This window comes from Balaenoptera ricei, chromosome 10 (genome assembly GCF_028023285.1).
Source record: "Balaenoptera ricei isolate mBalRic1 chromosome 10, mBalRic1.hap2, whole genome shotgun sequence".
NCBI lineage: Eukaryota > Metazoa > Chordata > Mammalia > Artiodactyla > Balaenopteridae > Balaenoptera > Balaenoptera ricei.
Window position 1 is genome coordinate 10,117,751 of NC_082648.1, and position 262,723 is coordinate 10,380,473.

Genomic DNA, 262,723 nt, shown 5'->3' on the forward strand with positions numbered 1-262,723 from the left:
ATTTGAAAGATCTGCAGAACTCAGTCAACTGTTATTTTTCAAATGACCAATGTATGATATAAAATCACACAAAGGTCAAAGATCCATCCAAAGTGCAAGGTGGACCAATAGATTTTTACATTACAGAGAACAAAAAATTCATTGATAAGGTTTCAGATTCAACACTGCAACTAACCCTTAAGAATCTACCACTTGCTGAGTTTTGATATATCAAAGAATGTTCACAATTATATGAAAAAGACACTAAAATACCCTACCCTTTTGCTACTCTGTATCTGTGTATAGCTGGGGGTTTCTTCATGTACTTCAAACAAAGCAACATGTCACAACAGACAATATAAAAGCAGTTATGAAAATCCAGCTACCGTCTATGTAGCAATGCATTAGAGAGAGTGGCAAAATGTAAAACCATCTCACGTCTCTCACTACATTTTTTGTTTTGGAATACCTTTTTCATTAAAATATGTTATTTATGTTAACCTTTAATGTGTTTGTTACTTTTAAGTGAATAAGTATTTTAAACATTTCTCAGTTTTCATTTCTAATATGCTAAATACTGACAGATATAGTCCACATAAACAAAAGATCTTTGGGGTTCCAGTAATTTTTAAGAATGCAAAAGTGTCCTGACACTAAAATGTAAGAAAACCTCTGGTTTTTAACACCACAAAAAAGAGTGCTTTTAAGTATGTGTACATAAGAGAATGGGCACCTGAGAATGAGTCAGAAGGTCTCGGCTCCAGGTCCGCTGCCACTTCTTACTTGCTTTGGGATTTGGATAAATTAGTCTCTCTAAGGTCTTAGTCTCCTCATCTGTGAAACGGGTAATTCATGTCCTGTTCAGAGAATAAAAGACAAAATACGTGAAAACAACTTATAAATTACAGGTGTATTATTATTATAAGATCTCAGAGTGAAGAGTTTTAATCTTGTGACCATATTTCTACAAAATTATCCCTATTTAAAAATTTTTTTTTACTAAATACAGAACTTACAGAAAATGCACAGGGGAGAGTTTTTTGATTGGTCAATTTGCTCAAACGTCCAACCACATAATTTTACTGTATCAAATTTCATCCTCTACAGTTATGATTGGTAATGTGTGTATTTTAAATAACTATTATGTATATTTCCAAATACACACAAAAGTACAGAAAATAGTAACAAACCCCAATGTACCCTCAACAATTATCAAAAATTTGTCAATATTGTTTCATTTCCCATTTGTGTGTGTTTGTGCCTATCCTGAAGTTTTTAAAAACAAATAATAGGCATCATTTCATTTTGCCTGGAAATACTTCCATATGTATCTTTAACAGATGAGAATTTTTTTAACATAACCACAATACCATTAATATAGATAAAAACTTCATAGTTATAATTCTTAAGTATCATCTAATACACATTCCATGTTCTAATTTCCTGATTGTCTCCAAAAAAAAGAGTCTTTGTTAGTTTTTAGTTGTCTTGCAGCATCAAAATATCATTCTTACCAGTTAATTTACAAGTGAATATAAGATTATCAGCTAAAGCTGAGAAGGAAGAAGAAATAATACCATGCTTTATATACCATGTACAGTTTATAAAACAAAGTCAAGAACTATTTTTCCTGAGAAATGTGCTTCTCCTCCAAGAAAACAACAACAAAAAATAACAAGAGAAACCCACTACAAAATAGGCCAGACTGGGGACACTTGAGTATTCTGAGAAGTGACCAGAAGAGGACATAGCTCAGCTGCTGAGGAAGGGAGGAAATTGTAAGAAACCACCACCTGCCATTTCAGAAAAGATGAGGTCAGGTCAGCCCCAGGGTCTGGCAGGCTGGAGGTGAGGTCAGGGTCCAGGTCCCAGAGTGAGCATAAAGCTTAAACAAGCCGGGTGCCCAAGGCTGGAAGGCAACCCCCTGCAGGCTTCAACTCCACGCTCAAAAATCAGTGCTCTAAGCTAGAGAGAGAATGCAACCACCATCAAAAGTAACTATTTGTGAGAATTCAATTTACTCAGCAAACCTTTGTCAAAAGTGAACTCGACTTGGCACTATCCTAAGATACGAGTTATATTTTTTGGTCATTTATACAGTTAAACAATAAGCAGCATATATGTCTCTACACGTGACTTTCCCTATTAATTTTAAGGGGAAGAATGGAGATATTTAATATTAATTACCTTGCCATATACCATTACAATTTATATTTATATTTTTCTGTAAACTGCAGTTTAGCCCACCCGTCACCCAGACATTAAAACAAATTTGATTTCTACTGTCCTTCCCACATATGTTTGAAGAGTACACGTCACATTAGCTTTGATCACACACATCACAGACCCCCTAGCATTTATCACTACAACTAATTCTTTTCTAAATGGAGTATCTAGTTTAGAAGGAAATCAAGGAAATGCTAAAGAATCTCCCACTTCCTATGAAAATTGTTTTATTTTCCATAGGCTTATTCCAAGCGTGTCAGAATGTATTGTAGATGAAAACTGATTAGGTGCATATAGAAAAATTTTCAAGATGTGGCTCTATAGGCACATACACTTAATATAAATCCTTTTTGAAAATCCTTTACCTCAGTTCCACCTATAATTTTTTTTTCAAGTTTAAAACTACAGAAAGAATGGAGAACGAGAGAACACATTTCTTTAAAAATGCTTGAGAAGTACTTCATAAATGTGTCCAAAAACATGAAAGAGTCACTAACAAATTTTTAGCTGACACTACAAAGGACATCTTGTCAACAACAACAGTAAAACCTGGCAGTCAGACAGCTACAGAGTTCAGACTTCCCCATTTCAGAACTGACACTTTTGTATCAGGTCTACTACTTGTAGAAAAACAGTAAAAATCCTAAGGTTAAGATAATATTTCCGGTGAGACCACTAACTCCCCTATCAATCTGTAAGGAGAATGATTAACCACACGGAGTGCAACACAGCCCAAATTTACCATCAGATTCCTGCACCATGTGGACGAGGCCTGGAGGGGGTGTCACCCTTGACCCCATTTTCTGGTAACTGAGCTGAAGAGCTTACTTGTAGTTTCTGTACATCTTTTGTTTTGTGCGCTCTCATACAAGGTACCATCAAAACAAACTGTCCTTGGAGTTTAGCTTCACTTTATAGCACTATTGTGATTATCGTTCTTAATGGAGACTCTTACCTAAGTATACAGCCCAACACATACAACTCTAAGTAAACTGTGAAGAATGACATCAACCTCACTGTAAAAACATGAGGTTCTTAGCAAATAACAGCAGAAGAATTGCATACAAATTGTTAACAAGGAGTTAAAAACTCAAAGCGTGCATGCTTCAATCTACAAAATATTACGTAGGTTTCTTTTTAAAACTTGGTTAAAGATGAAGTCAATTAATGTGTAGATGTCTATTCAAATTGGTTTGGACTGCAAATAAATAATAAAAAGTTAAATCATTAACATTATTCACCAGGATATCACAGGCAAAATAGGTTATTCACAGAATAAGTGGGGCTATAAAGAGCACTTTATAATTTCCTCTACTCTGTTCATTACTATCTTCACAAGACATCACTCTCTGACATGAGATTTTCCATGTAGTGTTTACTTGTTTACTGCCCTTCTGTCTTCTCCCACTAGAATGTAAATTCCATAAGGGCAGAAACCTTATCTTATTTTCCACTCTATTCCAGGTTTGGAGAACAGTGTCTAGCACACAGCAGAGGTTCCAAACAAATCTGAATGAATCTCCTGAATGAAGGGATGGATGGATGAATGGCCTCTCCCTTTCACCTCCCCTACTTCCTTTCCTCCATACTCATGTTAACCATCCTTTGAGGCCAGGGTCAAACTCTACTATATCCCTGTGAAGATTAGGTCCGCAATCCTCCAGTCTCTTTCTCCTTCATACCATGAATTTGGCACTTCCCAGCTGTCTGATAATTGTTTACCTTTGCGTATGTATATAGCTCCTTTAAAATTCTCATAATCTTCATTCTGGGCAGGGACCCATGCCCCTAACTTTTGGTATCCATCTCAGGATGTGTAAAGAGTACACCACTAATAAATGCTCTGTTTGACTGATTCATATCTGTAGTCAATCCAGAAATCAATTCAGTTAAGAGTTTCAACTTTTTATAACCTAGCCCTCCCTTTCCAATAACTCAATTGAAATTGCAGCGGGTCCCCCTCTATTTTTTAAATTTATCTTTGGCAATTTCAAGCTTTACATTCTCATATACACAACTATAGCTGCTCAAAATGCACTTCATCCATCCCCCTCCCCCAAGATTAATTTTTGTATGTAATAAAAAAATCTTGTGACTTTTTGGTGATACCTACAATGAGGTATCTAACCCCAATCAAGACGGAGGTAAAGTTCCATCACTCTCTTCCTGTTGCTGAGGTATTGGAGGGTATTTTTTCTTTTTATGCCTTTTTCCTTTCATGTCAAGATGTATCCCATTTCCTTCTTCCCTGATCATAGCCCTGGCAAGCTTTTATTATTTCTTTGTACCTGTCCTTGGTAATCTGCCTCAGATCCTCCTTTCTGAGCCACTCCTGTTTCCTTCAGTCATTTATTTGATTACATTTCAAACTTCTCAGTCAGTTTGTGTATGAGACTGGCGTCTTCTTAAAGCCTGAGCCTGCTTCTTTAAATCTGGCCAAACTTTATGAACCCTATATCCCTTCACAAAGCCAACCAACCCTTGGTCAATCTGGGCTAAATGAAATGTACAAAAATATCAGATTATCCACAACACAAGATAATCAGAAAAAATTTGACATCTGGCTTTGGGCCAGATTTACTTTCTTAATTATATTTTTGCTTAAGCCACCGTTAGAAACATTTTCTTTTATGATGGTGGATATGTGTCTTGGTTTTAAATTTTGATACAGTTAATTTTTTTAAAAAAGCCAATCAAACATCAACTGTGGTTTTTCCTATGAAGCCTTTTTAACTAGTTTTTTCAATCTGTTGAAAACTGTCATAAAATCTTGTTTCTGTTTCCCCTGATTTATTTCTTCCCTGTTTTTGGGCTTCTGATCCAAATCAGCTTACCCTATATTAATTTACTTCTTTAATTTAAAGTACCATTTGCTTGAGAATGCAAAGCATTATAAAAACATTACACGTCTAGTAAAATTTTCAGTCCAAATAACACTGGATAGAAAACTCCGTTTTGTTTTTTTTTTTTTGATACTCCAGGAAAAGTTGGGTTTCTAGGATATATTACACTGGTAATGCTAGCAAATTATATTTAGTGGGCTATAACGATTGGCTGAAAAATAGAAAAACATTAATTTTGAACAGCTATATAAGTCAGCTTCATCAATATATAATCCCATAGGCCAAAAACTCTATAGAATTAAATTCCCAATACAGGCATTTATAGAAAAGAGCATCAAAACAAACTCACACATCAACCCTGGCCCTTCTCCTGACCCCAGCCTAAACTGTGCACCAATCTCAGACTTGATCTCAGCCTCACTGCCACAAATGAGTTTCTAATGTTTAAGAAAAAGGAAAAGAACTAGGTTAACAGGATCTTCTCTTTTGCCCCCTTTTCAGTTACTGCCATTAAGCTTTTGGTCAAAGAGATCCTTAATCCTCAATTTTACATGACCGTTTTCACTTTACAGCTATTCAATTATTTTACATTCAAATGCACATTTATAGCGCTTGAACCTATTTTTTTTTCATGTTAGTCACCATATTACCAGCAGAATTAAGAATAAACTCATTTGTACTGTTTCCCCCCATGTAGAACTTTGATAAGTACAAATTATTTAACCTAAAAGCCAACTTTTGGGCTGGTGTCTTTTAGGCGAAGTTTTTACATAAGATGTTAAATGTTAACCGCCCCCCAAAACGTTTTTAACAACAAGCTTTCACACAGTCATCAAACTCAGTTAAATTCCAGAACTTTACTTAAAAAACAAAAACAAAAAACTTTCACAGTGCCTAGTCACATTTTGACTAAAATCCCCATTCAAAGCCCCAAATTTTTAGTTTTTTAATTTACCTTCTCCAGGCTGCTGCCTTCACCAAACACAGAATCCCACAAGTCTCAATTAACTACGGCCTCCCCAGCTGTTTATCCAATACACATGATTCTCAAGGAAAGGTAAATAATTCACAAGTGACTAATTCAATTGGTAAGAATTCTTTTCTTCTTTTAAAAATTTACCTCGACTTCAAAAATCTCTTTTCAGAATAGTATAAATCCTTTGAGGAAACAGTTGTCACCTATGTGCACTCATAAGATGAGTGGCTTAAAAAGGCATTTTTCTGACAGTCTAAGTTCCCCAAATACGAGTCATAAGGTCTTTCATGGATGGTAAATTTCACACACACACACACACACACGCCCCGGAAAGAAAGGAAAGAAACATACCTGGTCATTTTCTAAACAGGTTTGATAGGTTTGGTTCCCTTGTAAGAGCAGAGTATTTACTTACAATCTTTTAAAGCAGAAGTGGCAGCCAGAGCACTGGGTAAATAAAAACTTCAGAGAGGTTTAAAAACCCTGCATCTTAACTCACTTCCCCCTGATTCAAGGGGAAGGCACTGCAAACCCCAGGGCAAATGAGATTATGTAACAGGTTTTTCCTCTCCACTTTATTCATCACAGGCTGGTTGGAGGTGTGCTTTCTCCAAACGATTCGAGGCACCCAGGACTTGATTTAGGATCTCTGCAGCTGACGTTTGATACACTTCCTTAGGATTTTGCAGGATCCATTCATTTTAAGATCTACTTGTATTTTCTCGAGTTAATTACCGGGTTGCTGCTGTTGTCGTTTTAAGGAAATAAACCCAGCAGCACCTGAAAACTTCAGTTTTGCACCAATATCTTCCTCCCCTGTGTTTCATTCCGTGAAGCTACACATGATAACACAGACCTTCGGTCGTCTCCCTGGGCTTTTTCCTTTCTCACGTTTTACGACTGGTGTAAATAAAGAAGTCACTGGCGCACCGGGCCGGGCCCCCAACACCGGGCCTCAGGGGTCCCAGGAGGAAAAGCGAGTTGACTGAAGAAAGCAACCCCGTCACCACCCCGGTGGCCGCGCGGCTTACGCCAAAGGCGAGCTGGAGATAATGGGAACCGTCAGGCCGGGGCCCCACTTGGCAGGCGTGTTGTGTAACAGTCGCGCCTGGAAGTGAGCAGCTTCGCCCGCGAAGGGACCGCGTCGGCGGCGGCTCCTGGCGGCGGGACCCGGCCGCCCGGCCCGAGGCCCCCGCCCCCCGCCCCCCGCGCAGGCCCCCCCGCCGGGCGCCCCCCCCCCCGCCCCCGCTTCCCACGCGCGCGCCGCTCCGGCCCGCGGTCGCCCCCCACCCCGCCCTGGACCCCGGGCCCGGCCGCCGGGAGGGCAGCGCCGGCGGGGCGCGCGGACGAGCGTCCACGCTACCGGCGCGGCGGGAGCCCGGCCCCGCGCCCTCCCACCTCGCCGTCCGCGCGGCCACTTACTTTCGGGGCCGCCGACCTCCCGGCTCCCTCGGGGGGGGGGGGAACGAAAGTCGTCACGGCGTCTCCCCGCGGGGCCCCCTCGCCTCCCGGACCCGCGAGGCGCCGCGACGGAGCCGGGAGGGCGGCTGCGCTCCCGCTCGCGTCCGTCCCGTCGCGCTCTCCTCCTCCTCTTCTTTTCGCTATATTATCTTCTCCTGCTCGGAGGGGCGGGGGGGGCGGGGGGGGGCGGGGGGGCGGGACGCGCGGAGCCGTTTGCAACTTTTCTTCTCTCTTTCTCTCTAACCCCCCACCCCCGATCAGCCTTGAAAAAACACTGTCGAAAGAGGCGAGGAACCTGGGAGGTGGAGGTGGCGGCGGGGACGCGGAGGGGGTTGGGAGAGGTGATGGTGGTCGTTTGAAAACTGCTCAGAGCCCCCCAAACAGGGATACCCAGAAGGAGGGGGAAAGGCGGGGGGTTGGGGGGGGTGGGGGGTTGGGGGGAAAGAGAAAGAGTCGCTGGTCAGGAAACTTCAAGCGCGGATGAGGTCATTGGTTTAAAAATAAAGAGATGGCGTCACTTGAAACCAATCCCAGTGAATGAACTCAGCGGAGCCCCGGGGAAAGGAGGAGACAGGCGAGGGCAGGGCGGTGGGCGCCGGGCGGGGCCGTGCGCCCGCCCGAGCCCGGAGCGTGGCTCGGCGCTTGGTCGCGGCCGCTCGGGGAGGGGTCGGGTCCCGTTCCGTTCCGGGGCCTGGCCGCTCCGGGACAGGTTCCGCGGGCGCCGTTGGGAGGAGCCGGGCGGCCCGGGGAGGCGGCCCCGCGGCCTCCTCCTTCTGCGCCCGCGCGCCCGCCGGCCGCCCCCCGGGCCCCTGATCTCCCCGACCCTCGACCCCCGGGGCCGGGGCTCGGCCGCGCGCCTTCAGCGCTGCGCCCCAACAGGTATTTCAGGGTGTCCCCCCCCCCCCGCCCCTCGCCGCCCCAGCGAGGCGCAGAGCCTTTTCCGCCTCCTCGGGCTGTTTCCAGCTGCCTCCCCAGCGTGAAGAAACGCCAACAATGATTTGAGAGCATTACAACCGCTCTTTAAAAAGTGACGAATCTAAAACGCAGGGCGCTGCCGTCTCTTAGGAAAGAGAAGCTACAGGTACTTTAAGAAAGAAATCACACTCAGGTGGTCAAGCGCTCAGCTCCCTCTGTGTGTTTGTCGTTGAAAGCCCTCACCTGAATGCTCCTAACATTCATTACTTCACTGTGCTTATATTTACTTATTATTTCTATTTACATTTGTAAATGTAACGAGCGCGAGCAGGCTAAAATGCCCTTCACAGGTATGCTCTGTATCGGGCAGCACAGACCAGAGGTTCACCGCCCCTTGCGAAGTGCAAGAGCAAGACCCCGTTGATTTAACTTAACACACTTCGTGCATTTTTTATTTGGATTAATTAAAATAGCTTTGTTTTGAAACTACATTACACACTTTGGGAAACTAGAGACCTGAGGTGGCGACAAACCGGGGCTTGGAATCACTGAACAGGACAATCGGAGCTTTATTCTAGTGTGCTTTGAGCATTTGAGCATGAAGCTGCTTCTAACTGAGAAGTACTCACGTGGATATCACATAACAAAGATGTGATTAATGACGGAAAAGCACACTGCGAGCGGACTGCCCCATGAGCCAGAATTTGTGTGTAGGAATAGTAGCTCCTAAAATATTCCATTTACAATGTACTGGATTTGGGACATTGGTCCCTAAAGGCCAATCTTTGTTGGGGAATGTCCGTTTGGACACTGCCTGGGGCTTTTTGTTGTTGTCCTGTTTTTGTTTTTGATTCGTAAAAGAACTGAGAAGCAGGTTTGGGGTTCATCTAACGAAAGATGAAACATCTCCATACTCCTTTTCTGCCTTTAAATCCTGCAGCTTAAGTGCATTCGTTCTTATAATCATTTAAGGTTAGTATTAGGGTAAGCCTCTAGGAACTTCCGGCCCATCTTTTACAGGAGGAAAAGGAGCCCATCTGGAGAGGGGGAGAGCGCTGAGCACTCGAGGCAGTAAAAGACGCCTGAAGGCCATGGATGCAGAGCCGACTTTCTGCCTCTGCCTTTGACCTCTTTAAGACTTCTGCAGGGGGGAAGCAATCTCTCCCGCGGCGCCCTGCCCTCTGGTGGCCGGGGGATGTTACTGCAGCTCCAATGGGATTACTGCCTATGCTCTTAAAGAAAACCTCTAGAAATCGACTGCCCATATAGACCTGCTGTTTCTAGAACGGTTTCAAAGGGGTAGTTGGAGAGGATCTGCATCTCCAGTCTGACTAGCTGGAGGAGTTGGGATTTGGGGGAAGGAAGGAAAAGAGAGAGAATCCTTGTCCTGGAGGTGGAGAGCCTGGATCTTGAAGACTTCTTCTTTAGATGCTGCAGCTCCAGGCGCCTTATTCTGACACGTCTTGAAACCTCTCTCGACTTTCTTCATTTATACAATTAAATTGGAGCGCCTTCCATGTATGTGGTGCTATGATAGCTATTATGGGAGTCTCCCAGTGCATATCATCTAACTAGGGAACGAGACATGCATGGATTAAAACTAATGAAAAACTAAATTAATGATTGAGTGGCATACGATATTGGTTAAAAGAGTCCAGCAGAGAAAAGGAGCGATGTCAGCTGGGGTTTGATAGTTAAGATCTAGTTTGGGGGAAGAGGGTTCAGCGGAGGGACGATTCTAGAGGGGAAATGGCAGGAGTGAAGACATGGAGATGGAATGCATAAGGGGTATTCAGGTGAGGGATGAGTAGACCCTTCTAACAGTAGTAGAGATTGGGGTGAAGCAATCAAGAATTAGGCTGAATTTGAGATTTAGAGGCACACTGCAGAGGTACATGAATGGTAGGATACATAGCCTGTTAGTAGTCCAGCAAATAAATATTGAACAAGTTTGTGTCACTAAAGAGTACATTCCTCCTTGTTCTACTAAAAGAGCTTCTGTATATGCCAACAACAAACAGGTAAGAACAAATGTAAAACAGTATCATTTATTGATACAGTTGCTCCAAAGAATATGAAATATTTAGGTATAAATCTAACAAATCGTGTACAGGATCTGTATGCTGAAAATTATAGAATGCTGATTAAAAAAAATTAAAGAAGACCTAAATAATGGGCTTGGAAGCCCCAATATAGTAAATACATCAGTTCTTCCCAAATCGATTTATAGATTTAACACAATTCCTATCAGTAATCCCAGCAAGGTTTTTTTGGTAGGCATAGGCCAGCTTAACCTAAAACTGCTTCCAGTATGTTTAAAGGATTGAGTGAGTGCTAGGTTCCCCAAAAGCAGACAAACGGCTCATGTATTTAGGGCGCCAGCAAAGCAGGGGCTCCAAGGTCTTACAATCAGACCATCAGGAAAGAAGCTATTTTTGTTTCAGTACACGCAAGTGTATGGTTTAGTACTGTTTCTGGTTAGAGTTTAATATGAGGGAGGCGCACCAAATTTTTTGGCCAGAATTAAAGATGGAAGAGGAGCACCATCATCTTTAGTGCTGAGACCCCCTTAAGGTTTTTGTTTGTTTGTTTTTTAATGTATTTATTTTTTTTATTTATTTATGGCTGCGTTGGGTCTTTGTTGCTGTGCGCGGGCTTTCTCTAGTTGCGGCGAGCGGGGGCTGCTCTTCGTTGCAGTGCATGGGCTTCTCATTGCAGTGGCTTCTCTTGTTGTGGAGCATGGGTTCTAGGCACAAGGGCTTCAGTAGTTGTGGTTCACGGGCTCAGTAGTTGTGGCTCGCGGCTCTAGAGCGCAGGCTCAGTAGTTGTGGCGTACAGGCTTAGTTCCTCTGCGGCATGTGGGATCTTACCTGACCAGGGCTCGAACCCGTGTCCCCTGCGTTGACAGGCGAATTCCCAACCACTGCGCCACCAGGGAAGCTAAGACCCCCTTAAGGTTTTAATCTGTCCCTGGCTCTGGGACTGCGGTTATAACTGAGAGGCAAGGCCCCTTCCCTCATGGAACTAACATTCTCGTGGGGAGAGAAGACAAAAACAGCCAGGGCTGTAACAAGATCAGTTTTACTGGAGAAAACTGGGTGTTGTGATAGCGCATGGTTGAGGGTGGGGTGAAGGTGGTTGGCGGAGACATTCCTGAGGAGGGGGCGCTTGAACTGAAGCCTGAATGCAAGGCGGGATGCGGTCTGGGCAGGGGCAGCAGGTCACTCCGAGACTGTTCAGCAGAAACAGAGTGACTTGTCGGGAGGGAGTTGGTATGTTCCCAGGGCAAAAGGGAGGCCAGTGGAGCTCAAAAGTATAAAGCGATGGCAAGCAGGAGCCAGACCACACAGGACTTTATAATGCACGGTAAGGCATTTGCATTCTACTCTGCAAGATTTAAGCAGTTTAGCACATGACCTGATTTATGAAGAAGATATTTACAAGTAAGCATAAGAGTTTAGTTTTGAAAAGGGAGTTTTGATAATATTCTGTAAATATTTAATTTAGCAGCTCCCTCTTCCAATGGGAAGTAAGCATTTCTGATAACTTCGTTTTATCTCCAGGGATCCCATTAATGTTCCCAAATCAAATATTCTTAGCCTAGGGTTCATGGCTTCCAGGGAGTACGTGGACGGGCTTCAGACGGTCTAGGAGCCCCCTAAAATTTTGTATGTATATGCTTATGTGTGTTTTCCTGTGAGTGGGTCCCTAGCTTTCAACAGGTTTTCAAAGCATTTTCAATACACACACAAAACGGATAAGACCTGCTTTACCTTTAAGTCTTGGCTGTTTTTTGGATGGTAGTTGCTGCTACTGTCCTAGGGCTCATGGCCCCATACAAACGAATCACAGCTCTGGAAGGAAGCAAGTTCTGCCTCAAAGAGGTGAGACACTATGTTGGAGGAGAGCACTCTTCTGGCAGAGTAGGAGGCAATATTCTAAGAGTTTGCCTCTGAAGGAAGTTCCTGGAAGAAAATCTTACCTCTGTGATGTGAGAACAAGAAGACACCTAAGACATTACCTGATACCATCCCACTCACTTTACATAAAAGGGAGCGCAGGTCCAGAGAGGTTAAGTGGCTTGCCCAAGAATGCACAGCTAGTTAGGGACTCAACTGGGATTAGAAGCAGTTCTCCCATCTTTCAGTACAGTGCTCCGTGCTCCTCACTGGAAGGTTTATGAAGAACCTGGACCAAGTATGGTGCTTAAAAGTCTAAAGGGAATGAAGTGTTCAATTCCATTCAATTAAATTAAACAAATACATGCTCATTTGTAAGGAAATGGAAGGAAGGAGGGAGGTGAAGGTGTTCGAAAACATACAATCCCCTCTCTGAAAGAGATGAAAAGCCTCAACGTCAAATTAAGATGTACAACCAAGAAAGAATAAATGGCAACAACACTGTTATCAGTGTATCTCTGATCTTTGTGTGGCCAATATATAAACAGACACAATAAGTTACAAAAACTAGATGACTTTTCATTTATCAATTAGGCAAAGATTTTTAAAACGGGTATGGGACTTCCCTGGTGGCGCAGTGGTTAAGAATCCTCCTGCTAATGCAGGGGACACGGGTTCGAGCCCTGGCTCAGGAAGATCCCACACGCTGAGGAGCAACTAAGCCCGTGTGCCACACTACTGAGCCTGCGCTCTAGAGCTCGCGAGCCACAACTCCTGAGCCCGTGAGCCACAACTACGGAGCCTGTGCACCTAGAGCCCATGCTCTGCAACAGAAGAAACCACCGCAATGAGAAGCCCACGCACCGCAACGAAGAGTAGCCCCCGCTCGCTGCAACTAGAGAAAGCCCGCGCGAAGCAACGAAGACCCAACGCAGCCGTAAATAAATAAATAAATAATTTACTCTTTAAACAATCAAACAAAAAACCAGGTAATCCCAGGATTGAGTCAGGAGTGTGGAGACACAGGTAAGCAGAAAGAAAGGCAGTGGACATGGCTGTTACAGAATGCGAAGAAAAAAGCGTTTCAAGCAGGGAAAGAGTGTGTTTCCAGTGTACTAATACTCAGAGAAGATAAGGTCTAAAAAGTCTTCCTTGATTTAGCAATTAAGTGACCGTGAAGAGGGTGGTTTCACCAAAGACAGTCTTGCAAGATTGCAGTGAGTTCACCAGGGAATGAGAAACAGTGGACTAGAAACTATTTTTTCAAGGAGATTGCATGTTAAGGGGAGAAAAAAAGATCCTGCCCAGCTTCAGGCAAATGTAGGACATTTCAATCCTACAAAGATCCTAATGACCTGATAACTAGACTATTTGGTTGTCTTATTTTAATCAAACAATTCATAACAAACAGGTATTCGGGAAGCGCCCTGAGAAATGAGAATCTCTCAGTTGCAATCTCAGGAGAGTTGCGGATGGACTTTTGCTATCTACAGCCCAAACTTGATTTTCAATGTTATGTAGAACACACATTTGGGGGTTTTGTCAAGGTTGCTTTGACAAGTCTTTTAATAACTGTGAAATAAAATATTAAGAATAAAAGAATGCTCATTCCTAACATCAGATGTATTTATCTTTCAAAAGGCTGAAAAGTTCTTTTATAAATGATGGTGGTCGTAGGAGGGGAAAGTAAATCAAGGCTAAAAACTATTTGTGAATTTCGCTTCTATTCATCTGACTCTAAAGGAAAATAATTGGCGTGAATGCAGTAATGTCCTTTTTTTCCTCTGATATAAAGAATATGAAAAAGTGGTGTCTGTTTTTGAAGACCAGTGATCTTTAAATGGTTTTCTGAGTAAGTGTAGCTCTCAAAGTGCTCAGTGGTTTTCTGGACTAAAAATGACAATGTTCAATAATAATTCATGTTTATAAATGTAAACATTACCTTTAGGAACAGTCTTAAACTAGTAACAGAACCTCTTATTCAACGTTGGTTAAACAGCAAGATAGTATATTCTGACCAAACAGCAAAATACTATTTTGATTAAAAAGTACTTTTTAAAATTTGTGTAAAGTCAGTGTTTTAATGTATTGAAGAAAAACATCTAGTTCTCTTTAGATCACTGAGTTTTTAGGACTATCTCAAGCCACTACTATATGGGAATCAGCCGCATAGCACAGGGAGATCAGCTCAGTGCTCTGTGACCACCTAGAGGGGTGGGATAGTGAGGGTGGGAAGGAGATGCAAGAGTGAGGAGCTATGGGGATATATGTATATGTATAGCTGATTCACTTTGTTATAAAGCAGAAACTAAGACACCATTGTAAAGCAATTATACTCCAATAAAGATATTTTTAAAAAAAAAACACTACTATAAAGAAACTAGAAATTAAATGGAATTTGAAAATAAACTAATATCATCATGTTAAATCCAACACAGAAACAGCTCTTTTGTACAAGGTATATACTGGGTTTTTAACTCTCAAAACAACCAGAAGAGTTAGGTATTATTATTTTCTTTTCTATTTTACAGTGGAGGAAATTGAGGCTGAGAAAGTTTAAGGAGTTGGCTCAGAGACACAGAACTAGGAAATCGCAAGTTAGAACTCAACCCAAGTTTTCTTACAGGAGGTTTCGTGGAGAAGATCAAGAAAATACAAAATATAAGTATACAAAATATAAGTAGTTCAAAATAGTACTACAAGCAATGCCACTCTCTTAGAATGCACTTTTATGATTATGGGTCAAACTTAGATAAATAATGAAGTTGGAAAAAAGCTACAGAAGTTGGAAAAAATGAGGGCTGTCTGAGCTGGGGCAGAGCAGCCAGCTCCAGATTCCAGCTCTGCCGCATACTGGCTATGTAACTGGTGGGAAACTTAGTTTCCTCATCTTCAATATGAAGGTTGTTAACACCAACCGTCCAGAGCTGTTGTGGGTTTCAAATGACTACCAAGGAAAGCATCAAATAGAATGCATAATTCCACACGGGAAATACTCACTACATACTGATTCCTTCCTTTTTAGGAAGGGCTGAATGTAGAACAGACTCAGATAGTGAACAATAGATTGAATTGGGATATTAAAAAAGAAGGGGAAGCTCATTCCAGGAAGAGAAAACACACAGTTGGAGACACAGCAGGGAAAAGGTGTTTTAAATAGTTTAACTGAAGCAGAACATTTGTATTCAACAGTTTATAATAAGCCTGGAAAGCGTTTTGGGGCCAGATTACACAGGGCCTCAGCCAAAAAAACTAGCTTCTCTGTTATAAGTAGCAGGGAATGATCGATAATTTGGTTCCTTTTTAAAAATTATGCTTTATTGGTCTTATTTTCTATCATAAAGCAATACATGTCCATTGCTAAAAGTCTGTGAATTACAGAAACATGTAAAGTGTGAAGAAGAAAATTCAAATCACCTTATTCAATGGTTACCCTTGGGAGAGAGATAAAAGTTTTTTATTGCTATATCCTTTGATAGTATTTTGACCCAGTTTTTCTTTTACCATGTACATTTTTTGTCTTACCACTAGTAATGAAGTTTATAAATATATGGAAGCACTAAGCAGATTTACATAACCTTTTTTAATGCAAAGATTTGCCTCTAAAAAGTGGAATTGCATATTTGGAACGGTCAGACAACCAATGAGAGCTCCCCAATGCTGGAACAAATGAAGTTTGACCTACAAACTTACAGGGTATAATGTTTGCTTATCTTTATTATGTATCTGGCCCTATAATTTCAACCTATAGTTGTAACAGTTTTTCCTTTTAATTTTAATACAATGAAGTTATTTAATTTTTCAAAAAAATATTGCCACCATCACACTGTCCAAGGATAACCTTTGGGGACATTTGGACGTATCTTCTCTAGTTTAAAGGTTTGAACTCAGAAAAAGATGGGATAAAAGTGGGATTTTAGGTGGCTTAGTCTGACCAAAGCATATTAGAAAGATCTGAGGAAGGGGAATCATAGAACAAGAGAGACCGTATTGGGCTCTCGCGATAACTGAGGCATAAGTCAAAAAGAGCCAAGGTTGATACAGTGGCAACGGACATGGAAACAAGTGCAAGAAATAGTGCAGAGGGAGGACTGAGAGAACTTGGTGATTCATGTGCTCTGGAGGGCGGAGGAGATGAGTAATTAAAGATGATGCTAAAGTGTCACCTTTGGCAACTTACATAAGCTTAAATTTCCTCAGCTATAAAATAGGGTTAATAATCGTACCTTCCTCATAGGGTTGTTGGGAGGATTCAATGGATGACGTCTAAAACACTTAGCACAATAACTGGAATGTATTCCCAGTAAGGGTTCGCTGTTACTGTTCTTATAGCTGCTGAATCTAGATGACAGGGTTAATGATGAAATTCTCAAAAGAAATACGAAAGTCAGGGTGGAGGTCAGATTGAGGTGAGGGAGGTGGGGCTGAGCTATAATTTAGACATGTGAAATTTAGGTTTATGGTGGACAGGGAATTAAAAATATTCAGCAAGTAGCCACCACTGGCCAGTGATGTTCTTGACAACAGGTACATTCTAGGAAGACTCCACATTCGTAAGAAGCAGACATATGGAGAGTGGATACCCACTGCAAAGTATTAGCTGCACCTCTCCCCACAACCTCCACTTATTAGAGAAATTACCTTAACTAATGAGCAACCTCTGTAAGTACTGACTTCCTAGTTGGATGGCTCTCCGGGCAAGACAGATATCAAAGTAGTGAAGTACCTAGAGTTTGGGACCACATCTGTGAATCTCAACTCTACTACTTACTATTATCTGATTTTAGAAAAATTAACTCTAGGGAATTCCCTGGCGGTCCAGGTGTTAGGACTCTGCGCTTTCACTGCTGAGGGCCCGGGTTTGATCCCTGGTCGGGGAACTAAGAGCCCACAAGCCATGCGTCGCGGCCAAGAAAACAAAACAAGAAAGAAAGAAAGAAAAATTAACTCTCTAAGCTTCAGCTTCCTTGTTTACAAAAATGGAATAATAAAAATTTCCACCTCATAGAACCGGTGGGAGGATTAAATGGAAATATTAAAATGAAACTCTTTATAAATTATGTGACATCAATACCAAGTATGGCTCTCGGTCTCCCGCTGTGTCTCAGTCCCTTTGGGAATTTTGTTGCCCGTGATTGTGTGAAACCCCAGAATTCCAGGCAGCACCTTTGGGGCGAGACGGTGTGTCAGCCTTTGTTTGGAGAGACTCTGTTAGTTTTCTATTGCTGCCGTAAACAAATTACCACAAACAGTATCTGAAAACAACACAAATGTATTATCTTATAGTTCCAGAATTCTAAAATGGGGGGGTCACTGGGCTAGAGTCAAGGTGTCAGCCGGGCTGTGTTCTCCTCTGGAGGCTCTAGGGGAAAATGCATTTCCTTGTCCTTTCCAGCTTCTTGAGGTGCCTGCATTCCTTGACGCGTGGTCCCTTCTTCCATCTTCAAAATCAGCAACAGTGGGTTGAGTTCTTCTCACATCATCAACCCGCTCCCTGGTTCTACTCTGCCCAGCCTTCCCCTATTAAGGATCTTTGTGATTACATTGAGCCCACCTGGATAACCCAGAATTCTCCCCTTTTGTTAAATCTGCTAATTTGCAACTGTAATCCTCCCTTGCAGTGTAGCCTAACATTCACAGGTTCTGAGCATTAGGACAAGGACGTTGAAGGACCATTATTCTGCCTACCACACCTTCCACAAAGGAAACTTCAGGGAGGTTTGCCCCTGCTTCGTCCCTCTGCCTTGCAGGACCTAAATGATTCACCAAATAATGAGCTGTCAACCACAATTGGAGGCTGATAAATAGTCACAATTAGGAGGTGTTTCACACTAAGATTTTTCTTCTAGACTAATCCTGGTTCTGCTCCATACTGAAAGATATGTTTGCAGCCAAACACAATGAATATTAGCTAACTAAACATTTTCAAAGAAATAATGATCGCAGTGAATCTTCTCCAGCATGCGAAAGAAAGGTTTATCATTAACCCTTAAATTTTACAAAAGATACAAATGTCCGTTTCATTTCTGAGACTAAGCCACCCCACAAGTCCCCCATGATCATTACCAATACATTTTTTATTTTTTTAAAAGAACTTTAACAGCAGTGTTTTCATTTTAGCTCCAATTGATGATGAATGGATAGCAGAGTATGTCTTAAGAAAGACAGGTGAAAAATATCAGGTTGCAAAGCAAAGCATGTACATATATCAGAGACTGGAATTTTTTGTTTAAAGGGGTAAAAGGCCATCAGTACTATTTTAGGAGTACCAGGAGTTCAAACACTGTAGTTGGAAATGGCCAAAACCTCAACACCTTTGAATTTCACTCTGAAATTCAGTATTCCTGTCTTTTATCTCTGAGGCATATAAATCAGCTCAAAATAAATTGGTCCAAATCACCAGTGAAAGTAATTTTTATTTATTTATTTGTAAATATATGATTTTTTGCCTTAAACTGTCCATTTTTGAAAATTAATTAATTTATTTTTGGCTGTGTCAGGTCTTCGTTGCTGCGCGCAGGTTTTCTCTCGTTGCGGTAACCGGGGGCAGCTCTTCGTTGAGGTGCGTGGCCTTCTCATTGTGGTGGCTTCTCTTGTTGTGGAGCACAGGCTCTAGGTAAGCGAGCTTCAGTAGTTACGGTGCACGGGCTCAGTAGTTACGGTGCACGGGCTCAGTAGTTACGGTGCACCGGCTCAGGAGTTGTGGCTCACGGGCTCTAGAGCGCAGGCTCAGTAGTTGTGGTGCACAGACTTAGTTGCTCCGCGGCATGTGGGATCTTCCCGGACCAGGGCTCGAACCCGTGTTCCCTGCATTGGCAGGCGGATTCTTAACCACTGCACCACTGGGGAAGTCCTCTCCAGTGAAAGTAATTTTAAAAAATTTTAATGGTTGATCTTAATTTTCTAGTAAGAGGCTAGCCTTGGTATGTAACTGAAAGAATATTTAGCTTGACTAACAGGAGAGGCCAGCACTAAAGTGTTTGATGACTTTGGGCAGGACACTCCAGAGAAGGAAAGGCGAGACAGCCCACATGTATTGAGCATCTCTATTGCCAAGCACTGTATTTACACACATTATTTCACTTAATTCTCACACCGACCCCCATAGGTAGGCACTATTATCCCCACTTTAAAGATGAGGAAATTGAGCCTCCAAGACGTGAAGAGACTCTCCCACAATCACACAGCAGAAGAGGGACAGCACTGGGATTCAAGTCCAGTTCTACCCAACTCCAAAGCTTATACATCCTGTCTCCACCACCCTCAACTGCTCTTCTCTGAGCCCCAAGTTTCCTCATCCACAAAATCAAGGAACTGAGTCAGCCAGTCTCTGATGCCCCTCATAGCTCTCACTGTATGGCCTTCATGGTTGGGAGGGGAAAGCGGAATCGGGAAGGGGTCTCAGGCACTGGGTAAAACATCTTTCTCTCCTAGGTGGGAAAGCACGGGAAATGTGTGTCCTGCCTGTACTGTCATGACTCCCTGACCTGAGAAAGGAGGCTGCTGGTACTGACAACGACACCAGCGACGATGGGGCTCCAACACCCACCACTTTAAGAAGAAACAGGCCTTCTAATTCTCCTCTGTGGAGCCACTTTTTATGAGTTTGAATTTCCAAAAACAAATTCATCAACACTTATTGTTGAGAATCTTATTGTGCCCAGCACTGAGTTAAATCGTATTGAGAGGCTCCACACGGGCCGGCAAAGAAGTATCAGAGATAGTCTGTATTCTCAGGGAACTCGCAACTAACACACAAAGCAGTTTCTAGAAGAGAGCATACAACCAGGACTGAACTGTGTAGTCTAGACGGTATGGACTACAGGATCCAGAGGCGGGGAGATCAATGCGGCTGCTGTACTCTGAGAAGGCTTCGTGAGAACTGATGTAAAGACAGTGTTCTTAACCTTGCCTTCTAGACTTGGTCTTTCCTGGCCTTCTCTGTCATTGTGAAATCCTGGTAGGAACCTTTCACATAGTTCAAAGATTCTCAGTTTTGGAGGCCGCAGTGATGTCCTTCATATCACGTCATCTGAATGCCACTTCACCCTTATTGGCACACAGGGGAGGAGTAAAACCCCAATGGTATGCAAACACCGTCATGGATACTTGCTCCAAGCCATGGGAGGTTTCATGCAAAACCGGTTTCTCAATAGGGCAAATGTTGTGCAAAGATGTAAGAGGCTTGAGAAACTGGGTAAAGGCAAAACCTGTCATAGCAAGAACCAGATTCAAATAGGGACACTTTGCTGTCTGTGTCAGCCATGGTCTGCCTCACCTGGGCTTAATCATTTCTCCAAACCTTTGGCCCAGAGGCCATAGGTCCTTGGCCCACCTACTAGGAGACCCTTACCCCCCCCCCCCCATCTCCTCACCCTCACGTGCCACTCTGTTGATAAGAGACTCTAGGTCTGAAAAGCTGTTTCAGAATTCCAGACCCTTCCTCACCCTCAGACACCCTCTGTCCCTTTCTCCAAATTTCACCCTCAATACAATCTGGGAATGCAAACTCTCCCAAGAGATAGTCTGAATTGATAAGGTCATCTAGTAGTTTAAATATCCACTACATTTACTGTGTATTCTGAAACAATGCTAGACTGAGGAATATTTTCCAAACTACTTGAAGACATAAAACAAATACACAGGAGACAGCATCTAAGTGTACCAGATGCTAAATTAAAGGTAACTGGCTCGGAGAAGTGAGAAATCAATACGTACCGAAGTGATGAGGGAAGGTTTCATGAAGGCAGGGTGTAGGACGGACCTTAGAGAGTGGGAAGACTTTAGGGCTTCCCTGGTGGCACAGGTGTTAAGAATCCACCTGCCAATGCAGGGGACACGGGTTTGAGCCCTGGTCCGGGAAGATCCCACATGCCGCGGAGCAGCGAAGCCCGTGAACCACAGGTACTCAACCTGTGTGCTAGAGCCCATGAGCCATAACTACTGAGCCCGCGTGCCACAACTACTGAAGCCCGTGCACCTAGAGCCCGTGCTCCGCAACAAGAGAAGCCACCACAATGAGAAGCCCGCACACCGCAACGAAGAGTAGCCCCCGCTCGCCGCAACTAGAGAATGGCCACACGCAGCAACGAAGACCCAACACAGCCAAAAAGAAAGAAATTAAAAAAAAAAAAAAAAAAGGAGTGGGAATACTTTGGATAGGCAGGGAAAATAAATTATGACAATCTAGAAAAAAGACGTGCCGTAACCAAAGGCAAGAAAAGTGGGAAATATATTCATGAAAAGCCAAGGTAGTCAGCCTGTCTGGAGAAAGAGTGGCACAAGAATGTGCATAGCAAGAATTCGCGGGAAATGAGATCATACGGATAAAATGAATTCATCAACAAACCTAGTAAACATTTATTAAGTGCTGATCAGGTGTCAAGCACTGTGCTAGGTCTCTTGCACATAATAATAGCTTATGCCCAGTAGAGCTTACATTGTGCCAGGCTCTGTGTTAAGCACTTTACATGCATTATCTCATTGAATCGTCACTACAGACCTATGAGGTATGTACTGGTTGTATCTGCATTTTACAGATGCAAGAGATGAGGCCCAGGGAGGTGAAGGAACTTGCTCCAGGTCACACAGCTGCCAGGTGAGAAAGCCTGGATTTGAACCAAGGCAGTCAGCTCAAATGTGGTTTCTGAACACAAAGCTAACCTGCCTCCACACACCTCATTAAATCCTGGCGAAATTCCCTATGACGCTTTGCAAATGGGGATCCAAGGCTCCAAGAGTCAGCTAGTTCCTCCAGGTGGTTCTGCTGAGGCCAGAGCTGGGATTTGAAAGCAGGTCAACTAATCGCAAATCCATTAAACTTTCCATTACAATATAACTGCCTGGCAGAGGAATTGTCTAGACTGGGATCAAATTAGGGGAAATTTAACAGCCGGATATGGGCAAGAAGCCTATAGATAGGGATAGGGAAGAGCTTCAAGTTTCGAACAGGCATGACTTAATGAATGAAGATAGGTCTGGCATCAGCCTGGCACAGGGAATCGAATCAGAAAAGAGTGGACGTGAGCGGTAGATGACATTAGAGGTGGTAATGACCTAGAAATGGGCACAGGCCGGGGGTGGGGGAGCAGGGGAGGAAAGGAAGAATAGAAACGATCAATATTTGGAAGAAAATCTGATTGTTCTTAGGGCTGAGAGCAAAGAAAGGAGATTAGATCAAAGAGGACTTTTCTTCTTGTCTAAATGACTTAGCCTATTGACAAGGGCTGAGAGGTTACAGGAACGGCTGGTTTGTGGCAAAAAAAAAAATGAAGGTTGTTTTGGGACCTGTCACAATCTGCTTGGAAGGACAATGAGCGGCCCATGCCAGAGGAAATGATGAGTAGGCAGCCAGGGACGTGGGACTGGAGCTCAGGTAGAGAGCAGAAGCTGAGCATCACATCTGACACAGAAGCAATGCAGGACCCCTGAAGGGACAGACAAGTCAGATCCCAGGGAGAATAGGTTTTTCATAGCCAGAATAAGCCAGGAGTCTGCAAAGAACAAAAATGCAGCGTAACAAAAGAAAACAGGCCCAAAGGCAAGCCATGGGTCTGGACAAGTTCTTAGGGCCAAGACAGAGATAAATATAAAAGGGACACAGTAGCAAATGAGATCTCACCCATATCGAGGAGAAATGACCACTAGAATAATTTCCCGTCGTGTATGTGGTATTTTGGGGTGTTTTCTTATTGCAGGAGCCAGACCTACCTGAACCGTTAGGACCCTGCAGTCTGACCCCGCCGGCCAACCAAGAACTTTGCTAGCAGAGAGTACACAATCTACCTCAGCACAGGGAGGGAGCTGAAGTCATCAAAATGGGCCTCTCTGCTGAATTATACATTTAAAAGTGGTTACGATGGTAAATGTTAGGTTTCGTATATTGTACCAGAATAAAATAGGAAGGACTCTCTCCTGAAAATATAAATGCCTACAGATCCCACAAAAATATCCAAAAGCCCATCTAATTTAGCATTTCCCAGATTTACCCTTTTTGTCCAAGGTTTTGATTTCCTTGCCCCAGTTAGTAGCTGTGCTGCGTAGGAGAGGAAAGTACCCAAACAGCCAGGGGTGCCCCTGGCTCCCGGGCCCCTTCCCATCGGGGAAGAGAGTGGGCTAGTCAGCTGTGGTCCATTTGTGGGGTTACTCTTCTTCTGGCCTTTCTGCTACCTCTCTCTTTTTCCAGAACATGGTCTAGTGGCCATAGCCCCCCTCTCTGTGGCCTCTTCTGCCCGACAGAATGAAGAAAGTGAGACTTGGACAAACTCAACCACTACCTGGGAGGGACTTACCTGAGGCAGGAACCCGGCAGTCCTAGGATTTCAGTTCTTGCTTATTGCCCTTCAAACACTTCTGTTCTAGGGTCCTTCTAACGGGCTACACGAAGTTCACCTGCAAGCCTATACACAACTCCTTCCCTGCTCAGTATATGACCTGGTCCTCAGTCAGGGGTCCTCCGTGAAACAGGGTCGGCTAAAAGGATTCCTCCACCCTTGAAAGTAGCCAGGTGGGGTTTCTCCTCATTTTACAAGTGAGGAAACAAGGGCCCAGGATTACTGAGTGGCTCGCCCGAAGGCATACACCTGGGTAACTGCAGCATGAGAAGGAGACGCAGGTCTTTTGGTCCACTCTCTAAATCTCTTTTAGCTAGACAAAGAGATCCCAGCTGAAATATTTGGAATTCTATTTTTATTAAAGCTTGGCTTTCCCCCTGATTGTTCTCTTTCGCTGTCCTTGTCTCAAAAGATGTTTAAAATGCTGGAAAATGCCAGATGAGGGGGTCCAGAAGAGAATGGCAGCCACAGTGATGAAGGGGGCAAGCTCACTGGTTGCCCACAAAACCATCACAGGCTGCCCATTACACTGGGATCCATGCCCTCCCTCAGCCCAAAGGCAGGAGAGCCTAGTACAGGGCCTGTGTCCTAGGGCTCTCTAGTCCTTTCCGTCATGGTCCCCTGTTGACCTTGATCTCTGCATCCCAAATCCTTGACTACCAATGTCACTAAACAGCCAGCCAGCTTGGGAGGGGCCCTCCAAGGCTATGGCGAGATAGAAGAATGACAGTACAGCTCACCCAGAAACATATTTATCAGGCAAATTTCAGGAAAAACTGGTTGCTCAAGCTTGCCACCTCAAGAGAAGTAGTTTTGTGCAAAGCCTGACCTGGTGCGAAACAGACACAATTTTGCTCCCATGTCACGTGCGCTTCAGGAGGTCTCCGTGGGGGCACATCAGCACACAAAAAGATTTTCCCGCACTGGAGAGAATTTAGGCTATAGAGTTAAGCAAAGAAATGAATTATCTGCTTTCATCAAGCCTATATATCTTGAACGTGGTCATTTCCTGAAAATGCAGGAATTCAAGTTTAGAACTTTAAAGTCATAGAGTCATAGACTCATAAAATCGTAGAGCTGTATGGGACTCGGAAATCATCTCATCCAGGCCCTAAATGTGCAGATGAGGAAACTGAAGTTTCCCATTACTTGGATATTGTACTTCTACTATGCAGAAAAGGGTCACACCCGTTTCTCTACAAGCCAAAAATTGCACTGTTGACTCCAGGGAGCTGGCAGTTCACCTAAAACCCATGGTATTTTTCATATAAAGCACTGTTCAGCTAGATTTTCCTCATCCCAGGTTTACTGTACAAATTTCCTAAAATTTTGTTCAGGCATTTACATTTTCCCTTTCTATTCCATTTTGCTAGTTTTATACCTCCATATTCCATTCTATGATTTGGATTTTGGTTCTGCCTTAAGCTCTGTAAGTGTGTTTGGGAACGGGGAAGGTCACGCGTTAGGACACACTTTGCAGTGTGCTTGCTAGCTCATATTTAACAGCTAAATTGTTCTAAATAAAACTCTACAAAAAGCATTTAATTTGGAATACCTCCACCCAGTTTTTCAGATCCTCGGGGAAGGTAGATAACTTTTCTCCCTTGTTACAAGAAGGAGCTCTAGCATGGGCCTATCCTCCACAGGGCAGAAGAATATTCTCGGAGCTTGTCTCCTGCTGGAAGCTGGTGAGCCTGAAGTAATGTGGTGAAAGGCCACCCTCTAAACCACAGAGTCGGGGAGTCTTCTTTATGTCCATTTTGATGGATCGTCTTATAGTTTATCCTCCATTAGCCATGAAAGCTAGAGGGGTCAAGAAATGTAGGAGAGGGGAGGAAAGAAAGGAAGCCTTTCCTAATCTCTTTTGTACTCAAAAGGCTATCTGCTGTATGCAAAAGGAGAATTAACTTGAGTGAAATTCTTATGATTACTTTATATATAGTAAATAGAAACCTAAGAATCGCCCCTGATTTCTTTCTCTCCTTCATCTCCCATATCTAATAATAAGAATTGCTAGCATTTATCAGGCACTTTTTATGTGCCACGTACTGTGCTTAGTACTTTATAAGCCTGACTGATTTAATCCTCACAAGTATCATGATTTTACAGATGGGAGGACTGACACTTTCAAGAGATTAAACTACTTGCTTGAACTTACATATCTAGGAATGGTGGGGCCAGATTTGCACAGAGGTTATTGTGAGTCCAGAGCCGCAAAGCTTACTCAGTCCAGGTTCTCTGCGAGAGCCGTCAGACCATGCGGTGGGTCTGACCCTTAGGAATCATGGCAGGGAGGGAGGGAAGGAAGGAAGGAAGGGAGGGAGGGAGGGAGGAAAAAAGGAAGGAAGGAAGGGAGGGAGGAAAAAAAGAAGGAAGGAAGGAAGGGAGGAAAGGAAGGAAGGGAGGGAGGGGGGGGGAAGGGAGGAAAGGAAGGAAGGAAGGAAGGGAGGAAAGGAAGGAAGGGAGGGGGGGAAGAAAGAAGGAAGGAAGGAAGGAAGGAAGGAAGGGGAGAAGGTTGGTGGAGTGGAAGAATCTTAGACTGCAGTGCAGTTCTAAGGAAGTCCAGCAAAGCTGATGGAACATCTTGGAGCTAAAGTTGTCCATCAGAGAAGTGCCACATTTCCCAGGAGTGGGTCTTTCTTAGCAACCAACACCCCCCCACCAACCCTGCCACACACACATTCAGTCATGAAACGGCCTTTGGGAAGCATGACTTCAGTAAGAAGCAGGGATGGATTTCAGAGCAGAGAAGCTGGGGTTATCAGTCAATTGTGACCCATTCTGAGAGGTACCTTTTCATTGCTGCCACATTATACAACCAACTCTTTTAGCAAATCTGCTGATTTTGTCTTCAACAGCTGTCTCTACCTAGAGCCCTAGTTCAAGCCTCTGTCATCGTTCACCTAGACAATTCCAAAAGTACTTTAACTTATTTCTCTTCTTTCAGTCTCAATACCCTTAAAATGATTTCCTGCAACATTAGTGGGATGATCTTTCCAATATGTAAGTCCAGCTATGTCATAATCCAGTATAAGAAGCTAGATGGAGACGACCTTTGTCAAACTTAGAATATAGGTATGATGATCCCATAGCATATAAATAACAAGATTCTCACCAGCTTTCACCAATTAGGGTAAATTCAAAATTGTCTTGTATTCTTTTTGGTAAGGTCATCACTATGATATTTATATATGGGGCTATCCCAGTTACCATATGTCATTCATCTACTTCAAAGCCCTTCAAACACTTATAAGACCCAAGTTTCTCATCATGGGACACCAGGACCCCCAGGACCTGGCTACTCCCTACTTCCCCAACATCACCCCTGCCACCTGTTACATTTAATACTGTGAAAACACTGTACTAAATTATTTGTATCTCTCTCCTGCTATGCTGTATCATCGCATCTCCATGCCTTTGTTTATACTCTTCCCTCTACCTGGAGTGCTGCTTTCTCTTCTCCTCTCCCTTTCGTGTCTCTTTAATCTCATTTTAGATTTGGCTCAGCTGTCACCTCCCTGGGGAGACTTTCCATGACTCATACACAGCCCAACTCAAAGATCATTTAGTCCAATCTCTAGCCCAATGCAGGAAGTCTACCTAAGGCTTCCCGGTAGAAGGTCATCAAAGGAAGAGTCCATGTCTTCACAAGGTAACCACCGGCTCTGAACTTTTCTATGGTCACATAAACCAGTCAAAGCCCCTTATTATTCTGTTTCATGAGGGAGTCTGTCAGCTCCTGTTTCCCCAGGTTTTCTGTGGATGGTGGTTAAAATAATACACCTGCAGCTTCAAGATGGAGAGTTAGAAGTTGGGAGCCTAACTGAGAAATTCTCTTGGCAGGTCCTGTAGAGGTGATGTCTAGCTTTGAACTTTCAGATCTTGTCAGGGAGAGGGGGTGGTAATGAAAATGATGATGGGGAAGGACAGAGCTTACCAACAAGCCAGTGGTCATTTCCTTCTGGATTTAATTTCCGAACTTTCTGACTTTTCATTTTTAAACCCTCTACCTGTGACTCACAGAGGTTTCAAGAGACCTTCAGAATGCCTGTGGACTTCAAGGAGGAGGAGGCACAGATAGAAGAAAGATGTACCCTCTGGTAAACCACATATGGCTTAGAATTCAGCCACCGTGACTACAGTCACTAAGATTCCAAATGTATGCTTAGTGCTTTTGGCAAATCTCTCTTTTTCCAAGACTGAAAAGTTACATCTCTAAATACAAAGATAGGAGATACCTGGTATGGAGAAAAAGACAGTAAAGGCTGATTCTGGGATCCTGCTCCTATTGGGATTGTGGGAGAAGAGGTAGGATGAACATGAACTTTCTTTACCCACACTCTAGCACAGGCCTAGTGTTTTCGGCTTTCAATAAGCATTCCCTGTTTCTGTGCATTTTAAAGGGTTCAGTATAGTGACTGAGAAAACACTGGGAGATTGTCAAATAGTCCTTAGTCAAAAGTTTATTTGGGGGAAGCACAAGAAGGAATTATAATACATATGAACAAATCAGTAAAATAGATATGAATCAATGTTATTCACACTGCAATGTTGGAAATGAAAACAATAAAATTATAGTGGCTACTGAGCCATTAAATCATCTTACCAGCCATTGTCACTGTATGCAAACAGAGCACACAATTACATTTTTATTGGTATTTGAGTATAGATCATCTGGAAATATAAGAATGAGAATAGAGGCAAAACATTCTCTGACATAAATCGTACCATTGTTTTCTTAGGTCAGTCTCCCAAGACAATAGAAATAAAAACAAAAATAAACAAATGGGACCTAATCAAACTTACAAGCATTTGCACAGCAAAAGAAACCATAAACCAAACAAAAAGACAACCTACAGAATGGGAGAAAATATTTGTCAATGATGTGACTGATAAGGGCTTAATTTCCAAAATACACAAACAGCACATACAACTCAACAACAAAAAAACAAACAGCTCAACTGAAAAATGGGCAGAAAACCTAAATAGACATTTCTCCAAAGAAGACAGATGGCCAAAAAGCACATGAAAGGATGCTCGACATTGCTAATTATTAGAGAAATGCAAATCAAAACTACAATGAGGTACCACCTTACACCAGTCAGAATGACCATCATTAAGAAGTCTTCAAACAACAAATGCTGGAGAGGGTGTGGAGAATAAGAAACCCTCTTACACTGTCAGTGGAAATGTCAATGGGTGCAGCAGCTGTGGAAAACAGTATGGAGGTTCCTCAAAAAACTAAAAGTAGAGTTGCCATATGATCCAGCAATCCCACTCCTGGGCATATCCCCAGACAAAACTATAATTCAAAAAGATGCATGCACCTCTGTGTTCATAGCAGCACTATTTACAATAGCCAAGACATGGAAACAAACTAAATGTCCATCAACAGATGAATGGATACAGAAGATGTGGTATATATATATACACAATGGAATATTACTCAGCCATCAAAAAAAGAATGAAATAATGCCATTTGCAGCAACATGGATGGACCTAGAGATTATCATACTAAGCGAAGTAAGTCAGAAAGAGAAAGACAAATACAATATGATATCACTTATATGTGGAATCTAAAATACTATACAGGGGCTTCTCTGGCAGTGCAGTGGTTGGGACTTTGCCTTCCAATGCAGGGGGTGTAGGTTCAATCCCTGGTTGGGGAGATGGGATCCCACATGCCTCATGGCCAAGGAACCAAAAGACATAGAACAGAAGCAATGTTATAACAAGTTCAATAAAGACTTTAAAATGGTCCATATCAAAAAAAAAAAATCTTTAAAAATAAATAAATAAATAAATATGATACAAATCAACATATCTACAAAACAAAAACAGATTCACAGATAATAGAGGACAGACTTGTGTTTGCCAAGGGGGAGGTGGGGAGGGGAGGGAAGGATTGGGAGTTTGGGATTAGCAGAGGCAAACTATTATATATAGGATGGATAAACAACAAGGTCCTACTGTACAGGGAACTATATTCAATGTCCTGTGACAAACCGTAATGGAAAAGAATTTGAAAAAGATTGTATATGCATGTATGTGTATAACTGAGTTCCTTTGCTATACAGAAGAAATTAACACAACATTGTAAATCAACTATACTTCAATAAAATTGTTTAAAAAAGAATGAGAGTAGAGGGATGAAGGGAAATTAGTGCTGTTAGTTTTAAAATTATTTTATTTTATTTTTAAAAAGATTTTGTTTTTCTAGAGCAGCTTTAGGTTTATAACTTGAGAGGGAGGTACAGAGATTTCCTATATATCCCTGCGTCCACCCATGCATAGCCTCCCCCACTATCAACATTGCTCATTGGAACGGTTCTTTTTTTAACCAGGGATGAACCTATATTGACACATCATAATCACTCAACATCCACACTTTACCTTAGGGTTCACCTTTACACAAGTTTGGAAGATGTATAATGACATATATCCATCATTATAATATCACGTAGAGTATTTCCACTGCCTTAAAGCCAACAGATTTTTAAATTTTTTTAAATTTATTTTTTATATGTTTATTTTTGGCTGTGTTGGGTCTTCGTTGCTGCACGTGGGCTTTCTCTAGTTGCGGAGAGCAGGGGCTACTCTTCGTTGCCGTGCGCGGGCTTCTCATTACGGTGGTTTCTCTTGTTGCAGAGCACGGGCTCTAGGTGCACGGGCTTCAGTAGTTGTGGCTCATGGGCTTAGTTGCTCCGCGGCATGTGGGATCTTCCCGGACCAGGGCTCGAACCCATGTCCCCTGCATTGGCGGGCGGATTCTTAACCACTGCACCACCAGGGAAGCCCAAAGCCAATAGATTTTTTAAATGCATTCTAAAGCCACACTAATTAATAGTATAGTGCTGAAATAGGCAGGTCAATGGGGAAAGGTAGACAGTCCAGATATGGACCCAAGTGCAAACAAAGTAAGTTTATGATAAAAAGGAGCATTCCAAATCAGTAGGAAAAATATTCAGTAAACAGTGTTGGGATAAACAGTCTTTTAGACACAGTCTTTTAGAAAAAAAAATAAAAGCAGCGCTCTATTTTTCTCTGCACATCAAAAATAAATCCAAGGTGGACAAAAGACTTAAATACAAAAATGAAATTATAAAAGTACTAGGATAAAACAATGAATCTTTGTATAATCTTGTCATGGAGAAAGCTTTTCCTAAGTATGACATAAAATCCAGAAGTCATAAAGAAAAGATTAATACATATGACTACTGAAAAATGGAATTTTCTGAATTAAAAAATACAATCAACAAAGTCAAAGACAACAATCTGGGCAAAAAATGGTTAACATATATGATAAGAGCATTAATTCCTTTAATATATATGGAGCTTTTAGAAATCTATAAGTAAAAAACCAACCACCTATAAAAGAATGAGCAAAGAATATGAACTGGTAGTTCAGAAAAAAAAAAAAATGAAATCCCCACCACATATGCAAAGAATACCCCATCTCACTGCTAATTCAATAGGTGCAAATTGAAATATCAACCAGATACCATTTTTAACATACCAAGCTTTAAAAGTTTGATAACAAACCATGCTGTCTGGCAACTGGGGAAACATACACTACTGGTGGAAATATATATTTTGTAACTCTTTTGGAGGAAAACTTGGCAATATCTGCCAAAATTCAAGGGCGTATGTACCTCATCCAGAGGTTCTCCTGCTAGGAATCTGTCCTATAGATAAAGTTACACAAGAACCGAAAGATGTATAACCAAAGTTGTGTGAATATTTTTACATTGTTTAGCTAGTCAAAATAAAAAGTAAAACAAATAGTAGATTCTGAAAGAAAGGAAAGAAAAACAACAGTGAAGGAGAGTGTTACATATAAAATGATATGGAATAATATCCAGTACATATTTTTTAATTGAAAAAAATGTACAACAGTGTGTGTAATTTATTTTTTATTATTTTTTTAATAATTAAAAAATTATTTTACTTATTTATTTTTGGCTGTGTTGGGTCTTTGTTGCTGTGAGCAGGCTTTCTCTAGTTGTGGCGAGCGGGGGCTACTCTTTGTTGGCGTGCGCGGGCATCTCATTGCGGTGGCTTCTCTTGTTGCGGAGCACGGGCTCTAGGCGTGCGGGCTTCAGTAGTTGTGGCTTGTGGGCTTCAGTAGTTGTGTCTCGCGGGCTCTAGAGTGCAGGCTCAGTAGTTGTGGCGCATGGGCTCTACAGCGCAGGCTCAGTAGTTGTGGCACAGGGGCTTAGTTGCTCCTCCACGGCATGTGGGATATTCCTGGACCAGGGCTAGAACCCGTGTCCTCTGCATTGGCAGGCGGATTCTTAACCACTGCACCACCAGGGAAGCCCCAGCGTGTGTAATTTAATACCATCTGTGTAAAAATGAGAGGGACATACCCATACTCCTTGTAGTGTGTCCAACATTTCTGGAAGGTTATACAGTGGTTAACTCTGGAGAGTGAGTCCGGAGGTTTTACTTTTTACCTTATAAACCTCTTTGCTGTTGGAATGTTTTACCATGGGCACATGTTACTTCTGAAATAAAAAGTACTGTTTTTGTTGCTGTTGTTGTTACTTTTACAAATCAAAAAGAGAAATTCTATCTGTTTAAGGAAAGTTTCTGTAGACAACATTGAGGGGTTTTTTTTCACCTCTCTTAAATAACATATTTTCAATTTTATTGAATAAATGGAAGATTCTAAATTCAGTCTCTTTGTCTAACATTCACTCCATCTGCCCATCCATCTCTTCTTGGTGATATTTGTTACAGGCATGGCATGGGGAAAATGAAGGGCACTGAGAAATTTTAGTCTGTCACCTTGCAAAAGGGACATAGTTCAAGAAAGTTGAAAATAAAAGCTCACTCCAGAGTGAGTTCCACGTCTCACTAACATTTTGAAACTTAATGTCCTTCCCCAGAGATGTCACAATTGGTTGAATGAAAATTCTGGGTGACGGAGGGATTAAGATAATTTCTGGAATATGTATTGGGCACTGTCATGCAGCGGCAATGCACCCCCATGGAGACATCCCAACCATTCTTCTGTCACTTGTTGCTTGTGGGTGATAGAAAGAGCCTGGAGGGAAAGGGAGCCCAGAGGTGTGGCCGGTACCACCTGCCGGTACCACCGACATCTAAGCAAGGGTCAGAGACTGTCAGAAACTATATCAGTCATCAGGTATTAGTAAGAGCGTACTAGACGCCAGGCCCTTAGACTACAATGGTAAATCCCATACACCACACCATTGTAGAGCATACGTATATCACAAGCATGACATAATATAATAAAACATTACAAAATAAAGGAAAAGTTATTGAGGAGCTGCCAACTGCAGGTGAAAGAGCCAAGTTCCCCCAGATTTAGTTGTCACTCTCCTGCTTAAACTCTCAGTGGCTCCCAAGCAGCTTCAAATTAAGTCCCCGCTTGAATTCAATGCGCTTCACCATCTAGCTCCTGTGTATGTCTTTGGCCTTAGATCGTGACGCTGCTCTTCCCATCTCCTGAGATGCCTGTGTTACACCCAAACCGAATTATTTGCGGTTTCCCATTGTAATTTCACACCAGGCTGCCTTTGAAAATATTTCTTTTCTTGCCTGCTTGAAAAACTTGTACTCATCCTTTGAGACCTGGCACAGAAATCAGCCCTTCAGGAAAGACTTTCCCTAGATCCCCTCTGTATTTTATGTGTAGCTTTATTATCACACTTTACGCACTATCCTGCGCATACTTAGAGAGCTATGCCCGTGAATCCCCCATCAGTGTGTAAGCTCCTTGAGAGCAGAGACCCTGCCTCGTGAATCTTGGTGTGTCTAGCATACAGCACAATGGCTGGGGAGAAGGAGCTGCTCAAGGTGTTTTATGAATGAATGGATGGATCAAAAAATGAATCAGTCATCCTCCAGCCGAAGGATTTCTTTGTAGTACAACATTTCTTAATATTGAGACAAATCTGGTAAAACTTGCATCTCTCTTGGGTTCTATCTCCTCGCTACTTCAGTCCCGGGGCAACAGGCTCTCCCCAAGGCACTCTAGTGAGGTTCCTGTAACAATTACGAGAGAATCAACTGTACTGCCAGCGCAGTTTTGCGTAGGGAAAGATTCACTTCACAGCGCACCAAGTCACCGATTAGGTATCATTTAAATCTTGACCGCGTACTTGTAAGCCTGATGCCTGAGTTCTTCTTCCCTCCCATAGCTAGCCTCTCTCCGAACAAGCTGAGATAACAACCTGCTTTCTTCGGCAAATTGATTAATGGGGACATTACTCAATAGGCCTGGTTGTATGACACGTCCAATAACATTGCCATTTTGTTTATGGGGTTTTGGGTAAAAATACCCAGGAATTTACTACCAGTAGAGTGACCACCTGTTTGCTGGAAACATTAAAGAGGGAAATCTGGGGAGGCAGCCCCCCGAGGGATTCCATCACCAGCCTCCACTCTCACAAGAAACTGCCTCTTCTAAGCTTGGCAATAGCAACTGTGGAAACAAGAGGACAGCAGTGCGGGTACCTTAGCACTTCGCTTGGCTGGAAGGAGGGCAGAGCTGGAGAGGGTGACAAGCGCTGCTTCAGAGGCGACGAGAGAAGCGCATCTTGATTTAGGAGTAGAAACAAGGGAGAAAAGGAGCATGCATGAGAGAAGGGATGGGAAGTGAGGAGGAAACACAACTGTAGGGCAGGAAACCGGGCAAGTGCAGCCAGCACCACTCCCCCCTTACCTCGGGGACCCTGCGGGGGACATGGGAGGCTAGGGGAAGGGGAGGTGTGATCCTGTCTGGAAGCTGTGACGGAGCAGGAAGGGAGCTGGCCTCTGTTTGAGTCTCACCTGCAGCAGCCAGAACAGAGCTGATCAACAGACAGATTCCGTGCTGAGTGGGAAAGGAGGCTATCAAAGCGAAACACAGAAGAAGGCCCGAAGTTTTCTAAGACAAAACAAACTGGAGAAAATCCTCCAGGTTTAGGGAAAGGATAACCGCCTCCCAGGACTCGCTGTCTGAAAACACAAAGCAACAAGAAGAACAGAGCACAAGGCAAGAACCGTGTGAAAAAAGGGAAAGGGTGAGGTGCAGAGGAGAGGGTCAGAGAGTCCACGGTGATGTCGGAGGTGCCAGACACTGCGGCAAAAGAGTGACATTTCTTGCACAACCTCTAATGACGTGCGCATCAGCCAGTGCAAGGCCATCCTGAACTGGCCACGGTACCATGCGAGAGGCTTGTCTGAGGCAGGCAGCGTCACTTAAGACAAAATGACTTTCTTTTCTGGTTTAGAAAAACATCTAGAGACTAGAGCTGAGATGTAAAGTGAATCTGTAAAATTCGAAATGACATGTATGTACTCCTGGTAGGAAGCGGAAGGAAAGGGTTGCTACTCGTGTTTTGAATCTCATAATTCTGAGAGCAGCAGGTGTGTCGGGAGAGGTGCAGCACCAAGCTAGGCTCTTACGTGCCTACACTGCACTCTAAAATGAGCCCTGTAACAAAATTAGCTAGTCGTGTAAACTCTCAGTTCTGATAATACGGTCTATCTTGTTAGGGAGACAAAGTGGCTGTTAAAAGATCTGACTTAAAGGGAAAAAATGAAAGGCACAAAGAGCTTAGTAATTGCACAGAAAGTATGTATATGCTTATACAAAGTTCCTATAGATCGCTGTGGGTAATCCATCCCCTGAAACTTCTAGTAGAAGGCCCCAGAAAATGTTGGGTAGCAAAAAGTCCGGAACAGAAATGAAAAGAGAATAATTCTTCCACTCAGATTAAAACACAGACAAGCAGAACCGTGGCTGCTCCGCACACGCCCACACCCATGCGAGATGGTACCGAGGCAGCTCTGCGACTGTCCCTGGAAAGAGAGGTGATGGTGTCAGAAACCGCTCAGAGAAGTCCACTGCAAACCCTGACAGGCCTCAGGCGTGGGGAAAGACTTTTTAAAACAGTACGTTTCATTTGGATATGTGACAGCTGAGAAATAGCACGGTGTGACTCTCTAGAGACCAGAAACAGTGAGGGCACAATCACCATGGCTTGTTTACAAGGATCAAAGGATGTCCTGGGAAACTTGTTTGAGATACGCTTATAATACATATTTTTAAAGAACTATTTCACATAGCAAGCAGGAAAAAAATCTTTAATGACTTGGACACACTTACGAATGACAGAGACAGAAACGGCTACTCAGCAGAAAGATGCTATCTAACTTTTAAGGGCAACCATGCTGTTCTGCCAAAGGACTGCTGTTGGTGACGAAAATACCCTTAGCACAATCGGTCAGATTCCATGTGGCAATCCTTTAATTCCTATGTGATAAATTTCATGCAAACATTTTTGGAAACTGAGTGGTATTACTACTACTAATATTATATTTTATCTCACAAAATATGAGGTGCTATACCATTCAAGTACCATTGTATTGACCAAAGAAGACTGACATTAACCATCTTCAGGCTTAAATGTTTTTGGAAACAATTCTAATGTATAAGCAAAATGGTTTAAAGATATATCTGGAATGGAAGCCTTCTTATGCAGACAAGGAAGCCTTTAAGGGAATTGAAAATATGCTGCAAAAATTCTTGAATATGTAAACGAGTCAAAAAATAAATGAAGATATGTGATATCAAATAGAAAAATCAGAATATCCATAATATTAAAAGTAATGCCAGAAAGAGTCAAAGGTGTTTACATCTAGCAGTAGATAACACCTAGAGACAGGAAATATTAACACTTAAATTCTCATAAATATTGTTTGGAGCTTTTTGAAAACATCTTGACGGTCGTAAGTCTGATAGAGTCCCAGTAGTAAATTTTAGGTTGCATTTTTTTTCTTAGAAATGGAGAATATTGAAGCAAACTTTGGAGGAGTTAAGGCTATTCATAAAATAAGAAATAGGTCCCCTGCTGCTCTCCTGAAGTCACAGGTACCAAAAGCATGCTTTCTCCTGCATAACCCAGGATTCCAGTCTTCTGTTCCTTAACAATGTAAGATCTGGAAGATGAGCCCTGTCAGATTTCCATTCAGCAAACAACTCTGGGTTTACCAAAACTTACACTGGAAAAAACCTCAAAAGTGAACTTTGATGAACGGAAGCTGGTTTTTGAAAAAAAAATGTCCCTAAGCAAACATGCAGGCTGAGTTTTTTTTACTTCCTCCATCACAAGTGCCATGGTAAGTTTAAGCTTCTTCAGGTCTGAGTCAGTAGAATAAATGTGCCTGTCTTACGCGTGTCTGTTGGGTAAACCCTCAGGAGAATTGTGAGAGACGGTACCTGGTCACTTGTTGGTTCTTCATCTGTCTCCTATCTCCCCTGCCCTAACCTTCATGGGCGTCCACTGTTTACTGGGCTGCGCTTTAAATGCTCAAAGCTCCAGCACAGCAATCAGATCTACACAGATCTCTCCCCTTCTTAGATCACCTGTCCTTCAAACCCATATGTGTATTCCTCTTTTCTCCCAAACCTAAACCTAATCGTCAGGTAGCAAATACAAGGAGAAAGAAAAACAAAAAAGAAGTACATTCATACTAAAGTGTAAATGACTAATAGTGATGCTTAGCAAGCCATCTCTTATAAAGGGTGGTTTAGTTTTAAACAGTTGCTTATTGGCCAAATAATTTCCCATTTTTTTCCTCAAACGAGGGCACACTTCATTCTTTCCTACAGTGTGAGGTACATAAGGCTTAGTATTTTCAGTAGAAATGGTAGTTGGGAGGATACTGAGAAAAGCTGTTGCTGAGTTGGAGGTGACACTTTCAGTACGTTGGTGAAGGGGAAGAGGTAAGGGAAAGTTTGAACGTGGAAGGTTTTGGTTCCTTGAGCTTCATTTTCTCTTCCTTATTTTTATGCTGATCGGATCTTTTTCCTTCCTCGGCAACAGACTGTTTCAGTCCTTTGTGGCATCATTTATTTCTTTTGCTCCTGCTGACAAGCTGGAGGCTGAATTATGTGCTCATTCTGAAATTGTTCCTTTAGGCTCTTGCTTCTGAACTTTCTAGCCAATGCAGAGAGTAAATAGGTACTGTGCTGTATGCAAATGTAGGCATATTTGTCCGTGTAGGCAAAGGGGTGGGGGGAGCATTTTGCAAAATGCCTTTAGAACAGAGCCAAACTTTTGAGACGGAATATTTTATAGCCTCATGACAATAAGCTAAACTTTTCGGAAACAAGGACAGAGGGATACTTATCTATAAAGTACGTTGGAAAAAACACACACACAAAACAAAACAGGACTAATACTTCAACAGTGAGTTCACCTCAAGCATTTCATGAATTTCACATGACCCACCCACTTTTTCTCTGTACCTCTGAAGATTACCATATCAGTGGCAATAATACTCTGTTGTTCTAGTGCCAGATTTACATATCAGTGTAGCCATGGCATTCCTGAATGTAGAATATTGTACTGTTCCCCTTGTTTGTGGTTTCTAAATAAGGTTAATTTTTGTTCCCTTACCCTCCTCTCTTAATCTCATGCCACCCCCTACCTCTCTTCAATCAGTGGTTTGTTTTTTTTCTTTGAATAGTTTTCCTCCTTTTCTTTCCCCGTCTCTGTGTCATAATCGGGACTATCCACAAATTCACTGTACAACCATGCTGCGTTTTAAAAATCTTTATCACTCAGCCACAGATGATCAACTCTTTGAGAAGACAGGCCAGGGACAGAGAAGTAACGACGGGTCACTTCTGAGGTGACTCTGGGATACCTTCTTCCCCAAATGTACGGTGTGTGTTAAGGTGGGTCAGAAGTTACCATGGTCGATTTCACGGCCACCTTTGTTTCTTTCTTGGAAGGTTTTGTTGTTCATTATTGCTATTTCTAGATTGGAGATGAGTCTAGCACAAATTTGCATGGCAGAATTGAATCAACCAATTTTCATTTCCATTGATCGTTTGGAAAGGGCTGGATATATTTTAAATTCTTAGACTCTTATGTGTCAAACTCAATGGAAAGCCAGCTGGAGCCTAACAAGCTATTTTAATGAGCTTCCTTTCTCTCTGATGTTCCCCAGGGGCTAGTGCCAAGCACACCCATGTGGCCCAGGGAGTAACATGATCATCTTGGCTCTGTTTAGACACCTGTGCTCTTTTAGCCAAGCAGTAAGGGGAGCAGGAGAAAGAGAGAGATGAGGGCATGGAAGGCATGCAGATCAAGTAGGAGTGGGTGTGTGCCGTGCTGCTTAGGAATTCAGTACAAGAAACTCCACAGCAACAGCAGAGACTCGACGCATCACAGGCCAACAGTGCCTCTGTGTGGGGTGTCTGAGAGCACATGAAATGTGTTTGTGTGCGCTGGGGAGGGAGGAGAAAATTATATGCATTTTTTAAAGGAACTGAATGCTTCGGAGGTTCCCTTCGAGAAGGCAATATAGGAAGAAAAGATTGAAAACCATGGATACAAAATATGTCCAGGACCCTGAGATTATATTCTTCATCTAAGCTTCCTCCCACTCCTTTAAAAAATAAAAATTGCTGTGTTCACTTTTCCTTTCCCATGAATCAGCCTGATGCTTGGCTCTCCCTACCCACTCTGAACAACTTAGCACATAGATATTAAACTTGGTCTGTATCGTTTAGTGATTGTTCTTAGTCTCCTGTATGTGTGAATTTCTCCTTCCTGGATTATAGGCTCCTTGAGGATTTAAATTTACAGAAGCAAATACTTTTCTTCTGTTCTTCCTCACCCCTTTGTTACCAATCCTGGGTACTTCTCAGCAAATGTTTAACATATGACTATACAATACTTCTTCGTAAAATTTTCTTCCCTTTACCGAGTCTTATTTTATGATGTGATTGTTTGTTTTTATAAATTAAATATTTAGTAAATAATTTAAAATATTTCCACACTTTCTAAAGTGAGCATGTTTATAGTTTCTCAATGTACAGAAATACGAAGAAAACAATACACTGTACTCTCCACCACGAGATTTCACATATTTGCTTCATCCCTTTAAAAGTTAAATCTACAGCTAACCACCCCAAGACCCTCTCCATCCCATTTCTCTCTCTCCCTCCCTAGAGAAAACCACTCTCCTGAAGTTGGTGTACATACTACCTCCCTAGCACGTGTTTAAATTTCCATCACTTGGTTCAAAAGGTCTTAGTCCTCCTTCCTGAGGGCCCGGCGCACTTCTGTCAGCAGGGATGCAGACAGAGTGACAGAGGACTAACCCCGGGGGCAAGGCAGTTCCACCCCGAAGAAGAGGGCTTAGCAGCGGCAAGGGCATAGCTGGGGAGGAGGACTGAGGCCTTACTGGGCGCGGAAAAGGGGTATTAGGTGAGGAAAGAGGAGAAGAACCTGCAAGGAGCACAGGCTTTGCTCCCCTGATCATCAGAGAGGATGCGGCTAGATGTCTCTGAGACTGCCTGGAACGCGGTTTGGAGGTTACAGATGCCCCCCTACCCTGGCTGGGCCAAAAGTTGCAACCCCACATGATGACCTGGTTAGGTGGCATTTACTTCTGAGGGACTGACCTGCTTTAGTTCCTCTGAAGCATTGTACAGATCGGACAGAGACAATTCTGCTTTTCTATTATTACTCTTCCTCAATTTGCAGTTGTCAGATAAAATAGAAGACACATAGTTAAATCTGACTTTCAGATAAGCAATGAATGCTTTTTTTTAGTAAAAGTGTGTCTCAAGTATTGTATGGGACACACTTACACTAAAAAGTTACTTGTTTATCTGAAATTCAAATGTGAGTGTCCTGTATATTTATTGCTAAATCTAGGAACTCTACCTCATTTGAACTTTGGAAGGGTTTAGCAAAGCGCTGTAGGAGTCTGAAAAGGAGTGAGTCAAAGGGCTCTCCAGAATAACATTAATGAAGACAATCTTTGTCAAATTCTCAATGGCCTAACACAGGCCAAAACAAGCAGCTCACTGACTTTACTAAATCAGGAGGATGCCAAGACATTCTTTGTTATTTACTATTGAGATGTAATTCACATACCGTAATAGTCACTCATTTAAAGTACACAATTCAGTGGTTGTTAGTATATTCAGAGTTGTGCAGCCATCCCTAAATCAATTTTAGAACAGCTTCATCACCTCAAAAGAAACCCAGTACCTATTAAAAATCACTCCCCACTCCTGGCCCCCCTCCCTCCCTGCTGCTCCCCAACCCTAGCCCCTGCAGACACTCACCAGCTTTTTGTTTCTTTAAATGTACCTATTCTGGACCTTTCATTATAAATGGAATCCGCGATACGTGGCCTTCTGGGTCTGGCTTCTTTCACTCAGTGTGTTTTCAAGGCTCATCCGCGCGCATCCACATTGCAGCATGTATCAGTACCTCATACCTTTTCATTGAGGAATAATACTCCTTTGAATATAAATACCACAGTTGGCCAGCCATTCATCCACTGTTGAACACTTGGGTTGTTTCCACTTTTTGACTACTAAGAATAACGCTTTTAGGACAGAACTTTACTGCACAAGTTTTCGTGGGGACACACGGTGTCATTTCCGGTGGGATTGCTGGCCATACGGTAACTCTATGTCTAATATCGGGAGGAACTGTCAAATGGTTTCCAGAAGCAGCTGCACCATTGTGCATTCTTAGGTTTTTTGTTTGTTTGTTTTGTTTTGTTTGGGGGGGGTTGAATTTTTAAAATAAACAACCTTCAGGGTTTCCTCGGTGTCTATGAGGAGGGCCTGCTCCCAGGGCCCCTCCTTCAGGTCCGCCTCTGCGGGGCTCCTAGGGTCCCCTCCCCACGCCCAGACCACTGGAACCCAGGGACCAAAACATTGTGGGAAACGTAGTTTCGGCCCCTCCTGCGTAGCGCTCGCCGGCAGGAAAACGGACGCCTTTCTGAGGCTCTGTGGACATTGTAGTTTCCTTTTTGGTTCGCCGCGCAGAGACCGCGGTAACGAAAACTACAATCCCCAGAATGCCGCGGTGCTACGGCAGCCGAAGCAGCCAATCCGCGCGTCGCGCTGCCGCCTACTCTCCGGTCCGGGCCTCTCTCCAGGGCGTCTGTAAACACAGCCGGAGCTTGTCATGGAGGGGGAGGAGGAGGCAGCGGCGGCGAAGGGAGGCGTTCTGCGCCGCCTCCAGGGTCCGCTCTGCCATCCCTGAACTGGTCTCTCGTCCCCATAACTGTGGCATCAGGGAAGCGAACTGTTAGGCGAGAGGAGGAGGCAGTCAGAACCTTATCCCGTTCTTCCCCCGGGGCTGGGGCCGGGCCGGACCAGGCCGGCTGAGCCGGGGGAGGGCCGGGGGAGGGAGCGCCCGGCCGGGCCGGCCTGTCTGCCGAGATGGATGACAGTAAGGTAAGTCCCGGGGTTTGCACGCGCAGCTGCTGCCGCCGCCGCCTGCTTGTCGCTTAGTGCTCGTCCCGCCGCTGAGCCTCAGCCCCGTAACCCACGCAGCACCCAAGAGACACCGGCCTTAGACATCTCTGCGCCTCCAGCTATGACCCCAGCTACCCAGACAGGAATTGAGGGAACAGCGGGCTGCGTTCTTCCAGCAAGGGCCCACTCCTCTGGAAAATCACACCCAGGGCAAGCCTGTTGGTCAGCTTTTCCAGGTAGTGTAAACCCTAGTCCTCCCGAGATAAGTGAAGAAACTACTGTGCCTTTTCTTTTTGCCTTCCTTTGTCCCCACCCAGCCTTCCTCCACGTTGGAGACCTTAACTAGGGCACCCTGAACCGGCCCTGTTCCCCTTGACGGTCCCCCTTTCTTCTCCCAGGCTCCCTTACTCAATGCCCCATTCATATAATCGGTTCACTCCCCCTCTGAGCTGTTCTGCTAAGCTCCTGTTGCTATTCGTCCAGAGTCTGGAATCTAACCTCCTCTAGAAAGCCTTCTCCAAGAAAAGGAATGAATTCCTTCTTGTTAATCTATCTTAATATTCCATCCCCATCCCCCTTTCCCTATCCAGATCACTTATCCCTATGATGATAAGATGACCGACAGTATTCATTATTGGTTAATTCATATAGTTTATGTATAACCTTTGTCTATCCACGTTAGTGTTGTCTAGTTATATGTCATGAAGATAGTGATGGTCAGTTTATTCATCATCAGCTTATCGATGTTTTAGAGTGTTTAGGAAGTTGGACTTTTTTTTTTTTTTAAGGAATCAGACTCTAGAGTTTGCCAGTTTTCAAAATAGACACTCTTCCCTATGCTTTCCAGAGGTCTTACTTTCCACACTCTCTGGCATGCCGCTTGTGATAGCTTTTTCCTTCGTTTGGGTACCCTTTCCCCCTCCACCTAACCAGTAACATTTTGCTGCTATCAAGTTTTTGTTTCACCCATCCTCAGAGAGATTGAAAAAATTTCCATCTTCTCTGTGCTGCTTGTGTTATTCTACCTTATCTCCTCTTCCTGTTCCCGCAGAAGACTGAGAGAAATGAAAACAGGGAAAGCCCAAGGCAGTACTCTGGAATCAGGACTCACCTAGAGGAAGCATATTTGTGAAGTAGCAAACCCCTCCTAATAGGAAGTGGTATTTCCCAGACAGAAAGGAGGAGTTCTGAAAGTTTTCCAGAAAAATCAGAAGATAATTTTCCATAACAACCTTTGCTAGCTTGATCTTTCAGTGTTAATTTTGAAATTAAGTCCAAATACTGTGTCCACTATCTTTCCTAGATATGGCTGGGAAAGGATGCTAAAGCAGCATATTCTTTCATGTCCTCAGTTTGAGACTCTCACAGTATATTCTACATAATTTTCAGTTGTTTCTTTTTTGAACCTTTGAAACATGTAATAACTTTCTCAGAGTCTTTACTAATCTCAAATAAATTCAAGAAAAATACATAGGATTTTGAGTTATCTTATCTACCTATAAAATAACATAGGACTCATTTCTAGAAACAGGCAAGCTCTAGTGGAAGGTATAAAGTGTTATGGTTTTGCCTAAAGAGTGAAGTTAATTTTGGGGGGTAGGCTCTTCATAACTTCTTAGAAGGTTCATAGCTAAGCAAAATGAATTCAGTACTCATTCTTTATTAATTCATTGTATTGTGGCGGTATTTAAAAACCAGCAGTTTCTTCAATCTTTAATGATTACGGAAAAGAAAAACCACTTCAGATGTCTCTGGATGGGTAGTGCCTCTGTGAATACACTACTTTCACTTTGAATACATGTCGTAGCTGTGGTTGAGTAACGTTTAAATGCCACGTACAGCAAGACCGGATTGCTCTTTCAGCAGTCAGGTGGTATGAAACAGTCTTTTAAAAAGGCTCCTAGTCCTGCCTTTGCCTTTGCTCTAGTTGTTACCGTCCTGCAAAATTGTATTCTCCTCCTAGTAGATACATACACACTCACACAGAAAACACACTTCTCCCTCACATTATGTATGGGTGATGGAGTCTCAGGTTCAGTTTTCCCCTGTATAAGGGGAAAGTTGAGGCTTGGACGTATATGGTGGTTGTGCTGGTGAGGGCATAAAAGATGACAAACTGGCTGACAGCAAGGCCAGGGCAACAGGAGGAGGACAGAGTGGGCAGGAGCAGCAGTTACAGAGAGGCAGTATTTGAGTGAGCAGGTCAGGAAGCATGATGATGATGATGTGATGACCTCCCTTTATAAAGATTCTGTATTCTGAGTTGTTTTCATCAGTGGTGGTGAATGAGTTTGCCAAGAGCTTTCCACCTTCTGCCATCTAGTTTCCTGGAGTCAGGGCAGGACAGTTTTGAATGGGAGTGCAGCTTTGCCTTCCAGGTAGGTAGCAATGTGCCTGGTATGTTACATCATAGAGTACTGGTTAATAGTGATTGAATTGAATTGGAACAGAGTGGCATTAAGGAGACTGCCCTAGATGTACCTGGGCTTTATTAATCAGTTTGCTCTATTGAGCCAGCCAGCCTGAGTATACAGACTACAGCTAATGGGAAAAATAAAGCAAGAGACAGACTGGGCATCTAAAAGGGGGGCTTGGGGAAGTGCTAAGTAGCACATCTCAAATTCTGATTGAATAGATTTCTACTTAGGCTAGTTGAGAAGGAAAATATCTTGGCTAAGTTATTTAACCTTTTTGAGCTTCCATTCTATCTGTTAGATGATCAATACCTTCTTCCCAGGCTTTGTTGAGGATTAGAGATAATGCATTTGAAGCATCAAATACAGAGTCTAACACATGATAGGCACTCAGAAAATATTATCCTTATCATATTATCCGTCAGTGACTTCCTCGGTCTTTAACACAGTGCAGTAGGCACCTGAGATGCTCATTTTAGTAATTTTTAAGTGTGCGCTGTTGCATGACATTTGCAGCTGTGTTTCCCCCACGCTACCCTCTGCTCCTAACTATGCCCCCCAGTGGGACAGGGACAACGGGATGGGGCATGAAACGACCTTAAACTGTGCCCTTAACTGTCAGATTGTGTGAGAAAGGTAGTCTCCTGAGCCTACCTGCTTGTCCACCACTAAGAAAAAGCGCTTGTTTTTATGAAAGCCTCTTCTTCCTAACGTGCTGCATTCAGTTACAAAGAAAATTGAAATGTGTTATTTTCAGAGGCTTTGATCATAGTCAGAGGGTTTCCTATTTTCTATTTGACTTTCATGTTTATCGAATGAACGAATGAGTAACTTGAAATATCCTAGACCAGCTGTGTTCCTGCCGCAGACTAAGCTGGTAAAAGACCACCATTCTGTATTGCCCAGCCTGACAGTTTAGGGCACCAAGTTCCAGCTGAGGGACTGGTGAGAGAGCGGGTCAGCCACTGGCCACAGGATGCTGATATGGGCTGCCCTTCTCCTGCATACTTCCCTTCCACCTGTGCTCCACATGATTATCTGAAAATGAGGTTTCTTATACAGTTCTGTAAATCAACTATACTTCAATAAAAAAATAATAATCTGTCCAAAATCATAATAGCTTAAAGTGGTGGAAATTAGATTTGAACTCTGGTTATATGCCAAAATCTATGTTCCTTCCTAATTGGACCATTCCTTACCATTCCTTACCCCTTAGGTCATTTGTTCCATTCAGTTGTTCTGAGTAATGCTGGTTCTCACGAAAATTTTAACCTGGCCAAAAATCTCTTTGACATTCCCAGAGCTGTCCTTTGGCCCCTGAAGTCCCTCCTGTTGGCCCCTTAGCCATCCTTTGCTATAGTTGGAACTACCCTCCTTGGGCAGTGCCACGAAGCCCAGAGACTTTCTGCCTTTTCTGTCCTCCTGCTCTATCCATGCTTTCCATGATACCAAGACAGAAGAGCCAGCTCGTTTACCAAACTAGACAGTAGATATTCATGTTTTAAATGTGCCTTCCTTACCTGCGTAGGCTATGTGTACATTTTAACTAGGGTACCTCTACAGATATCAGTTGAAATCTTAAGGTTAAATAACCTTATTCAGAAGGTTTTCTCTTTAAGGTTTTCCTAAAAGTTTGTTCATTTATTCATTTATCGTCAAACATTTGTTGGACACCTAATATGTATGTAACATGAGGCATTGTGCTAGAGATACAAAGACAAGTAAGAGTTTATAATTATTCTCAGGAGCTTATGTTTCAGTGGGCTAGACAGACATACAGAAAAATAATTACAACGTGGTGAGGTAAGAAATGAGGGCAGTCGTGGCAAAGTGCTTTGGGGGCACTAAGAATGGATGGCTAGCTGGGTATGTCAGACATGGGTTCACACAGTAGGAATGAATCTGTAAGGAAGAATAGGAGCCCCTCAGAAAATGGGAAAGAGGGAATATCCTATACTAAAGCATATTGCACTGGGAAATAAGTATTTTGGTACAAGCTAGAGCAGGAATTGGGGAATTTTCTTTAAAGGGGCAGATAGTAAATATTTGTGGGCCACGTGATCGATCGCTGTTGCAATTAACTCTACCACTGCAGCGTGAAAGCAACTGTAGGCAGAATGTAATGCATGGATGTGGCTGTGTTCTGATAAAACTTTATTTCCCCAAACAGGCAACAGGCTGGCTTTGGCTTGCCAGCTGGGCTAGAGTTTGCTGATCCCTGAGCTAGAGCATAAGGCACAACTAGAGGTGTGGGCAGAGATAAGGATGGAAGGATAATCAGGGGCCAGATCATGATTTGCTTGGCAAGTTAAGCTCAGAAATTTGGGCCAGTATTTTTCAAAGTGTGAAATAAAGAAGACTGAATCAGAATTTTGGGGAACAGGGCGTGGGAATTTGAATTTTGTTTGGAAACCAAGGCACCATAGTTGTTGAGGAGCTATTAAAGGATTTTAAAGCAAAGGTGATAATATCAGATTTGTGTTTTCAAAAAAAATGTTCATGGCTATATGGAGACTGGATTAGGGTAAAGATGTAGGAACTGGAACAAGACTAGAGGCAGATGGTCCAATTAGGAAGGAACATAGATTTTGGCATGTAACCAGAGTTCAAATCTAATTTCCACCACTTTAAGCTATTATGATTTTGGACAGATTATTATTTTTTTATTTAAGTATAGTTGATTTACAGTACTGTATTAGTTTCAGGTGTACAGCAAAGTGATTTAGTTATATATATATATATTTCAGATTATTTTCCATTATAGGTTATTACAAGATATTGAATATGGTTCCCTGTGCTATACAGTAAATCCCTGTTGCTTATCTATTTTGTGTATAGTAGCATGTATCTGATAATCCCATAATCCTAATTTATCCCTACCCCCCTCCCTTTCCCATTTGGTAATCATAAATTTGTTTTCTATGTCTGTGAGTCTGTTTCTGTTTTGTATATAGGTTCATTTGTATTATTTTTTGATTCCACATTAAGTGATATCATATAATATTTGTCTTTGTCTGACTTACTTCACTAAGTATAATATTCTCTAGGTCCATCCGTGTTGCTGCAAATGGCAATATTTCATTCTTTTTTATGGCTGAGTAATATCCCATTGTATGTATGTATATACCGCATCTTCTTAAGCCAGTAGTCTGTTAATGGGCACGTGGGTTGTTTCCATGTCTTGGCTGTGGACTGCCATAGTGCTGCTGTGAACATTGGGGTGCATATATCTTTTTGAATTAGAGTTTTCCTCTTTTCCAGATACATACCCAGGAGGGGGGTTGCCCGATCATATGGTAGTTCTATTTTTGTTCTTTTAAGGAACCTCCATACTGTTCTCCATAGTGGCTGTATCAATTTACATTCCCACCAACAGTGAAGGAGGATTTCCTTTTCTCCACACCCTCTCCAGTATTTATTATTTGTAGACTTTTTGATGATAGCCATTCTGACAGATGTGGGTGATACCTCATTGTGGTTTTGATTTGCATTTCTCTAATAATAAGCGATGTTGAACATCTTTTCATGTGCTTGTTGGCCATCTGTATGTCTTCTTTGGAGAAATGTCTATTTAGGTCTTCTGCCCATTTGTTGATTGGGTTTTTGTTTTTTCGGTATTGTTGAGTTATATGAGCTGTTTAATATTTTGGATATTAACCCCTTGTCATTCGCATTGTTTGCAAATATTTTCTCCCATTCTGTAGGTTGTCTTTTTTGTTGATGGTTTCCTTTGCTGTGCAAAAGCTTTAAAGTTTGATTAGGTGCCATTTGTTTATTTTTGCTTTTATTTCTTTTGCCTTGGGAGACTTACCTAAGAAAATATTGCTATGGTTTATGTCGGCCAATTATTTTAATCTTTTCAGAACTGTATTTCTTTACCTATAAATTGGATGTGTTAATAAAGCCTTATTGAGTTAGTGTGAGAATTAAATGTTATATATGTATTTAAAAAAACGTAGTACATAATGGGTTCAAAATAAATGCTGGTCCTCTGTGACTCCTCACCAGCTTGGTTAGATTGCTCAGAAGAAAGGCCTGAGCTGAAGACCATGCTAGAGACCATTACAATGTAGGCTGTGGTTGATGCAGCATGCATAAAATCCTTGAAGGATAAAGAAGGTGGACAGAAGAGAGAGCTAAAGAGACAGAACCCTGGAAAACTTTAAAATGATCGGAAGAGGCCAAGGAATATGACTCAGCAAAATAAACTGAAAAGGAGAGGTTAGTGATACAGGAGAACCAGAAAAAAAAAGGTTGTTATTCCATCTGAAGTAAGTAGTGAAAAAGTATCCATTGGACTTCAAAAACAGGAGATTGTTTATGAACCTAGCATGAGAAGTTTCAACAGAGTGATGGGGCAGAAGCCAAAATGTAGCGGTTGAGGAAGAGTGGGTGGTAAAGAAGCAAAGACAGTAAAGTATACAGGCCGATATACTGGGTTCATTTCCAGACTACTGCAGTAAAGCAAATATGTAATAAAGCAAGTCACATGAATTTTTTGGTTTCCTAGTACATATAAAAGTTATGTCTACATTATACTGTAGTCGATTAAGTATACAATAGCATTATGTCTAAAAAAAAAAATACATACCCTACTTAAATAATACTTTACTGCAAAAAAATGCTAGCCATCATCTGACAATGCAGGGTTGCCATAACCTTCAGTTTGTAAAAAAATGCAGTAAAGTGAAGCACGATAAAATGAGATATGCCTGTAGGCCACTCTTACTGAGTCAGTTTGTAACAGTTTGGGGCATTGCTAAAATACATGTAGTATTATATTTAGCTTCAAACAGTAATAGGCTGGGGAAGGGGAGGAATAGGGGTTGGGAGAGGAGAGGCAGGAGTTAACAGTCAGAAATGCCTGCTTTATCTTGTTTCTCCTCTGTTAATGAGAAAAACTGGCAGAAGGGTTAGCAGCAGGAAGATGTGATTAGACTTTCTCTCTTTCTGAAGATCTGGTAAATAAGAAAAGAGAAGAGCCTAACCAACAGCTGTGAAGGAAGTTATGGGAGCCTTAACACCAAATGAAAGTATAGCTGCTTGTTTTTTTTCTTTAAAGTGGTAAAGAGCAGTGGCTGGCCGCATTCATATCTGTCTTATTTTTCTTTAATCGATGGCAGATAATGTTTCACTTTATGTTTTCAAAAGAAAAGTGAAACAAGCTTTCCTGCTATTTTCCTTCTTAGCTGGGGCTGATGCTGCCACTTCATGTGAATGCAGTAATTCTCTTAGACTTCACAACTTGAAACTTTTATGAGTCGCCTTAAGAATTAGAGCATTAGGGGACTTCCCTGGTGGCGCAGTGGTTAAGAATCTGCCTGCCAATGCAGGGGACATGGGTTCGAGCCCTGGTCCGGGAAGATCCCACATGCCGCGGAGCAACTAAGCCTGTGCACCACAACTACTGAGCCCACATGCCACAACTGCTGAAGCCCGCGCGCCTAGAGCTCGTGCTCCTGAACAAGAGAAGCCACCGCAATGAGAAGCCCGCGCACCACAACGAAGGGTAGCCCCCGCTCGCCGCGACTAGAGAAAGCCCGTGCGCAGCAATGAAGACCCAACACAGCCATAAATAAGTAAATATATTTTTAAAAAAGAATTAGACCTTTAGGATGTAAATAAGTGCTAAAAGGGTGGTAAAATAATAAGAGTTATTGATTGGTTTTTGAGATTTTATATCCCTTATGAGAGAGGTTTGTTGTTGTTTTTTTTTTTATCAACTTCTATAAGCTGGTGGTAGTGGTGGTCATAGTAATACCAATTTAAATTAAATTGCAAAATATAAATGGCAAAATAGTAAATTAGCTTGCAAAAATATTTTTAAAAATTGCTAATTTTTCTTTGCATTTATTCATCCAATCATCAGTCTTTTAATAAATGCCTGGCTTGCCTGCAGTGCACACATCACTTGGAGGAGATAGAACTTAAATCTGTGAGGCCACTAAAAATAACCAGTATACCATGTACATTCAGCGTGATGGTGACTATATGTTCCAGAAATTCGGAGATGAAAAATAATGTGTGGACCGAAGGTGATTGTCAGCAAGCTTCCCAGAAAGAGGGCCAGGGCTGACCCTAACCAAAGGGAGCATAATGTTTGCAGGTTTGGATCGGGCGGCAGGGGCCGGGTTGTGGAGAGGGAGCGTTTAGAGAACTGGTGAGTATAGGCAGGAATGCAGGGCGTGGGGTGAGCTCCCCAAGGACACAGGCATGACTTGTTGGGAAAAACGAAAGAGAAAATTGGCTCGGTGAGCAGGAGCCTGGATGTAGCGGGCTGAATGGTGGCCTCTAAAAAGATACACCCATGTGCTAATGGAACCTGTAAATATCCCCTTATATGGTAAAAGAGTGAATATTATATGGCCCAAAATGTGATTTAGTTAAGTATTTGAGAGGAGGAATTTATCCTGGGTTCTCTGGGTGAGCCCTAAATCCAATGGCAAGTGTCCTCCTAAGAGTGCGGCAGAGGGGGATTTGACAGACAGACGTGGAGGCAGGGTGACCACAGAGGCAGAGCTTGGATTGACGATGTGGCCACAAAGGAAGGCGTGCTCACAGCTGCCAGCAGCCGGAAGAGGCGAAGGACGGCTTCTCCCCTAGGGCGGCTGGAGGGAGCGCAGCAGCCCTGCCAGCCTTCTGGCCTCCAGAACAGAGAGAGAACACATTTCTGTTGTTTTAAGCCACCGACGTCGTGGTGGTGGTTACAGCAGCTACAGGAAATCAGTATTCTGGATTTGGTGACCTGGTAAGCAGTGCTGAGCCAGAGGCCTGCCCTTGAGCTGGAGCGTGACATGGCCAGAGGGCCGTTAAAGTTTGTTCTTTCTATAATGATCAGGTATCACCTTTTTACAATGAAAAAAAAAATACACTAAAGTTATTTTAATAAGCTGAAAAGAAAGGCTAATTTGGCAGTTCTTTGCAAGATAGATTAACCAGGGAAGTAAGGAGGGATGGGAGGGAGATCCACTGGGAAACCCACGGCAATACTCTGTAAGTAGGGTAGTAATGTAGGTAGTAGGAATAGAGAAGAAGAGCTAAATCAGACATGTTGTAAAGGAGTAAACTGGCATGACTTCAGTGGGTGGCACAGAGAGTCACAATAGCAGAGGGAAATTTCAGAGACGCATAAAGTGAAAAAATTTGTTAGTTAACCTCCTCACCGCTGCCCTCCATCAGGTGACTAATGTCACAGTGAGCTGGATTAAATGAATCCAGTCATTAAATGACTGACTATATAGCATCAATATAGCACTGCATTTAAAGCATCTGTCAGTTTTAGAGCCTTTTCAGGGAGTTATATGTTCAGGTTAATGAGTCCTACCTAGGAATCTAGAAGGGAAATAGTCATGCTTGATGATAGTGAGTCATCTTGTGACAACTGAGCATCTTGGGTCAGTTGCTGTGATGCTAGTCAGGGGACTTGGGCTCTATCCAGATTTTATATCCATGAAATAAAGAGATCACTATGCTTATCTGTGTGTGTGTGTGCATCCCTGTACCAGCAGCACTCCTGTGTGTACTGATATCCTGCCCTTTATAATGGTGTTTATTTCATGTCTGCTGTATTTCAGAAGTCTAATAAATATATTAAAGATAAGGACCCTATCTTCTTACATTAATATTCCTAGAGTTTGACAGTGTTTGGGGCAAAGTGAGTGTTCAATAAATGGTTGTTAAATAAAGAAATTAATTTTCCCCTCTTTACCTGAAAAAGATGAGGGTAAGTGTTTACCTCCCCTGGTGTGAAATAACGTGAGCCTGACATGTGGAGGCCTAGCTCACGGCCCTGCCCACAGTGAGTGCTTGCTCCCTGCACGCCCAGGTTTAGCTCTGAATTTGTTTTTGTTGTTTGTTCCTACAAAGCCGAAGTAAAATGATCCAAGAATCTTTGGAATAAGATTTAATCTGGACACTGGAGTCCTCCTCATTTGAAGAAGCCCCTAAAGAACATGCATCTACAATCACACCTCTTCTTTCCACAGACGTTAAACCCGTTGACTGGGGAGCCTGTGGCATCAGGAACTCCCTCTTGGCTAAATGCAGTAGTTTTATCTTAATTCTCAGCCTTTTAAAACTCATAAATTAGGAGCTTTATGCTTGACCCCTCCCCTGCCTCGTGTTCTTTCTCATGTGCTTGTGTCTCTGTGCCACCTTGATTCTTCCTTTGCTGCTATTCTTTCTGCTCTCTAAGGTTCGTGTCATTTTAAAAAATAGCCCATACCATAAAATTCATCCTTTTCAAGTATATAATTCTGTTATTTTTTAGTGTATTCACACAGTTGTACAATGATCACCACTATCTAATTCCAGAACATTTTCATCACCCCAAAAGAAACCCTTATAAACAAACTATTATACTCATATAATGGAATGTTATTCATATTATTTAGCAATAGAAAGAAACGAGCTATTTAGCTACAAAAAGGTGTGAGGGAACTTAAATGCATATTGCTAAGTGAAAGAAGCCAGTTTGAAAAGGCTACCTACTATATGACTCCAACTATATGACATTCTGGAAAAGGCAAAACTGTAGAGTAATAAAGGTCAGTGGTTGCCAAGGTTTCACGGGAGAGGGAGGGAGGAATAGGTAGAGTGCAGGGGATTCTTAGGGCAGTGAAAATATTCTGTATGATACTCTAATGGCAGATATATGACACGATGCATTTGTCAAAACCCATAGAATTGTACAGCACAAAGAGTGAACCCTTGGGCTTCCCTGGTGGCGCAGTGGTTGGGAGTCTGCCTGCCAGTGTAGGGGACATGGGTTCGAGCCCTGGTCTGGGAGGATCCCACATGCCGCGAAGCAACTAAGCCCGTGTGCCACAACTACTGAGCCTGTGCGTCTGGAGCCTGTTCTCCGCAACGAGAGGCCGCGACACTGAGAGGCCCGCGCACCGCGATGAAGAGTGGCCCCCGCTTGCCGCAACTAGAGAAAGCCCTCGCACAGAAACGAAGACCCAACACAGCCATAATAAATAAATAAATAAATAAAGAGAAAAAGATGGTTCAATTAAAAAAAAAAAAAAAAGAGTGAACCCTTAAGTAAACTATGGACTTTACTTATTAATAATATATCAACATGGGGTTAATCAATTGTAACAAATGTACGACACTAATGCAAGATGTTAATAGGTGAAACTGTGCAGAGAGAGAGGGGATATATGGGAACTCTGTACTTTCTGCTGAATTTTCCTGTGAACTGAAAACAGCTCTAAAAAACAAAGTCTATTAATTAAAAACAAAACAAAAAAACCTTTAGCAGTCACTCCCTATTATCTCCTCCCTCCAGCCTTAAACAACCACTAATCTACTTTCTGTTGCTATAGATTGCCTATTCTAGACATTCCATGTAAATGGAATCATATAGTATGTGGCCTTTTGTATTTGGCTTCTTTCACTTGGCATAATGTTTTCAAGGTTCATCCATGTTGTACCATGTATCAGTACTCCATTCCTTTTTATGGCTGAATAATATTCCATTGTATGGATATACCACATTTTGTTATCCATTCATCAGTTGATAGATATTTGGGTTGTTTCCATTTTGTAGCTGTCATGAACAGTGGTGCTCTGAACATCTGTGTACAAGTTCTTATGTGACATATGTTCTCATTTCTTTTTGGGATACACCTAGAAGTAGAATTGCTGAGTCATATGGTAATTCTGTGTTTAATATTTTGGAGGAACTGCCAAACTGTTTTCCAAACTGGCCACCATTTTACATTCCCAACAGCAATGTATGAGGGTTCCATTTCTCCACATCTATACCAGTTCTTGTTCTTGGCTGTCTTTTTGATTATATAGCCATCCTAGTGGGTTTAAAGTGGTATCTCATGATTCTGATTCACATTTCCCTAATGACTAATGATGTTAAGCATTTTTTCATATGCTTATTGGCCATTTGTATATCTTCTTTGGAGAAATGTCTATTCAGATACTTTGCCCACATTCTAATTGGATTATTTATCTTTTTATTGTTGAGTTGTGAGTGTTCTTTATATATTCTGGATGTAAGTCCCTTATCATACCTATGATTTACAAATATTTTCTCCCATTCAGTGGATTATCTTTTCACCTTGATGGTGTCCTTTGAAGCAGAAAATTTTTAATTTTGTGAAGTCCAATTTAATTTTTCTTTTGTTGCTTGTGAGGTCATACCTAAGAAACCATTGCCTAATCCAAGGTCACAAAGATTTATTTGTGTGTTTTCCTCTAAGAGTTTTATAGTTGTCTCTCTTACATTCAGACCTTTGTTCTGTTTTGAGTTAATCTTTGTGTATGGCATGTTGTAGGAGTGCAACTTAATTCTTCTTTGTAGATACCCAGTTGTTCCAGCACTGTTTATTGAAATGACTATTCTTTCCTCATTTCTCTATTGTTTTGGCACCTTGTTGAAAATCAATTGACCGTAAACATAAAGGTTTATTTCTGGATTCTCAATTCTTTTCCATTGATCTGTATGTCTGTCCTTGTGCCAGTACCACACTATCTTGATTAGTGTAGCTAATAAGTTTTGAAATCAGAAAGTGTGAGTCCTTCATCTTTGTTCTTTTTCAAGATTGCTTTGGCTTTTTTGGGTCCATTGTATTTCCATATGAATTTTAGGATTATCTTGTCAATTTCTGCAAAACGTCAGCTGGAATTTTGATAGGAATTGTGTTGAATCTGTAGCTCAATTTGGGGAATATTGTCATCTTAATATTAAGTCTACCAATCCATTAACATGGAATGTCTTTCTTTTTATTAGGTCGTCTTTAATTTCTTACAGTGATTTTTGTGGCTTTCAGTATATGTCTTGCACTTTTTTTTTTTAATTTTAGGCTGAGTTGGGTCTTAGTTGCGGCACGTGGGATCTTTGTTGCGGCATGCAGTATCTTTCATTGTGGTGCATGGGCTTTTCTCTAGTTGCGGCACGTGGGCTCTCTAGTTGTGGTGTGCAGGCTCCAGAGCGCATGGGCTCTGTAGTTGTGGCGCGCGGGCTTAGTTGCCCTGTAGCATTTGGGATCTTATTTCCCTGACCAGGAATCCAACCCATGTCCACTGCATTGGAAGGCAGGTTCTTAACCACTGGACCACCAGGGAAGTCCCTGCACTTCTTTTATTAAGTTTATTCCTAAGTATTTTATTCTTTTTGATGATATTCTAAATAGAATGTTTTCATAATTTCATTTTCAGCTTGTTCATCGTATATAGAAACACAACTGATTTTTGTATATTGACCACCTTGTGTCTTGCAACTTTGTTCAACTCATTTATGAGCGCTAATAGTTTTTTTGTGGATTCCTTAGGATTTTTTATATATAAGATCATATCATCTTCAAATAGAAATAGTTTTACTTTTTCCTTTGTAATCTGAATGCTTTCTCTTTCTTTTTCTTGCCTAATTGCTGTGGCTAGAACCTCCAGTACAATGTTGAATAGAAGTGACAAGAGATGACAAAAATCCTTGTTTTGTTTCTGATCTTTGAGGGAAAGTATTCAATCTTTCACCTTTAAATGATGTTAGCTGTGGTTTTTTCATAGATGCCCTTTACCAGGTTGAAGAAGTTCCCTTCTATTCCTAGTTTTTTGAGTGTTTTGGGTTTTTTTAAATCATATAAGGGTGTTGGATTTTTTTTTTTTAATTGGCATTGGGTCTTCGTTGCTGCATGCAGGCTTTCTCTAGTTGCGGTGAGTGGGGGCTACTCTTGGTTGTGGTGCGCGGGCTTCTCATTGCGGTGTCTTCTCCTGTTGCAGAGCACAGACTCTAGGCATGCGGGCTTCAGTAGTTGTGGCACACGGGCTTAGTTGCTCCACAGCATGTGGGATCTTCCCGGACCCCAGGACTTGAACCTGTGTCCCCTGCATTGGCAGGCGGATTCTTAACCACTGTGCCACCAGGGAAGCCCCAGGGTGTTGGATTTTGTCAAGTGCTTTTTCTGAGTCTATTGAGATGAACATGTAATTTTTGTCCTTTTTTCTATTGATATGGTGTATTACAGTAATTGATTTTCAGTTGTTAGACCAACCTTTATTCCTGGGATAAATCACATAGTTATGGTAGATAATCCTCTTTATATGCTGTTAGATTTAGTCTGCTAGTATTTTATTGAAGATTTTTCCATCTATATTCGTGAGACATACTGGTCTGTAGTTTTCTTATGATATCTTTGGTTTTGGTATTAGGCTAATACTGGCTCATAGGATGAATTGGGAAATGTTCTTTCCTCTTCCGCTTTTTGGAAGAGCTTTTGAAGAATTAGTGTTAATTCATTAAATGTTTGGTAATTTACCAGTGAAGTCACCTGGACTTGTCTTTATGGGAAATTTTTTGATTACTCTTTCAGTCTCTTTATTTGTCATTGGTCTTTTTAGATTTTCTATTTCTTCTTGAGTCAGTCTTGCTACTTTGTGTCTTTCTAGAAATTTGTCCATTTCATTTGTCCATTTCAACTAGGTTATCTAGTTTTTTGGCAATTTTTCATAATATTCCCATGAAACCCTTTTTACTTTGGTAAAGGCAATAGTGATGTCTTCTCTTTCAGTCTTGAGTTTAGGATTTTGAATGTTTTCTCTTGGTCAGTCTAGCTAATGGTGTGTCAATTTTGTTGGTCTTTTTGAAGAACCAGCTTTTGGTTTTATTGATATTTTTTTCCCTGTTGTTTTTCCATTCTCTGTTTTATTTATCTCTAGTCTGATATTTATTATTTCTTTCCATCTACTTGTTTTAGGTTTAATGTGCTCTTCTTTTTCTAGTTTCTTAGGGTAGAAAGTTAGGTTATTGATTTTAAAATCTTTCTTCATTTAGGTGTTTATGGCTACTTCTGAGCACTGCTTAAGCTGTATCTCATAAAGTTTTGGTATATTGTGTTTTCCTTTTCATTCATCTCAAAGTATTTTTCTTATTTCCCTTGTGATGTCTTCTATGACTCATTGGCTACTTAGGAATGTCTTTTGTGTTTTATCTGTCATATTTATTAAATACTTATTGTGTACTAAGGTAAAATATGACAGAGTCCTTGGTGCTTACTTTCTAAAAATCATGACCTTTAGTTTTAGCTTATCTCAAAGGAGAACGTGTTAAAAACAGATAGTTAACAGAAAAGTAGGACCTTCATTCTTACTTTAACGTTTTTAACATATAATGAAGACAGAATTAGAATTGCAGAGGCCCTGCTGAAATCTAACATCTCTAATATCCTACCTTTGTGAAATAAGTTCCCTGTGCAGGGCAAGACAAAATCAATGGCTGGCAGGTTGCTTTTCTTGGTGGTATGGGTTAGGGAGACAGGCCTTGTGAGTGTTTCCCTTAGGACCTTTTCTCTGCAGCTCACAAATGTGTTTTCGGGAGGAAGAGGAGGTAAAATGGATAGCCGATAAAGAGGTACCTTGTTACAAAAACAGCTATTTAAATTTTCATGTGGCCCTATGTCGGTAGAAATAAAACTACAACAGAAAAAAAGTTAAATTGGGGGATTATTTTCATAGTTTTCTTTTTGGCGTTTGTGTTGGTGTGTAAAAATCAGTACTTTTATTTAGCCACATTAATGTGCTTCCTCACAGAATAAGAGAGAGCAAGGGGACAATGTGGTTAGCACTGAGTTTGTGAAAATTCTAAGAAACATTGGTAAGACTAATTTTTGGCTCAGACATATTTAAGGAATTTGTGGGGTTGATTTCAGTTTTAGTTTCTGGTTCCTCATTTCTTTTCTTTTTTCTTTTTTTTTAAATACAGCATGTATTTCTTTTTTTTTTAATTAATTAATTTATTTTGGCTGTGCTGAGTCTTAGTTGCGGCATGCAGGAGCTTTAGTTGTGGCATGCGAACTCTTAGTTGTGGCATGCATGTGGGATCTAGTCCCCTGACCAGGGATCGAACCTGGGCCCCCTGCATTGGGAGTGTGGAGTCTTAGCCACTGGACCACCAGGGAAGTCCCCTGGTTCCTCATTTCTTATTAACTTCCCTTATCCGTTCCCCAATCTTTATGGCTCATGAAATATGTAAAGTTCAGTTGTTCAGGTAACTAGTATACTAACCTATATTTGTATAATATGCTTTTTTTTTTCTAACAAAGTGCTCTCATACATTATTTTACTTAAGATTTATAATAATCCTGTGATGTGTTTCACTTTCTGGAAAACTGGCACACTAATCAGATTTTAGCTGACACCAAAAGCCAATAATTCAGGCTATTACTGAGGAAAAATTAAGCTAGAGAAGTGGTGGTTATGTGGTCTTAAATATAATTTTACAGATGACATAAAATGCAGGAACCCTGGATTCATTTACTGTGCCTTTCTAATTTAAAAAAAGGAATAAAATAGTTCCAGTTTAAATATTTTGCTACCATGAAAACTAAACAAAGGGTTATACCTTTTGTTTGATTTTTATGACTATGCTAGGTTTGTGTAAAAAATCAGTGAAGTCTGTGCAGTACACTGTGTCCTCTTGCTGGCTTCTCAAAGGCAGCCATTCCTGAATTAATTAAAAACAGCAATATATAAGGTATTGGATTATAGTGAGTGGTATGTGACTGATGACTCATTTTACTACATAAAGAATAGATGTGATTACCTTTTATTTCACTATAGACATGAGTTTAGGCTATAAATATATTGCTTTTTAAAGACTGTATCAATAGCAAATACACTTTGTTTTAATCTAGGGTGATTTCAAAATACTTTATTAAAATTGTGCAGTTGATATAATATAGGCATAATTTAAAATTTAGCCCATAGTAATATTTGGATCAACTAGTTATCCTTCAAGTGCTAATCATATATTTGATTTTGAAAAAACATTACCTGAGGTATATATTATTATATTGGAATCAAAACATGATGATACAGAATAGGAAAGCTTTGAAAGACCAGTTTTTGAAAAGTTAAAACTAATTTGGGAGTAGTACTGAAGCAGCTAGCTTTTAAGATGGTGGCGGAAAGGATTTTCTTCCTGAGACTCAGAGTATTCAGTCTCATTTCAGAGCCCCCCCTATAAAATGCTAGGTGCAGTGATTAGCCATCTTGTTATGACACAGTTTCTGGTAAATGTAGCTGATTAACATTTGAAGTTTGGTTTTCCTGACCTAACCATGATACCAAGTAAAGATCTGATCTTTATAGGGTACTGGGCATTGTTGGTTTATGGTATTAATAGTGATTCCAAACACACAAACAAATTAGAGTTTTTATATCCAAATGGAGATTGATCCTTTTAGTTTTGTTACCTGGTAAGACTTCTACATTTATTCCAATGATTTGCCAGTGTTTGAGTTTTTCATCTTCTCTTTTAGAATTGCCTTTAAAGCCTCAACAATATTCCTTTCAGTATACTAAGGTAGTGACATTTTTATTCTCTGAGGGTAATTTTCAGAAAGACCTAGACATCATTTGGAACCTCGTCAGGTAAACAAAGCGGACCATCAGATTGGGAATTTAAAGAATAACGTATCATTCGAAAGTAATACGGCGAAGTAATATTGCGTTGTGGCTTGTAAGAAACTGGCTCCAAAAGCAGCTTCCAAGAAAGCTTATTCATTGGAATAAATTTACCCTTTTCAAAGTGACTCCTTTAAAGGAAATTCATTTGATGTATAAGTTCCGTTTCATGTATTTTAAAATTCGTCATCTTTATCTCATAGTTACATCTTATATAAGAACTTGGGGAGGTTCCAAAGCTAAACAGTGAAGAAGATTAAATTACTCTGGCAGTCACCAAAAAACTGTGCCTATGCAGGTAAATGAATAACAGGGATATTGAGAAGATGTCTCTGACACCAGTGGGAGCAGGTAGAAATCTCCTGAGACAGTCTAGGGTTATAATTATAGACTTCTAAAGGCAGGAGACAATTATCCTGAAGATTTCAGGGACTTCTGTGTGTTCCTTTGGTCTCAACAAATTTGAAGAGGGAATTGATAGCCAAATTGTTTAGGATTCTTATTTATTTATTTATACACATAATTTTATATACAAATTTTATGTTTTTCTAATTGTAAATATTTAAAAATCATAAAAAAATACAGATGAGAAAAAAGCTCTTGATAATCACACCTATCAGAGAAATCCTCACTGACCTTTTTTTTTTAATAGATCTTTCTTGGAGTATAATTGCTTCCCAACACCTTGTTAGTTTCTGTTGCACAACAAAGCGAATCAGCTGTATGCATACATATGTCCCCATATCCCCTCCCTCTTGCGTCTCCCTCCCACCCTCCCTATCCCACCCCTCTAGGTGGTCACAGAGCATGGAGCTGATCTCCCTGTGCTATGCAGCTGCTTCCCACTAGCCAACTATTTTACATTCGGTAGTGAATATGTCGATGCTGCTCTCACTTCGCCCTCCCACCCCATGTCCTCAAGTCCATTCTCTGTGTCTACCTCTTTATTCCTGCCCTGCCACTAGCTTCATCAGTACCACTCTTTTTTTTTTTTTTTTTTTTTAGATTCCATATATGTGTTAGCGTATGGTATTTGTTTTTCTCTTTCTGACTTACTTCACTCTGTATGACAGACTCTAGGTCCATCCACCTCACTACAAATAACTCAGTTTCATTTCTTTTTCTGGCTGAGTAATATTTCATTGTATATATGTGCCACATCTTCTTTATCCATTCATCTGCTGATGGACATCTAGGTTGGTTCCATGTCTTGGCTATTGTAAATAGTGCTGCAGTGAAACTGTGGTGCATGTCTGTTTTTGAATTATGGTTTTCTCAGAGTATATGCCCAGGGGTGGAATTGCTTGGTCGTATGGTAGTTCTATTTTTAGTTTTTTAAGGAACCTCCATACTGTTCTCCATAGTGGCTGTATCAATTTACATTCCCACCAACAGTATAGGAGGGTTCCTTTTTCACCACACCCTTTCCAGCATTTATCGTTTTTCTAGCTTTTTTGATAATGGCCATTCTGACCGGCGTGAGGTGATACCTCATTGTAGTTTTGATTTGCATTACTCTAATAATTAGTGATGTTGAGCATCTTTTCATGTGCCTCTGTCTTCCTTGGTGAAATGTCTATTTAGATCTTCCTCCATTTTTAACTGGATTGTTTGTTTTTTTGATATTGAGTTCTATGAGCTGTTTGTATATTTTGGAGATTAATCCTTTGTCTGTTGTTTCATTTGCAAATATTTTCTCCCATTCTGAGGGTTGTCTTTCTGTCTTGTTTATGGTTTCCTTTACTGTGCAAAAGCCTTTAATTAAGTCCCATTTGTTTATTTTTGTTTTTATTTCTGTAACTCTAGGAGGTGGGTCAAAAAAGATCTTGCTGTGGTTTATGTCAAAGAGTGTTTTTCCTATGTTTTCCTCTAAAAGTATTATAGTGTCTGGTCTTACATTTAAGTCTTTAATCCATTTGGAGTTTATTTTTGTGTATGGTGTTAGGGAGTGTTCTAATTTCATTCTTTTACACGTAGCTGTCCAGTTTTCCCAGCACCACTTATTGAAGAGGCTGTCTTTTCTCCGTTGTATGTTCTTGACTCCTTTGTTGTAAATTAGGTGCCCATATGTGCGTGGGTTTATCTCTGGGTATTCTAGGTATTATAGCTGTTAGCAGTTGCCTTATGTATTGAGGTGCTCCTATGTTGGGTGCATATATATTTATAATTGTTATATCTTCTTCTTGGATTGATCCCTTGATCATTATGTAGTGTCCTTCCTTGTCTCTTGTAATTGTCTTTATTTTAAAGTCTATTTTATCTGATACGAGTATTGCTATTCCAGCCTTCTTTTGATTTCATTTGCATGGAATATCTTTTTCCAACCATTCACTTTCAGTCTGTATGTGTCCCTAGGTCTGAAGTGAGTCTCTTGTAGACAGCATATATATGGTTCTTGTTTTTGTATCCATTCAGCCAGTCTGTGACTTTTGGTTGGGGCATTTAATCCATTTACATTCAAGGTTATTATTGATATGTATGTTCCTATTACCATTTACTTAATTGTTTTCGGTTTATTTTTGTGGGTCTTTTTCTTCTCTTGTGTTTCCCACTTAGAGAAGTTTCTTTAGCATTTGTTGTAAAGCTGGTTTGGTGGTGCTGAATTCTCTTAGCTTTTGCTTGTCTGAAAAGCTTTTGACTTCTTCATTGAATCTGAATGAGATCCTTGCTGGGTAGAGTAATCTTGGTTGTAGATTTTCCTCTTTCATCACTTTAAGTATATCCTGCCACTCCCTTCTGGCCTGCAGAGTTTCCGCTAAAAAATCAGCTGATAACCTTACGGGGATTCCTTTGTATGTTATTTTTTGTTTTTCCCTTGCTGCTTTTAATATTTTTTCTTTGAATTTAATTTTTGTTAGTTCGATTAATTTGTGTCTTGGTATATTTTTCCTAGGGTTTATCCTGTATGGGACTCTCTGTACTTCCTGGACTTGGGCGACCATTTCCTTTCCTGGTTAGGGAAGTTTTCAACTATAATCTCTTCAAATATTTTCTCAGACCCTTTCTTTTTCTCTTCTTCTTCTGGGACCCCTATAATTTGAACGTTGGTGTGTTTAGTGTTATCCCAGAGGTCTCTGAGATTGTTTTCAATTCTTTTCATTCTTTTTTCTTTATTCTGCTCCTCGGCAGTTATTTCTACCATTTTGTCTTCCAGTTCATTTATTCATTCTTCTGCCTCAGTTATTCTGTTATTGATTCCTTCTAGTGCATTTTTCATTTCAGTTATTGTGTTGTTCATCTGTGTTTGTTCTTTAGTTCTTCTAGATCTTTGTTAAACATTTCTTGTATCTTCTCAATCTGTGCTTCCATTCTATTTCCAAGATTCTGGATCATCTTTACTGTCGTTACTCTGAATTTTTTTTCAGGTAGATTGCCTATTTCCTCTTCATTTATTTGGTCTTGTAGGTTTTTACCTTGCTCCTTCATCTGTGACATATTTTTGTGCCATCTCATTTTTTTTTTTTAATGTGTGGGATTGTGTTCTTGTCTTACTGGTTGTTTGGCCTGAGGCTTCCAACACTGGAGCTTGTAGGCTATTGGGTAGAGCTGGGTCTTGGTGCTGAGATGAGGAACTCTGTGAGACCTCACTCCAATGAGTATTCCCTGGGGTCTGAGGTTCTCTGTTAGTCCAGTGGTTCGGACTCGGAGCTCCCACCGCAGGAGCTTCCCCCCGACTCTGGGCTCACAAATCAAGATCCCGCAAGCCACGTGGGGTGGCAAGAAAAAAAAAAAGGAGAAAAATAATAAAGTAATAAATAAAATTAGACTAAGAAACTAACAGATATGTTAGAAAGAATGTAAAAGTAAAAATATAGATATGTCAGTAACCGGAAGGTATATCAGTACCACAATAGTAAAAGAGAGGAGGAGGGAAAGGGAAAAAAAAGAGGGAGGGGAGGCCTTGGCTGTGGAGGGCGGGGCCTAAACAAGGGCGAGTTTTGGGTGGTGGGCGGGGCTAATGCTCAGGACCCACAGGGCTGGAGAAGGCCCTGGGCGCTGTTGGGGGTGGGGCTTAGGCTCAAGGAACAGAAGGGGCCCAGGCGTGCCCCCCACCTCAGCCTCAGAGGGCAGGGGACCTCACCTGGGAGCCCAGCAGGCTCCCTGGGCCCGAGTGGGCAGGGCGATGGCCCTCCACTCCTCTCCTGCTCTTCTTGGAAGAATCCCTCCCACCTGCCTCTCCTGATCTTCCTGGCCTCAGGGGCGCTGATCCTGTCTGGCCTCCACTTCTCCTACCCCCTCGGTTCCCCTACATCCTACCGGTTCACTTTGGGGTTCCTCCTGTCTCTTTGGGGGTCAGAGTCTTCCCTCACCAGTGGCCGTCAGGCACCCTAGTTGTGGGGAGATACTAACCCCGCATCTTCCCACACTGCCATCTTGACTCCTCCCTGCCACTGACCTTTTACGATCCTTTCTTCTGTGTGTTGTTTTATAAGATTGAGATCATACTGAACTTACAATTTTCAATATTTTTTTTTTTACTTATTACTTAAGTCAATAAAAATTCTATGTGAACAAAATATTTAATGGCAATCTTTTAGTTTTTTATTATCTAGCTACATATGGTTCATAAAGTTTACTGTTAAGCTCTGTAAAGTTTATTATTAAAAAAAGTTTATTACTGAAGAAATAATAAAAACTTATATTATTCCTTCTCTCACATTCATGGTATCAAAAGTATCAGAAAAAGAAATTATGAAGCAAAGAATCATAAGGCGTTTGATGGGATTATGCTTTCTTAGTTCCACAGGCTCCATTTATTTGTTATTTGTAAATGTTTTCCTTGCTAATATGCAGCCGCAGCCACTTTCCTAGACCCAGAACTAGGAAAAAAATTAACTGCTTCTCTCTCTTGCTGAAGGTGGTTGGAGGTAAAGTGAAGAAGCCCGGCAAACGTGGTCGAAAGCCAGCCAAAATTGACTTGAAGGCAAAGCTCGAGAGGAGCCGGCAGAGTGCAAGAGAATGCCGAGCCAGAAAAAAACTGAGATATCAGTATTTGGAAGAGTTGGTATCCAGTCGGGAAAGAGCCATTTGTGCCCTCAGAGAGGAACTGGAAATGGTAAGAAAGTCTGTCAATAAACGTATGAAACAATCAACCTAAGCTATATTTAAACATGAAGATACCAGTTTTTAGCTATCCAGTTGACAAACACGGGAAAGCATATTAATCTGTTAGCCAGCACATAGGCAAATAAGCATTTCCATACATTGCTGGTGGGAGTGGAAAGTGACTGTTCCTTTAAGGGATTGTTTATGACAGAAAAAAAAAATCGAAAATAACCAAAATGTTCAACAGTAGGGGATTGGTTAAATTATACTGCATTCATGTATTGGACTACTTTGCAGCCCATGAAAATCACAGTGCACATGTATATTTACTGATGTAGAAAGACACTTACAAGATATTGCTAAGTGGAAAAAGCAGTATAACAGTATGTAGCAATATGCATAGTGTGATACTATTTGGCCTGGTTTTATTCATTCATTCATTCAGACTTTAGGTAGTAGCTGTAGACATATAAAAGAGAATAGGTAAAAGGGAACAGAAACCCCGTTAGTACTGTGAGCTCAGGGGAGGAGGTGACAGGTTGGAAAAGAGAGAGATAATACTAACATGATCATTACAAAACTGGGACAGGCTACCCCCAGCTTTTTAGAAGGTAAGAAAATTAAGTTGGGTCATGAAGAGAGTCCAAATGTACACTATTCAGTAGACTTTTTTTAATACGTTGAATTTGACTTGTAAATTATTTTTCGCCTTCTGCACTGTAAGCCACTGGAGGACGTAATCTTCGGACTGATTAATCTTTTATCCCCCAAAGTCCACAGTACACACGCTGGTAGAAAGTTAGATGTTTAGTGAATATTTATGAAATAGAGAAAGGAAGTCACAAAATTACTTATTTTAGGAGTAGAAATAATAATGTGACAGTCGGCAAAAAGAGATGAATTCTAATGAGTGGCACTCCATGGGGGGATATTCTTTTAGCCAGAGGGCCCTTTTTAATCTGAGCACTACTCCAGCCCATCACAAGAAGATTCAGCAGTAGTTTTTCACCCTCTTCTGAAGATAGCAGGCCTCATCCATGTCCTGGGTTATAAACAGGAATACAACAGAAGGTGGGATTCCCAGCAGCCAATTTGACCTCTAGTTACGGGAGTTCTTATGTCTAGGATTTCCACCTGTGGTTGCTGAACTCTGACTAGTAAAATTTTATTTAAATATATTTTACGTATTTCAGTACAAGCAGTGGTGCATGGCAATGGACCAAGGGAAAATCCCTTCTGAAATAAAGGCCCTACTCACTGGAGAAGAGCAGAACAAATCTCAGCAGAACTCAAGCAGGCACATGAAAACTGGGAAGACAGATGCTAACAGCAATTCCTGTGAGTACAGTACATGGGAGAGTTTATCTTTAGAAGAGTGACTTAAAGTAGGCTTTCTGTTGACCACTTTCCTTGCTGTGTCTTCAAATAAAATAAAACGTTGATGTCATTTGTAATACACTAATAAGCAAGTGAACTGACGTTTGATTCTAAATATTGAAATGCATTACACATGGGGTCTATAAAGAGCAACTGATAAATTCATGGAAAAATTTTAAAGTAGACTCAGTCAATAAGTGAGAGTGTACTGTTCTAGCTACCTTTTGGCCACACTGCACGGCTTGCGGGATCTTAGTTCCCCGACCAGGGATTGAACCTGCACCCTCGGCAGTGAAAGCGCCAAGTCCTAACCCCCGGACCACCAGGGAATTCCCTAGTTACTGTTAATAATAACAATACCTTTTATTTTGATTTTGATTTACAAAGTACTTTCACTTATGTTTATCGTAATTATTTCCTCCAGTAATTGTGTTAAGTATAATTGTACTTTTTATTTTATAGATGAAGAAATAGCACAGGTGCTGCTTGGTAAGGTGCCCAAGGTCACACAGCTATAATGGTAGAACCTGTCCTCACCTAGTTCAGGCTCTGTCTAGTACAGTAGCCCATCACTTGTAAGGATTTTTTTTTTAATTAAGGAGAAATTCACATAACATAAAATTAATCATTTTAAAGTCACAATTCAGAGGCATTTAGTACATTCACAGTGTTGTACAACTACCACCTCCGTCTGGTTAGAAAACATTTTATCACCCCAAAAGAAAACTCCAAATGCATTAGCAGGTTGCTTGCTATTACCCGCTCCCTCCAGCCCCTGTTAACTATGAATCTGCATTCTGTCTCTATGGATTTACCTCCTCTGGATATTTCATATAAATGGAATCACACAGTGTGTGACTTTTTGTGTCTGGCTTCTTTGACCTAGCATAATGTTTTCAAGGTTCATCCACCTTGTAGCATGTATCAGTACTTCATTCCATTTTATGACTGCATAATATTCCATTGTATATGTATACCACAATTTGTTATCCATTTATCCATTGATGGATATTTGTTTCTACCTTTCGCTGTTGCGAACAGCGCTACTATAAACATGCATGTACAAGTATGTATTTGAGTACCTGTTTTCAGTTGTTTTGGGTATATACCTAGAAGTGGAATTGCTGGGTCATATGGTAATTCTATATTTAACTTTTATTTATTTTTTAAAATATTTATTTATTTTTATTTATTTCGGCTGTGCCGGGTCTTAGTTGCAGCATGCTTACTTCTTAGTTGCATCATGTATGTGGAATCTAGTTCCCCGACCAGGGATCAAACCCAGGCCCCCTGCATTGGGAGCACGGAGTCTTACCCACTCGACCACCAGGGAAGTCCCTATATTTAACTTTTAGAGGAACCACAAATTGTTTTCCACAGTGGCTGAAATATTTTACATTACCACCATAGTATATGAAGTTTCCCATTTCTCTGTGTCTTGCCAACACTTTTTATTTTCCATTTTTGAGAACTGTAGCCTTCCTAGAGAAGTGGCATCTGATTGTGGTTTTGATTTACATTTCCCTAATGACTAATGACACTGAGCAACTTCATGTGCTTGTTGGCCATTTGTATGTCTTCTTTGAAAAAACGTCTCTTTATGTCCCTTGCCCGTGTTTTAATTGAGTTGTCTTTCATTATGTTGTTGAATTGTAAGTGTTCTTTATATATTCTGGATTCTAGACCTTTATCAGGTATATGATTACACATATTTCTCCCATTCTGTAGGTTTTTTCACTTTCTTGATAGTGTCCTTTGGTGTACAAAAGACTTTAATTTTGAGGAAGACCATTTTATCTATTTTTAATTTTGTTGTTCACGCTTTGGGTACCATATCTAACAATCCATTGCCAAATCGAAGGTCATGAAGATTTGCCCTATGTTGTCTCCTAAGAGTTTTATGGTTTTAGGCCTTATATTTAGATCATTGATCTATTGAGTTAATTTTTCTATATGGTGTGAGATAGAAGTCCAGCTTAATTCTTTTGCATGTGAATATACAGTTGTCTCAGCACCATTTGTTGGAAAGACTGTTAAGGTTTTAGAATGAAGATGCCATATGTTGATTTCTTCATCATTGTGATTGCTTTGGGAGCACTTGAAAATAGTTATAAGGAAATGTTACAAACTTTTTATCTTTTAAAAAATTTTTTATAAAACTGAAGGATTGGCTTTTTATAACTTTTATTAGATGAGGTAACATTTGCCTTAATCTAAATTCAATTAATGAAAAAAAGCCAAATCAGTTCAGTTTTCTTTCAGTCTGTATTTGAAAATAGCCTTCCCTTAGATACTAAATGAAAAAAAAAAATGCATGCATTTTAAAACAGATTAACCAAACTTCATTGACTTTAAAAGCATTCTTGAGACTTCCCTGTGCCTGGTGGTGCAGTGGTTAAGAATCCACCTGCCAGTGCAGGGGACACAGGTTCGAGCCCTGGTCTGGGAAGACCCCACATGCCACGGAGCAACTAAGCCCGTGCGCCACAACTACTGAGCCTGTGCCCTAGAGCCCACAAGCCACAACTACTGAGCCCGTGCACCTAGAGCCCATGCTCCGCAACAAGAGAAGCCACTGCGACGAGAAGCGTGCATACCGCAATGAAGAGTAGCCCCTGCTCGCCGCAACTAGAGAAAGTCCGCGCGCAGCGACGAAGACCCAATGCAGCCCAAAATAAATAAATAAATTTGTTTATTTTTTAAAATAAACAAAATAAATAAAAGCATTCTTACATTGGTAACTTTATTTTTCAGGGTGAAGAGCATATAAAATGATGAGTCAGTGATTGAAGCCAATATTCTGATTCTTACGGAGGATGAATAGGCAAGATTGTACTTCTTGGCTCCATTTACTACCTACTGCTCAGTCATCTCTGTAAATTTGCAGTTTCTACCAAAATGTGTGATCATAGATCTCAAAGGATTTTGCTTTAGTTTTCAACACTTGGAAAAGTTACAAACATTCAGACCCGTTCTGGTTGGTATTGCCACCCATGGCATTTAACATGTTGCAATGCTTGAAAGCACAGTAGAGAGACTGAGTGAAGATTATATTTTTTGCACCTCAACTCCACATTGCTTTATTGGTTAATTTATATTCTTTCCATGTAATTCATGTAATTGTATGTGTATGTGTGTTTAGGTGTCACTTCCTTTCATGTTTTTGATTGCCCTACAAAGAGAAACCAAATGGGCTGACTACTGATTATAAGTTCTCAGCCTTTATGGACCTAATCTTATTTCTTTATATTTACTTGAGTAATGTTTATTTTCTGCATGAACCATTTCTCCTGTGAGCCATTCCAGCATAAGCTGTGAATATGTATTAACAAATATATACATTTCTATTTTTATAATCCATAATGATATGCCCGTTTTAAATAATGTACACATTAACAAAATCCATCAAGAAAGCCCTTAAGATAGCCTCTATTTAAAACTTTTGTTGCCATCTTTTCAAACTGTATTTATACAGGTTTGCTAGGGCCTAATCTGTACTTGGAGAATAATTAGTCAAACTTTATTTTTAAATAAGAAGTAACCTGTTAGGCATTTCAGTAGCATATATCGTCTTGACAACCCATACAGTGTGTTTCTATTGTATGTCTATATATGTATATGGGGAGGGCAGGAGTGAATGTTCACACACATTTCGTTGTGTAATCACCTAATTTGGAGAATTTTTCTAAAGAAAATAGGATGAAATTAGCTGCTGAGATGGAGTTTCTGCCTCAAGAGATCTGGAACGAAATGAGGCACACATTGCTGGTGGATCTAATGGCGGTAGCCATAACCAGAACACTTAGTTTCTGATTAGAGTTTCCTTATGAATGTATTCTGAGCCAGAGAGAAACACACTGTGGGTGTGCATCCGGTTCAGCCCTGGCCGTGCCTCCACTCTGGAGTGAAGCACTGAAGCCAGAGTCGCTAGGGGGCCTGGCAGGAGGGGCAGAAGGCAGAGGAGTTCCCTCCAGTTCCCATCACAGCTACCTTTGCTTTCTTCCTGGCTACCAAATGGAGTGATGGTTGAGGAATCACACTCATAATATGATACACTCAGATCTGGGAATCTTTTGATGTCCCCATTGGGACACTTTAACCCTCTCTCTTCTCTTTCCCATCGTTAAATCAGGAGTTGTGTTCTCTGTTGCTGCTAAATTGTAATTGTTCTTTGCTCTAATGAAGCAAACATTTGGCTTCCAAACAATATGTGTTTTGTTACGAAGTAGTTTAAGAGGAGGCATCATAGTCTAGCTTGTCTGTGAGGTGGAGCGTGAGATGGACCACATAGTTTCAGGTGATAAAGTACCTCCCTCCTTCTCTGAGGCCATGCATTTGAATTAAGTGCTTCCCCTTAGCCTGAGTTCCTGAAGATCTCTTGTGCTTAGGTCGCAGACTCAGATCTCTAGTCTAGTACTGTGTGACAACTGATATACCACTAGCCCAGTCTGTTGGGCCTCTCTGTGTTTTGGAGGACTGGGGGTTTAAGAGTATTTAATGTCTTTTTAGGATCACAAATATAGATAGATTAAAGATTGTTAATATTCAGGCCTTCAGAATTTAAGTTTTTTAAATACAGTGTTCAGATTGTAATGGGTATGTTTTTGCCATCTGGTCTACTCAAATGTATATTTTTATTTTGCAAAACAGCCCAAGACTTACTCTACGTTGCTTTGTTCAGTACCTTTTGAATTCCCCAGAAGAGTTGTTTTCAAAACAAACATTCCAAATGAATGTGGCTCTTCAGTGGAATGTCCCCATTGTGCTTGAAGTGTTTCTTCTCTGGTTGTGATTTTAAATTACAGGCTCATTTGAGCTACTCCCCTTCCCTTCAGTATCTTTACAAGAGCAGTGACTTTGTCCTCAGGTAGCCGATGTGTAATTTGGGGTGAAAGTAAATTACAGTTTATTTCAGTTTATTCCTAAACCTATCTATTTGGTATTTTGGAGTAGATCAAACCGAGAGAAAAATTCCTTGGTCTTAAAAAGGAATGTTCTGATTGCTTTGAGTATTGTGCTGGTTGCACGCTTTGGCCACTTGAAGCATGTTAATAAACGTCACTGATTAAAACAGCTGGAGCATTTCTTGCCCCATTCCAGTTAAGGAGCAGCATGCTGAAATCCTAGCATCTCTCACTCACCTATAAGGACAACATACAGGCTGAGAGAGAACAGAAGTGGGTGGAAGAGTCAGTGAGCTCAGTCCCCCTTCATCTGTTCTGCTGTTCTCCTTGCTCTCTGAGTAGACAGAGTAATATTTCCTTTTTCCTTTTCCCAAAGAAAGGAAGGTAAGGGGGAAAATAAATTCATGTATTTAGACCAGTCATATTCTGTTGTTAATTTAGCATAGATCCGTTGTATATTAGAGCAACTGAGTATAATATGGAATAAGTTTGACTAGGTCAAATTTTAGGATATAGCTGAAGTTCTTAAATTTTTTTCTATTTTATCTAAAATCTTTCTAATGTATCTGAATCAGAATGTTTCATGCTGCAGCAAATTCATATCACTGTTTACCAGCTAACTGACAGTATTTATCAGCATCACCATTTAGCATTTTATTTTATCATCATCTTTGAATTGATAGGCTTGATTTGGGTTGTCCCAAAAAGTATAGGTTTAAACTGGACTTAGTTAAAATAAAGGCAAATAAAATTTAAAAACATAAATGCGATGTTTCACAAGAAATCAGTTGCAATATTATCAATTACATTTTTAGTTTTAAAAGAGAGGAAAATTACTACTAAATCACATGTTATTTTGGGGCATTGAAGGAATTTTTCTTTCTCTGAAGAGCATTGTACAATTGTATTTTTATGAAAAATAAAATATCTTCACCGGAGCCATTTCAAATTTGTCTGTTTCACAATACTGAAGTATGTCTGTATAAGCATAGTAAAAAGAGTATGAGATTTAGGCAGAACTGGTCTTGAATCCATTTTTTGCGTCACCTTGAATTATGTACTCTCTCGGCTTATTTCCTCGTCTGTAAAAAAGTGAGAGGATAACTTTCCAGAGTAATTGGTAGGCTAAATAGAGTTACGAGAAACTGCTTCTTAAGTAGTACAGAATTACATTAAATTTTAAATATTCATGTGTACCTGGGTTTGACTATTAAGATTTAAATCACTAACGATAAATATATTTAATGGGCTGGAATCTAAATATGTAGTGTTGCAGGCCTCATGTTTCTGAAGTCTTTTTAGCTATATCATTACGGCTTTCCCTGGAATGGTGTATAGTTGGGGGCTCTTTTTAGCAATAATAGCCTTCTATTAACTAGACTAATTTTAAGAACAGTTAATGTTCCACCTGGCAGTAATCCTATCATCTGTATAAAGCAGATTTTCAGGCTGCTAGGTAACCTGGCTCACTTTTCCCTTATTCCATCCATTTTACTTAATTACACAGTATCATGAATCAAAGCGGGACTGCTGTGTGAGGTTGTGCTGAATGTGCACTGCACAAAGGCACCCAGCTGAGGAGGCCTAGAATCGACCTCACGTTCCTTTCAACAGGCCACGTGAGGAGGAAAGGGTGCCTGCCATTGCTCACCAGGGCACACGTGTGGCGCAAGTCTGCCCGGAGAGGAGCCTTTCTTAATCCCTCTACCTGGAGGGTGCCTTTCATAAAACGTGCAAAACAACAGTGTGCTGCAGCTGGTGTATTGCTGGCCCCAGAGGAAAGCCAATCATGTGCATCTATCCCAACTCCATGCTGAGTGACATCACATTGGTAGCTTTTAATCAGCAGTGATGGGAGTACTGACACCACAGAAATCAGTAAATGCTACAAATCAGGGATTTCCCTCCCCCGCCAGAGAGTTGGTTTCCAGCAGACCACTGTAACGGCCTAGCGTAGGCCAGCATGGCCCTGACCTGAGCAGCGACATTTGAGGCCCCACGTATCTGACTGGAGGACACATGGAGCTGGAAGGACTCTTTGTAAGTCTCTAGGAAGTTTGGAGGTATCCATGTCAAATTGAGATTACTTCACAAGACAGATGGTGGTCGTGACTCAGAAATGGTTATGGGTTGCAGAGAACTACCCAGGTGAACTCTAGAAATGACCAGGAGGCAGATCAGCTGAATTCTTAAAGCAAGCCTTGGGGTCAGAGTGGGTACAACTAACTTACCTATTGCTTTGTGACACAGTGCTCCCAACACTCCTGGGTTGGGGGTTGGGCTGCAGTTGGACAGTCAGCTTTGGCTTACAAGCCATTTTGACTCTGCAGTTAGATAAGTATTTGAGCAGGAAAAATCTCCTGAGATCCCACAGAACCCAATTCAATCCTGCCATGCCTCAGTGCCCCTTTCCTGGGAGGAAAACAGTGCCTGACAAGCATTTTACAGCCCCAAACCTGGTCAAGTCAGCAGGCTAGAAATGACGACTCCTGTGCCTCCACTAGGTAGCCTTGGATAACCCAGAACCAGCAGGCCAAAAGCCCACACTGAGTTCTGGATTTTACCACTTCAGTGGAATGAACACCATGCTTGCCAATACCACAGGAAAAGAAGGTATAGGGTTAATGACAAAAAGTAAATAATAATGCCCCTCAAACCTCAGGCCCTTGAGGAAATGAATTCCAACAACAACCACGTGATCCTGGAAGCAGATGCTACCTCCACTGAACCTTCAGATGAGACCCTGACCCTAACCCTGTGATTGCAGCCTTGTGAATCAGAGGACACAGTTAAGCTGTATCCAGATTCCTGCTCACAGAAGTTATGAGATTAAAAAAAATGTGGGTTATTTTAATCTGTCAAATTTGGGGGTAATATACAATAACAGATAACGAATATAATTGTTCCATTTTTTTCATGTGAAATACAGATTTCATGTTTAACTTATAAAAATAAATTAGTTTAAAATGTCTTCCAGATAATAACAAACAAAAAAATAACCATACTCCTTTTAGTCAGATCCCATATTGACCAAGCAACTTCCAGATTATACTTCCAGATTCCCAATTATTCCAAAATCAGTAAGAATGTGCCCTGAGAAAGTCATCTAAGCATTCTGGTCATTGGAAAGGAATATACCCCCTTGAAAATCAATACACTGGCCTCTGGTTAATATACTTCAGTCTCCTGTGAGGGTAACTAGGGAGCGGAGAGTCAACCTTAGGCTGCGGGGTCAGTTCTGGGACAGGTGGAGCCAGGTTGGGATAATACCACTAAGATCGCTAGCAGTTTCCTGAGGCCAGGTGATGAATGCTGCTCCAGCCCGCGGTGCCTCCAGCTTGCGGGTGATCTTAGCTGCCAAAGGGCAAGGTCTCACTTTCACCTTCCACAAGGTGTGACAGCTCACATAAACCAAAAAACGGAAACAGGTGCTATTGGAGATCTCTACCTAGTCTATGAAATTACGTTGAGTTTTAATATGTGGTCTGTTTTAGTTGAGGGTTTCTTTAAACCACAAAACCGATAAATATAGGCAGAGTTTTTCCCCTTTGTCCTCCGAACAGTATACTCACCTATCTTTTCTTAAAAAAACAAAAAAGCCATAAACCATTTAGCTGGTTTAAATTTTTCTTCAAAATAAACTTAAAAGTTCCTTACAATATTTGTGTTTGTAAGTTTGAGTCTTTGGATTGTCATTGTGTTTCTTTGGCCTTTCACTCCAATTATCAAATAGCTTTAAAAAAAACAAAAAACAAAAAAACTACCTTGACTTCAGTTTCACTTGATTTCACTTAGATTTGTTTCTAGTTACAGTACAATTCACTTATGGTTCAACTGAAAATATATAATGGTTACATGTTTTTAGCTACAGAGTTGCCTACAATTAACTATGGCCAAGAGTGACTTAAGTCCCGTTTCACTGGTTTTTTTTTATATTCGACTAGAATGGTTAAATTTACAGTTGAAACTGATTTCCCTCCATCAGTTCTTTCTATTGTATATGTGGAAATCGCAACATGAGAATGATGGTAAAAGTCTACATTCTCAAGTGTTTTCATATCCTGAATTTAGACCATGCCTTCTTAATAGTTCAAAAATATCCCTTTTGGAGTGAGTGAATAGAAGTAGCTCTGTCACCTACCTCCCATTCAAGTTCCTGCTCCCAGCTGTTCCTTCCACGTTGAGTCTGCAAAATATTAGCAGAACTAAAAAAGAAAGAAAAGAAAAAGGAAAAATGCTAAAGAAGGAAAACAATGCCACAATTTGAGAATGGTTTTAAAAACCTGTTTCTACTAGTTAGCACATAGCAATAGGTGCTGAATAACTTGAAAATGGAAAAATCCATTGGGTTAGCAACAACTAAATTTAAATAACAACAATAGAAAACCTTTTTTGAGGGCTTCCCATGTGTTTGGTAATGCACTGAATGAATGATTTACATGGGTCTGGGCTCATTTTATTACAATCCTATAAGGTGGTATGATAGTCTTACATGTCAGCTACGGTAGAATACCAAGTTATTTAATCAACACTAACGTAGGTGGTGCAGTGAAGGTATTTTGTAGATGTGCTCAACAGCTTCAACCAACTGACTTTAAGTAAAGAAGATTATCCTTGATAATATGGTTATCTAATTGGTTAAAGGCCTTAAGAGCAAAAAAAAAAAATGAGGTTTCCCTAAGAAGAAATTCTGCCTCAAGACTGGAGCATCAAATCCTGCCTGCTGGCCTGCCCTAGATTTCAAACTGAAGACTACAGCAACTACCTGAGTTTCCAGCCTGCCACCCACCCTACAAACTTCAAGCTGACCCCCTTAATCTCAAGAACCAATTTCTTAAAATATTGTCATCTATCCATCTATCTATCTGTCATCTATGTCCTATTGGTTCTGCTCTTCCTGGAGAACCCTAATACAGGTAGGCATGTTATTTTCCCCATTTTAAAAATAGAGAAGCTGAGGTTTGAGAATTTGCTGGTTAAATAGGTGGTAAGCAGAACCTGAGCTTCAACACAGAAGTTGATTCCAGAGCCCTTGAAAACAACCATCATACTTGTTTTTAAGGAAAACTTTGCTGGCTGGAGGTGTCACTGGAGTCTTGTGCCCAATTTTTACTAATTTTTAAAGGGTCATTCAAGTATATATAGTCCATCTACCTGGAGAATCAGATAGCCCAGAATTTTAATGAATCTGGACTGATGAATAGAGTATAAATCCATTCTTCTCAGACACTGTGCTCCCCACCCTCTCCACCATAAAACTCTTCACAACTCTTTTGCTGCCCAGGTTTCCATGCCATGGTCTGTCTAGCACATTCAGGGTCCTACTAGCAGAATACAGTCTCCTAAAACAGAGCACTCTTTGGAAGGTATTGCAGGGAAACAGAATAGAGAGGATTCATTCAGAATTCCCTTATAGTTTTCATTTCCCATATCTAGCTGTTGTGGGCAAACAGCTGAAACTGCTGTATTGACTGTCTGCCACTGAAAACCAGATGATGTTCTCAAGCTTCCAGACCTGCATCATAACCCTGAAACCAGATACACACACCCAGCATTTCTGGGGGTCATTTTCCTGCAGAATTAAAATCACACATTCTTCAAATTATAGGTGAATCCTAATTGTATAACTCAGTTAGGGTTGATGAGAGTTTTTAAAAAGCAATACTTTTAAAGAGGCTTCTTCTAGTAAGTCAGACAGAAAAAGACAAATATCATATGATATCACTTACATGTGGAATCTAAAAAAATGATACAAATGAACTCATTTACAAAACAGAAACAGACTCACAGACATAGAAAACAAATTTATGCTTACCAAAGGGGAAATGTGGGGAGGGATAAATTAGGAGTTTGGGATTAGCAGATGCAAACTACAATATACAAAATAGATAAACAACAAGGTCCTACTGTATAGCACAGGGAACTCTACTCAATATTCTGTAATAACCTATATGGGAAAAGAATCTGAAAAAGAATAGATATTTGTATATGTATAACTGAATCACTCTGCTGTACAGCAGAAACTAATACAACACTGTAAATCAACTATACTCCAATATAAAAAAAAAAACAAAAAACAAAAAACAGAAACAGATTCACAGACATAGAAAACAAACTCATGGTTACCAAAGGGGAAAGGAGGGGGAGGGATAAATTAGGACTTTGGAATTAACAGATACACACTACTATATATAAAATAAATAAACAACAAGGACCTACTGTATAGCACAGGGAAGTATATTCAATATCTTGTAATAACCTATCTGATAATGGAAAAGAATATATACTTTTACCTTCAGGTGTCCAGTTTACACCTGAAACTAACACAACATTATAAATCAACTATACTTCAATTAAAAAATAATAATAAGGAGGCTTCTCCTGAGAAAGAAGACAGAGCTTTTGAACAGAAGTGTTCAGTTGAGCAAACAATTCAGAATGGCCCAGATTGTAGGTAGGGGCTCAAAAAATTAAAGAGGGTCTGAGGGAAATGAGACGGGCCAAAATTAAATTTAACCTAAAATAAATTTAACTGCCTACTTACCAGGAACACAGGAACATTTACTTTTAGGGAAAGTCTAGATTACACTGCTATGGAATCCATAAATTCTCAGAGTCAAATAATAAAAGGAGAAAAGAGAGAGGCCCTGGTAAGTGTGGGTGGCACAACTGCGTGTTTGGTGAGATGACGGGGTTTTTCGAAAATGCTACCATTTGTAAAATGGGTTTAAAATAATATTTTGACTAGTGATTTCATGTCTGTAAAGGGTATTAATTATTTTGGAATTTCCTCCTATGTTTAGATGCTTTGTGTTTTGAACACACTGATTAGTTCATCTGCAGCTGCTGCTCTGGGTGCTCAGCAATTTTCACTGTCTTGTTGCTACGCAACGAGGACTTTCCCCCAAATCGCCAGTGTGCCAGGCCCTGTGAAGAGCTGGTGGGGTCTGCCCACTGGCCACAGTGCCACCAAGCGGTCGTTCTGCAAAACAGTGGCACCAAGCTGGTTTGTTTCCATGGCTGTCTAATCACGGCCCCCTAAGGTCGTCTCTGCTCCAGATGAATTAGCAGGTTCACTAAGCAATGGGGAATTGTTTATTCTTTTCATATTCTTCCCAACACAGTGAGGATTTTTTTCACTCCAGTGAATGCATCATGCCAGCAGCACGGCAAATTTAAAGAATGTTGGACTGGTTGGCAGAAGGCATTTTTGTGTACCCCTACTTTGACCTCTCTTGGACATAATTTGCTCTTCTAAACAGTGAGGGGCTTGGGTTAGGTCTCCCAACGTCCCATTCCTTCTACTCTAAAAGTCTAATTCTTTGCTTCGGTTACGTGTGGTTTTTATAAGGAGCATAACCTTGAAGCTGATCCTGGTCCAGCAGCTCCAGGATCTTGCTTCTGTTGCTTCAAAGCGAGTTTGGCAGGTGGCAGCAAGGCTGGAGGGTGAAGGGAAGCACTGCACCCACCAGGAGAGGCAAGAGTGACAACCTTATCTGGCACATGACTCTGCTCCCCACATGCTGGGTGGAGGTCCCCCTGGATAAAATTGCCCTTGCTGAGAACTCTGGCCCAGGGCATTCATTGGTTCCAGGCACCCTGGGGAAACCTGTGACAGAAGGTCCACAGGGAAGTGTATCTGAGCAGGATGTGCTGATGGCCTTTGACCAGCAGGCTGGTGGGACTAATGATTTCACTGAAGATGAGAAGAAAAGGAGAAATTCGAATTCCACCTCAAAGGAAGTGACCCTGCCCCGTCCTCTGATGGTCTGTGGGCACCTGGAGCCGGGTAGGGGAACTGCTCTCCTCAGAACCCTGCTCCCCGTTAGCTTTCCTGAACTCCTGTTTGGAGGCTACATGAATCCACATTTGTGATGCCCCTCGTCATGTGCCTGGTAAGGAGACTGGAGTCGTTTTCTTATTCCCCTCAACAGCCTGCCTCCCTGTGCTTGGCAGGTAAACGTGAGGTATGGTGAATGTTGTTCCCGTACGGCTGGGGCTTATGCAAATCTTCATCAATCTGTGCGTTACATCCAGTTTCTTCCAAATTCAGGATCAAGTGAGACAACAGGAATCCTAAATATTAAACTAAACTAAAAAAAAAAAAATACAATGAATTATCCACATGCTGAGAAAATGTAGCTGAATTATCATAGGTCATGAGACTTTAGAGCTCTCTCCATTGTGATTTGATTAACACTCTTAATTTGTCATTATTTGGGGGGATTTTTTAAAAAAACTAATCTCGATAACAAGAGTTTGTAAGAGGTTGTCTCACTGAATTTCCACCCACTGGGGTAAACTCACAGAACATTAAAGACAGAATGGAGCTTTGTAATCATCTAGTCTTTTTTGGTTTAAACTGAGACCTAAAATACATATATAAATAAAATTAAAGTAAATTAAATTTTACTTGTTACAATCTAACTTTAAAAAATAAATTAGAAAAAATAAGTACTGCAGGGTCTCTTCTATTTTTTAACAACTCTGAACCACAAAATACAAGGGCCATGTGACATAAACATCTGGCTCATTTTGTCTGGTCAGCCATTGGCTGATAGGATAAGGAAGAATATGTGGAGGAGAAAGAAAAGGAAGAAAATAAAAGACACTGTTTTTATCTTTTGACTTTGATTAAAGAAATCACCTCCACTTAAATGCATCAGCTCTGTAGATGTTTTGTGGATGGAATACTTTATTGTTCTCATTCTTTGCCGCAAATACCAAGCCTCATCTTGTCTTGTTTCCCTGTGTCTGCGAGGTGGGATGTACAGCTTCTTTCCCATTTCAGACGTTTAGCACCACCAGCCCAGGAACCTAGCCACAGCCAAGGAAAAAGTGAGGGCCAGCTCGCTAAATTTCTATACTCTCCTGTTAAGAATGCCACGTTCTCCCAGACCTCAAGATTTCCACGCAGGCAGCAGCCATTAGGCCCCCAGAGGTCTGGATGGGTTTGGCTACTCATGCATTCCCTAGAGAGAAATCTGTCATGTCAAGGAAAGAGCAACAGACTTGCAGTTAGGGGACCTGAAGGTGAAAAACCGCTCGGTCACACTCCGACTTGGGCAAGTCACGTAGAGATGATAATATGAACATCACAGAATACTTGAGAGGATAAAGTGAGATAATACAGGTAAAATCACTGAACGACTGATATTATTATTTGCAATTCTTGTTAACTAGGGTGTGAAAATGCACACCAGTCTTGTCTGTAAACCCGTTATTGTTTGAATAAGTACATCTTTAAAATGTGCTAGTCCTAGATTTGAAATAACGGAGACCTGGCAACCAGAGAAGAAAATCTCGAGTTACCACAGCCAAAGAAGAGTCTGAGCTTGGTGAGGGTACGACGATACATCCTGGAGAGAGAGGAGGGGCAGGAAGTGCTGGCTGGAGAAACGGCCTCATGCCTGAGTGTCCAGGAGAAAGAAGAAAGTGCTCCTTGCCCTTGCTGTCCTAGGGTATAGGGGCAGCGTCGGGCAGCCAAAGGTGTCTGCCTGAACTGCAGAGCGCAGGGAGATCCCATCTGCACTTCTCCCTTTGGCATTTTCTGGGCTTGCCCAGCCAGGGTCCCTGCTCATTTTCTTGAGTTTAACTCAGAAGAGACGTAAACATCCTGGACACAGCCTAGATGGGACACAGATGTGAGGAAAACAGCACGGCCGCTTCAAATGTTTCAAGGCATCATCAGCTGGTTAGGTTAAGGGAGAATGAAAGAGAGAGAGAAAAAGAGACAGAGACCAAAATTAGGCAACTCTATAAGCTTTCTTTCCCTAAGAATCCTGATTATAATTCGATCACAGAAGACTACCCAGCAAGTTCCAGTATATTCCAATATATGGAGTGCTCTCCAGAACAGATCCGGACAGAAGGTAATGTAAAAACATATACAATATTAACACTTTCTAAATGTTGCTTAGTAGAGAAATTCAAGTCTCTGAAATGTGTCACACAGGAGATTTCATTTGGAACAGAAGCCCATAGTTAACAAAATTTCAGTAGGGAGGAGAAAAAGGAAACAATAAAACCAGGTTGAATCATTAATCAAAGACTGTGTATATGGCTTATGCTTTTTGGACCTAATGGTAAATAAAAAGTAGGAAAGCATTCTTTTTTTTAATGCATGTAACTCATATAGTAAAGGGACTGTTGACCATAAGCTCAAGGTGAAAGCTTCCTCGAAAACAAAAAGCAACTAAAATAAAAAACACGAAAACTAAAATCAATAGTGAGTGCATTTTACAAAATCAAACATTTCCCTCAGAAAGTTGATCGAAAAATATATATAAATAGCTTCTGTTTTTACAGTTAAACGTTTTAATCTCTGGTACATAACAGTAATTGAAAGAATTCTGAGAAATCAGACAAAAGTATTGGGCGGATTTGAATTAATGGGCCAAGCAAGCTTTTTTTCCTTGGCTTCCCTGTCAAATGAACCATAGCTTGAGTCTTTGGCTACAGCTTTGGCCGTGGGGAGGATTTCTGAGACGCCAACATAGTTTTTTTTGGCCATCCTTGAACTGGTTGTGATAGTGTAGGCATTGCTTCGGTAACACTTCATCGAGGACATGCAGAAAGTCTCTTTCATTCCTCTCCTAAAATTGGCATTATAAATGGAATACAGAGTAGGTTTAGAGGCTGAGGAACTAAAGGATATCCATGTGATAGCTGTAAAAACAAGGGAACTTTTCTTATAGTCTCGTTCATGGGGGTGCCACAGCTGAGCAACATGAAAGGGCAGCCAGGAGAGCAAAAACAGAAGATTTAAAATGAGGAACATCTTGATAGTTTTCACTTTTGTCCTCGGGACGATGTTCATCGTCCGCCTCACTGTTCGACCATCGGTGCCGATTTTCCAAATGTATTTTATGACCTTCTGGTAAAATAAGATTATGAGGACGGATGGAATCACAAAGCTCACCAAGAAATGGATGACGGTATAGGCAGTTCCTTCCCAAGAGGAGGGGAGGAAATAGTTACAATGACTGTCCCAGTTGGAGCCATAGAAAAAGAACACGGGGGTCACAAAGGCCGCCTCAAAGATCCAGGACGCTGCAATCATCTTCTTGGCTTTTTCTCTGGACACCTTGAAGCTCAGAGGGTAGACGATGGTGTAGAACCGGTCTATGCAGATGGAGAGGAGAACGTAGACCTGGACGCCCGGGGTGAGATACTGAAAGTAGCGCACGGCCTTGCACGTGGCGCTGCCCAGGGCCCACCGGCCGGTGGTGAACTGCAGCAGGACGAAAGGCATGCCGGCCACGCTGATGAGCAGGTCGGCACACGCCAGGGACACCACGAAGTAGTTGGTGGTGGACTGAGTCCTCCTGCTCCGGTGGATGACCAAACACACCAGGGAATTGCCAAAGATAGAAAACAACCACAGGGCCCCAAAGAAAATGCTGGCTGTGGCCACTTCCCCGGGGTTCGGTCTGTCGCGCACGTCTGTTCCGTTGCTCCTCCAGCCGTGCTCCTCGTAGAGCTCCGTCAGGTCTCGGCTCAGCAGAGGGGAGGCCGTTTCTGTGCAGCTGTGGTTTTGGAGGGGCACCAGAAGTGTAGGAACAACCAAAGGCGGCTTGCTGTTATCCATTCTGTGAGCAAAAACCATATTCATTTTTTCCCTCTTAGTTCTGGATAAGAAAAGAAGAATGAGGCCTCCTGTTAAAACGGTGTTACACGGATTGATTCCTAAGACTAACAATCTTATTTGACGCTTAGATCGGTTGTCATCTGTCAATGAGTAGGACTTGTGTGTTGGCAGGAAAACACGACTACTACCCAGAAAAAGCTCTGGCCCCGTTTCTCTTTCATTTTAGGGCGGTTTCAGCTGATCCCAGCTCAGGCTTTCCCTGGCCTCCCCCTCTCCTGACCTTTAGTCAAATGCGGTGGAACTCACAGCAAACCCCACTCCTACGCTGAACCTTGTTCCCTTCATACGCTGGGGATCACGGAGGGTTAGAGAGCTCAAATCTGGCTCATGGTTAGGGCGTTACCCCCAAATGAAGTGCTGCTGGAATCCTGGGAGGTACGTGAGAAGTTCCTGAATGTCGTAACACTAAAGTAACGAGGCTGCAAGGGAGGAAAACGGGCAGATGGAAACACACAGGCGTCAGCTATGGAAAAAGCGAACAGAAATCTGTGAATACAGACTGACTGGCTACTGGGAACGACCTTGTCCTTACTTATTGTAGAATTTCCATTACAAAAGCATTATGGCAGCACATGGAGCAAACATAACACTTTCACATGAGCCAGAAGTAGCTCATTTAATGACACATAAACATAGCCTGTTTTTTTTTCCGAAAGATGATAGGCCACCTATCAGTGACATATTTTGATGCTATTCTGTTGTTAGTGTTTCACAAAACGACCCTGACTGAGGAATATACAAGATGTCCCCTAATGAATGTGTAACCAGGTTACTAGAAACCTTATGGCATTCAGATGATTATAAGCAACCAACTCTAACTTCACCCAGCCTTTATTTTAACTCTTTTTTCCCTACTATTCAGTGAGGGAAAAAAAAAAAGGTATACTTTTTAATAGGGAAAAAGCCTGTATCATTGTGGGCCATTCAATTAAAATTGAGGTGACTGCTTGCAGTCCGATCATTAGGGTTTAATTTGGTCTGAATCTATTAAGCAGAAAGAGAAAGCACAGCGGCTGAATCCATAATAACCACAGCGATTCCACCTGGCCGGTGGCGCAGGGGAGGGCACACCAGCAAAGGCTCAGCAGGGCTTCCGTCCCTCTCCGGGGCTCCTGTCACTACACCTCACAGAGGAACGTTTCTGGGGTTTAGAGGTGAGATGAAAGAACAGTTCTATATGAAAGAACAGTTCTTAATGACCCATTTTTCCTTGAAGGGTTTTCCCAATGACTTGTGGTAGGGAGAGGGTGTTAATAGATACTGTCCTCACCAAGAAACCACATTCAACAAAAGTCTGGGGCTCAGGGCAATGCACTAAAGGCCAGGTCCAGGTTCCCTTCAAGGCTTTTTTTTTGTCCATGAAACAGCCCTACTTAATTTCTCAAAGAGAAATGTAAGGTAATTAGCCATTTTAATAACTAAAAGACCTTTAAGCATGGCTGACTGGTTGATAGTAAACTGTAAGACTAGCTACCATATTTTCCATATAAAAAATTAGGATACACGGTCTGAAGACAGGACGTAAGATCTAAAATTAGCACTGTCCTAGAAAATCTGGAATGCATGACTGTTATCCTTACAAAATTGAAATAATCTTTTCACCTTTATTTGTGTAAAACCTACAAAATTCCACAAAAAAAAACACCCCAAAACCAAAAAAAAAAAAAACCCTACAATTTTTTAAAAAGATTTAAAGTTTAAAAATAAAACAGACGACCTATTTTCCCAGACAGAAAGAGCTGTTCTAAACTCTTGGGGGATGCCTGTGGCCTAAATACAACAGGAGCTGGTAGCACAGGCACTTTCCCATAGCTCCACACACACTTTGAAACCTGTGAACTTCCTTCTGTTTCCTTCTTCCTCTCACAGCAAAACTCTGCCGATGAAACTCAAGATCACCACTACCACCAAAGCGCTGCGAGACCTTCGCCCATCCTCTCCTCCAGCTGCTTTACATCAACTAGTGTGTCCACCAATTTCCCTGACGCCCCGCCCCGGCCCCACACATTCCCGCCTGGAAGCGCAGGACCCCGCTGCTCAGAAATGGGACGAGGGAGCCTGAGAAGTTCTCGAGTCTAGGTCTCCCCTGACTGATGGCACGACTTTTCTGACTGGACCTAAAAGTGCTGCGGCTCTGTTTACTCATTCAATACACCAAGAAACTATGCTAGGTACTAGGAGAACAACGAAAAGTAAGGCTCATAAAAGGGTAAATGTATAAATGAGCTGTCTGCCATAGTATAACTAAATTCTATAATAATTATAATTAGTAGATAAGGAGCTAAGTGACAGAGAAATATAGGGACCCGATTTTTCTTGGGATAGGGGGAAGGAAAGGAAAGGCTTCACAAAGGAGGTGAGGTGTAAGCCGGGGACCTGGAGGATGAAGGTCCCTTCTTCAGGAACACAAGGGGTTTTTTTAAAAAGCCCCAAACATTCCAAGGGAGGGAGAAAGCATGTGGAATGATTTGGGGGTCATCCTTCTAGGGCTGATCTTTTCTGGGCCCTTTTCCCCTTAGAGGTATAGTCTTCTGCAGACCATACCTCCCAGACTATACAGTCTCTAAACGCCCTACAAGCAAACTGACCTACATTTTCCCCATGGTTACAATGAGAGGTTACATTTTCCACATTCATGGGCTGAAATGTGGTCACACAGTGGATAAGAATATACAGAATGGCTGTGGATTCCTTGTTCAGAGAGCATGTTGTTACTCCTTTTCCCAGTTTGTTTTGCTTTAGAGCCACGGTTCTCTAGCTTAGCGACACACTGAACTCTCCCAGGGAGCTTTAAAAAAACATACTGATGCCCGGGTCCTACCCTCAGGGATTCTGATTTAACTGCTCTGGAGTGCAGCCTGGGCATCGGGATGTTTCAGAGTTCCCCAGGTGATCCCAACGTGCAGCCCAGACTAACAATCACTGCTTTAGAATGGCTTCCATGTTTCTGTCTTCTCTCATTAACTATGGGGTCCTGGGAAAAGGGCATTATTCTTTGTCCGTGCTCTACAGCTTCCACTGAAGTTCTTTACGTTAATAATCGCTCGTTGGCTATTTACTGAATTGACTCCATAAGTACAGAGAACTGAAATACAGGCCTCCTACTCTAGGTGGCTCTGCTAGGAGCATTAAATGCAGAGACAGAAAATCACCGTGTGTTCTCAGAGAGCCGAAACGCTGGTGACCACGGAGGCAGGGGAAAACGTGGCTCCAGAGCTGAGCAGGGCAGGTGACACTGAAGTCACCCAGGTCAACTCTCATGTAAGGGACAGTCAAGGTAGTTTAGGTGACCTCAGACAGCCTCCTGCACCCCCTCCCAGAAAACATGGTCTGCCATATTACAACTAAATTCTAGGGTCCCAAAGTAAAAGTTCAGAAAGGTCTCCCCTGCTCCATTAATTTGGAAATAAATACATCTTCAAGGGGGTGTTTCTGAAATACAAGGGCTGCGGAATTCATAATTATGTCTGGGTCATCCATATGCAGTAATTATAGCAGCAACAAGAAAGACTTCTTCACCTCTTTCCTGCTCAACCTGTCTGTTCCCAACCAACTCGGAGACTGCCACATGACACACTCCATTGGGTTGATATTGAGGGCCCCTATTTTAAAATATATCTCTATCTATATATTATCTAAGAGAGGAATTATTCATCTATTGGGCTCTAAGAGATGGGTTTTAATATATAGGTGGGGAAAATGGTGGATGGGTTGACATGGTGTAGAGCTACGGACTGGGGGACCTCTGAAATAATGGGACCCTGGAGAGTCCCATCATTACAGAGGTCTGGGTCTATATATAAGATGATATGTCTATCATTTTATACTGTAATTTTTATTTTGAACGTTGTCTCCCCTGCTGCATTATGAGTTCCTTAAAGACAGTGACTGTGTCCTTATATCCCTGGGGCATACAGATATTAATAAAGGTTTACTGAATACATAAATGGATAGAGGTGTTAAGAAAAATCATCCAATACTTGAAAATAAGGCACAGAGAGCATAGCATAAGTTTTTTTTTTTGGCTGCACCCTGTCCAGGGATCGAACCCAAGCCCCTGCATTGGAAGCGTGGAGTCTTAACCACTGGACCGCCAGGGAGGTCCCCATAGCATAACATTTTAATGTCATGCTACGACATTGTTAAATGGGCTTCCCCAAGGATCATTTAATTCTCTGGAAGAATGTATCTGTGCTTGATTTTGCTATTACTATATGACTAGCACCCAGACATTACACGCTAACATGCAAATTTCTGTCTAGTAGAAAAAATAACCCCAAAGGTTATAGACTTATTGCCCTGTAGGGCAGTAACCAGCTCTGTGCCTCCTAGCAATCTTATGCTCACATTATTTAAGGAAACAAACAACAGCAACGACAAAAAACCCTATAAATATCCATTTATTCAAATGCTCTTGGAAGCAACCTTATTAGCTCATCAGTTCCTTCAGTAATAAGTTAATAAATCTTTGACATGGTGTTCATTCTATATTTGAATGAGAGTCATGATGAATGACAGTCATGATTTTAACTTTTTGAAAATCGTATTTTGATGGATGGCTGAATGTATGAATGATTAGAAACTAATGAGAGGACCACAAAGAGGAATAGAGGGGCACAGATGAGAAACTGTGTTTACTTCACAGTTTGCCAGCGGCTATTCCTGGATAAGCATATCCTTGCTGGTTAGGTTTCTTCTAGACTCAAAAAACCCTAACAACGGATTTCTTTTTCCCTCCTGAAATTATAAAGATCCACAGATGTTCTCATAATATAGGAAGACCATTTTTTTCTGACATTTGTTTAAAAATTTAATGGCAAATTAGAATTTTATAATGTTGAATATTTATATGATTTGGTTGGAAAAAAAAAATGAACGGAAACATTTTCTGTAGAATGGAAAGTATCTGCTGCACCTAAGCAGATACATTGGCTGTTTACTAATGAGCAGTGAGATTAATTACAATGATGACAGTATTTATAACATTACTACTACCAAGAGTTAGTATTTATTTTGTGCTTACTACGTGTCTGGTACTTCATATGCGTAGCCCTTCGAGGTAGGTAACATGATTAGCCCTGTTTTACAATTGAGAAAAACTGAAGTTCTTCCCCAGGGTCATACTGTTGGAAAGCCACAGTGGGCTGGATGTGAATTCAGACAGTCAAACTGGCTGTACATGGACTTCTCAATCAAACATAGGAATATAAAGTTATTCCCCCACAGCCTCTTGCTACCCACAGATACATCTGTTCAATATGCTAGCTGAGAAATATGTGACACAGTGAACATTTGGGGGAAAAAAATCACTCCCACTATATACTGCACAGAGGCTTAGCATCAAAAGTGCAGTAGAAATGTTGGTCTAGAAATACAGCCTTTCTTCAGAATAAAGAATGTGAGAATATTGGAAATTCATTATCGCAGATGATTAACTTGTTGCCTTTTAAATGCAGAATGAGGGGCTTCCCTGGTGGCGCAGTGGTTGAGAATCTGCCTGCCAGTGCAGGGGACACGGGTTCGAGCCCTGGTCTGGGAAGATCCCACATGCAGCGGAGCAACTAGGCCCGTGAGCCACAACTACTGAGCCTGCGCGTCTGGAGCCTGTGCTCCGCAATAAGAGAGGCCGCGATAGTGAGAGGCCCGCGCACCGCGATGAAGAGAGGCCCCCGCTTGCCACAACTAGAGAAAGCCCTCGCACAGAAACGAAGACCCAACACAGCCAAAAATTAATTAATTAATTAAATGTGGAATGAAAGCAGAACTCTAGACTTCAGTTTGATTAAAGGGCAGAAAAAGTTTGATCAATAGTATTTCCCTGAGTAGGAAATTCTCTTTTAAATTTTAATTGTTGTAATTTAGGAAATATAATGCTGGTAGATATTTTCCTTAAATCTTTCACTGTTATGTAGGCTTGATTTACCTATATATGAAATAAGAATGAAACAGAGGTAGACTGGGACTGGCTTGCATGGGGCTCCTCAGAGCCAGCTGTGCACATTCCTTCCCAACTCCAAGTTCAGTGACATCATGTTGGTATCATGAATCAGCCATGGTAGGAATATTCACACCATGAAACGGACAAACATCACAAATAGGTTTTTTCCCTGAAGAGCCAGTTGTTAAACGTTGACCAGCCCACCGCTTCCAGTAGGGCAGAGTTTACAGGGCAACCTATCCCAAAGTCCTGAACTTACACACATCCCTGAATTTACAAATGGCTAAGGAGGTCCCATAGGCTCTTCAGAAGCTTGCTGAGTTCCTATCTTGCTTTCCGGCTCTGAGCTATGGCTCTGGTGTGGACACTGAGCTATGTGCTTTACAGAACCATGTTAAGGCCCAGGTAGCCACCAGCATGACTGTGGTGGGGAACAGGAAAACCAGAGAGACAGAGACACGTTCTCATAATGTGCCACCCAGATGGGGCTGCCAGATAAAACACAGGATGCCCAGTTAAATGTGAATTTCAGATAAATAACACATAATTTTTTAGCATAAGTATGTCCCATGTAATATCCCCTACAATATTTAACTGGCGTCCTGTATTTTTATTAGCTAAATCTGACAAACCTACACACCCAGAACATAATCTTCTGCTGAAAAACATTTATTTTTCATCTCACAATACAGCAATATTGCAAAGTGGTTATGTGTGCAGGCTTTGAAGCAGACAGCTGAAGTATGCGTCCTTCCTCTGTCACTCACTAACTAGTTGTGTGACCCAAAACAAGTTATCTAACCCGCTTGATTCCAGTGTTCTCATCTGTAAACTGGGGACAGTTAGTCCCTATCTCGTTTGATTATGATGAGGATTAAATGAGATAACAGATGCACAGGAGTTAAATGAGTTATTACAAGTCAATCTGTCTGGTATGAGAAAAACACTCAATAAGTGTTATCCTACTGTAGTTCTAAAACACACCTAGCTTGGTGTCTGGCACATAAAGAGTGCTGAAAAAATTAGCACTCTTACTACTGTCAGCCCATAAAAGTCTTCTAAGCCATATGACAAGCAAATTTTAGTAACCACATCACATACTATAGTGATAATACTAACATTAGTCACATAATTTAGCATTGTTAAGGATGAATGGCTTTTGTGAAGGGCCCTGGGTACCTAATCATCATTCACAACATTGTTTTTAAGGGGAAAGTCATTGGGGTCCAAATAAATAAACATAACCTTTCTCCAAGTTGGGGATGATTTTTTAGTGACATGTTAGCCAGATAAAACCTTTTTCTATACCCTAAACCAAAAGATGTAATATAACTGGATTGACTATGTGTTTCTCAAAAGCATATAGAGTCTATTCTGCTTAAATTATTTCCTTTAGATAATTTTGAATAATTGCAAAAGAACCTCATACTTTCAGTGAAAACCAAGTTTCTTCTCCACCATCTGAGACCACTAGCATCACGACTTATAAGCCTGGAATTTTCCCTAATGTCCTTTTCCCTTTCCTCCTGTTATATAAGATATATAAATATTCCTCCGTAATATTTCCAGGTCTATGCCTTTCAATCTGTTTCCCAACTGGGATCAAGCAGTTTCCTGAGATCAGACTTGGCACGTTTTCTTTTTGTTTGAATATTGGTTAAGCTTTCAAGGAGAACATCATTTTTTGAACAGAGAAGGATTTTCAGAACAGCCTCTTCTAACATCACAAAATAACCCATAACGACATTTCTGGGTGAGAAATTCTAGATATCTAGATTTAAGGAACTATTCCTCTTCTATCACCTTTACCTTTCTTTGTTCTTTACATGAATTCTAAAATATTAGAAATAAACAAAGTCAGCATCCTTGGCGTGATTTCCAGAAACCAGGAAGGCTTCTATCACTATCAGAGCATCATTCTTTTAAAGTCAAAGTCCCATTTTAGTATATGTGCTGCCGAAGTGAGCACCAAAGTTCCATTTAAAATGTAACCACTACTTAAAGAGTAAATTTTTTTACATATTATCAGTAGAGCAGTGACCTCTGAGACTCCGTCTATCTCTGAGATCTATGATCTCAGAAAGGAGCCTGAGCTTCACCCCATGTGGAGGTTTATGTTGACCACGAGCTGCAATTCTCCCCAAATTCTCTGCAAACCAAGTTGCAGGAGAAAATGTTAGGTCATACTGGCTCCTCTTTAGGGGAATGTATAAAGGACACTATCCAGTATTTCCCACCCTAACTGCCACTTAGTAGGGTTCTGTGTGGAATGGTTTAATAACACAGAACTTCCCTCCCTACTGTTCTCACAAAGTCAGTGGTCAGATAAAATGGGAAAGAAAAAGAAAAAGAAACACCAAGAAACCTCACCGTAAGAAATGACTAATTTGTTATGATGGTATATGCAAAGTAGTCCTCAATCACACAAAATATCCAAATTTTTATCACTTAGTATGAGCCAGGATTGTGCTAAATGTTGGGGATACAGAAGTTAACTAGACAGACAAGGTCTCTGCTTTTATGGAGCTTTCCTCTAGTGGGAGAAACAGTATTACACAGCTAAATAAGAAAAATTACACAATTAATAAAGAAATGGTTAGTGCTATGGAGAAAAATAAAGCAGAATGGGGAACCAAAATGGATGGGAAATGGAGGGCAGATGGTTGGTTGGTTACCCAATGGCCATTCCCAACTCCTTCCTTGCCTTCCTCTCTCCAGAGGCTGAAAAGGAAAGATAATCACTTCCCACCATTCCTTGCAGCTAGGGGTGGTCACATCAACATCACCTGCTTCTGGCTACTGAGACAAGAGAAGGTCTCCTGGCAGGGTGCTGGAAGGCTCTTGGGAAAATCTTTCTTAATAAAAGGAAAAGTGCGTGTGGGGAGTGTTCTCTCTTATGGACCTGGCTGCCCCTCACCTCCTGCCTTTGTAAACTGTCACGTGATGATGTCAGGGCACTGGGTGGGATGTTATGAGGTCAAGGGAGGTCCTAAGACTCACAAAGATATCATGCAGTGCCTTGACACTGTGGTACTGCTAGGACACCTGCCTCCAGACTACTTGTTAAATAAGTAGTAGGTTCCTTTATGGCTTAAGCCCTTTTTGAGTTTTCAGTTATTTGCCTCTAAATGCATCCTGACAGATACAGGGTCTTATTTCAGATACAGTCACCAGAGAAGGATTCTCTGAAGAAGTGACACTAGAGCTGAAACCCCAATGACAGGAAGCCAGCCATGTGGAAATTAGAATAGCATTCTAGGCAGAAGGAACAATGAGTGCAAAGGTCCTGGGGCAGGAACGAGCTTGTTACGTGGCTGGAGCATATGAATGTGGAAGAAAATGAGATAATCAGAAATGTAGGCAGGGGTCAGATCACATACGGCACTGCAGGGCACCGGCGTTAGTCTTATTGCAGTGAAATCCATTGCAGGTTTTAAGCAACAGAGGGATATGAGCATGACCTGATTTGTGCTTTAAAAATACAACTTTAGTTGCTGTGTAGGTGGCGGAGAGTAGAAGAAGGGAGACCAGCTAAGAGGCTCTTACAGTAACCTAGGTACATGATGATGGTGGCTCGGACCAGGGCAGTAGCAGTGTAGGTGGAAAAAAAGTAGATAGACATTGAAAATATTTAGGAGACGACAGAGCCACCAAGATTTGCTGATGTTAGGGGATGGGGATGACTCCTAGGTTTGAGAGTCTGAGATGGGGCAAGAAAAAGTCTGGGGAGCTGGAAATCAACAATTCTATTTTGGCTGAGTTAAATTCCTATTAGATATCCAAGCAGAGCTACCCAGTTCGCCCCTGAATATATAAGTTTGGAGAAACGTCTCTTCAGATTCTTTGCCCATTTTTATTAATTCATTCATCATTCCATAAACATATTTTAAGATCATACTACGTGCCAGAACGTACTGTGCTAAGAACTGGATATACAATGGCAAACAAAACTGTCCCTACCCTTATGAAGGTCACAGTCTAATTAGTTGTGGAGGAGTGGAGAGAAGAGTAAGAAATAAGCACAAATAAAGACAGTAAGTTGTAATAAGTTCTACAAAAGAGGTGTTATAAGAGAGCTTGGCAGGAGGCCCCTCTCTTGGGCTGGGAGGTTCTGGAAGCCATGGAGGCAGGAGAAGCAGGGACAGAGAACAGGGTCACCTACGGTAGACTCGCCAGGACTCCTGCTGCAGACAGACGGCAGGACAAGGAAATCTGGTCACCAGGCTGCCCCGGATCCCCAGCCTCCTTCCAGATCCTGAACAATGTTTCAGGCTCCTTGAGGCCTGGCCTTAGGACTGCTCTTGTGATAGGCTGTTGTGCTTAAGTTGGCTCGGAATTCTTTGCAGTGAAAAGAACCTATCACATGGGGGTAGGGAAGAGAGAAAGCGAGGTGGGGCCTGGAGGGACAAAGTGCCTCTGGGAAATTCCTTTCACTCTTGTGCCACAGATTGGCTCCCCTATTCTCCCTCCCCACTGCGCACTGTGTGCCCATCAGGTCATTTCAGCTGTGAGCAAAGAACACCTTCTTTCTGCTGAGAGAGGAAGAAAGGGGGGAGGAGAGGAGGTCTGGCTCACTCCCCTGCAGGTCACTGCTGCATGGGGTCAGCGGCTGCCCACCGATAACTGCAGTTGGGAGACCCCACCGCCCAGTACAGAGACAGGATACGCTGCTGAGATACTGATGTGCGTGCGCTGTGCTCCTTGCTAGGACTGTTTTCCTGTCCCCTTCGGAGGATGAACCCAGGCCCAAAGTACTGCCTTGTCTTAGGGGTGAGTTGTCTCACCGGGCCTGAGACAAACCTGTTTCCTTGGCTCTTGTCTTCTGGAAGCTGAGTTCTCTGGGGGGATTTCTGCAGAGGGGAGGAGGGAGAAACAAGGACCTCTGAGCCAGGAATGTGGCTGTGCCCCCCTGGAGCCCTGCAAAGGGGAGTCCTGGACAAGCACAAGGGAGCTTTTGAGGATGATGAAAATGTTCTGAAATTGGATTATGTGATGGTTGTACAACTCTGTAAATGGAACAAAAGTCACTGACTTGTACCCTTAAAGTGAGTGAATTTAATGGTATGTAAATAAAGCAGTTAAAAAGAAAAGGTAGGCCTGGGACCCTTGCCTCACTTTCACGCTGTGCTCCAGGTAAGGGACCGGTGGTGCTGGAGGCGTGTCCAAGGAATAGAGCTCCCCAGCTGGAGAAAAGGCCACTGCTGCAGGGCGGGGGTGGAGGTGTCCCGAAGCAGCAGGTCCATCAGCCTTCAAGGACACACACCAGCTCAGGCCACAATTACATCTCTGCTACAATCAGAGGAGATCCAGGCCTAGAGGGACCGCCCTACACGTTGTGCTGTGTGTAAGAGCCCCAGGGCCTAGAAAGAGGAAGACAGTCCCAGGAGTGTCTGTCACCGACTTCCCATTATCCTGGTAGGATGGAGCCTCGCTATTATTTAAAGGAAATAATGTGTGAAGTAGGCAGAATGGCCCCCCAAAGATGCCCATGCCCCAATCCTGGAACCTGTGAATATGTTACATTACATAGTAAAAGGGACTCGGCATATACAATTAAGGTTATGAAACTTAAAATGGGAAGATGATCCTGGATTATCCAGGGGGACCCAAACTAATGAGCCCTTACAAAGAGAGAACTTTCTCGGCTAGTAGCAGAGAGATGCGGCAGAAGCCAGAGAGAGATTCCAAGCGTGAGAAGGAATCAACATGCTGTTCTGGCTCTGAGATGCCGGGGCCCACATGCAAGAACCAGGGAGAGGCCTCTGGGAGTTACCGGTGGCCCACAACGGAGAGCCATCAAAGAAACGTGACCTTGGTCCTAAAGCACGAGGCACTGGATTCTGCCAGCCACCGAAATGAGCTTGGAAGGGGAATCGTCCCTGGAGCCTCTAAAAAGGAGCATGGTCCTGCCAACACCTTGAAGCCTTGTGAGACTCTAAACAGAGAAACTGGCCAAGCCCACGCAGACTCCTGACCTGCAGAACTGTGATGTAATAAATGGCCGTTATTGTAAGCCACTAAGTTTGTGTTAATTTGTGACAGCAGCAATAGAAACTAATTCAGTGTAGCATCTGTTATATAACTGAGTGTGAAAACTGAAACTCATACCAGCCATTCTATCACTTTCCACTACCCCACCATCATCTAGAATATTAGAAACCCCCAAAAGCTTACTTCACCTTAAATGCTAGACTGGAGACTAAGAAACCTAAGTTGTAATTCTGATTATAAGCACTGAACAGCAAGTCAAGAGGCCCAGGTCTTATTTTTACATCAGTGTAAGGACCTTAAGTAAATTAATCTCCCTGAATCTCTATTTCCATGTCTGCAACATGAATGAGTTGGTCTAGATGATTTCTAGGGTCATTTTTGCTCTATGAATTACAACTGATAGGTAGACATTGTGACGAGCAACACACTTTCATTTAACTTTTAATCCACCACTTTCACCTGGCGGAGAGTGCATCCTGAAAGTGCATTGTGATGGGAGGACACGGAAGCTGTTTAGGGCTGCTGGGGCCCAGTTCTTGAGCCTCTGCTGTCCAAGATTGGTAGTCCTGGGTCTCCAAAGGAGAGATGCATTGTACCAGCCAAGCCCTCCTCACTAATTATCCTGGATGTGCCAATAATCTCTTACTGAAGATTCCTTGCAAGAAGTGGTCTGGTCTAAGAAGACCTGCCACCTGTGTTTGCTTCCCATCCCATGTAACACCAAACTTCTCAGCAGGGAGAAACACTTGCTAGAACCCCTGACTGTCCTCGACCAACTTTCCACACCTCTCCTCCTAGTAAGGGATCTTTCAAATTTTGAAGAAAACAATTTGGCCCCAGAATTTGCAGCTCGCCAAATTCAATTTAATTTATTACAACAAACATTTTTTGAATAGTTGCCGTGTGCTCATTGAGTCCAAGTTTGGGAGGGAAATGTTCAGTTTTATGTCCAATGTCTGATTTCAGTATCAACATCTTTAGTTGTACGACTGAAATAGGAAAGGGGTGGGGGAGGCAAAGACCAGACTCATTACACTCAAAGCAAAGAGCTGTACAGTAGATATGATTTATAGCTATTTGAAAAGAAGGTGAAGGATTCGTTAAGAACCGAGTGTAAGCACCGAACAGGGAGTTACTAAGAACTTCCGTTTTTCAAAAGCATTTACATTCTGTCTCGCATCAAGTTCACATCAACACTCTGGGGAAATTTTGATCTGCACCACTGTCTTCAATCAGGGCTTTCCAAGAAAGCAACCTTCAAGTTCATGGAGCAGAAGTTAGATTTGAATTTGCAGTAACATGTATTTTTCATGGGCAAATTATGCAACTATATATGTGGTCAGATGTGACTGAAAATATGGCTGAACATGTATTTGCATATGTTTCACATGGTTAATATATTTTTTAGTGGCATATATTTTTAGACATTTTGTAAGTTAAAATGCTACTGCTATCACTTCTCAGTGCTTATTTTAATCCTCTCTGCATATCAGCAATGATTGACCAAAATCACCAACACCAGCAATTTTCAACCTCTTCTTCAGAGGCAGATGTGACAAATGTGTCCATACATGTGATACACTCCTACGGACACAACCAGAATTACGTGCAACACCAGGAGCTCAGCCTACAATCTTCAACCTAAGAAGTCATGTTGAAAAGAAAATAATTATGTAGATATCCTTACATTTATTCTAATTAGTTTTTTTAAAAAATGAATCACCGGCAAACTTTGGTATTTTATTAGCTAGAAATTATTTGCAACAGACATTTTTTGTTTGGGACATATTCTGACACTTTGGTTGATAAGCACTGCCCTGCTATACCATAAGTGTACACCTGAAATCTGAATTCTTGAAGGCTAAGGGTGCCTGACACATAGAACCAGGGAAAAGGTAATAAGAGAGAGAAACATGGCTATTCTCCACACTGGGCAACGGTGGGACATGACAAACCTGTTACAAAAGTCTAGCATTTACCTGGAAATAATTAATTTCCTACCTATGCTCTTTAAAGCCACTGACATCCCAGGGAGTTTTCATAGCCTGCCTCCAAATTCAAAGGTGTATAGTCCCTTCTTTAGATGTAGAAGAAAATAACTCTGAACACATTTAAAATGTGAAGAGGCTACGTTATCTCAACCATAATGCATGGTTGACAGCACGGGCTCTTAGACTAGTGGTTCAGAGGTCATTTTGCCTCCCAGGGGACATGTGGCACTATCAGGAGACATTCTTGGTTGTCACAACTCGGGGAGGAAAGTGTTGACGTCTGGTAGGTAGAGGCCAGGGATGCTGCTAAACATTCCACAATGAAGAGGACAGCCTCCCCCCGACCCCCAGCAGAGAATTATCCGACCCAAGAGGCCAATAGTGCTGAGACTGAGAAACCCTGCTCGCAAGCCAACCTGCCTGGGTTTCAAATCACCTGTTAACCTATATAAGTTACTATACATCTATGTGCTTATTGAGTGTCTTTACCAGTAAAATTAGGATAAAAACAGTATCCACCTTCTTGACTTGTTGTGAGAATAAAATAAATGACACAGACAGGAGCTAAGAACAATGTCTGGAAAAAAGCTAGTGTTTAACAAATGTTTACTTTCATTGAAAAAGACTAAGAAAACATTTTAAAATAAGTTGTTTCTAGGTGGCCAGACCATGACTGATTTTTATTTTCATTACACTTTTATATTTCTTTATATTTTCCAAAGTTTCTAGAACTGTATTTGTATTACCCTAATATCCAAAAACATTTGTTTTTTTTGAAGAATGTAGAGGAAAGAACTTTACTTTGTGACACAGTGGAAAGAGCACAGAATCAGAAAGACCTGGATTCAGATCCTGGCTTTATTTGCTGTGTGTGACTTGGGGCAGATTAGTTACTCTGAGCTTCAGTTTCCAGATCAGAAACTGGAGCTAATAATGCATATCAGAGAGTTTCCATCAGGATTAAACATGATAGACATCCAGTGCCTTGGAAATATGCTGAATGACAGGCTCCAAGAGATGAGTGCTTTCAAAGTTTGGCCCAGGAAAAATGACTCTATAAACAGGGAAATACATTCATGATGGTACCTCCCCTCTTGCTTTTTAAAGTGTCCTCTTGGAGAAGCCACCTCCCATCTCAACCCACTGTTTGCCTGGGTTCAGAGGAGAAATTGCATCCACACTTTGGTCCTTCTCTCTATTCTTTCCACCTCCCCACATATACATCCTAGCAAAGGACCCGATAATTCAGCAGGCAGGGCTTACTAGCAGCGGGAAGTTACTAAGAGTGAAAAGCACGACCCAGGCATCACTCTCACATGCCCACTGAGGGACACGTTCATTGTCCTTCTTCTTGTTTCTTCTTTCATCCCTAGCCTCCAAGCTGAAAGCATTCTTGGCAAGGCCTCTCCTCCAGAGGAACGCTCCACTTTCTCTCTATTCTATCTTCTCCTGTTCAGCTGGTAGAGAGGATTGCCCCCTTTCAGCTTTGAGAGGGATGAGTAGGAAGCCCAGAGAGGCTTCCAGATCGAAGCCTCTTGTGTGCACTAGCCTGGCTCATCTGAGAAGGCCGGCGAGCGTGCGGTGGGCAGGCAGCACTGGCCTGGCTGTACTGTGCTTCCAGCAGGGCTGTTCCTTTTCCACCCCTCATTCACTCCAGGTCACACTAAAGACCAGGAGGATGAGTAGACAGGCTCCAAGGACCCAAACCTTAACCACAAACCCCACTCTTAATGCTCCTTAATGACTTAATCAGATGGAAAAAGAATAGAATAGGATGTATTTGTGTATATTATCAGGAGGGGTGACTATTTTAAGCCAGGTTAGCCGCCTGCTAACTTAAATTCAAATCCTAAGCAACCTTTCAAGATGCCCTGAGACAATCTTCCGTACTCAGGTCCTAATTGCCACGGTGTGGAAAAGGCAGTCTGGCTCAACCCACTCTGACTTTGAAGATCCCATGGTTCTCCAGGGAGGAGTCTTGTAGTCCTACCGGGTGGGCTCTTGGTGCCATGTTCTAGGGGCTGGGAGGCACAGCTGATCAGGGCAGGATTGCCTGGGGCAGGCACTGACCTTCTCACGACATTCACTCTCAACCCAAGGTGAACTATTTCAACATGGGGAGATGGTGACAGGCAAAACATCAGAGGAAAATGAGACTATTTGGGGTGCCCCCATCTAGGTGTAAATAAAAATATCAGGAGAACTTCATTCTAAATATAAATAAAATGTCAGGGGGATTGGTAATACCCAGGAAATAATTTATGGATCCTTCTGGAACTCTAGTCTGCGATTGCTCCAGGGTCTGTCTGACTAGCATATGTAAATTTCAGACATAATACTGACTGTTGCCAAGTTCTGTCCTACTACACTTTTACCTCCTCACTATCCTCCCCATAAAAGCATGCAAAACAAAACAGGCATGGGCCCCCAGAATGCTGTCAGTCTTGAGTCTTCCCAGTCTTCATTCACAAGGGTACGCTGAGATGATATCATAAACGGGCTGGGTGCTAAGTGCTAGAAATCCAGAGATGGAAGGAGATGGTCCCTTCTGTCCAGAAGCTGACTTCGGATGACTATAGTAGTGTTAAGTGTACTTGTTCCAGGGAAATGCTGATTTCAGCAGGGATCAAATCTAAGAACTAAAGTTCAATAAAGTTTAAGGTGTCAAGGGGACTCCTTCCTCTCAAAGTATTCTTCAATTGAAACCATGAAGGAAACACTTCATATAGTGAGGAATTTCACAAATTTTGGATTCCTACCCCCTTTTCTTCCTCTTTGTATCTCTGATCTAGTAACTTCTCTAAGTTTTCCCACAGCATATAAGAACGAGAGCAGTCATCTTTTCTTGTCAAGGACCAAAAGGGAAACTACACAGACCAAAAGGAGATAACCCTTATATTTCAGATATTTCCAGAAGTTGAAAAAAATTCCTCTTTTCCCCTTAAAAACCTAAATTAATTTGCAAAAAGAGAGAAATCTATTCCCTATTTTAAAGTATGATAATATTATTTTAAAGCAATAGATCTAGTCAGTTTGATGACATAGTTTGTGTTTATAATTTCAGAAGTTTTTAATCTATTTATTTTATTTTGAAAACCAGGTAAGTACTGTTAATATGCTTAGGCTGGTCTTATTACTAGGTCCTGAGGATGGAAGAATGTTTCTAGGTTTGATTAAAAAAAAAAATGAACCATGATGTAATTTTAGATTTCTTTTTTTCCTTTAGACATCATTTGGTCACCACTGCAATACAGTGTTTTACTAACAGATATCTATACAGCACAAGGGGAAGAGCAGAACAGGTAATTACTTACTGGGTTATTCGGGGGTACAGAATGTGACTACAGGGATAATTCAAGATTACTATAAATTTCACTGGGGGGTCTGTTTTAGCCAGGAAAGCTGATTCAATGTTCTAGTAGCATCAGCTGAACAAAATTTGTAGCCAAATCAACTGTTGACATCATTTGAAATAATAGGAGCAGGGAAGCAGCATAGTTCAGTGGTTAAGATCATGGACTCTAGGGTCAAGTTTCTTGGGTCCAAACCCTGTTTCTCCTATTTGCTAGCTGTGTGACCTTGGGAAAATTCCCTAACTTCTCTGTGCCTTAGTTTCTTCGTCTCCAAAATGTGGGTACTAATAGTAACTCCCCCAGAGGGTTATTATAAGGATTAAATAACTGATTGTGATTAGAATGATGCTTTACACATAACAAGAACTTTACAAGTATTCGTTAAATAAAGACAAAATAAAATGTAAAATTTGCTAGCTCGTCTCTTTGTGCTGGATAGAAATAGTCAAAGATATCAAGATTTGAGTGCATGGCAGATTCTTTTAGCCTGTAACTTTGGAAGATTCCTTTGAGAACTTCCTTGAAGCCTTCTTGGTAGCTATTCTGAAAGATATGGAATTTGGTGACAGTCTACTGTCCCTAAGAGAGCTGGAAACAATCACAAGCACTCCTGGTATCAGGAACATCAGAAGGAAGACGATCACACAGCACAAAGAAACAGCACGCCAGCCCACTCAGGCTCCCTAAGCCACTGCCAAAAACCTCGGGGAACATGGCCACAGAATAAGCAGCTGAAAAAGGATGAAACAGGATTTTATTGCAGTGACAATGACATCTGGCTGGTGTCAGTAATATTATCTTTTTCCCTCTTTCCAGGATTCAATGAAAAAAATCCTTTTCAGCAATGAGTGCTTTGTTTTATTAATTATCACTATATACAATTTCCATCTCGTTTTTCTTCAACAGGCAGTGACTGTGGTGAATTATTCATTTTACAGAACTACCTAGGCATCTTTTCTGGACCTGTGACAAATCTAAAGCCCCTAACCAGCGTCTAAGCCCAGACAAAATCTCCAAATTGTCTGGAAAACAGAAGGTATTATGTCCTCTGAGCCAAATTTCAGCCACGAAACCATGGGATCTCTAGCACGTACCTTCATCCGGACTTTATTTCAGAGACGGTCTCCTTGGGTCTTCTTGGTCAGGAACAACCCTTGCAGAGGAGTTTGGAGAATGCCATAAACCACCAGGGAAGCTTGGGAACACATCCATATCTGTCCTCTGCCTTCCCCTTGGCTCAGAGCCTGCTTCCTGGTAGGAAGACAAGATGACGCTGTGCAGGGTTGAGTGTTAAGCCATCTTCCCGCCCCCAGCCCCGCTCTCTTGGTGCCCCTCCCTTCTCCTTTCCAGGGCTCTGGAATGTGTCACATGGGAAATGGATCATGTGGCTCCAGGGGAGAATGTGGCCGGCTTCTCTCTCCCTTCCCCCACTGTTCCTTTCAGGAGCATAGCAGCAGAAATCTCCGACCTGATTGGCTCGGACCAAAAATCTCCACATGAAAAGGGGAAGATTCAACCATACAAACCTCCAGCCTTCTCCACTTTCTTTTTTTTTATTTTTCATCTGAACATTTTTCCTGGGCATTCAGAATTGCTTGGAAGGGAAGGAAAGAATGCTTTCTCCCCAGGCCGTCTCTTTCTTTCTTATCATCAGTACCCTAACATGGCAAGGTGTTCCCTAACCTCCCTCCGGAGCCCCCTTGGCACATCTGAGACAATCAAGTGTTCAGCACCACGGACAGCATTACACCCCCTTCAGAGCTCCTTAAAGCCATTTGTCTATTTCACTCTCAGGTAAATAAAAATATTTTAAAAATATTTCCCCTGAGGTCTTGTGTCTAAATATACATCAGGCTATATATATGTAAGGCTCCAACCTCCCCTACTATCAACTTACTGTAACCTTATAAACAGAAATATAATTTTTACATATCATTAAACCTAAAAAGACTATCCCATGTCTACCTCCCCGGCCCCATCCCGCCACCCATCCCCACCCTTTAAACATGCTCCATGTTTTGGGGGGGGGAGGGGAAATTCTCATCACACAGTTTACCATATGCCCATATATCTACGCTCACAGGCACAACGACAGATAAACCTAAGACTTCTTGAGTGTGCACGTCCAGATGTCTTTAGCCCCATCCCTAGGCCTCAGGCAGGGCTGAGTTCTCCAACTCAGAGAGGAAGCCCAGTAGGAGCAGTTTTATGCAGGGTCTTTCCTGCTTCACTGACGTCCCGGTTGCCATGGTAACTGTTGAAGGGGATGATTTCGTTCAGAACCAGTCACCATGGGACCCTGCTGACTAAAGAAAGGAAGAGGGAACAGGACTGAATTGCAGAGGAGGACTTTCAATTAGCATTTGCAGAGCCAAATTTACCTAATGGGCCCTTTCTTTACTGAATTGTTGCTGACCCTAAATCTTGAAAGGATTCTAGGAATTAGTATGGACACTGCAATGGTAACTCCCTCCATCCTCCACTGCTTCTTTCCTTAAAAATCTATTTAGGTGCAACTAAATGAAAATGCCAGCTTCACAGAACGACTGTGCAATGCCATCACAGAGCATAGGGAAGAACACAGGAAACGTATTTCTTCTCAGGCTGAGGCTTCTGACTTTTATGAGGCCATTTATCTAAGTCTAACAGTCTTAATTTTAGGGAGATACTTTAGAACCACACCTGAACCAGGAACAATTTGTGAATGCTTTACAATTTTATAGCAGAAAAGATAAATATGGTTTAACGTGCCTTGCTGGATTATTTTGAATAAAAATAAATTTGAATAATAAGGTCAATCCCTTGGATAGCATTTGGACTATCCCAAGTCAGGAACTTAAGCTAGCTATACACTTGTCTCATTAGGCATGCATATAGCTGATTGTTTCTAACTCAGAATCCTAAGCATGGCAATTTTGAATATTTATTTTGAGGGATAGAAATGCTGACTTTCAATGTGCAATAATGCAAACTCTATAAGAAAAGAGGTAGCATACAGGAGCTGGAGTGTAATTTCAGGAAACTGAAGCTCCTTCCTGGTCCAACATCCACAGCTTAAGACATGTTTACATCTTTTATTTTAGGAAAAGAATCAAGTAAATTCTAGTTTCTCTATGTAAGACTCACAGAGAAATTCAACTCTGTTAATTCTAATACTTGCCACTTTCAGAAAATTCATTTATCAGGAAAGCTGGATATGTGTTTGAAGAAATTTTTAGAGAGCCAGCCAGATGGTTACTTAGATATCACCTCTCTTCTTTTAGTGAATAATAACAGCAACAACAACAACAAAACCGGCTAATATTGATCATGCACTAGGTATTTAGTACATGATGTCATTTAATCCTCCTATCAAACCATGAAACAGGTACTATTATTAACATTCCTGTTTTACAGACGAGGAAACTTACAGAAGATAAGTAATGTGCCCCAAACCACACCACTAGTTAGTGTGGGAGCTAGGATAGGGGAGTATTTAATATGACTCCAGAGCAGGCATATTATATGATACGAATTTGTATCATGGATAATGGACTCGATCAAAATAACTTTTCAATTTAATGTGACTGATGTGATTCATTACTATGGGCCTTTGACAGGAGAAATCAAAAAGATTTCTTTAAATCATCTGAGATGCAAAAAAAAAGACCAAATTATTCATTCTTTTTAGGATGATTGCATGTGTACATCACAGCTTAGTGATAAGATAATAAAAACGATTTTATAAGGAATCATAATCTGAAATATTATTAAGGATGGCTACAAAACCTGTTATGTAATATACTAATTCTGTTAAAAATATTAAATTTATAATCACCAAACTTATTCCTGGCCATTTGGAAGAAAATAGACAGCTGTCTTCTATCCAAACCCATAAAAATCCCATAATACTGTGTAGCTAGGGTAATATTTTGAAAATAATTTATGTGATTCTTTTCCCCTCTGCCTGCCTGGGGAATCGATTTGCCTTGGGGATAGGGAGTGTGGCACTGTTCAGAAATTATAAAAGTAATGGAAAGAAGGAAGGAAATAATATTCAGCTTCTGAAATTAAAAACAGGAGTGTACAGCAAGACAATAGGCTTGAAATCCAAGCTACTGTTTTGAAAGCCATTCTCAAAATTCCTTTGTCATCAACCAAATATGGAAGACTTTGCTCAGACTGTTTGGTACCATAGAGTAGGCCTTCACACTGGGGCAGGCAAAAACTTTCCAAGGGGTCCCAGAGCCTGGGGGCAGTTCTATCGGAATTAATTTCTAGATTCTCAACTTCCACAAGCTGACTTTCCTGAGAACTGGTGCAGTCAAGATGTCATGCTGGTTCTTGGTTCCCACCTAGTAGTTTTTCTTCCCTTTTACCATAGATTGGTGAAGCTCTCACCCACCTCTACCTCAAATCCTACAATGGTGAACTGCCTGGATTTTAAAAAGCTCTCCTGGGAAACAAGCAAAGAAACAACTGGAAATATTGAGGATGCTATTGAGATAGTAGTGAACTCAATAATTGAGTTAACGCATCCTTTTAAGAAACAAGAGCTTTCCAATTGCTTTAAACAAAACTGAAAGCAAACCACTATCCAATTGTCCACTGAGAAAATCATTAAAACAGTTCTCTTAAAAGAAAGCTCTTTTTACAAAAGAATGACAGCTAATAAATGCAGAATATAATAGTTAGAACACCATTTTTACAGGCCCCAGTGAAATAACTGATTCAGGCAAGGACCACAGCAGGTATTCAAACTATGAGATGAAAAGTTGTTGGGAACAGGTTGTTTGTACGTTATTTACAAACTGCAAAGGGAAATGTGTACTTTTTCAATGGTGAGACTGGCAGGGGCTCACCATCTTAACCAAGTGACCAAATTTAGCATCACTAACCTAACAGTGGGACAACCTGAAATTAGTGCCTAACATAAAGCAAGGTGACCTACTCAACATTACTAATGAAGTATTCTTTCTAAAAGCATTTAACCTGAATCTAATCAAACCTCTAGACAGAATGCCCAGTTGGGGCGGGGGGTGGGAAAAAGGCAGGGGTTGGAGAAACAGATTAAAGACATCATGAGAAAATAATCGACCAAACTGAGAAAACAGAATATTCTACAAGAGAACTAGTCTGGACTTATCAGAAAGTCAATGTTGTGAAATAAGAAGGGTGAGCTATTATTAAAGAGACTAAAGAAAACCAATTGCAAAGCATGTAATTTGATGAGATGCTGACTGGGGAGGGAGGGAGAGTTGGTATAAAAAACTCTAAAATATTTTGCGGAAATTGGGGAAATTTGTCTTGTGAACTGGATATTAGACGGTGTCATGGAATTATTATTTCTATTAGGTGTGAGAAAGGAATTGTGGGTAATAGGTGGATCTCCTTATTCTTAGGAGATGCTGAAGTATTAAGGATAAAGGGTTGAGACGAATGCAAGTTACCCACAAATGGTTCAACAACAACAAAAAATATGTATGTACATAATCAGCAAGGGAAAGTAAATACGGCAAAACATTAACAACTGACGAATCTGGGTGAAGAGTGTGTGGGTGTTTACTGTACTTACTTTCAAATTTGTTGTCTGAATGAAAATAAAAAAGTAATAAATTCTGCTCTGTGGTGGACAAGGACATGCCACATGGAAAGTAAGAGTCTCTCCCTCTAGGTCTCAGGTTCAGAGAGAAATAGAGGAGAACAAAGCAGCCAGTCACTGGGCCTGACCTCTTTCTAGACCAAAGGCGGATATGAGTGTATTCATTTTCTCTTGTAGCTGTTTCAAATTACCACCAACAGTAGCTTAAAACAACACAAATCTATTATCTTACAGTACTATAGGTCAGAAATCTAACATGGGTCTTACTGGGCTAAGATTATGGTGACAGCAGGGCTGTGTTCTTTTCTGAAGGCTACAGAGGGAGAATCTGTTTCCGTGCCACCCACATTCCTTGGCTCGTAGCTCCCTAACTCCATCTTCAAAACCAACACCCTTGTATCTCTCTAACCATTATTCCACAGTCACATCTCCCTTTGTCTGACCTCAGACTGGAAAGTCATTCGATTGGGCTCACCCAGATAATCCAGGATAATCTCCCCTCTCAAGGCCCTTAACTTAGTCACATCTACAAAGTCCCATTTGCCCTGTGAGGTAACACAGTCACAGGTTCCGGGTGTTCGGGTGAATATCTTCAGGGGTCCTTACTCTGCGTACCACAGTGAGTGACCTCCGTGCTGAGAGGGGCACTCAGGGCAAGAGCTCTCTGCCTTGGCTCCCCTCTGGGGACCACTGCCTAGGCCCCTCCTACCTCATCCTCTGCACTCCGCATGGCCGTTCGGGCCAATGGCAAGTTTCTCACAGCGCACGCAGGCATACAGAGCAGTCAACCATCCCAAGCGTTTCCTGTTCCCTTGAAGCATGGACGCTCAGCTAACAGCCAGGGGGCCTGCCGTGGTCAGGTGAGGGGACTCCACAGCCGGGGCCAAGGGGAAACGGAGTCCCCGAGGGGAGGAGGCCGATTCTCCCCGTGGAGATTTGCCTGAAGCCAAAAATGGGCCATGAACTCACCAGCTGCAGGCTTCAGCATCGCAGGCCAGCAGGTTCCCCAGTGATCAGGCCAGCGAGGGGCATCATGCTGGAGCCCTGCCAGTGCACACTCTAGGCCCAGAATGAAGCCGGGGACACCCCCTCTCAGCAATTCCACAAGGATGTGTATGTCACCCCTCCCCACCCTCCATTCAAACGGACGTTATCTTCAGAGAAGATGACGGGGCCTCCTCGGGAGGCATTATGAAAGAGAAAACGTTTTTACCCAAAGGAGACTTACACTATTTAAAGGAACCACTTAAGAAATGAAATTGAACTAGATTTGAGACTGAACTGGACACTTTGCCGGTTTTTTTTTTTTCCTCTGTAACCTAACAGTTGTGATGGTTTTAAAATAAGTCCACAGATTTTTGATATGCCTCCCTTCAAATGGTGACACCTAATACTACTTCCCTTGAACATGGGCCAGCCTCATAACCTGCTTCCAATGAAGAGAATGTGGCAGAAGTGACTCTCTGTAACGTCTGAGGCGAGATTACTGTAAGGACAGTTTCTGCCTGGCTCTCTCCCTCTTGGATTACTGGATTACTCAGTCACCATGTCGTAAGGACACTAAAGCCGTCTTGTGAAGAGGCCCACGCAGGGAAAACTGAGGGCTTTCACCAACCAGCACCAACCAGCAACAGGGCAGTGAGCCACCTTGGCAACAGATCCTCCAGCCCTAGTCAAGCGACTGCAGTCCAGACAACATCTTGACTTCTACTTTGTGAGGCCCCAGGCCAGAACTGCCCAGCTAAGCTGCTCCCAAATTCCTGACCCACAGAAATTATGAGATAATGTTCATTATTAGGTTCCTAAGTTTGGGGGGATTTTGTTATGCAGTAATAGGTAACTTATACACAGGTGAAAACCCTAGAAAACAATGAAGAGAACTACTTTTTCTTGGCATATTCGAGCTGCAGTGAGTTACGTAAGTGTCCATGCTGCATATGTGTGTTCTTGTTGTGGAAAGCATGTGGTTTTATTAGGCCAAGAACAGGAGGAAGGGGAGAACACAACTAGCCACATTCGAGTGCTGTCTAAGGGGAAAAAAGAAAGCCACTGAGGTGGAGGTGGATTTATTATACAGACTCAGAAGAAGTGCAGGGAACTCAAGAACAGGAAGTGGCAGTTAGACCACAGATGGGACTGAAGGAAGGGACAGAAAGCTGTCAGAGCCAAGAGACACTGACTCCATCTCTTTCTCTCTCAGGCTACGGGACCGATTGTCTCCTATTTTCTCTCTCTTAATTAGCTGCATTCACCTGCTTCTCTTTTGCGATCAGCTGGTTCTGATTACTGGCCCCCAAATGGTGGCCTCGCTCTGAAAGTTACATGACCTTACAAGTTCAATGCTCCTATTTAAATGACCCAGTCCCAATTAAAAATAGAACTACCATATGATCTAGCAATCCAACCTCTGGGTATATACCTAAAGGAAATAAAATCACTGTCTTGAAGAGATATCTGCATTCCCATGTTCATCGAAGCATCATTCACAATAGCCAAGATATGGAAACAATCTAAGTGTCTGTCGACAGATGAATGAATAAAGAAAATGTGATATACAAATACACTTCACATGCACGCACACACATAATGGAGTATTATTCAGCCTTAAAAAAGAAGGAAATCCTGCCATTTGTGACAGGGTGGATGAACCTGGAGGACATTATATTAAGTGAAATAAGCCAGACACAGAGAGACAGATACTGCATGGTCTCACTTATATGTGGAATCTAAAAAAGTTGAATTCACAGTAACAGTGAGTAGAATGGTGGTTACCAGGGCTGGGGGATTGCGGGAAATGGGGAGATACTGGTCAAAGGGTACAAACTTTCAATGATAAGATAAATAAGTTTTGGAGACCTAATATACATACAGCATGGTGACTATAGTTAATAATAGTTGTATACTCAAAATTTACTAAGAGAGATTTCAAGTGTTCTCACCACACATACAAAAATGGTAACTATGTGAGATGGGGTGTTAGCTTGATTGTGGTCATCGTTTCACAATGTATATGTATATCAAAACATCACATACTTTAAATATACACAATTTTTATTTGTCAGTCATATTTCAGTAAAGCTGGGGAGAAAACATATGACGCAGGCTCTCAATGTTCTGATCTAAATTCTTAGGAGGCAGAGTCTGTTTGACTCAGCTTAAGTCGGATACAGAGCGGATCCAACCAGCTGCAGGCACTGGGATGGAGCAGAGTTCCTGTGTTACCCCTCAACACTCTCTAACAAATTTGGCAAATTTTATAAAGGGGAAGGACAAGCAGAGGGAGGAAGTGATTGACAGAGGAAATGACTGGCATCTTAGTGTGTGTGTATGTGTTTTTAAAATTCCATGACCTCTCCACTGGCGAGCCTGCCAACAGGCACAACACCTTTGGCCTCCCTGTCACCTCCGTGTGAATCACCCGCCTGAATACGCATACCCTTCACACCGCCTGAGTTTTCCCACATGGACACCATGCTGTGTCACGCTCCCACAGCTTAGACCTGAGGCAGTTTCCTCTGCCTTGTCCACCTGGGGAACACCTATTCCCATCTCAAACCCTGCTGCCTTTCATCTTCTCTGAGGTTCTAGGTCCCTCTTAGCCCCACCCCCTCCAAAATAAGTTACTCACACCTTCTTTCTTACTATAGTACTTCTTTAATTTTCACACATATTACTTCCTTTATTGCATACATTATATTGCATTGTGTTCATAGATTCCTATAGGGAGCAATGTCATTTAATTCATCTTTAGACCTCTAGGATCTCAAAAACAAAGTAGGTTCTCAACAACAGTGTTCCAGCACATTGAACAAGCATGATTTCAGGGACTAACTTAAAGCAACTTAATTTTTATTTCCCACTGTCCCAGTGAAAACACTCTGTAGGGCCTGGTACTCCCATCCCTGAAGGAAAACCTGAGCCGCCCCATTCCTTTTTATGGTCACTTTTAGGTAAAAAAAAGTTAGTAATTAAAATTTCCAGTCCAGTATCATAGTCGAAATTTGCCCCCTGACTTACAGTTAGGGCTTTCCCCTTCCCGCCAGGTTGCAGCTGCGGTACCCGGGAAAGCTGACGTTCAGGCAAAGAGTGGAGCCACGTCCCTCTCTCCCTGGTTTGTCTGTCTACTGGCACTCCAACAACTCCACTCAAATATCCTCTGCGGAAGCCTTTCCCAGTCTTCCTCGTGACTCCTTTATGCCCCTGATATGGGTGAGAGTTATAGAGCAGTCTAATCAGTTCCCGGCCTCCTACAGTTTGCAGAGTCCTACGGAGCAGTCTAATCAGTTCTCAGCCTCCTACAGTTTGCAGAGTCCTACAAAGCAGTCTGTCTCTGGTATTTCTTGTCACAGGGTCTCAGGAAGCACTCCTGTTCTGACATACTTTTATAACCGTTTAACTAAACTGTCAGCACTTGGGATTTTTCTACTTTGAACTTTCAATATGTCTCCCTCTTCACCCCAAGTCTCCTATCCTTCTACCCCATTCCACTCCTCACTTCTGCATCTACTCACTTCCGTAACCTCTAGTTATTGACCCCTGCAGAGTCTCTGAATCCTGTCTTCTTACCTAGGCAACAATGTTTGGCCATTTCACCAACGCTCTTGCTAGGGATTAAACTAATGTGCTTCTCAAGAAAAGGGACCCAGTGAAAGACAGATTACCCCCTCCCCTTTTGGCAGAAGATACTCCTGGCCATTACTGCTACGTTTGGGTCTTGGCATCAATGACTGAAGTAGTATGGTGGTTTCAACTTCTAAATTACTTATATCTCTAGAAACCAGAGTCGTCCTACAAGAAAGTACCTTGTCTCTTAGAACCTCAAATTCTTGACCCAGACACGCCGTCCCTCCTACTCTAACTGATTCTCTACTCACTGAAAGTCTACAAAACAGACTTGATCCTCGCCTTTCTCATCTGTTAGTACTGACAGGACCACTTGTGTAGTCAGAGCAGTCATATCAACCCTATGAGGCTCTGGGAAGAGGCTTCCTTATCAATGGCCTTTCCACTGCAGAACACCCACGTACATACATGTCAGCGATGACTCGACGTCCCTCCCCAACCAATGGAGCAACTGTAAAAGGTCCCCGCACCCCACTACTGCAGTCCGCCACACTCATGGCCCAAGATCCACAGCGCGGTAAAGCAATAAAGACATCACCATCTGTGTCACCGCTGTTAAATTAGCACCACGCTCTAACCAACTGAGCTAACCAGCCAGAATTGTGTCACCTGTGCTAATCAAAGGCCCAGCTTAGGAGGCGCAAAGTCCTCCATCTCTACAGTAAATCCTGTGTATTCCTGGGGCCTGTATTAATGACCTCATCACTGACCTTTCCCAAATCACGATGCTTACCACCTTATCATAGTGCCCTCTCTCCTGAATAGAGCTCACTATGCCCTACTCATCTGCCCATCTCAAGTTCTAGCCCTCATACCTCTAGAAATTTTTCAAATATATAGCTATCCAGACAAGTGGTCTTAAACCACAGGCCTAACTTCTTTTCTCCTCCTGCTTAAAGCAGTGGTTCTCAACTTTAGCAGCAAAATGAAGAGCTTTAAAAAATACTGATGCCCAGTTTCCACTCCCAGAGATTCTGATTGAATTGGCCTAGGGTGAAGCCTGGGCATTAGGACTTTCTAAAGCTCCCCAGCTGAGTCTACTGTGGAGGCAAGGAGAAGAATCTGTCTTAAGGCTCTCTGAATACGGATGCCTCCATGCTACACAGAACATCCACATTTTGGTGAGGAGATGGCACGCGTAAATGTGGTGTAAGCTCAAGGCAGAAACTCTTATTTGTTGATCATACACTACATATCAAGTCTTACACTAGTAACTCATGCAGTCTTTTCAACTGTACCTCATTTCCTCTTTACAGTCATCCTATGAGGTAGGCACTATTGTCCTTATTTGACATGCAGGGAAACCGCGGCCCAGAGAGGGCACACAGAGTGACTGGTATGCTCAAGGGTCAAACCCTTTCTGTGACACCATCCTGAAGAGGTCACGCCTCTTACAGCTGGATGACCCTGTAACCGAGCGCCGCAGGGCGCAGCCCTTAGCCCTCCGCCGTTGCTGCCCGCCCTCACCCCCGCACCCCGTTACCAGGCAACGGTTACCGGGAGATCCTTAATGCCGGGGGTTGGAGCCTCAGCGAGAGGTCCTGCTCAGCCGTTGGTCGGCACCACAGAGGCCCCATTCAGCCACTGGTCGGCGCTGCCGTGGGCCCCGCCCCCAAGCGAGCAACTGTCAAGGAGCCACCGTTTGAGGGGCGGTTTTGAGCCCCCGGTCGGCGGAGCGGTGGTCGTCCACTTGGAGAGTGAGGTAAGAGGCCGATCCCGGCCTTCTCCCCGGGGCCCTCCAGCTCACCCGGCCTCGCGCTGGCAGGCGAGCTGGGGGGCCCAGGGAACAGGCTGGGGGTGCGCCCTGCAGGGCTCCCGAGCCTCGCCAGGCCCTCCCACGGGCCGGGCCCAGGCCCTGAGGCTGCGGCGACCCTCTCCCCCATCCCCGCCTCTGCGACCGAATGGCAGCGGCAGTCTGCATGGGACACAGTCTGGGGGACCTGGCCCCCACTGTTTGCGCGGCCCGAGGAGCCTGAGGGCCAGCTGGGCCCTGGGCGCCTGGCTCCCTCAGCGATGACAGCTGGGCAGGGTCTGGGGACCTGGCCCGGAGGGAGCCACCGTCTGAGATCTGCCTCTTCAGCCTGGGCACTGGCGGGAGGAGCCAGACTGGGTGCTGCACGGACGCTCCGGGGTTAGGGTGACCGCCCCCCGTCCCCCGCAGGGACCCCCTTCTCTCCGCCGGGCCTGGACCTCGGAGGGCGAAAGTTGTGCCTTGGGACCTTCCCCTTTTCTTGTCAGAACAGAGAGTAACATTTGTTTTGGTGGAGATTTACAGGAACATCGTGACCTGACCATGACCTGACCTCAAGGACAAAGGCTCTGACACCAAAAAGTGTGCACCAACTAACCGCGCCCCTCCCTCCCCTTTCCTATAAAAGGGCTTTGCTGATTGCTTTCAGGGAGTTTGGGGTTTTTTAAGGCGTGAGCCACCCATCTCCTTGCATGGCCCTGCAATAAACCTTTCTGTGTTCCAGACTCCAGCATTTTGGTATTGTGTGGCCTCACTGTGCGTCGGGCACACAGGACTTGCGTTTCGGTAACAATCCCACTCCCCCCAAAAACAGTCTCCAACGCAGAAACCCTAGTCTATTGCACCCATGGATTTTTTTTTTTTTTTTCCTGGAACATTCTCCCATGCACTCCACACATACAGCCCAGTTACTAGGCTATACTTTAGGCTGCCAAAATGAGGTGAAGTGCTCCGGGCAGAACTTCTTGATAGGGGACTACTAGGTCTGGGCCTTTATTAAAGTACTTCCACTCTATTGACCGATACCTGGATCCTTCTCCCTCACTGCTAACTTAAACCCTGCGGCTTTCTATATTGAGTTTTTCTTACAGATGAAGCTATACTGCTTACCTACAAGCCATTCCTTTGCTGGTCTACTAAAACCATGTATTGCACCGTTCCTCTGCCTTGTACTCCAGACAGTACACAGAGAGTCAAAATATACTGGCTAAGCTGCATACGACTGCTGCTACCATCAAGATGGGACTCTCATACCTAGTGACCTGGGAGGCTAGCGGCGACAAGCCGGTACTTTTGTAACGCGCCACTGTCTTGGTAGCTCAGTTCCACCACTCACTCCATGCAATCCACACTGCATTCTGCCTGAGGGATGCTTCGAGGGACCAGGGGACCCACTGGGAGGGGACACTGCGGGTGGTACCTTTCAGACGCTGCAGGGCAAACTCCAGTGCTTGCGCAGGTGTCCCACATACCCTGAGAGAGAAAGAGGTCAGATGGGTCAGTTCTCTCAAGACACTTGCAGAATTCCTGACTCCCGTTACCTTAACTGTTCTTCCTCATCCCAACCTCAGCCCTTGCTCAGGACTCTGGCTTTTAGAATCCTCCTCGTCCCACTCACTTAGGGACTCCCCGATTTCCACCTTACCCACGAGGGACTAAATGTGGAGCATTTCTGCCTTTCTGTTTACAAACACGCACAGGGTCACACTATTTGAAGGAAGACGTGCTCTGCTGCCAAGAGTTCTGTTTTCCTAGTTTCCCCTCTCCACTGTGCTGCACAGCTACTGCCTTCATGCACCGCTTCAATTTTCCCACCTTCTCCCTCCCACTGCACTACCTTATTGACATTCACATCCTCTCTTGGTCTCCAGAAAAAAAATACAAACAAAGAAAAAACAACGTTTTCTTTCTTGGCCCCTCAGATTTATTCCTCTATGTCGCTCCCAGGGTTATCTTTCCAAACACAGAAAGCTCACCACTCTGGTTTAAAGCCTGGACGGCTCTCCCACGCCCACGCCTTTACTACTCGATTCGCTGAAACCTCCTCACAGAGTTCACGGCCGAAACAGAGCAACGGAAAGGAGTGACGACCGTATAAGCATGTGGAGTTGTGACTGCAAAATCTCGAAGAATGTAGTGTTGTGTGCTCGAATCCATCGCGTCCGCGTGAATTATCCTCCGACCTTTCTCGAGGGTCAAATTTGGTTGACTATTACCAGCCAAAACGTTTCTAAATGTTTTCGCGCTAAAAACGATCAGTCAAGCGCATGAGCAAACGCCCGGAGGGTGAGGGGGCCGTCCGCTGTTCGCGCAGGCAGATCTCGCGATGTTTGGGCCAGTCAGGGGAGTAGTAATGTTTTTGGGGTGCTTTGAGGCCTTTTTACGCCCCCCCTCTCCTCCAGCCCCGATGGATTAATGCTGTCGTCAAGTAAAAAAGATCAAGGCTCCGCGGCGAGAACAAACGAGGCTAGAAGTAGGCGACACGCCAGCGGCAGGTCTCCGGGGCCGAGGAAGGGCTTCTCTACGAGGCCCCGAAGGCCGCACAAGTTCTTCAGAAACAAAAGCCAGAAGTATGTAAAAATGGAAAAAAGCCAACCAGTTTATCACCTTAGAATGCGGTGTGGGGATTTTTGTTGTTGTTTTTCCACTTTTCACTGTACGAAAAATCCCATTGGCTGACAGCACACCAAGTTTTCCCCTTCTGCTGCTATTGCGCCTGCGCGGGGCTTTGTTTACTACCTCGGGCGGCCGCTGGGTACCCACTTCAGAGTCCGGAGTCTAAGGTCTTGGTGTGTAGTTTATGATGAAAGTCGCGTTTTCAGCCGGGAACACGGGTGGAAGGTTAATAACAGGACAGGTTAAGTGTAAACCTGAAACCAGTGAAAATACGAGCCGTAATGAAAACCAGTCTTGATCACTCAGAAATCGTTGCCTTTTTAGATCTGTCGTGGAAGAGCTTCATTATCAACGTAATGAAGGTGATAGCACCACTCTGACCATAACTAAGAAGTGGTAAGCACCAACAATACTAAACCCAAAAGCGTAGGTCGTATTTAGGTACCTGTTAAAAATATGGACTCCTGTAGTGGAAAAGATGCAAATAACCCTAACCCTAAGCCCATCTTGCTCTAATTTCGAGCAATACCTGCATCGTTAAGAATGACTATTGAAAAAAAAAAAAAAAAAGACTCTCGAAGCAGAGTCAAAAAGGGAGCCATGCAAATTTTGAAACTAAAAACTGAGATGACTCTAGAAGCAATAGCCAGAAAAAGCACAAACCAACAAGCAAATTTTTTTAAATGGTTTTAAGTTCCCTTCAGAATCAGTTTCAGATGGCTTAGAAGGCTATGATACTTACAAAATGAGAAGATCTGGTGAAACTTTGTGTTATAGATATGACTGGATCCGTTTGAAAACAAAGAAAAAGCAGGCAAGCTGATTTTTTAAAAACTATCTTTATGGAAGAATTTCCAGTGATGCGTTTTAATGTGCTCAAAACAGCCTTAAGTAACTGGTAGATTCAGCTAAACCTGGATGTTTACCTTAGAGTTGGATAATAGCATAGATGTTAACAATTTGGAAATTTTGTTGGACTCTGTTAGGTTTTAAATGATGGATTTGAAGACTTTAATTTGTAATAGAAGAAACTTTCTACAAAAGGAAGGTGAAATTTTTAGGTAGCATGAAATTAAGTAGAGGAAAAGTATGGACATGTGTGCAGATGGGGCCAGATTTTGAAGGCTCTGGACACTTCCAGCATGGTTCACAGAGCCTTCACCTTAAAAAATCAGCCTCTGGCTTTTTCTTATTATGTTCGATATGATAGTAAAATTTAGTAAATGTAGCAATTTGGATACTTACCCTTTAAGGCAACAATTTGTACCAAAGTCACAAGGAACTTTAAAATCCTGCTCCGTTATCTAGAGGTACACTCATTTGGTTGAAGTAAGGTGATAGCCAGTTTTCTAAGCCAGGACTGAATTGACATTTTCTTCCTGAAGGAAAAGAAACGTAGATAAGCTGAATTGATTCTTTGTTCGCCTATTAAGGTGATTAAGACTGACTCATAAACACTACTTACTTTGTCAAGGCAGTCAACAACTGTAAAAGAAACTGAATGCTTTTATTGCACATGATGAGATGGTTCTAATGGAAATAGAGAATGGGAATTGGATGAAGAGTTGATATAGAACTATGAATCCTTTGAGACTACTGGTTCATTTACATGTGATGAAAATGTTAGTGTAAGACTGGTAAGTGGTCAAATAAAACTTCGTCTTTGTTCACTGAAAAAAAAAAATCCTTTGATGAGTAAAAGAAACTCACTACTGAATTGGTTATCCATTCAGTCTGTCATACGACTCAGGAAATAGACTTCCAGAATTTCCACAATCAGTAGCTAAAAAAGTTATCCGTACCATTTCTTTAGCAGCATTCTGAGCGTGCTCTCCTGTAATTACCCTGACATTGTCAAGCAGTGAAAAAACTGCCGCCATTTGTGTCCACATATTTATGTAAACCTGGGTTCTTGAATTATTGTGACCCCAAGATAAGAAATTGCTGATCAGTGAATCTTATATGCATTCCCAATTACCCAAAATTGGTTGAATCAACACAATATAAGCTTAGTTATTAACTGAGTGATAGAACTTTTTTCAAGATAGATAATTTTAAACATTTTTTAAAGTATTAAACATGTTATAGCCAAATTGCAGTGTTTATGCATGAATCCTTAATGATAAACAAGGGACTTCAAGAAAACTGTGCTCCTGCTTCTAGCTCTGCTCTCTTGCAAGTGTTGGGAGTAATTCCAGCACTCTTGTCACACCTGAAGAAAGAATGTTCCAGTCAGATGGAAGGGAATCATTAGCAAGGAGATGGGGGCATATGGGAGAAGATAGGGTGAACTTTGGTTGTGAATATTAAGCAATGCCCATTAAGGACATATCTGCTGAAGCACTCTTCCTGCTGCTAGGGAACTCCTCTCCCGCCTCCCTCCTACCCCCGTCTTTGCCTGGCAGGCTTCTTCATGGCATTTACATCTCTGTAAGGAAAGATGCCTTTCTGTTCTGCCATCTTCAATGTACCAGAGTCTTCTGTCATAGTCACAGAATGGCTGCCACAGCACCAAAAATCATGTTCTCATGTGAAATGTTCAAACAGAAAGGAAGGGATAGAGGGAGAAGAAAAAGAAAAATGCTTTCTCTTTGTGGCCTCCCTTCTTATCAGGGTGAAAAATCTTTCCCATATGATTTAACAGACTTCCCTTCACATTTCATTGCTCAGAACCTTGTCGCATGACTACCTCTAGCTGGGAGGAAGGGTAGGAAAATACGTACAGAAGAAACAAGTATTTTCTTTTAAGTGGTGCACTAAAAATAATAGGACTTATAGAAAATACAAGCTTAGGAGCAGACCACTGAAAGCCTATGCAGTTTTGTTACCCTAGGACCATAAAAGTTACTAGGCTAATAAAAAATACTAAGACAATTAAACTTCCACTGACATTTGTACTCAACATCACAGTTATCTTTTAGAGCTATGCTGTCCAGTATGGTAGCCACTAGCCAAGTGTGGCTCTTGAGAATTTCAGTGTACCAATCCAAATTGAGATGTGATGTAAATGTAAAATACACACCGGATTTCAAAGACTTAGTATGAAAAAATAATGTAAATATCTCATTAATAGTTTTTATATTGATTATATGTTGAAATATTTCACCTGTTTCTTTTTACTTTTTAAAAATATAGCTATTAGAAAGCTTAAAATTGCATGTGTTTCTCGTATTTCTATCAGACGATGCTGCTTTAGAACCTTTAAACCTGGGACATGTGCTTTCTCCTTGGACATATAGGTCCTTGAGGGCATTTGATTCCAATTGAAAGCAGTTTTGTCGAAATTAAAAATCTGATCTATTATCTCGTGCTCTTGGATTGGAAGAATTAATATTGTTAGAATGGCCATACTACCTAAAGCCATCTACAGATTTAATGTGATCCCTATCAAGTTACCCATGACATTTTTCACAGAACTAGAACAAATAATCCTAAAACTTATTTGGAACCATAAAAGATGCAGAATTGCTAAAGCAATCCTGAGGAAAAAGAACAAAGCTTGAGGCATAACCCTCCCAGATTTCAGGCACTACTACAAAGCTACAGTAATCAAAACAGCATAGTATTGGCACAAAAACAGACATACAGATCAATGAAACAGAATACAGAGGCCAGAAATAAACCCACACACCTATGGTCAATTAATCTTTGACAAGGAGGCAAGAATATACAAAGGAGAAAAGGCAGTCTCTTCAGCAAGTGGTGCTGGGAAAGCTGGACAGCCACATGTAAATCAGTGAAGTTAGAACACACCCTCACACCATACACAAAAATAAACTCAAAATGACTTAAAGACTTAAACATAAGATATGATACCATAAAACTCCTAGAAGACAACATAGGCAAAACATTCTCTGACATAAATCATACTAATGTTTTCTTAGGTCAGTCTTCCAAGGCAATAGAAATAAAAGCAAAAATAAACAAATGGAACCTAATCAAACTTACAAGCTTTTGCACAGCAAAGGAAACCATAACAAAATGAAAAGACAACCTATGGACTGGGAGAAAATATTTGCAAATGATGCTACCGACAAGGGCTTAATTTCCAAAATATACAAACAGTTCATACAACTCAATAACAACAAAAAACCAAACAACTCAATCAAGAAATGGGCAGAAGACCTAAATAGACATTTCACCGAAGAAGACATAAAGATGGCCAATAGGCACATGAAAAGATGCTCATCATGGCTAATTATTAGAGAAATGCAAATCAAAACTACAATGAGGGGCTTCCCTGGTGGCGCAGTGGTTGAGAATCTGCCTGCCAATGCAGGGGACACGGGTTCGAGCCCTCGTCCGGGAAGATCCCACATGCCGCGGAGCAACTAGGCCCGTGAGCCACAACTACTGAGCCTGCGCGTCTGGAGCCTGTGCTCCGCAACAAGAGAGGCCGCGATAGTGAGAGGCCCGCGCACCGCGATGAAGAGTGGCCCCCACTTGCCACAACTAGAGAAAGCCCTCGCACAGAAACGAAGACCCAACACAGCCATAAATAAATAAAAAAAAAAAAAAAAAAAAAAAACTACAATGAGGTACCACCTCACAGCGGTCAGAATGGCCATCATTAAGAAGTCTACAAATAACACATGTTGGAGAGGGTGTGGAGAAAAGGGAACTATCTTACACTGTTGCTGGAAATATAAATTGGTGCAGCCACTGTGGAAAACAGTATGGAGGTTCCTTAAAAAACTAAAAATAGAGCTGCTATATGATCCAGCAATCCCACTCCTGGGCATATACCCAGACAAAGCTATAATTCGAAAAGATACATGCACCCCTATGTTCATAGCAGCACTACTCACAATAGCCAAGACATGGAAACAACCTAAATAACCTAAATGTCCATCAACAGATGAATGGATAAAGAAGATGTGGTATGTATGTGTGTGTGTGTGTGTGTGTGTGTGTATATATATATATATATATATATATAAACTATGTATATATTTATATGTATATAAAATGGAATATTACTCAGCCATAAAAAAGAATGAAATAATGACATTTTCAGCAACATGGATGGACCTAGAGATTATCACACTAAGTGAAGTAAATCAGAAAGAGAAAGAGAAGCACCATATGATATCACTTATATGTGGAACCTAAAATATGACAAAAATTAACTTATTTACAAAACAGAAACAGACAGACATAGAAGATAAACTTATGATTACCAAAGGGGAAAGGGGGTGGGGGAGGGATAAAGTAGGAGTTTGGGATTAGCAGATACAAGCTACTGTATATAAAATAGATAAACAAGGTCCTACTGTATAGCACAGGGAACTATATTCAATATCCTGTAATAAACCATAATGGAAAAGAATATGTATATCTATCTACAACTGAATCACTTTGCTGTACACCAGAAACTAACACATCGTTGTAAATCAACTATACTTCAATTTTTAAAAAATTCAACCCCCAACCCCACACACAGGACAAAACAGTTTCACGCCTTCATTCACACTTTGTAGCTTTACCACATAACAATGTCATAAAAATCTTAAAGGTTTTTGAAGCCACAAACAAGGCTCTATTTGTACTAAAGGAAGGCATTCCTGAAGAATTTCCTGCTTTTTTTCTTAAAGTGTTTATATTGCTAAGGTTTTGTATTTAATTGTAAGAAGACTTGCCCCTGATCACTTCAAAATGTAAGTGTGCTGGGAAAAATAATGAATGAACCAATGTGATTTCTGAATTATATTGACATTATTTCCCCTTGTATCAATTGCATGTGAGCTAAAAATGACTATATCTGGCATACAGAGCTCGTATTGTGGGAGATAGGACTGCTGGTAGGCAAAAGGGAGAGAGAATTCCAATCCTATATTTTCAAAGGGGTGGTATACATTTATGAGCTATCTCGGACAGTGTCAGTGAACAATAACAGGGGAATAAGATGATTCTTCTCGTTACCAAGTTTACATTTAGTAAATTTTCCCATTTAATTAATGCAGTTCTCTGCCTCTCCCAACTTAAATCCATCGAATTCTCAAGACCCTTTCAAAAGCAACCTCTGAAGCCTTCCCTGATCTCATCTCTAGAAACTTCATAGCACTTTGCTTGTACCATCTTTTTAAAGCACATATATTTGGCTATGCATTAATGTTATTGTCTCTTTGTTTAACTTTTATATATAGAATAAAGCTCCTGCCATGGAAGATGGTAATTGTATCTTACTTTTCAAATTTTCTCTAGCGATTGGCCTTATGGTTCATACAAATGAGACACACTTAAGTATTTGTCGAATTTAATTGTACTGTATTTATCCTAAAATGACTTATTTAATCTACTATTTAATAGAATATTTCTAAAATTTAAAGTATGAGTTGGTACTTGACTTACATCTCTAGTGCTTAAAAAAACTACAAGAGAACCATCTGCATATTAGAAATCAAACTAAACATATTAGAGTATGTACTGGTGGATTTTTTTAAAATATTTTAAGTGATTAAAACTGAATCCACAGTTAACATAGACCTATGATAAATCTGGATCCACATATTGATGACATGTTTTAAAAGATTGGTTTTTTAGATCTCCCTCCTTCTCCCATTTCTCAGGGCCTTTCCCCTTTCCTCCTCTACTTTAAACTCCCTATGTTTTCTTTATCTGTCTTGATAATCGCTCAAATCAAGAAATCAGTAAGTAATGTCTAACTTTTAAGTCTAAAACGTCATAACCACATTTAAAGTCCTGAGAAGCCAGCAGGAAGCAATGGTCATGATGAATGTGGTAATTATTAACCCTGTCCATCTAGTTACACCATTGTACATCCCAGTCATCAGGGCACTCAAGAATGATGATATGATTCTGTTCTCATCTTTTCACTTGGGTATACAGTATGCTGACACAAATCTCATGTTGACTGATAAACTGGACTTCGCTAGAAGAGCTCTTTTAGAATGACTTACAAGAAAAAAGGGTCTACCATTTATGCCATCAGTATACAGTTTCCCTAAATTTTCTCAATTTGTTTCCATTCTTGTATGATGCCTTTCCCACTGAGGTGGGAACCCCTCAAATACAGAGACCTTGTCTTATTTGTCTCTTGCTTATTTGTCTCTATAACTCCAGCTCCCACCTAATGCCTGACACATAGGTAATCAATAGATACATAATGAGTGAATGAAGTACAGCTTTGATCAAACAATCATATGTTCCATGTGAGCTTCGTTGTGATTAAATGTTGCTTATTTTGGTTATGGAGCGTTATCTATGGGTGGTGGTTGGCTAAGTTCTTTTGGTTGTAAGGAACAGTCTCATTTGTTCCCTTGAATAGTGTGTGAATGTGTGTTCACATGTGTGATGGGAATCTTAGCCATACTGCCAAGTCCTTAGAACATGGAAACCCAAACTATGGGGCCTTGAAAGAGTCACATGTAAACAGGAATTATAAGTTCATTTGGAATGTTGGGAGCGCTAGACATCTTTGCCATAGACGTCCATGGCCTATGAGTCCAGCACATAGTGACTCTATGTCCCTACATGTCTTCTCTCTGCATCAGCCTATGCTCTTTTCACTGTGACCTTCCGGTTTTTACTATACCTCCCAGTTCTAATTCTTGAGTGAGAGTTTAAGATTGGATTAGCTAATAATCATCTTCCTTTTGGGCAGAGGTGTCCATGCCAGGCCCTATCATAAACCACAGTTCTTGGTCAGGAGCCCGTGCCGTGGCCCATGCTAGGGGTGGGGCATTTGCTCTTGGAAGGAGCTGTAGATTTGATGGGTTCCATGACTGCCATATCGAGGACCTAACAGAATTCACTAGGGGATATCTCTTTGAGCTTCACTGCAACTGTGTATATTTGCCAGTAATATCTATTAGGTGCTACCTACTTTGTATTTATTTTGTTTAGAGGATGGAAATTGGCCTCATTGGAGGATACAGAAAAGGTTAAAGACTGTAGATTTATATCTGAAGTCAAAGTGAATATGTCATGAAGGCAGTGGAATGTATCCGTGTGTGTTTGGGGGATGGAGGAGTATCTTTCTGAAGAGCTAAGTTTAGTGGAAAAGGATCAGGCTTAGGTTGTTATCTTTGCACCTAATTGTGTATGACCATAGACAAATCACCTTTTATCTTTATTTCTACTTCCTCACTTGTTAAGGATTGTAACACTTAACCTTGACTGCACAGACAATTATTAAAACACTCTGCTACGGTAAAATACATAAATGTTAAATTCAGATTATTATGTGAATAATGTATGAAAATGATCTGAAAATGTTTAATAGGTAGAGTCTATACAGATTTAGAGTTCAGTTAAATTTGGTGGGGATTAAAACTCTTGTGTATGCATTCAGAAAAGTAGACCATAAGTATGGTTGTGGTTTGGAATATTTGCCGGATTGGGGCCAACAGTTCTGGCCTTGTGCTGCCCTCCTGTGCTGTTTAAACAGCTCAGCAGGTCGATTACATTCCTGCTTCATGAATGCTCCGCGGGGGAATTCTATCTTATTACTTACCCTCTTCTGTCCTCATGTGGCCACAGAGGGCCTAACTATTCTGGATGTTTCTGTTTCTTCGGTAAAAGAAGAGAATGGAAAACTACTCTGAAACATTCTAGGTCAGAAAATCAAATTCCAAGTTAAGGAAAAAGGCAACAAATTTCAAATTGCATTAGACACTTGTTGTATAATTGGTCCACTGATACAGGAAGATCTTAAGCAGATTATTGAGGTTCGGAGAAGAATACCATTATGACAACGTCAGGAAAGGCTTTTTGTCAAGAATAAATCGAAATGCAACTCAATGTCCTTTTATTATGCTAAGAGTTTACAATCAAGCCTTACACTCTTAATTTGGTAAATAGGACAGTCTATTATTGTGGGAAGAGAATTTGCTGTTCTGTGATGATTTTCTATTTCTTAGCTGGGTGAAATACAAGACTCACAAGCAAAGCTCATTCTGTGCTAACTCTCTTAGCATCGTCTCCAAAAGGGATTCCTTTCAAAGAGGTTTAAGGTAATTTGTCAACATGACAATTCTTAGGAAAGTTAAGAAAAGATATTGAAGGAACCATAGAATGTGAAAGCATACAGTGAAACAAGTTAAGGTAGTCAATGGGTGGCACCTTCTTCACATGCTTACTTCCTCATCTGCCAGCGCACAGACCCCACCCCAGGCCTGCTTCCAGACTGGCTCCCTGATATTAGAACCTAGCCACCCTCCGCTTAGACAAGGTGTATGTGTGCACATTTTGTTCTGGGGTTTACAGCATGTATGTACGTGACTTTCCTTTTAGTCCACTCCAGTCAGGCTTTCATATCCTCTACTTGGCCAATACTACTCTTATCAAGATCACCAATGACCTTCATGGCCAAATCCAATGGTCAGTTTTCAGTCCTCATCTTACTTGACTTATCAGCAGCATTTGAACCATCTGATCTCTCTCTCGTCCTTGAAATACTTTCTTTTACTTGGCCTCTGAGTCACCTCTCCTTGGCTCTCCTTCACTCCATCAGTGGCACCTTTATATTCTCCTTTGTCTAGAGCCTTTCCATCTTTTTGATTACTAAAAGTTGTAATGGCCAGGCCTCTTCCCTGTCTAAACTCATTCCCTTTGTGATCTTATCTAGTCCCATGGCTTTAATTTCATCTAAATGGTGAAAATTTACAAATTTGTATCTCCAGCACAAACCTCTCTCCCCTAAGAGAGACTTATATATACAACTGCTCACTCAGCATCTCCACTTGGATGTCCATGGATATCTCAAACTTAACACATTCAAAGCAAAATTTGTTCCTCCCTCAGTCAACCCCATTTCGGTAAATGGCCAAACCTTCTTCAGTTGCTTAGGCGAAAAAGCCTTGGAATCATTACGGACTCCTCTCTCCCATACACACATTCCATTTCCAATCCTTCAGCAAATCCTGTTGGCTGTATCTTTAAAAACACATCTATTAATAACTCTACCCCTTTTTCTACGTACATTGCTACCACCCTGGTCTGAACCAGTATGACCTCTTTTTGGATTACTGCAATGGTCTGCTAAATGGTCTCCCTACTTCTCTCTTGCTTTTTTTGAAGTACTTCCCACTCAGGAAAGTGACCAAAGTTAGCTGATCAAAACTCTCTGCTCAAAGGTGGCTTACCTCATTTGGAATAAAATCAAACGTCTTTATCATGTCTTATATAATATACATGATCCGGACCTCTACTTTCTCTCTGATCTCATCTCCTACCTCCCAGCCCCTACATACTGTGTCTGGCTTACTAGTTCCCTTACTACTCTTTAGCCATCCCAGGCACATTCCTCAGGGCTCTTGGATTTGCTATTTCCTCTGCCTGGAACACAGAAAATGACATAGTCCATGCCCTCATTTCATTCAGGTCTCTATTCAAATGTCCGTCAATCAAAGAGTCCTTCCTTGTTAATACAGCATCTGCCTTCATTACTCTCTGCATCCTCAACTACACTAGTTTTTTTTTTTTTTAGCACCTATAACAACATGACATACTATGCTTATTTATTTGTGTCTTGTCTGCCTTCCACACTTGAGTGTAAACTCCATTCCATAAAGCAGGACTTTGGCTATCTTTTTTTTCTGCTGTGTCCCCAGAGTGTCTGGCATCTGCTAAGAGCTCATTAAAAATTTAGTGAATGAAGGAATGAACAAATATTCATGTGAACAGTTATTCAGAGAGTGGTCAGGAGCAAAAAATGAGCACTTTCCATTTTTTTTTTTAGGTATAAGTTTGCGTAAATTGAAGACTGAGATAATAATTGAGGGAGGTTTTCCCCTTTGTATCTTCTCAATGAATGTAGTCGAAAATGGTGAGTTGGTGGTGAATATGTTTTTTTGTTCCAAATTCCATATTCTACCCACAGAGTTTGTCCACTTACGTTTCAGTCATGGAAATTAAGGTCATGGATCCAGGGTTTGCTATTTATTTCCCATTCTTATGAAACCAGTAATACTGCATTTGCTTACTACATTTTACTTGAAAATGAAGATTTTTCTCTAATTAAAATTGCCTGATGCATTTTTTTCTTTAAAGTCTGACCCCACTAGATCAGTTTCAAACCCTTTCTGAGTCCAGTTTCTTTCGAAGATGCTATTTTTCTTTTTAGGAATTTGAATCTCATTTTCCCCAGAACCTTCTTTTTATGAATAGTGCACTGTAGGTAATTTAAGCCAATGAGCCTCAGTGATGAAATTTACAAACCCACCACGTCATTACATCTTCAAGAGTCATAACAGTGGACTCTGGACTCAGCTTCCGAAGAGCAGGCATACTGGTCCTAGCGCCTTGTCTGCTCTTTTTTGTGGCTTTGGAGCACTCAGCCTTCTCTATCTCAGGACCTCATCTGCAAGAGAGGATAATAGCATTCGTCTGGCAACCCTGGTCTTGTGAGGGTCAAATGTGATGACACCAGAGAAGCTGCTTCCAAGTATGTAAAGCATTGTGTTAATCAGGGATGTCTTGGGTTCTAATAGAAACCAGTAACAAACTAGCTTGGAGCAAAATGAGGGGAATTGTTTTACAAACACAGGCTGTCCCACAGAACTGAAATCCAGGGAGTTGGACCTCCTGAGCGGCAGGATCCAGAAACTGGGGAGTTTGGGGGCGCTAAGTGTTATCTGTCTTTCTAAAACCCATGGTCTCTCCTCTCTGCCCCACTTTGAATGTCCCTTTCTTTCTTCTGACTCTGCAGGCAATCTTAATCTGCATCTCCATCACACATGGGCCAAAGATAGCTTTCTTAAAACTGTTCTTTGAATTCCAAATCTACATTCCCTTATTAATCTCTAATTTACGGTTTACTAATTGAAGTTTCTAAGACCTGGTTTCAAATTTTCAGGAGAGGGAATTTGGTTGGCCAAATTCAGGTCAGATAGATACAGCCTCTCCCCTCCTCTGGTCACCTTCAGAAAGAGAATGGGGGGAGTTCCCCGGTGGCCTAGTGGTTAGGATTCTGGGCCTTCACTGCCGTGGCCCGGGTTCAATCCCTGGTCTGGGAACTGAGATCCTGCAAGCCATGTGGCTTGGCAAAAAAAAAAAAAAAATCTAGAGAATGGGAACAATGGGATATAATCTCTCAGCAGAAGAGCCTAAGGGAGCAGACTTTCTGAGAAGGGAGGGTGGGGCAGTGAAGAAACAATGAGTGTTACACAGCTCAAGTGTGATGAAAAATATTGAGAACACCACACACATCCTTATTCCCACACTTTTGAAAGCTTTAATCTACTCAGGATCTGACCTGGCCATATGATTACGGGCACATTTGTAAATATGGACAGGTCTCAGAGAGCCCGCCCACCATAGCATCCTTTCACATTATGTGTCAGATTCATGTCTCCAATATTGTCTCAGTTGCCCTCTTAAGGAACATAACCTCTTATTCTTTTTTTCCTCAGGGATCCAGTTAATTTCAATGCATATAGTGTCTGCATCAAGTCAAATTCTTAATCTTCCTTATTCCCTATCTCCCAAACTTTTCCCTCTGTAGTAGTGCGGATTGACTATTAAAATGTTATAACAAATGGACCTCCAAAATATCACAGTTCAACAGAATAGAAATTCATTTTTTCTCTTGGGTCAGGTCAGGGACTCAGGTTGATGGTGGCCCTATCATCTTCAACATGTGGCTTCCAAGGTTACAGTAATATTCACCTTACAGCCCATGGGAGGGGGAAGACACCTAGCACCAGGCCACATGCAACTGCAAAGGAGGCTGGGAAATTTAGAGTAGCTGGGCAGCTGTATGCCCAGTTACAATTCCGATACTGAGGAAGGTGAGAATGGAATTTGGTGGACAACTAGCATTCTGTATGACATCATCTCTCTGTGTTACTTCTCTTAATTAATGGCATTATTCTCTCAAATACCCAAGCGTGAGTCCTTAAAGCCATCCTCCATTTCTCCATCTTTCTCCAGCCCCCGTATCTGTTCTGACTACCTAAGCAAGCCCACATTCATTCCTAGTTTTCCATTCCCTCCTCTGCAGTACAGCTTAAGGCCATTGTATCTCTTGCTTGAGCAACTGCAATCAGCCCGCAAAGTCACCTCCCTGTGTCAGCCCCTCCAGGCTCATCACACCCATCCTCTACTCTGCTGTCAGATGCCACTCCCGAACACAAACATCTGATTGTCCAAGATGGCGTGGGCTTCTTAACAGTTGCCTCCGCTTCCCGTCAAGGCTGTGCGCACCACATACAAAGCATCTGCAGCTGTGCCTTCGTAGCTCAGTAGCTCACACAAGACAGCCTCCTATTCTCTGTTCCAAACCCTCTTATTGTGGTCTCGTGGCTCGTGCTCCTACCCTCTTGCCTCACACCCGGACTCAGTCCAACAACCAGCTCCCTTTGGATTAAGACCATAATGGGACAGTCCACCCAGCTTTCGTTTAGCTCTGTCCCTAGACACTGTCTCTCAGGGCCCAGGCTTGCTCTGGGTCAAGAGACAAGTTTGGACAGTGATCACGATATTCTTTTCACCAAACGCTCCGTTGCTTACTGAATAAAACATTTTTTTTTTAGCATGTCATCCATACGCCTGCCACTGTCTGATCCCATTCGCCAATTACCACCCCTGCCAATACATCTTTATAATTTTCTTGACATTTCTCTCATTCTTCAAGACCTGACTCATATCACATCCTTGAAGGCTTCCTCTTTCTCCCTCCTTTGTACTCTATCTTTGGACCACATTCTTCCAGGTTTTGCTTTCTATCTCTGGGGTTTTTGTGCACATGGTGGTCTCCCCATCTAGGAGGTATTCTCCCTAAAGGCAGGGATTGTGACTTCGTCATCCTTAGGCTGCTGAGAAGAGCGCCTAGGGGAATACCTTACACATGGTAAGAGCGCATCATTCCACTGCTTAGAACCTCCTAATGCTTCAGTGGCTTCCCCTATCACTCAGTCATTGATAAAAACCCTCCAGAGGCCTGCATGGTCTTGTATGAGCAGATGTTTCAGCTGCTACTCTCCCCTTGCTCCTCGATGTTCCTTGAACACGTCACACAAGACCACACTTCAGAGCTTTTGTGTTTGCTGTTCCCTTTATCGGGACACTCTCCCCAGATATCCGCATGGCTGCTCTCTCTTGAGTCCTCGGGGCATCTCTCCAAGGCCACTTCCTCAATGAAGCCTTCCCCAACCACTCTAGTCCCACTGGGACCTCACGACACTCTCCCTCCCCTGCTTGTTGTTTCTCCATAATATGTATCACCTCCTTACACAGTGTATATATTTCACTCATGTATTATTGTGTATCATCTGTCTCCTCTCCCCCTACTAGAGTGTAAACTTCATCCTAGTTTAAATCTGTTTGTTTACTTCTGTATCCCCAGGGCCTCGGATATCAAAGGCACTCAACAAATATTTGTTGAAAGAAGGAATAAGCAAATTAATAGAAGATGCTCAATAAATATTTATTAAATTGAATGAAAAGTGTCAGAAACAGAAACAGTGAAATTTCCAAACTCTAAAAATATGTCGGTTTAGAAGAATAGTGAAATTGAGTTAACGTTGCCTCACCGTAAACATCCTGGAGGAAGGATTAAAATTGTGTGCTTGTGGTGGGAGGGGCAACAGAGCAAGGAAACCCGCGCCTTCGCAGAAATTTGGGGCTGCCTGACTTCCCCCCTGCGAGGACCACACCTGGGAGGCGAGCTTCCCCTGCCGCCCCGCCGGGACACTGGGCTACAACACAGGTGTTTTCTTTTAAGTTATTTTGGTCTTCCTCGGTCTCAGCTGGTGAAGGACACGCAATCTTGGGTGGCTTATGGGACACTTCTCAGCTCTAAGGAGGAAACCACCAGGAGTGCAAATGACAGGAAAAACATCACCCAGGACTAGATTTTGGGTCTTGGGCCAGCAGAGCCCTTTTTAGAGCAGTGCCAGTGGAACTTTCTGTCTTCTACCCAGGCTCCGCCTTTACGCTGTTTATTGGAAATTCTTCTCCCCCGCTCAGTCTTTTAAAGCCGCCGCCTACTTTCCGCAGGAGGATGGCGCTCTGAGCTCCCAGTTCCCTCTTCCCCCGGGGACTCCATAGTATTTTTTCACGCTTCGTCGCTACTACAGCAGACGCCTGCCTTCTCATTATTTGCTGTGCAGATCTCCTGTGCCTTGACTGTAAACAAAACACTTTAGATCATAGCAAGGTCGGAGTAAGCACAGCCTTTCTGCTGGCAGCCAGACGTCTTAAGGTGGCGTGACTGTGACTCGTTTACTTTTCAAGATTAACAAAGCGACAAAATGGTGGTCCCACATATTAGTTGAAGAAATATTCAGGGTGTGGAGGGGATAGAAGTATTCATTTTTAACTTTTCTGTAAGATATTAATTCCACGAATAAAATCAAACATCTGTGGCAAGGTGCAATACTCTAGAATATCTCCATTTACATATATATGTGATAGTTGATGTATTTATGCATCTGAATTGACGCTTATATATAATATAGAATTCCGGTGTAGTCTAGCAATTGTGTAAAAATTTCAACAACAATGATCTAATTTCAGGAATAGGGTATAAATTATGGTATTGAGACCTACCCTAATTTTCCTGTCCCTCTCCCCCTCTTCTCCAACTCAGCAAACTAAGTGGGGCATTCAATGTAAAAAAATAAAGAAGATGAGACCTTTTACTTTGATCCCAGGTGAAGTATTTTCTGTCAGTCAGGTAGGAAGTCCCGACCTTGAAACAACTTTTGGGCACTGCCTCCCTCACTGCTCTCTGGGTCTCACCCCGCCCTTTTGGCATCTGCATTTTAGTCAAATTAGTGCCAAGGTCATACCAAAGGCCAGTGACAGCTGTATTAAAATATCAGGGACCACAGGCCGCGTCAAGGAAGCATCTGCAGGCAGCCCAGGTCATGAAAAGGAGCCATTTTGAATCATTTGTAGGAGAGGGACATAGGCGAATCCAGACGAAAACCCAAACCATTTGGGGTTATCAGGAGGGAAAGGAACAGAAAATGAACCAGGAGACCTGCCTCTAGTCTGCTACCAACTGGTTATGTGTCCCTGGACAGGAATCCTCTCGGTCTCTATTTCCTCAGTGGTAAAAAAGAGAGGGTTGAACCACAGGGTTCCCAAGGTCCCCCCCCCCCCCACCAGCTCTTACATTCTGGAGTGTATGAAGCAAGGCAGGCACACAAAGTGGACGAATAATACGTGGTTAAGAAAACAAGTTAAAAGTCAAACTCATTTGTAGCATAGACGCCCAGGAAGACTGTTGTGTACAATTGCCGTTGTGTACTGTTAGAACTGAAGATTAGTTTCCAGTAAAATGTGTAACTTTGACCCAGACCAAGATCATATACGGGGTTTGGGGGGAGGCAGTTAAAGACTCTGAGCTCTGTTTCAGATATGACAGCCCTGTCCATCCTGTTTTAACGTCCATCACCTTGCTCAAGATCATATTGCTTAGGTAAATTTCAAGTTGCAAAGGGGAGCAGAGAAATGCCTAAGTAATCATATCAGACGTGAGAACACGGTGGTGGTGGTTTTATACATCACTTCACAATCCGGACTTTCCGGTTACTTTCACTCTTCGACGACCTGCAGCCCTCTAAAGGCGTCACTTGCATCTGAATGGTATTCTGGGTGGGTTCCGAGAAGTGAGTCTGGTGGGAGAGAAAGGTGGAGGAAGGAAGGAACTGTTGTATTTGGCGGCGGGACTCAGGTTGAGGAAACTGCTACAACCCGGCAAAGAATTGAAAAATACAAAGAGGAGACGAGTTCCCACACGCATCCCGTGTCAGTGGCCTTAACTGTGACTGGGAAGCAAGAACCTGGGCCAGGGGTGTAATCTCGCTTTTTTGAAACTAAATGTGTCTAAGACAGTTACAAAGTTTATTGGGGACTTGAGAGACAAGTCGACTTTTTGATCTGGAAATCCTTTCTTATTTTTACTGAGGGAGAGCTTGGGTTCAGAATACATTAGAAGTGCTGCGTCTATTCCAGGCTACTTTCTAGAAAGACGTTCGCCGTGGCTTCTCCCCTAAGCCCCCTGCCCCCGCTAGAACAGCACAGACTTCTAGGTTAAGGGTGAGCTAACCACTGCTCACTCCCACCTAAGTAAGGCACCAGGCCGAGGGGTTCCCCGCCTCCCCCGCCGTGCGAGCGGCTGGGGCCCCGGGGGAGAGCTCAGCTGGGGGCCGAGCTCCCACCATCCGCCTCCTCCCCCCAGCTGCCCGCCCCCGCCCCCATCCCCCGCTGGGCGAGTGCGGGGAAAACAAGATCGCCAGCGAGGCGCACAACCAGCTGCCGGCAACCTTCGAGCTCCCCAGCTTTCCCGGGCGAGGAGCGGGAGGTCGGGGCTCCGGAGCAGCCGCGCGCCGGCCCGTGCAGCGCCGGGACCAGAACCCGCCGCCCCGCCGGCCCCGCTGCACAGGCCCCTCCCCGGCTCCCCGGCCGTTTGGCGAGCTTGTTTGTCTTATTTTTAATTTCTCCGAGGCCAGCCGGAGCAGGTTTGCTGGCAGCCGTGCGCCTCCAGCAGTCACGCGACCAGCCCATCTCCGGGGCGCGCGCTCGGGAGGCGGGGAGGCCTCGCGGCCGCGCCGGGGCCACCTTAAGGCCGCGCTCGCCAGCCTCGGCGGGGCGGCTCCCGGCGCCGCGACCAATGATCTCCTCCTCTGTTTAAATAGACTTGCGGTGTCAATCATCTTCTTCTTCGTCAGCCTCCCTTCCACCGCCATATTGGGCAACTAAAAAAAGGGGGCTCGTCTTTTCGGGGTGTTTTTCTCCCCCGCCCCTGTCCCCACTCTCTCGCCGCTCCGCGACTCCGACGCCGGCAAGGTTTGGAGATCCGCTCGGTCGGCGGGACCCGCGGGCTCGCAGCTGCCCGGACTCGGACTGGCTCTGCCCCCTCCTCTCTCCGCTGCGCTCTTCTCCCCTCCCCTCCCCGCCTCCCGCTCGCCCGTCCACTTGATCGGCGGGGACTCGGGGCTGCCTGGCCGGGGCTGCCCCTCGCCCCCTCCCCCAGCCCCGCGCGCTCCTGACGCTCGGGCACTTACTCGTCCGTGTTTGTTTCTCTTGGCTCGGAGGGCAGTCGCAGGGCTTATAAGAGGGGCTCGGGCTGGGTCGGGGCGTTTTGTTTTGTTCGTTTTGTTTTGCGAGAGCGCAAGAGAGGCGGTCGCCGAGCCCGGGGAGAAAGATGTCAAACGTGCGAGTGTCTAACGGGAGCCCGAGCCTGGAGCGGATGGACGCCAGACAGGCGGAGTACCCCAAGCCCTCGGCCTGCAGAAACCTCTTCGGCCCGGTCAGTCACGAAGAGTTAACCCGGGACTTGGAGAAGCACTGCAGAGACATGGAAGAGGCCAGCCAGCGCAAGTGGAATTTTGATTTTCAGAATCACAAGCCCCTGGAGGGCAAGTACGAGTGGCAAGAGGTGGAAAAGGGCAACTTGCCCGAGTTCTACTACAGACCCCCGCGGCCACCCAAAGGCGCCTGCAAGGTGCCGGCGCAGGAGGGCCAGGATGTCAGTGGGACCCGCCAGGCGGTGCCTTTAATTGGGTCTCAGGCAAACTCAGAGGACACGCATTTGGTAGACCAGAAGACTGATGCACCGGACAGCCAGACGGGGTTAGCGGAGCAGTGCACTGGGATAAGGAAGCGACCTGCCACAGACGGTAATGACCCTTTCAAATGAGTGAAATGTCTTTCTGTGTGTCTGTGTTGGCGGCACTCCTTTGCCTGCCTGAGGCTCTTTAACCTCAGCTTTGTTTTCAGCGCATTCTGATTTAGCTTTGGGGGAGCGCACTTTCTTAATCTTAGGTTTTAAATGCTATTTATTTAGCTGACTGCTTGTCTGTTTATGACTTTTAAGTCAGAAGCCTGAGACTGTGTTATCTGGTAATTTTTCTAACTGAAAGCATCGCGGCTCCTCCCCGCTCGCCAGCGGTAGGTATGTGACAACGTTGGGATGTTTATCAGCGGCCTCCCTCTTCGCTTTGGAGAGAGAGCTTTGGGGGCGTAGAATATACTTTCTGTTATGTGAAAACAACCTCATTTTGTGCCCATAAAGGCCACTGGGAATGACGGATCCAGGATTGTGGGTGTAGGTGGTGGGTTTTTCGTCCTCTGATTCTTGGGTCCACTTCTGTCAGCCATTGTTTTTTCTAATAAAGATTGTTTGTGTGTGTTCTTTTTAAAATTCCCTCCTGCCCTTAGATTCCTCTCCTCAAAACAAAAGAGCAAACAGAACAGAAGAAAATGTTTCAGACGGTTCCCCGAACGCGGGTTCAGTGGAGCAGACGCCCAAGAAGCCCGGCCTCAGAAGGCGTCAAACGTAAAGTACTCGGTGGGTTGATTACTAGGAGCAAAGAAGTGACACCCGAATTGGGCAGCAGGAACTCGTGGGCTTTCAAGCCCCAAGATAACCCGATCTCAGTGGTGGCTGGCAGATTAGAGCTTGTGGGTGTTTGTTTGGTTTATATTTTGGAGGTCAAAAAAAGTAGGAATGGGGAAGACTGGGAATTAGTGTGGAGGTACTGTAATTCTTCCCAGTTTCTACGTTCTGAGATCATTTTCCTTTGAAGTACCAAATGATTAGAGCAAGTGTCCCAGGCAAGTACTTGTAACCAAGGCCCTGTGGGGAGGAAGGTCAGTTTTCTGAGAGTCCCATCAAAACATGTTGGGAACAATAGGTTCTTTTTCCATCTGAACAAGAGCAGGGGTCTGCCTCCATCCCACTTCATGAGAATTCATCTCCCAGAAGACCAGGTTGACTCAGATTTTGAGCCGTACATGGAAAAATGATTTAATTCAAATAAATGATTTAATTCAAACTTTGAGGGAAAAGTGAGGCACAAATGGGTCATAGCTGGTTGTTCAAATGGTTAGAAACGTGACAAGAGAGGTATGTGACTTCCTTTGGTTTTTATCATTTTCACAAACACTCACTTTCCCTGTCCTCTGATAAGTTTGGGGGGATGGAGAAGGAACGTGTGTATTTAAAAAAACCAAAATGGAAGGCTCAAAAATCCTAAGGTTCCGACGGAATTTCTGATAACACTGAAGTTGCAAAGCAAAAGTTAAAGTAACTGCCAGAGTAAGCAATCCAGGAACACGTCAGCATGTGTATGCCAATCGTGCTATAACAGGGGAATTTGGATATTTGTAGGGGAAATGGATAGTAGATATCAGGGCTGGCAGGGGTAGGTGTACCCCAAACAAGGGAAGTGGAGATTTTTGCCATCTACTAAAATATGATCAACATGAAAAGCTAATTTGAATAATTCAGCCCCCAGCTTTACGTGGATTGGTCTCCATAATGATCAAACTACATATATTAATAGTTTGTAAACTTCTTACAGACAACGACCGTGTCCTCTTTTTTTTTTCCAAAACACCCTCATAGCCTAGCATATAAAGAGATCCTAAGAGATGTTGATGTTAACTTTTAAAATCTTCATCTATAAAAATTTAAAAAAAAAGGGATGAAGGTGGGGTTCAAGTTTGTTGAATTTTTAAATCAGCGTCATATATGGGATTTCATTACATACATATTTTTCAGAGCTTATACAAAACGGCGCTATTGAACCTCTCCATCACAGCTTATATATGAAGTGGGTAAATTGGTTGAAAAAATTTTCTGAAGCAACCTTACCACCTGTAGCTCTTGTTGGTTTGTGACTTGTGGCCTAGCTCATCAGATGAACCACAGCAAATCAGACCTACTGGATTTTGATCTGGCCCCATTCTGACATACAGAGAAGCATTTGTTAGTAAATATTGCCAGTTCACAGAATACAGGAAATAGTAGTAAGGACCTATTCATAAGCATTCGTGTGTATATTCTATATATGACTAAGACTAAAATATTTTGAGAAAAAAAAAAAGTGAATAGAATTTTCTTTGGATAGTCTTCATAAGTGTGATTTCCAATTATTTTTCAAACTTAGAAAATTTTGCTACTCTTAAGTGTTATAGTTTCTGAATTTTCCTGTGTCTGTCCTTTCTCACTATCTTTGACCCCCGATTCTCCAGACCAGGGTTTCTCAACCTCTGTACTGTTGACATTTGGGGCCGAATAATTCTTTGTCGTGGGAGGCGGTCCTGCGCATTGTCGAATGTTTTGGCAGCATCCCTGACCTCTCCCAGCAGATGCCAGTAGCACCCCCTCCCCACCCAGTGTGACAACCAAAAATGTCTCCAAACATTGCCAAATGTCCCCCGGGGGTGGAGGGGGAGGCAGAATTACCCACTGTTGAGAATCACTGCTCTAGACAAAAGTCCACAGCACAGGGGAGAGTAGAAATCCAGTGAAGGAAATGTTGGATGGAGATGACTCTCAGCACCAACTTTTAGTACGTTCTTTCTTTCCCATTGCTCAGATATTTCCCAACAAAGACAGTAACAAAATAATTCCCGTAATATATTGACAATGTTATTCTAGTGCGTTTCTCCTAATTCTTCTTGTTTCTTTTGCAGAATTGAGAGTATGTTTCCTTGTTTATCGGATACATCACTGCTTGATGAAGCAAGGAAGATATAAATTAAAAATTTTGAATACATATCGCTGACTCCACGGAGTGGACATCCCTTATAAGCACTGAACAGCAACAACCCAATAACACTAAAGTTTTAGGCACTCTTAAATCATCTGCCTCTAAAAGCATTGGATGTAGCATTGTGCAATTAGGTTTTTCCTTATTTGCTTCATTGTACTACCTGTGTATATAGTTTTTACCTTTTATGTAGCACATAAACTTTGGGGAAGGGAGGGCCGGGGGGGGGGGCTGAGGAATTGGCTTGGGGGGTGGGGTATGAAGAGCTTGCTTTGATTTAGAGCAAGGAGAAAAATATTTGACTTGCACTAAGAGAAGCAGTTTGGGGGAAGGTTTTGTTTTCTTTAAAGATGTAACGTCCCTTTCAGTGAGAATTGATACTTCATTTAAAAAAATCATCCAAATTTGAACACTGGCTGCAGATAATTGATACTTATTTTTACATGAAGCTTTTTCTCATTTAGGAGCTCTGATGATTCCGTTATGTAGCAGCAAATGGCTTTTTTTTTTTTTTTAAACAAAACTCTACTCAGTGCTCCCCCGCTTCCCCAGTCTCCCTTAAAATTGGAATTTACCAGTTAAAGTATTTAGCTGTTTGGTAATCACTCCAGGTACCTCTGGGCAAAAATCTGGCATGTATGGGGGGAGTTCTGAATGCTCAGAATTGACCATTTAATTTTTATCAGATTTGTTGAGAAAATTTCTTAATTTTCTTTTCACTTCAGGGTGTGTAGACACAGTCAAAATAATTCTAAATCCTTGGATATTTTTAAAGATCTGTAAGTAACTTGACATAAAAAATAATGAAATAATGTTTAATTTACAGCTGCTCATTCTATTTGTTAATTTGCCCAAAGGAAAGTGGTGTTTTTAAAGGAAAGTGCGTATAGAGAAAAGTACCCGTGGATAGGTGAAATGGATACTACATCTTTAAACAGTATTTTTACATTGCCTGTGTATGTATGAAACAAAACCATTTGAAGTGTACCTGTGTACATAACTCTGTAAAGACACTGAAAATTATACTAACTTATTTATGTTAAAAAGAGATTTTTTTTTTTTAATCTAGACAATATACAAGCCAAAGCGGCATGTTTTGTGCATTTGTAAATGCTGTATTGGGTAGACTAGGTTTTCCCCCTTCTTCTTTTAAATAATATGGCTGTGCTTAAAAGGTTGCATACTGAGCCAGGTATAATTTTTTGTAATGTGTGAAAAAGATGCCAATTATTGTTACACATCAAGTAGTCAATAAAGAAAACTTCCATAGCTATTTGTTGACTTGAACTGTATGTAACGTACCTTACTATTAAGCTTGAGGTATTTGACCTAGCTTTGTAGTCATATTTCCACAAATATAATATGAAGTGGCAAACACCTAGATAATTCAGGCCCACCACTCAGATGTTTATGTAGGACCGAATGTAGCAGTCACTCTTTTCCACTTAGTTCTGTATGGGTGGACAAAGCTTTAGAAGTGGAAAGTAGGCAAGCCACATTTTCATATTAATAAGATGGTCAAAGTCTCCCTTAGTTCAAATATTTATGTCTCTAGGATATGAATGTGTCAGAACCAAAAATTGTTACATAAGTGTAGACCGATCACACGTTTGCAGGATTGAAAATGAAACTAACATGGTGACTTCTCTAAATTCTGTATTTACACATGCAGTGTTGTGAGGAATTAGAGCGATTGTTCAGACCATCTAATCTACACCTCTCATCCAAAATATTCAGATATATAGGTCCTTTAGAAATGGGTGTGCATTCCACACTAATTTAGATAGAACAGGTATTCTTCAAATTGAACTGGTCATCACACACGAATTCCTCAATTTCTAAATTTCCTGGTTATAATCTACACAACCTAAAACTGGTTAATCTGAATACCGGATTTGAGGGTTTGAGGATCCCATATCCACAGAGCAAAAATATTTTTTATTTAAATAAGAAAAAAAATTAAACACGACATTTTAAAGTCAGATTTATTAAGATAATCCCTGCAATTTGAAATTCTCATAAAATGTGGCTAAGGTGTAAGAGTGAATTATTTTTTCTAGGAATCTGCAAATGGTTAAATGCAAAAATCTGGATTTGGGTTGAATTGTTTCTCTCAAATACTTGGATTTAATTTATTGCACCCCAAAAGGGGCTCTAAACAAGATAATTTCAGCTTATTTTGACCCGAAATTGCTTATCAAAAAAAAAAAAAAAACAAAACAAACAGGGTTGAGTCTCTTCGACTGCCAGGAAGGGAAAAGTAGGTCCTTTGGTGGCTGGGCCACATCTTCCAAGTTGGTATTATTTTAATTAAAGACTAAAGGTGTTTTTGTGATTCTATTCAAAACACGAAGGCAGGGTGTTTTTCAGGAAGAGACTGAGAAAGCAAGAAAAACAATTCAAAATGGGGAGGAAGGAGTGGAGAGTCAGGAAATAATGAAATAAATTCTCACTGAGCCAAAAAGGATACTTTAAAAAGTGTCTCTAACAGATAGGGGGAAAAGTCCTCTTCTAATTGCTGCTTATAACCCCTGTTTCTTTCCCAAAGAGCCATCTTTAATGTGAATTTTTAGAGATTGCGTTTTAGGAGTGCTGGGCCAGGAAGAAGTGGATGCTCGCCGCGCCAGGCACGTTCACAGGAACGCAGCCCCTAAAGTCACCGTGTCGGTCCTTCACGCGTTCTATGTCAAGTCTCCAAACGTGTCCCCGGGATTCGGAGCGTCCTCTCCCCGACCCCGGACTGCAGGGTCCACCGCGGGCGTCCCTCCGAGGGGATGCGGCCGCCGGCGCCAGCCACCCCCTACCCCGCTACCCCGGCCACTGCGCCGTCGTCTCTCCACCCTGCCCCGCAGCCCCGCGCCGGCCCGCCGCGGTAGTTGCGGGGTCAGGCTGGCTGGAGCCTCGGGACGAAAAGGCTATCAAGTCTCTCTCCTCGTCTGCAGCTGGCGGCTCCCGCACCGCCCGGATCGCTGCGCGCAGTTCCCGCGCCCCGGGCGCCCGCAGGCCATGGAGGGCGGCTGCGCCTCGGCCCCCGCAGCTGGGCTGGGCGGTTTCTCCGAAACTTGCCTCCCTCATCATCTCTCCTCTGGGCTAAGAAAGAAGCGAAAACCCCCATTCCTCTCCACAATCAGACCCTGCACATCAGTACCCCGCCAACTCCAGGGCGCTGGGAAGATATGAGCGGAGGGGAGAACCTTTCCGAATTCGTGGACCCTCCAGGGCAGCAGCCCGCTCCCACCCCCACCCAAGGCTCCAATGATCCGCAGCCCCGCGCATTTCGAAAGGCTTCTCGGCTCGCCGGCGGCCCAGGAGGGCCGCAGCCGCGCGCAGGAGGGGCCGCGCGCCACTGCCGCTCGCGGGGGTCGCTTCCTCCCTTACACCCGCTCTGCCAAGTCCCTCGGTTGCATCCCCGCTGCCCAGTGCGGGGGACCAGGGCAGGGAAGAACTAGGAAACTGTGGGTCCAGGGGCATATAACTGGGGACGGAGGGGACCGTGGAAATCAACAGGAGGGGAGCGGGGCGGGCGGCCTTTCAGGCCACGGTGTGCCCACCGGCCGCGCGCCGGGACCTTTCCGGGCTGCCGAGGAACGCTGCCTTCGCCATTTCATCTTCACCCTCGTTAGCGTAGACACTTGCTCTTCCGAAGCTTTTTTGAATTGAAAGAAAGGTGTTTTGGAAGCTCGTCTAGGATCTGCGATCTGTTTTTCAGAGTACGAATTTTTTTTTTTTTTTTTTTAAGTTTGCCATCTCTTTCACCTGGGCCACACCCTACGTTCGCTCCCCTCCCTCCCGGCCAAAATTAAGGTAAAAATTCTGCGAGCAGAGCTGGGCGGGGGGCTGGGTCAGAGGTTCCACGGTCACGCTAGACCCTCTCCTCCCCCGGGGAGGGGGGGTTGGTGGCACCCCCTGGATCTCGGCTCGCGGGGGGGTAGAGCGGGGTGGGTCAGCGCCAGCCAGACCCCGCAGAACCGAAAGTGTAGCATTTACACGTACACTCAAGTCCCCGTGCGGCCATCCGCGTCCCGGGCCTGTCTCGCGTGGGGACACACACAGAGGAGGCAGGAATCCCCAATTGAAAAATACAAAAAGGAATCGAGGCGTGCTGGGAGCCAAACGTCGACGCGCCTCAAAACGAACGTGAAGAAAAGGCAGGGAGAAGGGCGCGCAGCCGGGACGCGGGGCCGGGGGATTGCATCATTGCAGCTCCCCCTCCAGAAAATGGGCTCCGAACCGCGGCCACCATCATGGCGCTCGGGCCGGGCCGCGCTTCCCGTGCGCCTTCCCCGAGCGCTCTGGCCACGGGCACTGAGCCTCGAGCGAGCGTTCTGCAAACATGTCCCCCTTCTCTCTAGAGCGCCTGTCCCCCACCCCCTCCTTCCTTTTGTGTGCCTGTGGACGTGTGTGTGTGCGTGCGTCCCTGTAAGTGTGTGCGCGGACCAGAGAACTTGAAGATTTTTTTTTTTCCTCTCTTTTTTCCCTCCCGTGCTGGTGGTTGTAAACTTGATTGGCATTGGCTGCACCCACTGACCCCTGCGCCGAGTCCACTGAAGATTTAAGGTGGATCCGAGAAACTGCAGCTTCAGGCGGAGTCTCGAGCTTTAGCTAGTTTTGGAGGAAAAAAAAAAAAAAAACCCCAAACCGTGCGCCCGCCGCGTTTTTACGAATCCCCTGCGGTACCAGCCCCCGCGCCCGCCCCGCCCGTCGCGCGCTGGCTCCGCCCCCCTCCCGCTTCTTCCCCATTGGCCCGCGAGAGCAGTTTGAATTTTTTTTTTTTTTCTTTTGGATGCTTGTTTTCTCGTGAAAAAGACGGTGCCCCAGCTCGTGTGGCGAAATCTACTTCGGCGGCCCGAGGTGCGGTGTTGTAGCTGGTTTTGTGAAGGCAGGAGGGAGGAGGGTGGGCGGGGCTTCCGTTCCCAAATTTTATCCCGAAGAGCGGTAGACAGTGTGCGGGCGTGTGGTGGGGGGGCCTGGGGCCTCGGTGTACAATCTGGAGAAGCTCCGGCGGGGGCAGAGTGTAGGATAAAACGTTACTGGACGTCCAGGGCGCGTCGCTTCACCGGCTGCTGGCCAGAGGTACTAGGAGGCGCTGGCAGGAGCCCTGGCGAGGATGCACCTTTCCCCTGCCTTGGAAAGGTAGAACTGGGCAGGGCGGGAGGGTGAAGGTAGCCCGGAAAAGAACACTGTCTCATTTCCAAGGGAAAAAAGAAACAGAAGAAATACAATTATAGCAAAAATGTATTATTTCAAAGGTCACCCAGTCAGAATCCTTCAAAATCAGGCAGTCAGTATCATTTTTACTGAATTAAAAAAAAAAAAGTTTTCTGTCTCTGATTTCCAGGGTGTTTTTGAGTAAGGAGAATGTTAAAATAAAATCGAGATAGGGATTAAGACTTTGAAAGTGCCTCTGATTTCTGGGTCTGAAATTGATTCTTTTGATACAGTACTTTACCATTTAGGATAATGTTATTTGTAATACAGGTCTAATACAAGTGATATCCTTCCTGAATTTATAACCCAGTTATGTTTCACTTTACTGTGAAAATTTTAAAAGTTTATGATAATTCGAATTATTCTCCAAATCACTGAATCTCCAGATTAGTGAAGTTAGCATATGTACAGTTTTTTTGGGTCCGTTACTCTTGTTGCAGTGTGGCTGACGATTTTAACCAGATGTCCAGACCCAGCCTTCAGTCTAACGGTTCCTATCCTGTCCAACCTACAGTCCATTTTTTAGTACTAAACTCCCCCAATACTTCCTAACCCAACTAACCCCTTAAGGTTAGCCCAGACCAGCCAGACTCCTTAGACCACCATAATCCAACCTGCTTGTGCCCTTAGCAAGGACTTTTGGGAGTTAAGATTGTCCCCCAATGGACTGGCTAGCCTCAGGAAGCAGTGATGTCCTCATTCCTGGAAATGCCAGTCAAGCACTAGTCTGGATGACCCCTTAATAGGGAAATTGTAGAAAAGATTCAAATATCAAGTGAATATTAGGACTAGTGATTTTGAAAGTCTGTTCCAGACCCTTGAGATACTGTATTTCCAAACTTGGAGTTTCTGGATATCTACTAAATCAAGCCATTTGCCTTGCTCATTACCATTTTCTAGAGTTGTGCTATCCAGTATCCAGAAGCCATATGTGGCTATCAAGCACTTGAATGTGACTAGTCCAGATTGAGATGTGCTATGTGTGAAATATACTCAGGGTTTCCAAGAATTAGTATGAAAAAGAGTGTTAAATATCTCATTAATAATTTTTATATTGATTACATGTTGAAATAATCATATTTTTGGTTATTGGGTTAAAAATATTAAATTTAATTTCATCTGTTTCTTTTTAACTTTTTTTTTAGTGTGGTTACTAGGCAATTAAAAAAAAAAACTCAAACATGATTTTATTTTTATTTTATTTTTTTAATTTTTTGGCCCTGCCTTCCGGCATGTGGCATCTTAGTTCCCCAACCAGGGATTGAACCCATGCCCCCTGCAGTGGAAGCTCAGAGTCTTAACCACTGAACCTCCAGGGAAGTCCCTAGACAGTTTTAATTTATAGATGTGCCTCGCATTATATACTTCTATTTGGACGTTGCTGTTCTAGACCAACACCCATGGTAACTCGAAGCCCCATCTTTGAGATTGGTGGCTGAAAATACTGAGGAGTAGCTGATAACTTGTAGCTGCCATCCTAAGTTCTCAAGTTAAATCAAGGCCCAAACTCAGCCTCAGGAACCCTTAAAGAATTCTACCAACACCTAACACCTATGGTTTAATCTGTAACACATAGTACTTGTTTTGGGTCCAGCCCATGGAAATATGGTACAGCTCTGTCTGATTAAATCAGACTTGATCACAGCTTTCCACATTTATGTAGAGAACATGGGAGAACCAATATGTTAGGAATGACTCTGGAAAAAAAATTTAGATCCCAAACAAAGTCTCCATGAGTAACTTTTCACTAGCACTTGTCAGCAGAGAGGAAGGTGGTGGGGAGATGGAGCAGTTTCTCATTCTATGATTGCACCTCTATTAGAAGATTGGAACGAATGAAAAGGTGTGCTATGTTTTTGGATAGGTATATGCAAAATGATAAAGATGGCAATAAATTTATACCTTTTAAATTAAATTTGTACCTTTGCACTAAATTCTAAATCTGATCATCCTATTTTGTTCCATTGTTCAATCAGTTTAAACACTGAGGACCATTTTATTTTAATTACTGTAAGTTTAGAATAGTTATAATTACTCATAGCACTAATCCTCCACACCCCAACCAGTACCTTTACTCTTCTCTTTTTCAGAATTTTCCTGGCTTCTTTGCTTGCCTCTCCTCCCCACCCCCCCAACCCTGATGGATTTAAAATGAATTTTGTCTAGTTGCAAATTCCTGTTGTGTTAAAATAAATAAATAAAGTGGGATCCTTATCTCCCACTTCATACCAGATAAATTCCTCAAGAATTAAAGAGTGAAAAAAAAAAAAAAAAAGGCATAGACATACGAGAAGAGATCTCAGAGAATTTTTAAAGATATAATCTCAGAGTGAGGAAGGTCTTTCTAAGTATGACACAACACATAAAATCCATAATCTGAGTCTCTCCAAAATCATTACCTTATTCTGGTTTTCCCTTCATATTCATAAATTCAATGACATAAAAATATTCTGCATGGAAAACCCACCATAGAAAGTCAAAAGACAGTGACATGGTGGTGAGAGTTGCACCACAATGTGAATGTACTTAATGCCACTGAACTGTACATTTAAAAACGGTTAAAATGGGAAATTTTATGTTATGTTGTAATTAACTATAATAGTAAATAAATAAATATGCAGCTACAGTGGTCCCCCATTACAGTGGATGTCTGAAACCGAGGGTAGTACCGAAACCTATATATACCATGTTTTTTCCTAAACTAAGGAGCAGATAGCATATACAGGATGGATACGCTGGACAAAGGGATGATTTTTGTCCTGGGTGGGGAGGAGCCAGACTATTGAGAGATTGCATCATGCTACTCAGAAGGTCCTGCAATTTAAAACCTATGAATTGTTTATTTCTGGAATTTTCCTTGTAATATATCTGGATTCTGGTTAACCATGGGTAACTGAAACTGAGAAAATCAAAAACTCGGATAAGGAGAAACTACTGTACTGGAAGAATTTTAAAGTTCATCCATGTTCCATCTAAAAGAATCTCACAGGATTCTGGATCCCATCCTTTTTGAGGCTCTGGAATGAGACTGCTTGGGGTCGAGTCCTATTTACCTAACTTACTGCCTGTGAGACCCTTTTGCAAGTTACTTCATCTTTTATAGTTTCTATTTCTTTAGCTATATAATGAGGATGCTTATAGCTCTCTCAGAGGGTTATTAATACTGTTTGGTGGGATAATGTGTGTGCAGTACTTAGCACAGTACCTGGTATATAATAAATAATAACCATTATTTACATAATTAATAGGGAAATCCAGGGGTTTTTTTTGGCCATGCCACGCAGCATGTGGGATCTTAGTTCCCTGACCAAGGATCAACCCTGTGCCCCCTGCAGTGGAAGCTCGGAGTCCTAAGCACTGGCCCTCCAGGGAATTCCCCGAGACATCCAGTTCTTATTTTGGATTCTCAAGTAACCACAACCAGCACTATACTAACCTTGTAAACATATTTTCTCATTTTTAATTACTGCTATTGTTACCCTTAAGAAGAACAAATAATTTTGGAGGGGGGTGGTAATTTAATAAACAGAATGAATATACTGCAAAAACTGGTTGAAATGGTAAGTTTAATGTATATTTTACCACAATTTTTTTTTTAAAGTTTAAAAAATAAGGCATTTGTGGGAGTTCCCTGGTGGTCTGGTGGTTAGAATTCCAGGCTTTCACTGCTGTGGCCTGGGTTCAATCCCTGGTCGAGTAACTGAGATTCCACAAGTCACATGGTGTTGTCAAAAAAAAAAAAAAAAGGCATTTGTTGACTCTAGGGCCATCTCTAATTATCTTAGAAAGGATCTGGTATAGAGTTGTTTGTGTTACTAAATCAATAACACTCACACCCATACACAAAGACAATGGCAAACTGGAAAAAATGTTGGCAACCCATATATCAAAGGGCTAATTTCCCTGATAAATAAAGAGTTTCTACAAATCAATGAGTAAAAGCAAACAAAACAGCAGAAAAGTAAGCAAAGGTTGTGACCACAATTTTCAGAAAAGGAAACACAAAAGGCTCTTAAAATGTGAAAACATGCTCAATTGTAATGTAAGACTATGGGGTAAAAGTTACATACAGAATATATAAGTTTAGGTAGAGTTACAGTTAGCGTCACTCAGATACAAAGTGGGCCATTATCGTTTCTTGATAGTGTAACATTTGCTTCCCTCCCTTCTATCCAAAGCTGAGTGATTTTTTCCAGCTTCAATGATAACCAGAGAAGCAAGGAGTTTGCATATGTGGAAGCCATGACCACCTTTCAAATTCAGTGTGAAATCCCTCTCATCCAAACTGTCTAATTTTTGGCTTATTGGCATCACCTTACTTTGCCCATAGATACCCCCAGAATCAGCCTCCTAAAACAAGTACAACGACCTTTCTCAATACATCTCATCCATTCCTGCTTTTAATGCCTGTATATCGTTGGATAACCTGAGTTTCTACAAAATCATTGCTTTATTCTGGCTTTCCCTTCAAGTTCTCTATTCTTTTAAAAGGCTTCAAGCAGAATTTATTATATGATAAACATGAAATGTCAAATCAGTAGAGAGAGACAATATTATGGAATAATTGGTGTTAGGTTATAGCTTATGTGGGAAAAATGCTAAATCCCTCCTACACACACATATACACACATATTGTATTTTATGTTATGTACTGTGGGTTTAGTCTTTCATTTAGCAGTTCTACAAATTTAGGAAAATAATCACATGTATGACTAAATATATATTTACCAGAATGATCGCTGTTTGTTTAAAAGGAAACAAACAAGTAAATGACCAAACAACCTCCCCTTTGCTATAGGATTACAGGATTGATTATTTGATTGAACCAACTATAGAATATACAAGAATGACACAGATTGCAGCTATTAAAACACCCCAGGTAGCTTTATATGTATGAATAGGAAAAGTCCCTAATACTAAGCCAGGCACAGAACAATATTTATAGTATGATCCCATTTTTGTAAAAAAAAAATTTTAACTCATATATATGCATGGACCTGGCCTGAAAGGTTACCTCTCCAATTTCTGAGAGGGGGAGTATGAAGAGACTTTGACTTTATACATTTCATTATTGGTTGTATTTTTTTTTTTATATTTATTTTTTTTAATTTATTTTATTTTTTTTCTTTAATTTTTGGCTGCATTGGTTCTTAGTTGTGGCACGCGGGCTCTCATTGCGGTGCGTGGGCTTCTCTCTAGTTGCGGTGTGCGGGTTGTTTTTCTCTCTCTAGTTGTGGTGCGTGGGCTCCAGGGCGCATGGGCTCTGTAGTTTGCGGCTTGCGGGCTCTCTCGTTGAGGCATGCGAGCTCAGTAGTTGTGGCGCATGGGCTTAGTTGCCCCGTGGCATGTGGAGTCTCAGTTCCGTGACCAGGGATGGAACCTGCATCCCCTGCATTGGAAGGCAGATTCTTTACCACTGGACCACCAGGGAAGTCCCTGTTGTATTTTTTATAATGGATTTTCACAAGAAAAAAACATAAAGATATTTCAAATTTGAAAAATAATTATCCTGATAACTCTTGAACACAGAATAAGTTTCTCTTTGTGTCTCATACAGTCTCTTTTCAGACATTAGCAAAGAACAAGGCATTTCTAGAATTCATTTCCTCTCCATTTTTCTATTTAGTTTCAGATATCGTTAAATGCATATGTGAGTTCTGAGGAGTGTGTGTGTTTGGGTGTACGGTGTTGCTTCCAGGGCACATGAGAGGTGTAAATATCATCCCCACTGACTCAGGGGTATCTTAACAAACCATGGAAAACTGAGCCTGTTCCATCTTTTTTGCCACATGGGATCCCATTGGTAATATTATCCCGAACCTCACATTCCTTGATCTTTGGCATTTGGCATCAACTCCCTGCCATAGTTTAGTTGCTTAGGACCTAGTGCTGGGGAGATCGTTTTAAATTTCAAGTTAGTAGGCCAGTCTTGAGCTGTCACGCTCCATGGGACTGACCTGGGGCAAAACTTAGAAACCTCACAGTACCCGGAATGGGAGATCACTGCACCCAGTCTTCATTGGACAGATGAGAAAATTCGAATCCATGATTTCCTGTAACGTGGAGAAGTTAAATAAGATGATTTATAGGTTCCTTCTGGCTTACAATTCTGGGATTCCTGTTTCCTAGTCCAGATCACACATTCCATCCCTGTGGATCAGGTTATTTTCCAGGGAAGCTAGATTCCTGATTTTTGGCCACAAACCACATATTCACAGGAGTCGAAGGAAGATGATAGTACAGGAGTATAGGCTGAACCGTTAACATGTATTATCTTACCAGAAAAAGGCATGTGAAGGTATAACTTCGTGGTTGCTCAGCGGTGCCAAACACTGCTTCACCGTTGCCTGAATATCATGGAGCCCCTTCTAAGGGCCAAGCTCTGTGTCTTCAACGTGCCAGACAGGAGCACTGCCCTCATGAAGCCGCAGGCCATTGGAGGAGACGGACAAGGAATCATAGCCATGATTGCTAATGAGTGTTCTGAACGATGAGTGCTGTGAAGGAACCTCGGAGCTTCTGCTTTGTGCTCCAACAGTTTGGGCCCTACACAAAGGTGTCCAGCCGAGGTATCAGGCAGGGGCTGAAGTCCAAATGCCAACCCCAGGCCAGTCTGTGTTCACCAAAAAGAAATAAGCCTCTAAAAATCCATCCCTCTCTGTGGTGCCTTCTGCAGTCCCCCATGTTGTAGTGGCCGCCCTGGAGGATGCCGTAAGAATTTGGGACACAGGCTCTCACCTAGTGGTGGGGACCAGTGGGAAGAAGAGTGATCCAGGCAGAGCCCTGCCCAAGGCCCCAAGTCTGGGAAGGCCTTTGAGGAAGTGAAAGAAGGTGCTTGTGTCTGGGATGCATCAAACGGGGCTAAGCAGGGCTGATCAGGGCTCGGACTGGAGCGGCAAGTCCACACAACGATGGGCTTTTAAAACCACGTTAGGAATGGTGGACTTTACGTCAAGGTGCAATGGGAAACCATTGGATAACTGAAGAGAGTGACTTCAATTAAGCTTAAATTAAACTCTCTCATTTCCTCCTTTTGTCTAATTCTTTTCAAAACCCTTAGTCTCATATTGGGATCGTTCCAATAGGGTGTGGGAAAGAAAGTCCAGGCTCACACCTTTGAGCTGCTGCTCAACATACACAATATAAAAAACATTTTAAAACTCTGGCCTCAGTGAGTGAAGGAGACGTGAGGTCCTTGGACCATCAGAGCAGATGCCAGTCCCAGCTGATTTATTTCAGGTTTTGAAGGAGGAATCAGCCAACTCATTCACTTCTGCTTCTTCTGCTACAGATTCAGCTTGCATTCTCTTCATTGTCACAGTGAGCTGGCTGCTTGTGTCGTTTTACGGACCAGTCCACATTTTGTCCTTTGCTGGTACAGTTGGTGTGAAGCTTCTAAGCTAGTGAACAGCTTAGGGGTGAATATGGAATCATTTTCTTCAAAAAAGCTCAGCATTTTAGTCTTTCATCTTGACTGAGCAACTGGATTCAGTGTTCACGAATACTTTGGCCAAATGATTCATTATTTACATGTTTGGTTTTGGAAAGTGACTTCAAAAGAGGAAAAATAAAAATGGACAACCCACGGGGATTTTTGTTGCTGTTTGGTTTTTTTCAATTGAAGATTAGTAAAACAGAGACCTCTGCTGGCTAAACTGTTACAGTGACCTAACATTGGTCCATGTCCGTTAAGCTTTTACAGGTGGTGTTGGCAAATTGATTGCTCACAGTTTGTTCATTATCTCTGCTATCAACTCAGCTTCTTTTGGAGCTGGTCTAAGTGACCTGTAATTCCCAGCTCCAATCACAGTTGTTTCTGCTTCAGTCTTTGGTGTTAGGCTTTCAAATTTCTCAAAAATAATAGCCCTACTTGTCAGCCGCAGCCAAAACCCAGGCCTGAAATACCTCCTGTATCTTATCTTCTCTGTTTCCTTTCACTCTTCTGCCCTCCAGCTCCCTTCCTCCTCTCTTGCCAGTAAAATAAAATAAAACAAGTCTTCACTCAAAAGAGAGAACTGCTGATGGAAAGTGAGAAGGAGGGAACAAAACCCTTATCTCTAGCATATCCTCACCTGGCTCTGGAGGCCTGGGGCCCAGGGTTGGAGTTATATACCTGAGAAGAGCTGTGAATCCCATTAGCATCTTCTGATGGATTTGCGTGACCGTGGGAATGTGAGATTTGGTGAATGGGAGACCGAGGACACTGCAGAGTTTAGAGGGTGGTTACATGTGAGGAGAAAGGGGAATGTCTTCATGAGACCTTTTGTTTGTCAACAATAAAAACAATGATCTGGGGCTTCCCTGGTGGCGCAGTGGTTAAGAATCCACCTGCCAATGCAGGGAACACGGGTTCGAGCCCTGGTCCGGGAAGATCCCACATGCTGCGGAGCAACTAAGCCCGTGCACCACAAGTGCTGAACCTGTGCTCTAGAGCCCCTGCTCTGCAACAAGAGAAGCCACCGCAGCGAGAAGCCCGCCCGCTCACCGCAACTAGAGAAAAGCCCACGGGCAGCAACGAAGACCTAATGCAGCCAAAAATGAATGAATAAATTTATATTAAAAAAAAGATACTATTAAAAAACAAAAGATCTGTGCCTACTGTGTGCCAGGCCCTGAGCCAAGCCTGTGACGTACCTTAATTGTTTCTTGCTTTTCCTCTCTATAGACAATCTTAAGAACACTTTTCTATGGGAAAAAAAAAATAGTATATGGGAAGAACTTAGAACAAGGCCGGCATAGAAATAATAATTATGTGTGTGTTTGCTATTTTATCATTATATTTTTACTCTGGAATATGCCACCACCCCTGCACACGAGAAGTGGCCTTTCTGTGCTGCTAGAGTAGGTCCTACGCTCACGGCTAGAATAGCGTCTCCTGCCCTCTGGAGCAGAGCAGCAGAGATGCCTCTGGTTTGGCACGTTGCTTCCACACAATGGCCTGCATTTCCTGTCTTCCCACACCTAACCCACTCTTACTCCTTTATTTATTCTCATACATTTTTTTGGCCACGCAGCCTGGCATGCATGCGGGATCTTAGTCCCCCGACCAGGGATCGAACCCGCGCCCCTTGCAGTGCAAGCACCGGAGTCTTAACCACTGGACGGCCAGGGAAGTCCCCTCATTCTCATACTTTCAACAACCTCTTCCGGATTGACTGACGCATGAGGGTCAGTATCAAGTTATTTTATTATCATGTTATATAATAATGTTAATGTATCAAGTGATAATCATTTTAATGCTCATTAACGCTAAGCTCATCTCGCCCAAACCACTCCTCTGAGAAAACTGAGGTCCAGAGAGGTTGTCAGTGGCTCAAGGTGACCCAACCAGTGGGTGGCTGAGGCAGGGCTGGAACCCAGATCTCCCGGATTCGGCCCTCCCTGTATGACACCTGCACTCTCCTTGTTCTGCATTGGGCAAGAGACGCTTTTTACTTGTATCTTCTGCTCCCTTCTCAGGTTGCCTATCATCCCGTTGTCTAAGGCCCTCACTCCTCCCTGCTGCACACAGGGAACCCAGGTCGTCAGCACAGCCACTAGGCAGCTTCTCTGGCCAGCCCGGGACAGCCCTTCCTCCTTCTCCTCAACTTATTTATTCTGTTCGGGCCTTGTCAGGGCACTGACAAATCACTTAACTCACACATTTACCAAAAGATGTTTGTAGGCTTTTATCCGTCTCTGAAATGCCTCCTGATCTTGGCATTTCTATGCTGCTTGAAGTGTTGAGTATTTTTTTTTTTTGTGGATGCTATAAATTTCCATATGTTAGAAGTTGCCTTATACGTATTTGAACTCTCCCTGCTCCCTCAGCATATTTCCTTTTACTGCAAATATAGTCTCTTAACAGAATAAATCTCTATAAATTAGGCGTTTGGGATTAACATACACACGCTACTATATACAAAGATAGGTAAACAACAAGGACCTACTGTTTAGCCGAAGGCACTGTATTCAATACCTTGTGATAACCTATAAGGGAAAAGAATCTGAAAAAGTACATATATATATATCTGAATCATTTTGCTGTACACTTGAAGCTAACACAACATTGTACATTAACTATACTTCAATTAAAAAAATAAAGAAAACAACCCAGAATAAATCCCTAACTCTGGGAATTTCAGGTACCGTGGCAAGCGAATTATAGAGATATTTTAAAGCAGGGTGTCAGTTTAAGAGTCGCAATTTACACCTTATAGTTTCTAATATGATGCCCTGGGTGTACTGTTAAAATCTACTAAAGTTTTGTAAATGATAAATCGCCCTGCTTCAGTACTGCTGCCAAATTAATTCATTTGTGGATCTAGCAGTTATTTAAAGAGGGTTCATGAAGTATGCTGGACTGTGTTAGGCCCTGAAGGCATCTGACACGAAGTTTGACATCTGCCTGTCTGCCTCCTTCTAGCTGCCTAGAAGGTGGATAAGATGGACGCAACTTGAGGAGGCATCCTTTGTTCCTGAGCATAGAAGGTGCATTGTGGAGCAGAAAGATACAGGAGCTCTAGGTGATGCCGTACCAGCTCTGCATTGCTTATCTCCAGGATTCCTTTAAAAGAAAAGAAAAATAAACTTTTATCTTGTTTAAGCCACTATTATTTCTGGGCTCTGTTACTAGCTGCCAAATGCGAATCTTAACTGATATAGAAGTCCTTGAGGATTTTTGAGCAAGGGACTATTCTGATTGGTAGCTATGCAAGAGACTGATTCGGGGAGGGGGGGTGTTCCAGGGCATACAAAGAGAGAAAGTTGGCTTGGCAGGTGGGACACATAGTGGGGGGAGACTTTGAATGAGGAGAATACACATCTTGCACAGGGTCATTGATTTCGTTTTTCTTTTCCCCAGGACACCTCTGCTCAACTCCAGTTATACGGTGGTGATTTAAATATGTAGTTATTGAGTAATTTGCATTCTGTTCTTGTCCAGAGGCCTGAAAGCTCTGGAGACTGAGAAGATGGGTACTCTTTGTATCTTAAAAAGAAGCAGGCAAAAGCTGGAACCGGAAAAGAGTATCAGTGTTACATTAAAGTGAAGTTATTATGTTTTCAGAACTCCTGCAGGCATTTTCAAGGAAAGGAACTTTTGTTACATGTGATTGTCTAATCAAGATACACTTGAAATGTATCCACTAGTGGATAGCAACTGTAAATAATATTTTAAAAAGATATCTTGGAGTAACTTTCAGAGTAAAGATAATTTTATGTGCTAAAACTTTCTAAAAGGGGGAAATTTTATTTTATTAACTTACTCTAGGACTTCCCTCGCGGTCCAGTGGTTAAGATGCTGCGCTTCCAGTGCAGCGGGCGCGGGTTCGAACCCTGGTGGGGGAACTAAGATCCCACACGCCGCGTAGCCAAAAAAAAAAAAAAAAAACTTACTCTAAGCTTCATGTAATCACACTGAGCAGCAGCTGTCTCTTCATAGTAAACTTTTCATCTTGAGGTTGGGTAGGTAATTTCATACCTCTTAGATTAGAAGAAATTTTACTATTGTTTAAATGGCTTATAAAAACATGATCATGTAGCTATAATATAACATAACTTCCCTCTGAACTAGATGTACTAACTTAATATCGCAATCTCTGTTTCCTTAAAAATGGGTTGGCAGTTCCAGAGTTTCTTCTAAATCTGGCTTGAACAGGGAATTAGAAGTCTTAATGCAACTACAAATGTCAAGGTCCCTTAAGGCAGTGGCCTTCAGCCTTTCTCCCCACTCCTCACGTGGAAGGGCAGATGTGCCCAGTATTACCTGGAAATTCTTGCTCGTTAATTATGTCTTACCACCCTTTCCCCTCATTTGGAAAAAATACAACTAGAATGCAAGTAACTGAATAGATATTAGGTTGTAGCCTGGACCATCTGTTGCAAACTTCTATACTTTTTCTACCAACTCAATTTTAATAGTCACATAGGATTATTTCCAGTTTATAGTGAGAAGAAATACAAAAAATGATTCCAAATGTTAGGTTTTGAGTTACACCTCCCTGAAGTGCCTGGGTTGCATTTTGCTACAGTCTGCACACAGGAAAAAACCCCAATAGTCTGATAAGCAGATGTTTTCTCTCTACAGTTAAATAAATTATAACAGTGGCCAACATTTATGGAACACACAGTGTGTGCTGAGGCATTTATCTACATTATTTCTTTTAATCCTGATGAAATTCTGAGAAGTAGCTGTATCGATGAGGAAACGGAGCCTGGGAGCTATTGCTCGAGGTCACGTTAAGCCGCTGAAAAAGGGCTCAAATTTAGGTCCTGCTGACTCTCAGGCTGCCTTTAGAGACTGTCCTGTTATTCTTGTAAATAATCTCAGTGAGAACACAGCCAACTGGCTCAGGGCGACACGCGATCCCCAATCATTCTCTTTCACTTTCTGCCAGATTGGAAGACGGTCTTGTGATTAAATATTTCTGGCCAGCAATGTCTTGCCGTCTACGGAAAACTGATATTCCCACATCTTTAATAATTGTTTCATTAGACACAAAAACAAAGCTCCTCGGAATGACTACAGGAATACCTCTGTATTCCTCTGTTACCTGTCTTTCCTCAGGCAAGATGGAAAGAACAATATCAGTTTCCAAAGTTGCTCTGGGAAGAAGACAAACAGGGGATGCTACTTAGTTATGATTCATAGACACTTTTGAGGGCAGGCTACACCAACCACTGGACATTTTAAGGTTTGGAAGCCCCTTCTTAAGGGATGAAGGCCATTTTATGGCAGGAGAACCAGAGAAGGCCCAAGGAAGGTGATTGGTTGACTGCTTGATTGATTGATTGACTGACTTGAGATAGGAAGGACTTTAACATGAGCTGGCCTCTGAACCTCTTTTGCTTTTTAGCTCCAAATAGATTCAGGTGTTTCTCAAAGGCCACCTTCTTCTAAAGTAGGTAAGGAGCTGATCAAAAGCTTTATCTTTGCTAAACTTGTTTGGGTAGGTTTCTTCCCTCCTGCATCATTTGCTTGGGAGGGGGTGTCCAGCTTCCTTTGGGGGAGGTGTCGGTAGATAACAGTAGCCAAGTGTTGTTGGCTAATTTGTTTATTTAGTGAGGGGTCTCATTAAAAAGTCATTTCCGTTGGGTGATTAAAGAGCTCCTAAGGAAGTTTTCTCATCATCTGCTTTTCAGTTCCTGTTTTGGAGGGGATTCTATAAAGAACAATTAAGCCCTAGGTCTTCATTTCAGCCTGTCATTTGGGCCCCCAGGGTTTAAGCCCTGGAAAGGCCAATTGCTTTTCAGATGGGATATACCCAGAGCTGGGCGTGGGGAGTGGGGGCGGGTTGGAGGTGGATCTGATTAGTTGACAGACTTCCTCAGTGGCATGACCAACTTGTAAGTTGGGTCATTATTGTTGTGTAGGGTGCCTAGCCTAACGTCTCTAAGCTTATGAGGGAAACTAATAACTTCTCCTCATGTGGTTGTTGTCATGATCAACTGAAATAATGTATCTGAAAGTGCTTTAAAAATCTCTTATTATAATGTGTGAAAATGGTGGCTAATGGATGTGCTACGAAATGTCAGCCAAAGTGACCAGGAATGCAAGTTAATATTGTGCCTATAAGGTTCTGGGACCAACCTGGATGTGTTGTGCGGGGCAGTGGTTCCCACACCTCCGAGTGGTCTGTGACACCAGTTGGGTGTCCTAGAGTTCTACTCAATTCTGACTCTGTCTACCCGGAGACAGCATCAGATTCCACGGCTTAAGGGCTCCGTCCCACAAGACTGCTCCCCACCCCCCATCCTAACTTCAGACGCCAGTCACACTGTTATTACCTCTGCTTCTAACCGACTGGCTACAGATTGGAGGTTCCAGTGACCCCATCTTGGGTTCCACTGATTTGCTAGAGTGGCTCACAGAACTCAGGGAAACATTTTACTTACTAGATTGCCTGTTTATTATAAAAAGATATAACTCAGGTACAGCCAGATGGAAGAGATGCAGAGGGCAAGGTCTGAGGAAAGGGGGCGGAGCTTCCATGCCCTCTCCCACTGTGCTACTCTCCCCAAATCTCCAGAGGTTCACCAACCTGGAAGCTCTTTGAACCCCATCCTTTTGGCTTTTTATGGAGACTTCATTACCTGGGCATGACTGATCAAATCATTGGCCACTGGCGATTGATTCAGCCTGGGGTGGGGGGGGGGTGAATAGAGCGGAGCCTCTCCTCTCCCCACAGGACAGGGGGTAGGACTGAAAGTTCCAACTCTCTAATCACAGGGTTGGTTCCTCTGGCAACCAACCCCACCCCTTAGATGCTTTCCAAGAGTCACCTCATTAACATAAAATAAGACACATTGATCACTCATCATCTAGGAAATTTTAAGGGTTTTAAGAGTTCTGTGCCAGAAAAGGAGATGAAGACCAAATATATATTTCTTATGATATATCACAGTATCACACACCTAATGGGAGGAAGCTGATTTACTCACACATGTGGCACCTTTTCAAAATACATCCTTCCCTCACCTGTTCACTGATATTCCTCAGCATCTATTCCCATCACTCCTTGCTGTCTCTCAGTTTGCATAGTATATTCATAGAAGTCCATTCTTCCATTCGGTTTTAGCAGCTGGAGCATTGTATTTGTTTTCCTTAGTTGTTCTGTTCTGAGTGGAGACTACACATTATTCTTTACTTGGGGAACACTGAGAAGAATTCAAAACTAAGGGCATGTTGTAACGCTACTGAATAATCTGATGTAACATGGCCCATGCTTGGGATAATAAGCATGTTTTCTTCATGGCTGGTGTGCTAGACCTGCTTCCTAGGGCCAGTGCCTCATTCCTCAGCACAATATATCTTAATTAACCAAATGAGAACCAGTCCATGCTGGTATGATGTAACTGCATTAGTGCTTGGCATAATCTATTCTGTGGTCATCTGGCCGAGTCATTAAGAGAGCTAAAATAACGTATGCCCGTGGCGCTTATACGCGCTGCAAGGAGGCCCATTTGCACAAAGTTCAGGCAAATATCTATCAGGGAAGGAATTTGTATCAATCAGTTTTCTTTTTTCCTTTTTCCTCCCAATAAAAATGTATTGAGCACCTACTGTATGCTAAGCATTAGGTATAAAAACCATTATTCAAGCCCTCAAGCCCTCAAGGAGCTCAGAGGGGTGTGTGTGTGTGTGTGTGTGTGTCTGTGTGTGTGTGAAGTCATAGTATAATGAGTTAGAAACAATAAAATAGATTTGAACAAACTGCTGGGAGGGTACACATGGACAAAGCAACTCTGGGAAAGTTTTGCTGAGGAAATGTGATTTTAAGTATTGAAGGGTTGGTAGGAATTTGCTTACCGATCAAAAATCAACAAACAAAAAAGTAGAACTGTCCATGAAGCTGAACAGAATCTATGAAGTCATGCAGGAACATGATTGGGAAATATGACGTATAGGCTGGTGTTACTATGCTTGAGGTATATATTCTAAAGTGAGTAAGAAGAGTTGTTCCGTAAAAGAAGGAGATGCCGACCCTGGAAGAAAGGAGGAGAGTTGGACAAACAAAACAAGCAACATCCACCACAATCCCCCTGCACCATGCCTTGTCTAGTCAGTTCCTATAATGGCTCTTTCACAGAGGTCCTATGAACATCCTCTTTTTACAGTTGAGAAAACTGAAGTTAAGAGAAGTTATGTAACTTGCTCAAGGTGACATATTTTGAGTGATGGAGATTTTTGGATTAAAAAAATAGATTTACCTATTCACCAAAGCTATAGTAATCAAGACAGTGGTGTTTGTTGAAAGGATAGATACAAAGATCAATGGGACAGTATATGGAGTCCAGAAATAGATCCACCCATGTATTGTCAGTCTGTTTTTGACAAAAAAGCAAAACCAATTTAATGTAGGAAGGATAGTCTTTGCAATAAATGGTGTTGAACAAATAACAACCATATGCAAAAAAGAAAAAAAAAAAAAACAAAGCAGAGGAAGGGGAAGGAGGAAGAGGAGGAAGAGGAAAAGAATCTCAACCCATACCTTTTATCTTATGCAAAAATCACCTCAAAATGGATCATATATCTAAATGCAAAATGTAAAACTATAAAGCTTCTAGAAGAAAACATAAGAGAAAATCGTGACCTTGAATGAGGGAAAGGATTCTTAAATACGACACTGAAAGCATGATCCATGAAAGAAAAAAATTCGTAAATTGGACTTCATCAAAATTAAAAACTTCTGATGTGTGAAATACACCGTTAAGAGAAAGAAGAGACAAGTCACAGACTAGGAGAAATATTTTAAAATCACATACCTGACAAAAGACTTACATGCAGAATATATGAGAACTTTCAAAACTTACCAATAAGAGAACAAACAACCCAATTAACATTGGCAAAAGATTTTGAACAGATACTTCATGAATGGTGAATAAGCACATGAAAATATGCTCAATGTCATTAGTAATTAGGGAAATTAAAACCACAGTGAGATAATACCACACATATTAGAATGGATAAAAACCCAACCCAAACCAAACCAAACTGAAACAAAACAAAAAACTGACAATACTAAATGCTGGCAAGGATGTAGAGCAACTGGAACTCTCATACATTCCTGGTAGGAGTGCAAAATGGTACAGCCACTTTGGGAAAGAGCTTCGCAGTTTCTTATAAAGATAAACATACATTTACCGTATGACCCAGTAATCCTAGGTGTTTACCCAAGAGAAATGAACACTTAAGTTCACACAGAAAAACTGTACATGAATGTTTATTGCAGCTTTATTCATAATCACCAAAACTGGAAACCCACATGTCCATCTACAATTGAACAGATAAACAAACTGTGGCACATCCATACAATGGACTGCTACTCAGCAATAAAAATGGAAGAACTATTGGTACATACAACAACATGGGTGAATATCAAATGCATTTTGCTCAGTGAAAGGAGCCAGACCCAAAAGACTGCAGATCATATGATTCCATTTATGTAGCATTCTCAGAAAGGCAAAAGCAAAGAGATGGAGACTGGATCAGAGATTGCTGTGGGCTTGGGGTGAGAAGATGTGCTGGTTACACAGAGGCAGCACCAGGGGATTATTTGGGCTGATGTAACTCTTTTGTACCTTGGTGGTGATGGAGGCATCACACTACTGCTTCACTTCTGAGTCAAGAGAAAATATGCACACATTTTTCCAGTCTAGGGAGCTAATAGTGAGAAATCTTAATTTCTGCTTTTTGACTAAATTGAAATATCATACCTACCAGTTGAATTCTCTCCAAGGGCTTTTGACCTTTTTGAGTACAAGTTGGAAATTCAGAGTCATCAACAAGCCTAGACGCCTAGAAAATTCCATCGTAGGTAAGATGTGGCATGTAGAATAATGGTTCCCCAAATATGTCTACATCCTAATCCCTGGAACCTGTGAATATGTTACCTTAAGTGACAAAGGGTCTTAATGTTTAATGATTAATGTTAAGGACCTTGAGATGGGGAGAAGATCTCGGATTATCCAGGTTGGCTCAATCTAATCAAATGAATCCTTAAAAACAAAAACAGAGAACCTTTCCAGCTGTGGTCAGCGGGCAGCACGACTATGGAAGACTGGTCCCTCCCTCTTTCCCACCCTTGCTCTGTTTTTCTCCACAGTACTTATCACCATGTCGTAGGTAGAATAATGGCCCCCCAAAGGTGCACACATCCTAATCCCCAGATCCTGTGCTTATGTTTTATCACATGGCGAAGGGGAGTTCAGGTTGCAGATGGAATTAAGTTTGCTAATTTGCTGACCTTCGAGTAGGAAGATTATTTTATGTAATCCAAGTGGACCCAATGTAATCACATGGATCCTGAAAAGTGGAAGAAGAAGGCAGAAGAGGTCAGAGTGAAGTGATGAGAGGACTCAAGTTGCCCTCGTTGGCTGTGAAAATGATGGAAGGGGCCACGAGCCAAGGAATGTGGCAGCCTCTGGAAGCTGGAAAAGGCAAGGAAAAGGATTCTCCCCTGTCAACACCTGGATGTCAGCCCAGTGAGACACGTGTCAGACTCCTAGCCCACAGCACTGCAAGAGACTCTTTGTGTTGTTTCAAGCCACCAAGTTTGTGGTAATTTTTTTTTAAAGATTTATTTTTTTTAAAATGTGGACCATTTTTAAAGTCTTTATTGAATTTGTTATAATATTGCTTCTGTTTTATGTTTTGGCTTTTTGGCCGCGAGGCATGTGGTATCTTAGCTCCCCAACCAGGGATCGAACCCACACCCCCTCCACTGGAAGGCGATGTCCTAGCCATTGGACCGCCAGGGAAGTCCCTGTGATAATTTGTTAACAGCATCAATAGAAAATGTGTTATTCTTAAGCATGAGGGGAAAATATTAAGAGTAGGGAACGACTTGGTTTCCTGGTCCCTCAACCCTCGACTCTAGGCAGGAGATCTATTTGTCCACTTTCAGAATCAGTCTCATTGCCACGGGAATCAGTTCTGATCCTGGCGGCAAACTTACGGGATGTTTATTGAGTATAAGATTTACTGAGTATTAAACTGAACTGTGCCTGTTCCCAGTATGACTGAAAATCCTTTCCCAGCTCCTGGCCTCCCCTTCACAGGTGATGTGGCCTCATTTGAACCCAGTTTTAGGTCATGTCTGCCCCTGCCTCAAGATTCATGTTCCTGATCTGGAACTTTCCCTCCACCAGACATCACTACAAACTTGTACCTACCTAGACCCATGCTTGCTTCACCCTGACATAACTTTTTCTTCCCTCCACTTCTTGCCGGCTTGGAATTTTGCCTTATGCCTGTGTGACACGGGGAACACATATTAAAAGCATGTCCTGGCAATACCTCCCTTCTTGTCTACAAGGAAGAATGAATGCTTTGTGCATTCGGCTCTCTAGAGGGCCTTTGTTGAAATAAGCAGGGTGATTGGCAGTGAGGTAAATTAAAATGCTGAGAGGAGACAGAATTATTCTACCCACCACAGAATGAGGAAGAAAATTTTATTAGAATCTTGAAGAGAAGAGGAAGTAGAGTTGGGTGAGCTCTAAGCTGTGGAACTTTTGAGGAAAGAAACTCAAAGATATTTCAAAGGAAGGTTTCCTATGTATTATGTAAAGCAATCTTCTCTTTGCTTTCCTAAGAAACACTCAGTAAGCGCTGGATTTGTGGCAGACCGGATGCATGAAGCCCCGAGTTTGGCTTTTGGGCAAGGGCAAGATGACCCTAAATAGCCCGAGTGGTTTCAGGTGGTAAGAGTGAGGAAAAAGGGAAGAGAGGATGCAAAGTAGTCTTTGAATAGCAGGTCTTTCATTAGGTGTATTTGCTCAGGGCTCAGGAATTCTTCAGAAAGGTTTCAGGAAGAAGCTACACCTCAGAGGAGTCCAAGAAAAAGAGCAAGAAGAGGGCATCTATCTGCCTGCTTCCTCCTGCTTCCCTTTCCCTTAGCCACAGTTCACCCTGCGCGGAGCTAAGTCCTCTGAATTTCCAGGTGGCATCATCTGGCCACTCTGTGACCATTTGGGAAATTAATTTCACACCTTGTGGTGTGGCAATTTCATTCAAGTCTGGAAGTGAGGAGTGACTCACATTGTGGGGATGAAAAGAAAGAACAGAAGGGGTAATGGAAGGAAGCTGAGAAAGCTAAAAACATTTGTCACTGTAATTGAGAAAAACTTGTATTTAAATCTTGCTGCAAACTGTAAATGTTTTTAAGTACATGGCTAATAAATGTATGAACTAAAGTGTTTTCATAAAGACATATGGAAAACTATTTGAAAGAGTGGGAAATCATTTCCTAATGCTAATTGACAATGCCAGAGAAATCTAGTCTTCAGACTTTCGGATTATAACCTTGGCACTTCAGTCCCACCAGGTAGTGGCTTCTACCAGCAGCTTTTTTTTTTTTTTTTTTAAATCAAGTTATTCCATTGTATACAGAGTGAAGTAAGTCAGAAAAAGAAAAACAAATATCGTATATTAACGCATATATGTGGAATCTAGAAAAACGGTATAGGTGAACCTATTTGCAAAGCAGAAATAGAGACATAGATGTAGAGAACAAACGTATGGACACCAAGGGGGGGAAGGGGGGGTGGGATGAACTGGGAGATTAGGAGTGACATATATACACTATATGATACTATGTATAAAATAGATAACTAGTATGATAGTATGATGATATGCATGTATGATATACTATATGATACTATGTATAAAATAGATAACTAGTGAGAACCTACCGTATAGCACAGGGAACTCTACTCAGTGCTCTGTGGTGACCTAAATGGGAAGGATATCGAAAAATGAGGGGATACATGTATACGTATAGCTGATTCACTTTGCTGTACAGCTGAAACTAACACAACATTGTAAAGCAACTATACTCCAATAAAAATTCTTTAAAAATCAAGTTATTTAATTACCCAAGTCATACATACATATATTTTACTAGTAAAAGAAATTCAAACACTGCCTTTCAGGTGAAGGGAGTTGCATTAGTGTGACACCTGGCTTTTTTTGGCCCTTTCTTAACTCTGCCCTGAACTGAAGGAGGGCATGATTTAATTGGCAAATTTGGGGGAAGTGAAGTGGGCTTGCTTAGCTCATTCCTGCCGACTTTCCTCTTTGGCACCCGGCTAGCATGAGGTCCGCTCTAGGAGCAGCCGACGCTCCCGTCCTCAGTGAGGCAAGTCTACTTAGGATCAGAGTTGTTGGATCTTATTCTGGGGCCTCGTGTCAGGAAGCTCTCCTCTCATAGTAAACCGAATCCTGCAACCCAGCTTTATTAGGAATTAAGTAATCATTTGGTTTTCTTCTTCCATTCCATTATCTTATTTCTTAATTTGTTTTGAACTCAGAAAAGGAGGAAGGGTGCTTTCGATTGGATACCCCTTCAGTGTTCCCACTTCTGATGCATTGGCCAGAAAATTGGTATGTGAGAAATAAGGAGAACAGTCAGGGAGAAGCAAACGAGTACATATAGAGTGATCGAGGCTTCTAGAGTGGCAAAGGATTGGCATTGGCCCTGGGGTCTTGTTCTTGAGTGTGTGTGCAGGACATTTTGATCTTTTTTTTTTTTTTTAATTGAAGTATGGTTGATTTACAATGTTGTGTTAATTACTGCTGTACAGTGAAGTGATTCAGTTATACATACATATACATTCTTTTGTGAAATATTCTTTTCCATTATGATTTATTACAGGATGTTGAATATAGTTCCCTGTGCTATACACTAGGATCTTGTTGTTTATCCATTCTATATATAAAAGCTTACATCCACTAACCTCAGCCTCCCACTCCATCCCTTCCCCAGCCCTCTCCCTCTTGGCAACCACTAGTCTGTTCTCCAAGGACATTTTGATCTTGGCAGTTTGTATAGGCTTATATTGGACCAGGTAGTTTTCTATGATGGTGCAGTTGGCTCTTAAGAGATGTGGCGGGGGAAAAAGACCTTGGAAAAGCCACTCAGAGGTTGTAAGAGGGCCTTGGCATGAGCACAGGCACCAGGAGAGGAACGTAGCAGGGGCCAGCGGGCTGAAGAGGCCTTAATAAGCAGTTACAGCTGGGGCAAGGATTCAATTATAAGGAGAAAGAAACAGTCTTTTCATATACCGTCCTTTTAGATATTAAAGGAGCGAGAAAATATTTGCTGTTTTTAAACCATGGGGCAGCTGGGTTCTCTCTGGACCACAGAGCATTAGTGAGAGATTAGTTTTCAATGTGCTAGTGCTAAGCCTAGGTAGGTAAGGTAAACAAACGGCCCTACTTTAAATTCCGCTTTTATGTTGTTTTGAACCATCTTCAAGGGCAAAAGAGGGCGGGGTAGATGGACTAAGTTTGAATTCATGTGGCTCAAGAATTACTCCCTCTATTTTTGTCCTCAAGGCTGCCAGAAACTGGTTATTCAGATATGAGGGAGAAATCGTCCCCAGGTGATGGTTTTCTTAGGCCTAAGGAATTCCACAGAAGGAGGCAGTGGAAAGAGCCATTGCAGCACAGGAAGAAAAATGTTAACTGGTTATTGTGGGAGTTCTGTTAGACAGAATTCACCTTCACGACAATGCTGCAGTGCTGGCACCTCAAGTTCAAAAAGGATGTGAAAATGAAAAGGTTTTGAATATCTGGGTGGGAAAGAACAGTTCCTCCAATGAAATCTGATGACTGAGGTGTTGCTACTGAACGTTTCTAAACTTTTCAAGAAGCCAGCACCCTCATATGCCGGGCCAGAGAGAGGAGACAGTACCCAGAGGTAGAGCTTCTGGGTATGGTAAACGCAAGGTACCGAGGGCAGAAATTAACCTGTAACTAGGAGATTTCTCCTAAATAGGTTTGAATTCACAGACCACAGAATCTGGACTCTTGGAATCAATCAACCAGCATCTTGGTGAAGCTGCACTCTCTCCAACAGTCTTTGACAACCCAAAGTACTGATTCTGGGTATGTATTTTGTTTGAGATACCTGCAAGGAATTGGCTTATTTTCTGAATATGGTGTGTGTAGAGCCAGTGCTGTGGTCCTTTTGTATTCTACTAAATCTGTAGACTCTTTAGGAAAAAAAGGTACATCACAGACTTGGATCTTAATGTTATTATTTTCTAATTGGGAGGCCCTGTAGGAACTGCCCCCCTTCCAGTGAAATGCAGCTTAGGTTGCTAAAAGATCCCTGACTCCACTCAGGCATTGAAATCCCCTTCAGGGCTTCCCTGATGGCGCAGTGGTTAAGAATCCGCCTGCCAATGCAGGGGCCACGGGTTCGAGCCCTGGTCCAGGAGGATCCCACATGCTGCGTAGCAACTAAGCCCGAGAGCCACAACTACTGAGCCCATGGGCCACAACTACTGAAGACCACACGCCTAGAGCCCGTGCTCCGCAACAAGAGAAGCCACCAAAATGAGAAGCCTGCGCACTGCAACGAAGAGTAGCCCCCGCTCGCCGCAACTAGAGAAAGCCCCTGCACAGCAACAAAGACCCAACACAGCCAAAAATAAATAAAAATAAAATAAATAAATTAAAAAAAACAAAGAAATCCCCTCTAGCTGAGACAGAGCAGAACAACAAGTTGGGGAGATGAATTTTTGGCTTTAATTTCTTTGAATTTTAACCCACAAAAACAAGATAATTTTATTCTGAGCTTTCTTTGAACTTTAATATCTCATGATTTTGATTTCATTTCTTGGATATTAATTTCTCCCTAGAAATTTGGTAAAGGGAAGAGGTTTATGTTAAAATTTTTTTTCCCTCAACATTATTGGCATTTTGTTATTGAAGTTTCTTTTTCTTTTTTCAGGTCTTCTTGGTTTATTAAAATCATGACTCTGAGAAGAAGTACTATACTTTGATTTTCTTATTTTATTGAGGTATAATTGACATATAATGTTATATTAGTTTCAGGTGTACAACATAATGATTTGGTATTTGTATATATTGTGAAATGATCACCACAATAAGTCTAGTTAACATCCATTACCACATGTAGTTACAAAATTTTTTCTTGGGACGAGAACTTTTAAGATCTATTCTCTTAGCAACTTTCAAATACAGTATTATTAACTATAGTCACCATGTTGTACATACATCCCTGAGACTTATTTATTTTATAAGTGGAATTTTGTACCTTTGACCACCTTCACCCATTTCACCACACCACCACCCTTGCCTTTGGCAACCACCAATCTGTTCTCTGTGTCTACGAATTCATTTTTTAAAAATTCCACATATAAGTGAGATCATACGGTATTTGACTTATTTCACTTAGTATAGTATCTAATCTATCTATCTCACATTTTCTTTGTTCATTCATCCATTGATAGGCACTTAGGTTGCTTCCATGTCTTGGCTATTGGAAATAATGTTGCATTGAACATGAAGTGCATATATCTTTTCAGGTTAGTGTTTCGTTTCCTTCAGATAAATACCCAGGAATGAAATTACTGGATCATATGGTAGTCCTATTTTTAATTTTGGGGGGAACCTCCATACTGTTTCCCATAATGGTTGTATCAGTTTACATTCCCACCAACAGTGCACAAGGGTTCCCTTTCTTCTGCATCCTCACCAATGCTTGTTATTTCTTGTCTTCTTGATAATAGCTATTCTAACAGGTGTGAAGTGATATTTCATTGTGGTTTTGATTTGCATTTCCCTGATGATTATTTCCAGGTTTCTTTGTGCATATTATTATTAGACTAGTGTAATTTTGTCATTTAATCTCATTGCTGATCCTCTGATATGCTACATGGACTATATGGAGAGGCATAATAAAAAGTAATAGAAAAATGAATGAAATTTTAGCCTTGGATACAGAATGGCATTGAACTATTTAATTAATGCATACTAGGGAACTCTTCTGGAACTTTTCATGAGCAAAATCTCTCTTTCCTACCTGTGTCCCTGGAAGGGTACAGAGTTGGTTGACACAAGAGGGAAAGGTAGCCTCAAGAAAATGGGGCAGGACTGTTCTGATAGGTTGCCGAGATTCTCTCTTGAAGATGTGAGACACGCTTCTGGTTGACATAGGCTTAATGGCTAAACCAATGGTTTAAGGGAACAAGAATCAAGGGAATATCAGTGGGGAATCATTCTTAACCAGCTATTGATACTACCTCTGTCCTAGGCTGAATAATGTTTCCCCAAACATGTCCACATCCTAATCCCCAGAACCTGTGAATATGTTACCTTGTACAGCAAAAAGGACTTTGCAGTCGTGCTTAAGTTAAGGATCCTGAGGTTGTCCCAATGTAATGGAACAGACTTGGTTGGTATTATTATTATTTTCTAATTGGGAGGCCCTGTAGGAACTGCCCCCATTCTAGTGAGATGTAGCTTAAGTTGCTAAAAGATCCTGGATAACCTGGTTGTCCCAATGTGATCACAAGGGTCCTTATAAGAGGGACACAGGAGGAGTAAGAGTCGGAGAAGAGGGTGATGTGATGACAGAAGCAGAGATGGGAGTGATGAGCTTTGGAGATGGAAGAAGGAGCCACGAGTCAAGAAATACAGGTGGGCATAGAACCTAAAAAGGGCAAGAAAACAGATTTTCCCCTTAGGGTCTCCAGAAGGAACCAGCCCTACCAACACCTTGACTTTAGCTCAGTGAAATGGATTTTGGACTTCTGACCTCCAGAACTGTAAGAGAATAGATTTGTGTTGTTTCAAGCAACTGTGTTTGTAGTAATTTGTTACAGTGGCAATAGGACATGAATACATCTTCCATGGGACAAAGTTTAGTACATCTCCTGTGTTTTTGGAGAGGGTGACTTAATCTGATTGGTGAATTCCGGAATAATAAACAGAGCACAGTTAGTTTCATTCTCCTTCCTCTTTGGGAGCCAGTCAGCCAGAGAAAGCACAGTTCTATTTCTTGCAGGACAGAATGCCATCCATATGATGAGACCTGCCCCAGTCGGTGCTGCTGGGCCAGGCTGGTTAAGTTTATAAAATTCTGTGGTTCAGTATTAGTAAGCTCATCTGGCTTTCATGCTAAGCTACGTTCCCCAGTAGCTGTATCAGAATAAGGTGATATTTTGGCCTCCATAGACCACTTCTTTGTCTTATTTCTCTCATGATACATAACTCAAGTGTGGTGAAAAAGTGAATTTGAAGATAATGGATTGAAAAAAATGATACAATCTTCTCTTCAGCTCCAAATTTCTATAAATAATGGAAAAGATAAATGAAGAAAATCACAACTGCATGGGAAATAAGAGAGGAAATTTCTAGGGACCAGAGACTGTGACATATCCCTGCATGACACAGAATCAGGTGGAGATAAACCGGAGCTAAAACTAGAACAGTGGGACTTCCCTGGTGGTGCAGTGGTTAAGAATCCGCTTGCCAATGCAGGGGACACAGGTTCGAGCCCTGGTCCAAGAAGATCCCACATGCCGTGGAGCATCTAAGCCCGTGTGCCACAACTCCTGGGCCTGTGCACCACAACTACTGAAGCCTGTGCTCCTAGAGCCCATGCTCTGCAACAAGAGAAGCTGCCGCAATGAGAAGCCTGCGCACCGCAACGAAGAGTAGCCCCCACTCGCCACAACTAGAGAAAGCCCACGTGCAGTAACGAAGACGGAGTACAGCCAAAAAAAAAAAAAAAATAGAACAGTGGCTATTGCTGCAAAATGTAGTAGGGACACAAAGAATGTTCCTTGCCCTAAAGTGATGGATGCTAGCAGCAGGAAGAAGTTCAAAGATAACCAATAAATTGATCAATTCAGGTACCACACAGGAATATCTAGATAGTTTGATTGCTGCTCACCACTACTTTTCTACCCCTTCAGTCAAACAACAGTGATGGTGGTTTCTATCTCCAGTGAAGAAAAATGGGTAGGAGGATGGCAGCAAGAAAGATAAGGCAGTGCCCCACCCCCAGTGTCTGGCAATACCTGGAGGAGTGGGGAACACCCATATCAGAACATTAGCCTTCAAGGTATGCCCAGTGGTAAATTCCCTGCTTCTTTAGAAAAGGCTAAGAAAACAGATGCAACATAGATCTAACAGGAAATGTCCACTAAAGAGATGAGTGAAAAATCAAGAATGGCCAAACTTTAAAGAATGCCACCATGAAAGAGAGATAAGAAACCCAACAGATGATAAAACTTCTATCTGACAAAATAGAGTTAATAGGGCAAGAAGATTAAGGCTTTGAAATAGTGATTTGTGTCATCAAATGGGAAAACTTAATACACATATAAATAAGAATAAACAAGGATTGTGGAACTCGATTGTTGAGATAATTTAATAGAAAGGCTAAATTAATTTGCTGAGGAACAAATTAATGAACTGGAAGACAGAACTATAAACTTCTCCCAGAACATAGAACAAATAGGAAAAAGATAAAATGTATGAAAGAAAAATCAAGAGATGTGGAAGATAGATCCAGAATTCTAACTTTCATTTAATAAGATTTCCAGAAAGAAAGAATATAGAGTAGGGAAGGGAAGCAAAACATTTAAATAAATCAGAGAATTCTGTCCTCAGATCGAAAGGTCCCTACAAAATCCCTAGAAATAGTGTGAGATTTGTGATAGAAAAGATAAAAAGATAAATCTTAAAGTCTTCCAGATAAAAAAACAACAGATAGACTGCCTACAAAGGAAGGAGCATCAAACTGACATCAGACTTCTCATCAGAAACACTGAATTAAAAAATAGAAGTGCAATATTATCTTCACAGTTTTAAAAGACAGTAACTTTTAATTTAGGATTCTATTAGGCCCAATGAAACAGAAGAAAGAGATGGAGAAACTTTTCCGACCAGACTTCCACCTTTAATATGAAGCTATGGTTATTAAAACAGTGTGATATTAGTGCATGAATGGACAATTGGACAATTAGGAACAGAGCAGACCCATCTATCTATGAAAACATGACTTATATAAAACTGACACTCTGGATCTATAGGGAAAAGATGAACTATTATATCCCAGATGCTGGGATAACCCATTATACAAAATTATATCCCTAGCTCAGACCATACACCCAAAATGAATTTCAGATAAGAACCCAAAGTGAAAAGCAATTTTTAGAAGAAAAAACTAGAGAATATTTTTATGGTCTTGCCTTTTAAGGTGAAAGAAATCCAAAAACCCAAATCACAAAGGAAGAGGTTGATAATTTCAACTACATTAGAGTGAAAAAAAAAAGTTATTTATTAAAAGACATCATAAAAATTGATTGTTACAAAAACTTACCATGTGAAAGAAGATATTTGTAACGTATATAATGTTACACAAGGATTAGTATCCAGATTACATAAAGAACTCCTACAAATCAATAAAGTACAAGTAACCCACTGGGAAAAAAGAGACAAAAATTTAAAAATTCACAGAAAAGAAAAACCAAATGACAAATCATAGGATGACGAACCTTACTAGGAATTATAAAAATGAAAATAAAAACCAAGTTCAATTTTTAGCCAGTTTGGCAAAAATAAATATAAATGTGAAGATACAGATTGCTGGTGAGAGTATGGAGCCATAGGACCTATTATGCACCCCTGAAAGGAATATAAATTGGTATGTCCACTTTGGAGAACAATTTGGTAGTGTCTAGAAGAGTTATTAACGCATATAATCTAGGGCCTAGGATTCCACTCTGAGGCATGTACTCTAGAGAAACTCTTGCCATAGTAAGTCAGTAAGACTTGGACAAGAATGTTCAGAACAGCATAGTAAAAGTATAAAAAAGATAGAAACATATATTAGAAATATACATCAATAGGAAAATGAGTAGTTAAATTGGATTCATTAATAAAGACTACTACAAAAGAATCTGATTAGATTATGATTAAACTTAAGCTACACATTCAGTATAGGGATGGCTTTTGCAAATATATTGAATGAAAAAAGCAAATTGCTAAAAAAGATATTCAGTAAGATACCGTTTATATAAAATTTAAAACAGGTGATTGAATACTATATACTGATTCACGTTAAGTAAGTAGTACTTAAAGCATAATAAAATGCATGGAATGATAAGTACCAAATGCAGGATAGTGTTTACCACTAGCGGTAAAAGAGGAGGATGTGATCACCAAGAAAACAGAGCAAAAGAAGTAACTATAGAGGATATGAGTCAGACAATTGAAATCTTAAACATATATGCAAACATATACATATATATGCACGTATCAACAAGAAGAGAAACAGCATTCTTTTCAAATACACATAAAACATTCACAAAAACTGAGCACGTTTTTCAAGTTGTATACCATGGGTGACTGAATGGGATCCAGGATGGGCCAGAGGCTTTTGGGGACTGTGGCCTGACTCCCACTGGCATTTTTTTTTTTTTTTGGCTGCACCATGGGACATGCAAAATCTTAGTTCCCTGACCAGGGATTGAACCCCTGCCCCCTGCAGTGGAAGCATGGATTCTTTTTTTTTTATAAATTTATTTATTTATTTTTGGCTGTGTTGGGTCATCGTTTCTGTGCAAGGGCTTTCTCCAGTTGCGGCGAGCGGGGGCCACCCTTCATCGCGGTGCGCGGGCCTCTCACTATCGCGGCCTCTCTTGTTGTGGAGCACAGGCTCCAGACGCGCAGGCTCAGTAGTTGTGGCTCACGGGCCTAGTTGCTCCTCGGCATGTGGGATCTTCCCGGACCGGGGCACGAACCTGTGTCCCCTGCACCGGCAGGCGGATTCCTAACCACTGCGCCACCAGGGAAGCCCGGAAGCATGGATTCTTAACCACTGGACTGTCAGGGAAGTCCCCCACTAGCATTCTTATCTGGGACTCTCAATTCCTTTTGGTTTACCCCAATTAGATGCACAAATATGGTTTTCCACATGTGTCACAATACCAAAAAATTTGGGAAGCAGATACTTGACCATAAAGAAAATCTTGACAGATTTCAGGCCACATGCAATGATTACAATGTAATAAAATCAGAAACTGAGGATAAAAAGAACCATCCCCAAAGCTATATACACACTTAACAATTAAAAATAAAAAGAGACATCTAAATAAATCTTGGATTTAAGAGAAAGTAATGATAGAAGTTACAAATTATTTAGAATTGAACAAAAACCCGTGGAATGGGATGAAAGAAGAAAATCTCTGTAGGTTTAAACAGATTTTTAGAAAACGAGAAAGACTGAAAATAAATGCCTAGGCTTTTAACCCAAGAAGCTAGGAAAAACAAAACAAAACAAAAAATACAAAGAAAGGAAAAGAAAAAAAAATAAAGATAAAACAGGAAACTAATGAGGGCACATAGTTATATTCTATATTTTTATTAGCTAAATCTGGCAACCCTAAATGAATAAAAATGAAGAACAGGTTCTTTGAGAAGAAAAAGCAATTAGATAAATTTTGTGAAGTTTAATCAAGAGAAAGGAAAAGATAAAATTAACGCTGGGATTAAAAAAGAGACATAATACTGATATAGAGGAGATTTTAAAGAATATTATATATAATGTATAACAATGTATTTTAAAAAGCGAACAATTATTGAAGACTACCTAAATTTTAAAAACTGAATCCGCAAGAAGTGGAAACCTGATCAGGCCAATAACCACAGAAGAAATGGAATGATTGTCTAAGAAATACCCACCAAAGGCATATGGACCAAATGTTTTACAATGAGTTTTCCCAAGTAGTCAAGGAACAGATAATTCCCATCCTCTCCAAGTCTTTCCAGAGCACAGAATAAAATGGAAAGCTATGTGATTCATTTTATAAGCCCGACTTAACGCTGATACCAGCAAGGACAAAGACAGCATAAGAAAAGAAACAGGCCCAATCACGTATGGAACACAGAAGAATCAATCACTCAAGAACTAGATTTAATTTAGATGTATTCTGAATGAATAATGCATCGTGACTGATTAGAATTTATCTTAGAATGCAAGAAGAGTCTAAATGAGAATGTGACTAATTCACTATGTTAACAGATTCATTCAACAGATGCTTATTGAGCTCCTATTACATGCAAGGCACAGTTCTGGGAGCTGGGAAAACAGCAGTAAACCAACAACCTTTTTTAAAAAAAAAAAAAAATTTAAATCAACTTTGTTTACAAAAACACTACTGTAAGAATCACAGTTCTATAACTTTTCCATTTGGGTAAAAATATGGACTCTACTTAATCACTTAAGTAACAGCAATTTCCTAAATTAAAAATGAGCCACAGTTCAAAATTAATTTTGAAAAGAGATTTAAAAAAAAAGTCTCTAGTTCAGTAGGAGGTCTGATTGAAAGCTGCATCAGTCCGGAAGAGCACCCACTCTGTCAGGATAAAGAGATAGTGCAGTGATATAGTACATGGGGGAGTAAAAGGAGGCAAACATTTGGTGGATGGGTATGTCTCATTGCTGCTAAAAGATATGGTAGGCCAGGGAAAAATCCTTTGGTGGGAAGGATTCTGGAGTGGTCCATACATGATTTCTGGAGAAGCAGGAGGAAGAAGAGGTCCCCTTGGACCTGCTGGCAACAAGGGACCACGAATTAGAGAATGAGGCATGTGATGGTTAGTTTTATGGGTCAACCTGACTAGGCTCTGGTGCCCAGTTGTTTGGTCAAATACCAGTCTAGATGTTGCTATGAAGGTATGTTTTAGATGTGATTTACATTTAAATCGATAGACTTTGAGTAGAGCAGATTACTCTCCATAATGTGGGTGGGCCTCATCCAATCAGTTGAAGGCCTAAAAAGTAAAGAATGAAGTTTTCCAAAGAAGAGGCAAATCTGCCTCAAGATTGCAGTGTCTACCCCTGCCTGAGTTTCCTGCTTGCACATATCACACTCAAAATTGCAACATCAATTCTTCTCTGGATTTCTAGCCTGCCAGCCCCTCCTACAAATTTCAGACTTGCCAGCACCTGGAATCCTGTGAGCCAATTCCTTAAAATTCCTTAACTCTTTCTATATATATATCCTATTGGTTCTGTTTCTCTGGAGAATCCAAACACAAGGCAGAAGAACGAACTCTGAGAGCAAAGGGGAGACTCTGAATGGAAAGGCATGAAAATATCTGCTCACAGATGAAGCTGACCCGGTGGTGAAGACCTATATTGAAGGACACTCTCTGGGAGACTGAAACAGCACAAGCTTTATTCAATGACCAGAGAATGAAGAACTGGGAACTTAGTTTGCAAATCAACTTCTCATCAGGGGTGATCAAGGCAAGATTTTTAAAGGTAGGGTTAATGAGGGGGAAGCATAAGCATTGGTTTTCTGGGAATAGGTGGGGTTCTTCCTGGAACTGAGGTGCCACTTCTTTTTCTACCTTCTGTGGTCCACTACTTCCTGTCATGGCTGCAGGTGTGTATGTCACTTAGCGTGCTAATGTATGCTAATGGAGCTCAAGGCCTATTGGAGATCAGGTCTTCCATCATCTTAGGTTTAGCGTGTTCTAACCAGTTCTGGTGGCCTCCTGTTTTTCTCTTCTGGTGGTTTCCTGTGAGACAAAGATAACACTTCCCCACAGGTTACATTCCCTCAGGGAAGGGGGGGTTAGATTCTGAGGCTAACATGCATGGTAACATTTCTACTAGGAACAGTTTCCCAAAATTTATTTTGACTATCATTCCTCACTCACTGAGCCTTATTGAAGTGTGTTGAGATGGACTGACCTCATCTTCAGCTCCGTTGCTGCCTTGATTAACTTAAGCCAATCAGCTTATCCAGTCACCCAGCCCACAGTGACTAGTTTAGAGATCAGCATGACCAGAGTCCATAAAAGACAAGAAGACATTCACTCACTGCGGCTTCTGGGAAAGATGTCAGGATAATTAACCTTCCTTTGGGAAGGAGATATTAAATTTCTCCTTCTTACTATTCACAAATATTAATTAAGGTCGTATTAAGAACCTAGAAGAGTCTATTATTAGAAGACACAGAAAGGCAAAAGCCATACTGGTAGGTTGATAATTTGATTACATGATGTCAGGACTACAAAACACCATGAGTAAAATTAAAAGACAAGCAACTTAGGGACTACCCTGGTGGCTCAGTGGTTAAGAATCCACCTGCCAATGCAGGGGACACGGGTTCGATTCCCGATCTGGGTAGATCCCACATGCCGCAGAGTAACTAAGCCCATGAGCCACAGCTACTGAGCCTGCACTCTAGAGCCTGCGAACCACAACTACGGAAGCCTGTGTGCCTAGAGACCATGCTCTGCAACAAGAGAAGCCACCGCAATGAGAAGCCCGTGCACCGCAACGAAGAGTAGCCCCCGCTTGCCGCAACTAGAGAAAGCCTGCGCGCAGCAACAAAGACCAACACAGCCCAAAATAAATAAATTAAAAATAAATTAATTAAAAGAAAAAGACAAGCAACTTAATGGGAGTAAATATTTGCTACATACATAACAAGAATTAGTATCCATGTCATAATAAACCTTCTATATACAGATAAGAAAAAAAGGCAACCCAATAGAAATATAGGCAAAGGAGATAATGAACAGATAATCCATATAGAAGGATATGGGGGAGAAAAAGACAAAAGAAAAACCACCCTAAGGGATATAACCCTTGATCTGTGATTTCCATTATTGCTCTTTCACACTATCATTTGTGTTTTGACTTCATTTCTGGTGTCTTTTGTCATATTAACTTATATTTATTTATCTATTTATTTAATTTTTAAAAATAAATTTATTTATTTATTTATTTTTGGCTGTGTTGGGTCTTCGTTTCTGTGCGAGGGCTTTCTCTAGTTGCGGCGAGCGGGGGCTACTCTTCATCGTGGTGCGTGGGCCTCTCACTATCGCGGCCTCTCTTCTTGTGGAGCACCTGCTCCAGACGCGCAGGCTCAGTAGTTGTGGCTCACGGGACCAGTTGCTCCGCGGCATGTGGGATCTTCCCAGACCAGGGTTCGAACCCATGTCCCCTGCATTGGCAGGCAGATTCTCAACCACTGCGCCAACAGGGAAACCCTATATTTATTTTTCTATGATGAATTACACTTGTCTTTTCCTTTAGGCTCTTAAGTTTTCTATCTTGTTTTCTGCCATGTTTCCTGTTTTCTTTAATATTTCTTTTTAAAATTTTTGTCCATCTGGAGTTTGATACACGTTGTGAGGAAGGGATCTAACTTTGTTTTCTTCCACACAGATTGCCAATTAGGACAGCATCTTTATTAAATAAACTGGGACTGGGTTTTTATTTTAAATGTAAAAAAGGACATACACTACTGGAAAATTTTAAATTTTGATGCAATTGCTGTTTTTCTCCATAGGAGAATTACTAGCTGATAGATCTAGGTGCTTCTTGAAACTTATTCTACTTACAAAATAAAATTATGTCACAGGCTTAAATGATGATAATTATCTTTAAGCTTATTATAATCTAAGATACTTAAAGACAGAATCATACTTCAGTCTATATCCTACTACAATTCATGGATTACTTTTCATATATTAGGTATTCAATAATACTTATTTAAGTTAACAGTATGGAAGTAGAGCACGTATCTAACTTATCCAAGAGAATTGAAACTATTTTGAAAAGAAGCTCAAACACAACTGTATATGTTCCCACAGAAGACTCATTTTGCATGTGTGATAACATACCTTACAGTTACTTACAGTTGAACACATTGTAACTGCTATATACCATGCAGTGAATAAGAGCACAGATTTTGAATCAAATCCTAGCTTTACCACGTACTACGTTTTATATTGTGATTGAAATAAACTTCTATCTAGTTTCTTCTAACTGGTTTTGTTCTACGTAACTAAAACTAATCCCAACTGAGTCCGTTAATCAGTGAAACAGATAATTACAAGGAAAAAGAAGGATGCATAGATATATTAAACGTTGTATACTTGTTTAGAAATAGAATTGTACAATTTTTCACCAATCTGTGAAATGAGGACCAAAGGACTTTTCTTTGATTATGGAATCACTTACTGGAGTTCACACCAATATTGTGTGTGACCATATAATTCATCATCCAAACTAGGACTCTTGAGAGTGAAAGAGGTCACTAAAGTAATTAAAGTTGTATAATTTTTGTAATATTTACTTATTGACAAATAGCTTTTTAAAAAAATTTTATTTCTTTCTAAAAAATTATGTATACAAATATTAAAACAAAAGTTAAAAAATCTTCATATTAATTATCTGAATATTTAAAAATACAATAAGCAGAATAATTCAGTGGTCTTGATATGCATTCGCATGCTTTAATCAGTTTCTTAGCCGTATCTTCTAATATTGGGTCACTGGTATTTTTCTAACTGATGTAATTTTTCTAATACGCTTTTACTGATTTGTTTATTTTCTTGTTTGTTTTTTCCCCCACAAAATTGCCTACAACCATCTTCAAAATTGCATTTTATAGTCAATAAACTTTAAAATATTGACACTTTCAATGAAAATAGAAAAACCCACCCTAAGTATATGAAAGGGGCTCAAATTTGCTCATAATCAAGGGCGTGCATTTTAAAACTGCAGCATAAAATTCCATAGTATGGATGTACCGAAATTTAACCATTTCCCGACTGGTGGAAATTTAGATTATTTTTTAATTTATTACATACAATGCTCAATGAACGTCTCTGTCTTGGCTTCCTTTTTAAATTTATTTATTTATTATTTATGACTGTGTTGGGTCTTCGTTTCTGTGCGAGGGCTTTCTCTAGTTGCGGCGAGCGGGGGCTACTCTTCATCGTGGTGCGTGGGCCTCTCACTATCGCGGCCTCTCTTGTTGCGGAGCACAGGCTCCAGACGCGCAGGCTCAGTAATTGTGGCTCACGGGCCTAGTTGCTCCGCGGCATATGGGATCTTCCCAGACCAGGACTCGAACCCGTGTCCCCTGCATTGGCAGGCAGACTCTTAACCACTGCGCCACCAGGGAAGCCCTTGGCTTCTTTTTTTCTTTTTAATTTATTTAATTAATTAATTTATTTTTGGCTGCGTTGGGTCTTCGTTGCTGCGCACGGGTTTCTCTAGTTGCAGCGAGCGGAGGCTACTCTTCGTTTCCGTGCACAGGCTTCTCATTGCGGTGGCTTCTCTTGTTGTGGAGCACGAGCTCTAGGCACACGGACTTCAGTAGTTGTGGCACGCGGGCTCAGTAGTTGTGGCTCGCGGGCTTAGTTGCTCCACGGCATGTGGGATCTTCCCGGACCAGGGATGGAACCCTTGTCCCCTGCATTGGCAGGATGATTCTTAACCACTGCACCACCAGGGAAGCCCCTGTCTTGGATTCTTGAATCTATCTCTGCTTTTGAGATATTAAATCTTGTAAACTTAAACCTAGAATGTAGCAGCAAACATCTTGGTATCTGGGTCCCAAATGGAAGCTGCATATTATGTGAATGTACTCTGAAACTTACCATCAGAACGTTCTTTGGATTTTATTCTTAATCATGGGCTTAATCTAATACACTTAGGGACTACAGGAACTTTTTCTGGTCAGATTAGTTCAAACAGTCAGAAATTGTTCTCTTTCCTTGAAATAAAGCTGATTGAAGGATTACATTGTCTGAATAGCTGTAGGATTCAGAACCTCCTTTACAAAGACTTACTTTATTTTTAGGTTTTAAAATATCCATGATTTCTTTTGGATTAATGGTCTAAACATGCATGTTTTACCAGAGCCTTACTTTTTCATTCATCATAGCTATAGCTTGTTTGTTGCTCATTAAATGTAAGTATGTTTCAGGGAGAGGAAACTGTTGACTCTCTGCCCAGGAGGGAGAGAAAATATTTATCAAATTTAAAATTAGTATGTTTTTGTTTCAGCAATTCCAGTTTTAGGAATCTCTCCTACAAAAATACTCACCAAGAGTTTGCACACACATACACATACCCACACACAAGGATGGTGGCTGAACCATTGTTTGTAATAAACAATGCAATTGGAAATATGATAAATGTCCATCAATAAAAGAACAGTTAAATAAATCATGACCTGTCCATAGGATGAGTGACAGCTACGTGTATCACCTTAGAAAAATGTTTGTATAAGAGAGGGTCCCAGGAGGAAACAGAACTCACCCCCAGATGGGTCAAAGGAAGAAATTTTAAGGAACGGTTTACTTACAAAGGTTGAGCAGTGTTAAGCAAACAAAGAAGGGATAAGGACGTACCTACAGACTAGCAATAGTGGAAAGCTATTACCGTTCTAGGGCTTAAGAGAGGCCTTAAGGTACATAAGAGAGGACATAAATACCAGAAACAGATTCACAGACGTAGAGAACAGACTTGTGGTTGCCAAGGGGGAGGGGGGAGAGGGAGGGAAGGACTGGGAGTTTGGGATTAGCAGATGTAAACTATTATATATAGGATGGATAAACAACAAGGTCCTACTGTATAGCACAGGGAACTATATTCAATATCCTGTGATAAACCATAATGGAAAAGAATATTAAAAAAAGAATGTCTAGGGCTTCCCTGGTGGTGCAGTAGTTAAGAATCTGCCTGCCAATGCAGGGGACACGGGTTCGAGCCCTGGTCCAGGAGGATACCACATGCCGTGGAGGAGCAACTAAGCCCGTGCGCCGCAACTACTGAGCCTGCGTTCTAGAGCCCTCGAGCCCCAACTACTGAGCCCATGTGCCACAACTACTGAAGACCACGCTCCTAGAGCCCGTGCTCTGCAACAAGAGAAGCCACCACAATGAGAAGCCCACACACCGCAATGAAGAGTAGCCCCCACTCACCGCAGCTAGAGAAAAGCCCACGCGCAGCAACGAAGACCCAATGCAGCCAAAATAAATAAGTAAATAAATAAAAATTAAAAGTAAATAAATAAAAGGCTACAAGGTCATCAGAAATCACAAATAGTCACTGGTTTGGGAAAAGGTACCAATAACTTATATTTGCACCCAAATTTCTAGATCTCAAAAGGATTCCACATTCAATTTCTAATTTAATCACGAAAACTCTGTAAAGTCAATTGAGGCTCAGGGAGGTTAAGTGATTTGCCTAAAGTCACACAGGAACCACAGACTCAGGATTCAAACCCCGTGTTTTCACTGTATACATAGAGGTCTACCTTATAGGAATCTGCTTTCCCTCTTTTTCAAAGGTGGTTTAAACTTTGTTCTTTTAGCATAGAAAGTAAAGGCAGAAATAATTTTTAAAGTGCTAAATTTTTAGGGGAAAAGTAGATTACAAAAAGTTATTTTCTCATCTAACTCAAAAGCAAATAGAGTTGAAAACCCACTATAGTAACCATTTATTTTAAAAAAAGCAAAAAGTAGAACATGAACAATCAACTTTCAGGGTGTTGGAATATACACCCTTGCTTCACTATGATGTTTAATGTGAAATGACTGAATTCTTCTTATTAAAAATAGGCTTTAAACAAAGTTAAAAAAGAAAACCAATATCTAACATTCTCTTGTCTATAGGAGACATGCTAAAAATGAAACTATTCAAATATCTGAGATTTGAGGGAGCACTTAAGATTTATTATGCTTCTCTACATACAGAGCAAGCAGGTGTTATAATCCAGGTTGCAATGATTGTTGCATATGTCTGAGAACTTGGGAGAAAATGAGTAAGCCTGGGAAAGGAAGAGACAAAGGTAATTGTTTCCCGGTGTCCTGAGAGATAAGAGAATCTTTACGGCTATCGAAGGGATGTGGGCTCAGCTGCAGTCTTTCTGGCACCAGAGGAAAAGGCATGTGGTAAAGATGTTACTATAACAGGGCCCATGGGGCCAACGCTTCTATATGAACGATGTAATGTGTGTTTCACCCACATGATCCCAGGTGTTCTGTGCAGGTGTGCACACCTGTGGACCAGAAAGTGGAACAAACTTAAACTGGCTTCAGTTGATCACATTAGGGAGGCTGGGGCAATTGAAGAGCTCCCAGTGTCAGATTTGTCCAGAAGAACAAGCAAGATTTTCCAGGAAGAGGCAATTATGATAGATTCTCTCTTTAAAAGTAAAAATCCTATTATCAAGCAGTGATTTTCAAAATTATATTATATTGAATTAAAAACAGGTAAACTGATCAGTAAAATAGAATAGAGTTTCTAGAAGTAGATGTAAACAACAGTAACAAATCAATAAAAGACAAAGACAGCAATAACACATCTATAGAAAAGCATATTACTATTTTATAAAAGTGATCATTCTGGGCAAGAATAGCTTAACTCCCACCATGTACTATAATAAACTCCAGGTGGGTCAAATTAGATAAAAAACAAAGATGTTTTCTTTTTCTTTTTTTCCTCCAGGCGTCAGTTTCCCTCTCCCTAATACACCACCCCAACCATAATTTCCTAGTGTGAATTTTTTTCTGTCTGACTATATGTAGTGTTGGTGGGAGGGTAAAGTTCTGTTACTATTTTCCATTTGGAAACTGAAGGTGATTTACCCTTTCTCTAACCACCCAGTACAGCCAGGGGATGGGCCCTTGACCTAAGCTCAGCCAATCCAGTGGTCACTCCTAGAACTTTGGTTCTGATGCAAGGACAAGAAAGAACAGTGGTTGGTCAGTGACACCCGAACAGGTCATTCCAACTACAGAACAGCTGCTGTTCTTCCAGCTCTGGTACTCCAGAGCTCCTTGGTCCTTTCCCAATCTCAAGCATATTCCCTCAGACTCACAGCAATAGTTTGTTTATACTGGCCAGGGTGAGATTCTTTCCATACCCATGTGGAGACTGCAATTCCAAAGAAATAACTGATGAAGGAAAAGACATCATGAAATGGTTGGTGGTGTCACAGTTCATCTCGGCATATCTCCTTTACGAGGAAAGCACTCTGGTAGATGGTCTGATGGTTTGCATTTCTTCCTCTTGCCTCCTCCTACGGGAAAGGTATACTTCTCTAACCCATTGACCTTGTCTTGGCCATGTGACTTGACTGACCAATAGAATGTAAGTGGATATGATGGGTATCATGTCTGAGCAGAAGCTTTAAGAATGATTTGCCAAATTTTGCTTCCAAAATATATATTTTACATTATCCATTCTGTTCTTCTACCAACACTGTCCAAACCCATGCTGATCTTGTTCATCTACATCAACAGCCTTCTAACTATCTCCTGGCTTTTAGCTGTGTGCCTCTGAAATCCACCCTTCACACATCTGTCAGTGATGTCAAATCTAACCTTAGCCACAGATTAAAAGCCTTCGATAGTTTCCTCTCCCCGACATGGCATTTGAGAGCCATCATGACTTGTCTCCTACCTATCCCTTCAGCCTCATCCCTGGACATCCCCAGCTTCCCACTTTATGCTGAGCAATAGGAAACTGCCTAAAGCATGCCGAACACTGCACCATGCCTTTGTCCATTCTGTTCTCTTAGCTTGCCCTCTTCTTCCTCCTAATTCTTGTCCAAATAATCACTTCTGTTCAACTCTCAAGGTTCAGCTCAATATCAGTGCTTCTAGAAGGTTGTACCCAGTGCTTTGTAGGCATGCACTTTCCCTGTGCTTCCTTGGTGGATACACCCCTGGCACTTTCCACATGGTACTGAAATTATTTGTTCGGTATCCTTCTTTCCAATGATTGCCTCCATTCTGGATGGCAGGCATGATATCTTATTCACCTCCTTGTCCTCAGAATCTAGCATGATGTCTGGCACATGTAGGTATTCAATACATGTTTATGGAGCTGAAATAAACCAAAAAAATTAACCATGAGTATAAGAAAACTGTGAGTAGTGTCATAGCAGCTGGGATTCTTACAAAGCTAAAAACATTACAAACTGGTTCTTCTGGAAAGCAGTATGACAACATACAACAAAAACCATGAAAATGTTCATTCTCCTTCACTTGGTATTTTCCTGTTTGTGCATACTCCCCAAAGAAATAATCCAAACAGGGAAAATTTATGCAGATGTTCCCGGCAACTCTAGTTAAAATAGTGAAAAAAACTGGAAGCAATCCAAGTGTCTAATAGGGAAATGACTAAGCAAACAATGGGATTATAACATAGCTATTAAAAATGACAGGGGTGAGGACGATGTCATCATGGAGAAGTGTGTATCTGCAGGAATGTTAAATGGAAAAGAGAACACAGACCAGTGTTTAAACACTAGTGGTTAAGGATGTGTGGGTACGTTAACGAAGATCAGAGGCCAATTTGGAGAAATGAAAATGGATGGTGTTCAATATTCACTGGGTCTTTTCTTTCCTGTGCAGCTCCATGAGTTTATGACAATAATAGTTGAGATCTCATGCAACATAGATATCTTGCAGAATAAGGGCTCTAGGGACTTCCCTGGTGGCACAGTGGTTAAGAATCTGCCTGCCAGTGCCGGGGACATGGGTTCGAGGCCTGGTGCGCGAAGATCCCACATGCCGCGGAGCAACTAAGCCCGTGAGCCACAACTACTGAGCCTGCGCTCTAGAGCCCGTGAGCCACAACTACTGAGCCCGCGTGCCATAACTACTGAAGCCCGTGTGCCCAGAGCCCGTGCTCCGCAACGAGAGAAGCCACTGCAATAAGCCCGTGCACCGCAACGAAGAGCAGTCCCTGCTCCAGCGAAGACCAAACACAGCCAGAAATAAATAAATAAATAAATAAATAAATTTTAAAAAAAAGAATAAGAGCTCTAAATTTCCTACCAGGTTCATCAAATTATTATGAAAATAATGACATTTCTTCAAGAGAACAAAATACTTTAATTCAACAAGCAAATTTGAGTTTAACTATGCGCTAGAGCACTTACATGCTCATGAAATTTACAAAAAACATGGGCAAAGATCCTCAGGTGGATGTGTTATTATTTTAACCTATTTTTGTTTATTTGGGACTGTACACATTAAGACAGTACAAAAGAAAGTCTGAAAGATCTTTGGCCTAAATCTCACATTCACAAATTGTCTCAATTTTACACTTTTGATATTGTCTCCAAACAGGGTTCTACGTACAGTCACTGAGATATACTGAGAAAGGTTAAAAGGAAAAAGCCATCATCACATCACTTTAAACGTGTGTCACACTGCCAATGTAGTGCACTGTTTTATAAATCGGTGATTATCTTGTGAATAGCAAAATACTGACATTGTAAGATATATTACATTGCAATTAAATGAAATAAACCACACATTTTTATATCTTGTTTTAAAATTTCTTCTTTTTATTTTATTTTTTATTGAAGTATAGTAGATTTACAATGTTGTGTTAATTTCTGCTATAGCAACCTGGATGGATTGTCATACTAAGTAAGTCAGACAGAGAAAAACAAATACCGTATGATCTCGCTTATATGTGGAATCTTAAAAAATGGTACAAATGAACTTATTTACAAAACAGAAATAGAGGCTCAAGAGGGAAGGGATATGGGGATATATGTATACATATAGCTGATTCACTTTGTTGTACAGCAGAAACTAACAACATTGTAAAGCAAGTATACTCCAATAAAGATGTGAAAAAGAAAAACACAGAAATAGAGTCACAGGTGTAGAAAACAAATTTATGGTTACCAAGGGGGAAGTGGGGGAGGGATAAATTGGGAGATTGGGATTGACATACATACACTGCTACATATAAAATAGATAACTAATAAGAACCTACTGTATAGCACAGGGAACTCTACCTATATGGGAAAAGAATCTAAAAAAGAGTGGATATATGTATATGTATAACTGATTCACTTTGCTGTACAGCAGAAACTGACACAACATTGTAAATCAACTATACTCCAATAAAAATTAATTTAAAAAATTTCTGCTATACAGCAAAGTGATTCAGTTATACATATATACATTCTTTTCTTTAATATTCTTTTCCATTATGGTTTATCATAGGATACTGAATATAGTTCTCTGTCCTATACAGTAGGACCTTGTTGTTTATAAAATTTCTTCTTTTTTAAAAGAATTCACTGAGACCCTTAAAAAATGGAGGTGGCCCAGGCCTCTCTAGATCTCTGGGAGGCCCAGAACGTAATTATCACTTTATCTTTTAAATGTGATAGTTTTAACTAGGGGCCCCAAACTAATGGGTTGTTAATAACTTAACTATATAAACACCTAACTTCCAAACTGCTGTCTGCTAGCTGTACGTACTGTTTCTGCTGCCACGTAACCAGTGGTCAGAAAAGTCACAGCTTTTACAGAGGTGGTTCACAGCCCTGGTGGCAGGTCAGAATCACCTGTTTTTTCAGACCCCACTCCAGGACCTAGGTTCTCCAGGGCTGAAGTCTAGAGATTCCTATGCTTAAAAAGCTTTCTTCCTTTTTTCTTTCCTGCACTGCATTTCCTTACAGTTCCAGGACTCAGAATTCAAGCTACTACTGTTAATCGTGTGGCTTAGCTGCATCATAGGTTTAACAGACCTGAAGGCTAATCTGAAGGTCAATCACCATTTTCAATGGAACCTCTCCGGGGTGATGTGTTATAAGGGCCCAAAAAACAATTTAGAAAAGAAGTTTGAAGGTGCGGTCCACAGATTTGGGGAGGAACTGCCTATATAACACTTCTGATCAAAATACCTTCAATTATTCCTCAAATTTCTTATTGTGCTTAAATATATGAAAGTAAATAAATACTGAATCTAAGTGTTATGTTCAAGTGTCCATTCTTAGAAATGATGTGAAGTAGCAGGTTTTTTGTTTTTTTTTTTAAAGGGGCGGGGCCTGAGGCGGGACCGAGCGTGACCTCGAGGAGCGGGGGCGGGATGGAGGAGTTTTTTTTTTAATTTATTTTTATTTATTTATGGCTGTGCTGGGTCTTCGTTCCCGCGCGAGGGCCTTCTCCAGTTGTGGCAAGCGGGGGCCACTCCTCATCGCGGTGCGCAGGCCTCTCACTATCGCGGCCTCTTCTGTTGCGGAGCACAGGCTCCAGACGCGCAGGCTTAGCAATTGTGGCTCACGGGCCTAGTTGCTCCGCGGCATGTGGGATCTTCCCAGACCAGGGCCCGAACCCGTGTCCCCTGCATTAGCAGGCAGACTCTCAACCACTGCGCCACCAGGGAAGCACCAGTAGCAGGTTTTTATAAGCAGTAAAATCACAACAAGCCCAAACTGTCAAATGACTGAATTCTTTTTGCTTCATAAAAACACAAACCTGAAGAATATGGGTTTATAACACAGAGAAAAACAAATTCCAGGATGTGGGCTGAGGTCAGTACACGCGCTGTCCATTCTCCTGTACCTTCTCCTCTTCTTCCTAGTTCTGTACTATGATTACTGAAACTCTGGAGGTGATGACCCTCTCTGTGTCCCAGCAACATTTGCCATCCATGAAATAAAGATTTATTTGTGCTCATCTAAACCCAAAACACACAAGAAAATGTCCAGGGCAGTTAGAGGAGCATATGGGAACTGAGAATCAGGGTTACATTGTCTCACTTCCTGCCTACCCTACTCCCCATTCACCCTACCTTACATTCCCTTTGGAGTGATTATGTCTATGGGGTCAGAGGAAGACATTTTCCTACTTCTTACCTCAAAAGTGCAGAAAGACACTGCAGGCATCTGACTCAGGGTTATGTTTATCCTTTGAGGAGCTGTGACCAGAATATTTGGACTTGGATCAAATTCAGAAAAGTCAAGTTCAAAAGGACCATGATTGTGAGTAGCAGCAAATGGCATGGTGTTGATCAATACAATGTCTAGTTATAATGGTGGCAGATTTAATTGTGTTCCAGAAAGATATGGCTGTTAAGGCTTTCCAGATGAACCAGAGAGCTGAGACAATAATTATTTAAGTTTAAATCCACTTTGGCCTTCCTTATTTGAAGGTAAGAGTGTTAGAAGAAGGATGCTATATCTGGGCCCTGTGGTAGGAAGCTTCCAGGCTGAACTGCCACCACCTATGTGATTGCCCCAGAAAGCATCCACAGATGCTATACACGTTTTCCTCTCCCGAATGATCCAGAAAATTGCCCTTCAGCCCGTGCTTCATTACGTGGGGTAGAAGGCATTCATATAACTATTGCCTGGGCTACAATTGCTGCTTCAGATGAAAACCCAGGAAGCCGAATCCCTGCTGCTGTTGAAAGTGTATAATTAGCTCCTTGTGCAGCCTGACCCCACTGATTCTTCTGACGCATTTGGCTTGAGGTGTGCCCTTTCTGGGACCTCCAATATCTACTCCACAGCTGGAGATGCCCCAAACTGCACGCAGCACTTCCTGTGGGCGTGGTTTTGCATCCTGAGGGCTGCGCGGCGCAGAGTGAATCACGTGTTTCAAACGCTCACAGATTCACGGTGCTTCTTTTAAAATACAGGAGTGGGTTGTGAGTGGCTCTGTTAGACATAAGAGAATCCCCTCCTTCCTTTTTCTTTTTAAAAAGTGATTTTGTAATGGAGGCCTCTCAAGAAACACTGTAATTGGTCAGCCTGGGGTGCGTTAGATGTCCTACCAGATAACGTCATTAGCTATTCTCAGGAGAGGAAAGGCAGGGTACGCCCCCTGGGACAATGACAACACTTGTTTCAAGTTGGGGAAGAGCCTGTGGTTCTCTTCCTGCGTGTGGGGGAAAGCGGACACACAATGTTCATTTCCTAAATACGGGATGTGCTGCGAGGCTGGTGTGTCATTTTCCACCATGTCACATCCTTCTGGATGAAGGCAGCAGGGGCCAGGACAGGAAATGGCAAATTCTCAGAATGAGACAAGGCTTTCCCAGGGCAGTCATTGGCTCTCTGGAACTATAAGGCATGCTCATCCAGAAACAGCCTCAGATTTTTCTTTCCCGGAGAGAGCCCGAAGTGAATGGTAAGTGGGGAGGCCAGAGGGATGCTGTCTGAAAAAGAGCCATTGGACTTGTAATACTGGGGTTATATCCTTGGTCGATTATATATCTTGAGTAACTTTGTCTCATTTTGCTCAGAGGTGTCTTCATCTGTAAATTTGTCAGTGGTGGGTGGAATTATGGAGGCATGCAAATAAAGCTAAGACTTAGGAGTCAGGAGACCAAGATTCTAGACTGGGCTCTGAAGAATCAGCTGCATCTAGAATGTGTCTGTGTTTCGATTTCCTCATCTTCCAGTTGAGAATAATGATTTCTGCCCTGATATCTCACAGTAGTGAAATCTTCCATTTCTGTGGCTTCCGTGCCTCTTCCGAGAAGTTCCTGATAATAAGGAGTACAGTGGATATGAAGGGAGGGATTTTTGGCAACTAGGAAGGATGTACTTTTACCCAGGATGTACAGTTCTCTCTGTCAGTCATCTTCGATTGGCTTCATTTCAACTTGGTACAGGTAGCCCTCAGTGACTTGTTAAAAAAATTTTTGGCCACTTTAAAAATCGTTCCTCACTTTTAAAGGAAGCTTTCATAATAAAGGGACATAGTGGTGTGAATTTAATGTAATTTATTTTTAATTAAGCACGCATCAAAGAATGAAATTTCTGAAGACCCGATGAGCTCTAATTAGAAGAAGTGGCGCAAACCACATCTTAGGCTTGATTCTAAGATAAGAGCCGGGGGAAAAAAACAAGCAGAAGAGTTGCTTCAGGCAAGCATCTAACTTAGAAAGATTAGCTTCCTTACATTTGATAGACAGTATGATTTTTGAGTTTTTGGTGGCTTGTGTTTTTCACTCATCAGAGAGGAAAAAAAAAAACCCAACCCTTTTGCAATAAGAGTATTGCAAAACTCTTAGGATCCCAGTCTTCATGTAAGGAAAGGGCCTTGTAAAGGGGTACTACATACGGCTTGCAAAGTGTCACCTTTCAGAGAAGAGGCCTCAATATTGCAGTAGACTTCTAATACCACCACTCCCTTATTTAACAGATAAGAAAATCCATCCTTGGCGTACCCTGGGAGAAGAAGCGGACAAGAGCATTATTCCTATTGGCTTACTCGGATTTAAGGTCCTGAGAACTGGAGGACTTGTCCCAGATTATAGAACGGGTCTTTGAGAACTTGACACATGACTCACTGGAAAATGACCCGTTTCCCCTTGGGTGGAAGCAGCTGTTGTGCTTGACTCCGGGCTAATCGCGTGTCGTGTCCCCGCAGGGCATGGAGGGGCCGGAGGCCCGGGAGCTGCAGGGCGCCGATGCGCTGCGCCGCTTCCAGGGCCTGTTGCTGGACCGCCGCGGCATGCTGCACGGGCAGCTGCTGCGCCTGCGCGAGGTGGCCCGGCGCCTCGAGCGCCTCCGCCGGCGTTCCCTGGCGGCCAACGTGGCGGGCAGCTCGCTGAGCGCGGCGGGCGCGGTCGCAGCCATCGTGGGACTCTCGCTCAGCCCCGTCACCCTGGGGGTCTCTCTGCTGGCGTCGGCCGTGGGGCTGGGGGTGGCCACCGCCGGAGGGGCCGTCACCATCACGTCCGACCTCTCCCTGATCTTCTGCAACTCCCGGGAGCTGCGGCGGGTGCAGGAGATCGCGGCCACCTGCCAGGACCAGATGCGCGAGATCCTGAGCTGCCTCGACTTCTTCCTTCGCGGGCAGGGCCGCGGGGACCGCCAGCTGCTGCAGAGCGGGAGGAACGCCTCCATCGCGCTGTACAACTCGGTCTACTTCATCGTCTTCTTTGGCTCCCGCGGTTTCCTCATCCCCAGGCGGGCCGAGGGTGCCACCAGGATTAGCCAGGCCGTGCTGAAGGCCAAGATCCAGAAACTGGCCGAGAGCCTGGAGTCCTGCACCGGGGCTCTGGACGAGCTCAGCGAGCAACTGGAGTCCAGAGTCCAGCTCTACACGAAGAGCAGCCGTAGCCACGACCTCAAGATCTCTGCTAACCAGTCCGCTGGGATATTTTTCTGAGAATATCTTTTCCCCCTAATGATCGAGGCTAGAAACCATCCCCATGGGATGTTCCAGATTTGTAGCTCCCTCAGGAAAACACCAAGTTGGGTTAGGAGCTGAATGCAAAGGATGAGAAAAACTGTTCTTCAAGTGAGGGATGGGGATGTGTCCTCCCAACCCTTTTCCCATCACTGTGACATCCTGCCTGGGGCTGAGGGCTAGGGACTTTTTACCTGCCTGATCCTGGTGGGATATGTGACGTGAAAACTATTTTTCCTTTATCATCACCGTTCAGTCTTCACACCGCTGGGCACTCCTGATTTAAAGGTGTTGCAGCATCCCTGCCCCAGCCCCGGTGGGTGGTTTGAGCCGAGGCTGGAGAGGGTTGCAGACATCGCCACCCTTTGGGTCTTCTCCAAGCCCCACTAGGCTTTGAAGTCCTCAAAATACCTGTAAGAGGAGACACTAGCTTTAAAACCTCTCTGCCAGAGTTTCTGAGTACAAAGAAATCCAGAATCCAGAGCAAATCAGACCCTCTCGGAACTGTGTAGGAGGATTCAGAACCCAAGAGAGGCACCTCCCACTAACATGCATCCCCTCCCCTCTCAGCGTGCCCACTCATAGATCCAGCCTGGGGATGGAGTGGACCTTCCTGGGTATCTTCATATCCAGACCTCCAAGGTACTCTGAGAGGGGAAACCAACCAAACGGTCACCTAAGTCCCGCCCCCTTGCAGAAGAAACTGAGGCCAAGGAAGAGGAAATGACTAACAGCTTCATTTACTGACATCATAGCGTAGAGAAGGGAGAAATGGCTTTTGAGTTAGCCCTGGGTTTACTGTCTGAGACTTGGCTTACTGGTCTGTAAAATGGATGCTAAAACCTCACCCTGTTGGGAGGTATTAAGTGAGATAAAGTGCCAAGCACAGTGTCTGGGTCACAAAGTGTGGCCCCTGGGCTGGCAGCATCACCTGGGGACTTGTTAGAAAGGCAAGTTCTTGGCCTCAACTCTAGACTTAAGGAGTCAGAAATTCTGGAGGTGGGGCGCAGCAACCTGTGTTTAAACTAGCTCTTGGGGTGATTTGATGCCTGATAAGGTTTGAAAACCGCTGCAAGGGATGTTGGTTTCTGATCCTCTGATGAGCTTTCACGAAGTCTATAGTCTCTCTGGGCTCCGTGGTCTTCAGAGTCATTCACAAAAGGTCAAGGACAGTGTCCCAGAAGTAAAAGAAAGAAGGTGCGTGAGGACGGCTGTGTCAATGCTTCCTGGGGCAATTTGCTACTGGGTGAACTAAGGGATGTAACAGAAACAGCCCTTTAGAGGGCAGTGTTGCCCACTCGTTGTAAAAACTGGTACAGAAAGGAATGTGAATTTAATGGAAATTGACCTTTATTACCTTCTCTGAAAACCTCCAGACCATTTTTTAATTATTTATTTTAAGTTTCTTATTTAATTACTGTTTATTATTAACATTTAATTTTATTTAACCACAACATTAGAAAATAATAGGAATAGCAAGTTTCTGAATGGGAGACTACTGGGGTTCTTTTCGGGAGATGAAGTTGAGTTTGCCTTTCTAAGGTGGGCCATGAGCTGAAAATAGCATTGCTTTCCTTGAATAAGTCTCTCTCCTTCAGAGGGGAATTCCCCCCCCCCCCAGTGTTTTAAATGATCCTTTTAAGTAAATGTGGGAAGTTCTGAATAGAGAGACCAGGAGCTGAATTTAAGCTTATAAATGGAGGCTTGACTTGTCAATATAGAGATGATGCAAGCATATCTATCCTGAAGGTACAAGACTTTGCCAGCAGATAACACTTGACCTGAAAAGCCTTCCCTATTTAGTTCAGGGGGAAAAAAACCAATTAGAGGCATATGAAGGAAGCACTTGGAAGCCTGATGTCCTGTGAAGTTGGGTTTTATGGGCGTTAGACAAATTAGCTTGTGTTATGACGGTGATGTGTTATATTTTCACTTTGGGAGCTGTAAGAAATCTGTAAGCTGTCTCTTAGAAAATACTTCCAATTTCTTCAGTTTCCATTCCTACAAATGTATTGTTGAAAAGTCTTTGGGACCACACGCACAAAAACACTTGGCTGTATTATTTAATTATCTAATATGCTTTAAATTTACCCAGTTGACCCCCATGCTTCCCAATGATGGCAGGGTGTCTGAGGAAGTGTAATTTCAGTGCTGGGGAGAGGGGTTGATGTTTCTATATTTTTGTTTTTCCTATAAATGGCAATGGATCTGTATCCTGGTTTATTTTGAAGTTGGTACCAGTTGTTTTTTTTAAACTGGTGTCATTTCCTAGATTGCCTTGCACAGATGCATTTTAGATGACCAGAATGTACTTCACAGGTTTGTGTTATGTTATAAAGGTACACTCACTGCCTAACCTCATCTTTTATTAATGCTTAAGTTTGAATTATATTCTTCCAGTGCCTGAGCTGTTCCCTAGAAATAAACTGGGCACTTTTGGAAGCCCCAGCCTCAGCAGCAGCAGCAACCATTTCATATTATTAGGGTATTTTGCATGTATCAAAGTCTTAAACTTTTGAAGTTATAATTTCAGTGACCCACTGTACATCTAAGGCAGGGTGTCTACTTTGGAACAATACTTTGCACGTTATAGGAGCTCAGTAAATGCATTTGAATAATTTAATGAACTGCTTAACCATATTAAGAGGAATTTGTTGATAATGAAAGAGCATCTATCCTCTTATGTGTCTGTTATAAAGTTGGAAACCTCTACCAGGATTTAAGTGAAGTTCAGTTAAATGGATCCTAGAGACAAGCATTTTCTTTATTTCTTTTGTGGGAATGTGAATAAGGCTTTTCCTTAAGGTCTTCGTTCTATAAAACAGATTGAAATGGTATGTTGTAAAGGGAAGAAGATAAAGGGGTATTTAGATTACAAGCGTACTTCAGAAAAATATCCGAGTTCGAAAAATAAATATGTTCATATTGAAGGTTTAAGTGCTTCTGCTGGTTTCTGGGGTTTACAATCATTTGGATTGTTTTCTTTCACAATAAAGGAGATTCATTTGGTTCTGCATTTCAAGGATTCAATAAAACTACATTCGACTCTATTAAAAAGATAATCCTTAGCAGACATTTCTGATTCTAATCACTTTGATGCATTTGTCCTCAGGCACCTGTCATTTCCAATGTGGTAAATGTCAAAGTCAAAAGTATTTACTGGGAGAAAAAAGAGAGAGAAGAGTGGTGTAGAAGGCACTCTAGATCAGATATGTCAAACAATTTGTCAACTTGATATATTTCTCACTCAAAGCCTTAGCGTGAAAAGAAAGTAGAAGGAATGGAGATGTTGAGAGAAAGACATTGTGCAGAGATAAATGGGGATGCCATTAAATGCAGCAAATTTTGAATTCCACATTTTTTCCCATTGTAGCAAAATCAGTCCTTCCCTTTATTGAAATAAATTGCCCAGTCCTCAAATATCTTCTTCTTCTTCTTTTTTTTGGCCGTGCTATGCTGGCTTGTGAGATCTTATTTCCCCGACCAGGGATCAAACCTGGGCCCGGCAGTGAAAGCACTGAGTCCTAACCCCAGGACCGCCAGGAAATTCCCAACTTCTTTTTTTTTTTTTTTTTAATATTTTCTGATCCGTTAAAATTAAAAAAAAATTTTATTAAAGTATTGATTTACTCAAACTTCTCGATCTTCTTGGAGTTAATTACCTAACCTCATGTTTGCCTGTGTATAAATTAGTAACTTTGAAAAAGGGCAGAGGTTTAATTATTTTTACTTAGAATATTCAGCATCAAACTGTATAGATCAATTTTTAAAGAGTTATCAACTCATGTATAGGAATTCTCTTATTATCTAGAAATCAGACTTCCAGCAGTTTCAAACCTTTGAACATAATTACAACCTGAGAAGTAATTGAAAAGAATCCTAGAATCAGCCAAATTAGGCTTCACAAAACCCAAACACTAGAGAGAGGCAGAGAGGGAAGGCAAGGGGCAGCATCTATATTAGGAAGGCAAAACTTTCCCAGGAGTCTCCAAGGGACTTAACCTGGCAAGTCACTGATCTTAACCATGCAAAGCAGGCTGGGACATGTAGTACTTTTAGCTAAGAACTAGCTGTTCCCAAAATACCTAGGATTCTGTTTGTAAGGACAAAAAGGAGGATGGACATTGGGTCGAGGGGCCAGCAGTCCAAACAAAGAGCCTACAGTGGTTGCTGCAGTGATTTGAGAACTTCTGCTGAAGGTAATCTGGAGGTAATCTCGTTACCTGAGTGCCAGCCTGAGCCCGCATCTTGGAAATATCCCTGGATGTTGCACTGTTAATGACTGTGCAACCGAAAAAAGAAAAAAAAAAAAAAAAAAAAAGGCCGTGCTGGCAGGATCCTGGCTGTTTGCAAAGGCCAGCCACAAGCTGGGATCCTATCTTTGCTGAAGCATATGGTATTCCTGTCATAAGAAGTAACCTTTTAGTTAATTGCAATAAATCTCTCCTTGTTGAGTTGACAGGAGGTTGGAAAATTGTTACTTTTTGCTCCTGGCAAACTCATAAGAGGAAAGTAAACCCTGCTGTGGTCTGGGCTAGGACAAAGAGTGAGCCCTAAGATCTGGAAATAATCCCTTAGCAACCAGAGAGTTGTTAGAAGAGGGGAAATTGTGCTGTTGAAGCGAGACCCCTAAGGGGCAGGAATGAACCTTAGGGACCCTCGGCATCCCCCAGTTCTGACTGGCATTAGCACTGGGTTGTGGAGAGAAGCCCCTCCAACGTGGTCTTGCCTGCAGAGAATGATGTTTAATCCCATTCTGTATTTCCAGTGTAACCCCAAGGATGGGAGTGCAGGCAGGTCTGCAACCTGATTTGCCCCAGAACTTTAGCAATGAGTCATGGCCAAGGTCTCTGACTCTCAAGAGCACAGGGAAGCCACAGCGGGACTTGTTCCAGCATTTGTGCGCATCTGGTTGCTAAATTAATAAAACAGTTGTAATTGGGAGAAGCTTTTTGTGTAAAGGGAGTTGGGGAAGGGCAGTGATATCTAAAATCTTTCTTTTAGGCTCCAAATTTCTTGTGCCAGTTTCCCTGGTTGACATGGGGACATTTATTAAAACTGATCTTGTTATTAAAACTGCACTGAACTTATTTACAAAACAGAAACAGACTTACAGATATCAAAAACAAACTTATGGTTACCAAAGGGGAAACGTGGGTGGTGAGGGAGGGATGAATCAGGAGATTGGCATGAACACACACACACTATATATAAGACAGATAACCAACGAGGACTTACTGTGTAGCACAGGGAACTCTACTCAGTATTCTGGGATAACCTATATGAGAAAAGAATCTAAAAAAGAATGAATATATGTATACGTAAAACTGAATCACTATGCTGTACACTTGAAACTAACACAACATTGTAAATCAACTATCCTCCAATAAATTAAAATTAAAAAAACCACACTGTCAAAATTTCATTACAGAACAATACTTTTCTAAATGCTTAGATAAAATGACATTTAGATAATAAAGTTAGAAAATAAATGTGAATATTTAAAGATGATAATGATAGTTAACATTTATGGAAAACTTACTAGGTATTGTTCTAAGTACAATTTGACATGTGTTATCACGCTTACAAACATCTTATGAGGTAGACACTATAATTACCGCATATCGTTAGATAAAGAAAGTAAAGAACTGAAAGGTTGTACAGCTAGCAAGAGCTGCCCCAGGATTTGAATCCTGGTGGCCTGACTCCAGAGTTATGCCCTTAGTTCTTCTGAGACCAAGTATATTCCTAATATAAAATAATGGCCCACAAGAGTGACAACATTAATAACAAGGCTGACAGATTCATTCATCCAGGAAACATTTATTGAGTACTCACCTTGCATCACCTACTGTCATTTGTGAGCAATGGAGACAGGGTTCTAGAGCTTATGGCCCCAACAATCTAGTCATTCAGGTAGGGTATACTCTGATGCCAGTAAGTTAATCAATAAGAAATTAGAATGCAGTTTTGCAAATGGCTAGTATGTGCAAACAGCAATATAGGTGCAATTTGAAAATGATGAAACTTCAGTTTGGATTGTAAAAACTTGTGCATAGGTATTTTGTAATGCTGCCCCAGACGTCCCAAACGTGGCAACATTCTTGTGAACAAAACACGTGAAATGGAAGGATGTGATTAATAAGAGAGTTTTGCTAACTGTTGATGTGTTGGGACGAAGGTATGGAAAAAGCCCACACAGACATGAATAAAGGAATTACTGGTTCAACAGGCCTTTCCAGATCTTGCATAAAAACCTCTGAAAATGAAACTTCTTGGGGTCATTGCATCGAAACTACCACTGAACCTGCTTGTCAGTTTTCTTCCTGTTAGGGGTGTGTATTCAATTTCAGTATGGTAGCTATGAACTAAATCTGCTGGACACTTGTGGGTGAGTAGACAGGTGTGAATAGGAATAAGACTCTAATAATCATAAAATTATGCAAAATATAATGCTTTGTCTCTGGATGATTTGTTTTTAACATTGCTCCCTGAGCTTTTGCATGGCGAACGCTATTAATTGTTGGACTTTCATTCTTTTTTTTTTTTTACCATCAACAAGTTATTACTTTCCGAGACCTCAAGGAAAGAATTTCTGTTGATTTCTCTGTTACTCAAAGGACCTTTCTTTGATGTTTGAGCACCTCTGGCAATTCACACTCTACCATCATCTAATTATTACTGGAAGGAATTCCCTGGCAGTCCCATGGTTAGGACTCCGTGCTTCCACTGCCAGGGGCCTGGGTTCGATCCCTGGTCAGGGAACTAAGATCCTATAAGCCGTGTGGCTGGCCAGAAAAAAAAAAAATCACTGGAGCAGGATTGGGCATGAAGTCTTGGAAAATCTGAAGCAGATATGTTAAGATTGATGTAGCTATATGAAAAAAAAATTACTAACTTTTTAAACTACAATTTAATTTATGTTTAAGACTTTCTTCCCCTAAGTAGAATTTTAGAGTATATTGAATATTTTAGGTGACATTGTAAAAAGGTGAACTAGTATAAAAAATGATTTTATCTTTCATTTGTTTCACATTTACTTATATATTATGAAAGGATTCAGTCTTCTCTAAAATTGTGTACCCCAAAAGAGTAACAAACAAAGACATTAGCAGACAATATAAAAAAAGAAAAACATGTGCAGATGGTCAATAAATAGGACTTTCATTGTTTCTAACTTTTCTGCAGTTTTGACATTGTTGACTACCCAGTTCTTAGAAGACTCTTCTGTCTTGAATTCTGTGACACCTTTCTTATTTTTCTCTCTGTCTAGCTTCTTTGATTGTTTTCTTTCTCTTCTATTCCTAAACTTCGTACCAGCCTGCTACTCTCCCACTTCCATCATGTAGCCTGGGTCCTTCACATCCAGTGTTTCACTAGTCCTAGGTTGGATGTTGTTATGAATGAAAGCAGTGCTAAAGGATTCTCTTATGTCAGTTTGAATTTGTTGGGTATTAGATGAGATAAAAACACATCATTGGAAGACAAGGAAGACAAGGCCAAGTTGAGACTCAAAGCTATCCACAGAAGAGACACCCTTTGGGGTGTGTAACTACACAGGACACATTAATTTGGCTTAAGCTAACTGAACATTTTAAGGGCATATTACTTATATTTCCATCTCCCTTTGCCACACTAGGGAAAACACAGTGACAATACACTATGGTGGTAAGACTGTGGGATATCAAGCCAGTCTGCTTGGGTGCAAGTCTTTGTTTCTACAGTAACCATGACCTTCTGAACATGACCTTGTTTCCCTATCCTCCCACGTAATTGCCCCTCCTCCAGTGTTTTCTAGCTTTGTAAAGGTTCCACCAAGTCTCTACTTGCTCAAGCCAGAAACCTAGAAATCATGGACACATCCCTGACCTTCATCCTCCGTGTTAAATCAGTCATGAGAATTTATCTAACCTCTACACACCCTTGAACTTTGTCCAGTTCTCCCCAACCCCACTGCCCCTATCTGGTCCAAAATGCCATCATTGGACTTCCCTGATGGCGCAGTGGTTAAGAATCTGCCTGCCAAGGCAGGCTCACTCTAGAGCCTGCGAGCCACAACTACTGAGCCCTCGTGCCACAACTACTGAAGCCCGCGCGCCTAGAGCCTGTGCTCCGCAACAAGAGAAGCCACCGCAATGAGAAGCCTGTGGACCGCAACGAATAGTCCCCACTCACTGCAACTAAAGAAAGCCCACTTGCAGCAACAATGACCCAAGGTAGCCAAAAATAAATAAAATTAATTAATTTTTAAAAATGCCATCATCTTTTGCTTAAACAACTGCTAACTGATCTTCCTGCATCCCTCTCCCTGACCCAATCCGTTCTTCACTGCCGCCGAGTGTCCTTTTCAAATGCATCTCTGATGAAATCTCTTCAAAAGTTTCCCATTGACCTTGGAATCAAGTCCCAAATCCCCAGGTCATTTACATGACCTATAAGGTCCTAAATATTCAGGTCCCTAACTGTATGTCCAGCTTCATCATAAATCACCATTTTATAATCTTTAAAAGCTTCCTTTGATTTTTCCCACTGCAAGGCTTAACTGGGAATGTTCTTTCTGTCTGTAAATCGCTCCCTGCTCCCTACACAGCCAGTAAGGGTGCTCATCTTCCAGGTCTCAGTTTAAAAGTCCCTTCCACGGGGAAAATGTCCCCGATGTGCAGAGAAAGGCCAGGTCATCCCATCATACGTTGCTCTAGCATCTTGCTTTTTTCCTTTTTACCATGCATCTCACTTGTGATTACTTTTTTGTGTCCCACTTGGTTGTGAGGATTTATTTATTTATTATTATTTAAAACATAGGCTGCCCCCCCTGCAACTGGAGCATGAATTCCATGCTTACTTCTGGTTCCTAATGTGTGGTCCGTGGCCTGCCATAGTGTTTGAGAATGTTTGTTGAATAAAAAAAGAAACATACAGATTTTCTGTATTTTAAAAAACTTTCCAAACTAAAGACAAAAAAAAAAAAAAAAAAGGAAAGAAATCAACAAGTAACCAGAGCTAGTTATCTTTTTTTCCCTAGTCACAAATTGGTTCGATAATGAAGTATTTTGTACAGCATCTCTCTTTTTCTAGATTCCTTGGAGACTGTCCTCTTCTCTCTCTGCCCTCATTATTACATCATCTACATCCTTTCTCCCCTTGGACATACCTACTCATAACAGATTAGAATTCATAAATTATGGGGAATTCCCTGGTGGTCCAGTGGTTAGGACTCTGCGTTTCCATGGCAGGGGGCACAGGTTCGATCCCTGGTCGGGGAACTAAAAGGCTGTGCGGGGCAGCCCGAGATAAAAAAAAAGAATTCATAAGTTAAAGATAATTTTTTGATGGATTAAATTTTGCACTACTTCCTTCATGATGAGTATAGAGCACTTTGTTAGAGGGAGCTCTCTCCAAAACAGACTACAGGGTATGCAGCTTCTGGGAGGATCTTGAGCAGAAACTGATTAAGAATTGATTCTTGTCTGAATCAGTTCCGCAGAACTGTTGCCTGTGATTTTGGGCTCATGTTACTTTTGGTCCAGGAGCCACCTCTGTCCTCACATGCTCTCACCCCACAGCAGCCTGTGTCACTGGCTTGTTGAAGGCTTCCCTGTGGTCCCCACGCCCTTCCCTCAACCACTAGGGGTGGGAGCCACAGTGCCTGGGAGACCACCATACTTTCAGAGGCCCACATTAAGGTTTAATTTCTTTTAAAAAATCAAAAGAAAAAGATAAACTTTTAAGTCCAAGAAAATATTTTAATATATATTAATATATTTATGTTAAGGCAGTCATAAACTATAATTTTTACTAGATATTCTTGTGTGTTTGGAGGAAGGGGCACATGAAGGCCTGTGAAAACCTTTCGGACGGAGAGGGATAAACCAAGACTTTGGGATTAACAGATACACACTACTATATATAAAATAGATAAACAAGGACCTACTGTATAGCACAGGGAACTATATTCAGTATCTTGTAATAACCTATAATGGAAAAGAATCTGAAAAGGAATATGATATGTATAAATAAATCACTTTGTTGTACACCTGAAACTAAAACAACATTGTAAATCAACTGTACTTCAATAAAAAAATTGAATTAAAAAAAAAAAAACCTTTCAGAGGGAGATGGGGGTCAGTCACTTTGACCTCTCCTTCTGGGGCCAGTGTATTGTTTCAGGCCTGCTTTGCCCCTTATTTTGAGTGTTTATTTGGATTTCCTCTTTAACCTTTCTCATTGTTCTGCAAGTACAGGATATGACATGGTTCAGTTACTAGAATGGACCTCTATTATTTCCACGACCAGAACGTAAATATCCAAACTACTCCAGACTTGGTAGGAATAGTCAAAAGCAGACAGTCCTCTCCGCTGGAATCCGCCTGTGCTTAGCCTGCTGGTCTGACGTGAATCCTGTCACCGAGGTGGGCACTGGCACCAGAGGAAGTTTGAAAAAGAACCCATGTCTGATTGTCCAAGAACACACAGAAGAACTTTTTCCTGGCTAAAATGAGCAGAGTTTGCTATTATAATAGCAGCTTGATGGTTTAAATCAGTTTCCCTTTAGAGCAACCCCAGAGCCCCAGAAATCTTAGGCGTAATCTTTTTTTCGTTCCTGTAACACATTTTACCAAAACTTGGGTAACTTTAGACCCGGTATTATACACAGTTTTATAGTCCTCCCAATTGTTTCCAGCTGGGTCCCCTTTTCCAGGCCTCTTCACTCTGCTTCCCTGAATTTTACGATTGAGTCTTTCACCTTTTCCCAGCACTTTTAATTCCCATTCCACTCTCCTACATCAAATCAGAGCGTGAGCCTAAGGGAAGCAAAGTAAGTCCTTCTCTCTTTGTTTTGACAGAAAAATCTGTGTGGCAGAGGAATTCCGAGTGTGACTGTGCAGGGGAAGTTGCTTGCTGTCGTGTAAAGCGATCTTTCCGTCAGTAAAAGCACTGGTCTGGGTCTCAAGAGGCCTGGGTTCTAGTCTTGTCTCTTGTTACCTTGCCATGTGACATGTCTTTTTACCTTCTGGGACTCGAGTTTCTCATTTGTCAAACAAGGAGCACAGATTCCCCAGCAGGTCTACAAAGCAGAGGACAGTGTTAAAAAAAGAAACAACAGGGACTTCCTTGGTGGCACAGTGGTTAAGAATCCGCCTGCCAATGCAGGGGACATGGGTTCGCGCCCTCGTCCGGGAAGATCCCACATGCCGTGGAGCAACGAAGCCTGGGAGCCACAACTACTGAGCCTGCACTCTAGAGGCAGCGAGCCACAACTACTGAGCCCGTGAGCCACAACTACAGGAGCCCGTGTGCCTAGAGTCCGTGCTCTGCAACAAAAGAAGCCACCGCAATGAGAAGCCCGCACACTGCAACGAAGAGTAGCCCCCGCTCACCGCAACTAGTGAAAGCCCGCGCACAGCAACGAAGACCCAACGCAGCCGTAAATAAATTAAAAAAAACAAACAAACAGCAGGCCCAAGATGGATTCACTTATGCTAAGGCCACATCACCAAACCCAGACTTAATACCTAACCTAACTGCAATTTCAGATGCTTTCAGGAAAGGAATCTTACCCAGTCACTTTAGAATTACCTGGTCAGCACTAGGGAGGTAACTGGCCTCATAGACCCATGCTGTGCCCCAAAGGAAGATGACCTGGCCTGAAACAATCAGCTCTTTGATAGAACAACTTCCTTGTCCCACCTCCTCCTGCCTATAAAAGCCTGCCCTTTTGTACAACTCTTTAGAGCTCCTTTCTATCTGCTAGATGGGAAGCTGCCCAATTCATGAATCATTGAATAAAGCCAGTAAGATCTTTAAAATGGACTTGTTACCGACCAGGGTTCTTGGACTCCTTAATCAATAGAAATTGATAAGAGGCTGGGACTTCCCTGCTGGTGCAGTGGTTAAGACTCCATGCTTCCACTGCAGGGGGCGTGGGTTCGATTCCTGGTCCTGGGGGGGGGGGGGAAGAAATTGATAAGGGGCTAGATGCGAAATTCAGGGAAGGCTTTATTGGAACTCGTGCTGCAGCACGAGGGAACGAGGGAGTGAAAATAAGTAACAGGTTCCCATGCTCACTCCCCGGAGGTGGGGAGCTGGTCCCTTAAATGGGGTGAGGGTAGAGGTGGATACATGTGTGGGGTCAGAGTGGAGGCTTAGGTGGTCTGCCTACCCCCTTGGTGGTGCTGTGTGCATCTATCTCGCACAGTACCCTGCTTTTGCTCCTGACACCTCAGAAGTGGCAGTTGGGTTTTTGGTCTTTTTGTATCTTATCGTTCATAATTTGCCCCAATGGGGAATGGGTGCAGTTATTTTTAGTCTCTTATAGTTTCTTTGTATTCTGAGGCTCAGGAGATGTTTGTCCAGGTGTAAGCACTGCAGCAAAGGGTCACAGGTCCCAGCCTGTCTCATACTCAGTTGAATTTTGTTTTTATCACAACAGGAAGAGGAAGAGACAGAGCTTTTTGGGTGGGTTTTCTTTAGGATAAATCAACTTCCCCTTATCTCAAAGCATGTTATCTGCCTTGGACATCATCTAAAGTGGCCTAATCCTGGTCCTAGGAAAATGCAGAGGTGGCCATGATGGGGAGCTGAACAGCGGGCCTGAGCGTCTTAGGCTGCCATGGCATGAGCACCTGTTTCCGACTGCCTGATGGAGCCAATTTCAAGGGGACCTCTTGTTTCATACAATGTGTGTCTTCTCTCCTTACCTTTAACTTGGAGTAAATCAACATAAAAAGACAAAGGGCCTATTCTGCAGCGGTGTAATCTCAAAGATGGAAACAACTTCATTCCCTAAAGAAACAACCAGCGATGTCCTTCCTGATCTGCCACCCTACCCGATCACAATGCTCCGCTGAGTTGTAATTCATCCAGGTGGGGTTCCTGGGTGTCTATTTCGTGTCAGGCTGGGGGTATGGAGATCATCTCTTGCCTCTTAGATGGCCTCTCTTTTTCATTATTTCCTCTCTACATATAAAGTTAGAGTGATATTTTTAATATGTAGATTACGTCACTCACCTGCTCAAAACCTTCCAGTGGCTTCTTTCATATTTAGGATAACATCCAAACCCCATACCTTCGACTCTAGGGCCCTGCAGGGTCTGACCTGAGCCTCAGGGCCTTTGTACTTGCTGTTCCCTCAGCCTGAAATCATTGTCCTCTGGGTTCTTGAAGGAACTTTCTTCTGCTTCCCAGTGAGGTCTCAGCTCAAACATCACTACTTCAGAGAGGCCTTCCCCAATCTTGCTGTTATTCCCACAGTCCACCCCACCCAAGTTGCTCTCCATCATTTGAAAAAATTTTATTTTATTGAAGTATAGCTGTTTTACGATGTTCTGTTAATTTCTGCTGTACACCAAAGTGATTCAGTTATACACATATATACATTCTTTTTCATATTATTTTCCATCATTGTTTATCACAGGATATTGAATACAGTTCCCTGTGCTATACAGTAGGACCTTGTTTATCCATTCTATATATATTAGTTTGCATCTGCTAACCCCAAACTCCCAATCCATCCCTTCCCCAACCCCCTCCCCTTTGGCAACCATAAGTCTGTTCTCTATGTCTGTGAGCCTGTTTCTGTTTTGTAGCTAAGTTCATTTGTGTCATATTTTTTTAATATTTATTTATTTCATTTATTTATTATTTTTGGCTGCGTCAGTCTTAGTTGCGGCACTCGGGATCTTTGTTGTGGCACCGCAGGCTTCTCTCTAGTTGTGGTGTGCGGGTTTTCTCTCTCTAGTTGTGGGCTCCAGAGCGCGTGGGCTCTGTAGTCTGCGGCACGTGGGCTCTCTAGTTGAGGCGCTCGGGCTCAGTAGTTGTGGCATGAGGGCTTAGTTGCCCCACGGCACGTGGGATCTTAGTTCCCCGACCAGGGATCGAACCCACGTTCCCTATGTTGGAAGGCGGATTCTTTACGACTGGTCCATCAGGGAAGTCCCCATTTGTGTCATATTTTAGATCCACATATAAATGATCCAAAATTTACAAACAGCTCATACAACTCAACAACAAAAAACCCAAAAAACCCAATCGAGAAATGGGCAAAAGACCTAAATAGACATTTCCCCAAAGAAGACATACAGATGGCCAACAGGCACATGTAAAATGCTCAACATCGCTAATTATTAGAGAAATGCAAATCAAATCTCTATCATTTTATTTATTTATTTATTTGTTTGTTTATTTATGGCTGTGCTGATCTTCGTTTCTGTGCGAGGGCTTTCTCCAGCTGCGGCAAGTGGGGGCCACTCTTCATCGCGGTGCGCGGGCCTCTCACCATCGCGGCCTCTCCCGTTGCTGAGCACAGGCTCCAGACGTGCAGGCTCAGCAGTTGTGGCTCACGGACCTAGTTGCTCCGCGGCATGTGGGATCTTCCCAGACCAGGGCTTGAACCCATGTCCCCTGCATTGGCAGGCAGATTCTCAACCACTGCGCCACTAGGGAAGCCCTCTATCATTTTTATATCTGTTGCATCATCACACTTTCCACAAATTGAAATGATCTGTGATCACTTATTTATCATCTGTCTTCTCCATGACGGTAGAGGTCGCTGTCCTGTTCAGTAGGCATTTAGCATAGCCCTAGCATATGGTAGGCTCTCAAGATATTATTGAATAAATGAATGAAATAATATTTATAATAAATAAATAGTACTGTAATGTGAACCTGTTCAAAACTCTATGGTTAGAAGAGGGAGGAACACAGCGGTTGTGAAAGGTGGGGAAAACTTTCTAAAGGGACCTAAAGGGCAGATTAGAGGTCCTGGTCATCAGGCCCTTCTGCACTTGGCTCAGCTCCACAACTCCAAACGCTTATACCCATGCCTAATTTCTTTTTTTACTGCTTTTCCGCGAAACCCCGCCAAGCCCGCAGGGGGCGCCCACAACACGCCACCCGGGAGAACGAAAACTACATTTCCCAGCATCCCGCGCGCCGCCGACCGACTTCCGGAGCCTGCAGACAGCATGGCGGCGTCCGAGGAGTGCGGTTCACCGGCTGCGGTGCCCCAGACGGCGGTGGAGGAGGCGGAAACGAAAACATTTAAAGACCTGGTAAGAATGGATGACTCCGGTTTCCTTTTTTTCCTGCTGCCGCCAGGCGCGGGCAGAGTCCGGTTGCCTTCGATACCGGCCGCTGGTGTGCAAAAAACAGCCGGGGCCTAGCTCAGGTTTTTCCCGGGATGTCTGAAGCTCGGGTTCCGGACGAGCTCCCTCGGCTCTGAGTTTGGGTGGTGGGAGGGCGGCCCGGGAGCCCCCATATGCCCTTTTGAACTCCACCTCGGTGTGGCAGCGTTGTGTCTGTGCAGGATGTTGTCCATGCGGCGAATCCACTTTTTGTGCATCTTGGGCCTTGGATTCAGATGAACCGGTATTGAATTCTGACCCAGTCACTGACTAGAGGCAAGTTTTCTCGGTGCCTCACTTTCCACATCTGTAAATTGGGGGTTATGATAAGTACCGCATAGAGTTGTGAAGATTAAATGAAGTAACACAGGCGGAGAACTTGGCTTTGTCCCCGGCGAGTGGAGAGTGATTGGTAAGTCTTAGGTTCCTGTCCCAGTTCTCAGAGTTAAGGAGAAGACTGAGTAGACTCACAATAAAAACCTTTTGAATCAAAGCGTAGGGGACGCACATGTCACCAACAAGGCGGCCCTAACAGTCATTTAATTATGTGGGAGGTGAGTGTGTGTTTTTCTTTGCTAAACTATGTTTTTCTGAATTCTAAGGGTGTGACAGATGTGTTGTGTGAAGCTTGTGACCAGTTGGGATGGACAAAGCCAACAAAGATCCAGATTGAAGCTATTCCTTTGGCCTTACAGGGTAGGTTGAAATTAAGTATGTGGCCTGTTTCAGATTCAGCGTGAAGTTACACATATTCAGTTAAATACCACTTTTGAGAGCTATTGCTTTGTATACGTCAAGTGAAATAAAATAGGGTCCCTAAAGATAAAAAGTTTGTGGCTTATTGGTTTTTGAAACAGTAATTCTCCAGTTTTACGGAGCTTACTTTCTACGAGGGGGTTTGTTGTCTTCTCCTGTTTTTCTAGCTTTTTCTTTCTCAGTTTTTTTTTTGGCTCTTTTCCCTTTGCCTTGCGGCGTTAATTCTGTCTTTATCCTTTTTTCTCACTCTAAAATGTTACTAAGATGTCTCATCCAGTCCTGAAGCTTTAATACTGTCTGCATCAGTGAGTTTCAGCCAGTGCTCATTAGAATCACCTGTGGAACTTTTAAAACGCTAGCGATTTCTGGGCTCCAACCTAGACCTTCTGAATTGGAATTTCCAGGCATGGGACCTAGGCATATATAGATACAAAAGTTAATAGTTCTGGGACTTCCCTGGTGGTCCAGTGGTTAAGAATCCGCCTGCCAATGCAGGGGACACGGATTTGAGCCCTGGTCCGGGAAGATCCCACATGCCATGGAGCAACCAAGCCCCTGCGCCACAACTACTGAGCCTGCACTCTAGAGCCCACGTGCCACAACTACTGAAGCCTGCGCGCCTAGAGCCCGTGCTCTGCAGCAAGAGAAGCCACCGCAATGAGAAGCCTGTGCACCACAACAAAGAGTAGCCCCTGCTCGCTGCAACTAGAGAAAGCCTGCACACAGCAATGAAGACCCAGTGCAGCCAAAAGTAAAAAAAAAAAAAAAAAAAAAAAATTCATAATAATAATAATAATTAATTGAAAAAAAAACTTAATAGTTTATTCTAATGTGTCTGCCCCTGGGGGAGCACACATGAGCATTGGTCAGATGCTCATGGCTCCCATGTCTGTATTTCTAGCCCACACTTTTTTGCTGAGCTCCAAACAAGTATGTCCAACTGGTTTTTAGATACTTTTCTCTAAGCTTACTGCAGGAAGCTCAAGTTCCCTATGTCCAGAACAGAGTCCTTATTTTTCTCACCAGAACTAATTTCCCTGTAGCCCTTATCTTAGTTTATGGCTTTTGAGTTTCCCAAGCTGGAAACCTCTGTGTCAATCACATTTTCTTCTGTTACTTTCTTTTATTTTTTTATTTTGTTGAAGTATAGTTGATTTGCAATGTTGTGTCAATTTCACTTTCTTTTTTTTTTTTTGGAAGTCGCATGAAGACAGAAAATGTATTCAATATATTTTTAACAATTTTGAGAATACATGAACTTTACATTTATATTCGCAAAAATGTACATGGAAAATATGATGAGAATAAGTAACAGGTCAACAGTACTAACACCAGCACAAACAATAAATTGTGTACATCACACCTATGAACATTCTACATAAGAATGATTCCAAAGGTCTATAGGATGTCTATAGAAACAAAATAACACGAGAGAAGTTATTTTGTTAATAATCATATATGTGTTGATTCAAATAAATTAGAATTTCATGTTGTAATGCTTTGTCTGTAATGTTTGAATTCTCATACAACTTGAGTTTATTATCCAAAACTGCTTAGTCCTCTGGAGTCTCAGCAACAACCTAGACTTTTACAGCTCGATGATTTTTCAGTCTCTAACCAGCCACGTAACATTTAACGTCAGGCCTAGTGTTACGGAAGCAGCTCTTGGAAAACCACCTAAAGAGGGCTTGAGATCCCCAGGCAGAGCCTGGTGTTTAAGGTTGAAAGGCAGTCTGTGATAAAGTAGCAAAGTTGAGCCTTTGATTTATTTCTTTAGTTTAAATTAATTAATTAGCTAATCTATTTATTCATTTATTTTGGTTGGGCATTGGGTTGTCTGCCTGACAGAGAGCATCCTTCCTCAGGAAATTCTACTCTTGCCCACTAAGGGAGAACAGAATAGTCAGGAAAGGCATGGATGACCTTTTTAATTTTTCTAATATGATACAGTATAACATATCTCCTCAAAACTCTGATTACAAAGGAAAATTCCCCACTGCAGTCTGGTGTGCCATCCCATTATTCAGTGTTAGAAGCATAAAATGAGCCTCAAGGCAAGATATCAGAGAGCTCACTTAACACATATTCTCCAATATAAAGACAAAAAAATAAGTGGAAGAATGGAAGGAAGGAAGGAAGGGAGGGAGGGAGGGAGGAAGGAAGGTCTTATTGTTCCACATTGTTTTGGCTATTATCAACTTTTGTTAGATGTTTCCTTCTTTCTCTCCAAGGTGTATGAAACCTAGGAAGCTGTATGTGCCAAACATTTGTCAGGCAATGTGGTCCTAATTATATAGCTATTATTTAAACAAAATTCCAGTCACTAATGTTAACAGCAGGTTATCTGCCTATGGCCTAGAGATTTGGATCTATACTGTACTATTAACTTTTATTGCATATAAACGAAAATTTGAAATTCATAATTATTCTGTTATTTGAAATCCCATTACAGTTTACGTATCTGTATCTATACATGTGATCTCATATAATCTTTATCGTATCAGTTTTACAGTAAACAATGTGATCTTTCTCCTTCAAGCTTTATTGCCAACTTAATGGGAAATGCACTTATTTTGATGACCAAAAATTGCCCCCCAAAATTGGATGCAAATTTGTCCAGTGGAGTATCATATTCTGACTCTGTAGTTGACTCAACTTAAGGATTTTGATTTATTTTATTCCTACTTACTTCAACTTGATGTGCTTGATAGCCCATTTTTATGCCAACTATCTGCAGGAAAACAAAAAGAATAGTAAAAATCATTAATCACGGCATTTTGTTGTTCATGTTCCAAACTGAGAGCAAAAGTTATGCAAATAGAGTATCTGTCCTATTTCTCTGAATATAATCAACAGTAACAATTCTAAATGCCTGTTTAAAGAATTGTAAGAAATAATTTCAGTAAGTTTTATCTATGACTTTTTTTTTAACATCTTTATTGGAGTATAATTGCTTTACATTGTTGTGTTAGTTGCTGCTGTATAACAAAGTGAATCAACTGTACGTATACATATATCCCCATATCCCCTCCCTCTTGCGTCTCCCTCCCACCCTCCCTATCCCACCCCTCTAGGTGGTAACAAAGCATGAGCTGATCTCCCTGTGCTATGCAGCTGCTTTCCACTAGCTATCTATTTTACATTTGGTAGTGTATATATGTCAGTGCCACTCTCTCACTTCATCTCAGCTTACCCTTCCCTCTCCCTGTGTCCTCAAGTCCATTCTGTACGTCTGTGTCTTTATTCCTGTCCTGTCCCTAGATTCTTCAGAACCATTGTTTTTTTTTTTTTAGATTCCATATATATGTGTTAGTATACGGTATTTGTTTTTCTCTTTCTGACTTACTTCACTCTGTAGGACAGATTCTAGGTCTATCCATCTCACTACAAATAACTCAATTTCGTTTCTTTTTATGGCTGAGTAATATTCCATTGTATATATGTACCACATCTTCTTTAGCCATTCATCTGTCAGTGGACACTTAGATTGCTTCCATGTCCTGGCTATTGTAAATAGTGCTGCAATGAACATTGTGGTACATGACTCTTTTTGAATTATGGTTTTCTCAGGGTATATGCCCAGTAGTGGGATTGCTGGGTCATATCGTAGTTCTATTTTTAATTTTTTAAGGAACTGCTGTACTGTTCTCCATAGTGGCTGTATCAGTTTACATTCCCACCAACAGTGCAGGAGGGTTCCCTTTTCTGCACACCCTCTCCAGCATTTATTGTTTGTAGAGTTTTTGATGATGGCCATTCTGACCTGTGTGAGGTGATACCTCATTGTAGTTTTGATTGGCATTTCTCTAATGATCAGTGATGTTGAGCATCTTTTCATGTTTGTTGGCAATCTGTATATCTTCTTTGGAGAAATGTCTGTTTAGGTCTTCTGCCTGTTTTTGGATTGAGTTGTGTGTGTTTTTGATATTGAGCTGCATGAGCTGCTTGTATATTTTGGAGATTAATCCTTTGTCAACTGCTTCGTTTGCAAATATTTTCTCCCATTCTGAGGGGTGTCTTTTCGTCTTTTTTATGGTTTCCTTTGCTGTGCAAAAGCTTTTAAGTTTCATTAGGTCCCATTTGTTTATTTTTGTTTTTATTTCCATTTCTCTAGGAGGTGGAGCAAAAAGGATCTTGCTGTCATAGAGTGTTCTGCCTGTGTTTTCCTGTAAGAGTTTTATAGTGTCTGGGCTTACATTTAGGTTTTTAATCCATTTTGAGTTTACTTTTGTATATGGTGTTAGGGAGTGTTCTAATTTCATTCTTTTACATGTAGCTGTCCAGTTTGCCCAGCACCACTTATTAAAGAGGCTGTCTTTTCTCCATTGTACATTCTTGCCTCCTTTATCAAAGATAAGGTAACCATATGTACGTGGGTTTATCTCTGGGCTTTCTACCCTTTTCCATTGATCTATACTTGCTTTTGTGCCAGTACCATGCTGTCTTGATTACTGTAGGTTTGTAGTATAGTCTGAAGTCTGGGAGCCTGATTCCTCCAGCTCCATTTTTCTTTCTCAAGATTGCTTTGGCTATTTGGGGTCTTCTGTGTTTCCATACAAATTGTGAATTCTTTGTTCTAGTTCTGTGAAAAATGCCAGTGGTAGTTTGATAGGGATTGCATTGAATCTGTAGATCGCTTTGGGTAATATAGTCATTTTCACAATGTTGATTCTTCCAATCCAAGAACATGGTATATCTCTCCATCTGTTTGTATCACCTTTAATTTCTTTCATCAGTGTCTTATAGTTTTCTGCGTACAGGTCTTTTGTCTCCTTAGGTAGGTTTATTCCTAGGTATTTTATTGTTTTGTTGCAGGGGTGAATGGGAGTGTTTCCTTAATTTCTCTTTCACACTTTTCATCATTAGTCTGTAGGAATGTAAGAGATTTCTGTGCATTAATTTTGTATCCTGCAACTTTACCAAATTCATTGATTAGCTCTACTAGTTTTCTGGTAGCATCTTTAGGAATCTCTATGTATAGTATCATGTCATCTGCAAACAGTGACAGTTTTACTTCTTCTTTTCTGATTTGGATTGCTTTTATTTCTTTTTCTTCTCTGATTGCTCTGGCTAAAACTCCCAAAACTATGTTGAATAATAGTGGTGAGAGTGGGTAACCTTGTCTTGTTCTGATGTTAGTGGAAATGGTTTCAGTTTTTCACCACTGAGAATGATGTTTGCTGTGGGTTTGTCATATATGGCCTTTATTAAAGGGTAAGGTCCCTCTATGCTTACTTTCTGGAGAGTTTTTATCATAAATGGGTGTTGAATTTTGTCAGAAGCTTTTTCTGCATCTATTGAGATGATCATATGGTTTTTATCCTTCAGTTTGTTAATATGGTGTATCACATTGATTGATTTGTGTATATTGAAGAATCCTTGCATTCCTGGGATAAACCCCACTTGATCATGGTGTATGATCCTTTCATTGTGTTGCTGGATTCTGTTTGCTAGTATTTTGTTGAGGATTTTTGCATCTATGTTCATCAGTGATATTGGCCTGTAGTTTTCTTTTTTTGTAACATCTTTGTCTAGTTTTGGTATCAGGGTGATGGTGGCCTCGTAGAATGAGTTTGGGAGTGTTTCTCCCTCTGCAATATTTTGGAAGAGTTTGAGAAGGATAGGTGTTAGCTCTTCTCTAAATGTTTGATAGAATTTACCTGTGAATCCATCTGGTCCTGGTCTTTTGTTTGTTGGAAGATTTCTAATCACAGTTTCAATTTCAGTGCTTGTGATTGGCCTGTTTATATTTTCTCTTTCTTCCTGGTTCTGTCTCGGAAGGTTGTGCTTTTCTAAGAATTTGTCCATTTCTTCCAGGTTGTCCATTTTATTGGCATATAGTTGCTTGCAGTAATCTGTCATGATCCTTTGCATTTCTGCAGTGTCAGTTGTTAGTCCTCCTTTTTCATTTCTAATTCTGTTGATTTGAGTCTTCTCCCTTTTTATCTGGATGAGTCTGGCTAATGGTTTATCAATTTTGTTTATCTTCTCAAAGAACCAGCTTTTAGTTTTATTTCTCTAATTGCTCTAGGTGTAAGTTTAGGTTGTTTATTTGAGATTTTTCTTGTTTCTTGAGGTAGGATTGTATTGCTAAAAACTTCCCTCTTAGAACTGCTTTTGCTGCATCCTGTAGGTTTTGGTCTGTCGTGTTTTCATTGTCATTTGTTTCTAGGTATTTTTTGATTTCCTCTTTGATTTCTTCAGTCATCTCCTGGTTATTTAGTAGCATATTGTTTAGCCTCCACGTGTTTATATTTTTTACAGTTATTTTCCTGTAATTGATATCTAGTCTCATAGCGTTGTGGTCAGAAAAGATACTTGATACAATTTCAGTTTTCTTAAATTTACCACGGCTTGATTTGTGACTCAAGATATGATCTCTCCTGGAGAATGTTCCATGAGCACTTGAGAAGAAAGTGTATTCTGTTGTTTTTGGATGGAATGTCATATAAGTATCAATTAAGTCCCTCCTGTTTAATGTATCATTTAAAGCTTGTGTTTCCTTATTTATTTTCATTTTGGTTGATCTGTCCATTGGTTAAAGTGGGGTGTTAAAGTCCCCTACTATTATTGTGTTACTGTCGATTTCCCCTTTTATGGCTTTTAGCATTAGCCTTATGTATTGAGGTGCTCCTGTGTTGGGTGCATAAATATTTACAATTGTTATATCTTCTTGGATTGATCCCTTGATCATTATGTAGTGTCCTTGTTTGTCTCTTGTAATAGTCTTTATTTTAAAGACTATTTTGTCTGATATGAGAATTGCTACTCCAGCTTTCTTTTGATTTCCATTTGCATGGAATATCTTTTTCCATCCCCTCACTCTCAGTCTGTATGTGTCCCTAAGTCTGAAGTGGGTCTCTTGTAGACAGCATATATACGGGTCTTGTTTTTGTATCCATTCAGCCGGTCTGTGTCTTTTTGGTTGGAGCATTTAATCCGTTTACATTTAAGGTGATTATCAGTATGTATATTCCTATTACCATTTTCTTAATTGTTTTGGGTTTGTTATTGTAGGTCTTTTCCTTCTCTTGTGTTTCCTGCCTAGAGAAGTTCCTTTAGCATTTGCTGTAAAGCTGATTTCTTGGTGCTCAGTTCTCTTAACTTTTGCTTGAATATAAAGCTTTTGATTTCTCCATCAAATCTGAATGAGATCCTTGCTGGGTAGAGTAACGTTGGTTGTAGGTTTTTCCCTTTCATCTCTTTAAATATGTCCTGCCACTTCCTTCTGGCTTGCAGAGTTTCTGCTGAAAGATCAGCTGTTAACCTTATGGGGATTCCCTTGTATGTTATTTGTTGCTTTTCCCTTGCTGCTTTTAATATTTTTTCTTTGTGTTTAATTTTTGATAGTTTGATTAATATGTGTCTTGGTGAATTTCTCCTTGGATATATCCTGTATGGGACTCTCTGCTTCCTGGAGTTGATTGACTATTTCCTTTCCCATATTCGGGAAGTTTTCAACTATAATCTCTTCAAATATTTTCTCAGTCCCTTCCTTTTTCTCTTCTTCTACTGAGACCCCTATTATTTGAATGTTGGTGCGTTTAATGTTTTCCCAGAAGTCTCTGAGACTGTCCTCAATTCTTTTCTTTCTTTATTCTGCTCTGAGGTAGTTATTTCCACTATTTTATCTTCCAGGTCACTTATCCGTTCTTCTGCCTCAGTTATTCTGCTATTGATTCCTTCTAGAGAACTTTTAATTTCATTTATTGTGTTGTTCATCATTGTTTGTTTTCTCTTTAGTTCTTCTACATCTTTGTTAAACGTTTCTTGTATTTTCTCCATTCTGTTTCCAAGATTTTGGACCATTGTTACTATCATTACTCAGAATTCTTTTTTTAAAAAAATGTATTTATTTATTTATTTATTTTTGGCTGTGTTGGGTCTTCGTTTCTGTACGAGGGCTTTCTCTAGTTGCGGCGAGCGGGGGCCACTCTTCAGCGCGGTGTGCGGGCCTCTCACTGTTGCGGCCTCTCTTGTTGTGGAGCACAGGCTCCAGACGCGCAGGCTCAGTAGTTGTGGCTCACGGGCCTAGTTGCTCCGCGGCATGTAGGATCTTCCCAGACCAGGGCTCGAACCTGTGTCCGCTGCATTGGCAGGCAGATTCTTAACCACTGCGCCACCAGGGAAGCCCTACTCAGAATTCTTTTTCAGGTAGACTGCCTATTTCCTCTTCATGTGTTTGGTCTGGTGGGTTTTTACTTTGCTCCTTCATCTGCTGTGTGTTTCTCTGTCTTCTCATTTTGCTTAACTTACTGTGTTTGGGGTCTCCTTTTCGCAGGCTGTAGGTTTGTAGTTCCCGTTGTTTTTGGTGTCTAACCCCAGTGGGTGAGGTTGGTTGGTTCAATGTGTTGTGTAGGCTTCCTGGTGGAGGGGACTGGTGCCTGTGTTCTGGTGGATGAGGCTGGATCTTGTCTTTCTGGTGGGCAGGTCCACGTCCGGTGGTGTGTTTTGGGGTGTCTGTGAACTTATTATGATTTTACGCAGCTGCTCTGCTAATGGATGGGGCTGTGTTCCTCTCTTGCTAGTTGTTTGGCATAGGGTGTCCAGCACTGTAGCTTGCTGGTCGTTGAGTGGAGCTGCGTCTTAGCGTTGAGACGGAGTCTCTAGGAGAGCTCTCACTGATCAATTTTACGTGGAGCTGGGAGGTCTCTGGTGTTCCAGTGTCCTGAACTCGGCTCTCCCACCTCAAAGGCTCAGGCCTGACACCCGGCCGGAGCACCAAGACCCTGTTAGCCACATGGCTCAACTTGGTACGAGGGATGCTTGCCAGTGAATTAAGGTGCGGAAAAGACACAAGGCATAAATACCAAAGGTGTTGCCTGCGGTGCCAACTCTCTGGTTCCACGGACCTCTTTCCTTACTTTGTAATTCTCACTTTGGCTGGCCTCCATTCAGGCCACCGTCATAGCTCTCCTGGTACCCTAACTGAGCTCTCATTTTCCTGTGTGTTCCCCATTCTGCCCTTTAGTTCATTTTAAGTTGTAGGGAAGAGAGTCATATTCAGGTTACCTCAGGGAAAGGGGGTTATTGCAGGGCTATTCTCGAGGTGAGGAAGCCTCAGCAGTCAACTGTGGAAGTCATTACTCGACAGGAAGGCTTCCCACTGGGTGCTGTCCTAGTGCTCAGCTACTCTGGGGGCTGCAACCAGCGTAGAGGCGGTGGGTCTTGGCTTGTAAATTAATTGCCAAATCTTCTCAGTTATGGCTTGATTGGTGATAACAAACCATGGGGACCCATTCTTAAGGAATTACTTCTGGCATTCTTCCCTCAGAAGGATCAGTGTAAATGGCTGTACTGTTAAGCTCCTTGGGTCCTTCTTATGCCATCAGGCCTGGGGTTTATCTTCTTAACGAATAACATTGGTCATGATATTCCCTGCTTAAAATCCTTCAGTTCCTCTCTCTTATAGGAGGATGTCAAAACTCCTTAGCATGGCTGTGGGTTTCCTTATTCCTCTCCCTTTCCCCCTTGACTTTTGTGTTCTGGCCACGTTGTACTTCTCACTCTCTGAACTCATGCTGTATTCTTTTTTTTTTTTTTAACTTATTTATTTAATTTATTTATTTTTGGCTGCATTGGGTCTTCGTTGCTGTGCACGGGCTTTCTCTAGTTGTGGAGAGTGGGGGCTACTCTTTGTTGCAGTGCGCAGGCTTCACGTTGCGGTGGCTTCTCTTGTTGTGGAGCATGGGCTCTAGAGTGCAGGCTCAGTAGTTGTGGCACACAGGCTCAGTAGTTGTGGCTCCCGGGCTCTAGAGCGTATGCTCAGTAGTTGTGGTGCACGGACTTAGTTGCTCTACGGCATTTGGGATCTTCCTGGACCAGGGCTCGAACCCGTGTCCCCTGCACTGGCAGGCGGATTCTTAACCACTGCGCCACCAGGGAAGCCCCATGCTGTGTTCTTTAAAGCGTCTTTCCTCATACGGGACTGCCCTTCCTTTCCTTCTTTGCTTACTTCCAGATTTAATTTACTCATCACCTCTGTTAACCTTTCCTGACTCCTCCTGGCAGTAGGTTGCTCATTCCTTTTTGTTCTCACTGTATCCTGTAGGGACCTATCATATTAGAACATATATGTGTATTTCACCCTTGGATTTTGAGCTAATTTAGGACAGAGACCGTGTCTTCTGTCTCATCAACCTCCCCCTCCCCTGAATTCATCAAATATTTATTCATGGTTTACTTTGTGCCAGCAGTGGGTCCTTGTGGAATAATGTGGAAATGGTGCAGAGAGCATTTCTTTGCTATTAGGTGTTTTCTTTGTCTTCTAGGTCGTGATATTATTGGGCTGGCGGAAACCGGCTCTGGGAAGACAGGGGCCTTTGCTCTGCCCATTCTGAATGTGCTGCTAGAGACGCCCCAGCGTTTGTTTGCCTTAGTTCTCACCCCAACTCGGGAGCTAGCCTTTCAGATCTCAGAGCAGTTTGAAGCCCTGGGGTCTTCTATTGGGGTGCAATGTGGTAAGTGTCGAGAGGAAAGGAATCTTTAGAATTTCTTCACAGGTTGAGAATGAGTGTGAAAGGAGAATGGAAGGAAGTGTCGTTAACATAAGTTCATTGACCTAAAGAGCTGATTTGGTATTTTAGCTTCGGGGAAAGTTGTAATTGTAAGGGAAGAAAAATGAAAGTAGAAATGTGTCATTGGCTTTACAGTGAACTATGGAAAAAAATTAAGGATCTCTTTTGAATATTCTTTTTCTTTCTGAAGCTGTGATTGTAGGTGGAATTGATTCAATGTCTCAATCTCTGGCCCTGGCCAAAAAACCACATATAATAATAGGTGAGTAATGACAGTGGTAAAAGACACTGGTGATGATGAATTGGAGAAAATCTACTGATACTGGGTGTAACTTCTTTGTGTGGAAAGAGTTCAAAGAATGGATTTAATTTTTTGTTTAATTTTTTTTAGTTTCTGAAATTCTGTTTGGGAGGGGGTGGTCACTTTCTTTCTGTCCTTTTTCTTAAACATTGCCCTCTCTCCTCAACTCTTCTTGTTAGCAACTCCTGGTCGACTGATTGACCACTTGGAAAATACAAAAGGTTTCAACTTAAGAGCTCTCAAGTACTTGGTCATGGATGAAGCAGACCGAATATTGAATATGGATTTTGAGACAGAGGTGAGCTCTCAACATCTTTCCTCTTCCTAGGGCATCTCAAAATCTGTTCAAAATCTGGTTCATTACATACCTGCTTTTGTGGAGCACTTACCATGGTTGGTTAATTTAGCATCTCTGCTGCTTTTTTCATTCTTGATGCTCTTTACCCTGTCAGTGCCTCAGCATCCTCTTTATTTTTATTTTTTCTTTCTTTTTTATTGAAGGATAGTTGATTTATAATATTATATTATTTTTAGGTGTGCAACATAGTGATTCAATATTTCTATAGATTATACTCCATTTAAAATTATTACAAAATAATGACTATATTTCCCTGTGCTGTACAATATATCCTTGTTGCTTTTAAATTAAATTAAATTAAATTAATTAACTTTTTACTGAAGTATAGTTAATTTACAATGTTGTGTTTCTGGTGTACAGCAAAGTGATTCAGTTATACATACATATATAAATATGTGTATATATACATATATATATGTGTGTGTGTGTGTGTGTATACATATACCTACACAAACTCCTAATTTATCCTTCCCTCTTTTCCCCTTTGGTAACCATAAGTTTGTTTTCTATGTCTGTGAATGTGTTTCTGTTTTGTAAATAAGTCCATTTGTATCATATTTTAGATTCTACATATAAGTGATATTATATGATATTTGTCTTTGACTTCACTTAGTATGATAATCTCTAGGTCCATCCATGTTGCTGCAAATGGCATTATTTCATTCTTTTTTATTGCTGAGTAGTATTCCATTCTGTATATATACCACATCTTCTTTATCCATTCATCTGTCGATGGACATTTAGGTTGCTTCCATCTCTTGGATATTGTAAATAGTCTCAGCATCCTCTTTCGAATATAGTTTGACTTGGGGGGCGAGGGATAAATTAGGAATATGGGATTAATATACACACACTACTATATATAAAATAGATAAACAACAAGGACTTACTGTATAGCACAGGGAACTATATTCAATATCTTGTAATAACCTATAATGGAAAAGAATCTGAAAAAGTGTAAATATGTATGTATGTGTAACTGAATCACTTTGCTGTACACCTGAAACATTGTAAATCAACTATACTTCAATTAAAAAAGATAGTTGGGCAAAAAACATGTATGTGTATATATATATGTATATATATATATATATATATATATATATATATATACATACATACATACATACATACATACATACAGGCTGACTTTGATTTCAGAGATGAGAAATACCAAAACCAGATTTTCTTTTCCATTTCATTTGATTTCAACCTCTTCCATCTTTTCTTTGATGACCCATTCTTCATAGCTTATTTAGTTGATTAATGCTTATTCTTTACTTTTCTCTTAGATTAGCTCTACTCTGCTGATTTAAACTGTTCTTTTCTCTGACTGGCATTATTTTTGATAGCATCTGGTATGGTATCAAATAGTAAATATTCAGTCAATTTTAGCTGAACTGAATCAAAGTTTTGAGTCCCCAAATCCCACAGTGATGTATTTAGTTTGTTATCTCCTTCTCTCCTTCACAAGCAGCATTTGCAGGTGTCCAGTCTAAATGTTATGTTGGTATCCTTTGCTCTTTCTGCCTTAGGTTGACAAGATCCTGAAAGTGATTCCCCGAGATCGGAAAACATTTCTCTTCTCTGCTACGATGACCAAGAAGGTGAACTTTTCTAGGACTTCTCTTTTCTTCTTTATAAGAATTGATAAATAGAAACAGTCACAGTAATGATAATAAAAATAGAGTATTTAGAAATCAGTGTACTATTCTAGGTTTTCTTTCTTCAGGTGCAAAAACTTCAGCGAGCAGCGCTGAAGAATCCTGTGAAATGTGCCGTTTCCTCTAAATACCAGACGGTTGAGAAGTTACAGCAATATTATCTTTTTATTCCTTCTAAGTTCAAGGTAAAGTGTTTGCTTTGATCATTCCTGCCACTCCCTCTCCTTCTTCACCAAGGCATCTGAAAATGTGTCAACTCTTGATTAGCTAAGAGCTGTGCTACAGATTGGAGTCCTTTCTGTTTGTTTTAGAGCTCATGCCGTGCTTATATTTATCACTGATAAAGTCCAACATTCTGGGAATTCACAACATATTAAACCACAGTAATGAAGTCATGATATAATCCCTTCCTAACCCCATCCTTGAGGTAGTTTTTCTTTTGCTTGCTTATTATGTGGCTTTTTTATGGGCAAGGGACCCTAGTTTTGTGCTTTGATGTCAGGGCTTTGCGTGCTTGCTGAGTACAGCTCTCCTTGTGCTTGGCTTCAGGCTGTGTGTGAAACTCATGGTTCACAGAGATGATAATGATAGTGCCGGTTAAGGAGTGCAAAGCTGGCAGCTGGGGGTCTGGATAACTGAGAAGTAGCTATGGGCTTAGTCTTTTACATAATTTATATGCCCAGGACGCCAACCTTCTTCCAGGTTCAGTTACATATATTGTTTTGGCTTTGTGACTTAGGATACCTACCTGGTTTATATTCTAAATGAATTGGCTGGAAACTCCTTTATGATATTCTGCAGCACCTGTAACAATACTCAGAGGACAGCTTTGCTACTCCGAAATCTTGGATTCACTGCCATTCCCCTCAATGGACAGATGAGTCAGGTAACTATTCTTTGGAATCATTAGTGGTGAACTGGGGGCATGAGAAAGCTAAACCTTGTAGCAGGAGATTTCTGCAATAGCAACACATGACATTAATGCATCTTCCCATAGTTGTCCTGATTTTATGGGCATTAAAGTGTTGCTTTGGATGCTACTTCCTCCTTTCAGGATAGCAAGAAGCTCAAATTAGAATATTCCACAGGTAGTTGTCTGGGATGGAAGCTATTGAGTTGATTTATTCAGCCCTCATGGTAATAGTGACTCTCTCGTCTCTAAAGACTTTCAATAAATTATTTCCCAATTATCTTTCTATCATGTTTAACAAACTCTGTTTCATGTTAGTATTTTCTAGCTTTAGTCTTAAATATCTTTTTATTGCTTCCATGTTTCCTTTTGACCTGTGAAGCCTAGTTCAGACTAAGGGGGAAACATCCTTTTAAAAATTTCTCTCTTGGTTCTTGTATTTATTTAGTGTGTCTAGTTTGTGTGTCTTGGATTCCACGTTTTTCAAGATTAAATTCTTTCCATTTCTTCTTTTCATCGTCTCAGAGCAAGCGCCTAGGATCCCTTAATAAATTTAAGGCAAAGGCTCGTTCCATTCTTTTAGCAACTGATGTTGCCAGCCGTGGTTTGGACATACCTCATGTGGATGTAGTTGTTAACTTTGACATTCCTACCCATTCCAAGGTGAGTCCTGTTGCTGACCTGACTTTCTAGCCCCAAAGTGTTCTTCTTTTCTCTTTTCTTTTCTTTTCCCCTTCCCTTCCCTTCCTTTCCTTTCCTGTCCTTTCTTTCCCTTCCTCCTTCCCTCCCTCCCTCCCTTCCTTCCTCTTACTCTCTTTCTCCCCCACCTCCTTCTCTCTCCTTTTCTTTTCAAATTGAGATGTAATTGACATATTAGTTTCAGGTGTAAAATGTAATGATTTAATATTCGTATATATTGCAAAATTGTCATAGTAAGTCTAGTTAACATCTGTCACCATTCATAATTACGTATTTTTCTTATGATGAGAATTTCAAAGATATTTTCCCTTAGCAACTTTCAAATATGCAGTACAGTATTATTAACTCTAGTCAGCATGTTGTACATTACATCCCCATGACTTATTTATTTTATAACTGAAATTTGTACCTTTTGCCCCCTTTCACCCATTTCACACACACCCATCCCTGCCTCTGGCAACCACCAAATCTGTTCTCTGTATCTGTGAGCTCAATTTTTTTTGTTTTTGTTTTTGTTTTAGATTCCACATATAAGTGAGATCTAGTATTTGTCTCTGTCTAACTTATTTCACTTAGCTGAATACCCTCAAGGTCTATCCATGTTGTCACAGATGGGAAGATGTCATTCTTTTTTATGGCTGAATAACATTCCATTGTATACAAAGTGTATTTCTTAATGGAATGTTTTCTGTCTTTCCTTAGTTACAGTATTGGAGTTTTTTTTGGTGTGTGTGTGTCCTTGATTAGTTAAGTATCAAAAATAGGGAAAGCTCTTGATCTTTTCATTCTCCTCATCTTGCACATGCCTGTGGATGTGATATTAATGAATGTGAATGAAGGAGCCCAGGAGAGGGGTTAGATGCTCACTGTCGGAGGCGCAGACGGATCACGTGCTCACCTCTGTCGGTCCAGCTGATGAGAAATGGCAGCTTGTGGTCCTCAGTGTATCCCAGGGTTTCCAGCCTCGGCACTGTTAACATCTTGGTCTGGGACTTCTTTGTTGCAGGGCTGTCCTTTGCATTGTAGGATGCTTAGCAGAATTCCTGGCTTCTACTCACAGGTGACATTGTGACAACCAGATATGTTTCCAGACATTTCCAAATGCCCCCTGGGGAGGATGAAACTGACCCCAGTTGAGAACAACTAGTGTGTGTCAACTTCGTATTAAACTGCTGTAGACAGGGTGCTGTCTCATAGGATTTTCACAGTAACTCTGTGTGAGTTTGGACATGTATTTGTGTCTCTGTTTTATAGATACAAACCAGGGTTCAGAGAAGTTCTGGACTTGTAGACAGTTGCGTCGCTGGTCGGTGGGAGAAGCAGATCTGTGACCCAGGTCTGCCTCTAGATCTAGTGCCATTTTCCTCTGCCTGTGCTATGTCCATGGAGATTTGCTTTGTAGATTTGTCTTTCTATAAAAGAAAGGAAAAAGGGGGTCAGTTTTGTGCTCTGAGGAGAATAACAAAAGTGAAGTAGATTTATCTCAACAGATTGCGAGTTCATCTCTCCACGTTCTAACACAAATCTGTTTTCTTTCAAAGGTTTGCAGGAAGAATTTACATACAGTTTTTAATTTATATTCCAGCTAACTCAAAGTTACTTACCGTTTTCATTTCAGGATTACATCCATCGAGTAGGTCGAACAGCTCGAGCAGGGCGCTCTGGAAAGTCTATTACCTTTGTCACACAGTAAGTGACCCGACTTTGGGGCAGAGCAATGTAGAGAAAAGAGCAGAACTGTGGGGCAGACAGACTTGGAACCTGACTTCACCACTTACTGTAACAGTCACTTAACCTCCCTCATCCCGCCTTCATTGTTTGTAAAATAGAAATAATAATACCGACCTAGCAGGGTTTTAATGAAGACTGGAGATGTATATGTAAAGAGCATATACTGTAGTACATGTGTGTAGTATAGTACTTGGCATATAGAGGCACACACACACAAAAAACCGTGTTATTTCTTTTAAATGCCGGAGCCATAGAACAGTGACCGTTCCCTCAACTCACAGTATTACAATAACTATTTCTGATTTTGTTTTCAAAGGAACAAATTGTTATGTACCCAGGGCTTTTCTGGGAGTAAGGGATATGTTGGGTGGTTTTCTGCTGGGCTGTGCACAGAAGATTGCATTTAGTTAGTGTTCTGAAAAGGAATAGTAGGTTTGATATTGTTGAAAACTGTGGTGCCTGTTGCATCATAGTTTTGGAACGGACAGACATGTGCACTGTCAGCCAGCCAGAGCCATGGCAATTTTCCTTTTTCAGATACGACGTGGAACTCTTCCAGCGCATAGAACACTTAATTGGGAAGAAATTGCCTGTCTTTCCAACCCAGGATGACGAGGTTATGATGCTGACAGAACGTGTGACTGAGGCCCAAAGATTTGCCCGAATGGTATGCAACGCATTTTCTCGCCAGCAAATGAAATTAACTTACATGCAAGACACTTTATTGTGTTAATCCTCAACTTGGAATATTTTATTCCAAATTTAAGATGAGCATACTCAGATGTTGGTAATTTGCTTTCGACTGTACAACTAAATGGTCGAATCAGGGTTTGGACTCAGTCTGACCACAGTGACCACATTCCCAGCCACTGTTCATGTTTCATATGAGGCAAAAAAAAAAAAAAACCTTTGGCCTTGAGATCAGGAGGTGCAGCTGAGAACTGTGAGCTCGGACAAGGTGTCTGACCTCTCAGAATCAGTTCCTCATTTGTAGATTGGGAATAATTGTTACCGTGAATACAGGGTTTTATGAGCATCAGTCAAGCTGGTGTAAACAGTGTGGTTACCGATAGTAGGGGTAGGAGTGGCGATGAGAAGGTCTAAAGGAGCACCCTTCCAGGTGCCGTCTGCTGCCTGGAGTGCTGGTCTGAGGGGTGAAGAAACTTCGCCCATGGGCTGCTTTCTGAGTAGCTGAGGTGTGGACTTGTTTTTGTTTTTCTGCCCACATGGAATTCTTTGTTTGGTATTTTTGCTTATAAAAATATTACATGTGCGTTGGGAAGCATTTTTAGAAAATACACAAAGGATTAAAATAGTAAGTGAAACACATAAGCCACCCCCCACAGAAAACCACTGATAACAGTTGGCTATTTTTCTTTCTTTAGCCATACTTAGACTTTATCTAATTGTATATGACTTTATCTAAAGGTATATCATTTTTCTCTTTGAACTAGCAGAGATTCATGTGATCACTTTTTTTTTTTTTCTTCACATTTTAAACTTTATTCAAAAAGTGTCATCTAGGCTGTGTCTTAGCCCTGAATCGGTTCAGTTACCAGACTTTCCTAAACACCAGTGGCAGGAGTAAGCTCTTGGAGTTGTTGCAAGGTCCTTAACTGCCTTCTGACTCGTCAAGGGAAACCAAATTGGGTCTTCTAGACTTTGCATTAGGTATATTTTATTACTTTACAATGTTTTGAAAGTTGGTAATCTGAGGAGAGAGAATTCAGTTTTTTAAAAATAGCACTGCTTGCAAGTTTAGAAACTGATATCTTAGACACTAGCATCTTAGAATTCTCATGGGATCATTTCTTAATGGCTACAGAGAATTCTGTCATGGAATATATGACGTGATTTACATTGATGTGTGTTAATGCTTTTCCCAGTTTTTTGTATTTTAACTAGAACTCTGTTGAACATCCTGATATGTACAGCTTTGCACACTTGTCTTGTTTCCTTAGAATAAATTCCTAGAAGTAGAATCAATTGTTGGGTGGAGGAGAATACACAGTTAAAATTTGAATTCATACATAGTGTCAAACTGCCCCCCTAGAAAAGCTAAAGCACTTTGACACGATGAGCGACAGTGTATGTGACTGTCCCCACGCCCTGACCAGGTCTAGGTATTACCATTCTCTTAGATCTTTGCCAGAATAATAATAATAGCTTATTGTTTTAATCTTCCTGTCTTTGATTACTAAATAGATTAACATTTTTGTATCTTGGGATTTGGGCCTTATTCCTTTGCTAATGGGAGATGTTAGGGAGTTACTTAGTGTTTGATTTTAAGGAGCAGAGACCAGGATGTGTCACTTTCAGTGACAGTCATTCATTTTCAGTCCCATCCTTCCTGTTTCTTGCAGGAGTTAAGGGAGCATGGAGAGAAGAAGAAGCGCTCGTGGGAGGTTGCTGGGGACAATGACGATACGGAGGGTGCGATCGGTGTCAGGAACAAGGTGGCTGGAGGAAAAATGAAGAAACGGAAGGGCCGTTAATCTCTTTTATAAAGACTTGATTTCTGCTTTCTGTTCTGTAAAGAGGATTGAAGGAGAGAATGAGACCTCTCCCTCCAGAGCTCTGCAGGCCGAAATCCATCAGAATCGTGTCCAGGGTCTGCCCAGCCCACTCGGTGCTCATCCCCCTTGCCGTGTGTTAGAACATCGTTGCCTGCAGAATATTTTCGAAGTGCTGAGGTCAAGACTCGGACTATTCTTCAGCTTTGGTTCCTTGCTCCTGACACTAGTAAGATGTGCTCTCCTATCCCTTCACACAGACCTGTGCTTTTTTCAGCTGCAAGTCGAGGATTGGGCTCATGAAGCCCTTGACCTGTAATTGTAAAGGAAAGGAGCTTCTAGATCTAAAAACAGTGATACTTCTGCAGTCTCAGCTTGTGTTTCATGAGACCAAATGGGAAATAATAAATTTAAATATTATTTCTTAAAAATTCAAACTCCTTGAGGACCTTTTTGGGTTACAGACTTTATAGATTTAGTAAGATCTTCCTCATAGGTAAGAAACTGACAGTGGCGATTCCATGGCAAATTCATTGGTTGTCCTTAATTTGAGGTAAACATTATTTATGACTTTAAAAAAATCAACAAAGAAACGAGGATGGATGGCTTTGAAAGGGAAGTCCTGTTTGAAAGGAGGTTGCGTTTTTCTTGGGGACGGAGCAGAGTCTCTTAGATCCCTGAATAGATTCACATCCCTGGCTTCTTGGATTAAAATCCTCTGTCGGGGGGGGCTTCCCTGGTGGCACAGTGGTTAAGAATCCGCCTGCCAATGCAGGAGACACGGGTTCGAGCCCTGGTCCGGGAAGATCCCACGTGCCGTGGAGCAACTAAGCCCGTGCACCACAACTACTGAGCCTGTGCTCTAGAGCCCGCGAGCCACAACTACTGAAGCCCGCGCGCCTAGAGCCCGTGCTCCGCAACAAGAGAAGCCACGTCAATGAGAAGTGCGCGCACTGCAATGAAGAGTAGCCCCTGCTCGCCGCAACTAAAAGCTTGCATGCAGCAATGAAGACCCAACGCAGCCAAAAATAAATAAATTAAAAAAAAAAATTCTCTGTGGGAGTCAGGTGTGCATGTTGATTGCAGGAAGATCTTTATAAATGTAGGGGGTGGGGTGCCTACCTCTGGAGGCTAATTCTCCATTTGTCTTGTTTCCTGATGGGACTCTCCAGAGTGGCTTAGCTAACAGCAACTCTCTCTCCCTCTGGGCCGGTGGGTAAAAGCCAGTGGATGGCTGCTGCTTCAGCTCAGCGGAAGACTTTCAGAAGCAAGCTGAATTTGAATCGGGTTATGGGTGCTGGGTAAGAAGGGATCGGAATTATCCTGAAGGAGTCTGAACTTTCTAAATGGGCAAGGTCTCTAACTTAGGGTCTGTGGACCCCTGAGGTATATGCACATTTCTGGGGAGACTAAAAAGGTTAAAAACCTCTTTTAAAGCTTATCTGTTGTTTCTGAAGTATATACGTATTATGCTTTGCTAGGATGGGAAGATAGGACTCTGAGGGAAGAGAGGTGGATGATGTGTCTTCAGGCATATTAGTAGGCCCAGACCGTAAACTAGAGTCCCCAGCAGAACAGGTAAAGGTGTCATTGTGAAGGGCAGGAGGCACAGAAGTAAACGAGTGCGATCTAGTAGTAAATGAGGGCAAAGCTGTTGGTTTGTGTCACTAATCTGAACCTTTCTTCATGCTCCCTGTCCGCAAAGGCAAGGTTGCACAAGTCTGGAGGCTGAAACCCTGATCGAGGTGTGTATGAGTTTCCTGGGGCTGCTGTAACAAAGTACCAGAAACCGGGGGGCTTAAAACAGCAATTTGTTGGATCACAGTTCTGGAGTCTAGATGTCCAAGACCAAGTTACCAGCAGGCTTCCATCTGAAACGTCTCGGGAAGGGTCTGTCCTTGCCTCCTCCTAGCATCTGGTGATGGCCAGCGGTCCTTGGCTTGTGGCAACGTAGCTCCAGTCTCTGCCTCCATATCTTCACGTAACCTTCTTCCCTGTGTGTCTGCCTTCACGTGGCCTTCTTATAAGGATGTGATAATTGGATTTAGGGAACACCCTAATCCAGTATGACCTCGTCTTGACTCATTATCTCCACAAAGACCCTATTTCCAAATAAGGTCACATTCTGGGGTTCCACGTAGACATGAATTTTGGGGGGGACACCATTTAGCCCAGTACAGACCGTCCTTCTGGACTGTTGTGTTTTGGGGGGTTTAAGGTTGTGTTGTGGAATACAAGTGGTAGATAGATAGAGTTAATTACAAAGAAAGTGGAGAAAAGACAGGAGATAGGTTTTCAGAAACAGTAGGATGGGTAGAAGTAGAGAAATTTACAATGACATCCTCTTAAATGAAATGTAAATTGTTTTGTAGTCAAGGTCCCAAACGGTCTCGTTTTAGAAGTGGAGAAGGAGGTCTCCGGCCTTTCTTCTAGTCCCATCTTAGTGCAATTCCTTAGTTCTGCTTTCCTGACTTAAGAAACTGAGGGCTTCAAAACAACCAACCAACCTCTCCCCCTCCCCCAATTGCAAACAATTCCCACACCTAACTTTTATGACTTAAAGGGAGTATCTTGCAATAGTCATTAGTCATGCTGGCCCAGAGAAAATTCTCCCTTATTTCTCATCTGAATCATAAAACCAGTTTATACAGTATTCATTGTATCATGGCTTCATGATATTAGCTAGAGTGGTTTTACTTCCTCTGTACAGAGCTAAAGTGAGATGAGGAAAATACCTCTACCTTATGAAGGGGTCTTAGGATCCCAGTGATGGGGTTTCAGCTGGGCAGGCTATTCTAGGCTTAAAGGCAGGCCCAGAATTCCAGGCTCTCTGGAATTTAAGGGCACTCAGGGGATTCTAGTAGTTGCCCGGAGGGATCTAGACTCAACTAGATTATTCTTTTCTTAGTCCCTCAAAAATGTGATGAATATCCTAGAACTTGGCTGACTCTATAAAGACATCTGGCTTACAGCCAGAGTGTTTTCCAGGTAGCTTCCTACCTGCAGATACATCCAAAAATACAAATCAAAGACTCTGTCCACCCCAGGTCCCTCAAAGCCCTGGGAAATGAGACCAGAAAGAACCACAGGCTGTGGTATTGGTTACAGAAAATGAAGGCGTCCAAGTTATCAAAAGCAGGTAACAAAATAACATCAAGCAGGTATGCTCCAAAGACTTGAATGCAGAATTAGAGAGTTTACAAGAAGTCTTAATCCACATAGTTCTCAAGGTGAAATCTAGCCTCAGGGCTGATAATAAATCAGGGTGTGAGTCACCCCTCTTCAGCAGGAATGACGAGAGACCCAGACCCTGGCACTAGAGACTCCAGGGCTACCCACACCCACATTCTTTTTCATGCCTCACCTGTCCCAGGTATGCACTAAAAATAACTGCAGAAACTTGAACTCTGGGAAATCACACTGAACAGTCTCACCTAGAAGAAAGAGTTGATTTGTGCCCAGTGGAAGAGAGACAGGGAAAAATGGGCTCATGTAGAGACTATGTAATGTCTAGTTGGTGGGCCATGATGTCTTCATATTCTTGAAGTTTTTAATCTGTGTGTAGTCCACCCAATACCTTCCAAAACTATAATTCTTCATTAACCTGTGGATGCCATCTAGGCACTGGAGGAAACTGGAGGGATGTGGGACACAGCACAGTGTGGGGAAAGTGTTAGGAGACTCGTTCGCGCTGTAGCTCCGTGACCTCGTGAGAGTTACTGCACCTCGATTTCTCTCACTTGTTAATACGGAAATAGGAGCATCTCGCCAATCTGCCTCAGAGTCTTGAAGCTGGTTTTATTTATTTTTATATTCTGTTCCCTCCCTCTCTCCCTTCCAGTGTCTGCTCTATCCCAGCCACTGTGCCAGGTACCAGGAAGACCATACTGAAGAGAAAAGTCAGACGCTGTCTTGAATGAACTCAGTCTTAGCGTGCCTGGTATTGTGGTCGTGCTTGCCCAGGGGGCGGGGCCCAAGGCCTGTTCGTGGGTGTGACTCTAACATCTTGCAGGGCCCAGCACACAGTGAAGGTTCAATATCTGTCCTTTTCTGAAACATGCTGTGTATTGGCATCTTCACACGTGTCTTTAGTTCCCTTCAATCCTGAAAGGTGGATGTTATTGTTCCCATTATAAGCTAAGGAGCCGGACTGTCCAATCTGCTTCTTACCAGCTGTGAGACCTTGGGCAAAGTATTCAACCTTTTCTTGTTTCAATCTCCTTATCTGAAGAAACACAGATAGTAATAAATCTACCTTGTGAGGTTTAAATGAACTGTACTGTGGCTTTCCTCAAATGATCAATAAGTGTTAGCCATTGTGATTGTCATTATTATTACTATTATTACAGATGAAGAGTGGCTAAGTAGCTTGCCCATACAGCTTGTCATACAGCGTGTAAGGGACCAAATTTGCTTTCAAGCCTCTACTCTTCATGCTAAATACACTGTGTTAAGTGTGTGTGTATAATTTCATATTATTCATTCAGCACGTGCTTATTGCATGAAGATTGAGCCACCATTTGTAATGTATATTTTTTCCTTTGGAAAAATGTATTCCACATAACAAACAAGTATGACACAAATGAGCTTTCAGACTCCAGCCTATTCAATATTTGCAGATTGGAACGGCCAGGTGGGAGAATATGACATTTTCATTTCCACCAGTAGATGGCAGAAGGGAGAAAAGATAACCCTAAATGGGAGGAATTTTCACAGTGGCTGATTAAAAGGGCTCTTTGTCTAATGTTTGGCCCACAGTGACTAAGGGCCCGGGGGGTCAGGGTGGGTATGAGAACTACCTTCAGGTATTTGAAGGTGTCAGCCTTCAAGATCTACTAGGTTGACCCAGAAGATGGGGACTGGGGATAGAAGTAAACTGAGGTTCAGATGTAGTAAGAAGAAGAAGCTGCATTCCACTATTATCTCTTCCTCAGTCCCAGCCTGCATTCCCTACCGTTCGGCCTGCAAGCAGCTTTGTTCTTTTGAAAAGTCTGCCCTTCCCTCCTGGGATTTTAAGTCCCTTGTCCTCCGTTTATGCCCCCTCCAACTCCCACCCCTGTCCGTAACCTCAGAGTACTGTTACTCTCCCCCTGACATCACTGCCTACTCCCACTACATGTTCGTGTTTCTGAGTGTAAATTTGCCGAGCTATGAATCCCCCTTCTGTTGTACCTTCCCTTTTACTGCATATCCATCTAGTAAGCTTTGTCCATAGCCCTCACTCCTCCGTCAAATAAGCCTGGTGCTGGTTAGCTGGAGAGCCACTTGTTCCTTCATTCTGTCCTAAAGACATATCTTTCAGCTCCAAGTGATGGGGCGTTGTCCCTCTGGTTCTAAAAGAGTGGTAGCAGCCTTCAGGTGTGGTGGTCAGAAATAACGGCGCTAACTCCACTGTTACTGACTTCTGTGCCGGCTTTTTCTCCACACGTTCCTTTCGCGGGGGGAGTCCACTGGTGACTCCTGCCCAACACCTGACCTCTTAGAAACTCTCCAACCCAAGCTGTTCCATCCTGTGCCGACTTCAAACCAACATCCTTATTGGGTTTGCTGGGTGGGTCAAAGCAGTAGGGACCAGGAGAAGGTTTCTTATTTGACATATTTCTACTTGTATATTTGTAATGGCTTGTTTGTTGCTCTTTACGTAAGGATGTGGAGAGCCTGCTGTGTGCTAGGGATTTGCTAGGTGCTTGGCATATACTGTTTCATTTACTGGAGATAATGAGTCATTTCTTGAGGAAGCAGAAAAGCTTGTTTGTGATATTTTAAAATCACAACCTGGTCACTCCTTATTCTTTATCTTCCATGATTTCTTAAATTCATCCAAAGCTGTTCAGGAAATTAGCATGGTGAGCTGATGCTGACAAAATGAAATAGAGATTTGATCACATCATAGATAATCTGTGACTTCTGTGTCCATTTGGTTGATCTGGGTAGAATCCAAAGGCCTGAGGGTGAGTGGGGGAGTGGAAGAGATGCCTCTCTTCACCATAGTTTTATATTTTCACCAAGTCTTTATAAAATTAATAAATTTGATGTTTGGACTCGGTCATAATATTCATGTGAAACCTCACCCCAAACCAGAATTTTAGGGTTGAGAGGAACTTGGTGATCAACCAGATTGTTAATTTTTCCTTTGAGGATACTTAAAGGCAGTATGTGTATCTTTGTAAGTTTGTATATGTTTTACAGTGTGTAAGTTTGTGTGTGTTTTATAACATGCTCACAAGGTTATAGCAACTTAAAGAGAGACACTATTCTTCAAAAAAGTTCTACTCACTGCTGAGGGCCTGGGTTTGACCCCTGTTTCAGGAACTAAGATCCCACCAGCCATGCAGCACAGCCAAAAAAAAAAAAAAAAAAAAAAAAAGCTGTGATGGAATTTTGTTCATAATACCTGCCTAAAGGGAAAAAAACGCTTGCTTTTCAGGATAATAGCTTAAGACTGAAGTCTCCTTTTTGAGAAACGTGGTGGAAGATGTTGAGGGACAAATATGTGTTTTAGGTGGCCCTGGTTAGCCTAATTTTCCTAACAAATGCCAGTGTTGTCCCCAACCAGGTTCCAGGTGCTTTCTTGGGAGGAGTACGGGTAACTCATATTTCATGGCTCACCTCTTTAACACCTTTACCCAGGTGAACTCCAATTGATGTGTGATCACCAAGGGCGGCCTGGAAGGAGGCCAAAAGCCCCCAAAGGACAAGGTTCAGACCAGCGGTTTCCGTGGGGAAGAGAGAAGAGCCACCTCTGGGCTGATCACATGGGTAGGGTGTGGGGAGGGAAAGGAAAGAAGGAGAGAGTGTATCTCCTGAGATTGATAGCCTGACGTAGGCTGTGGAGTTTATGGTACTGGGCAGGAGTACAGTCATTTCCTGCCTCTTCTCCTCCACTCTGCAGACTCCCTGAGTCACTCACTGGCCAGTGGCCCATGGCCAGGGCTCGTTTCTTTTCCCTCTGACCTCGAGGAGCAGTGGCCACAGTGGGACACAGACATCCAGCGGAGTGCATGACAGTTTATCAGAGTATGAGAAGAAGATACTAGAATTTTTACTTATATTTATTTTTAACTCATCCTTTTTGAATTTCTATTCTTGTATATTTTTTATAATGCACATAAAGTATTATTTTAATGACAACTTATATACAAGTATGGAAGTATCTTAAAAATGTTAAATAGGGATGCACTATTGGGAAAGTTGGAGACTAAAGCCCTAGGAAATTATTCTGATAACAGTCCTTTAGAAGAATTACGTTTCATTCTGAAATTAATTTTCAAACAAAACTCTGATATATCCTTACAGTTTAAAAAAATTTTTTTTAAAGAGCAGTTTTAGGTTCACAGTAAAATTGAGAGGAAGGTACGGAGATTTCCCATATACCCTGCTGTCCCCACGCGTGTATAGCCTCCCCCATTATCAACATCCCCTACCAGAGTGGTACAGGTGTTAACAATCACTGAACCCACATTGACCCATCATAATCACCTGAAGTCCATAGTTTACCTTAGGGTTCACTCTTGGTGTTGTACCTTCTATGGGTTTGGACAAATGTATAATGATGTGTATCTACCATTGTAGTATCATAGAGTATTTTCACTGCCCTGTAAATCCTCTGTGCTCCACCTGTTGGTCCCTCCCTGTGCCCTGAAACCCTGGCAACCACTGATATTTTTACGGTCTCCATAGTTTTGCCTTTTCCAGGATGTCATATGGTTGGAATCATACAGTATATATATAGCCTTTCCGATTAGCTTCCATCGCATTATAGCTCATTTCTTCTAAGCGCTGAATAATATTCCATTGCCTGGATGTATCATAGTTTATCCATTCACCTACTGAAGGACATCTTGGTTGCTTTCAAGTTTTGGCAATTATGAATAAAGTTGCTATAAACATTCCTGTGCAGGTTTTTCCTCCCCCCACTTCTCTTTTAATGTGGTAAAATACACATAACATAAAATTTACCATCTTAACCATTTTAAAGTGTACAGTTCAGTGGTATTAAACACATTCACATTGTTGTGCAACCACTACCGCCATCCATCCCCATGGCTCTTTTCATCTTGCAGGATTGAAACTCTACCCATTAAACAATAACTCCCCTTTCTCCCCTCCCCTCAACCCCTGGCAACCACCATTATACTATCCATCCTTATGATTTTGACTAAGTACCTCATGTAAGTAGAATTATACTGTGTTTGTCATTTTGTGACTGGTTTATTTCACTCAGCATAATGTCCTCAAGGTTCATCCATGTTATAGCATATTGCAGAATTGCCTTCCTTTAAAGAAGGCGATAAAGAATTGTATGTATGGACCACTTGTATCTATAGACCACATTTTGCTTATGCATTCATCTGTTAAGTGCGCACTTGGATTGCTTTCATGTTTTAGCTATTGTGAATAAGGCTGCTATGAACGTGGGTGTATAAATATCTCTTTGAGACTCTGCTTGCAATTCTTTTGGGTATATATACCCAGAAGGGAAATTGTTGGGTCATAGGTAATTCTATTTTTAATTTTTTGAGGAAGCACCAAACGATTTTCCACAGCAGCTGTACCATTTTACATTTCCACAAACAGTGCACAAGTGTTCCAATTTCTACAACCTCACCAAAAGCTGTTTTTTTCTGTCTTTTGTTTGTTTCTTGTTAGCCGCCATCCTAATTTGTGTGAGGTAGAATCCCACTGTAGTTTTGATTTGAATTTCCCTAGGTGATGTTGAATATCTTTTCATGTGCTTACTGGACATTTGTATATCTTCTTTGGAGAAAAGTATTCAAGTCCTTTGCTCAGTTTTGAATCAGCTGCAAACAGAGATAATGTATTCCTTTCTGATTTGGGTGCCTTTTACTTCTTTTTTCTTGCCTAATTGTTCAGGCTAGCACTTCTAGTACTATGTTAAATAGAAAGGGTGAAAGCAGACATCTTTACCTTGTTCCCAGTCTTAGAGGAAAAGCTTTCAGTCTTTTATCATTGCATATGAGGTTTGCTATGGCTTTTTAATATATGGCTTTTATTATGTTGAAGTAGTTTCCTCTGCTCCTAGTTTGCTGAATGTTTTTATCGTGGAAGGGTATCAGATTCTTTTTCTGCATTAATTATATGATCACGTGTCTTTTCCCCGTCATTCTATTGATGTCACGCATTATATCAATCAATTTTCCAATGTTGAACCATTCTTGCTTTCCAGGAGTAAATCCCAGTTGGTCACTTGTAATCCTTTTAATATGCTGCTGAATTCTGTTTCCTACTATTTTGTTGAGGATTTTTGCATAAATGTTCATGGGAATATTGTTTTGTGGTTTTCTTGTAGTGTTTTTGTCTGGCTTTGGTATCAGGGTAATCCAGGCCTCAGATAATCACTTAGAAAGTATTCCTTCCTGGGAATTCCCTGGCAGTCCTGTGGTTAGGACTTGGTGCTTTCACTGCTGTGGCCCGGGTTCAATACCTGGTTGGGGAACTAAGATCCCGCAAGCTGCACAGCATGGCAAAAAAAAAAAAAAATAGTATTCCTTCCTTTTCAGTTTTTTGAAAAAGTTTGAGAAGGATTGGTATCAGTTCTTTAAAGAGGTTTAAAGTCATTTAAAGTATATTTGGTAGAATTCACAAGTGAAACCATCAGGTCCAGGGCTTTTCTTTGTTGAGAGATTTTTATTACTGGTTTACTTTCCTTGCTAGTTATAGATCTGTTTAGATTTTCTATTTCTTCATGATTTAGTCTTGGTAGGTCTTGTGTTTCTAGGAATTTGTCCATTTCGTTGAGGTTATCCAATTTGTTGACATACAGTTGTTCATAGTACCCTCTTACAACCCTTTTTATCTCTGAAGAATCAGGAGTAATGTTTCCACTTTCATTTCTTTTTATTTTATTTTGTTTTTTAATTTTTGGCTGCGTTGGGTGTTCATTGCTGCACGCAGGCTTTCTCTAGTTGCGGTGAGCAGGGAGTACTCTTTGTCACTGTGTGCGGGCTTCTCATTGCAGTGGCTTCTCTTGTTGCGGAGCACAGGCTCTAGGTGTGTGGGCTTCAGTAGTTGCAGCACGCAGGCCCTAGAGCTTGTGGGCTTCAGTAGTTGTGGCATGTAGGCTCAGAAGTTGTGGCTTGTGGGCTCTAGAGTGCAGGCTCAGTAGCTACGGTGCAATGGCTTAGTTGCTCCGTGGCATGTGGGATCTTCCTGGACCAGGGATCGAACTTGTGTCCCCTGCATTGGCAGGCAGATTCTTAACCACTGTGCCACCAGGGAAGTCCCTCTACTTTCATTTCTGATTTTAGTAATTTGAGCCTTCTTTTTTCTTAGTCCATCTAGCTAAAAGTTTGTCAATTTTGTTGATCTTTTCAAAGCAACAATTTTTGGTTTCATTGATTTTCTCTATTGTTTTCTATTCTATATTTGTTTCTCTCTGCTCTAATCTTTATTATTTCCTTCCTCCTGCTAGCTTTGAGTTTAGTTTTTTCTTTTTCTAGTTTCTTAAGTTGTAAACTTAGGTTGTTGATTTGAGGTCTTTGTTGTTTTTATTTTTATTTTTCCTTTCTTTATCACTTTTCTTTTAATCTACCTGTGTCTTTATATTTAAAGTGGATTTCTTGTAGACAACATATTACTAGGTCTTGTTTTTTGGTCCACTCTGGCATTCTCTGTCTTTTAATTGGTGTGTTTAGACCATTCACATTTAAAGTGATTATTAATATAGCTAGATGAACATTTACCATGTGTAACTATTTTCTTATCATTGCACTTGTTTTTTGATCCTATTTTTATCTTCCTCTTTCCTCCCTTTTTGTTTTTTAATGTGTTTATAGCTGTACATTTTCCCCATAGCACCACTTTTGCCACATTCCATAAGTTTTGGTAAGTTGTATTTTCATTTTCACTACCCTGTAAGTATTTTCTAATTTTCCTTGTGACTTCTTCCTTGATCCATTGGTTGTTTAAAAATGTGTTGTTTAGTTTCTCCACAATTTTGTCAATTTCCAGCTTTCCTTTTGTTATTGATTTGTAACTTCATCTGGTTATGGTCAGAGATCATACTTTGTATGTTATCTGTTTTTTAAAGCCTACTGAGACTTAATTTGTGGATTATCCTGGACAATGTCCCACATGCACTTGAGAAGAATGTGTATGTTGCTGTTGTTGGGTAAGGTGTTCTGTGTTTGTCTGCTAGAGCTAGTTGGATTATTTTGTTGCTTAAGTCCTCTATTTGCTTACTTCTCTCTCGTTGTTCTATCCATTATTGTGAGTGGGGTATTGAAGTCTCCAACTATTATTGTAGAAGTTTTTCTCCCTTCAATTCTGCCAGTTTTTGCTTCATATATTTTGATGGTCTATCATTAGGTACGTGAATGTTTATAGTTGTTACATCATCTTGCTGTATTGAACATTTTATAATATATAACGCTTTTCTTTGTCTCTTGTAAACTTATTTGATTTAAAGTTGGAACTTCCCAGGTGGTCCAGTGGGTAAGACTCCACACTCCCAATGCAGGGGGCCCGGGTTCAATCCCTGGTCGGGGAACTAGATCCCTCATGCATGCTGCAACTAAGAGTTCACATGTCACAACTAAGAAGCCCACATGCTGCAACTAAGAGTCCGCATGCCTCAACTGAAGATCCCACATGCCGCAATGAAGATCCTGCCTGCCGCAACTAAGACCCGGCTCAGCCTAAATAAATAAATAAAGTCTATTTTGTCTGATATTAGTAGAGCATCTCTGCTCTCTTTTGGTTACTATTTCCATGGAATATCTTTTCCATCCTTTTACTTTCAATCTGTTTGTGTCTCTGGAGCTGAAGTGTGTCTCTTGTAGACAGTATATGATTGGATCATGTGTTTTTATCCATTCTGCCTATCTCTGTCTTTTGATTGGAGGGTTTAACTCATTTACATTTAAAGTAATTACCAATAAGGAGGGACTCTGTCATTTTGCTATTTGTTTTCTATATGCCTTATGGCTGTTTTTGGTCCCTCATTTCTGCATTGCTGTCTTCTTTTGTGTTTAGTTGATTTTTTGTAGTGAAGTGTTTACCTTTCCTTTTTCATTTCCTTTTAGCTGTTGTCTTTGTGGTTACCATGGGGATTACATTTAAAATCCTAAAGTTATAGCACTCTAATTTGAATTTATGCCAGCTTAATTTCAATAACATACAAAAACTCTGCTTCTTTACAGTTCTGTCCCCAGTCATTTCTGCTGTTGACGCCACAAAACTGGACTTTTATACATTGTGTGCCCCAAAACGTGAGCTAATAATTCTTTTAAATGCATTTGTTTCTTAAGTTATGTAGAAAGCAAGATTTGGAGTTGCAAACCAAAGTTATAGTAATAATAGCTTTTACACAAGTAATATTTTTTCTTTAAATGTATTAGTCTCTTAAATCATGTAGAAAACAAAAAGTACAGTTACAAAACATTGTTATAATAATACTAGCTTTTATAATTGCCCAGGTATTTACCTTTATTGAGGTCCTTATTTCTTCATATGGCTTCTAGCTACTATCTAGTGTCCTTTCATTTCACCTTGCAGGAATCTGTTGAGCATTTCTTGCAGGGCAGGTCTAGTGGCCACAATGTCCCTGAGCTTTTGTTTATCTGGGGATGTCTTAATTTCTCCCTCACTTTTGAAGGACAGTTGCCACTTAGGATTCATAGTTGACAGGTTTTCTGTTGTTGTCATTTTAGCATTTTGAGTATATCTATCAGCCCACTGGCTTCTGGCCTCCAAGTTTCTGATGAGAACTATGCTGATAATCTTATTTTATTGAGGATCAATAATATTAATAATCTTATTGTATGTGATGATTCACTTCTCTCTTGCTGCTTTCAATATTCTCTCTTTGTCTGTGCCTTTTGAAAGTTTGGTTATAATGTGTCTCAGTGAGGATCTCTTTGAGTTGATCTTACTTAGAGTTCATTAAGCTTCTTAGATGTTTATACTCATGTCTTTCATCAAATTTGGGAAGTTTTTCAGCTGTTATTTCTTCAAATATTCTCTCTGCCCTCTTTTCTCTCTCTTCTCCTTCTGGGACTCCTCCCATGTGTATGCAGGTCTTCTTGATGGTGTCTCACAGGTCCCTTAGGCTCTGTTTACTTTTTGTCGATCTTTTTTTGTTCTTTTCATCAGATTTGATCATTTCCATTGTCCTTTCTTCAAATTCACTAACTCTTTCTTCTGCCTGCTCAAATCTGCCTTTGAATTCCTGTAGTGAATTTTTTCATTTCAGTTATTGAACTTTTCAGTTCTAGAATTTGTTTTTGGTTTCTTTTTAGGTTTTCTCTCTTTATTAATATTTTCCCCAAATTAATGTCAGACACCAAACCACAGATGCAAGAAGTTCAGAAAACACCAAGCAGATAAATGCCAAAAATCGTACACCTAGGCATATCATATTCAAATTACAGAAGTTCAAAGATAAAGAAAAAATCCTGAAAGAAGCTAGAGGAAAAAAATACCTCACCTACAGAGGCACAAAGATAAGAATTTCATCCAACTTTTTTTCAGAAACCATGCAAGCAAGAAGAAAGTGGAGAGAAATATTTAAAGCGTTAAGAGAAAAAAAATCCCACCAACCTAGAATTCTGTACCCTATGAAATTATCCTTCAAAAATGAAGGAGAAACAAAGACTTTCTCAGACAACATGGAGGAAATTTGTTGCCAGTAGATCTGGGGGTGTTGAGGAAGGGAAAATCTTCATCATATATGCCCTTAAGTAACTTATGAGTTTTGAACAATGTGAATACCTATCAAAAACAAATAAAAATAAGTAACATGTAAATATAACTTATTGAATGAATATCCTCAATTAGCTAGGCACTGTGGAGTTCATAAACAGTTAATCCCAGTGCCTACACTTAAGGGGATTATAACCTAGTGGGAGTGAAAAGATAAGTATGCAAATTACTATAACGTAATTGATGCAGTGATAATTGCTATATCAAAGAGAAATGAAAAACGATAGAAGCCAATGTCTCACAAATGGTTTATTGTTAGTTATATGACCCATTTCCTAATGGTTTGGGACATTTAACTTTTGTTGATTAGCAGATTCAGGATCCTAGGCTGAGCTTGGCTCTGCTCCAGACACCCCTTCCCTTCCCCCCCCACCTACCATCCTACCTCACCCTTACCCTTTCTGGTCTGGTAATTTGTGCAACCATCACCATAATTCAGTTTTAGAACACTTATAAACCCCAAAGTTTTCCTAATACTCATTTGTTTTCTGTTCCTATTGTTTTGCCTTTCCTTGTATATTTTTTCAAGAGGAAAATATTATGAATTTGTACAGTTTTTTGCAACTCAGTTTGCGCTGTAGGCAGCATCTTCTTTTGCCACACCTTGTGATTCAGAGACAGGTTTGGTTGGTGTTGAACCTAAACCTGGGATTGCCGCCATGTTAAATGGTGCATGACTCTCCCACTTTCCTTTGGAAGAGCTACCTGAGTGGGTGATAAAAATACTCATTCACCTCTGCCTTCAGCTCTCTGTCAATTCAACTTGGAGTTGCTTGTCTCATTTTCCCCTTCATCACCTGATTTTGGAAAAATAAAATGAGGATCTCTTCTGCAAGTTAGAAGCCAAAATAGGGTTTCCCTGGTGGCGCAGTGGTTAAGAATCCACCTGCCAATGCAGGGGACACAGGTTCGAGCCCTGGTCCAGGAAGATCCCACATGCCGCGGAGCAACTAAGCCGTTGCACCACGACTACTGAGCCTGCACTCTAGAGCCCACGAGCCACAACTTCTGAGCCTACATGCCACAACTACTGAAGCCCACAAGCTCTAGGGCCTGCATGCTGCAACTACTGAAGCCCGCGCACCTAGAGCCTGTGCTCTGCAACAAGAGAAGCCACTGCAATGAGAAGCCCACGTGCAGCAACGAAGACCAAATGCAGCCAAAAATAAATAAATTTTCAAAAATAAATAATTAATTTTTTAAAAAGCTAAAATAAATGCAGTGATGCCACATAAGATTTTCTAATTTAACTTTGATCAGATGCCAAAATGCACAAAGTACTGTACAAAGCACAGCATTAAACCAAGTCACTAGCTACAGGGGGTGCAGTGGGATTACGGAGGCCAGGAAAACTCAGGAAAATGTATGGCACAGAAGCGTGTCTGGCCTTATCCCAACGGTTGGGAGGTAAATGTGGAGGACAGCTACAGCTCACTTCTACACTGTGGAAGTGTGGATTTCTGATGAGAGTCCCTTCCTTTCACCTCTTGCTTTTCAAGTTAGGAAACGGCCAATGGAGAATTGAGGTGATTTGCCTTACACCTCTTACTAGGTGGAGCAGAACGCAGCCAGGACTGGCCTGGGCAGCACCCTGCTGCCTGTGGTGCAAGCCCGATGCAGGAGAGACTGGGAAGGAATAGGGGAGGCAAAGGGAGTCCTGCACAGACCCACGGTGGTGGCAGAAACCTCGAGTCCTCTGTGCTTCCATGACATGGCTGTGCTACGTGTGGGCTATGACACACTGGGTGTTTAAGCTCTCTGCACTGCTGTACCTTCCTTCTTGTATAATGGGGGTAGCAATAATGATACCAGCCTCGCAGGGTTATTGTGAGGATTAAAAGAATTAATTCATGTGCTGATAGTAGACACTCAGTAAATATTAATGATGATGGTAATCATGATGATGATGATGATTTCTGTCTCTGAGTCCTGAGCAGTTTCTAAGTGCACCCTGGCATGTGCACTTTGGACCACTCAACTCTGAAGATCAATGTTCATAGTCAGAACCAAATTCCCTTCTCTGACCTCTTTTCACCCGCCCACATCATTCTTCCACTTTCCTATGCTGCCTCCATCATTCAAAATAAATGGGAGTGGCTATTCGGGGTCTTTTGTGTTTCCATACAAATTGTGAAATTTTTTGTTCTAGTTCTGTGAAAAATGCCATTGGTAGTTTGATAGGGATTGCATTGAATCTGTAGATGGCTTTGGGTAGTATAGTCATTTTCACAATGTTGATTCTTCCAAACCAAGAACATTGCAGTGAGGTGGATGGACCTGGAGACTGTCATACAGAGTGAAGTAAGTCAGAAAGAGAAAAACAAATACCGTATGCTAACATATATATGGTATCTAAAAAAAACAAAACAAATAAAAGGTTCTGAAGATCCCAGGGGCAGGACAGGAATAAATACGCAAACGTAGAGAATGGACTTGAGGACACGGGGAGGGGGAAGGGTAAGCTGGGACGATGTGTGTGAGAGAGTAGCATTGACATATACACACTACCAAATGTAAAATAGCTAGTGGGAAGCAGCTGCATAGCACAGGGAGATCAGCTCGGTGCTTTGTGTCCATCTAGAGGGGTGGGATAGGGAGGGTGGGAGGGAGACGCAAGAGGGAGGAGAAATGGGGATAAATGTATATGTATAGCTGATTCACTTTATTATACAGCAGAAACTAACACACCATTGTAAAGCAATTATACTCTAATAAAGATGTTAAAAAAATTTAAAAAAAAATAAATGGGAGTAGATGCAGATCAAACTCTGAAAAACTAATCAATCAACAGATATTTAGGTCAGCAGCATGTCAGATGATGACAGAGCTAATAGTTTTTACCTCTAAGGAGCTTTCAGTCTTAATTGGAGGGTTAAAATTAAGTATACAATTAAAGGATGATTCAAGAAAATTAAAATGGAGTGCTGGTTATATGGCATATAATTAAAGAATGGATCAATAAATAATATAATGCTTACAATGTAATAGTAAAATAACAGCAGCTAATATTTCTGAGCCCATGCTATTATCAGATGCTTTTCTAAGTGCTTCGTATGCATGATTTAATTTAATCTAATTTACACAAAAATTCTCAAAGGTAGCTACTATCAGTATCTTTCTTTTCAGAAGAGGAAGCTGAAGCTCAGACAAATAACTTGCTCAAGGTTGCACAGGGAAGGGGGCACAAAAACAACACAGAGTAGATGAGTCCAGAGGAGGCAGACAATGTCAGCCCAAGTAGAGGTTTGTCACTAATTCTGGTCTTTTCCCAGAGTTCTTTGCTAGGTGAAGCAATACTTGTCAACCCTCAAAAAGACAAACCAACAACTAACCCACCCACCCATCTACCCTTCACTGTCTTTCCATTGTTCTTTGGAGAAAGAATAAATACAAAGCCACTTAGCATGGCCTACAAGGCTCTACATGGCCCCACTGATCTCTCCAGCAACTCTTTCACTTGTCCTTCCTCCCCCACGGGCCTTTTTTCAGTCCCAAAGCTCTTGCCTGCCACAGGGCCTTTGCACATGCTGTTTTCTCTACCTGCTCTCCTCTTCTGCTCTCTTCACCTATGCAACTTCTACTCATCCTTCAGATCCCAGCTCAGGCATACCCTTCCTCAGGAAAGTCTTGCTTGACAACACTGACTAGGTTAAATCCTCCTAGTATCATCTCTTGGTAACTTGGTAACTAACACTTGTCACGTATTATATTTGCCTGGTTATTTGATTGGTATCTATTTCTCTCACTACTTTATAAGCACAATGAGAGGTAAGACTGAATATGTTTTTACCCATCATTGTATTTTCGGCACCAAGTAACATGCCTAGCACATAATGGGCACTCAATGAATATTTGTGGAATGAGTTGAAGGATAAGTTAAGGAAGACTCCACAGTGGAGCTAGAACATGGAGGGGCCTAATGATAGAAAAGAGTTGCAGAGGTGAGGGGAAGCATTCAAGGCAGAGGACAAGTAGCTCCCAAGAATACATACACTGAGAAAACTCTGTGTCAAAATATAGCTAATATTTACTGAGTGCTTATTGTATGCCAAATCTTTTGCATGTATTATCTAATCAAATCCTTTTTTTGATAATCCTTGTGACAGAGACAGCTAATTGTACTCCAATATTTGTTCCGTCCATTCTTTCTTGGTAATAAATCCTCTAATTTTTAGCTGGACAAATAAAAACTACGTTTCCTTTTTTTTTTTTTTTTTTTGGCCACGCCATGTGGCATGCGGGATCTTAGTTCCCTGACTAGGAATTGAACCCGGGCCCTTGGCAGTAAGAGCGCCAAGTCCTAACCGCTGGTCTGCCAGGGAATTCCCTAAAGTACCCTTTAGAGTTCTCTTTACATCTCATAGTTACGTTCCTATCTTAGCCTCATAATTCTTTATGTTAAACTTTCCCTGTTAAATTACTGTGTAGTTTTTGCCTCCTGATTGGACCCGGACTGTTATAGGTACATCCCCTCTTTGACAGGAAGCTAAAATGCAGAGCCTTCTGTTTTACTAGAGAGGTTCTTTGTCTCCTGATATCTTGTTTGATCTCCCAGACTGGGATTCCTTTCATCCATGAATTGCAAATATTCAGTTATGATTCTGAGAGTATCTACATGCCTGGCCCTCATTCTGCTCCAGTTATTGGACAGTTATCTCAGCTAGATTGCCTTCACCAACTTATCTTACCTTTCAAAGGTTATTTACATATTTATGTAGTGATTTGAAGATAAACTCTGTGTGGCAGTGAAAGTCCTCTCTAGCTAGTTAAGTCAAGCCACACTTTTCCTTTCTGAAAAAGATCATCCCTGGGGACTTCCCTGGCGGTCCAGGGGTTGACTCTGCGCTTCCAGTGTAGGGGTTGAGGGTTTGATCCCTGGTTGGGGAACTAAGATCCCACATGCCACGTGGCACAGCCAAAAAAAATAGATGAAAAAGGTCATCCCTGAGTCCATGGTACAAGTAATATGAAACAAGGTGTTGAATGCTGGAGTGTGGTTTCAATCAGAAGTAGCTATATAACCTATATCATAGGGTGGTTATGAGAAGTAGGTGAGATATTCCAGGTAAAATTCTCAGCCTAGATCTTGCACTTCATATTGTGAGTTCTCCTTCTCCTTTATTCATTCATTCATTCACTCATTCATTCATTCAACTTATCCTTAGTAAGCAGCTACCATATACCAGATGCCGTTATCAGCATGGAGAAACGAGGATGAACAAGATTCAGTTCTCGCCCTGAAACAATGATCAGACCAGTCTCCTGTTTAGTATGCACCAAAGTCTAAGGAATAATCCCCCTCTTCATGCTCTCCCAAAGATATGGGTTTTCCAGTAAATGGAATATAATGAATGATTTAGTCATAAAATGTACAGCCTGGAGATAAGGTCACATGTCTAGAGGGAATTTTCCGCTGTGTTAGTTTGATGTAAACTTTGACAAGCCTGTATTATTGTTGGACCATATTCTTTTTCTGTAATTAACTATAACTATATTTAACTGCATGTGATATATATGTAATATAGTCACTCCAAAAGCAAGTACAGGGCCAGGATTCAAAGACCTCCTTTTGACTCAAAAGCCCATGCTTTTATCACCCACACCATTCTGCTTTCTTTTGTTGGTTTTCAGCTTGGTGGTGCTAAGGACTGGACAAATAAATAAATAAAATAAATAAATAGCCTCTGACAGGAGCCACTCTAACCTCTTGCCCAAGAACACCCCATGCTTGCTCCTGATTCCACATGGGGCCTTGATCAATAGGGTCCTACACATCCTTCAAGGCACAGCTCAGGTCCCACATCTTGTGGGAGCCTCTCTTTGCTCTTTTAGCCCCTGTGGGTCACTGCCCCACACCTATGTCCCCCCCCAACATTTAAAGAACCCCAGAGGAAGTGTAGGCGCCATATAACTCCTCCCTTACTCACACGCTGTGTATGCTCTTCCCCCAACAGGACGCTACTCCGAGCATCTCCCAGCTTTACTGGAAGCCCTCTGAGGGTTGATGGTTTTCCCTCCATTGTGGCCACAACACGTCTCAGAGTTTTCAGGCAACCTCTGTTGAGGGACAGATCTAGAAGTTTGGAGGATGTGTTAGCCCTAACTTACAGATTGGGAAGCTGAGGAGGAAAGGGTTAGGTCACCTGCCCAAGGCTGTGAAGGCTGGCATTTGTTCAGGAGCCAAGTGGGAACGGTCCCCAGTTAAACAGTTCCCTTACATGTGTTTTTAATCTTTCTGACAACCCTAAGAGGCAGGTTCTATTATCCACATTTTACCACTGAGGAAACAGAAATGCACAGGTTTTCAAAAAGGCGCACCGCACTCATGTGCCGAACACACCCAGAACTAAAACCCAGCTGGTCTGGCTCCCAGCTGCTTCCTGTGTCATCACTTCCTGCCTCGTAGCACCTGTGTACAGACCTGTCCCCTCTACAGGTGAGACTATGACCTTTTCTGAGGGCAGGGCCTATGCTTTTGTTTTCATTTAAATCTCGGTGACCCCAGGGCCTAGCACAGAACGTGAGACCTAGTTGATGTTCAGTAAGAGATTGTTCAGTAAATGCTGAGCGAGAGCCGATGCGAAAGCTTACTCTGTCTGCCCCCTTCAGAGTAGGATCTCACGGGAGCCTCTGCTCCCCTCCAGGTGGTGCCATCAGAAACCTCTTAGTTCCTGGTTTCCTCTGAAGGCCCCCTGGGGGGGGAGACTGGGACTGAGGTGCACAGGAAGGTCCCCTGGGGACAGCAGGAGCCTTCAGACCTGCTGGGCTGGGCCTCCCTCCCGGGTTAGAGGTCTAGTTTCAATCCACAGAAATGCCTGGAGAGAGTGACCACCCACCTCAACGGTGGGGATGAAAAGGCCCGTCTCTGGTCAGGGAGACTTGGGGTTGGTCCTGGTTCTCCTCCTGGCCGGGTTTGTGGTCACTGAACCTTAGGAAGCCCCCATTTTGTCCCTGTAAAGTGGGGAGACACATAACGCGTGCCTCCTGGGGTTGCGATGAGGATTAAATGAGTAAACGCGTGCGTGGGGACTTCCCTGGCCGTCCGGCGGTTGGGACTCCACTCTCTCCCCGCCGAGGGTGCGGGGTCAGTGAAAACGTGTGCGTGGGCCCCCCTCAAGGCATGCGGTGGACGGCAGCCACGGTTGTGGGCTGTTTAAAGGCCTGAGACAGGAACGTGAATGAGGACCACTAACGACAATGTTGGTGGGCTTCCCCGGTGGCCTAGTGATTAGGATTCGGAGCTTTCACTGCCACGGCCCGGGTTCAATCCCTGGTCAGGGAAGATCCTGCAAGCTGCGTGGAGTGGCAAAAAAAAAATTAAATAAATATCAAAAAAAATAATGGAACTCAAAAAGCTGAAAGTAAAAAAGATGAATTAAAATATACAGGGCAAACAAAAAGAAAAGTTTAAAAAAACAAAACGACATGGGTCCCTGGGATACTTTGCCCATCACTTTTTTTTTTGACTGCACAGCACGGCGGGCGGGATCTTAGTTCCCCCACCGGGGATTGAACCTGCGCCCTCAGCAGTGAAAGTGCGGAGCCCTAACCACTGGACCGCCAGGGAAGTCCCTGCCCATGACTCTCCACAGACTGTGTCTCAGTCCCCTGTGTTCCCTCTCAGAGGGCCTCCCCAGGAAACACCGTCAACAGCGGGAGTGTATCGTCCAGGCCTTTCCCTCTTCCCTCTTCAGCTCCTTGGCGCAGCTCCCTGAGGTCAGGCTCCCTGAGGAAGTGCTCTCGGCGGGGATGGGGGACAGCCGCACGGGGCAAAGGAAGGTTCCAGGCAAGGTGCGGCCCTGCCAGTGTGCCTGGGAGTGAGGGGTGGGAGTGAGGAGACTGGACCCACCCGGACTTTCACACTCCTGTTCCAGCGGGCAGCCAGGCCTGGGTTCAGGGCCACGGAGAGGCCTCAGTGCCCAGATACCGCTGCCTCTTCACAGGTGCAGCACAGCGGGCTCCAAAGGGGGGTGATAGCTAGCAACTATGAGGAGAGGCGAGGACTTCCCTGGCGGCCCAGTGGTTAAGACTCTGCCCTTCCAATGCAGGGGGCATGGGTTCCATCCCTGGTTGGGGAACTAGGATTCCACGTGCCGCATTGTGAGGCCAAAAAAAAAAAAAAAAAATTAAAAAAGAAGGAGAGGAGAATTGAATTATAATTTATACACAAGGTATGAATAATAAACATCTAATGACCAGATTAATATACTGATGTTTCATCAGATGTAGAGAACGGACTTGAGGACACAGTGGGGGGAAGGGGAAGCTGGGACGAAGTGAGAGAGTAGCATTGGCATGTATACACTACCAAATGTAAAATAGATAGCTAGTGGGAAGCAGCAGCATAGCACAGGGAGATCAGCTCGGTGCTTTGTGATGACCTAGAGGGGTGGGATAGGGAGGGTGGGAGGGAGGCCCAAGCAGGAGGGCATATGGGGCTACATGTACACATATAGCGGATTCACTGTGTTGTACAGCAGAAACTAACACACCATTGTAAAGCAATTATACTCCAATAAAGACATAAAAAAATTTTTTAAAATGAAAAAAAAATACTGGTGTTTCATGGCACCCTGGCATTTCAAAGTAAGACTCTTGAGAACAAACGTATGGACACCAAGGGGGGAAAGCGGCGGGGGGATGGGAGTGGTGGTGTGATGAATTGGGCGATTGCGATGGACATGTCTACACTGATGTGTATAAAATGGATGACTGATAAGAACCTGCTGTATAAAAAATAAGTAAAATAAAATTCAAAAATTTAAAAAAACCCAAAAAACCCCCCCAAAAAGCGAAGTAAGCCTCTTACTAACGTTCATGGTCCACCTTTAGGCAGATGACAAGGTTCTTTCTGGCAGGAGATTTGGGGGCTAGATGGGCCTTCCTGACACAGCTTATGTCAAAGTCTGGCTTTCACTTAGCCAGAAATGGGAGTAGGCTTGAATTGGACTTATAAAGTGCCTGGGCTCACCCACCCCTGCTGTAAAGCGTCTGCCACCCCGGCCAAGATGTTTGCAATGCAAATAGTTTTTCTCACTCCGTGGGGAAAGGGGAAAGGGGCAGAGGCCGTGGGTGCTTTGACTGTGTGTCATTGCCATCGCAGAGTTGAAGGCTGTATGATTAGTGCTTAGCATGTATGGGTGTTGGGTTAGAGGGTGTTGGGTGAGTGCCTTACAGGAATGAGTGCCCCCTGGAGGGGCAGCAAGCACTGTGTCTTTTTCATTAGTCTGGTCTTCACGTATTCTTCAGCTCATAAGTCACTTTTCCTGTGAAACCTTTCCTGCCTTCTTTATCCTTCCAGGAGAAATTGCCCTCTTTCTTTCGAATTTCTAATTATTTACTTCTTTGCACTTAACTCACTGTCTCGTAATCAAGTGCTTAGATGTCTGTCTCTCATTAGACTGTGAGAGCCTTAAGTATGGAACCTACTTTACTTCTGTCCTTAACTCCAGAGCCTGGTTCCAGGTAGGACGATAAATGTTGATTATTTAATGAATGAATGAATGAACCGCATGGCTAAGCAAGGTGTCTGTTGACTTAAATTACAATATAAATATGTACACGGGTGTCTGTGTGTGTGTTTGTGTGTATGAACTTAAAAAATTGCTTTTCTCGATGACTCCCTTCACTCAGGGCAAATCTAGCCAAGAAAACAAACTAAACAGTAGATTTATAAGGAGTAACAGTACCAAATGGATGAGGTTAAAGAAGAGATTGGTCGGTTCGCGGGCCTTTCCGACTCAGTCAGGTGTCTTAGGTGGAGAAGCTTGGATAACTGGTCCTTTTGTTTGAGCCCAGATTGACGCTCCATGAGCAGAGGAGAGAGCGCAAGTGGGGAGAGGGTCCTTCTGTTCCCCGAGGTCACAGAGTGCCTCCATGACAGATGGTGACAGAGAGAGGAGACTTTGTTTTTCTATGTGTTTACAGATTAGTTCTGCTTCCACGTTCATTCTTTTTACAAAATATCTTAACACCTGGGGACTTATAACTGAAATCTGTAAAGCAGTCATTCTGAACCACAAGTGAGTTGAAGGTCCTTGAAAATCTCAGAAAGATATGAAACTTCTCCCCTGAGAGGTGTAAAGAGACAGTCATGAACTTTCTGTAGTTTCAAGAGTTTGGCAAGGGGGCACAGTGGTTAAGAATCCACCTGCCAATGCAGGGGACACGGGTTCGATCCCTGGTCTGGGAAGATCCCACATGCCATGGAGTAACGAAGCCCGTGTGGCACAACTACTGAGCCTGTCCTCTATGGCCTGTGAGCCACAACGACTGAGCCCACGCGCCTGGAGCCCGTGCTCTGCAACAAGAGAAGCCACTGCCATGAGAAGCCCGCGCACTACAACGAAGAGGAGCCCCCACTCGCTGCAACTAGAGAAAGCCTGAGTGCAGCAATGAAGACCCCACGCAGCCAAAAATAAAATTAAGTAAAAAAAAAAAGAGTTCAGCAGCCTCCTTTGTGTTACCAGAGTAATATAATCCCCTCACACAGCAGGTGCTTAATAAGTACCATTGTGTTGAATCCACTGAGTAATGAAACATGCCAAGGAAACAGCCTTGCAAAAGAGGCCACAAGTGACTGAGCACCTGATAACATGATTCAAGCTCTTAAAGGAAGGTACCTCCTGTCTATCAAACTAAATCAAACCATGCACTGCCTTCCTTAACTGTAAATACTTTTGTATTTACAGCAACAGACAGCTTTGGTGGAAGTTCTGTTTTTCCTTTAAAGTGTCCCAGGGTTAACCCATTAAACCTTATCTGTCCTATATTCCTTGCCAGTAAATGTGTTTATCAGCTTCTTCCTGGGAGGGGGGAAAGGATTGAGATAATGGATGCAAAGGATTGAGATAATGCTGTGTCTGGCATAAGGAGGTTCCCAACAGATGTAAGCTGAAAACAGAAAACAAACAAAACAAAAGAGCAGATTAGACAGGGAAGGTGTTGGGCACACAGAGGAGCTATGGGGGAGGATATGGAATTAGTGGGGTGGTGGTGGCTGGATGGGGAGGTAGGGCGGGGACAGGAGATCCAGGTCAGGGGGCATCGCCTTCCTAGCTTGTTTTAGAAGCCCTTAAGATTACAGGTGAGCTGCAACCAGGAAATGAGGTAAAGCCCCTGACTGATGCCCGGTGGTGTATCTCAGAATGTGTAGAAATACAGCAGTAGCACCAAATCCGAGTCACGGAAAACAAGTGGTGAGTGGAGGTGTTTGCTCGGAGATGTCAGCCTGGCCCCAGTGAAGTCAGTTTGTCAGCTCTTTTCACTTGGGAAAGAGGAACGAAGGGAAGAGCCACAGCTCCTGCCAAACCTAAACTGTGGAAAAGCAGACTGTTGAAGGCCGCAGGGCAGCACCAGCTGCAAATGAGCTCAGCAGGGCGAGACCAGCAGGGAGGCCGCCAGAGCTCTGGGGAAAACACGGCAGAGACACAGCCCTGAGGTCCCTGCAGAGTCAGCCGCAGGGGGACGAGGAGGCCAAGGGCAGAGGGGGGGCCCAAAGACTGCCTGACCCTGGAGTGAGGAGGGCCCAGCTGTGTGGACGTGGCATCACATTATGAAGGTTGAACCATGTGCAGGCCGCTTGCCTCTCTGAGCCTCGATTTCCTCATCTGTAAATTGAGGATAATAACACCTGCGTTGGAGAGTTTCTGGAAAGATAGAACATGAGACAGAAAACACAAGTGCTGCAGAAACTGAAAGCTCTGGATAACAGGTTTCCTGATCATGAAAAAGAAAGTAAACTGGTTGTCTGAGTCTGCTCGGGCGGCCTTAACAAAATACCACACCCAGGGAGACTTAAACAACAGAGATTTATTTTCTCACGCTTCTGGAGGCTGCAAGTCCGAGATCAAGGTAAGGTAATTTCATCCTGAGGCTGCTTCTCTTGGCCCGCAGGTGACTACCATCTCGTTGTGTGCTCACATGACCTCAGTTTTTTTTTTTTTTTTTTTTGGTTGCACCATGTGGCACGCGGGATCTTAGTATCTTAGTTCCCTGACCAGGGATGGAACCCCCACGTGCCCCCTGTAGTGGAAGTGTGGAGTCCTAACCACTGGACCGCCAGGGAAGTCCCTCTGGTGTCTCTTTTTATAAGAGCGCTATTCCCACCGTGAAGGCCCCACTCTCATGACCCTAACCCTAATGACTCCTCAAAGGCTCCACCTCCAAATACCATCACTGAGTGTTAGGGCTTCAACATAGGGATTTGGCAGGGACACAAACATCAAGTCCATTACACTGGTTAAAAAGAAACCATTCCTTCTTAGGTATATTCCATGATGTTATGTATTTTAGTGAAAAGATCCTGGGTAGTAAGCAGATAGGCTTTAAATAAAATGCCAAAATAGGGAAAATGCTTATCCCCTGGGCTGATCTTGCATTTCCTAGCCAGGCCCTTGTTGGTATATCACTACTGTACGCTTTTTTTTTTTTTTTTAATGTTTGGCTGTGCTGCTCGGCATGCGGGATCTTAGTTCCCTGACCAGGAATCGAACCCGTGTCACCTGCAGTGGAAGCATGGAGTCTTAATCTTAGTTCCCGGACCAGGGATCAAACCCGCGCCCTAGGCAGTGAAAGCACGAAGTCCCAACCACTGGACCACCAGGGAATTCCCTATGGCACTTTCTCAAGGAAAATGCACATGTATTTCTGACAGTGGAGAGGGGTTCTCAACTTGAAATCCATCTTTGGATCCCTGGTGTGCGTCTGTGTGTCTATGGTCCATGGACCATGAACCCCTGCACTACTGAAAATAGGGAATGCTGGTGGTCCTTGAGAATATCAAGGAATTTCTTCCATGTTTTTGGTGGATGGGAGTAAAAACGCAAGATTTTAAAAATATGCAAGATGTAAAAGCGTTTGCCGTCTAAGTTGTTATCCTTAAATAAGCCATGAGATGGGAATTAGGGTGATACAACAGCTGGATGCCTCGAACAGGAGTCTGGTGACCTAGGTTCTAGTTCTGACTCCCCAGTTCACTAGATTTGGGACTTAAGAGATGTCTCTCATTCTCTGAACTTCAGTCCTATTATTGGTCAAGCTTATTCCCACCTAGAGCTGCTAATTACTGATGCTATATCATGGGCCAGACACATTATGCTAAGTGTTCCCCTCACCCCCAAATATTATTAACTAACAGTTCAACATTGCAAAGCGTGCGTATATATATGTATATCACATACACACAGTATTGTTATTATTCTGTTGGAGGAGAGCCAAATTACTTTACAATGGGAAAATAAAATTTCCTTAGGTCTCAATTCAGAAGTTCTTTCTCAAGGGATCCAAGACAAGCCTTGGTTCTGGGAAACTGAGTAGTCATACCCAGAAATACCTGGGGCCTTCATCTTTACCAAGATGAAGGCAGCTTGGTCTTCTTCCACTTTCCGTTAAAATCATCTTCTTTTCTCAATACTCACCTTTGTAGGTACCTATTTACACGGTTCCCTCCCAGGGTCACACCCATCATTTTCTTGAAAAGACGTTTCAAGCAGTTGTGGTTTGGCATAGCACCAGAGAAATAAGGAAGTGACTGGCAGGTAGGTGGCAGGCCCAATAGCACTCTTGTTTTGCTCTGCACCTGCTGTGGGCCAGGATAGTTCAGAGGTGCCACAGCAGTGTGCCTCTGCTGGTGGGGACCCCGGGGTGTTGCCCGAGTGCCAGCCCGGAATCTTTCCACAGGAGTTTCACTCTGGTTTGGGTTTGTGTTGTCCTGGGAATTAGCCATTGCCCATCTCTGGGATGAGGCCAGAACCAGACGGGGATGTGGCCTGGGGGCTGGAAAGCAGACTGGAGACCCCTCTCATTCCAGCCCCTGTGGGACATTAGCCCTTTGGGCCATATTCCTTGGGGTCCCCCTCCAACACACTGAATACACTTAGCAACCAAAGGACAGGCAACACAAGGTGATAATCTGCTAATTTTCCAACCCGTAAGGACATTTTGATGTAGAGGTGATTTACTGATCTGGGTGAAGCCCTCTTACTCATTGATTCCATTTCATCTGAAACACTATACATACCTGGCACATAGTAGGTGTTTTGTACAAGTATATACAGAAGATACATGGATAGTTCTCCTTAGTCCTTTTGCACTGAAAAAAGAGCTGGCACAAAATAGGCCTTCGATCAATAGCTGGTCCTTATCTCTTTCTTCCCTCAGGTACTTCATTCTTCTCGTGATAACTCAGGAAATCATGATGGAGGCTGCAGTAAGGAACATATATATATTTAAAAACTTCAGGCCAGTCTGTATTGGAAAGCCAAATATTTCCTCTGCACTCAAGGGAGAATTAACTTCATTTACTGACCTTCTTATCTTGGTAGGGATATTTTTCCTGTGTTCCATTGTCTCATCAAGTAAATTTTGGACAAGTCACTTTTCTTCTCTGGGTCTTAGCCAAGCCTTTAGGGACAAAGGGAAATTTGGGCATTTGGGGAGTTAGTTTATTTGAAAAGAGTTTTAGAAATGAAGGCCTTCTGTGTCTGTCCAGGTAGAAACTCCGGAGTGCCTCAATCGATGTCAGTAGAAATGTTTTCATTCTTCTCATCTTATTTAATTTGCTGGGAGATAAATGTTATGGATTGAAGGCAGAGGAAGAAATTTGTGGTTCCATGAGAATCTAAATGAATCATCACAGCGAACAATTGTGAAAAAAATCCTAAGATGGTAAACGTTTGGAAGATGGTACCAAAGAGGATAAAAACAAGATGGGAAAAGTTATCATTTATGCTCCTCTGATATTTTCCCCCTTTGGCTAAATGATGAATGACTTATTCTAAACCACTCTAGGGACTGACAAACTTTATGTTAATTTCTAAATCTTGGGACTTCCCTGGTGGTCCAGTGGGTAAAACTCCACACTCCCAATGCAGGGGGCCCAGGTTTGATCCCTGGTCAGGGAACTAGATCCTGCACGCCACAACCTAAGAGTTCACATGCCTCAGCTAAGAAGTCTGCATGCCACAACTACAGATCCCTCACGCTGCAATGAAGATCCTGCGTGCCACAACTAAGACCTGGAGCAGCCAAAATAAATAAATTAATTAACTGATTAATTTTAAAAAATCCTAAATCTTACATTTGATTGTGTTACCAAACTCCTGCTTCACCATGAAAGTGTTCCAATCCATCCAACTCAGCTGCATTGGTGCAAGTGACTTGACCATGAAATAACTTCTAATTTCATGATTCTTTTGAGAATCAATGAAAAAGCATTTGAGAAAGCATCATTCTGTTGGGGAAAGTTGGTGGTTATAAGGTTTTATAGGATCATCCCAGTTTCAAATATTCATCCCACAACTGACCCCATAAACTGTTAAACTATCTTAGAAATTTCAATATTTAGGTCTTTATATTTTTGAAACTGCCTCTTGCACTTTGTGTGTGGCATCAAAACCATTTGGTAGGGGGTGGAGTCAAGATGGCGTACTAGGAGTGCACGGAATTTGCATCTCCTCACAACTATGGCATCTACCAGGCACCAGTGGGGGACCACAGACACCTAAGGAGACGGGAGGAACTCCCAGCGACTGGTTGTTTCAATTATAGTTTTATTTTTCCTAACATATTTTTCTCTTTCTAATTTTATTTTGTTTTTTAGTCTTTGATATTGTACTGCTCCTTTTTTTCTTTCTTTCTTCTTTGTTTTTTTTAACCGCGCCATGAAGCTTGTGGGATCTTGGTTCCCAGGCCAGAGGTCAGGCCCGAGCTCCTGTGGTGGGAGCTCCGAGTCCAAACTGCTGGACTAACAGAGAACCTCAGACCCCAGGGAATATCAATCAGAGTGAGGGCTCCCAGAGGTCCTCATCTCAGCACCAAGACCCAGCTCTATCCAACTGCCTGCAAACTCCAGTGCTGGATGTCTTAGGTCAAACAACCAGTAAGACAGGAATACTAACCCATCAAAAAAAAAAAAAAAAGAAATAACAAAAAAAATATGTTACAGACGAAGGAGCAAGGTAAAAACCACAAGACCAAATAAATGAAGATGAAATAGGCAAACTACCTGAAAAAGAATTCAGGGTAAAGATAGTAAAGATGATCCAAAATCTCGGAAACAGAATGGAGAAAATATAAGAAACATTTAACAAGGAACTAGAAGAACTAAAGAGCAAACAAACAGTGATGAACAACACAATTACTGAAATTAAAAATACACTAGAAGGAATCAATAACAGAATAACTGAGGCAGAAGAATGGATAAGTGAGCTGGAAGATAAAATGTTGGAAATAACTGTCAGGGAGCAGAATAAAGAAAAAAGAATGAAAAGAATTGAGGACAGTCTCAGAGACTTCTGGGAAAACATTAAATGCACCAGCATTAAACACACCAACATTCGAATTATAGGGGTTCCAGAAGAAGAAGAGAAAAAGAAAGGGTCTGAGAAAATATTTGAAGAGATTATAGTCGAAAACTTCCCTAACATGGGAAAGGAAATAGTTAATCAAGTCCAGGAAGCACAGAGAGTACCATACAGGATAAACCCAAAGAGAAACACGCTGAAACACATATTAATCAAGCTATCAAAAATTAAAAGCAAAGAAAAAATATTAAAAGCAGCAAGGCAAAAGCAATAAATAACATACAAGGGAATCCCTATAAGGTTAACAGCTGATCTTTCAGCACAAACTCTGCAAGCCAGAAGTGAGTGGCAGGACATATTTAAAGTGATGAAAGGGAAAAACCTACAACCAAGATTACTCTACCCAGCAAGGATCTCATTCAGATTCGATGGAGAAGTGAAAACCTTCACAGATAAGCAAAAGTTAAGAGAATTCAGCACCACCAAACCACCTTTACAACAAATGATAAAGGAACTTCTCTAGGCAGGAAACACAAGAGAAGGAAAAGACCTACAAAAGTAAACCCAAAACAATTAAGAAAATGGCAATAGGAACATACATATCGATAATTACCTTAAATGTAAATGGATTAAATGCTCCATCCAAAAGACATAGACTGACTGAATGGATACAAAAACAAGACCCATACATATGCTGTCTACAAGAGACCCACTTCAGACCTAAGACACATACAGACTGAAAGTGGGGGGATGGAAAAAGATATTCCATGCAAATGGAAATCAAAAGAAAGCTGGAGTAGCAATTCTCATATCAGACAAAATAGACTTTATAATAAAGACTATTACAAGAGACAAAGAAGGACACTACATAATGGTCAAGGGATCAATCCAAGAAGAAAATATAACAATTGTAAATATTTATGCACCCAACATAGGAGCACCTCAATACATAAGGCTAATGCTAACAGCCATAAAAGGGGAAATTGTCAGTAACACAATAATTGTAGGGGACTTTAACAGCCCACTTTCACCAATGGACAGATCATCCAAATTGAAAATAAAAAAGGAAACACAAGCTTTAAATGACACACTAAGCAAGATGGACTTAATTGATATTTCTAGGACATTCCATCCAAAAACAACAGAATACACTTTCTTCTCAAGTGCTCATGGAACATTCACCAGGATAGACCATATCTGGGTCACAAATCAAGCCTTGGTAAATATAAGAAAATTGAAATCGCAACAAGTATCTTTTCTGACCACAACGCTATGAGACTAGATATCAATTATAGGAAAAAAACTGTAAAAAATACAAACACATAGAGGCTAAACAATACGCTACTAAAAAACCAAGCGATCACTGAAGAAATCAAAGAGGAAATCAAAAAATACCTAGAAACAAATGACAGTGAAAACATGACGACCCGAAACCTATGGGATGCAGCAAAAGCAGTTATAAGAGGGAAGTTTATAGCAATACAATCTCACCTCAAGAAACAAGAAAAATCTCCAATAAACAACCTAAGCTTACCCCTAAAGCAATTAGAGAAAGAAGAACAAAAAACCCCGCAAAGTTAACAGAAGGAAAGAAATCATAAAGATCAGATCAGAAAAAATGAAGGAAACAATACCAAAGATCAATAAAACTAAAAGCTGGTTCTTTGAGAAGATAAACAAAATTGATAACCCATTAGCCAGACTCATCAAGAAAAAAAGGGAGAAGACTCAAATCAACAGAATTAGAAATGAAAAAGGAGAACTAACAACTGACACTGCAGAAATACCAAGGACCGTGAGAGATTACTACAAGCAACTCTATGCCAATAAAATGGACAACCCGGAAGAAATGGATGAATTCTTAGAAAAACACCACCTTCTGAGACTGAACCAGGAAGAAATAGAAAATATAAACAGACCAATCACAACCACTGAAATTGAGACTGTGATTAAAAATCTTGCAACAAACAAAAGCCCAGGACCAGATGGCTTCACAGGCGAATTCTATCAAACATTTAGATAGCTAATACCTATCCTTCTCAAACTCTTCCAAAATATAGCAGAGGGAGGAACACTCCCAAACTCATTCTAAGAGGCCACTATCACCCTGATACCAAAACCAGACAAAGATGTCACAAAAAAAGAAAACTACAGGTCAATATCACTGATGAACATAGATGCAAAAATCCTCAACAAAATACTAGCAAACAGAATCCAACAGCACATTAAAAGCATCACACACCATGATCAAGTGGGGTTTATCCCAGGAATGCAAGGATTCTTCAATATATGCAAATCAATCAATGTGATACACTGTATTAACAAACTGAAGGAGAAAAACCGTATGATCATCTCAATAGATGCAGAAAAAGTTTTTGACAAAATTCAACACCCATTTATGATAAAAACCCTCCAGAAAGTAGGCATAGAGGGAACTTACCTCAACATAATAAAGGCCATATATGACAAACCCACAGCCAACATCGTTCTCAATGGTGAAAAACTGAAACCATTTCCTCTAAGGAAGTAAGGAGTAAGACAAGGTTGTCCACTCTCACCACTATTATTCAACATAGTTTTGGAAGTTTTAGCCACAGCAATCAGAGAAGAAAAAGAAATAAAAGGAATCCAAACTGGAAGAGAAAAGTAAAGCTGTCACTGTTTGCAGATGACATGATACTATACATAAAGAATCTGAAAGATGCCACCAGAAAACTACTAGAGATAATCAAAGAATTTGGTAGAGTAGCAGGATACAAAATTAATGCACAGAAATCTCCTGCATTCCTATACACTAATGATGAAAAATCTGAAAGAGAAATTAAGGAAACACTCCCATTCACCATTGCAACAAAAAGAATAAAATACCTAGGAATAAACCTACCTAGGGAGACAAAAGACCTGTATGCAGAAAACCATAAGACACTGATGAAAGGAATTAAAGATGATTTAACAAACAGATGGAGAGATATACTATGTTCTTGGATTGGAAGAATCAACCTTGTGAAAATGACTATACTACCCAAAGCAATCTATAGATTCAGTGCAATCCCTATCAAAACCACTAATGGCATTTTTCACAGAACTGGAATAAAAAATTTCACAATTTGTATGGAAACACAAAAGACGCCGAATAGCCAAAGCAATTTTGAGAAAGAAAAACGGAGTTGGAGGAATCAGGCTCCTGGACTTCAGACTATACTACAAAGCTACAGTAATCAAGACAGTATGGTACTGGCACAAAACCAGAAATATAGATCAATGGAACAGGATAGAAAGCCCAGAGATAAACCCACACACATATGGTCCCCTTATCTTTGATAAAGGAGGCCAGAATATACAATGGAGAAAAGACAGCTTCTTCAATAAGTGGTGCTGGGAAAACTGGACAGCTACATGTAAAAGAATGAAATTAGAACACTTCCTAGCACCATACACAAAGATAAGCTCAAAATGGATTAAAGACCTAAAGGTAAGGCCAGACACTATCAGACTCTTAGAGGGAAACATAGGCAGAGCACTCTATGACATAAATCACAGCAAGATCCTTTTTGACCCAGCTCCTAGAGAAATGGAAATAAAAGCAAAAATAAACAAATGGGACCTAATGAAACTTAACAGCTTTTGCACAGCAAAGGAAACCATAAACAAGACGAAAAGACACCCCTCAGAATGGGAGAAAATATTTGCAAATGAAGCAAGTGACAAAGGATTAATCTCCAAAATATACAAGCAGCTCATGCAGCTCAATATCAAAAAAAAAACCCAAACAACCCAAACCAAAAATGGGCAGAAGACCTAAATAGACATTTCTCCAAAGAAGATATACAGATTGCCAACAAACACATGAAAAGATGCTCAACATCACTAATCACTAGAGAAATGCCAATCAAAACTACAATGAGGTATCACCTCACACCGGTCAGAATGGCCATCATCAAAAACTCTACAAACAATAAATGCTGGAGAGGGTGCGGAGAGAAGGGAACCCTCTTGCACTGTTAGTGGGAATGTAAATTGACACAGCCACTATGGAGAACAGTATGGAGGTTCCTTAAATAACTAAAAACAGAACTACCATATGACCCAGCAATCCCACTACTGGGCATATACCCTGGGAAAACCATAATTCAAGAAGAGTCATGCACCACACTGTTCATTGCAGCTCTATTTACAATAGCCAGGACATGGAAGCAACCTAAGTGTCCACTGACAGATGAATGGCTAAAGAAGATGTGGCATGTATATACAATGGAATATTACTCAGCCATAAAAAGAAACAAAATTGAGTTTTTTGTAGTGAGGTGGATGGACCTAGACTCTGTCATAGAGAGTGAAGTAAGTCAGAAAGAGAAAAACAAATACCGTATGCTAACACATATATATGGAATCTAAAAAAAAAAATGGTTCTGATGAACCTAGGGGCAGGACAGGAATAAAGACGCAGATGTAGAGAATGGACTTGCAGACACAGGGATGGGGAAGGGTAAGCTGGGACGAAGTGAGAGAGTAGCACCGACATATATACACTACCAAATGTAAAATAGATAGCTAGCGGGAAACAGCTGCATAGCACAGAGAGATCAGCTCGGTGCTTTGCGACCACCTAGAGGGGTGGGATAGGGAGGGTGGGAGGGAGACGCAAGAGGGAAGAGATATGGGGATATACGTATGCATATAGCTGATTCACTTTGTTTTACAGCAGAAACTAACACAACACTGTAAAGCAATTATACTCCAATAAAGATGTTAAAAAAAAATAGAAAAGAAATCAGAAAAAAACCCAAACATTCGGTTGTTCCATTTCTTATTTTGAAAAGATGGTCCTTTAAAGAAGAATTTAGTAATAAGGGTCCTAGTTGTTTCTTGATAACACATAGAACAAAAGGAATTTCTTTTCAATTATATCCAAAGCCTCAAACCTTGGAATCATCCTTGATTCCTTTTCTTTCTTTCACATCCCACATTCAATTCACTAGCAAGTCCTGTTGGCTTTATCCTCAGAATGTATCCAGGATCTGGCCACTTCTTACTACTCCCGCTGCTACGCCTGCTCCAAGCAGCCTCCTTGCCTAGCAGTGGCCTTGCACTGTCCAGCCCTGCCCCCAGCACCCCCCCCCCCAACGCACATTCTCAGCACAGAGAGGGTGACCCTCGTAAAATGTCCCTCCTCACCGCTACCGGTTTCCCGTCTCATTCAGAGTGAAAGCCAAAGACCTCACAGTGATTCCAAGGCTGGACTTGATCTGCACCTTCTTCCTGCCCCACTCTCTCCCTTGCACCTTTCTCCGGCCTCCTTACTGTTCCATGAACGTGTCAAGCTCAGGGCCCTGCCCAGCTGTTCCCTCTGCCTGGGCTGCTTTCCTAGAGATCCGCAAGGCTCACTCCCTGACTACATTCGGGTCTCTGCCTAAATGTCGCCTTCTCCCAGAGGGCTGTCCTGGCCCCCTGTGTATAACAGCATCTATTCCCTCCAACCCTACCTCCCAACTCTGCTGAACATAACATATTCACTTGCTTATTGTTTTCTTCCCTCTGCTAAAATGTCAGCTCCATGAGCACGGAGACTTTGTCTTGTTCAGGATGGAATCCCCACCTTCTGGAACGGTTCCTGGCACGTAGAGATATTCAATACGTATTTTTTGAATGATTCAATATCCTAGCCTCAAGCCAGGGAGTGAAGAACGAACAGGTAGGAGTGTGGGTGATCATTGCATCCTAAATATTCAGCGTCTTAACCACATTCCCCAAATAGCTTCTTTTGCCTGGAAGGGACACCAAATTATTTTGTCCCACCAAAACGTTCTCCTGAAATGCCCTCTTCTGCCCGGCTCTGTCATCCTTCACTTTCCTTAAAATTCTATTCTGAGGGATTCATATTTTTAGTGTTAAGATCAACCTCTCAACTAAGGAGCCCGCCTGCTGCAACTAAGACCTGGTGCAACCAAATAAAGAAAGAAAGAAATATTAAAAAAAAAAAAAAAAAAAGATCAACCTCTTTAACAGACTCCTTTTTTTCTTTTAAAATCATTTTCATAGCTGTATAATTTACATATATGCATCCATGTTTAAGGTATGGTTTGTTGAGTTTTGACAAATGCATGCAGCTGTGTAACAACCATTGCAATGAAGATCTAGAACATTTCCATCACCCCAAAAAAGTGGGCAGGAAATCCTCAGCGCTCACCCCTGGCCCTGGACAATCACTGATCTGCTTTCTGTCATCATAGATAAATTCTGCCTGTTCTAGAATTCTATAGAACTGGAAGCATACAGTCTGTACTCTTTCCTCCTCTTCCTTGGTATGTTTTTTTTGAGATTCATCCATGTTGTGGTATGTACCAGTGGTTCGTTTCTCTTTACTGCTGAATGGAATTGGTAAGCCTTTCTTTTAATAGAAAATACTCCCAGGAGGGGCAAAAGGTAATCCTTTCAGTCCTTGGACACTGTGGTTCGAATGAGTTGTTTTTTTTTTTTTTTTTTTTAAAATACAGATTTTTAAAGTTTTTTTTTTTTTTTAAAGTTTAATTTTTATTTATTTATTTATTTATGGCTGTGTTGGGTCTTCGTCTCTGTGCGAGGGCTTTCTCTAGTTGTGGCAAGCGGGGGCCACTCTTCATCGCGGCGCGCAGGCCTCTCATTATCGCGGCCTCTCTTGTTGCGGAGCACAGGCTCCAGACGCGCAGGCTCAGTAATTGTGGCTCACGGGCCTAGTTGCTCCGTGGCATGTGGGATCTTCCCAGACCAGGGCTCGAACCCGTGTCCCCTGCATTGGCAGGCAGATTCTCAACCACTGCGCCACCAGGGAAGCCCCCGAATGAGTTTTTTTGATTGAGCAGCCGATGGAAAATATAAGGGCGTTCGGGTAACTGGACATGAGGGAGAGGACTGACAAGGGCAAGATACTGAAGGACAATTTTGCCAGCTTCACCGTTTTGCCTGTCTTTCATATACAGACTCAGGAAGCTGCCTTCCTGCCTTCAGTGCCGGAAATCCATGAGTGAGTGGATGCATATTACTGAATACCTCCTACGCGCCTTGCGTAACTCAATCTGATGCTTGTGAACACTGTGAATTCAATGTAATGAACTTCCTTCTTTCAGATGAGGAAATAGACCTTGGAGCTGTTTGTAGGATTCAGAGCAGATCTTCCTGACCCCAGGGGTCGCCATTCAAATTCATTGCAATGTGAACCCCCCTGGTCACTGCCTCCCTGCCCAGGGCTGAGTACAACCAGAGAGAGCGAGAGCGAGAGATAGATCGAGAGATCGAGAGATCGAGAGAGCGAGAGAGAGAGAGAGAAAGAGAGAGAGAGAGAGAGACAGAGAGAGAGAGAGATAGGTCAGGGCAGATCCACTGGGCAGGTGCGAGGGAGCTGAAAGAGGACACTGCCAGCTGCATTGGGTTTCTCAGTCACCGAACCCGTCTGGGCACTGAATGGGATTCTCTACTCCAGCCTTGGGGTCACTGGTGGCACCTCTCTGGCGCGCATGGCAGCTTCAGCTCATAACTCTCCTTGGAATCAAGACCCTGAGTACGAGCGCAGTCTTAAAGTCAGTCCCAGAACAGGTGGGCAAGTGTGAGCTGTAACCCCGGCATTTTTAATGGCCCGACCCCGCGAGGCAGAGGACAGGCGGGGACAGGCAGGGCTGGTGTTCGGCCAGCGTGCTGACTGCAAGCTCAGGTTCCCCACAGGCTGCGTGCCAGGGCCTCAAGTGTTGTGTCTCCCGCGCTGCACGTGTTTACCCTCTGCGTGCTCCCCTTCTTTGCTTCCGTCTCCTGGAGGTGGGAGGATGGAACCAAGGCCACGTCCAGATGAAGGCCTGGGACTGCTGCTGCCCTAGGCGAGCTCTTCTTAGCAGCTCACAGGACCTGCTGGCTGGTGCAAAATCGTCTCCATTTCAGAGTGTTTTACTTTCCCAGGGCTGTGTAATGAAGTATGTCAGACCAGAACAACGGAAGTTTACTCTCTCAGGGTTCTGGAAGCTGGAAGTCTGGAGCCCAGGTGTGGGCAGGGCTGGTTCCTTCTGGAGCTCTGAGGGAGAAGCTTCTGGTGGCTGTCGTCCATCCTTGGTGCTCCTTGGCTGGTGGCAGCGTAGCTCCAATCTCTGCCTCTGCCTTCCTGTGGCCTCCTCCTCTGTGTCTCTGCCTCATCTGTGCCTGTGCATCTCTCCGTGTCCTCTTCTTATAAGGACACCGGTTGCTGGGACTTCCCTGGCTGTCCATTGGATAAGAATCCGCGCTTCCATTGCAGAGGGTGCAAGTTCGGTCCCTGGTCAGGGAACTAACCTCCCACATGCCGCATGCCATGCAAAGCGGCCAAGAACTAAAAAAAGACACCGGTCGCCGGAGGGGCTGCCCATCTCACACATCCTCAAAGGTCAGGTGGGCCACCTGCCTCCTGCTGCCGTGCCCTTCTGCTTCCAGGGTGAGTCTGGGACTCCACGACTCCAGCTGGCCACTGTCTACTTGTCCGGTTTCATCTCCCGCTGCCCACACTCGGTGTCCACGCTGTACTGACGGGCAGGGCTGTCACAACCTCTGTGCCTTTGCAAAGTCTGTCCTCTCAGCCTGGAATGCCCTCCAGGCTGTCACTCGTCCTCCTCCCGCTCCACCTGAAAAACTTACTCTTCCTTGAAGCCTCACCGCCCCCCCACCCCGGGGAGGGCTACCCTGAACGTTGCGGCCTTTCATGCCCAGCTGTGGCCCCGTGTGTTCCTTCCTTCGGCATAACGTGTAACACAATGCATACATTTGCTTCGTTACATCCATCTCTCCTCCAGACTGAGCTCCTTCAAGGCAGTTTTCTTATGAGTCCCTAGCATGTTATATAGAAGTTCATCCCCAGCTGCTAAATGGCTGAAAAAACGTTGAGATTCCTTTCAGGCGTAGAGACAGAGTGGCATCTTTCTCATACGTGTGTTACATTCCCTGCAATGCTTGGTGTGTAGCTGGCTCTCAGCTGCTTCCTGTTCGGTTTAGTGATTGGATGGAGAAGCCACGATTAGCAGGAAGCTGGCGGGAGCTGAGGTTCAGTGATCCCCTCCATTCCATGAGTGTAATGGCCTGAGGACATAAAATTACCCTGTGTTTTTCTCCTCCAACTGAGGTGCTTCTTTTTTTTTGGCTGTGCCTCACGGCATGACATGTGGGATTCCCTGACCAGGGATCAGCCCGTGCCCTCTGCAGGGGAAAATCGGAGTCCTAGCCGCTGGACCGCCAGGGAATTCCTCAGATGCTTCTTTTTTTTTTAAAAAAAGGCCACCTCAGCCTCACCTGGCGTTTCCACAAGGGCCCACTCGCTTACAGGTTTCCCAAGGGAGTAGGCTTATTTGTTTTTTTAAAAATATTTATTTATTTATTTGGTTGCACTGCGGCTTGCAGGCTCCTTAGTTGTAGCACATGGGCTCCTTATTTGTGGCATGAGAACTCTCAGTTGCAGCATGCATGTGGGATCTAGTTCCCCGACCAGGGATCGAACCTGGGCCCCCTGCATTGGGAGCTCAGAGTCTTATCCAACGCACCACCAGGGAAGTCCACTGCGCTTCTTAAATGGGATTTCATGGAGGTCGGGGGGCGGGGGGCGGGCAGGTGGCACCTTCCATCTTGCTGGTGAGGAAGTGTGGGGAGAGAAAGGGGCAGCTCCTGCCCTGAGGTTCTACAGCCCCAGATGCTGAGGTGGCCGTGGTGAAGGGGTCAGAGCACCAGGGCACTGGGAGAGCCACCGCATTCCCGGTTCAGTCCTGCCATCAAGGATGGGGTCCTGGCGGCGATGATTGGGCGGTGAGGGCAGGGTCAGCAAGGACCGGGTTCTGGGGCTCCCAGAGGGAGGCAGACCCGGCCCCACCTCATGGAAAGTGACCTCTGCCGGCCT

At 42.0% G+C, this 262,723-nt stretch overlaps 6 protein-coding genes and 2 long non-coding RNA genes across 20 annotated transcripts in view; 6 read left to right on the plus strand and 2 right to left on the minus strand.

Annotated features, from left to right (window-relative positions):
* The window catches only part of DUSP16 (dual specificity phosphatase 16), an 84,619-nt gene extending 76,445 nt beyond the window's left edge, over positions 1 to 8,174 (minus strand). For 3 of the 6 annotated variants that reach the window (XM_059935327.1, XM_059935321.1, XM_059935323.1), the window contains exons 1-2: positions 7,447 to 8,174; positions 713 to 836 (exon numbers count right to left, since the gene is read on the minus strand). The gene's annotated coding sequence lies outside the window, so the exon portion shown is untranslated. The other 3 variants (XM_059935326.1, XM_059935324.1, XM_059935325.1) reach the window with 3 other exon arrangements.
* An 80-nt stretch (positions 8,175 to 8,254) lies between these two features.
* LOC132373005 (uncharacterized) lies at positions 8,255 to 19,934 on the plus strand. Its single transcript, XR_009505319.1, has 3 exons — positions 8,255 to 8,364; positions 18,800 to 18,915; positions 19,734 to 19,934. It is a non-coding gene; the product is annotated as an uncharacterized LOC132373005 (long non-coding RNA).
* A 21,585-nt stretch (positions 19,935 to 41,519) lies between these two features.
* CREBL2 (cAMP responsive element binding protein like 2) lies at positions 41,520 to 70,052 on the plus strand. Its single transcript, XM_059935337.1, has 4 exons — positions 41,520 to 41,867; positions 64,581 to 64,778; positions 65,962 to 66,106; positions 68,900 to 70,052. Exons 1-4 carry the CDS (start codon positions 41,853 to 41,855, stop codon positions 68,902 to 68,904), a joined length of 363 nt encoding a protein of 120 aa, XP_059791320.1. The 5' UTR covers positions 41,520 to 41,852; the 3' UTR covers positions 68,905 to 70,052.
* Positions 70,053 to 71,916: 1,864 nt separating this feature from the next.
* On the minus strand, positions 71,917 to 114,514 carry GPR19 (G protein-coupled receptor 19). Of its 5 annotated transcripts, XR_009505321.1 has the most exons (5): positions 113,903 to 114,067; positions 113,347 to 113,399; positions 101,067 to 101,223; positions 75,191 to 75,254; positions 71,917 to 72,131 (listed from the first exon to the last, which is right to left on the minus strand). XR_009505321.1 is itself a non-coding variant. In XM_059935334.1 (4 exons), exon 4 carries the CDS (start codon positions 82,661 to 82,663, stop codon positions 81,410 to 81,412), a length of 1,254 nt encoding a protein of 417 aa, XP_059791317.1. In that variant the 5' UTR covers positions 82,664 to 82,679; positions 101,067 to 101,223; positions 113,347 to 113,399; positions 113,903 to 114,067; the 3' UTR covers positions 80,290 to 81,409. The 5 variants fall into 5 exon arrangements, 4 of the variants coding, with proteins under 4 accessions (XP_059791315.1, XP_059791316.1, XP_059791317.1 ...); XM_059935334.1 differs by lacking the exons at positions 71,917 to 72,131; positions 75,191 to 75,254 and adding an exon at positions 80,290 to 82,679; XM_059935336.1 differs by lacking the exons at positions 71,917 to 72,131; positions 75,191 to 75,254 and adding an exon at positions 80,290 to 82,679 and having other exon boundaries at positions 113,976 to 113,987.
* On the plus strand, positions 111,740 to 112,656 carry LOC132373010 (uncharacterized). The gene is made up of 2 exons (XR_009505322.1): positions 111,740 to 111,878; positions 112,444 to 112,656. It is a non-coding gene; the product is annotated as an uncharacterized LOC132373010 (long non-coding RNA).
* A 17,580-nt stretch (positions 114,515 to 132,094) lies between the features above and the next one.
* Positions 132,095 to 136,229, plus strand: CDKN1B (cyclin dependent kinase inhibitor 1B). The gene is made up of 3 exons (XM_059935338.1): positions 132,095 to 133,135; positions 133,677 to 133,806; positions 135,939 to 136,229. The coding sequence occupies exons 1-2, from the start codon at positions 132,661 to 132,663 to the stop codon at positions 133,796 to 133,798; spliced, it is 597 nt and encodes a 198-aa protein (XP_059791321.1). The 5' UTR covers positions 132,095 to 132,660; the 3' UTR covers positions 133,799 to 133,806; positions 135,939 to 136,229.
* A 4,725-nt stretch (positions 136,230 to 140,954) lies between these two features.
* APOLD1 (apolipoprotein L domain containing 1) lies at positions 140,955 to 191,268 on the plus strand. Of its 4 annotated transcripts, XR_009505323.1 has the most exons (3): positions 140,958 to 141,148; positions 150,238 to 150,391; positions 151,629 to 151,813. XR_009505323.1 is itself a non-coding variant. In XM_059935341.1 (2 exons), the coding sequence occupies exon 2, from the start codon at positions 187,491 to 187,493 to the stop codon at positions 188,229 to 188,231; it is 741 nt and encodes a 246-aa protein (XP_059791324.1). In that variant the 5' UTR covers positions 140,955 to 141,148; positions 187,260 to 187,490; the 3' UTR covers positions 188,232 to 191,268. The 4 variants fall into 4 exon arrangements, 3 of the variants coding, with proteins under 3 accessions (XP_059791324.1, XP_059791323.1, XP_059791322.1); XM_059935341.1 differs by lacking the exons at positions 150,238 to 150,391; positions 151,629 to 151,813 and adding an exon at positions 187,260 to 191,268 and having other exon boundaries at positions 140,955 to 141,148; XM_059935340.1 differs by lacking the exons at positions 140,958 to 141,148; positions 150,238 to 150,391; positions 151,629 to 151,813 and adding exons at positions 186,125 to 186,239; positions 187,260 to 191,268.
* Positions 191,269 to 203,203: 11,935 nt separating this feature from the next.
* Positions 203,204 to 223,260, plus strand: DDX47 (DEAD-box helicase 47). The gene is made up of 12 exons (XM_059935342.1): positions 203,204 to 203,302; positions 203,977 to 204,070; positions 214,402 to 214,590; positions 214,838 to 214,909; positions 215,128 to 215,246; positions 216,842 to 216,913; positions 217,039 to 217,155; positions 217,710 to 217,856; positions 218,406 to 218,543; positions 220,198 to 220,268; positions 220,848 to 220,977; positions 222,674 to 223,260. Exons 1-12 carry the CDS (start codon positions 203,216 to 203,218, stop codon positions 222,803 to 222,805), a joined length of 1,368 nt encoding a protein of 455 aa, XP_059791325.1. The 5' UTR covers positions 203,204 to 203,215; the 3' UTR covers positions 222,806 to 223,260.
* Positions 223,261 to 262,723: the final 39,463 nt, after the last annotated feature.

Coding starts and splice junctions, on each gene's coding strand:
- GPR19 (XM_059935332.1), bottom strand. CDS start 114,083: ATGGATTCGAGCACACAACACTACATTCTTCGAGATTTTGCAGTCACA. Junction 113,400..113,975: donor CTGTTTCGGCCGTGAACTCT/GTGAGGAGGTTT, acceptor TTTCTCTCTCAG/GGTATGTGGGACACCTGCGC. Junction 82,680..113,346: donor TGCCCTGCAGCGTCTGAAAG/GTACCACCCGCA, acceptor TTTCTTATCCAG/AACTAAGAGGGAAAAAATGA.
- CDKN1B (XM_059935338.1), top strand. CDS start 132,661: ATGTCAAACGTGCGAGTGTCTAACGGGAGCCCGAGCCTGGAGCGGATG. Junction 133,136..133,676: donor GAAGCGACCTGCCACAGACG/GTAATGACCCTT, acceptor TCCTGCCCTTAG/ATTCCTCTCCTCAAAACAAA.
- DDX47 (XM_059935342.1), top strand. CDS start 203,216: ATGGCGGCGTCCGAGGAGTGCGGTTCACCGGCTGCGGTGCCCCAGACG. Junction 214,591..214,837: donor TTCTATTGGGGTGCAATGTG/GTAAGTGTCGAG, acceptor TTCTTTCTGAAG/CTGTGATTGTAGGTGGAATT. Junction 215,247..216,841: donor ATATGGATTTTGAGACAGAG/GTGAGCTCTCAA, acceptor TTTCTGCCTTAG/GTTGACAAGATCCTGAAAGT.
- CREBL2 (XM_059935337.1), top strand. Junction 64,779..65,961: donor TCAGAGAGGAACTGGAAATG/GTAAGAAAGTCT, acceptor TACGTATTTCAG/TACAAGCAGTGGTGCATGGC.